The sequence below is a fragment of the Phaethon aethereus genome (genome assembly GCF_964289735.1).
Source record: "Phaethon aethereus genome assembly, chromosome: 1".
Lineage (NCBI taxonomy): Eukaryota > Metazoa > Chordata > Aves > Phaethontiformes > Phaethontidae > Phaethon > Phaethon aethereus.
The window spans coordinates 147,355,873-147,611,315 of record NC_138575.1 but is presented as its reverse complement, the minus strand read 5'-3'; the positions used below and the strand labels follow the sequence as shown (position 1 = coordinate 147,611,315).

General features: G+C 42.7%; 1 protein-coding gene across 1 annotated transcript; it reads right to left on the bottom strand.

Annotated features, from left to right (window-relative positions):
• Positions 1-130,444: 130,444 nt before the first annotated feature.
• On the bottom strand, positions 130,445-248,608 carry ATP10A (ATPase phospholipid transporting 10A (putative); the record flags this gene model as incomplete). Its single annotated transcript, XM_082014283.1, has 19 exons — positions 130,445-131,150; positions 131,847-132,034; positions 132,370-132,474; positions 132,559-132,639; positions 134,972-135,172; positions 139,534-139,659; positions 143,461-143,537; positions 145,292-145,613; positions 146,994-147,178; positions 149,361-149,487; positions 149,659-149,762; positions 155,297-155,858; positions 157,271-157,465; positions 158,947-159,164; positions 170,309-170,561; positions 172,391-172,417; positions 203,853-204,057; positions 247,837-248,141; positions 248,438-248,608. 19 exons carry the CDS (start codon positions 248,606-248,608, stop codon positions 130,445-130,447), a joined length of 4,158 nt encoding a protein of 1,385 aa, XP_081870409.1.
• Positions 248,609-255,443: the final 6,835 nt, after the last annotated feature.

Below are 255,443 nucleotides of genomic sequence, written 5' to 3'. Positions count from 1 at the left end.
ACTTCCATGGCTGAAAAGGAACCAGTTAGTCTCTTACCTACTGCTATGATCTACTCTAAACTTATGTTAACTAATAAAATATTTCCAAACGTAACCCTCAACACTCAGTTCACCCCATTCTCTCTCCCACCCAAGCTCCTAGGTACACTGGACAAAGGCTGTAAAGAAGAGAGGCCTCTGATGGAGAGTCAGACCACAAACAGCATTATTCACTTTTTGTTAATATAAAGTCTTGATTAAAATTGAAGTGTTATTACTGTATTTAGTAAATAAACAGTTATCTATGTTTCTCTAAACAGCCAGTAGCTATGAAGACAGATCTCCGTGCAGTATCTGAGTAGTTTATTCCTGTGGCTCTAACCCAGATGAAACCCCACATTTGCAGGTTGCCATGCAGCAGAAGCCTCATACAGAAGCAAGGTGCACAAAGGCTAGCGAGCTATTGAGGGCACACCTGCAGCTCACTGCAACACACAGAGTCATAATTATCTGGTGCAAATACTAAGAGAGCACAGACAGCTTTAAACATTTCAGTAAAGAAAGCTTTTGTGCTTCAGTCCAACCTATTACAAGAGTCTTTCAGTAAGGTCTTCGGTTTGATGAGAAATCAAGCAGTCTCAATACTAATTTGTATCTGCTGACTCGTCAAAGATATGAAATCACTGATCAGTAAGCAAGGCCCATGATTTTCTTAAGTTTGTCAGAAAAGCTGCTGATTTTTGCCATTCTGCTACAAACTCTGGAATGGAACAAAATTTGTATTAATTTTGGAATGAAGCTTATTAGTTTTACCGGGTACATCCTGGAGGTAGGAAAAGTGCCATTTAATTATTTTAACATCAGTAATATTTAAGTCTTCTCATCTAAACACAAGCGCAGTTGACACAAGGAAAGTAGAAAACTAGCAGGCTACCAAAAAGCTCTAACACAAAATAGAGGTTCTCTAGTACCTATGTTTTACAGGTGTAAATTGTCAAAGTTTAACTGAGTCAATGCCAGGAATACAGTACAGTGAATAAAAGCCAGTTGGAAAGGTTTCTCATCTGTCAACATTAAATGACAAACAGGGTACAGATTTTCAAATTAATGTTTGCTGCCCATCAGCTGCACAGAAAAGCAAACAGCAAAACCCAAGATGCTGATGCAAAACTAAGAAGCCTTAAAACACTGCTTATGGAATTCTGATTGTTTAAGAACTGATAATGTCCACTTTCAACCACATCTTAGCTTTAAAGAAACGAATGTCTATTCTAAGGCAGTGCTTTCTTCTAAAGTTAAATCTAAATTCTTGCTGCTTTTTGAACTGATGCGACATGGCTCTGTAAAAATGCTTTTAGAAATCAAAACCCATTCTAGCTCTTTGCCCAAGTAACTTATTAGTATGCTCGTCGAAGAGGACACTGGTGTAATCTAACGCCTCTTTGGTTGGGAAGCCTGCATTCTGTTTGACTGCTGGAAGTACCAGCTCAAATTCTGCAGTGTGCCAAAACAATCACTGCCTACCTAGACTTGTGTCCTCTATCACCCAGACCATGGGCAAAAGCTAATGGAAGCATGTTAGAACAGGCTGACAGCAACCTTAGTACAACAGGGTTTTCCTGAGGCTGTTTCATACAGGACAAGAGAAGTCATGAACACGATTGTCAACAGTGAAGGAACACATAAAGCATTGGTGCTGGATTCAAAAACCATGAGATTTTGGAATGTTAAAGAATATGTGCTGAGGTGGCAGCTCCACAATCACAGCCAAGACAAGTTTGTGCCCAGGCCTGACACAGATCCAACTGTTCGTCAGATTTACCACACCACCGAACATAGTATCTACAGCAGCTCTGTGAAGAGAAGCAGTATCTGAACTGGCATGAACCTCACCGAGCTGAAGTTAACTCATTTAAGTTTTGCAGTGAAATTTCTATCTACAAATTGAATTTATTGTTGATCAGAGTTTTGAATCAGGTAATTGCAGTATTTCTAATCCATTACTAGATACCTTAAAACTAGATTTACTGTACTGGGGTCTAAAAAATCTCATGCTACTTTTCCTTTTCAACAATCCAGATGCAAGAAATTTTAATGAATCATCTTTCCTTCTATCTCCTCCTCATCCTACCTTCCCCACCTATCCTCGCTGCCACTCCTGTGAGACACAGTATCACTGGTAAGGATTCCCTAGCACAGATAAAGAATTCTTTTTTTCTAAAACCTTACTCATTCATATATCAGCAGAGCACGGTCTGCTGGCAAAGAGACCAGCATGTTGAAACATGGGGTGGGTGGTGAAGGAGACTGCCATCAAAAATCCCTTATTCTGAATCTAGTTTGAACAAAGGACATTTTGACTGGTGGATCCAAACAAGGCAGAAAAAACCCCTGGTAAGAGAGTCAAAGGACACTACTTGGTCAGGAAAGGGAAACCACACTGATGCATGGACTCACATCTTTGAAAAGGGCATAATGAAGAATAGAAAACTGACCCAAACCAACTGCTTCTCTGTCACAGGAATTCTTTTACCAAAAAACCCTTTGGATGTAACTTACCTTCTAGAAGGTAGGAACAGCAGCCCCAGAGCAGACATTTATTCTTATTACTCAATGAGATTTCTCTGATCTTGACTGTGATGATTAGCATGGCTTACAGTTTAGGCTTTCACAGACACACTGGGCAGATGAAAGCATGACGCAAAGTTTGTGCCTGTGGACTATGTCCAAGAAACCCGAGATGGCTGCTAGGCTCTTTGGGACTGGGCAGGCTCCAGTACAGACAAATCTATAGCTGCCTAGTGCCTATTTACAAGATGTAGATTCAATCAGGACTACAACAACCCCTATTATAATTAGCAAGACAATACAAAAGATTCACACCTTCAGACCACATATCTGAAGAACCTTGTGTGGCATGGAGTAGCCCTCATTGAGAGGGAACAGGGTAAATAATGTTTATGCAGTAGTTTGAGACAACACCCATTTCTCCAAGGTGGCAAAGGTGCAGATTTTCTGAAAAGAATGTTTCTATCAACTCAAAGCAGGACAAAATAAATAATAAATCAGTGAAAGAGCAAGAAGTCAGAAATCAAGTTCAGATGCATCAAAAGAAGCTAAAAGCCACTTTGCTCTATAGCCTGATGAGATCTTCTCTTCGCGTATTTCATCTGATCTTTGAAGTCTGGAATCACAAACGTAAGCCAAGAAGAGGCCTGCAGCTTAAACATACAGAACCTAATGCCACACCATGAAGAGCTTAAGTACCTATTTGTCAGCGATCAAAAATAAAGCCAAAAAACTTCCAGCTACAAATCACTTAATTAGAAGTTGTCACTTAAATGGATTTCCTATATCTATTACTTTCCCTGTGTTATTCGATGTTCACTTTCTGTGACAGCACAGCAATCTAGCAGCTGACACCCAGGATCTGATGTCTAGCAAGATCCCTGAGAGGAAGAACACTTTTATTTAAACTACAACTTCTTGTTGACCTTCTTGAAGGATGGGTGCTCTGGGAGGTGGCATTTGTAAGAACTTAAGTTTCCTTTACAAAATAATTTTAACTATCCACCCGAGTAATCTTTGATCCAAATTAAGATTCTCTTTTTGACAGATGATCTAATGAAAACATGAATGATTCACCTGTACAAAGTACCATGATCTTCCTTACCTTCCAGTGCCAGAATTTGAGTTGCTTAATTAAAAATAACCATCTCTCAAGAAGATACCACTAAAGACTGCTTTTGTGTGTTTTATGAAGAATCCCTCTGAATCCCCCAAGAATGAATTTGATACATTTCTAGAATGACTGAGTACCATGATTAAACAGACAGTCATCATCTATATAGTAAAAGTTGCCCTCAAAACTACCCTAGATAGTTTATTACTTCGAAAAAGGAACTGACAATCAACAGGAAAGCTGGCCTTTTATACCTGAGATTGCTTAAAATGTCCTGGAGGAAATTGTGGAATATTCACCAAATCCCTGAGTTCTAACTTAACAGTCACTTGCAGAAAAAAAAGTCATAGAGTAACAGGCATGTTTGAGACTTAATTTCTTGATAAGGTTGGACACATCAATTGCTTTGGTTGGCTGCATGCTGCTTCCAATACAGAAAAAAATGAAAAGATGCAGGATTCCAGAAGTTTTCTTCATGCAACTAAGAGCAGGTCAAATTATCAATGATCCTAAAGTAACATAAACCAGCCACTAATAAAACATGATTATATAAATCCTAATGGAGCTGCAAAAAAAACAGCAATAGTGAGGCATCTAATCTTTTTTTTCCACTGCCTGGTAAACCAAAGCATTCAACTGATAACAAATACAAAATCACATAGTTAGAGGACCAGAAGAATTGGGTTCTGTGCTGGAAAATGCCAACCTAAAGTGACTAGGGCAGTCACAACTGATGAGCACACACACACATGCTCCCAGTATTACAGCTAGGAGGACAGATAAGACTCATGAAGGGCTCCTGGAAGGGTGTCTGTTCACCTGCCCAAAGTACTTCAGACACATTCGAAACTTGAGATCAGTTCTCCAATTATTCAATGCTCTTCAACAGTGTTCCAGAAGTAGCAGAAAAGAGCCATAAAGACAGCATGAAGATAGGAGAAAGTGCCTTGTGATTAGATAATGGAAAGAGTTCAAAGTTAATCAAGCTAATCAGTATGGACACTGGAAGAAACCAAGTCCTCTCATAGCACAGGAAGAATACATAAAAAAGATCTTCCAATTAAAAGAAAGCATATAAACCCCCACATGACTAGAAACTGAAGGTTGACAAATTCTAATTAGAGTAGGAACACAAGCATGCATGATAGCAAGTACAATTAACACTTGAATAAATTATATGGGGCGGGGGTCTGAATTTGCTACTATCTTCAAATTAAAGCTGTTGTTATTCTGGAATTTATACTTCAGTAAAAACATAAGTTACTGAATTTAATAAAGGTAGAATTTGGTGCATCTCAATACAGAGATCAACTATAGATTCTTATAAAAGCTTTATCCTAAAATATCTGTATACTTACTTTGCCTTGATGCCAATACTCCACAAATCACACAGAAGGTCTAGTGTTTGCTCCCATTCCCTCTCCCTGCTGGAAAACTAATGATCTATGCATTAGTCTAGTTTTCTACACCTGACCCTGCAACTCTGGACAGTAGGTTTTCCCCTTAACATTTCTTTTTGGTTTGGTATTCCAGTAAGATTATCGATGTATTTTATTCACTTTTGTAAAAGAGGAACAGACCTGAAGTTATCTTTAGTTTCTGCATTTTTCACTTAGATCACAGTTGATTTTTCTTCCTCTACATTGTCTCAGTTATGCCTGCTACTTCAGGCTGCCTCCAAAATGATATACAGTTATGAATGGAAAGCCCCTCCTACATCAGGAGATAAAAATCAAATCATCTATTTAAATTTATTTTAGTAGCTCTCCTTTTACTGGCTAGGTATCAAGTTAAGTTTTTTTTTCACAAATAGGTAAGTTTTACAGCTTCACTTGAGCTTTAATACTTAAAATTTTATTCCATCTGTCCTTTTGCTTATGTTTTGTTGTTTTGCTTTCTTTTGCCACCTATCTTTCATGCAGCCTTCCACGTGAAGTACCTTCCTGTTCACCAAGTCCTTCAGTGTCACCAGCATATTTATTTATATATAGTTTATATTAAGATCAAGCAATCATGCAACTCTGTAGCATAACATTCAGCTTTTCTGATGTTCCATTAGCATTCATTACTCACAAGTTGTGAGGGATTAGAGGGGAATTCTCCATCAATCTATGAAGCGCATACCATTACAAAGACCCTATGCATACATACAGTGGCAAGCAGTTAAACATTCGGAAAAGAGCAGCCAGCAGAAATAATGGTAATAAAGAAATAATGGCTTAGGTTTGAAGAAGAGCCATCATACACACAACTGGTATTGCAACTGGAGAGCAAGAAGCAGGTGGGTGGTCCCAGTGGTGCTGTGGGTGCAAAAATGAATATATACTACCTGCCAGATGCCTGCTAGAGTAAAGGACCAATCTATACAATTCTCTCAGGAACATCTGGATTGTGATAATCTAACATGATAGCTTTTTAAGAGATTTACAGTTTGTAATTAGCACACACCATATTTAAAGTTTCAACTTAGAATTAATGATTTTAGCTCCTGTCTATAGCTTCCTATGAAATAGAACTTAAAGAAAAAAATACCCCCAACAACCCTTCTGCAAGGTTGATATTTCAAAACTTTAAGTATGCTCTTATGTTAAGTATCTTCAAAAGAAAAATCTAGACATAAACACACAGCATATAAACTGTATCAGCAGTTACTGAGTTCTTCACCACATTTTAAGTGGTTAAAAGAAAAAGTACATACATAGCTTAGAAGCAGCTGTTGAAGTAACCACATAAAATTTTATATGTGTGTTAACAGACCTATTTAATATGGTAGAAAATGAACTTAAACAATAACTGTTTTTCTGAATGCAGCAACATGAGAAGTTTCAAAAATTCTCTGTGTACCAAGTTGCAGAACTACGGAACTTAAGACACTAGAGTGGTGCAGTTATTCCATACTCCACAGGACTGCACCAGAATAAAGATCGAAAATAGAAACTGAAATAACTGCAAGTTAAGGTTCCAACCTTGCTGCAATACATGTGCATATTTTTAAGCTGGCTGGAGATTTAAGAGCCTAGACAAAAAGATACCACATGCCATAGGCTCATGCTAACATTGCTAATGAAGGTTACATTTATGTATTTCCTAACATTCCAATTTGCAAATTTGACTTACACTGATGTTTGCTGATAGCTTCTAGTTTTCTAGTATTTTTGAACTCACTTTTCAAGTCATACCTAAAAACTGTACAAGCCTCATTACACTCAGCAGCAAGGAAAAAAAAACAAAACACTTTCAGAAACACCACCGATTCTTATACAATCCATGGACAAATAGATGGATGGTAGCAGCGTGATGCTCAGTTTGTAGAATAAATTAAAAAGGAATTCATCAATGTTGTATCATGAGTACTTATTTTCTCCAAGTAAAATCAAATAACTCAGTTTTCTAGAGAGCTATGCCTAAGTAGCACATAGTTGAAAAAATATAGGAAAGGAGTATAATTATTACAATTATACACACAATATAAGCGAAAATATAAACATACCATATCTTTCCAGAGCTGCAGAAACTTGTTCTTTCAAATTCTGAAATGGACTTCTACAGTTCTTGTACCTATAACGCAAAACATTACATTTCAGTTTTTACATTATGCTCCATACCAATCTGAAGCTCAACACAACTTCAAAACAATACATTCAAGAATGGCCATTCAATTAGTGACAAGTTTGCAACTAGAGAAAACATATACTTAGAATCATAGAATATCTCAAGGATCAAGTCTAACTCTCTGCTCCTTGTAGGGTTACTTAAAACTGAATCATGTGACTTCCCAAACTAAATCATACTTCTCATAAAACACACAACAGAAAATACTTAGTATGTTACGGAAACTATAAAAGCAGAAAGTACATATGCACAATATTCCCTATTCTTTCCTCTCTAGCAATGCAATGCAGTTTTACAATTCTGTTCATCCAGTTCATTACAAATACCCATTTCCTTCTTCTGGAAGATTCTGGCAATGTTTCTTTCCCTTCCCTGTTCCCTCCCTCCCCCTTTTTTTAAAAGGATTGGTATTTATAATAAGAAAAAAACACCCAACACCCAAAAGAAGTCACAGACAGAACCACATCTTTGTCCTGGCTGCACAAAACTGCTGGAGTTTGATAAGCTTTTCCATAAATTGCTCATTTTCAGGGAAGCCATAATTAACAAGGGACTCCTGACTAAAACATACTCCAAACATTTTCAACAAACACCTAAAAGCACAACCAATTTCAGGGGAAAAAGTGACAGAAACAGGCATAAAACTAAAGAAATCTAGCAATTACTTTCCAGAAAGTTACTCATTTGGCACAGAATATCGCATTTTCAGTACCGGGAAGATTTTATACTTAATTTATTGGTTCTAAAACTCTGTTAAGAACAAACAAATCCAATGCAGCTGATTTGGGGTGGTCTCCAATATAGATCCAAGTTTCCACAAAGGAAACCCTGATCTGGTTACCTTAAGAGTTCATTCAGGTTTGTCTTAAAGATATCAAACAACAGAGAATCCATCCAGTACCAAAGGCTCAATTCTGTATCAGGGATGTAAGGAGGAGTGATCCTGGACTGACACAGTCATGCCAGTAAAGCTCTACAGCACTAACATTTGTGCATGATTTTTTATATTTAAATTAAAAAGTTAAATAGGGCACCCTACCTGTTTCATGAAACAAGATTGCTATTTCAATGAACAATTATGATAATTATGTGGATTTATGTACAATTAGGATTACTAAGTTAATGTTATACTTCTGTGGCAATAAAACTTTACTACCATTCAGAAGAAAAAAGAAGAATACATTTGTCTGGACAGTAACTGATGATTTTCCTGTTCAGAGGTGGCACTTCCACTCCATACCAACAGCAGAAATCCAGAATATGTATCTCATACTCTACTGAAGAATAATTCTTAATTCACAGTGACACCATTAGGCAAACTCAGTTATAAAGTATTCTGACAAATGTGACCAATATTTTCACATTTTGTATCATCGAACTTCCAGTTTAAACTCCAACGTATGTATTTGTTCATACACACACAGAGAGCAATGACATCTATGTAAAATTCACTCACTCTCATCTAAGGTACAAAAGCACCAACTTTCAGTGTGCACTGAGTATGAGCAGAGCACAAAAGTACAGCATGAAAAAGTATCACAAATACATCTATCAGGGATCTTATGTTTATTGCCCAGCAACAGGGGAAAAAAACATAACTGAAGCTATGCAGCTTAAGACAGTTGAATTTACAAAAAAACCAAGACCACAGTAGAGGAGATTGAGACAGAGGATTTGCTTATTAATATGTAGCTAGCAGCAGAAAAGCAAGTAACTCCAAGAGCATAAAACTGAAGCACCTGGACTTCCAGTTCACATTCCCTCAATCTCCCCCCACCAGCTATCACCAAGGCAGAGCAGGAGTTCAGCAGTCTACTAAAAAAATTTGTGCAAAGGCTGCATGAACAACAAAACCAAAATGAAACACAGAATCTGTAATGCTTGCCTAAAAGGAATGAAAATAATTTCATGAAGTCAGACGTGCTTCACCACTCACCTTTAGTATACTTGCTAATTAGCATTAAGCTACATCTGCCTAAAAAAAGATGCAAATGGCAAATGTGACTAAAAGCATGGCAAACACTACTGCTTCCACTCAACATAAAGAAATCTTGATCTGTCACATGACCAGAGCCAAAAGAACCGCTTTTTTACAACTACGTCCTACATTTTCAATACGAGAGAGAGAGAGACTTCAAGGCACATGGAATGATATTAACAAAGATGGTAAGCTACTGAATTAACCAAACTGCAGCATATGGAACTGCAAAATTTTAAGAAATTAATTATAAATTATGAAAAATACTTTGTAACTCTCATCTCTTCATGATGTCTTTCATCAGACTAGTCACCTCTATCAGGTGCTTAAATGATGTTTTCCACTTTTTTTCCCCCCCCAATAACTGTGACAAGACAGGAGACAATAGAAAATTCTGAGTGTGCTACCCTAAAGACAATGGTAGGTATTTTATCTAGCATTACAGATTCTCTCACACAATTTCAAATAAGTCCAAATAAGAATAATTTTCTTCCATGACTGGCATTCATAATATAATGTTAGCCAAATAAAAAACCCCAAGTGTTCGCAAATATCCTTCTTTCAATAAGATATTCAGGTCATAGGAACCATACAAATGGAGTATTTATGCTCAACCTTTGCAACCAAGAAATACCAGTATTTCACAGAACCGACACACACTCTTAAACAGCTCCCATGTCCTTGAACTCTCATTGGACTTACAGGTTGTGTCGACTTTAAGTATGTATTTCTATGGTCCACAATAGGCAAATTTTGCTACAACAGTCGAAACACACACCTAGATGCTGCTACTGCAGCCAGTATATGCTAGTATATCTTGGGCTTTCTAAAAATAAAATAGGATATATACACATATTAAACCACAGTTTTCATCACCAAGACTTTGGACACAAGATTTCACTATGAAATAAAAAGTAATCATTATCTGAATATGGCTACACAAATAAGAAAGATGAAAACATCACATTGGAAATAGAAATTCTGAAGTAGTGATAGACCTCTTCAGTATTATCTAGCTTTGTAGAAGTTTCTCATACCTTTTAAGAAAGTGAAAAACATGGTACTGTAGATTTGAAATATTTTAAGAATTAAAGTAATTAGCTAAAGCACGACTAACCATAAATGCAAAAGAAAAACTCATCTACAACTATGGTAGCATTTCATGAAGTATTTTGACCTGCAGCCCATTTTAGAAGTTCAGCTTCTTTAAGAGCCACTCCACCAACCTCTAATACCCCAAGCCTGCTGAACTGCAGCTGCTCCAACCTGGGTCCCACAGAGCATACCACAGCAGGAGTACACAAGTAGTGCCAGAGCCTGGCTGCCTGGACAAGTCTGGCATCTCTCAGCACTGCACAAGCTTGGCAACGTGTTACAGATAGCTCTCGTGCCTCCCCTGCACACAGCTCGTAAAGCTAAGGGAAAGGGGGTGATCATTTGTCATTCTAATTTCCTTGTTTTACCCATTTCTTTGGTGTACCTCAAGGAAGTGTCAACAAGTCCAAAAAGGGGCCTACCAAAGGGAATAAGAGTGTGGTCTCCTCTGTGAAGGAGAGACGAAGAACTAGCTTCATCTCTATTACTTAAGCTTGGTCAAGACAACAGAAGTCCTGCCACAGTCCTCATACGGCACCAGAATGAAAAGCAAACCATGTGGACTAATTGCTGCCAGACAGTCATGCAACAACCACCAAACCCAAATACCAGTTCTGTGATTTTCTGCTTGTGATCCTACTGGTTGATGCAAGGCCCACCACAAGACCAAATTTCCATTGGGTTTCAAACTGAGATACTGTACCTTACAGTTTTTGGACACTTAAATTTTGTGTTTAGTTACTTGGCCACAACTTTGAAATTACATCATTCAAGGACTGAACATGAAAAAAAGCAGCACCTTCCATATCAGGCAGCCAACTGGTACATTGTCTCAAGTTTGTACTAAAACATCACTGCTATAATTCACCTGTAGTACAGTCCCACTGTTGACATACTACATAAGCACGATTCTCAAAGGTAAAGTATGTAAACACAGAGCATGTTTTTAAAGTTATTTGGATGGATGCAAACTGTAATGCTTTCTGATGAAAAGCCTCAGATACATACTGTGAATAACCTTTTCAAGCCACCAGATAACAAAAGGAAAAAAAAAAAAAAAGAGTCCAAACCTCTGCTTCGCTAACTAGAAGTTTCTCTTAAAACACATATAACTCTGTTCTAAGGAAATGCAAGCTGCTTCAAACAAAGCAGGTCACCCCTCTTACCTAAGACAGTGAAGTGAGGGTCCAGAGGGAAGCCACCCATTTAGATCCACTCAGCTGAACAACTGCAGCTTCTCCTAATTCTTCATCACCCTGTAAAACATGGGTAAAGAACCATGCAGGATGGTAACAGAAAGAGTATTCGTAAAGACTGACTTCTGCCCCCTTCCTCCATTCAGCAGTTTGCATAATACAGGGAAGCAGGCTCAACCTATTAAAAAAAGGAAGCATTAACTACTTCTTACAAGAGATTCATTCATAAGAGTATTTGTGAGACAGAACACTATGGTAATATTTCATTTATAATGTAATTTTGCAACCACTAAGTTATTTTGTCATCAGTAAGTTCTGTCACTACGAGCCACAAGAAGGTGGAACTATTCAAAAATAGCAATTTAAAGTCCTGTTTGGTCATGTGTTACATTGCAAAGCACAAATCCTGGATCTCAACACTATTTGATTTTATCTTTTTTATACTTCTCCTATGAGGTTACTTTCCCAAAGAAAAGTCTCACCAGCTGGTATAGCTACTGATGCATTGCTTTGTTACAAAATACTACCTTTACACTCTATTTGCTAACTTTCTGATAACCAACCAGATACATTACACACATTACTACTCATATGAACTTGCTTTTTTCCAAACTTTCATTCATGGGCAATACAGCCTTACGAGGCTGTCAGGCACTGTAAATACAGGAAGTTAATGCAGTAAATGTTAAGGTCAAAGTATTTAAGGTGACAAAAGTCACTTCAAGCATGCAAATTGCTTATTGCTGTTGTCTCTAGGAACCAACTATTTAAGAAAGCTTACAGCACTCTCCCAGGAGGTGGAGATTATTTTTATAAAAAGGTAAATATCATATTCAAAATTATTTGTTAAAGACCCTGATAGCAAACATATTACTCATCTCCTTCCATGTACAAATCAGATTTTGATTAATGACAAAAAAACTTTCAACACTGCTTCTCTATAAAACTCATAAGTACCTTAAATATACTGGATACTTCAGAAAAAGCGTAAAACATACCTCCTTTGTTTAAAAATCAGTATCAATTAATTAACTAAAGTGAAGACCTGGCCCACAGTACCAGAAATGAAGACTGACACTAGAAATGAGATATATGTCTACATACTTTAGGAATTCTCTCCTCTTGTCCCTCAGTTGCATGTTCTATTTTTAAGAATTAGTGGCTTTCAAGTGTATGAATACACTGGTGTAGGGAGAAAGAAAGACACTTCCTGCATTTAAAAAAACATGAATTCTCTCTGGACATTCACCAAGTAAACTGAAACCAAAAGTAGCAGAGGCAAAAAAAAAAAGTGTTTCCCGCATAGCAAAACTAAGATGATGCATATTTACAAAAATGTAAACACTAAGTTCATTCCATGATAAGTGTCATATCATGTACTACACTAATTACTGTTTATACAAAATGTTATATGCTTAAACATGTTGACAATTAAACATGTTTGACTATTAAAACTTGACTCAAAGATATTTTCTCCCAATTATGTATTTGCTTAAGTAGAACCTGTGAATTCATAGAAAACTAGTGAAGAACACATCAAAAAAGCACATTCATAATGAAACAAGCATGATTTTACGCTGAGGTACATATGTCATTTCATATTTCCAAAGACAACTTTCTCCTACAAAAAGTGAAGTGTAAATAAAAAGAACCTGGTTTAATTTCAGGTCAATTAGAACAGGAACAAACTCAAGGTGCTCCAACAGGGACTCTGACAAACTGAGAACATCCTTAGATGTATTTAACAAATACAGTTTTAAACTCCAGTAACAAAAGAATCTTCATTTGCATATGTTTTTAAGCAGTGGCAGTAATTAAAAAGACTAAAATTTTTGTTTGTTCTTAAAAAAAGTTGTTTGCTATTAAACAAACCCATACAATATTAGAATTCTGAAGAGAACTTGGACTGAGAGATCTAGTCTTTGAAACTGACTGCTGTGAAAAAGTTAAAACCAAAACACGTCTGCTTTTTCAACACCACCTTTCCTTCAGTCACTTTTTTTTTTTATAACACAGTCACACAACCATGCCCCTAAAAAACTCCAAACAAATCAAGCCATTTATTTTGCCATCTAGCTTGGTGCTTTTATTTCTAGCTTCTTGGGAATTTATACTTAGTATCCTCAGGATACTCCAGTGAGGAGAAATAGCAAACAACTCTGGTAAATAGAAAAAGAACTTGTTAAGTCCAGTATGAAAGATTCTACATTAAATAGCAAACACTTAGAGTGGAATGGAAGGTATTCATAAAAGAGAGACGAAGTATCTGTAATACTGCATGGAAATAATTTCAATTAAAGCTGTTTTTCAGCCCTGTAAACCTAAGTAGTGGTCTAGCTTTTCTTCCAAGGTTTGTCTGTATTGACTTGACAGAACATTACTGTTACAATGACAAGTCATAAGCACTGCAAACGGCATCAGTTTTAAAAGACAAATATATGTGAGGAAAACTACCAAATATCCATCCATACCAATTTGGTAATGCACATATTTTCAATTCAACACACTTTCAAAGTTTAAAAAAATACCTTTAACTGTTCCCAGGATGAAACACACACAGTATTTCGTGCCACCACCCAAACCAAGCAGTCTGTGCAAACTATAAAGCCCATTTTCAATCAGTTTTCACTCATATCAAGAGATACCTCTCACCATTTCCATTATTCTTTCACCCAGTCATAGATGTCTAACAATGCAGTTAAACTTAGAGTGTAGCTTCTCCCTTAGCAGGGAATCTCTCTCTAACTGGTTGCTATCTGCATGAATTAAGAACTTATCTTTTGGACCCCTCCCTTTCAAACCAGTAAAAAAAAAAAGCACACCCCCCCCCCCCCGACAATACAATCACATAGGTCTTAATTCCTTAGGAAATCAAAGCTAAAAATCAGGTATAATTTCCCACTGCAGAACTTTTTGGTAGATATGCAAGAGGCATGGTAAAATTAATTTGACAAGCTGATTCTCACAGAGCCTCAGGTTTGCACAGACCCCTACTGAGGTAGGGAAGTTTCCATACAGACACAGAGGCACCATCCCTGAAATGATGTGCAAGACACAAGCTTTGTTTCAGAATTATAACATTGCTTACGCAGAAGGAAACATAAACAAGTATTTCCATCAACTGGAGGAAGAAAAAAAAAAAGCGTAACTATAAGTCTATAGATTACAAGTTCTTGCCACTTAAAGGAGAGTTGTGGAACATGTTTTGTTTCCTAAGCAGTAGTAACTTCTGAATGACCATGCCACATCATCTTAGACATCTGACTTACAAATCGACTGTGAACCATAACAACCCACAGAGTTCCTTTAAAAGAAATACTGCAGGTACTCTTAAAGACTGAAACCCGACAAGTCCCACAGTCAGGAGTGACGGATCACATTTATCAGCAAAGCAGCCTGTTCACAGGTTAGCAGATCCAACTCTTCAGACTGGACGGAAGGTAAGACGAGCAAGTGCACATACCTACGTTGTTAAGCAGGCCCTGCACATTAGTTATGCACCCCCAGCCCCTCAACGGCCACAGATGGCCACGCCGAATGCATCGAGGCACTCCGTGCCCACAGTTGCGCCGCTCGGCCGAGACGGGAAACTGAGGCAGGGGCAGGCTGGGTTCACCCAAGGTCGCCCGGCAAGCCCGGTCTCCCCAGGGGGCGGGCTGAAGCCCCGAGCCACCCGCCCGCCCGGCCCTCCCGCTTCTGGGGAGGGACGGGGCGGCTCCGCACTCATGTGCCTCATGGGGAGGAGGAAGAGGACCACCGAGGCCAGGCAACCCTGCCGCCGGCGCCTCCCGCCCGCCTTCCCCACCCGATGTGGAGCATGTTCCCGGCGGAGGGAAGCGGGCAGGGCCGCCTGCCGGCCCACTCCCCTTCAGGGCCGGCGTGAGACGGGCGCCATCCCCCCTCCCGGCCCTCCCCCGGGCCGGGCGCTGCGCAGCGCCTACCGACCTGGGCGCCGCGGCCTGCTGCTCCCTGTCACTCCCGCCGCCGCCCGGGCTCATGCAGGGGCCGCGCCGCACTCGGGGCCGGACCGCAGGCGAGGAGCAGGAGGAGGAGGCACCGCCGCCGCTGCTGGAGCCGTCGGGGCCCCGGGGCGGAGGAGACGGGGCCGCGGCCTGGCGGGGCGGGGAAGGAAGGGAGAGGCGAGCGGCCTGGCGAGGCCGGCGGCGCGGCGCGCAGCGGCGGGAGGGCGGGCCGGGCCCGCAGGTGCGCCTCCTCTTGCAGACTCGCTCGTTCTCAGCCCGAGCCCCGCGCCACCATCTTGGGAGCAACGCGGATATCGGCGCGGCGCAGGCTCGGAGGAGTCGCGGCGGGCGGGGGGGAGGGGGGGGGACAGGAAGGAGGACCCACTGTGTCCCGGCGTGCAACGCGGGCGGGGGCGGGCGGGCGAGGCGGCTGCGCCACGCTACCCACCGCGTGAAGCCATAGAGATCCCGGGCCCGTTCCTTCCTCCCTTTTTCACTCTCGGCGCCCGGCGGAAGGGAGCGGAGATAGCGCCTGCGTGCCTGCATGTATGAGGCAGGAGCCGCCATGTTAGAAGAGGGCAAAGGCGACAGAGGTGGAGGCGGGGACTTCCTCTTTATGAGCGGCGGTCAGCTCGGCGCGCGGGTTGGTGACGTACAGGGCGGGGCGGAGCTCGGAGTCGCGCATGCGCTTGCACAGGGTTCGGGGGCTATCCTGGGGCGGGGCGGGGTGGGGCAGGCCGGAGCGCGGCCGTTGGCGGGGCCGCCGCGGGGGCCACGCCCACGCCCACATACCTAAGCGGGCGCGTACACACGCGTTGACGGGCATGCACGTGTATATATACACACGCGTACAGGCATACGTACGGGGCACAGACACATCAACACATGTATGGAAACGTATGCATGGGTGTACATGTCCGCACGCAGGCACATATGCATATGCATGTATGCCGGTGCACGTATACGCATATGCACCTATATGTGCATGCACATTGGTACACAACACGTGCACAGGCACAAACGTATGTACACGCACACGCATACGTTACCTTCGCACGCGTGCCCCCACCCACCCACACGCCCAGCTGCAGGTGGGCGAGCACGCAGCTGTCGAGGCACACGCATGGCCCAGGGGCAGCGGCTCGGCAAGTGGCCGACACTGCTGCGGTGAGGAGAGCAGCCGCCACTGCCTCCTCGCCCTTCGGCCAGGTCCTCTCCAAAGCCTGCCACCGCCAAACCCTGCCGCAGTGCCAGGCCCCTCGGGCTGGCACCACAGCAGCCCGCCCGGGGGTCTTCAGGTTCAGTCTGGGCGTCTGGGCAGGTGCCACGGCTGGTGAGCGGGAGCAAGCACAGGAAGGGGAAGGACTGGTGGCCATTGGAGGGGAGCCTGCGCTGGAGCCACATGCTGCTGCTGCCGCCAGCCGAGGCACGCGAGGACAGGCAGCGCCTGGCCTGCCTACTGCAGGCGCGGGAGGAGAGGACGGGGAGAGCAAGGGCTGGGCGGCCGCCTTGCATGAGGCACGGGGAGAGCAAGGCCTGGGCGGCTGCCTCGCGTGAGGCACAGGGAGAGCAAGGCCTGGGCGGCCGCCTCGTGTGAGGTGCGGGGAGGGCCTCATCGTTGCAGCCCGCCATGGCAGACAGGTGAGTAGAGGGCAGCCACCATGTAAAGTTAGGTCACCAAAACCCTGATGTCACTCAAACCATTGATGTTTTCACTCTTGAATTTCTGATTTTAATCTGTAGCATGTGGACCTAAATAAATATATTTAAAAAACGACCCTGGGGTGCACAGAGGGCAGAACTGGATGGCGAAGCTGGGAGGGTTGGGGAGCAGCGGGGCCTGAGTGTGCGTCCCTAAGGGGCAAGAAACCCTCTGGTCCTGCACAGCCCTGCCTGCTGCCTCGCTCACTCATCCGCCACTACAAATAATTTTTCCATTGCCTCTTAGGTAATTTCTTTCCCTCCCCTACCTACACCTAGCCCCATGCATCTCAAGTATGCTTTTTGAGGGATTTTAAAAACAAAAGTAAAATTTGCATTTTGGCAGGTCAATGTTGAAAGCAGGTTGGTCAAATAATTTCAAAATTGGGCAAAGCATGCAAAATTTGACTTTTTGGGGTGTTGACTTTTTTTAAGCATGAAATATGTGGAGCTGCAAGCATAGAAGGGGGGGAGGAGTAAGTAGAAAGAAAAAAAGAAAACAGATCTGAATTGTTTTTACATTATCCCTTAATAAAGGGAATTAAATAGAGGTGATTCTACCCTGGCAGAGAGTATACTTTTTAAAAAAAAAAGTATAACCTAGAAGCATGAGAAGTTCCTGAATGTTAGAATGAGCTGTTAAAACCATAAACGTAAATACTCAAAAGCTTGATACTGAAGCCAAGTATTTGTTCTGGGCCAGGAAATGTGTGTTTAAGATCTTTAAGAAGACATGGATACATTACAGTTTTTAGCACAATTTGGAAGACCTAATGTGTTTGTGACAGACTAATAGCTGGTAAGACCAGTGGGCTTCAACTACATCATTGCAAATCAGTGCAGAGTGTCCTGGTACTCGAAAAGAATATGGTGAGGAGATGTATAATTGAAATATTAAGACTGAATTAAGTACTCTTGTACTTCAGTGTGGTCTGAAAGCAGGGTACATTGCTGTGCTCAGATGGACATCAGTATTCATCTAAAAATAATCACTGAAATGAACACAGACTTTTGCATCTGGAGGCTCTCTCCCACACAGGAGCAAAACCTGCCAACTTTGATGAATTAGAACTTCAGATTCAAGACAAAGTTTATTGTGCCATGAGCTTTCCTGTTACCTCAGAAATAATATTATTGAGAAAACTTGGATCTGGAAGATGCACTCGCTGCTTTTCCCTTGCTCGGTGGCACAGTCCACATGTCCAGTCCTTATCTCCTGTTGACTATAAGGATGCTATGGGGAAGCATGTCACAGGCTAAAGTCCAAGCAAGCAACATCTGCTCTCCCCTTGACTACAGAGCCAGTCTTGTCCTCAGAGAGGTGCCCAGGCTGGTCAGGCATAATTTGCATTTGGTAAATCCATGCTGGCAGTTCCCAGTCAACTTCTTGCCCTTACTGAATCTGGAAATAACCTCCCAGAGTTTCAGGCAAAGCTGGTCAGCCATAAGTTCCACAGATCCTCCTTGCCTCTGGCCCTTGGGGACCTCCCATGAACACCATGATCATTCAGAGATGACAGAAGGTGGCCTCACAATGACACTGGCCAGCTCTCAGTGTGCTTGGTTGCTCCCCATCTGATCCCATGAGCCAGTTTGCTCCCCATCTGATCCAGTTTATCTAAGTAGTCCATAACTTCATCTTCCTCTCCTGTGAGCAGCACTTTTCTCCCCCAAGCTTTGCTACTACCCACAGCGATCTGGGAGCCCCAAGACCACACCTTGCGAGTAACAATGGCACTGACATGGTCTTTTCTGTGTCCTGTGCCACTGGGTGCTCTGCCCCATTGAGCAGCAACACCAAAAGTCCTTCTTTTGCAGCTGATGTACCTACAGATGCTCTTATTGTCTTTCACATCCCTCACCAGTTTCAACTCTGACCTAGCTTTGGCCTTCACAATTTTATCCCTGCATGCTTAGGTGATGCTCCTAAAGCCCCTCCTGGAATATATCCCAGTCAATCATTGCATGGAAGCTGTCTCCATAACTTTTATCAGGACATTTGGTCATCTTCCTGCATCCTTATAGCAGAAAGAACCAGGACTGCTCAAAATAGCCAAGACAGGGACACTGTGGATTTATATGATGTTGTTTTTTACCTCTCTTTATCCCCAAATAGTAGCTGATGCTTGGTTTGGAGTTGGGTTTTCTGGCCCTTGCAGAGCACCAAGTACATTTTTTTCCATGGAACTATTGATTGCAATCCTGCGATCTTGTCCCTGGTTCGTAACGGGCAGCTCATGGCCCATCACTGCTCTGGAGAAGTGTTTAGACATGTCACAGAATCACAGAATCACAGAATCATTAAGGTTGGAAAAGACCCCTAACATCATCCAGTCCAACCATTAACCGAACACCACCATGCCCAGTAAATCATGTCCGAAAGTGCCGTGTCTACACGTTTTTTGAACACTTGCAATGATGGTGATGGTGACTCCACCACCTCACTGGGCAGCCTGTTCCAATGTTTGACCACTCTTTCAGTAAAGAATTTTTTCATAATACCCAGTCTAAACCTTCCCTGACACAAACTGAATCCATTTCCTGTCGTTCTATCACTAGTTACTTGGGAGAAGAAACCAACACTTGGGAGAAGAAACCAACACTTGGGAGAAGAGACCAACAAAGTCACAGGTTTTCCTCTGAAGAAAGTGATGTAATGGTGAGGAAGAGGCAGATGATAGCAGATGGAGGAAATGTGCAGGATGGATCCAGCTGATGTGGATGCTGGGGTTTATGTATTGCACTGGCTGGATGCAGAGGTATGGGAAGGAGACTTCTCTGAATAGGGTGCAGGTATGAAAAGAATCAGCCTTCCTTCTGTTTTGAGGAGGTGTGGGACAAATCACATTGGCTGTGGACATGCAAAGAATGATATGTTAAGGAATATACCAAGAGCAAATTGCTCTATAGCATTGTTGCATGAATGACTGAGCTTCGTGATGGATTTCACTTTGATTCTGCTAGGGATAAATAGCTATTTTTGGGGAAGTACTAAATAACTTTTAGGTTTTATGTCAGGTGCTTGCAACTTTTTTTTGCTCTGAAGTAGCTTGACTAGCCATAGATTAACTATGGCCATTGGTGTGCCCATGTTTTTTCTGTTACAAAGGGGATAATTGTACTTTCCTGCCTCATTTAAGTATGTCACATATTCTGAAATGCTTGGACAGTAAGGTACAGAAATGCTTTTGCTGCCTTGACTGCTTTCAGATACTTTACTGTGGCCAGCTGCTGGAAAGCAACTGGATCTGCCCAGCTGAGCAGACTCTGAATTTGGAGAAATCTGATTGGAATTCCCAGTGGAAAAGCCACCACTCCCTCTCTGCTTCCTCACTAATCCCTGCTGCAGCTCTAGGGCCTGGGTGTGGACTGCAGCTGAGGAGAACAAGTGGTTAGACTATATTTTGCAGTGATCCCCTCCACAGAGCAGGCTCCAGTGAGATGCTTCAGTTGCATTTGCTTGGTAAAACAAGCAGTGCTTGGTAAAACAGTAAAAATCATCAGTTACAGGTAATAACCTAGTTGCTTAGTAGAAGCCCTGCAGAAAATCTAATCTTAGTATCTGAGCATTTGGAAATAAGTGGGTGTTTTTAACTGCTGAAGGGGAACAAATATAACTTGCCTCATACACAAGTTGTATGGAATAGGCAGCGGTTTCCAGCAGAAGGAAAAGGACATTAAAAACAGAACCCCAAACCTTGTTCACCATTTACTTGTGATGCTGGACAAAGGCCGTTGGGAGCCAAGAGCACTGCATATTAATTTCGGTAGATGTTGATGTCTCACTTCAGAGCTTTGTAGAAAATCGTTTTCTCTGGAGATGTCTTTGTAAACACACACAGAAGGCTGCATGTGTCCTGTTGTCATTTCATATGAAAACCCCAATACAAATGACCTGATAATACTTTATTTTTTTGTTGATTTCAAATAATTATGTGAGTGAAAATTAGATTGTAAAGCTCGGTAAGTGTAACCCCTTAGATGATAGGCATCCTTTTGTGAGCAATCTACCTTAGTTAATCGTCTTTAGACAGAAGGAGTACGCTGAAGTGTTATGAGCCCTTGTGAGCCACGCCAAACTTCATCTTGCTGATAGCTGAATCCTTTATGCCTCCCTTTGCAGATAAAAAGATAAAGAAGGGGAGAAGATCATCAGCAATATAATGAAATACTGAAGTTCTGAGTTAGAGCCTAGTCTGGGCAACTGAGAGGTAAAAAATCCCTGTAGTGACTGGGATGATGATGGACTGTGGTGGTCTGTCCTCCCATCTGTTCCTCCCTTTTTCTCTGGTAGAAGTTTGGAGGTAGGGATAACACTCTTGACTCAGATCTCATTTTCAATACAGACAGGGGGACTTGAGCTCTTAAGGCTGTCTATAGGGGACTGCAAGTCATTTGGCTTAATACAGCGTAATCCTTATCTTAAGCAGGCGGTGAAGCTAAGACAGTGTGGTGGAGGCTGCATGGCCAGGCACTGGCAGGCAAGTGAGATGCTTTGAGCTCAAGCCCTGTGTGTAGGAGAAGACAGGTCACAACTGAAGTGGGCATTGCTTCTAAACTTTTCTCCTCTCATTGCTGTCATGATGGTGAGGAGTTAACTAATTTAAAGTGGTTAGTAATATGCCCCCAAAATCTTAAAACCTGTTCACTACTTTCTGGCCACTCCACCCTTTGCCACTTACGGTAAATGTGACCCTCCTTGCACTGAGAGCTGTGGTAAAACTCTTAGTGGAGTCAGATATGAGTGAAGCAAGTAGAAGCAGGGAAACAGTCACTTTACTTTTTAAAGTAATGGCTCAGATATGATTCCCTCCACCTCCCATATGTTTTTATACAGGTGTGTTTTTTAATGTCAGAAACCAACTTAGCTTTGGTGTGTAGGAATAGCAAGGAGAATGTTTAAACTCTACCAAATTACTGTTCTTTTTATTCACAAGACAGAGACATTAGTTTGAAAATTATAGAAGCTAAATGAAAGCAATATTCAGAAAAGTTTATTTCATTCCTTCACTAAACCTGACATTCACTTTTGTCAGGTATACCTCCAATTAACTTAAATTCCCACTGGAGAAGGAGAAGGTGATGGGTGATCAGTGAACATACTAGTAAGAGTGGTTTTCAATATTTCATTCTAGGATCTGAGCTACTTACCTCCAGTTCTTCATTTTAACCCGAAGGATTGAACTTTTCTGTGAGCATTTCTGAAGGGCTGTGCATACTTTTCAGTCCTGAAAAGCATACTTGTTCTCCCCTTTCCCAACATGAAGAGGCTAACTGGTCTCTTGATTAAGCTGTGATGTGGAGGTTCATGTTATCTTGAAGCGGTTCCCACTTCTGGCCCACAGACTGATCTTGATCGAGTGAGGCTGTTTCAGTTCCTCCCTGCGAGCTGAGGGAGATTTCCTGCTGCATTTTGCTGAAATAAGCTCGCCTGGGTAGAGCCTTGTTTCCCTGAATGCTTTGCCCAGCACACTGGCCTCTGAAAAGAAATAAGGTGAAAGGAGAAGCAGCTCATGCATGCCCCTTTGTCTCCAAGTCTAGTGTACCATCTTTCTGCCAGTCTTACACTTGCCTCCTCCAGTCTTCTTGAAGGAGGAGAATATAGACATTTCTGTTCTTCCTCTTGGGTTGAGGGGTTTATGCTTTGCTGCAAGTCTCCATGATATTTCCTTTGGTCACCTTTGCAGATGAACTGGAAATGCTCTTTTTTTTGGCCATTCTGCATTCTGTCTGGTTCTGTGCCGTGAGGATGCCAGCACTGCAGGGATTTTCAACGCATTTTTTTTCTGCCTTTTTGCTCGCTGCTGTGCTGTATCACGCACTTTTCTACATTCACAGCCTGGCCCGCATTCCTGACGTGGTGTCTGGTTTCAGAAAGAAGTCTCCAGCAGTTGCTGTAGTTGTGAAAGATGCTTAGGAGCAATGCTTTTGTTTACTCAGAGATTTCATGGGGACATCTTGTTATGTTCTGCAGCATGCAGCGCCGCTGAAACTGCCTTACATCACATAGCTATGCAAGTTTGGGTTAACTGTTGTTTTGGTTGTAAAAGAGAAGCCTGACTGACAGCTGTTTTTCTGACCACATGCCTACGTTATTTTTCCAAGATATATATAGAAGTCTGACTTGCTGAGAGGAGCAAAATGACTTTGTGCAATTAATGTGACATGCTTAATAATGCTTGGAAGGGCGCAGGCATCTGCATTTATCAACCTGACATGGCTAAAAAAAACCATCTGACAAGCAATCCCAGCATAAACACAGCACATGTTTTTCTAAAACAAGGGACCAAACAATGCCTAATTGGTAATATGGCTTTTGAGATGAGACACTCTATTTTTCCAAGAGCGACTTATGTCATGCCAGAAGCTCACTTTACCCTTGGGTTATACTACAGGGTGACAAACTCAATTTACAATTTTTTTTTCTTTGGCATTTTAATGTCATAATTACTTTCCTATTTAAACAGCTTGTTCCTTGAATACAAAGTATGGTTTGGTTATTAGCACTGCAGCAGCACCTTGGTGAAATCAAGTCCAACCAGCTAGCTGTATTTTTTCCAGTCAATAAATGATTTTTAAAAGGTCATCATGACATAATTGAAAAGTTGAAGGCTCAAGTAATTAGCATACAATATGCAGCTGTCCACACCCAGTATTTTTCTACAGCTGCATTAGTAATACTGTTGTCTGGGGAGATTTTAATTTGAAAAGGACGGCACTCCCAAGGGGTCTTTGCTGGAAGATGAAACCTTATTTAGCTTGAGAAGAAAAAGCATCAGCCACAGCTCCAACCTCTCTTGGCTCAGGTGCTAGGAGATGTTAGAAGCCTGGCTCCCCTCCTTTCCTCAGCAGCAATACTAGTTTTACTGTAGCTCTTGCTGCTGCAGAGACAGCTATACCAGGTTCAACCTCCTGCAGCTAGTGGGACCTACGATGCAGTATGTCCTTACCCGAAAGGTAGAATATACAAGTCACAACATTTTTTCATCAGTATATAAACACCAGATGCTTGGCTGGCTGCCCCTTGCAGGAAAATGCAGAAGTAAGAGGGAATGGCGGAGAAGAAGGAGAATTTAAGCTATCTCACATGCCTCGTCCTAGTGAATTGCCTGGTATTAGGTGGAAATTTAATTCCTGTGTTTTCTGTCTTGCTCCCTGCCTTACTTCCAAGGAGTGTCAGAGGAGGGGACAGAGGGACAAGGATGAGGGAGGCATTGACCATTGAAGAGTGTAGCTGGGGAGAAGGGAATGAAAATGTTAATTTATATCAAAATGGGGATGAATTGTGTTTGAACCCAGCAGTTAAAAGTACTACAGTTTGTTTGTCCCCTGAGACAACCACTGTCCCCAGTGCTGAGCTCACCACAGAAGCATAGAATTGGGAGATGCCATACGGATACCTGCTGGAGGATGTAGTTTTATGCTTGGGGTCCTGCTAAAGCATGTTGCAGGCTGCATCTGACCCATATGCCTGCATTGCCTTTCTATGGAAACTACTATATAATCATCTCAGCCCCACATGACATTGACATGTGACCATGTCGCACCTCTTGACCCCAGAGCTGATTGATACTCTGGATTGGTAATACCCATACAGCAGAAGAGGTCATCCAAGCCGTTATGTACCCAGCAAATGCATTCAATAAGTGTTTTGTCTGGAAAAGCACTGAACATCTATCCCATACATGTCAATCCACCACTGCCCAAACACAGATCTATGGTAAGGGGTCCTCTTTGCGTTTGTGATTTTGCTTTCACAGTTTTGCTTTCTTAATTTTACATTTTGGAATATTAGAAAATAATGCTTTCTGTCTGGCAAGCTGAAGAAATACAGATATTTCCACTGAGAAAGTGAAATCCTACATGACAGAGGAAAATCTAGTTGAAATATGTGGGAGTTTTGCCTGAATAAGTACTGAAAGGTTTGGCCCTTGGGATGGAAATAGACCTTGGAGTTTTACCAAGGTACTTCAGAGCTCCTTGTTCCCATTGCTTTCCTCTTTCAAATATGATGACTGGAGCTGTCTGGACGCAGAACTCATTTGAACTAAAAATAAGTATCTTTTAAAACAGGATCTTCATTCTCTGGTCTCTCAGAAAGTCTGCTCAGGTATGAAACAGAGTGTATTGCTTTTGGTGGTGATTTTCTAGGCTGGTGTTTAATCTGTGTGAACTGTGAAATACTGATTTTACTTTACTTATATGGAAAAGGCCAAGCTTGCAAGGAAATTATTGTGTTGCTAGGGATTGGACAAGCTCCTTTGAACTAGTTTCTTTAATAATCTACAGTGATCATTTATTGCAGGCACTTAAAAATAAAAGCCAGCTACTTCGCACTGTTTAGTGACATTGAAGAAGAAATGTAGTGCTCTTCATGCACATGAGAATCAGATTCAAACAGATACAATAAACGTTAATTGTGATTTCTTGTCAGGTTTCCCTGTGTAAGCCTACAAGTTCCCTGACAGCCTTGCAATTATGGGAAAAAATATTAAAAAAAAAATCACAGAGCAGATGTGATTCTGTGCTCAGGGATTATTCTGTAACCCTGAAAGTTTGAACTGACACTGCTTTTGCAAAAGAAAGCAGCGGGTGAGCACCTATATGCTTTTTCACAAGTGACATCTGATTTGAGAAGTACCTCACATGGCATCCTCACCGTTCTAGAGAGGATATTGAAAATTAATACCATTGCATGCTTCTAAATTGATCAAAATTGATGTCATTATGGACATAAAGTCATTGTAAAGCTGGATGGGTGTAAGACCCTTATATGATGTAGGTTCTGTAACAGCAGACATCACGGTGTAGTCTGCTGGTTTTTGGTTTCTTGTTCTTACTGTATGAGCAAGACTAGATACTTGTTTGTTTTTTAGGGCTTCTTATCTGTAATGACCGTAAAGGAGTTGAAAAGGTACAGTAAATTTTAAATTGGTCTGCTGTTGGAGCCAAAGTCACAAGAATTGCATCTTTGACACTCGATCACCGGTGCAACCTTCCATGTTGGAATGGGAACTGTTCCTTCAAGGCACAAATTGCCCTCTCCAGCTTGGAGTCAACAGCTGGAAATTGCTGAAGGGGTCTGTCCCTCAGAGGGGAAATGTGATAAGATGCATTGTGTAGGATGGAGTTTTATCTTTCATTAAAGTATACAAGCTGGTGTTTCTAAGACTGGCATGTTATGCTCCAGAAGGGACATACTTCTGTTTTCATCTTATAACTTTGGTTAATTCTATGCTTACAGGCACCGTTATACTCTCCACTGTTCAATTAAACAAATTGTTTCTAAATCTGTACTAGGCTACTCCCAGCAAGTAGCCCCCCTGCTTTTTTTTTTTCCTTCTCTGTAAAAACACTCCTACTGAACCTGAAAGCAAGATTTACACAAAGAAATCTTTTCCCTGAGAGTGAATATTGTGGTTTGATTTCTCTGCCAAGATTCCAGGCTTCTCAAAAACTTAAGTATGAGCAGTAGGATCCTCAGCTAAGAGTTATGTAGCATAGTAAGTGCTTGTAATCATTTATGAACTGGAATCAAGCTGTAGAGTGATTTCTAACACTATAATGCTTGTAATGCTGGAAATAGTACTTTCATAGGGTGTGTCACAAGTGCACCATACACTTAATTATTAATTTAGACATAACTAGCTGAAACACTAGATTTCATGCCTAAATCTTTTTTTTTTTCCTTCAGATTAAAGTGATGTCAAACCTGTAAAATCATGACTGAAAGTAGTTAAAAATAATACCAAAATTAGTGTCAAAACACTCATGACTAGGTATGAGCTCTGAAGTTTAACACCAAGTGAATTTCTGATCCTTGGTCTTATTGTGGCAATATGAAAATACTTGGGTAAGGAATACATAAAGATCAACAGCACTATACTTCATGTTGAACTCTCCTTAGAAGAACAAAACACCACTAATGCTGTCCCACCACAGACACAGAGGCCATGCAACCTTTATCTTGCTTCCACAGACACATGTGTTTATGGTGAGGGAGAACTGGAGAGGCCAAAACACTCACTGATGATCCCTTTGTGCTCATATTTCAGTTTCCATTCTCTTAAATTTAAAAAAATCTATTCTTAGTGCAAGAGAAGCCCACTCTCCATGCTATTTAAGCCATAGTCTATATGCAAATGCTGTGAATGATAGGGTATTCGAACTGCAAAGTCTTATATTACATTTACATTAAACAACATCCTGGGTCAAGTCTTCCCTGACCTACCCGACCAAATAATTCTCTTGTGTATGGAGATCATGATTTGTCTCACTTTCAAGTCTCTGTTGCTAGCAGTGGTTGGGCTAGAACATATTTTGTTTTCCTTACCTTTTCTGTTTATATTTATCAGTGTGTGTGTGCATGTGCACACTGATGCACGAAAATACAAGTCAAATGATGATAAAGGCTAACATTTGAAAATGTTGTTTTGCAGTATTAAAACCTATCTGTATTGGGATATCATACACCTATGACAAAGGCAATTGTTATTACCCTGGTAAGGAATTGGTAGAGAAAACAATGTGGCTTATTTTTAATAAAAAAAAAAGTTGTATGGTTTGAATGACTCCACATATTGTTAACATAAAATGAGGATAAATGGAATAAATTGCTAATTGCTTATAGAGGCTTTGTGAATCTAAATGAGCATCCATAAGGAATGGCCTTACTCATAAGACTGTTATATTATGTAGATTATACATCAATGGTTATCACTGTGTAGTCTGCTGTTCTACAACTTTTTGTACCGGATGAGGAAGACTTAATGTTTGAAAAGATGTGTGATGTTGTTAGCTTTGTGGCTGTGAAAATGTTTTCAGTCAAGGCAGCATAGATACAAGGGCTGCAGGGAAAGCATCAAGGAGGGATGTCTTTGCTCCACGGGTGCTGGCAGAAGCTGATTATTGAAACAGAGTTTCTCCCTAGAAGTTTGTGCCAGGTTCTGGTAGATGAAAAGAGTGATGATTGCTGTAAGGTGGTCTGTGAAAAACTAAATTTTATCTGTATCTACAGCAAATAGAAAGGTAGCATATGCACTGCTATCACAGTACTAATTTCTTACCCACTTGGGAAATTAATGTGAGAGACTTTGGACAGCCCCTGTTGTTCACAGGGAGGGTCATACGGGGCAGGTTTTGCAGGTTAAGACTTTTGTACCGCTCTTTGCAAGAAGAGATATTGTAAAGTGGGGAAACCTTGCTGGAGTCCCAAATTCTTTTTCAACTCTCTTGTGATTTGAGTTCTGAAACCTGATTTTTTATGTATGAATTCATAAATGCAATTAAAAAGATCTTGTATCTTCAGTAGAGTTCCTTATGATGGTCCTATAAAGTTGTATTTTCTCCCTACTCAATGGGAGACCTCTCAGGTGTCCTTCTCAGCTGGAATTTAAGCTTCTGTGTATATTGTAGGAATATGGTTAAAACCAATAGGATGATGATTAATTTTATTAGGTTTTTTGTATAATGTATCTGTGTACCACCTCCAGATACACTTATATTTAACACAGATACAAACTGAGCAGCAAAGTTAACTAGCACAACATGTAAGCAAGTACCAACTGAAGGACTAAAATACCCCTCAAGCTCTCTGGTCTTCTCAATAACACTCTGGAAATGGTCTGGTTAAACAGCTAATGATCCTCAAAGCATCCTCTGAAGTTGATTAAACTTGGTCTTTGCCAGGGCAAGGGACTTTGAATGGTGTGTCTTCTGAGACATGAGGCATCTATATGGGTAACCATGAGGATGCCTCTGAACTGTGGTACTGCACCCTGACGGCACGTTAGAGAGCCAGTGTGCATCACTCCTCCCTCACTACTTATGCTGGTTTCCACTGGAAGAAAACCTGTAAGAAACTCAAGAAAGGATATGTGGTGGCCTCCCATTAGTCCCCTCATCTGGACATTGAGGGACTGAGACTTTGGGACGCACTACAGAAGGCATTGCATTTGTCCCGTAGTTCATGTGTAGCATCAGGGTTCTCTGGTTGATGAATTGCTAAGCTGAAAACACAGAGAGGTGTTTTTTTCAGATGTAGAGGACTACAGTCATAAGCAATTTGACAAATCAAAGCAACGTACTGGATTTGGACTGGAGAACTGAACTTGGAAGCCAGTGGAGTTTATGCAAGGTGGGAGTAGTGTGGCCCTAGGGGACAAACCTGGATGTGCAGCTATACCTTCCACCCCCTTATATTTCTCAGCTGCCTGAGATCTGAGTTAAGCATAGAGTAGAAGCACTTGGGGAATTGTAGCAAAGTCCACGCTTCCAAGAGAGACTTCTACCCCCTTAGCCGACTGGACAGGCAGTAATAGCCCTGGCTACTGCTGCTAGCAATCACATCCCGAAACAATGTGGGACTCAAGCAGGAGATTTTACACTTGGGGGTCACATTCTTGAGGGAATGTGAAATGCCCCCTCATGTTTTCTGCACTGGAGGGGATGGATCAGTCATCCTTGCTGCAGGGAGCTACGCACGGGGCAGGGATGGGATTGCATTCAGCACCAACCTAATAACTTTCTTATTGGTGTCAAGCAGAACAGAAGCAGGCCAGAGCTAACCATTTATTGCAGCTTAAATAAGTAAATGGTGCAAGTAACACCTCGTACATGAAACTTGCAGGAAGTCAGAGGGCATCGGGGTGGATGTCTGAGCCATGGAGAAAAGGAGTTTCCTTCCCAGATCTCCTGTTTTTTGTTCTCAAAGATTTAAAACAGGTTTTGCCTGGATAAACCAAGTGGCTTTTCCCAACTCCATCATTTAAGACTATGGTGCCCAAACTGAACAGCCTCTAATGTTAGTCTTTAAATCTTTTAATGTAGTGATTAAACATGACAGGGATTACATCCCTGTCCAATAGCAGCTCACCTGGGTGCGTTGTTGGTGAGATGCAAAGCACAAAGCCAAATGCTCTTAAGCACCCAAGCATACTGCTTTTTCAAAACGTAGCAAGCTCCGTCATGTCTTGTGATTAGGAAGCATTTCTTTTTTGTCTAAGATAGAGTGGAACAAAAAGCTCCTAAAAAGAAAGTCTTCCAAAGCAAAAAAAAAAAAATTAGATTGTGGACAAAGGTTTTTAAATTTATATATGGTATGGTTTAGATACAGTAATGAGGTACCTAGTCTAATGGAAAAAGATCTTACAAATTCATAATTTCCTCCAGTATCCAGGTGAGAGACTAAATTATGCATACAAGGCAAATCACATAGATTTTGACATAAAAACCATTAACTAATAAAAACATTCTTCTGGTTGCCAAGTTGCCTAAAAATCTCCCAGGAAATGTCAGAAAGAAGGTGCCTGTGTGAGCTGTGGAGTCTTTAATTATATCAGCACACAGCATATGTATTCTTGGGTTTTTTTTCCTCAGTATGCTTTTTTCCTCCTCCTCATTTTATGTGGGTCTTAAGGTTAACATACAGTTCATGCATGATTTAATCCCTGTTCTGGAGACAATGTCCTTTGTTTCTTCATTGGCCTTTCCTATGATCCTAATTACTATAGCAACGGAGTTCTTCACGTGGCTTTGTTTTCATAACATCTCAAAGAAATGAATACATAGCATTACTGCACTTTACAGATTAACAATAGAAAGTTTGAGGTAGCAAATGAAGTAAGTTTATTCACTCATTGAGGGACAAGGCCATTTCAAGAAAATTAAATTGTCCATCCACAGGTTTTGATTTTACCTGGAAACCCCTCCAGCAAGTGTGACCGTGTCACTCCCGAAGTGTGATGCTTTTTTTTTCCCCTCCAGGAAAATAGAACAAAAATATTTTCCTTCCTCCTGCTTGAATTTAAGAGGAACACATCTGGGTTTTTTGTACTGGCTCCAAATATTTCATTTGAAATCTTTTAAAAAGAAGTCAACTCGGTCAGTGGAGCAGCATCCTTGGTGGGTTGTGTCTCCTAATCCATATTCTCTGTACAGGGGTTACATGGTACTATGTGCTGTGGCAAACAGAGTCAAGACTGGAAGCCCGGGTTTCTAAAAGCAAAGAAAACACGTGGATTCATCATGGTTTTGATACGTGTAGACATGCCAACAACCAGGAGCAAAATGCACGTTTCCCTGCAGGACTGGTGCCAGGTACACAATGAAGAAGGTGGCAGAGAGCAGCTGCCAGCTGCCCTGTGCAAAAGGCTGAGGCTTTCAGGAGACCTGGGATGCTTTGTCAGAAACTTTCATAGGCATTTCTGGACAGAAAAATTAAAAAAGGAGAGTCTCAACACCTCTCAGCTTGTAAGCACAGAAGCTTTTGCTTTAATCTTTCTACTTGCTGCTTTGCACCTCTTGCTCTCTCCCGATGCGACGTGCTCGCCTTTCTCTGCATCCCTGGTTCTCCCCAGGCTTCTGTGCTTCTTGTACCATGTTTTATTTATACAGCGCTCTTCCTGCTGCCTTACTGAACACCAGTCCCTGCTTTGTTCTTTCATGCTGTCACTAGTCAGCCAGTCCCAGTTTTCCGTTTCTCCTCCCCCGGCATGCTTTCTTCCTCATGGTCTTGCCAGCCTCCAAACCTGTGTGTCCCCCATGATGCCCTCTTGATCTTCTTTGCCTTTTCCCACTCCAGCTCGTGGGCCTCATCCACTCCCTGCCTCCCCCAAACCCTGCAAGCGATGTTGATCCCCATCCACTCCACATCTAAATCAGGTGTCTTCTGACACGGTGCTGGGACAGGGTCGGTGGTGCTCTTCTGTTTTGGCTGATGCTCAGCCTGGGGCTGGAGGGGTTGTGGATGTCGGTAAGGCTGCTCATGGATGAGCAAGATGTGTAAAACAGGATCCTCCAGCAGGCCTGGGGAGGATGTGGGGGGCAGAGGGGTAGCGGGGAGGGAGCAAGGGTGCCAGGCAGCGGGCCGAGGCAGGAGACAGACCCCTTACTCCAGGGTGGCCTTTTAGACAGCCCTGTTACTGCCGGCTGCTCTCTGGGGTTTGCTTTTTCCCGTCCCCTCCAAAGGAGCAAGAGTTAACACAGGAGGTGGCAGCTGGACATGGCCAAAGCCCTTGGCATGCCTGCGTGACCCGGTCGCCGGCACCTGCCTCCTTCACTCTCCCCGACCTCCACGCACAGGGCTGTCTCCTCTCTCGGGCAGAAAAGGCAGCGTGAGGTGGGTGCCGTTCCGACCCTGCTCTCTTTTTTTGATGCACGGTGGCATGATCCAGCTAGGATTTCATGGGGAGGAGGAAAGAGTGCTCTGGCTCTTCACAAAATCCCTTTGCATGAGCTGCTACTAAAGGGAAGCTGTCCTCCGACAGGAGAGAATTTTCTACACAAGAGATTATTTGAAGCAGTGTGTGCAAGCAAGAGTAGTCTTCCAGCTTAGCTGCTGCCTAACCCTAATTTTGAGGTTGTCTGAGGAGGGCTGAAGAATCGGGGAACCGGTGCAGAAACTGAGGACAAAGGATGCTGAATCCAAAAAGGCTGCGCCCTAACAAGGAAAGATGCCATCTACACAGCAAAGAAACTGTAGTCTGTACTTACTGCTGGACTTATCTGCGCCTTAGTTTTGAAAACTCTTCATCTGTATGGGTAGTACAGCTGAGTTAAGTTTAAGGAAATAAAGACCTTGCCCAAAGGTATTCTCCATCCCAGCAAATGAACTGCAAATATAAAACATATGGGGCAATTTGATTTTTAACAATGGTTAAAAAAGACCAAAAAACTTTTACTGTGTATTTACAGGGTTTCAAGTTCAGCAAAAATCACTGGCATCATTTAGCTGTATCCGGAGAGCTGATGCAATCCATATCAGTAGGGAATTGCCTAACACATCTGGGCAGGGTTCCTGCTGGTGGCGCCTGCTGGACGTCTTTGCAGTGTAATACGTGGGTGTTTTGGGGCCCCTGCTCTAGATTCCTCTCTTTGAGCCTGTCATTTCTGTTTCCCTTGTTTGCTGATGGTCACCAGCTGGGTCCTGACTGTGGGGCTGGACTGTCCCACCAAATGAGCAGGCACACTTGAGCCCATGCTGCCTCAGACCCCCAGAAAGTACAGGTAGAAATGGTAGAGACCTTTCTGATAGCTTCGGTTGGTGTATTTTGCAATTATTTGTATTTCTTTTGGGCTAAGAGGCTCATGAAAGAGGATTTAAGTCCCCTTGCACTGAGTTTACAGGCAAAATAATAATGAGCATTGAAAATAGAAGTGCCTGTGTCATACCCTCCACGGAGAGAAGCAGGAGGTGAAGACAGCAGGTGCCTTGAACACTGCTGCAAGGATGGTCATTGCGGTAAGAAAAGGTCCCAGGAAGCCTATAAGCTTATAAAAACTCTTTTCATCTAAAATAAATCACTGCAGCTTCCCTTTCACAGCTGGCCAGAGATTTACTCAGTTTACACTCCGTTTAGGATCCTCCCAAAGCACTTACAGTCTCTTCTGAACTCCTCCGCACGAAAAATCCCCAGCTCCTGCTAAGTGTCCGTATGGTCCAAAAATAATTTATCTCTTTAGGCTTTCAGATGTGACGGGTGCTGAGGGGAAAGCCCCGCTGTTTCCTCCTCAGCTTTCTCTTTGCAGCTCTCCCCCTCGCTGGGGAGGATTAGGCTCGACCGCGGCCGCCTTTGCCGTCTCGCTCCCTGCAGCGGGGTGCCAAGCGTCGTACCCCGGCGCAGCGGCTTCTCCCCCTTCCCTCCATTTCCCCTGGCCGCCGCCGCCGCCCCCGCCGAGCCCCGCGGCCACAGCTTCTGCCGGCGGCAGGGAGGCGATAAGCCTTTGAACTTTTGCCGGGGGCTGGCTTGCTGCAGTGGGTCTGAAGGGCGCAGCGAGGTGAAGGAGTGGGCGAGGGGCCAAGGGGCCAGCCGAAAGCTCCCCGGGCGAATGATGCCTGGCGCACCTTGTTTCCCTCCAAGGTTTGAGCCGGCAGGGCAGTAGCTCCTGCCAGGTCTGGCCCAGCGGCTGGGCTGGCTGCAGTCGCGCTGGGAAGTTTGAGCCTTTTTTAAAATTTAATTTTAATTTTAATTTTAATTTTAATTTTAATTTTAATTTTTATTTTTATTTTTATTTTTATTTAATTTTAATTTTAATTTGTATTTGTATTTGTATTATGTATTTGTATTATGTATTTGTATTATGCATTTGTGTTTGTATTTGTGTTTGTATTTGTGTTTGTATTTTTATTTTTATTTTTATTTTTATTTTTATTTTTATTTTTATTTTTATTTTTATTTTTATTTTTATTTATGTAACCATTTTAAACAGTTTTGTAGGAACAGAGCTGTAAGATTTTAAAAAATTTTTAAAGGCTGTGGGCTTTCTTTTTCAGAGATTAATTTTTTGTTGCCAAAATATGTACATAGCCCTGAGATCCCAAAAGCCTGTTTTAGGATCTGTGAACGGACTGCACATGATTCTCTTACAAACTATCACTTTAAGCACTTCTCTGTCTTCTGTTGGATCTTAATGAACCTTACCAAGACTGAGGCGTGAGCCAATTCAGTTTTACTAATATTATGTGTTGGTAAAAAAATACAAAACCACCTTTTTTGGGTGGGGGGGGAGAGGAAGGAAATAATTTTGGAGTGGGGGGAAGGAAAGAATTATTAAATTATGTAAAAATATGTAAGGCTGTATATCCATGCATGCATGTGTGCACACGTGCTAGATTTGATTCAGAAGTGGAAGTGATGGCAGCTAACAGTGACAAAATGCAAGTGCATTGCTGACTCCTGTCAGGCTTTTTCGTGAGTCTGAAGCACTGTCGCAGGACTCTTGTTTTTGTTTTTAAAGAATGCAATGAAGTTATGATCCCATTGAAATTGCTGTGAGTTTTAATGGATATGAGCTATTAAGACCGTGAATAAAAACTGAAATTCCTGGCTTTTCTCTTGCTTATTTGAAATATGGTGTTTTACTATTACTGTTGTCATTCTTGCTGCCAGTCTGAGGTGCTGATGCTGAATTTCAATACTTTTGAAGACTATCCTAGAAAAACAAAATAAAAAGAATCCTGCATTAGCACAGACGACTCACATTCCACTCTAATTGGTACATTATAATTTCCCTTCTTCTGATTTTCCTTCTGGTTTTCAAAAGTACTTTTTAGTTTCTCCAAAGTACTTCACAAATTAACATTCTGTCTTAACTGGTCTATTCTTCTACTTCAGAGCAGTCAAGTCAAGTTGGCTTGGCAAAGCAAATTAATTTCCTTCAAATGAGATGGGTTTCACTGAAGTCTTAATTCCCAAGTTCCACAGTCCCCTAACTGGTGACCTGCATTTATTTACACAGATGTAAAGCTGCCCAGCTGGAGGAGTTGTTACTTGTACAGGCATGTGTAGGGAAGAAAGTTTTTTTTCCCGCTGTGCTACCTGTATATCCAAGGCCAACTCTCCCAGTCTTTGGGTGGGGTGCCTGCGGGGCAAGCCTAAGGATGAGCAGTGATGGAAGGGATCTTACCTCTGCTTTTTCTTTCAGGATTCACACACACACTCATACTGTCCCATGAGAGCTTTTGTCTTCCCTGGATTAAGTTTTCAGCTTAAGCTGCCCGTCTCAGCTGAACTTGAAATAACCCGGGAAAGCACATCATCTGGTCACAGGGAGCAGGGGTGCAGAACCAAGTTGATGAGACCACCTGTGCAATTCCATCTGATGCCATTGCAGAGGCTGAAGATATCAGACTCACCTTGTTTCATTTTTTTGTTTGTTTTAAATTTACACTGTATTTAAATTTACCGCTGGCATGGGCAGAGAAGCTTGAGCTGGAGATGATCACATAGACAGGCTTGTTCTTTCTATTTCGTTGACTTCCGTCATCTGTTCAAAAAGTTTTATATGCTCCGAGCTGCTTAAAGACTTTTGACTTTACACTTTTTTTTCACTGAAATCCTTGTACCTATCTCTGGTTGTCTCGAGAATTCTTATGCAGACACAGAACCGGATTGTGAAAGGTCTGTGAATAAGTATTTCAGCTGGTTAATATTCTCTGCCTGGTGCTGGACAGCAAAATATCTCTGTATGTATTTAAGTGCCAACCATTCTAAACACTGGTTCAAAGCTTATATTGCTTATTGCAAAACCTCTTCAACTTTCTTATAATTTTCTGTGTACCGGAGCAGCCCCTCTATATAAAAAATAAAAACCAAAGAGCAGGTCAGGTTGACGATGTTCTCAGCGGTACTTGTTTCTGTCAGTACGTGTTGAGGGACAGAAGGAGAGATGTGTGTGAAATCCTTCCCAGACCGTGCTTGGCTGTTTTTCCCTGCTGGTCTGCCTGGCTCCCCCTTTGGCTGTGCTCAAAGGGTGAACCCTTAGGCAGAAACACGAAAAATCTCAGAGTGCACGGCCCTCAAAACAGTAGCTTGTCCTTTATAGAAGAAAGAGCTTGTAGCAGGTAATGATTTGTGTCTAAGACATGTGCCTTAAACATGTGTCTAAGGGAAAGGAAAACTACTTAACAATGAATATTTTTTACTTAACAATGAATATTTTTATATGCAATGAAATTTCAAGTTACTAAGCAAGAAGAAACACAAATAATGCATGGATAGAGGCATCAAGTTAATCTTTTCACCTGGGCTTTTGGAAAATGCTAACCAAGAAAAAATTAGTTGTGTAAAAACCTATGTCATGCTTAACCTCAAGCAGAGTGACTGCTTAATTAACCAGGCTAGCTGGGGATGAGGCCACGCTAGAAGATCAGGTGAGAGCAGCAGAGTTAAAATAGCACAAAAAGAGGAATCGTGGAGCCGAAGCAATGCTGCGAGGGGGAAAATGACTGGCTGGAACTGCCATCCATACACACAAAGGAATAGCTCCTGTACTTTAAATCCAAGTCATAGCGGGCTTCTGAACCTGTGTGACTTGGAAAGCAACAGTACATCTCTAAAAACATACCGAAACAGGGAAGAAGATGGAACATTTCTGAAATACTGAAAACTTGTGTGTGTTTTAGAACATCTCTTTCAGGCTACAAACCTCTGTTCCTAGGTTAGGCGTTTGGCCCGTCTTGAGTCCCTCAACAGTCAGCGGAGAGAGAGGGACTCCTGCTCGGCATCGCCCAAGGTGGTAAAGCATCCCTGCTTGTTCGTGCAATCCCTGAGAGCAACATGCTGAATCCAATTTTCCTTACCCAAAATTTTAACACAAAGAATGCTGAAAGAAGTAGGATATGGTGCATATGCCAGAGTTGGTCCTATTTTTCCATTTCATATCTTCCAAAAAAGCAAAAAAAGATTGAGTTTTAGACAAACCACTAAGAAAAAATGAAATTAATGTATCTGTTCTTCAAGTGTGTTTCAATTATAGCAACAACACAGGAAAACTGTCAATAAAGCAATAAATTGAGTATGACTTACTATGTATGATCGTACAGGGGTGAAAGTGAGACCAGTTAGGGAAATACAGGATATCTTCGTTCCTCTCTAGGAGCAAAGGCACCATCTCCAGTTTTCATTTGGACCACTGCCATCTCCTGCTGTGCTCATTGCTTCCCAGGTTACTCATGGCTCTTCTACTTTGCACAGGTGGTGGAATTTTCTCTCAATGGCTTGTGTCAGTTTAATAATCTTTCCTGAAAAGCACTGTGCTCAGACCTTCTCTCTGTTTTCCCCAGCTAATTTCCAAGTGGGAGCATCATTCTCTGAAAGTTTGGCTTAGGAACTGAGCTGAACTGTGGGACTGGTTTTCATTTTTGCACTCTTGCAAACTCTGTCTCTTTTTGCCTCCCCGTGATCACATTTAGCTTCTCCCAGCTTTTTCCCATTTGCTGCTGCAGTAGAGCAGGATCTGCTACTCCATAACCAGACACTCCTGCATCTGGTCCAGCATCCTCTCCAGGACAGTGGGAAGCACCAGGTCCAGCAGTGAAAGGTCTGAGAAATGCTGGAGCAAGGCAGTTAAAAAGAATCTTCTCTGAGGGGAAAAAGTTTGCTTTTGCCCACCCTCAAAGACTGCTTTATGTCCTGCAGCCTATGCTGGAAGATAAGCTCCATTAAAATCAAATCACAACTTTATTTTTAGCACTTAATGTATTCTTTTTTTCCATGCACATTTCCATCCCCTTTTAATTCACAAAACTCCTGGCCTCGGTTTCCTCCGGTGGGAAGGAACTGCACCAGGCAGTCATATGCTGTGGGAAAGGATTGCTTTTCACCCTTTGCCTTTCATTTTCAGCAGATGCCCTCCTGCTCATGTACGATGGGAAATGATGAACAGGATTCACTTTCTTTGGTGCCATTCATTATTTTGAACACCTTTATCTTTTCCCTTCTCTGAAGTGAACAGGTTTGATTTTACTATTCATCTAGAAGCTTTTCATGCCTCTAATTATTTTCATTGTAATTTCTGAACTCATTTCATTTCTGTTTTGTCCTTCTCAAGGTATCCAGAACTGATCACGATGCACTAAGTTGGGATAATAAAAAGTATTTTCAGCATTGCTTCTCTGTTCCATTCTTTTTCCTTCCTAACTGTTCCTTTTTTAATCACTGCAAGACATCTCCTATAAAATGCCTACAGTGACACCTAAGTGTTTTTCTGACTCTTGACAGTTAAATTTAGAAGCTGAAAGATGTAGCTTATATTCTTCCTCTCAGAAAGCACCATCTTCTGTTTGACAACGCTGCATTCATCTGTGACAGCATCTTGCTTTGCTGGTATCTCATCCAAGCTCCTCTGTTGGTTTACTTAAAAGGTTTTGCTTTCCACCATTTTCACTCTCCTGTTTCTTTATTAATTTTCAAACTTTCCCAGCAAAAAATCTTTTGTCACTTGACTGCACAGGACTGGTTTGTATCTGCATTTTATTCCTCTCCATTCCTGGAGAGCCTGAGTTAATCTGTACTTGTTACAAGCTAACTTACCTTGTACTTGGAGTCGCCATCTCTGGAAGTGTTCAAAAAACGTGTGGATGTGGCGCTTCAGGACATGGTTTAGGGCACATGGTGGCACTGGATTAATGGTTGGACTTGATGATCTTGAAGGTCCTTTCCAACTTTAGTGATTTTGTGATTCCGTGATTCTGTGATACTTTTTAGTATTTTCCATTTTTAAAATACTTTAAATCCAGGTTAGATCAAGGCATTACCATGATTTACTATTGGGTCTGAAAATCTTTGGCTTCGACTAGTCTTCACTTATGGCAAAACCACTTCATCAACTAGGACAAATCACTAAGGTTCACTCGGAAGCACAGACGCCGATCAGCTCATCAATCATACAGGCTGCAGAAGGCCACGGTGCAGCAAATAATAATAATAATTGATTGATAATTTGTGGGCTTTTCTTTTTCATTAGACATACTGACCTACAAACAAGGAGAACGGCGTAGCAGCCACCACAGGGGCAAACTGGCTGATCAGAAAAGAAGATTCCAAACTTTTTTTTTTAAAATAAAAATGCTTACCCAGGAATTGCTTAAGAAATTCTCATGGCCGAAAAATAGTAACAGATTTAAAAATGTAATTATGTATTTTTTAAAAGAGTTGGAAAAACCCAGTGTCTTCTCTCTGAATTGCCGGTTTTTGACTTGGGGATTCTGTTTCCAGGGCAACAGTTGATAACATAACAGTCACGGAAGGAGGTACACGAGAGAATCCCCTCTTCTGTTCTAGGCGAGAGTTATGCCCCTCCGTTATTGCTAAGGAAGGGGGGAGCATTTTGCACTGAAAAGCGTTTGCCACGCATCTCTGCGTGAAGTACGGGGAGCTCTGCAGTACGTTTGTTCCCTGGTGTTTGCCAAGAGATGGAGCTGCAGAGTCGGACACCGGCCGATCCTGTCCCCCCCACCCCCATCCACCCGGGACAATAAACCCCTCGGCAGCAAAAGCCTCTTGCACCGGTGCGAGCCGCTCTTCCCCCGCTTCGCCAGCGCTGCCCGATCTATTCCAATCGATTTCATTCATCCGTGGTTCAAATAAGCCAAGAAACCAGCTGTATTAACCTTGGTGGATCCCGGCCTCTGCTCAGACAGCGCTATAGAAAACGCTCGGCAGCCTCACAGTAGAGCGGTGACGGGATGAAAACGGCTGCCCTTGGACTTGCCTCACACCGCCCCTTCCCTACACCCCCCCCCGTAAAAATGCTCCTTGCGCTGCACGGCCCGTACTCAGCAGGTAATTCGCAGGGGCTACCTTACAATTTAGGCGTTGCTCAAGAGCCTCAGTTTCTCGGCACCTACAGCGTGAGGCAGGAGACAGCAACGAGATTCCCAGACTGCCAGAGACCCGAGTTTGTCAGCCTGTGAAGTGTCTCTCCCCGTATGGATTTACGGGCTTAGCTCTGGAAGCCGTAAACCTGTGTTAGTACAGAGCAAAGCCAAGTATTTTCAGAGCAGATCTCGGGTTCAACTCCAGGTTAATGCAGTGATCCGGCGTCTCCGAGCCAGCTCTCAGCCACACCACGCTCCCGTCCTTCCCGTCCCAGCACCCCGGCGGGTGGAACGGGTCCAGGTTTGTCGGCACCTGCCTACAACAACCCGGGATTGCCTGGAGCTACTTTGGGATTACGTACAAGCACCGTATTAGCCCGCTGAGCTAATCGGGCTCCCAATCCTATCCCAAGACTTGGGGGATTCTTAGAATAGACCGTAGTTCTGTCAAACCAACTCACTCCAGCCTCTGGGTCTTCCCACAACGTCTGCCACATCGTCTCTCGTGCAAAAAAAAAGGAGCCAGGAAAGGGCAAGAGTGGACTTACCCAAATACTCTCTTGCACTCGCAAGCAGTCGTGGCATTTCTCTATTTTAAAATCTGTGTTCTGCTTTATTTGCTTAATTCAGAATCCTCGTGCTTACTGTTTTTTGGGGTGAAAATTGATGGGGGATTGTGGGGTAAATTCTCCCTCAGTCACACTCTCGGATGAGGGAGGAAGAAGGAGAAAGGGGGGTGAATCTTGCTTTGGCTTTGGCTTGCAGTATGAACTTCAGCTCTGTGCAAACCAGTTTTGAACCTTTCTTCCAATAAAGATTTCACTCTTTGTGTTAAGTGGTATGTCAGTAAGAGAGAGACTCAAAACTAACTAAATCAGAAGAAAGAACACTTGTCTCTTTGCTAAACAGGATTGACAAAAGCCCTTTTTCATCCCTGTTTTTTCATGGGAAAAGGCTGACCTGGGTTATATGTGTAACTCCAGGAGAAATACCTTGGCTGGGAATACTGACCAGAGTGAGGGGTTCAAATACCCACCCCAAGGAGGGTAAGGATCAAGCAGTGTGTGTCTACTTGGTATTTCCTTTTGGGTGTTGGGGGCAACTCTTAATTTTCTAATTTCTGAAATTACTGTTCATCTTCCATAACTTTGGGCTATGATTTGCCCTGGCTGACACATAGCCTGAAAATTTAGCATGGCAACCCCAAGCTGTCTTTGGAGTTTTAGACTACACAGAGCTTGATGAAATATTTTTCTATCTGACTTGCAGTAAAAAGCCTGTTGTTCGGTCAGTCTGTCATTTGGTGGTTGGGTAGGGAAGGAAATAAAAAAATAATACTGGAGAGAAATGGACTATTATCCATGCTTGTAAGTGGCAGGTGGCTGGTCAAAATACATGTGCCTTTTGGCCATGTGCAGATCCAAAGTAACATAACACACATCACCCCTTGCTGTGGTGTCAAAAGAAAGAAGAGAAGAATTTGAGATGTTTAAGAGAAAAAAAACCAGTCTATCTCCTGAAAATCTGACTTCAGATAATAACTTCTTGAAATACTTGCGGGTTTTGGGGTTTTTTTGAGGTAAATAAATTATGGTTTTAAAAACCAAAATAGACTTAAGGTCTTCTGATACGTGGACCTATAGGAATGGTCAACTGGAACAGTGACTCCCAGTTGTCATAGCCACGTGCCCAAGCCCAAAAAGTCACTGTGGAGCCTGCACTGGACTGGAACTGTGGGTGAGGCCATGCTGGAGCAGTTTTCATTCTGAAGGGACTGCACTCTATGGATAAGTCCAAGCCGGAGCAGGGGCAAGGGGAAGAGTTCATTGCAATGTTAAACCCTATGGTCCAGTCCAAAGGGCCCAGGGGTGGAGACTGTAATGGAAATACCTTTAAATTTTTTTAACCCGTGATTTGAGTTGCATGTTATAGGAACTACTTTAGCAGGAACCACCTGAACCAATGGAGGACAAGCCTTACAAGAAGCAGTGCATGTGCAGCAGTGACCTGACCTGAGCTGGCTTTGGTACTCAGTAACTCCATGTAACACACCACCTCTCCTATCCTGAGTAACCACCATAAGAGATGGAACCCAAAGTCGTGGACTAAATGAACTCAGTGGACATTTCATGGACATTTGCGGACATTTGTGGACATTTCACGGACATTTTACAGGGATGGTCTATGGACTAAGGGGATGATAATCAAAGGATGGAAAGGGGGGTGGTGGTCAATGAGGTTGTATTGGATAGTGTGGTACCTGAGCGTAACGTAAATGGTATGGAATAAGGGGTGGATACTGTCCTGGTTTCAGCTGGGCTAGAGTTAATTTTCTGCATAGAAGCTAGTATGAGGCTGTGTTTTGGATTTGGGATGAGAAAATGTTGACAATGTGCTGATGCTTTGAGTTGTTGCTAAGTAGTCAGGGACAGTCCAGCTTCTCGTGCTGGCCTGCTAGCAAGAAGGCTGAGGGTGCATGGGGAGCTGGGAGGGGACACTGGCAGGACAGCTGACCCAGGCTGGCCAAAGAGATATTCCATACCATATGACATCATGCTCAGTATATAAAGCTGGGATGAAGAAAAAGGAAGGGGTGGAGGGACGTTCGGAGCGATTGCATCTGACTTCCCAAGAAACCGTTATGCGAGATGCAGCCCTGCTTCCCTGGAGATGGCTGAACACCCGCCTGCCCATGGGGAGTGCTGAATGAATTCCTTGTTTTGCTCTGCTTGTGTGTGTGGCTTTTGCTTTACTTATTAAACTGTCTTTATCTCAACCCATGAATTTCCTCACTTTTACTCTTCCAATTCTCTCCCCCGTCCCACCATGGGGAGTGAGCAAGCAGCTGCGTGGGGCTTAGTTGATGGCTGAGGCTAAACCACAACAGAGACTCAACGTAGAACTCACCAAGTTCAACAGAAAGCTCTTAGAGTGTTCACTTAGCATTGGAGATATGCCAGTATATTTACGTACATATATCAGCAGATGAAAATACAGCTTGTTTGGTATTTTTCTCTCTGGAAGACCTGGGGAAATTTGGTCCTATCTCCTGTACATATTTGTCTGAGTTTTCAGGGAGCAGGTCCATGCACTGGAGAGGAGACAAACCACATACACATGAGCTGAGCTATATTTTAATTAAGAAATTGAGAGCAATATTTTTGCACTGCACAGGTAGTTGATATTCTACATGATGTAATTACATGCACATACTTTGTTTATTAAAGATAAAGTGGCTCTATTAAAGTGCTGTAATTAAGTAACGACCTTTTGTTGCAGCAGCTCTATTTTCTACATGGTAAAACTGCTTTCTCGCAGTGCAAAACTTGTCCCAGCACTCAGTTGCCTCCTGAGGCCATGTTAGAAATGGCAAATGCTCTGCTCCACCTTAACCAGGATCTGGATGGGTCTGGTGGTCAAAACATGCTGACTTTCAACAGAAGAGGTAGGCTCTGGTGGTTACTTCTGTAGTTAATTACTGAGACCAGATAAAACTTTTAATCACTATTTAAATAACAGCTTTTCTCACTCTCTAGCTGAAGTGCTAAGTTAAGCTGATGTTAAATACTTAAAGAGTGTATCAGGTCAAGCAGACATCTTATGGATGGTCCAGTTTTGCTCACCTGGTAAGCCATGGGGTAATGTGACTCAGACTTTAGGAATTTTAGAAGTCTTGGGATGCTGGGACTATTTAAGTTCCTGCTCCTTCTTGTGCTTCCCTGTTTGTGGAACAATGATTCAGTGTCAGTTATAATGGGATTATAATGGGGTGAGTATACATCACATTACTTGAAAAATAATTTCCCTCTGTATTGTTGACTGATGACATGCATAAGATCAAAGAGTGGGAAAAGAAAAACATGGCACATTTGGGCTTTTAAGATGCAAGTACTAATGGAGGAGCTTAGAGTGACTGGACAATGGATGGCAATGGTCCATGTGCTTCCCTTCAGGTGGTCAGGCATTTTCCAGTGAAGCATGTTTCTGATAAAAAAATGGTTATTTGAACCCAGAGTATTTTAACGGAAACATCTCAGGGTTGGTTATCATTCAGCATCCACAGGTAAAGGTCTCCCAGCCATAGCAAAGTTTGGAGGCAGGTCCCCTGTGAGGCTCTCTGGCTTTGGCCAAGGGGGAAAAAAACCCCAGCACTAGCTAGTTTGACAGCTATTCAGCGCTGACTAGTAGAGGTGAAATGACTGATGCTAAGAGAGTATTTTTTGTATTCTGATAGGACACAACAGCTGCTGGTGTCCCAGTTTATGACAACTTTCCCATGGAGGAGGGATATGGGAAATACCTGAACACTTGGGATTTATAATAGTTGGGCAGGTGGACTAAGATCACTCCTACCTCACGGCTGTCAGAACATTTATTTTAAAAGCTATTCTGTTTTTCTTTAAAAACACTTCTTTACTTCTTTGTCATTCCAGGTGCATGGTTACAGCAGGGATTGTAGTCTATATCTCAAACAATCAGTTATCACTGGCTCATATCTAAGACATCAGAAAATCCTACTGAGTAAAAAAAAATGACTAAGACCTGTGTAGGCATGAAGACCCCATTCCCACCTCGGCTTTTTGGAGATTCCTTCAGGACAACATGAATATCATTCTCTAGGGAAATGAGTGTAACAGCAGTTTGCCTTTTGCATGGCCTGGGATGAATGTAACAGTTCCTGGAAAATTCAGCTTTGGCTCCGTTATTCCCACGCGCTGGGGTGAGCAGCTTGAAAGACTCACAGGAATCGCTTTTGCTCTCAGGCCTTTTTCTCTGACATTTGTTAACCTCACTGCTGTTAGGTTTCAGACTTATCATAGTGTATGGGCTCCAGTTCAGGGATCTGTTCGTTTACCAGCGTGGGGTGGGTTGGGTTATACATGTCCCACTGTTGCTAATGCCAGGTGCTGAAAAGGGACGTAAAGCCTCCCAGTTTCTGGAGCTGTCATTTGTGGTAATCTTTACAAGCAGCACACTCACTTGGAAAGTAATTAAAAAAAAATCTGATACCTTTCTTCTGTGCTCATGGCTCAAGCTGTTCCCTCCGAGCCTCCTGCACTATGTTGATATGGCAACAGGCTGCCAGATTTTACATCAAGAGCAACGCCACAGCTCTTCATTCTAACAATTTATAGTTGTTGATTCAAGATATCTGGAGAACTTTCTTCGCTGCTTCCCTTACCTCTCTGGACCTTCAAGGTCAACCTGTTTTCCTTCCTGCAAAGCTGTCAGGTTATTTCTGCTCCTATTGCATTCCCCTCTGGAGCACTCCCTCCAGTGCAATGTACACCTCTATGGAAAGGAGTAGGCAATGCCTGGCTATTTTGGATGGATATTTTAGCCATGCCAAATATCTGCAATTCCTGGACAATTAAGCCTTTGGAAAGCCTAGCTCTGGTGGAAATCTGCCTGGTTTCCCACCAGCTCACAAGCTCAGGCTTCTGGTCAGTGGTCCTGAGGCAGCCCTGCCTTTCTGACAGCTTTTGAGTTTTATACTCTAATGTGAGACAACGGGTCCGAGGCTCTCTGCCACAGGTCGGGCAAGCGGGCACTGCAGGAGGTGCCACTTAGCTGGGCATCTGAGCTATGTCCGTGTTCGGAAGTCTAGGTTTGAGCACTACCCTGTGGTTTCCCACATTGCTCGGGTGGGTGTCATGGTTTAACCCCGGCCAGCAACTAAGCCTCACACAGCCTCTTGCTTACTCTCCTGCAGTGGGATGAGGGAGAGAATCAGAAGATTAAAAGTGAGGAAACTTGTGGGTTGAGATAAAGACAGTTTAATAGGTAAAGCAAAAGCCGTGCACCCAAGCAGAGTAAACCAGGGAATTCATTCAGCACTCCCCATGGGCAGGCGGGTGTTCAGCCATCCTCAGGGAAGCAGGACTCCATCATCCCTAACAGTTACTTGGGAAGACAAATGATGTAACTCTGCATGTCCCCCCTTGCTCCTCCTTCCCCCAGCCTTGTACGCTGAGCATGACGTCATATGGTATGGAATACCCCTTTGGCCAGCCTGGGTCAGCTGTCCTGGCTGTGTGCCCTCTCAGCTCCCCGTGCAGCCCCAGCCTTCTTGCTGGTGGGGTGGTGCGAGAAGCAGAAGAGCCTTCAACTCTGTGTAAGCACTGCTCAGCAGTAACGAAAACATCCCTGTGTTATCAACACTGTTTTCAGCAGAAATCCAAAACACAGCTCCATATTAACTACTGTGAAGAAAATTAACTCTATGCCAGCCAAAACCAGCACATGGGGTTACCCAGTTGCTATCATGGTTTTGGCCAGTACTTACACCAAGGACCCTTCTTGCCAGGCAGTCTGGATATGGCCAGATATCCCTGTTTTTGGGAGGAGAGGGGTTTGCCATGCAAGGGAGAGCTGGGCTCTGCCATTTGGCCTCAATGTCAGAGCACAGCCCCTGGCCTGTCCTATTTTACTAGTGCAGACAAACTAGTGGGCGACCACCAAGTGACGTGGGGCAGGATGCCCCCGTGGCAGGCCGGGCTGTGCAAAGCCTGTTTGGATGATTCAGGGCTGGCTGCCTGTAGTGCAGGCTTGAGACAGCCCCGTGGCACTGCTGGGCATCATCTGCTGCCCCTTGGCTCTGTGCTGTTGTTGCTGCTATTACTGTTATCGCTATTGCGGTGATGATGATGATGTGTGACTTTTGGAGCTTCCAACCTCCAAAACAGCCCAGAGGCTCTGCTCTAACATACCGCAGCAATGCTTTAATGGTAGGAAATTGAGGATGCAAGCTTCATGCCCAGGGCTGTAGCATCAATGCCTGCAGGAGCACATCAAGTTCAAGAATGGGCTGGGGTCACACTGGAAGGTGGCAGTGGGTGGACAGATGCAAAGCTGGTGCAACCACTTCCAACCTGCCCAGCTTCTGGAGCCTACTGTCACCTGAAGCCAGGAGTGAACAAACATTTATCCAGTGTGGAAGATCATTAGAGGCCAAGGCTGAACTGGAGAACTGAGTTATCTGAGAGCAGAGGTACCCTCAGGGTTTAATCTAGCAGTCATGAAGCACCAGCCCTGCAACTTCTTATGTCATTAGGGCCTTCCGGGCTGCCGCTCAGAGGTGCAGCACAGTGCCATCATCCCCAGGATTTCTCCCAAGTGTGCTGGAGACTTCCTTGAAGACTGACAACTGCCCTGACCTGCCTTTCAGTGGCATCTCGGGAGTCACGGGACTCTGAATATCAGTAAACAGGGATAGCAACAAGCAGGTACTTCTCAGTTTCCTCCCTGAGACTGATGGGTGTTGTGTATCTGAGTATTGTCTCTTCTTGTGGGATGTCCAAAGTGGCACGGCTGCACCCCAGCAGCATTTGTGAGAGCTCACACTGGGTCCTTCCTGCTTGAATGCAACCATGTTGTTATTCCAATTAGCTCAAGTCAATGTGCAAGAAATATGTTAAAATTCAATTTTCCTAAAAGAACATAAATGTTTTCATATAATTTGATAATTTAAAGAAATTATTTCTTTAAGGGATGAAGAAACAGAGTTTGTGAATATAACAATGAAATCAAATGGTTCAATGAAACCAAAGCTTCAGGGATACATTTTTTCAGGATGACTAGTTTTACAGTCCTAGAATAATTTATCCTTTTAATTAAAACCAAGCAATTTTCATAACATGTTACATACACCTTGAGTAAGAACTATTCTAGGAGCTTGCAAAATCAAATCTGAAATAGTTATCTTTAAGCTTAAGCAAATGATCCATAGCTACAGGAAGTTAAGAGGGAGCAAACCTTTCCACTAACACCTTTGTGAATCTGAAGTGCAATATTCTTGTTCATCTTCTTTTAACTGATGGCAAAGACAGTTCTCGTGTTGTACATGCAAGCACTAACCAGTTGGTACCATGCTGAATGACAAGATCTTAAAGTGGAGAAAGGAATTCAGGCCTAAAAAGGCTGCATTACTTCCTGAGATATTGTTGTCACTGTGATATTATTATTATTATTTAGAATAACAAAGCATGAGTAGAACAGTTGCTCTTTCCTTGCTGTTGCAATCCCCTATATATTCTCTGGTTTATACCTGTGCTAACACATCATCTTAGCATGGAAGGAGCTACCAATTTGTACATTTATTAGTCACGCTCCTCAGCCTCATGGTTTTATTGGTGCTAAAACCATGAACTATTTCATGGTTAGCCTCATTCCCACATTTGAAGAACTGGAGCTCGTGGGAGCATGACTCCAGAACCAATTATGAATGATAACATTGCTGAATTTCCTAGTATTATTTGTTGCTTTAATTATATGCTTTTTCTTCAGGGTTGTCTAAATAAGGTTAAAAATCTATTTTTAAAAGCATGTTGAATATGTTAGCTAAGAAGTTTTAGTATTTTGACCAGGCAGGGATAGCTGAACCTTGCGTCATTTGTTGCTTGACATGGAGCCTGGTGTTAAAAATGCATCTTCAAGGAAAGACCAAGCTCTAAGTATTGCAATGACAATATATTTTTAAAAGACCTTAAAAGATTTTTTTAGGTTTTTAAAGAGACAATATTTTAATTTTTGTTATTCATAAAGGAAATATGTCTCGAAAGACACAGTGAAACCCTCCATCCAGTCATTAAAAGAGACATACTAGTTGCACTAGTTGCAAAAGTGATAAGAAGTCATGGAGCTTGCAGTGAGTTATATAGCCAAACAGGAATAAACATATCAAGCTGACTCCTGTTACTGGACTCCAGGGTGAAAAAGGGAAAGAGAGGTGACATATTTTCATTATATGCTACTCAAAGTTGACCTTTATTCCCATCACAGAAGTTAAGATATATAGGACTCTCTTTCCAGTCTTGGATCGATAGACGATGTTACACAAGTGTGCCATCTTACACTCACTTTGAACTTTATGGCATTTGCTAGAGGAAAACTTACCCTAATTTGTTCCGAGCTGTTCCATTTTTTAAAATGTTGTATTCAGTATTTATTTTATGGCATTGCACTGAGCAAATATAATTCAATCTCTTCTCATTGTTTTGCTGATGAGAGATTGTTACTGAAATGCAAGCCATCTTTCTACTGTCAGTGAATGGTTAACAGTTTTAAAAAGGACTTATCCTGGAAATAGCTATATGCAAAGACACAGGAATTGCTTTACTTAAGATGAAGTTGCCTCATCCACCAGAAGCACAATATAATTAATAGACTGATTTTTTTCATCTCTATCATATTGATAGTGAACTCGAAATGTAATCTTCCCACATTTTGATTTTTTCTATTTTGTTGTTGTAGTTGTCTCTCACTACTAATAAAAGGCAAGCTCCTATCATGTATAATTCCATTTATTGTGAGTTTATATTTCATTACTGCAGTGTGAAAACACTTTTATAAGATATTCTTATTTTTTAAGAATATCTGCCACTTGTTTCTCATTCTTGTCCCAACTGCATTAAGGATATGTGTTAATCATACCTGTGATTTTGGAGATACCTGCAGAGTTGGAAAGCCATGAGAACATCCAGACATACCATATATGGCTGTACTTGGACACCTGAGTGGGAGTGGAGGAAGAGAAAGGATAACACCCCTGTGTTGTTTCATTACGTACAGACAGCCACAATTTACACTTATACATATGCTTTTGCCTTTAGCTTGGTAGTCTTTTTCTCCATGCAGCTCCATGTCACTCTGCATCACATATTATGAAAGCTGTTGAAAAGCATATAGGCTGTTACAGCAGGAATGTTTCCCCACCTAACTACCATCTGCTCATGAGCGCTGGAAGTTGAATCCACCAGTTGAAGTGCTTGGAGGCAGCAGAAACAAGATACACAGACATGGTCAGAGAGGGCTGCTTGATGCTTCTGCTTTCTGGTCCTTTGGTTAAACCATGCTGTGCCCTGGCCTAAGGAAAACAGGAGCCTGCCTACTCTTGGTTGTTTTTTAAAAAGATGTTTGGTCTTCTGAGAAGATGCTGGAATCAAAGCAAATGCCTGAGTATCTGTTATTTCATTTTAAGAAAGAATCTACCCTGCCTGTTTACTGGGGAGAGTTTGAAGACATGAAGTGTGTGTTTGATAGTGGCAGAGAGATCAATGAGACTTTCCTGCACCTGTCAAATTCAAACAGAATGACCCTTAATGAGGTCTTTCCCTTCCCTTCCCTTCCCTTCCCTTCCCTTCCCTTCCCTTCCCTTCCCTTCCCTTCCCTTCCCTTCCCTTCCCTTCCCTTCCCTTCCCTTCCCTTCCCTTCCCTTCCCTTCCCTTCCCTTCCCTTCCCTTGTAAGAAGGTTATCAGGTCTTAGATGCCAACACCAACGCAGCTCCTTGTGCCTGCTATTTCTTCTGAAGTTAGATCAAGAAGAAAATGGAGAGTGTTTGCCACTCCTTTAGTATGTTCTGTGCTCGTTGGCTCCGTAGTTTAAAGGGAAAAAAAGCAGCTTGCAGGTCAACAACAGAAGAACTTCACTTTGAAGAAGAGAGGAAAGCTGGCCCAGCCAGGCCATTCCCTTCTGAAAGGAGGCTGCAGAGGAGAGGAGAGGGAGGAAAGGAACTTCTTAGTGCAAGAGCCAGGCCTGATTGTGTGCCTTGCTATTACCTACCTCGTTTCCCTCATCCAGTCCTCTCAGACAGGGTTAACGTTTCTAACAGCAGTTGTTGGTGGGAGCAAGCCACCGTCAGACTGCAGCTCGTTGTCTAACCTCTCCTTGTGGGAAGGACAAGGTCCCTGTGTTTCAGCAGGCCGTAGCGCTGAGCGTAGCGCACCGAGAGGCAGGGCCGGGGTGCTCGTGGCTGTGAAGGCTGCAGAAGCACTGTGCTCGTGCTGCGCCTGTGCTAGCTGGGCGTGCCGGGAAACTTTTCTTTCCGTACTTTCAAGGCTTGTTTGCATTATTCATGATGGCAATCTGGGAGAATGCAACCCCTTGGGATCAATGAAGGTGTCACGGGCAGGACTCACGTCAAGCTACTATTAGGGACAATACTCAAGGGACAAAGTCTTCTAAGTATGGTGAACTATGGATTAGAAAACTTGGTGTGAGTACAGATAGTGCTCATGAATTTAAAAAAAGGCTTTGAGCTTTCACTTCAACCAGGCAGTCTCCTGAGTGCTTATCAGCAGTAGAGTAGCTCTGAAATTTAGGGTAGAGAGCGAGCCTGTTACAATCCCAGCGTATATACTTCTATTCCTGGTTTCTGGGCTTCAAACATGCCGAAGCAGAACATAAAATAGAACATGACCAAGCTGTATTGAAAGTTAGACGTCATTGGGATTCTGCAGACAGCACAGCTGCCTCACGTAAATCCTTAGAGGTCACTCCTTTCACAACATAGCCTGGAGAGGCTGGCCTGGGGTTTCTCTTCCAGAGCTGCCAGTTACGACAGAGGAGTGGAGAAACATTTAGTCTCTATTTCACACCAAGTTTCAGAAGTGCAGCATTTTACTCTTCCACTTCACTTTCCTGATGATGTTGCTTTGGATCTTTTTCTTGTCTGTGATCAGAGGAGGCTGTTTACTGCTTCTGTTTCTCTCTGGTCCTTTGGTGAAGTTACTCCTGCTCTAAGGAGGAGTAAAGCCTGCCGTTTCTTACTCTCTGGTCACCAGCTTACAGTGCTCAGTCTTTATACAGCTGCTGGCATCAAAGGAAACACCAGACTATCTCTTGTTTCAGTGTAAGAAAGAGAGCTGACCCTGGCAGGAAAAGCTTGAAAACGTGAAGAAGGTGTATGTGGTAATGGCACAAAGAGCACAAAGACTCCCCAGGCTGTTTTTTAACCTCATTTTTTTGGTTCTAACTTCAAGATTTTGACTGCTTGGCAGTAGTGCTATCGCCAGCATGCTAAATTTGAATGCACACCCAAATGCGTACATCCATCCACAGTTCTCGGGGGCTCAGTTACTCAGCCTCCTTCTTGGTGGGGGGCTGCTCAGCGATTGTTTTTCTTGCTTTAAACGGCAGCTTTTGCCTAGCAGGCGCATGGTGATTGCTTCGCAGCAAGAGAAGTTAGTCCCGCCTGTGCAAAACCATGTATTTACAGGTGCTTTCTTAACTGTTCTCTTCAGTTTGTGTTTTCCTTTTAAGTCCCCACCAGATTTTCCCCTGTATCAGTGCGTGAGCGGGAAAGGGCTTCCCGACACCCCCTGTGGCAGCTCCAGCTCTGTGGTCTACAACAAGCAGGACTGTGGCTCTGGCTGTCCCAGCTTTCCCTCTCAGTGCTGTGAGCTGAGTGTTTACTCTTCTGAGTAAACTGGTGATTCATGTGAATGTGCTCAGCTATGTGGGAAGAGTCACAGAGGAGTAATCTGAAAATTAAGTTTTATTCCAAAGAATCTTTTGCAAAGTTTTACTTTGATTTCTTGGGAAAGCTTTGATTTCCTGCTCCAAATCACAAACAGAAAGCCAGATGTTTTATTTTATTTTTTCCCCAGCTAAAAATTATGGTTTCAAGTGTAATTTCAGGTGGAAAGCCCCCTGCCAAGTTAAGACAATAAAAAAGCTGCTTTTAGACTGGCCTCTATTTTAGTATTTTTTTCCTTCACAGGCTCTCTCTTCCCTACTGTCTCCAAGGTCTTCCTTTCCGCTCCATCTCTCTGCCTCCCCCAAGGTCCCTCACTTGATTCCCATCTTCTTCTTCCCAGCTTTGAACATTTCACCACACTTACCTTGTGGTGTTTGCCTTGTTGCAGACCTTTCTTAGTAGCTTCTCTGAGGATGTTTCTCAGCTTTCTTGACACATCTCTGGGGCTTTCTTTAGCCTGGGTTTTGATAAACAGACCGAGAAGGTAGGTTGTCTTATGTGATCGTATCTTCAGGTCACAAGACTTGGGGGCTACAGTGGGCAGAGTCATTCAGAGCTGCCTTCCCCAGAAAACTCTGATCTATATTCGTGCTTTGCCTATGTCCTCTGCAAGACCAGAGCCTACATCTCATGAGCAACACCCTACGCAATGAACCCAAACAGCATGGGAAGGAGGTGACCAGCAGCACGGGGGTAGAGCATCATTCGGGATACATTACCTATATACATATCTGGACAAATCAATATACGTGCTGGGAAAGGCTGTGTTCCTCTGGGGTTGGCAGTGGCACGCTGCCCGAACCCTCTGCTGGGGACACCACAGGGGATTGTCTGCGTCCTCCTCCTCGGTGTCAGGGAGCATCTTCCGCTCGCTTCAGCCCGAGGCCTGGAGGATGCCATCCATCATGCGTGCTCCGGTGTGGGAGGGAGCCGCAGGGTGGTAGTCGCCCACATGGCACACGCGCACGATCTGCCACCGCTTCTGCTTGTGCTCCCATGATTTATGGTCTGGCGAACGGCTCCAGCTTCACGCCTTGAGTTTTGCAAGGCATTATTTGATTTTGCAGAGGGAAGTATATAAATTACTTGCTGAGTTATGCACTTGGTAAGGCCTTCTCTTCTCTTTGAACAGTGTGTTTATTTTGGACAACGTTTCCTTGGGCAGCAGGCACAAGCAGAAGAAGGAAGGAAACATGATTCCTGGAAATATTTTAGTGGGGTGATTTTAGCAGGGGTCTCAGGGAGGGGAGGCGGAGGCGTGAGTGCTCCAGATTGGAAATCTCTGCTGGGGTTGTGGCGGGGGGGAGCCTTGGGGCGGGAGGACAGGGAGTGAGAGGACCTCCAGAGAGGAAGGGCTGGGAGATGGGGGCTCTGCGGGAGCAAGACAGCTTGAGCTGAGGGCCAATTCAGGCTTAGCTGCTGGTGCCACGTGTGCCCCTGTTCAGGTGCACTGCATCTTCCTCTTTCCCTGGCTGAAGATGAGCGCTGCTTGCACCACTGTACTTCTATGCCAAGGAGCAGCCCAGTTCGGTTGAGCAGCCCAGTTTTCCCACAATAGAATGAGCTTAGACTCAAACCATAAGTGATTTTCTGTTTCAAAGGCAAGTATTTATTAGTGTGAGCTGATACACTTAAAATTACAATAGCTTTTGTGTTAACAACAACATGGGAAAACTGGGTGAGAAGAGCGAAATGATACGCACAAGGCAGAGGTCTGGTGCCTGGTGCTGGAAAGGCAGAGCTCTTGCAAAACCACCTAACCACCGCCGTACAGTCAGAGAGTCGCTGAGCATAAAGAAGGTCCTACACGGAGTCTGGATCCTGCATTTACGCATTTTAACTTAGCCATGGTATTTTGGAGAGGTGTATCGCTGACGCCTCAAAAAACCTCAAGAAAGCGCACAGTTTGTCACATTGCAGGCCCAGCGCTTCACTCGAAGTGGCACATTGTATTTTTCCTAATGTAAAGCTCTTTTTTTGGGGGGGGGTGGGATTTTAAAGAGGGTGTAATATTGTGCCATTTTTGGTGGGACACCAGACACGCGCTGCACTCGGGCTGAAGAGGCACCCCTGCCCTCGCTGCCAGTTACTGCCGGCAATTCGGCTGGGGCATTTCACTTTCAAATAAGCCCTGTTGTAAATATAATATAATAAAAGGGGAGGCAGTGGGGAGATCAGAGAAACACCGGGTGGGAGAGAGATGAGAGACCGAAATGTTCAGAGAAACACACGGGCGGCAGCTCCGACCGCTCAGCCGCTGCGTGCCACCACCCCTTGCCCCCCGCCCCCCGCAACCTTTAGCACTTGAAAAGCAATAAAAAATTCGCTGCGACCCTACTGACTTTTATCAGTTGCTCATTGATGCAGTCAGACAGGTAATTCTTGTACAGGCTGAACTGTGCCTATCCAGAACGAACGGTGTGCCGCTAACGAGCCCTGCGGGCGGTGGGAGAGCCCTCTCTGTCCCCGCTGGCAGGGGAGCGGAGGGGAAGGAGGGATGCAGGGGTGCAGGGGGGAAGGGGTGCAGGGGTGCTGGGCACCCCCGGAGCCCAGTCCTCCTCCCGGGGACTTTCCCAGCAGATGTCACTGTTCACCCATCAAATAAAACCACTCCGCGGCAGTAACGAGCCCTTGGAAAAAGCCACCGCAGGCTATTACTTAAAAATGAAATACGCCGCCTCAGAAGAAAATTTCCATTTGGGAATAAGAGTGAGAGCTGTTTATTTTTATAATGGTGGCAGGGGACGGAAATTTGATGTAAACCGGGAGGAGAGCGTTACTGCGGGAGCCGTGCCTGCAGCAGCCCCCCAGCCCCGCACCACTTTCGGGTGGGCAACGGGGGTGGACGCGCACCTCCGAGGGTGGAGGAGGCAAGCTTTAGGCTGGTCTCACTAATGTTCCCGCACTGCAGAGTTTAGTAGGATTTAATCATGACTAATAATTTACTGATTTAATCATGACATAATTTTGTGGGATTAAATCATGACTAGCCCTACCCACGTTTTATTTATTCAATATATAGATCTGTACGATGCTTATACAGATACGAAATTCATATTAGGTGTTGGAGAAGCTGAACATTTTTTCCCCTCAGTACATAAATTAGCTGTGAGCAGTTTGAAACTCGGCAATTTCTACTAGAAGCAAGTTACATCCTTGTTTTAGAGATTTTCAGGGATACTCTTCAGTCTGGAGGAAGGCTATAGGAGGGCTTTGCTTCCCATGCGGTATGGCAGAGCTTCTGCTCTTCGTGAGAGCTGTGCCTGGCACGCAACAGAAGTATCACTGCAGAGATATGCAGATGCTCTGATAAAGAAGCTCAGAGACCAGAGTGACAGGCGAGCAGAAACGCTGCACTGCACACAGGAGATGATGGGTAGCCGGGGGTCTTGCTGGCCGGACAACGGGGATGTAAATGGGATAATGTGCGCGTTCAACGTGGGACGTCAGAAATGTCCGCAATTGTACGGTTACATCCTTGGTGATTTTGCATTTTAGACCAGGCGAGAGAGCATGCATGAAGAGAAAAGGAATCGTCTTGCTGCTGGGATGTCATTAGCCCGTGACGTGCTGACGCTGGTGGGGGCATGGGCGCAGAGCGAGAAAGGGCGAAGCTGCGCGCTCCCCTGCTTATCTCAGCCCCCCCGGCCTGCAGAGCACTCCTGACGTTACAAAATGCCCTGAAAAAGGGCTTCTCCACCCAAAAAGGTCTTAATTTTTTTTTTCCATTCCAAAATCCTGGCTTTTCCTTCCAGCTTAACCTCACTCGTCTGCGCACCCCACTGACACACTCGTGCTTTCCTAACCACAGCGGGCGCCGGCCGAGGAGAAATTTAGACTTTTTCCCCTGTTGTCCCATGGGGAATTCATTGCCGAATCCCCCATCTCGATCTGATCGAGTTTGCAGACTGAATTATTCACAGACGTTTAGCTTTGTGCCAGCGTTGCCTTGTGGGGTGAGGAGAATTTCTGCCCTCCGGCAGGCGTTTCCAGGAAGGCAGCGGCATCCCCCCTCTGCCGGATAAACAACCCGGGGTCGCTGGGTCTCCGCTTGCCAGGCTGGGTCCCCGTCGCTGGCTCTCCTGGCAGCCCCACACAGGACCTGGGCTTTTCATGCTCGTCCTTGTGAAGGGAGGTGAGCAGAAGCGGGGTGCTGCGCTGGATGAGGTCTCACTGGCACCCTGTACATTACTTTTATCAGGCATTTTTTTATTCCTCTGAGGAGCTCAGGATGGGAAAGTTTGAGCCGTGGCTGATGTCCAAAAGCAAGTGCTTGCATTCAGGCTGAAGGCCATTGCTAAGATACTCCCCAACGCTGCCCCGAGGAACCTCACCGGTGATTTCCTCTCAGCCCTCACGGAGCCACTTCAGTCTCCCCTTCAAATCGTGCCTCATCTACTTGGCATGTCCTGACAGTTAAACTCGATTTCTGACATTGTGAAACAGCAACGAGAGAAGACTCTGTGTGGCAGAGAAGGTGTGCAAAACACAAGCCCACCATGGGCCAAACCCATTGCTATTTTTCCTGTTGTTCATGAAGCCTCAATATAAAAACAATTGGTTTAAGCAAAAGGGTTGTCAGGCAGACCCCACGCTCTCCTGTGGGGCTGGGTTCCCGCCATAGGTGCTGGCCTTCCCTCTAACTCATACAGTGTTTCCATTAACTCCAGTGGGAGCCAGAAGAGTTTGATAGAGAAAATATCCGAGGCAGATCTTTTTGGGGCTGGGGAGGAGATGCCCGCGAGGTACTGCTGAAGGTGAAGGAGCCAAAGCTCCTGGGGCCGGCTCCCGGTGAGGCGGCGGCAGGAGGATCAGGGCGATGCTCTGGGTGGGCTCGGGGCCCGGGGTGACTCCCCTCCCGCACGTGCCTCTCCGGACAGCAGGACCACTGCCACTGCCAGCTGTGTGTGGGAGCGAAGAGCCCGAGCCATGGTACCCGTCAGCGTCCCGGGTGAGCCACTTCAAAGGTCTTCCTCTCAGAAAGTGGTTGGGTGTTTTCATAAGGCTCTGGAGTGACAAGGCACTCCCGCGTCGCCTGAGTCTTTCCCTGCCTGAAACCCGATTGCCACACGTGCGGCGTTCCGCTCAGCCCGGGGCCGTTATAAATTGCCCCTCATCAAGTGCAAAGCGCATGTCTGGCACAGCCTGAGGAGACGTACTGGAGAAGTATTCTGTTCCGCGGGTTTTGCTGTCACTAGAACACACCGCGGCAAATAGATCAGCCCCCGGAGAGCACCTTGTTTGTGAGAGAAATTTGTCAGCGTCGAGGGTGTAAATTAGGCGTGAGTAAGAGGAGAGGGGAAGCTGAGCACCCGCGCATCGCGCTGGTGCGGTGTGTGCTCCGCCGGCAGCACTGGGGAAAGTTTGGCTCCCCAGAGCGGCCAGGCTGTGACTCGCCATGGGGCACTGTGGCCCCAGCGTCACCCAAAAGAGAGCAATGCAAATAGGGGCGCTGGCGATGTCATCAGATGGGGTCTACATGGCATTGGACTAATGGCGTAGCATGGGCTTCAGCCGCGGAGTTGAGCGGTCTGTGGTTAGATGTGGCCGTGCAGACACCCGGCTGTGAACCAGGTCTCCAAACCCTCTCTACTCAGTGGACATCACAGGCTTCATTCAGGCCCCTCAGGACAGGTATCTGAGATGCCTTCACTGGCAGATGTGACACCAGTGGGACATGCAGGTCCTTCTGGAGTGGCAGCTGAAGGCATGTCAAGTGGCCCTGGCTGGCAGCGGCACTGACCCCACCCCTAACTCACATTTAGGCACCTGGACGGAGGAATCTCACCCACAGCGTAATCAAGATGCAACGAGGCCACTGCTGCCTCTTAAAGAAAACCTTTCTGGACACCTACCGATAAAAGCGAGCGGCGGTGGGTTGAGCCGCTCTGAAGTGCTGGAGGCTCTGTTAGTGAGTTGGGCTGGAAGCAGCCTGCCAGCGCACGCCCGGGCTCCTGCGCAACCTCCTGCCTTTCCCTCAGAACGACTCAAGGGAAAGGTTTTGTAACTAGGAAATTGGTGTAAAAAAAATGTATCTGTCTAAGCTGTTACTGATGGAAAGCTTGTGCTTTGCTAAATCATACTATTTCATGAAAAATGCCTCCTTCTCACTGCAAAATGCAGCTTTTTGTCATCAAAAGGTGGGTTCTAGAAAATGACCACAGAGTCAGGGTGCAAAGAGTTCTTCAGGTGGGGTGCTGGGCTGCCTTGTGGGATGGATCATCTTAGCTTGTGCTCAAATACAGAAGGTTTTTTTTCTGCAGAAGCAGAAACAGCTGGATCGGTGCTGTCATGAAGCACAGCAATACTCACAGCCAAGCTTTCAGAGAAAATCTCGTGTTTTGTGTGGAAGTCGGACATTTCTATGGAAATACCCATAAACCCTTTTCATTTCTTTGCATTTTGGTTGAGAAAAGAGTTTGTTTTCTGGCCAGCCTTAGGGAGGGCCATCCTGGGGAAGGCAGGGGCTCCGGCTCAGGGGTGTTCAGCAAAGGGCAGAGGGCAAGAGCAATGGTGTATTTCAGATGGCAGCGGCCATCGGCGACCGACCTGGAGCTACAGCGGGGCTTGTGAACACCGGGCAGAGAGGGAAGCCCAGAGGTTGGCCTGCCTGGGGAGGGAAGTCAGCATCATTTAATGAGTGGCTCTTAGCAGAGATAAAATGAATGGATGGGGGAAAAATGGCCTTTCAGAGGCTTGGAAAAGTGGATGACAGGGTTTATGAAGCAGCTTTCTGCGAGAATATGCACAATGTTTTTTAAAAGCTATAGGTGTGAAAGAGGCTGAGAAAATCAAGGCAAAGCTACCAAATGAAAAAAAAAAAAAGGCTGAACTCTCTTGCCATTCCTCTGTGGGATCATTAACAGGATTTCTTTCCTTTTCTTTACCACCTGTCTTGATGAAATATCTGTGAAATACAGCTGAGACTACTACCACCTCAGCCCAGTGGAAATCGCCCAGTGTGTTCAGATGTTGGTAAGAAAAAAAGACGTACAGGCAGACAGACCATCTGATCAGGTTAGGCTTGGTTCCTTCAGCTCACAGGCTAATAGCAAACCTGCAAAGTTCACGTGAATTGATGGCCCTCACTGCACCTTTCACTGGAGTGTGTCCCGCCTTGTGGATGCCGAGAAGTCAAAGCAGGTCACAGTCTCTTGTGGTGATAGTTTAAAACTCTTTTTTACAAAGGGTGTAGAGAGGCAGAGAAAGGTCATGTGTTGTTCAGGAGCAGAGTGAGGGAATTAATATCCTTTGCTGTCCTCCTGTGACTGCTGCATCACAGTATGAGAAATATATTGGTGTGTGATGTTCAGTTTTACAAACATGTGAGCCCAAAATAATCAGAAATGGAAGCTTACCTAAAATACTTAAAAGTGCACAGTGTTGCTACTAAAAACGTGCTTTTTAACATTTTCGTAGTAGTGACACAAAAGTCTTGCCCAGCATTTAACACCTGCAGATAGTAACAGCTGCATAGTCTCAGTAATTATGCAAACAACATTCTAATGAAGCAAACTCAATTTAACTTTCCCGTCTCCTTTCCCCCAGCTGGAAACTCGGCGCTAATAAAAAAGCCTATCTGTGTTTATTTTAAAAAGGAGAAATGTTGGCAACACCATTTCAACCAAATGAAGAAACTAGAACTGAAGATACAGCTCCACTGACTTACTGGCCTTATACCCTTCCTTGGTGTTATTAAAGGACTGTGTGGTAAAAATCCGGGCTGACTTACAAAAAATGTGGGATTTATTAGTTCTTTCCATCCAGGAGAATCCACACTCACACAGTTCTTCACCACTTCATGTGACAAATTCGATTTAGAACCACAAAAAAGCTGGTTAATTCAGTGAAAAGCAAAAGTGGGGATTTGACCCCTTCAAAACTGCGATAACATGGAATTTGACTGGAACCCACCTTCCTCCATGGATAAGGGCAAACCTTACTTTTCACTGTAGGCTCTGGAATGTAATATACGTATCAGGATACACGTCTCAGATAAGAAGTTTCCTGGCAGAAAACCTAGGCTTAGTCTAATGCTTATGGGACAATTGAACCAAAAAGCTAAGCTGTTCTAGGTAAGCCTTCTTCCAGAAAATGCTTTCTGATGTTCCTGCTAGTGAGGGGCATCTTCCTTAACATAGCAAGTATCAGACTTGAAAACAAAGTGTAAAATAGAAAGGCCTAATATTTGAAATTAGTTTCTAAACTTCTTAAATAGCCCATATAGCAAAGATGTTCATGACATGACTTCTCTAGCTTGGATACACTCCAGCAGAACTCAGTGAACTTTAAGAAACTGGAAATTCAGTTGTGCATGGTCCAAACCAGAGAAGGCTGCCCTGCATCTCTTCAAGGAGGAAAAATGACCGTCTTGCTTGGTTTTGATGGCGCGCTGACTGTAACCAGAGCTGCCGTGGCCACGCATGCCGACTGAGCGGTGGCAGGAGGACTTTGTCCTGTGTCCTCCTCTCCCCAGAGTCCCGTGCCCCGCGGGGAGCCGTGTCAGAGAGGGGCTGCGGAGCAGTGTCGCTCTGGCGTTGAACAGCCGTAACGGGAAGGAAAGGGAGGTTTGAGATGGTCACCTTTGGACTTGACCCTCTGCTGTTACATCCCAACTTGCAACACGTGTGAAAACCACAACTGCTCATTCTGGGGGTCATGCACGGGGAGACAAATCTGCATTTACTGATAGGAGGGGAAATTCTAGATTAGATAATTCTCGCCCTGCGCATCCAAAAATAATATGGGCACTACTTGCCGATAGTGGCAAATTGCAGCTTCTTGTGATTTCTGTTTACAGCCTGAGCTTGGTGCTTTCCGGCCAGCATGATCCCAGCTGTGTTTTCACTTGCTGGGTTTTCTTTTGTTCACGTAAGTGTAAGATTTCTCCTTTGCTTAGGACAGACTCTAAGCCCTCTGAACGGCTCCATCTGATCCCACTCCTCCAAACTACCTCATGCTTTGTCCTCCAGATTCGTTTACAATTGAGCAAAGTGGATGTTGGTACATGTGGTGGGCCAGATTCTGTCATTTTTCTCAGTTGGAGGTAGTCATAATTCCAGTTTTGGTGACAGGGTGTTGCCTTATAAGTGCAATATGGACTTCGAGTATTTATTAATTCCCACTTAGAGCTCTTACCAGTAAAAAAAAAACAACACTCATAGGTCCTTGCTTCAAACACCCTCTAAATCTATGTGATGATATTTCCATTTACTTCTTATTTACTAGTCAAAAATGCCACCTTCTGTGACTTATGTCTTGCAGTGTTCACCAGCAGCCTTTAAATATATCATAGCAAAGATTTATCAGCATTTTCAATAATTCTCTATTCGAAGCAAGGTTTTGTGTGAAAAATGAGGAATTACACTAATCTCTGTCACATCAGGAAACAGCCTCTCAGTAATAAATTTTGCACCCAGACATATTTACCACTTCTTCAGTTTGTAAATGATTATCACACTTCTTAATGGGGCAGTGTTAATAATAATAATAATAATAAAAAAGAAAGATAGTCATAAATAGCTTGCCAGAATATGCCTAAATAGGAACGAATGCTTTTTTCCAGTATCCAGGACTTTGTCAGCTATTACCAGGCAGTGAATGAACATTTATTCAGCTTCGAGAGGGATACAAAAGAGAAACGATTAAGAAGACTTTTAATGATTACCTTCCAGTGTGCGAATGTCATAGAAATGTAGCGTGCCCTCGGTGCAGTGCCCTCAATTCGAGCTGCTGTTTTCTCCTGTCCATCCACATGTAATTTCTTTGCTCGTTGCAGAGCCCAGTATTAGCCAAGTTCAAAGGAGAGGAGCTATAATTTAAGACTCTCATGCTTTCATTTGTTAGTCATCAAGCTGAAATTAGGCACAAGAGAAAAATCGCTCAGAGGAACGTCTCCGGCTTAGCACACCTTAAAGTTAGGTACTGGAGTGAGACAGACTTCGTGGGCAGCGCTGACTGTTTCTGCCATCGATGGAGAGTGGTAGGCAAACCCAAAGGGGAAATCAGTTAACGTAAGGTCCGAATGGCTTTCAGAAGTGCTGCTCCGGTGGCGACAGCAGGACCCGGGCACGCTGTGTTTCGAGCACGACTGTGCTAAGCGAGGTGAAACCATGCCTCGCTCGCCGTGGTTTTCAGACCCATTGCCTGTTCAGCCCTTTTCCCTGGTTGTTGGAAGCCCACCTGGCTTCAGCTGGGCTTTGTTATTTAGAAAATAGCACCAGCCTTTGCTAAGTTTGTACTAAGACTGAAGTCCTCAGTGCTTACTCCATCTGAGAGGAGGTTTCCCCCCCGCCTCCCTTTCCAGGGAAGGGTGCTGGGTTTTGTCTCATCTGTGGCTTTCCAGGGCAAAACCTCATCTGAGCAGACCGAGCAGAGGCAGTGCTCCCACGGCCTTGTCTGGCAAGCTGGCCACGGCCAAAGCACAGCGTCTGATTGCCCTTACAGCTCATCCAGCTCTGCAGGTACTCATGCTTCCAGAGCACAAAAATGAGTTGGTGACAGTCTGCAGAGTTTAAGCCTTTCTGTATCGTTTCTCCAATTGGACACCCTTTCCAAACGGAAAGTATCATCAGATTGTAATTGTTGTTGCATAAAAAAATGACAGGAAAACAATCCACCCATATTTTTGAGTGTACTACGTGAGCCAAGAAGAACCATTATCCTGCAGACAAATAAAAGATCTTCAGTTTCCATGTGCCTATGACGAGGGTGTATAAATCTCAGCTATGGAGCTTGCTCTTCTTTATTGCCTAAGTTACAAGGGAATTAATTGCTGCTGGAAGAGTAGCCACCCATGAAGTTGGATTAGTTGTAGGCGTATGGTTGTCTGTAGTAGGCTTGTTTATAGAACAGGGAGGGTTTGTTTTTTTGTTTTTGTTTGGTTTTGTTTTGTGGGGGTTTTTGTTTGATTTTTTTCCTTTTCTTTTGTAATATAGCTAATTGGATTCTTTCAACTCTTACTTACTGGGTACGGCTGGTATGAAGTTAGCTTTCTTCATACCAGCCTGTATGGTGCTGGGCTTTGCATTTGTGGCTAAAACAGCCAAACACCAGTTTTTTGGCTGCTGCTGAGCAGTGACTGCACAGCATCAAGGTTGTATCTCCAGCCCTCTCACCCAAAAAAGACCAGTAGGCTGGGAGTGAGCAAGTGGCTGGGACAGGCTACTGACCAAAGGGTCATATATATTCCATGTCATATGACATTGTACTCAGCAGTAAAAGCTGAGGGAAAGCAGGAGAATGAGGAGACATGATGGTTATGACGTTTGCCTTCCCAAGCAATTGCTACACGTACTGAGGCCCTGTTTCCCAGGCTCTGGCTGGATACCTGCCTGCTAATGGGAAGTAGCGAATAAATTCCTCTTCTTGTTTTGCCTCTGCACACAGCTTTTGCTTTTCTTACTAAACTGCCTTTATCTCAACCCATGAGCTTTTCCATCTTATTTTCTCCCCCTGTTCTGCTGAGGAGGGGGAGTGAGAGAGCATTGGGGTGGGCATCTGGCAGCCAGCCAAGGTGAACCCACCACATTTTATCAGCACAGCATTCTGCCAACATAGAATCACAGAATCATTTAGGCTGGAAAAGACTTCTAAGATCATCCAGTCCAACCATCAACCCACCACCACCATGCCCACTAAACCATGCCCCGAAGTGCCACATCTATAGGTTTTTTTAACATCTTCAAAAGCTTCCAGCCTTTGTGTGACTTTCTGGTTGGGTGTTTGAGATTTTAACCACTGTATTGCCAGCGATGAATTGAAAGCTTAAGTCTTACTGTAAACCATGCTGGGCCTCAGTAGGGACCATGATAAGTGAGAGTAGGATGGGCCTTAAAAGGGATAGGGAAGAGAAAGCAAAAATGAAGGCAAATGTCGCTTGTGATTAAAAACAACAGGGAACCAATTCAGAAGAACTTTTTCTCCTTTAAACCAACGTTAGTTACTCTACATCTCCATCTGTGCCAGACCCCCAGCTGAAGCTGCACAGCTTGAGGGCTGTTGGCTTGCCCAGCTGCCCATACCAACATTTGGACAGCTGGTAGGTGCCCCTGTGTCAGCACCATCCTCGAACAAAATACCGACTCCTTACACAGGAACCAGAAAGCAGAGGAGAGCCTCCAGGAGAGGACTGGGGGAACAGAGCCTCAAGCTGGGGTTTTTAATGACACGGTTTACGAATAGCCTGAGAAACAAGATCATTAAACCTATTCCTGTAGGGATTTGCTGTTACATTTTTTTCCTTTCTTAGTTTTCACAGAACCTCAATGATTCACCTGAAAATTTTCCTCCTCCAGCAGCACTCATGTTTGACATCAGAAGGCTCGTCTTTTCCTTGTCCCTTTCCAGGAGAAGGCCAGAGGTATCTGGAATTGTGTGGGTGAACCTGTGCCAGTCAGGTTTTCCTGTTGGGCATGTCAGATGTTAGGACAGGGAGCACTCGATAACGCTTGAGGTGCTAGTAGGCGCCTTTCTTTTATGTTACTCGCACAGACAGCAAGCCATCCTTACCTATTGGTCAGATTAATAAGGCTGTTTAGGCATCTAAAGATACTGCCAGGTGCCTTTTGGGTTTTATCAAAATTCCTGAACAGGATGAGGTCATCGGTGCCCTGCATCCAGACACCCAGACCACCGCTGCAAGGGGCTGGGCTGCAGGAGCTGGTCCTGCAGCGGGGTCTTGCTCCGGGGGAGCCCACTCTACTCGGCCGAGAGCAGCGCCCGGGTGGGAAGTGAGGCTGTCCGGCACTGCAGGGACAGCACACGTCTGGGCGCTTGGCTCAGCCGAGGGCAGCGCTGGCTGGTGGCCCTGCCCTCACGGCGGGGACCTGCGCTTCACTAGCTCCTTATCTGAGCGCCGTAAGGTTGGGGGTCCCGCCTGCCTCAAGCACGCACTGTGAACCTCGTCTGGCTCTGCAGCCCAGGGCGAGGGATTCGGGGTAAGGCAAGGGTCTTCTGCTCCCTTTATTTTAATGAATTTTATGCATTTTAAGCAATGACTGTAAAAAATTACATATAGTTCTGGAGCAGGGATATATGTGTGTAGTTCTGGAGCGGGCTTATGACTTTCATGCCCAAGATAAGTGTCTCGCCGCTAGGACATGAAGTCAAACCCTCTCCTGTCCTCTCTCTTCCCGACAAATCTTTGCTAGGCAAAGCAGAGGAGAGGAGAGGAGACCCTGCCTGGCACCACTGCCCCAGAGGGACCCTCCCAGGGGGATTAGGAGGTGAGAGGTAGGCTGGTTTTCCAATGGAGGGAAAAAAACCTGGGACCCCATCCCTTAGGGGGCTACTAATATAATTACAATAAACTGGCAATATTTGTACACGTTTTAAAGCTGAGTTTTGCATTCACTCAGCTAGAAAAATTGCTTCGAGTGTAAAAATTATGGACATAAAAAGAAAAAAAAACTGCCACAAGTTCTCAGACTTATGAAGCTAAAGTATAATTTTATTTTTAACAAAATTCAACCAGTGAGAAAAAGTCATATGAAAATATAAAGCTACAGTAGTTATAGGTCTGGTTAGCTATTCATATACTCTCACCTTCATTAGCTGGCCTTGGATGGTACATTCTAGTTGCTCTCTCAGAAGTACCGCCCTTGGGGAAGTATTTTTTTCTCCATAAAAACACCCATTTTCAGTGGTTTTTATACTTTTATTCTGTCGTTCTACTGACAGAAGTTTGTGCTGTCAGCACTTTATTTTCTTTTGTGTGTTTTTCTTTCTCATTGTATGCTGAATATCCATGCATTTTAATTTCATATAATTGAACGTAAATATATTGTCCTGGTAACTGTTCCCATACTTCAGTGCTTCATTAATTTAGCATACATGAGGTTCTGTGATTTTCAGGCTTTTAAAACCAGAAAAAATAATCTATATTTTGCTCCTGGGGCTTATTAAACACATAGTTCTGTGATTTCTACAGAAAATATCCTATGTATCAGATGATACGTGAAGTATCACATATGTAGAAGATGTGATTTACAGTAACGCAGTTAATCCCATGGTCATATTGATATACTGTCAGACTGCGTGGTAAACCTGGCTTCTGCATCCTCTAAAGCCTAATTGCTCAGGTGCCTATCTTGCTTGCTTAAGGTGAGAAACAAAGAACTTCTATGCTGCCTGTAATTTCTATTTTGACTGAGATTTCATAATTTCCTTTGGACTCTGCAGTTTTACCCATCATGATATCTGATGAATCTGACTCTGCTAAACTGCAAAGTTTATAATCCTGTAAAACACTGTAGCCTCAGCAAAAGCTCAGTAGTGAAGGCTGAGAGAACTGGATGTTTCAGAACAAAATGGAATTTTACTGTGTACGCTAAAAATAATGTTAAGTGCATTGCCTGGGACAAGGACTCCCGGAGAAGCTGAAGCAGCAAAGCAGAAATCTTCATCTGGTGATCAGAGACGTGAAAATGTTTACAGGGAAAATTCTGGCAAGAGTAGTTGCTGGTCGTGATTTTTCTGGCCTCAGAGCTCCCTGATGCTTTTCTGAAGTTTCATGGTCTTTCACCAAGCTTCCCACAGGCGGAGCATCCCACAGAATGGCCTTAAGCCTTCATGTGTAATTCCTCACCTTGTGTGGACCTGCTCTCTGTTTCTCAGCATCCCCTTCTCATCACATACTTCCATTTTGTCCCCTCATATTTCCCCAGCTTTCAACTCAGGATCATTTTGCCAGCAGGACAAAGCCAACGTGTGTCAACCCAATGTGAAGTGGATCCCAGATTACCAGTATGGAAACGGCAGTAATCATAAAGGCATTTAGGGTAGGAGTCATGGTAGCAGGTTAGACCCAGTGCCCTGTGCATGCATTTGCCAGTGGCCAGCAGCTGATGCCAAGGGCAGATATAGAGGATATATGTGGTATTACTTGGCACGCTTTGCCAGCTTCATTCTGCCTGTGGTTGAGGGATTTTCCTAGGGAAGTAGTTGCAGATGGACCATCACGTTTAACAGCCTTTGGTGGTGTTTCATGAACTGTTCTAATCCCCTTTTGAAATTATTGCTATTTCTGCACTTCACATCGTACTGTGTCACAGAGTTCAGCGACACAATTATGTGCTGGGTGGAAGAGTTCTTCCTATTCTTTGTTTTAAACCTGTTGCCAGACCATGACACTCTTCCCAGTTTAATAGCAAGTAGGGAACAGGCTTCCCCTGCTTGCTTTAGCAACAGCGCTGTTGATTGTGGAGCCCTGTGCTATGTACCCCGTCAATCCTATCGCTTCCAAAGGGAACGCCTAGTCTACTTAGTCACTTCTTCATATGGAAGTCATACCGTCCTGCTGTCCCCCCGGTGCTGCTTCCAATTGCATTATATTGCTTTTTAGATGGCATGACCAGAGTGATACTCAATACGCAATGAATATATGCTCTGGGGATTTATACAATGGCATAATAGTATTTTCTGTTTTTTTCTCTTTTCTTTTACTAATAATTCTCAAAACACTCCTTTAACCAGTGCTGAGCACTGAGTTACTTCCAGAGAAGTAACACATGGTTTCTTTCCTGGCTGATTATACCTTCTTTAGACTCTGTTAGATACAGTTTGAGGTTATGTTTTTTCCCCATGTGCATTACTTTGCAGTTACTGACACTGAAATTTGCCTGCTATTATCTCCACATCGTGTAATCCCTCTGCCGCTCTGCATCATCAGCTTGACTTCAGCTTTTCATCACAGTTGGGTCCGGCTGCTCTGAATCACTCTACACCCCCTGTGAACTTTGTTGTTTCAATTACACCCCTTCCCCTTCCCAGGTCATACAAAAATACTCTATTTCATACAGGTCTCTCAAATCCTCGCTGGATCCTGCTGGGAAAGTCACTTCACTGTGAACTTGGACCATATCTGTGTCCTTTGTGCTGTACCTTCTTGCTAGTTACTAGTTCGGAAGAGTGCATTCCCACAAATATCCTGACAACTCGGATGCTTAACAGTCTTTGGCAAAGAGTTTATTCAAAGCCTTTTGAAAATCCAGACATGTACACCTCCAAGATACTATCCCTTTGCTTGCATACTAATGTCTCATTTCTTTGGTTTGAACTGAATATTTCTCATCCTACGCAAGCTCTAGAAGGATTCCCTCATGCCTGTGTAGGGCTTGAGGGCCATTACTCATGTATAAATGCCAGAGAAGATCATTGGCAAAGAGTAACTACAGCTGTATGTCTATTTACTGAGCAAGTTTAAGTTAACCCACATCAGTTGGCTTTGAATTTAGTGAATTACATCAATGCAGTTTATTTGGCCAAGGCAAGAGAGAGACATTCCACTTCCCCTTCACCGTCTGAGAATGTGCTTTTACCAGAGAGGTAGCTTCTTGATGCAGAGAGAATGGCAAAGGAGATTTCCAAGCCCTCCTGTATCATAATACCACTGAACAATTCACTTAGTGACAAAGGCTGCACCCGAAGAAGTGATAACTGGACCTTGAACGCCCTATCTGTCAAAACAAAGAAATAAGCCCCTCTAGCCTATGCCAAAGATGCCATTATGAGCAGACAAGGCATAGTCCTTTCACTTAATAAAAGGGTAGATTGCAGGCTTTGGCAAACCTTGTAACAAAAGGCAATTTATATAAAGATTTCAGTTTCATCTTTGTCATGCATACATGAAGTCATTTAGAGTCCATATTAGACTATATTTTCATGTTGATGTGTCAGAATGATGTTTGCTTTGGAAATATCTGTGTGCCACACCTTTAAAACTCAAATGTCCCTCGCTCTGCCAAGAGCCAGACAGGAAGGTAATTGAAGATGACTGCTATTACAAAGACTTCTCACTTGTTCATTGCTTCACTGTTTTTCCTATTACACAAAAATATCGTTCACTAAGAAGTAAATTCCATAATTTTATTTAAGGACGAGATGCACAAATCTTAGATGAATGTGTGTTGAGGTAAATCCTAAATAAAAACAATTATTAGGATGCATATTCATATGAAGCAGTAGAGTTTGCCCTTCTTTAAAAACAGAAGCCCTGTGTTGATTTGAAACATGGCCACTTAGGATAGGGCTGGTTTTGGATCATATCTCCAGTTTTGTCTTTTATTGGACACTTCGCTGAACTGAACTGTTGGGTAGACAGGGCAGAGCAATCTTCAACTCTATGGCTGTTTTGCTTAGTCATAGAAGGCAGGTGATGGCCAGAGCTGAAAAAAAGTCCGCAGCCGGTACTGTTAGCCCCTGCATGAAAGCTGTGAGGTGGCGAGGAGAGAGGCAGAGGCACCACCACAGCCTGCTCCAGTGAGGAGGTGACATCCCCTTGTTACTCTGTACCCCATTCTCCATTGCAACTGTGGACCAGATGCCCAGGCTATCAGTTTGCCTTCCTGGTGTCCCCGCAAAAGGCACTCTTAACTGAGACTGTGTCTTAGGAAGCTGCAGATGGTAAACCAACCATTCCCAGTTGTGGTCTCTGAAGTAACGTGTTCAAACTTACATGATATTCATATAATAAAGCAAGTTATGAATACAGGAAGAAGACTGAACGTTAACACTCATCATAATAACATGCATAATATTGTGCATAAGATTTATCAGTGTTTCCTCAGGACATCATAAGAGACAAGCAGCCTGAAGCCAGGAATATGCCCTTTAACTTTGTTCAAAAGTTTGTAGAACTACCTATGTAGCAGAAAAGGATAGGAAAAAGTGACTTTTTAATCTCCTTAGTGGACATGGAGCACCAAGTAGTGTCTACTGCCCAGGCACAGGCAACAAGGAGGGAGGTTTCATAGGTCAGAAGCAAGCAAGCTTTGAACATCCCGGCTGGGGCTGGTGTGGAGGCATGGTCCGAGTGCTCCACCATGCTGCTCTGTTCGCTACCTGCCAGGGAGAGGGCAGGTGGGAAGATTAAAGAAAAGATGCAAGAGGCGGCAGGAACCGACTCAAAAGAAAAAAGAACTCCATTATTTGGGAGATATTATTGTTTAACCTAGAACAAAAAAGGGTAGATGCTAGCTGCTATGGAAGAGGATCTTTATTGTTAAATAGGCCCTTGTTGAGGCAATTTATTTTATCTTTTTATAACACTGTTCCCTGGTTTCATATCAATGTTTTAAAGGAAAAAAATTATCCTGAAATCCTGACTTATGTTAAACCTGATTAGGAGTAACTTGGCAGGCAGCAGGGCACTCCTCTGGAGGTCTGGCCCAGGTAAACCCAGGGACTGGGAGCCCTGGCTAAGTGTCCAGGTCCCTGTGGCATTGCTCCAAAACATGGGTTGCTCCTACTGCCATTGAAGTAACCCATGGCTCTGGGTTAAAAGTTGGAATCACAGTGGGAAGGAAAAGAAATATGTTTTACAAGGGAAAATGAGGAAGTTCTTTGATAAGAAGGAAGATGCTTTAGCCCTGAAGGTCTGCAGGGAGTTAGTAATGTACCAGTAGACTCTCATGGACTTCAAAAACTGTCTCAAGATTGTGGTCTGGTCAAAAGCCCTTTGCAGAACTCTCCTCACTCTTTCCCCAGGATATTTAGAAACAGAATCCCCTGTGACAGACCTCTGAGTCTCATGAACCAGAAAATGAAGCCTTCCATGTCTGCAGTAAGCATATCAGAAATAATGTAAACTACCAGCAAAGCCTCTCCTTCTCTCAAGAATTTTAGAAATAGTTTACATGGAGAAACTCAACCTTTATATTACTTCATTATTACATGTATTTTGGGCTGCAGGAATTGCCTATATGAAGTCACCAATTACCAACTGAGTCTTATAAATATTATTCTGGGACACATTCAGCTCACAGTGGAATTTTGTACTTGTTGCCAGCTGCAAAATGCACTGCTCCTATTGATACAGTCAACCTCCACCTGTACTTGCTCCTATGGTTCTAACTGCTCTTCATGTTTAAAGATGATTTTTATCACTGGGATATGTTTATGTTTCAAAGCATTTGAAGAGATTGGCTTCATGGAGATTAGTATTTTTATTAGAATTGTGCTTATTTTGCTAATCTCTATTATGCAACTGTTCATTCTTGATTATTAATAATCATTTCCTTTTGATAGAAAAACTTCCACAGCAACCAATTATAGCGCTTTGTGCAAACACAGGATTATGAATTCCAGTGGGGAATAAACAACAAGAGCAGTGGAATTTTAAAAACAAAGAGCTTGTTTTCATGCATATGCCTCAGTGCTAAAAAAGGGGGAAAATTATATGCTGGAGAAGCAGAAGTTGCTTCCAATTAGAATGTTTTTCAACAATTTCCATAAAGTGCCTAAATTAAGAACTTAGCACTTGCTGGAGCAGTACATCTCATCTGGTGTTCTCCCTCCAGCAGCAGCCAGTGTCAGAAACATGTAATCACAACTCCTACCCAGATCCAGTTTCCCCAAAAAGACTCGTTGGATGTTAGGTCTGGTCCAATCTGCCTAATTAGGCAGTACTCCACTCATTTCCTTGCAGAGAGTTTTTTATCGAGCAGATGTAGCTGAAAGAGGATGCCCTGACTTTGTGATTTGCTTCCTGGCTCTAATACTGCCTGTCTTCAGCAGCGCGGCCGGATCAAATGGTGGCTCGGTTCTGCCAGTACGTGCAGACGCGATTAATGCTATACACTTGACTAGTGTTTTTGTGTCTAATGATAAATGGAGCACAAGGAATTTGCAGAACCTGGTACACGGCTGTTGTTTGCTCTACAAAGGGTGGTCTATCTTTGAGAGGACAACTTTGCAGTTTCTTTTAAACAGCTGATAAAACTTAGGCTTAAACTGGAATTCCACATATATTAGACATGTCAACGTCTTCAGATTAGAGTAAGACATACTTTAAAAATATTTTTAACTGCTTATTTAATTTTTGTTTTGTCAGTCAAGAAATTTGCTCTGTCTTGCATTTAGCTTTTCTAACTCCAGTAGTAAGATTTTTTTTCCTGAACAAATACAACCTTGTACCTATAATAATGGTTGGTTCAAATAAAGTTTACTTTATGTCTGCGAAAACAATTCCAAGGGTAAATAACAACTCTGCTAGCATATGCTTTAAATAAGCTTCATTTTGTTGATGCCATATGTAATTATTTGGAAAAGACCTTTTATTCCCTAAGATTCGTCTCGTTCTGTGACATGGCGTTACCTCACAGTAGAAAAAAGAGAGTATCACTGTCTCATGGGCCTATTTGAAAGACACAGACAGCAAAATCGGAGAGCCTCCCTCTTCCAAAGGTCAGCTGAGCTCCTGACATCTGGAGAGTGAGCAGACGTTCCTCTCCCGAAGATGAATTTTCCTCAGTTTCCAAAAACGATTTAGGGTGGTGAGGTGAGGATGGCAGAGCACGTAGATTATTTTCTGCTTTGGTCTGGGTCTGTGCATTTCTTGTGTGGTCTAAAGCAATTGACTTAAAAAAAAAAAAAAGGCCGAAATCCCCATTCTGGCAGGATTTGTGTGTTACGGGCTCCACGGGCTGCAAGTGCAAGGTCCTGGAGGGATGAGCCACGAACCACTCAGCCAGCCCCGCGAGGGCTGCCCTGTGGGCAAAGGCGGCCAAGAGGTGTGTGGGGGGCTGGCCAGGATGTGCCTGGGACCTGGCTGGTGCTGCTGGAGTGCCAGCCCTGCGGCGGGGTACGGCGCAGCTCAGCGCAGCCCCGGGTGAGCCCGGCGAGAGGAGCCTGAAGCGGTGCCTGGGTGCTGCCGTGCCCCAAGGCACGGGTGCCAGACCGACAGCAGCGCCGGCAGCGCGCTCAGCCGGGGAGTGCGCTTTTAAACGCCGTGCCGTTGCGCAGTTGTGAACCGAAGAAAAGTCTCATGGGTCCCATTTATCCCAAGTGTGAGGTGGCTGAAGTCAGCGTGCTTGACCTCTTGGTTTGATGCCCCACAAATAGCAGTGTCACAGCTGCCTCTTAGCTGCCTGGACTTTATTAACCTTGTCAGTTTTGCTCAGCTATCCAAAGATTCAGGGAGGTTAAAAAACAGAACCACCACTCTCTCGATAAAATAAATGTGCTTTAACTTACCAGCCTCGTCCCTCCGGGGGCAGACTTGGAGTTTCACAACCACCCCTGTCTCGTCAAGGGACTCTGGTAGCAATAATGGAAATACAGGGGTGCTTCGCCCCGAAAACCCCCTCAAAGGATTCCTTCACAATTGCTGCATTTTATCGTATTTGACAGGCTCTGATTTTCTCTGCTAGGCTGGCTCTGCCTGTCCCACAAAAGAGCACCTGGTCCTGCTCTAGCTGAAGTCAAGGGCATTTTTTGCACTCATTGCGATGGGAGCAGATGCAGACTCGCGGAGAGTTTTGTTTGGGGACCGCGCGGTTCAGCGGGGCTTGCCGTGGGTGCCGCGGTGCTTTCGCCTCGATGGAGTTGCTTTAGTGACGCGAATGGTCTCTTCCATTTCTTCCAGAGCAGCAGTGTCAGTAAGGTCAACTTTCATCGTTCTGAGACGTCAGGGGAGAAAACGCTGACTTAGGAGCAGGACTGGTCCCCAGGCACAGACGCTTTAGCATGATTTGCAAGCCCAGCACACATCTGCAGGTTGTGCCTTAGCAACAAGCAGACAGTGTGGCAGAAGTATAAAGCCAGGGTTATTTTATTTTTTCTTTTGTTTTTCTTTCTCCCCACACCCTTCCCCCCTTTTTCCTATGAGTCTTTTAAAATAGGCTGCTACTTTTAAGCAGGAACTGGTTTGGATTCCTTCACTGGAAAGCATTGCACTGTTAATGTCTGTAGCTACTGAGCTGGCCAATGCTTTTTTTCTACCTCTGCTTGCTGTTCTGCAGTGGCCCTAGCAGCCCTGTGTCAGGCTCTTCATGACATTCTTTTGCTTTTTAACTTTTGCAGATTTTAACTTTTGACTTTCATTCAGTCATTAGAAAAACTCTTGACTGCCCTAGAGCTCTGCCTCCTCTTGCTATTTCTGGAAGTTTCTGGCAGCTTGGTTGTGGTGATGACTTGAAAAGCGTGCTCATAGGACTAAAAATCACCACATTTTCTTCTTCACACAAAGCTTCTGTGGGAGCAGGGAAATATCTTATGTGCCAGACATGAATCAGACTCTTAGGAAACCCATAACTGCAGGGAAAGAGGATTTTATGAATGTATTTTGACCATCCCGTCTTCAGCTACACACACCAAGTCTAGTGGATACTTGTGATGAGTAAATTAGTCACTGTCGGCCATAATGACACTAAATCTGTGTTTTTACTCAGGGATGTGGGGTGGGTGCATCTTCTACTGCAAAATGTTTTTTATTTAGTAGCTGTTTGTGTTGTTTTTCAACACTTTTTTTTAACAATAATTATTCTGCACTGTGGGCAGTGTTCATCCGAACTTGAAGTTTCAGCAGCTGGAAAGAGATCACTTACTGGAGCTGGTCAGGAAAGCTGAAACTACGAACAAAGAGCTTGAGATTTTCCCACTGCTGTAGCCTTTCCCCCCCCCCCCCCGGATTCTGCATTATTATTTAGTTCCTGCCCTTCCAACTCTCGCTGGGGATAACCCTACTGATCTCACCAGCAGACATATTTTTAGATGTATTGTTTCTAGCTAGAAGGTTGCATCGGAGAGGGCTGTTAGCACATGTTACTTTGAATTTGTGCTTTTTGTGATTCAGGATACAGTTAACTGCAGCCTTCAGTGCCTTTGAACCTTGCTGCTCTTCTGTTGCTCTTTTATGAGCTCCCTTGACAGGTCAAAGTTATCTCTGTCAACAAAATAGTCTTGGGTTTGGCCACTTTTGATCTGTAACACATCTGATACTGTTAATAACACTGCTAAATAAACAAAATGGTTACCCTGGCTTTGACTCCCTAAGAAACAGAAGGAAAGACTGTGTAACATGGAATATGCATTTAATAATTAGCATTTATTATACAGCATCGCAGAGCCATTCATCCTCAGAAAACACACTGACACTGCTCAGCTGTCTCTTGGTTTACCTGTGCGCCTTCTTACTTGACTGATGATGTTACAGTACAAAAAGAGCCTGGAGAATGTGATGCCAGCTTGTTCCTGGACCTCATTCTTCAAATCAAAACTAATTTTGAGATATGTTTGTATGGGGGGGGGGGGGGAAAAGGTGGCAAAGGTTGAGAAACCTTTTCTAGAGGGCTTGCTTGTTTAATGCTCTTCCGCAACACAGTGGGACGGACCGCTGATAGCTATCTGCACACCATGTTCTCCCCTTTTCTGCTGGCATTGCTGACTGTAGAAGGGTTTCCTTAATTTCCCACACAAATGCCACCAGGTGGCTGTATCTGTCAGCTGTAGGTTAGGAGGTGTTTTGGGTAGAGGAGAGCTATCGGCCGCCAAGGCTGCCATTTCGAAAGGAATGATGTCTGCACACCAGGCTCCCCCCGGTAATGTAATTGTGGCTGCAAAGTTAATGGGAACTAGAAGTAATTTTTTTTAAACCACCAAGAATAATGATAGGACAAAAATTGTGACAAAACCCAAAGAGAAGGACAGAAAAATCGGTACCCCTGATTCAGAAACTTAGGATGCTCTGGGATTTGGCCCTTCATTGTAATTAACTTTTATCTGACCTCTGTCCTGGGGCTATTTACTGCTGGTATTTTCAACAGTAAATAGAGCATTTGTGTGGGCTAGGGGCCACTTCAAAATCATGAGGGACAGCCCTCAATTTGAACAACAAATTACAAAGTAATTACAAGTAATTTACAAATTACAAGTAATTACAAAGTAACCAGTGGGCTGACAGCTATGCAGATACATGTGGCCAAACAACTCCCCCTCTTCCTCTTCAGGGCACAGTGCCCCCTGAGCCAGGTGACCCCGTCATCGAGGTTTCAGGTGTGTAATGTCATGAAAACACACGTGTGCCGTTGGACACCCCTCTCCTCCGCCTTTTCCACGGTGTGCAAGGTTTAAAGGCGAGGCAATGGAGGATGTCTTGGCAGGTGTAGTGACATCTTCTGCCCCGAGCTCTGGGAGCATCCCAGTCCTGTGCCTCCTGGAAAAAGGTGCTGCTGGGGCAGAGCAGGGGGAAATTGGATCTGTCTTGAACATGTCTTGACGCATGCCCTACACATCTGGCCCGAGTACTGGCCCCCGGCAGCCTTGAAAGGGAGGGAGGAAGCTTTCTGGGACACCTCTGCTGCCTCTGCCTCGTCAGAACTGACCTGCTCCGTGGCCAGGACACTCTTGGGGCCGCTGGGAAAAGCAGCATCATTTTCCGTGCAACTTCATCTCCTTCTCATCGCCCCTGTCTGCTGCAGAGAGAAATTCCCTTGGCTGCTTTCTACATGGTGCTATATATAGCCCAAACGCTTATTGCCTGTGCCTATATGGATATCTATTGTGTAGCAAAAATAAACAGCGGAAGATAATTAATCCTGGAGCCCCAGTTCCCTCACAAAAAAATCAATAAAGAGTATTCCTTGCTATGTTTCCAGGTAAGAGAGGACAATCTTCATTATGACTGACAGTCCCTTTCCCTGGAGCAGAAAGGTTTTCCTTTACATCTAGCGGAGAACATACAGCGTTTTGCACCTGCCCGATGCTGTTGCTATGGCAACTGAACTTGGCACCTGTACTGGAGGCAGCGAAGCCCCGGGAGCACGTACAGAGTAAACACAGCAGCGAGGGTAATTTAAGTTTTTAAACGATTTTGGAAGGAACCTCAATTGAGCGAATGATGCTGGTTGGGAATCTTCTCGCTGGCGGGTTGTGTTTGGGCTGCTTACCCGTGCTTCTGGCTGCCTGGGTCTGCGGGAGCTGGGCGTGCCTTTGGGACCCCACCAGCCCAGGCTGCCCTGACGCCTGGTGCTGCGGCGGGGCTGCCCCCGTTTGCAGCCTGTCCCCTCTCGCGGTCAGACACGCGGGTATGGTTAGCCAGCTGTAGGCTTTTTAAAGTGCTCACCATTTCCCTGAATTCCTTCGCTGGTGCCTATATCTTCCCGAGGCACTCTTGTAGGCTGTCCGAATCCACCCCAAAGTGCCCAGGGGCCATGTGACCATCAGGGCAGTAAGATTCCCAAATGTCTCAAGAAAATGGACATTTTGGCTGAGGACCTCCATGCCAGACTTCGCTCCAGAACAACTTTTCATTGTTCAAAGTCAATTAGCAAACCAGGGAGTGTGTGTGCTGTAATGAGCGTCCAGGGCTCCTGCTTGGCTCAGCTACTACTTTGTTGCGAGAGCACGGCACACCAGGGTGTGACAGGTTGACCTTAGTCAGTGACCGGTGCCCCATCTTGCCAGGCATTGCATACATCAAGAAGGAGAGACTTGCCTTGGAGAGAAACCTCTGTTTCTGGGTGTGTTTCTGGCAGCAAGAGAGGGCTATGATGTGGTGAGAGGTGCAGCCAACAACTGCAGAGCGCTGTGCGCTCACTGGAAGAACGGAACTTCAGTCAAACAGAGTGTTATTCCCATTAAAGGATAATTTTCTGTGGAAAATAAACTGCCAAAGCTGAGAGGAATGTTATAGGTGAGACATTTCATTAGGAGAGGATGACTGACTGAAATGAAATACTAATCAACCAAGCTCTGAAGCAGCATGCTGCAATCTTTAGCTTTTAGGACCTTGAAGAACTGGTTTTCTTACCATTTCTACTTCAGGAAATAAAAAATAGGTGATGGAAGTAGTCTTCTGCTTTAAACTACTTACCCCTAACTCTGTTAGCCTGTAATTATCTTGGGTGGGAGTCATCCCACTTAATGTCAGTGTCTACATCTCATTTAGCATGTTCATTTCATCCATTTTTTCCAGGTTCCCTTTGTAGTTAGTGGAGAGACACAGTTGTTCTCTCGTCTCGAGGCAGACATCTAACCTCCATCTGACAAATCTGACACGTGCCTGTTCCCCTCCCTGTTTCCCAGGCGGAGCTAGTGCCAAGAGTGGGGATGGGGATGGTCTGAACTGGGCATTTCTAAGCTTAGATGCGACAGGTCTCACCCTCCAGGTCAGCAGAGAAGCAGCGTGACAGACAGACAGGCAAGGCTGAAACCCAGCCATGATCACCGTGTTTCCCTGAAGGGAGGTCAGGCTTGAATGCTTGTGGTAACATACCATGAGATAAAAAAAGGGAATAAGGGGGGCAGAGGGTGCTGAGCTCTGACTACCTGAGCGAGCTATCCAAGCTCCCCTATGACACAAGAGAAAATGTTCCTTTGGTTCATTTTCTGCCGTGTTGGTCCTGCCTAGTAACACAGTCCTTCATTGCACCCTGTCTCTTTCTGTGGTTCTCTAAAAAAAAAATTCTTCTAGTGTTTGATTGAGACTGTCACAAAGCAAATAATAAACTGGTCTGACTGTGTAATTATAACAAAATGAATCCCTCAAATGGCAGGAAGAAGGTAATATGCACAATGACTGAAGGAAGAGTCTTCCCTACTCACCTTTAGCTTTGTATTTCAATCAAGTAGGTCACAGAGAAAATTTGAATTAGCTCCCACAAAATGCCACAGGAGCAGGGCTGAACCAGGGGTTAGTCTTAATAAAGGATCAGTCAAGAGTCTGGCTCCTAAGGAACCGCAGTGGGACTGGCACTTGTGAACCTTTGGTGCCCTGACATCAGTACACACAGCAGGTGAGGACAGACAGGTGGACTTTATCACCTCTGCATGTTGAAGGAGGCAGACAGGCCAGTGAGGTATGTGCAAGTGCATTGAGAGAGGGACAGGGATTTTTTAAAAATATTTGACCCCCTGCCCCTCCCCCTGAGCTAAGTGTGGCTTGCGCTCCACCTTCCATCCATCTACCGGTTTCCCTTCAAAATGAACATATTGTACTCTGCAGAGGCGGACAATTTGCTGAATTTCATTTCACTCCTTCAATCTTCTTAATGAATAACAATGAGTTTGAAGGTTTCACTGGATTCCAGCACTGAGCTGCAATTTGCATTACCAGGTTTTCAGGCCTCGCTTGATCTTGGTTCTGCCTGGATCGCTTGCCTCTTGCCTGTCCTTGCATGGCTAACTTCTGTGCCGCCAAACTAAACCAGCCCCTCCATTTTCCCTTAAAAGGCAGGAACAAATAGTCCAATAGGATATTCTTCAAAAAGATTTATCACGCCGAAAGTTACTGCGCAGACAGATTTCACTCTTCTGGTAGTTAATATGACTCATTTCTGAATTGGATAATTGCTATATGGTGGTGAATTCATCACTTCAAAACAAAAAGAGATGTGGGTGTGTTTATGTGTGTGTGCAGGGCATTAATGTGTACCAGCCATCAAAAAAGAATATATCTTCAATCTACTACTGACTTAGACTCTCTTCCAGTTGAAGTGGAGACCCTCTGTTATACAAATAGTTGAGGAGGCACTTAAAGTCCAGTCAAATATTGGTGGGCTTTTGGAGCTTGTCCACCATTTGTCCTGGGCAGGTGAGCTCTGTTGTCACTGACCAGGAAAGGGTAAAGGTCCCTGCAGAAAGGACCCGAATACACGTGGCTAGATGCGTGACTAGAATGAAGACACAGTATTTGCAATGGAAAATCCCACACTCTGGCAAGTTCAGTTGTGGTCATCCAGGCTGAATCTGCAGTGAAGACATATGATCAGGGTAAAGGGGGAAATGGATTCTAAAATAATCCTTCTGCCCTCATAAGTGATTCTTAGGATTTATGGTTATCCTGTCATTTAAATATACTTAGATAATTTGATAAATAAAAATACAGGTATTCATAAACGTTTTTCATGTATACATTCCAGCAAATAGATGCTTAGAACGAAATTCTTGAGCAAGTCAGGACCAGGCTGCTTCAGACCTTTCTGATGGCATGGACTGGCTACAAGACCAACTTAGCAACTCATAAGGTGGAAACAGAAGGGAAGACTTCCATCCTGGACATTTTCCATGGGGTGCAGGAAATGGGAATGTCTGAAGATTATGGGGGTGCTAGCCCACCTTCACTGAAGACCCAAGCTTCTCCTAAGAGTTAATCTCAATCCTACAAATGAATCCCACTGAACTTGAGTCCTTCAGAGATAATATCCAATTTCTTGAGTCTTTCTCATATCCCAGAGAGACTGTAGAATTGGAAATTTTCAAAACTAATCTGGACAAGACCTTGAACAATGTTTTGAAGTTAACCTTGTTTGGAGCAGCAGTTTGGACTAGATGACCTCTAGAAGTCCCCTTCAAGCTAAATTTCCCAGTTAATCCATCTTCCTCCACCGGGGATTCTCCCCAGACAGTTTCCATCTTTCCTGAAACAGAGTGTACATACTCAGACATTGAACTGCAGCTGAGCTTTGAACAAAAGTTATTTGGATGCTTTATAATCCTGTTCATACATCTCAGTATTATCTTCACATAACAGTTCTGCCTCACATTCAGCCTATGATGGATGCATCACAACCCCTATACCCTTTCCTGCACAACTCCTACTGAGTTTTTCCCCACCCAGTAGGTCTCTAGCTGATTATTTTTGTATACCTGAACTAACTTGCATTTATCTCAGTGAGTTTTGTGCTATTTTTTCAGCCTACATCTCCTGTTTGTTGAGATAATTTTGAATTCTAACCCTGTCTTTTGATGTACTTTCACATCAAAGTCCCCTCAAATCTTGGTATTTACAGATTAAATAACCAGGAGGTTATTAAACACTTCCTGATCTCTCTCTCTGTTGCACCTACTTCTTACAAATAAGCCACAGAGGAAACATGAAAGACCAAAGGAAGAGATTCTTTTGCTATTGGATACTACATCTGAGCTACATTTTCACTGAGAAAAACAAAATCCTCTGTTATGGCCGCCCCCAAACAAAGGCAGTGTCATGTTCCAGATCATGAGGGAGTTGAAATACTACCAGGGTGAAGGGTTATATCCTGAACCAAGTCAGCTAACACACTTGAGACACACATTCCCCTGCTGAAGGGCATGGTATGGAATGAGCAGCATGGCCGCGGAGGGATAAGCCTGGCACTTGCAGCACGGTGCCGAGAAGTGTGCATTAACATCTGCTGTCGAGCTGATGCCTTCCTTCAGAGAGACACGCTGCATAGCTCCTCACGTTGCAGGATGTCTCAGCCATCTCCGTGTCTCAGGCCCATGGCATATTGGTGTAATGTTTTTATTCCACCCGTGCAGAAGAGCATCTGCACAGCAATTTCGTATCAACCAATGTGTGATTTACAGTCATAGGGGCCGTCTGTGCTAAGTCCTATTTTGACTGCTCTTCTGATGCTTCTAAAAGCAGCCTTGCTCTCCCTTTACTTCAAATATTATAGAGCCTCCAAGAGTATGCAGTACATTTATTAAGAGAACAGAATTTGTTCCACACTGCTAGCACACTCTGGGAATGTAGCTCTGAAGATAAATGCTTTTACCATGTGCAGATGTCAAGCCCCAGATGGCTACCATGAGCCAGATGTGCAAATGTCACCAGTCTGTTAAACTGCGGGTGGGGGGAAGCTTACATGATTATCTCCAATTAGCTGGAAATGTGAGAAATATTTCTTTATAAAGAACTTTCAGACTTTTAATCACATCTCTTTGTTGGCTCCAGCTCTTCCCATCTGAATGGCTGGGCACAATGAGGAACAAAGTCCTGAAAGCAGATCTGTAACTTTAGCTTTGCAAGGACACAAGGGCTGGACCACCCCTGCACAAAGCACTCCTTTGACGAATAAAAATAAATCTGCCATAGACTTGCAATGCATCAGTGCTGTCCATGCTGTCAACTCATCACCATGTGGGGTAACAGGTCAGGAAGTAGCAGTTTACTTCCAGGATGATAACTGCTGGCCCTGAGCTGATTCCCTCAGTGCTGGTTGGGGGTTTTTGCACCAAACTCCTAGTTTTAAGAAATTTCTTTGTTGTCGCAGGCCCATGTTAGCTCATGAAGGTATCTTTGCACAGGTGCAGCATAAAAATGAGTATGTTTTGCTGAATATGGGATGGACTATTAAGGAAAGCAAAATGGGTATTTTTGCCCCTTGGTGTTGCTTCTCCATCAGCCAGATAAGCTACCTGTGGATAAGGGAAACCTAGCTGTACAAATAATGTTTTGTAATTAAACAATTAAATTAAATCAAAAATTTTGCTTACAGTGCTTTGATCCCACTGGCAGGGTGCCGATACTCTTGCCATTGCTTCCTTCTTCCAGAGCTGGACTGGAGGAAAGGCTAGGGAAGCAGTTTCTCCCAACACACCCTATCTGCAGGGGTCTGAAAGGGCAGCTCTCATCAGAGGAGGTCCTGGTGTAGAGTCAGAGCCAACTTTTCCTCTGGACCAATGGACCTACTGATTGCCCCCGTGTCCTGTCTTCCCTTTGATCCTCTGCCAGGCTGTAACTCTTCCAGCTACGGTCTTCCACTAAGCTCATTCCACTAGAGAATAACAGATCATTCCTGTTCTCACAGACTCTGTTATATTAGTAGCAATAGGGCAAATTTCAAATATGTATGTTATAGAAAGACTTTTAACTCCTACTTCTGCATTAGCTCAGTTCACCATAGAAATCCAGTTTGTGTATCCAAGTACAGACTTAGATGTTCAAACAGCAGACCCCTCAAAGCCTTTGTGTGGAAACTGTGATGCATAAACCCACACTAGTAATGTCAGGTGTATTTTTTACTCAGAAATCACATGTTTTCTCTCAGAGATAAGAGCCCTCCGAATAACTGATAGGGTAGATTTAAGACTCCGTGTTTAAATGAGGAGATGATATGGACAAGTACAAATTCTGCTTTTCATGGCTGAGCCAGCTGCAAGGCTTTTGCTGGATGGATCTCAGGGTAAAGCCTCCAGAGGGTATCTCTGCACTGCTGAACTGGTGTGTACCAAAGCCTGTGTCCATAGCTGCACCCCTAGTGAGAACCTTTTGAGGGAGATTCAGCTCATCTAACGTGTTCATAATTGTAGGTGTCTTCATCTGAACTAATCACTCTGGGCTCCCTTTGTAATCAATGGAGTGAAATAGGCAATTTTCAGCTGTGACTCATCTGACATATCTTAACATCTGCTTTAGGGTGAAGTGAATCATGCTCTGGAGCTGTTCTTTTTCTTTTCTTTTCTTCTTTTTTTTTCTCTTGAGGCAACTAGGAATACTAAATTGGGCAGAGATATCTATACAGCTCCCTCCCCTTTTGCCCTAGAATACATCCAGACCACAAGAGCTCCTCTTAACCTCTGAATACCTAAGCTTTGCTTCAGCTTTTTCATACACCCAGTTTGCGGTCTGGTCACTGCTTTGCCGTGACTTACAATATGTTCACTGGTGAAGTCCTTCAGGAGTGATCCCCCAACACTCTATTCCTACATCTCCCCATCATTCTGCAGACATTTCCTTCCTGTACTGCCAGGGAGCTGAGCAGGACGTTGTAATATCTCCTGTGCCTTGTGAATGTCTGCAGCCTGCGAGAATCCCTTGTATTTGCCCAGGGCTGCTTTCTACTCCTACTTTGCTTCCACCTCTATGTTTTCATTGTGTCCAGCTGACACCTAGTTAGGTGGCAGTTAAGCACAGTCCCATCCTCAAGTTGAACAGGAAGAATACAGCAAACACAGTAGTTTTGGGAGGAGCCATACTTCAAAGTCACGTTCTGCGGGAGACCGATCCCAAGCGAGCCCTGCAGGACGCAGGAGGAGCATTCTTGTGGAGAGCTCATTTATCGGCACCTGCAAGAGGCCTGTGTGTGTCATTAGTGTTCCCAGCACAAGCTGAGAATCCCATTTTCTTGAACCTCACTAGAATTTCAAGTATATCTGCAATGCTGATTACTCATAGATATATTACTTTCATAATGCCATTGCAAAATTCCCCTAGCAGGGCTTCAACTGGTGGCTTGCATCACTACATCATTTATCCAGGTACTGGCGGCTAACTGGGTTCCAGATAGCAGTAATCATTTGTTTTTGCATTGATATGTCATTAAGGTGATAGCTGCCTGGGGGAAGCTCATGATTCAGGTCCATCGGAATTTCCTCCCTCCTGCAGAAATTCTGGAGCCAGCCTACGACCCCACTGTGGTGTGTGAGTTTGCTTGCTCCTGAAGAGCTGCTTTGCAGGTGGGGTGAAGAGGCAATCACAGCATGCATCATGCTATGCAAATATGTGATACCCTTTGCTCTTGGAGATCCCTGAGGACCTCTGCAAGTCCTAAAGTGTTTCTTTCTCCATCAACCTCTCTGCATGAGGGCTTCAGCTACAGCTGGGAAGCTGGGTTGTTTCACTCTGCTATGGGATGCCTATCTGAGTGCTGCAGAGGGCTGTTGAACCATCACTCTAATGTGATGCAAGAATTTCCATCTTTCAGAGCTGCAGTGAGCAGAAGGCAGTATCCATTGCTACTGTGCCAACTGCTGAGCAAAGAGATCATCCCTCACACCTAGAAAGCCTCTGCTTTTATATCCACTGCGCAAAGGTGCCTGTGGTAGCTTCCTGGACTGCACATCCATCCCACAAACTGGTATGTGGAAGGTCTGGCCTGAGTGATAGATTGACTCAGCCTGGATGGAAAAGGGAGAGTCTCACAGGCTGAGCCAGAGAAATGCTGTGCTGACAGACGCTCTCTCTTCCCCACATGGCAAAATTAGAAGATGCAGGAAAGCATGGGGTGGGATGTCCCCTCCAAGAGGTGTCCAGGGGACTTAGGATCACAAGGTTCATTTACCTGATTGGGATTTTTCACTCTAATGAAAAAATGTAGGAGCTTATGTAGGAGCTTTCGACATCTGACATTCTTTTCTAATCCTCTAGTCACTTCCCATATTTCTTACTACTTGTTTTCTTGCTTTTTTTTCTTAAAAGATGGAAGCAGTTATGGTCTAAAACACTTTTGGAGAAAAGGGAAGAAATAAAAGCAGGGGGACAGATTGCAATCTATTGCTAGTTTCAGAAAAAAACAGCAGTTCTATTACTGAAAAGGAATCTGTAGTGCAATATTAAAAGATAAATTTCTTTGAGAAAGAAATTGCTCTGAGAGGGATGAACATTCTATTGCATATGTGAGATTGGTGTTCATCCAGGAGAAAAAAGGACCTTTTATAAGGTCATATGAAACATTTTCAGCAGTAGAAAATGTTACCCATTTACATTCCACATCTTTTTTTTCTTTTAAATATTTTCTAGTGCAAAGAATGGTTTCAGGCTAAGAGAACTCATCCACTAGGATCACTTTTCTCTTTGGTTTGCACACTATGTATAGGCAAAGGTGTAGTTCTGCTATCTGCCAAATCTGAGCAGTATTTAACGACAAAAGCAGCCCAGCTGAAACAAACAGTCTCCTTTGTGGAGGAAGAGATAATTCAGTGAAAAAATGGCAGAGCTCTAACAAAAGGCTCAGTCCTGAAAGATGCTTAGCAGCCTGGCACTGATCCACCATGGCCCCCAGTTTGAAAACTGTGGACCTAACAGAGCCTGTACTGTCAAGCACGCACTTAGGTGCAATGAAAGAGCAAAACACCCCAGATCCTGCAGGGTACAGCCCCAAACAAGAAGAAAAAATAACCTGAGCACGGCTTCTGGGGATGACAGAGGTTTATGAAATGCTAAGACAGCTGGTGAGGTAAAAAAGTTGACCTCAAGAAGTACCCAATTTATGTGCAATTGGTGTGTGAGCCAGACAGTTTTTTAATAGATAATGACTGGTGAGGTAGCTCTATTCCAACCAGCTGGTATCCTGTTCTTCATCTTTAGATATAGGCTGGAAGCAATTAAAGTTAATCCTATTACACATGCTACATGGAAGATTCGTGAGCCAAAAAGATTGCTTGGCATTTGCTGTAAATTCTTTCCCTTTTTTTGGGGGGGCACAGTAAGAATATTATTTTTCTTCTTTTAAACAGTAACACCCCAAATCTTCCAGATTCTGGAATTTTTCTTTCTGACTTCAGTGTATTAGACACTATGTCTTGAATTCCCTGCCAGATTTGAAAACGATGACAACAGCAATGATATTTGAAATCCAATAGTTTATTTTTTCAAGGATACTTCTCACTGTCTATTTCTGGAACTTCTGAATTCTCTGATTTTTTAAAATTAATTCATATCTCAGTAAAACCAGAATGATAACAGTAAACAATTATAAGACTACCCCATAACCACAGAAGTCTATATGAATTTTTCAATTTAATTGGCCATTTAAGTAAGATGCTTTCAGTGTCCATTGACTACATTTTGCTTTACAAACATTAGAAAATGACCATTTTGGCTCAGACCTTTGTGGACAGCAGTTATTCCCCAAGCGTGGCTAACTGTGGAAGTCTTGCAAGGAGGACCAGGACATACTGGACATTTCATCTATCTCCTGCCACTCGTAGCTGAGGGACTTCCCACAGGGATGCTTCCCAGCGTGGTTTCTTGGCCACCAGCCCTCTGAGGGGGACATGGATCACGACCGCCCTAAGCCTAGGAATCCTCCAAAAAGCTCCAGAAGTTTTCTGGAGTACTCTTCCATCTAATTTATCTTTGAAGGGTAGCATCCTTTCCAAAATGAAAGCCAAGAGTCATTGCATGATGTGGATCAGAACAGATGCACATTTTCTTGCTTTCTCTGTGGCAGTCATGCTGAACAAAAATGGACAGGATTAAGTTGGGGCTTTGTTTCTTGCTACACATCTGTCTGCCACCCAATGAGTCATGAGCTGGTCAAAAGCTGAGGGGATGTGGTGGCTGGAGTTGCTTTTGAGACACCCTTTTCCCATGCTCAGGATCGACGAAAGCAGCTAATGATTGTCTCTGCCCTGAGCCATGAGCTTGCGCATGGGTGTCCTGGGCCCCTTTTCCCCCAAGAGCCAGGGCAGTAGCTCCTGGCCAGGTCCATGCCTGGTGCGGCACGTGCAGGAGGACACATAGGCTGCCAAAGCATTGTTTTCCTCCTGAACGTTGTCAGGGTCTTCGGGAGAAGGCAAGGGGCACATGGAAATATCCCATCATCTGTGAGCTGCCAGCTGGACCACTGTGAATAGAGGCTGATATTGCCCCAAGAGCACAGAAAGAAAGAGGCCATCCTTCCTTCTGTGGAAAACAGCAGAAAGATAATTCTCTTCTTTCCTAATAAGGAGATTTTAAAGAGAATTTTAGTTTAGCCAATTTTTGTCACACATCGTTATTTAATTGTTTTTGTCTCTTAATTAAGTTCATCTGCCAGGATTTACCCAGAGAACTGTATCTAAAAGCTCCTTTGCTGACTGCAAACACTTGTCTTTGAGAACATTTGTTCCTAAATTTTTGGTTTTGCTCTGTTTGGATTTGTCGATCAGAGTTGTCAAAGGTTTAGGACAGGACTTCTGGTTCATTTAAGGAAGGCTTTGAAATATGTAATTGGCAAAATTTAAGTTTGGATAATGATAGTAGAAGTTCCCACACACCCCTCCCCCTCCAAAAACCAAAAAGCACTACAGCGACAGATCAGAGGTGGATATAGATTTGCTGAGCTTCATAATAGCTACCTTAGTGAACCTGAACCCAAATTCCATAACTTGAGATGATTCATTGTCTCACAACAAAGTCATCCAAAACTTGGCTTTGTGTGGTTGCAAGGGAAAATTCCACAGCTTTGACACCTCTCTGATTTTGTTGTGCTTACACAGTTAATTTTTAAAAGGCAAAACAGATGCTACTTTGAGAAAATCTATGTAAAGAAATTAAAGGAAAAAAAGAATGACTGCTGACTGAACTAGAACAAAAGGAACAGTATTCAGAAATATATTTTTTTTACTTTTTATACACTGCGAGTATGTAGCATTGCTTTCATCAGAGGAAATATAGAAACAAGAATGGTCCCTTACACCAGTAAATCTTTTTTTTTCTTTTAGAAAAGTTTTGAGAAACCATGATGGTTACTTTAATTTCAAGTGACTGCTCTTTCTTAGATTTTAGAAAAGATAGTCTTCTATGTAAAAAAAAAAACCCCAAACTTGGCCCCAAATTATACTTAGTGTTTAAAGATATATTGTTGTAAGATATAGTACATGTACTCCTGCCCTTGTATTTCAGTATTCATACTGATCACCTCTCATTTTCTTTTTCCCGGGTCATATTTGCCTGGCTTCAGGACAACTGCTGTCATTATTTATAAAATGCCTGCATCTTCCTTATATTTACCTCTACAAATTATAGGTATAGGAAACCCAGCATGATGGACAGCAAGGCAGTTGGTAAAATGGAATCTCTCAGTCCATGTCGATCAGGAGCAGCCTGCTCCCGGAACACTGGGTACAAATTTCCATTAAATGCTTCCAATAAATACGTAAATGGTTCCAGACATCTGGAGTAGAAAAAGATCTCTAATCCTGAACAGCTGGGAGGCAGTGCCACAGCAATCCCAAATAAATTTTCCCCAAATCACAAAAGGTGCATCTCTCACCGCAGTCAGGTCTTGAAGGACCTAACTGGGTAAGTGAAGCTCTCCAAGGTTTGCCACATCCGTGGAGCAAGAGGCAGCAGCACAGCCAGAGAGACAGATCGCTGCATGCATTTTCCAGCCACATTGTGCTGGATTAGCCCCTTCACCTTCCTGTGCACCTGCTTAGCTTTATAAATCCTGTGGGAATTGTGGACATAAGGGCTGTCTGTGTATTTGTACAGTGCTTGGTGAAATGAGTGGTCCTTTCTGATGTTAAATGTAGTGGGCAACAGGGTTGGGAGAGAATAAAGAGAAGAAGATGCCAGTAGGTGATGGTTAAGGAGGAGTTCAGTTCCCATCTGGACATTCCCAGCTAACCCGTATAAAGTTAAATGGCTTTTTTAATGTGTACATAAATTCCTAGGCGATCAGTCAAGCAAGCAGTCTCATAGTTAAAGACAAAGGGCCAAGTGTTAAAGACAAAGGGCCTGCAGTAAACAGGCATGTTGGCAGCAGGAAAAAATAAGAAAAGAAAAAGGGAGATATATCCATTTACAAGGACTGAATTTGCCCTACAGAATGAAAGGTGTTGCTAGTCTGTGGCAAATGATGCTGTCCTTGTACCTTAAGCAACCACAGTCCCAATAAGTCTCTGAAGAGAACTCCAGAAAATGAAAAAAAACAAGTGTCAGACATGCTGTTTTAAAGAGATTATTTTTCCAATTGATCTTTTCTGTAGAGGGAAACTGATTCCATCCCATCTCAATCTTAGAGTTTGTTACAAGATTTGCCATTTTTCTAGTCTTCAGTAAACAGAATAATAGTTTGCTTTTTGCTTCACCTTGGAACAAAACACTGAAAACTAGAATTATTGCCACCAAACAGATGGGGATGTTTCTCATGAAGATGAAAAAGTGAAGACGTAATAAATGAAGAATATTTGAGAAGAGAAGGTTAAAGCAGGGTCTGCTGCACTGTTTGGCATTACTATTTTAGCAATGTAGGTGGTTTTATAGACGATTATTTTTTTGTGTTTCAGCTGCTACAAAGCCTCCGAAGGGAAGGATGGATGGTGTTCATTGCTCACTGCGAAGAACCTACCTGACGTGGGTGCGGTCTGGTCACAAACCTGGCCATACTCCAGCATTTCAGGTCTCCCGCAGCTCTGCCTTGGCCAAAGTGGTGCAGTGCGGCCAGCTTTTCTCTGTGGCTTCAGCACTCCCCTTTCTTGGGGGTCTGTCCCTGCTGGGACCAGCCGGTACATCCCAGGAACTGGGAGGCAGCCAGCTCAGGGGTCTGGTCTCTGGCTTGGCTTTCCCCCTTCTCTCTGTATGCTAAGAGATGCTGGTGGATAATGTCACCAGTGACCTTGTGTTTGTGGTCAAGGGCTGTAACTGGTGCAACTATGTGAAAATCAGGATGAAGGGTAGAGAGTTGGGGTCCCAGGACAGCTCGTGTAGTATAGCTGCACTGGGGTACTCTGGATATACCTTGGGGCGCATGCTTAGCTGTTCCCACCGAGCTTCCTCGCTTGGCGTATCTTCTCTTATGTAAATGAATAATCTGACTCTCTGTGGTGTCACAGTCTCTGATACATAAATTAGTCATTTTTTGTTCAGTGTCTTTTTGGCTGAGCAAAGAGTCTCAACAGAGAAAACTGAATTATTGTTTTGTGTGTGTGGTTTTTTTTTTAAAGCTGAAAGCATATTTTTTTTCTTCAATTTCTAGTCAGCTTAAAGTTTTCTTACAAAATTAATATATGGACAATGTTGTCCCCTGAGACCAAACATGAAGAATTTGAGACCCAGCAGAGAGTTTATCATAAAGTCAGCAGCCTGTGAAAGCCAGTGTTCCTAATAGAAATTGATAGATTTTAACTCCAGAAAGGACATTATGAATGCATAATATGACCTCTTGTATAACATAATCCATAGTTTTACTTAAAAATTCTCACCCACCTTAACTAAACCAAATAATTTCGAAAAGATAGCTGGTCCCATTTCAACAACTCAAGATTTAAAGGCATACTCTGGTATTTCTTTTTTTTTTTTCAATGAGTAATTACTTTCACTGTTGCGGTATTTTGCCCACTTCTATTGTGAGTTTGTTATAACTGTAATACACATCTGTCTGCTCTGGAAACGGTCTTCTCACATCCAAGCTCTCCTCTCAACCGCTTGGTTCACACCCATAAACAAATAATTTCCCCCTCTTGTCCTGCAGACTACCTAGGATGATCTCCCTCATGTTCGATGGAAGAGCTAGATTTTACAGACCTTGCATTATTCTTGTTGCTGTGTGGTGGGCTTTTAAAAATTGTTTCTCTGATGTGTCAGCATCTTGTTCACTTGCAAAGAAAGTGTTCTTTCCTCTTTTGCTTCAAATGGTTGAAAAATATGTAGAGCATGTTTTGTGGCCCCACCCATGCTGGAGAATACTGATGTTGGCTAGTGGATCCGCTTCATTTCACCAAGGCCTTTTCTATTTTTTCCTGCACAGGGGTAAGTCCTTCAATCAGTGAAAATTTGGGGCGAGTAAATAATAAAGCAAAGACATGCAGGGCCATATGCAAGGGATGGCCTTTCCTTTATGGTCACTGGAGCTATCTGTAACCCATACGAGTTATTTGGGTTTGCATGGTGTATTTTTATTTCAGACATCTTCATGTCCTGATCTCAGAAGCAGGTAAAAATTGTCATTGGATTTGGAGGGAAGATTTAATGGCTTGTTTCACTGTATTTTATGGCTTGTACATCAAATTTAGGTGGAAGAACTTGAAGGGACTCTGTCTTATCTGCTTCTGTAATCAAACTGAAAACAACAGAAGACACAGACTGGTTTCTTTATGGATGTACATTCCTTTTGGCAAATGACAGAGTTGTACAGCTACTTGCCATGAATGGATGGGCCCAAATGAAAACACCATTCTCCAGCTAGGAAAAATCATATCAGGTAGCTGATCTGCAATTTGCTATATAAAACTGATTTGAACAAAACAACAGATTTAAAAAGCTTCAGATTTTGTGGACATTTGGATCAAATTTGGAATTTGCAGTCAAGGCCTCTCGCTGATGACAAAGAAGGTTGCAGAAGTGTTTTATCCTTAGCACAGGCTTACATGTTACAGTCATAAGAATAAATGTTGTGTTTCAGAGGATGCCTATTGCTGCGAGTTGATTTCTGTGTCAGCTGTAACTACCCCTTCCTTAAGAGAAAGTAGCAGCAGCATTTGTGTCCATCCATTGAAATGTATCCTGAAAAGAAAGAAATCAGCAAGGTGCAAGCAAGCACTTGTCATTCGGTGTTTACTCCACCCCACATTTCCAGGTGGCTACACTAGAAAAGCAAATTAGGCAAGACAGTCCAGTGCCAATGAGCTGGGAATGAAGAGGAGCAGAAAGCACAGTCCTGTCAGCACTTGGTGGAAACCAGCAGAAACTTCAAGCAGTCCAGAGTTTTCCTCTTAGTGGTTTAGCAAGAGGAATTCTTTACATTATTGCTTTAGCTTTCCTACTCTCTCAGCCTTCCTCCATCTCCTTGCTAGGCTTTGAAACTAGTTGCTAGTATGTGGGGAAAGGGTAGCCCCCAGTCACCAGCAGCATTAATCTGCTTTGTCTCTGAGCATGCTTCACCTTTCTGAAGGCACAGGCTTCCTCCAGCTTTTCTTTTTAGGCTTTAGTGATACTTTTTCTTGTATGTATCATTTTATACTGTTAATGAGTGACAGCCCAGTGTCATTTAGCTCTATAGCAGCCTTACAGAATGTCATGGTTTTGTACTAGATTGTCACATTGTTATTGGTGATGAGTCGACTATTAATACGCTAGAAATCTCAGTGACTTCATTTGGACCACTGGCAGAGCAGCCCCACTGACAGCTCAGCCCAATCCTTGCTCCTGGTAAGGCAGTTTTTGGAATCAATGCACACCCTTTGATCTCCAGCATCTCATCTTTGATAAAACAACAATGTCACCAAAGCTAGCAGGATGAGGGTTTGAGGTTTTTTTTGGAGTGTTAAGCAGGCCATTGTTTCACATTTCCTACTTGGTTCCTTTAAACATTCCATTTGATCTAACTCCACTGCTAGCAGTCTAGAAATAAAGCAATTCCTTGGGGCATGAACACTATTCAGACAAAATAATACCACTATTTGTCTGCTTTCCCTCCCTGGTATCCACCATCTTTGCCAGCTCATTTTTTCTCAAAGAGGAAATAACTGATTTCTGGAATTTAGATCTTCCTGACTTCTTGGAAACAGGGAGTATCAAGTGTTCTGAGTAATATTTCCCTTTGAAACCTTCTTAAAATAGTCTTTAAAATATCTGCCACTTTTGAAAGTTTTAGGTTCCCTGGGGGTATAATTCTGCTGACATTGATGGCATCTGCCAGAACTCTGGTTCTGTGAGCTGCATTGCCCTTTGCTTGATAAAGAAAGCTGCATGAAGTAGGTCCAAACCCAGCAATGAATGTCTTTTGCTGTGCTTTTCTCTGGCTGTGCCCAGCATTCCGGCAGATCCGATACTGGTCTAGCAGGGGTTGAACTACTCTGGTTAGCGTGGTCATCACTCACAGAGGAGGCAGAGGACAGTCCTCAAAAATATTGGGTATGGAAAAAGACAAGTATTTGATAATTTTCCTATGGAACCAGTCCTCCCAAGAAAACAACTATAAATTGAAAAGCAAAGCTCTCTCACGTTACCAGACGAGAGGTAAAAGACTCATAATTCTTACTGAACAAATCACATGTGAGTGAGTCATTCATAATTGCTTTATAAAAATAGTGAATAAACGCTGTCTTATTCTGTACTTGATTAAGCACGTGTATAACTTCATCAAAAGAACCTGTCTTGTGAGCATAAAGTTGCAGGAATAAGGCTCAGTAAGAACAGCACCTTGTGGAAAAAAAGAATCCCACAGCCAAATATGTCTTTGGGAGATGCAGTTCTCTTGTAAAGCATATCTGCTGCAGGAAGATTTGCTTCTGTGCTGAGAAAGAGCTTGTGCTTGTGATTTTAGTCTATCTTTGTGTAAATGAAACTGGCTTCCAAGTAAGCATGGTCGAAACAGGGATTTCATTTATCTAAAAATGAATTTCTTCATACATTTATTGTTTATCTACCTGGATAACTAGGTAGACTAGATGGAAAAGATGGGTCAATTGTGTTTTCTCTTTGACTAGTTAAGTCTTTGCTCATTTTGTTGCTGCAGTGAATGTATCTGCTAAACTCTGAATACAAAATAAAACTAAGCCAAACACTTGGATACAATGCATTAGAAGTGAAAAACCTGTTGAAGTTTCACAATCTCATTTTTTTAAGGTAAGTGATATCAGTGTTCTGCCAGGGTAGTTCACCTTCTCTAAAACCAAATTCAGTCTAAGGAATAATTGTCTTCTACTCATACACATGTAAAAGTCAACATGAGTGTACGATTTTGGCTTGAAAAAGAGTTTCTTTGACAGGTATTGCCTGACAGCGCCAAGCTGTCTTCAGTCCACCCATCTATGGCTCTCCTACTGACAGGTGAGCAGATTCAGCACTCTCATGATCAATATTTCAAGAGGTTGCATGTGAGAAGAAAGCCTCAGAAAGCTCTTGCAAAGTGGAGGCACGGTGTGTTAGCATGGGGGGGTACAAGTCCTTCAATACAGTCCTGATGGGGGCTACGTCTCAGCCCTGCCTTGTAAAGGCTGAATAGTCCCGTATCACCTATGTCTCACTCGCTTGACAGGTTCCCCCCTCAGGACCCTTTAGGTGGAGGTCTGCCTGATACATTTATGCACTCCAGCCCTGTTGGCTGTTGGGATCCCTGCCAGGATCCAAACCTGGATGTTGTGAACTTATGTGCCCACATGCAGGTGCCTCTTGCAAGGGTGGCAGCTCAGCTCCTCTTATTGGCAATAGAGATCCCCTCAAGGCAGTCTGATGACTGTCCAGAGCACTTTAAAAAGATGTCTGCATCTGGTCAGTGCAACTGCTCTTCAGACCTGTATGAAAGTGCCTGAATTTAAGTGTCTAACTCTGTGAGGTATGTCCCAGCTGTGGTGGGTCCATAAAGGGCATGCTGCTGCCACCGCTCCTCCTGCTCCCAGTGCAGGGACACCAGGGCTGTCCCTTCCCACAAGAGCTGGTGCAGCTCTGTGTCCCCCCAGAGGGCAGGAGGTATTCAAGTGTTCTATGCTCCCATGCTACTGTTGGCTTCCACCTCAAAATGCCTCCGAGTACTTTTCCAACATACAAATTTGGACATCAAGAGGATACTAAAATATTTCTTACAAATAGGCACACAGAAAGGTGCGGACACCTTGTTGTTGCTCTTAGGATGAGAAGAAAATGATAAGTGAACGCAATATTCAGAGTTCTAGGGGTTCTTACATTTAAGGGTATTAAAGGTATTTTTCAGTTAATCCTTTGCTCGAGGGCTTCAGGCCCAGGGCTAGCTCACCTCCCTCTTGGGGGTATCCAAACTGAATGAAACTCCTGGGCCAAATCTGGTAAAACAAACTACTTTTCCAGGCCTGGTAAGGGTATTTAGGACCATGTCAGTACTGGTACCAGGCAGAAATTCACATTCCTCTCCTGCCACCAGCACTTCTGTGTGTCCCTCAGCCGCTACCCCATGTCCTAAGAAAACACAGGCAATCCCCCTCTGCTCTGGGTGTCAAAGAAAGCTCCAGCTGCTCTGGCAGCTCCCCTCGGGGTGTCAGACTTGTGGAGAACACTTGGAGGAGCAATTAATCCTATTTGCTGCAAAGGGAAGTGTTGTGCCTCCCGGCCATGCTCCTGGAGCTCATGCACCTGACTGACTGGGCTAGCGTCCTTCTCCTGGTTTGCTTCTGCTGGCAGGACCAAGCTGTCATCTGGGCCATCTCCTGGCGCTGGGCACCGTGGCAGCTCTGATTAATGCTGTTGTCACCTCCTGCATTGATTCTTTCAGCTTTTTGCGTCCCCGTCTCCTGCTTGGCCTACTTCAGGAGATGACTACTCAGCAAGAAAGCCGCCATCTCCCTCACATGAACAACGTGACCTACCCAGCCACACTCCAGAGAGTGGGTGCGTTTTGTACCTGATCCGCTGTGGGGTGAAGTCCCGTGCAGCGTTTCGCCACGTCTTTCACCCTCGGGCTGGGCAGGGCCGTTTTCACCGCTCTGCCAGGCACCCGCTCCGTGTGGCTTGTGGCTCATGGTTCACCCTCCGCAGTCACCACGGGTGGACCTCCAGAAATGCTGCTCACTACTTTCTAAAACCAGCTGTTTCCTTATACCGTAGACCGAACAGGAAAGCCCCCGTGCCCTCTCAGCACAAGCACAACAGGGATCCACGTTCCTGGCGCAGCGCCTTGCAGCTCGGAGAGGTTGCACAGGAGGGGCTGAAGGGTGTGAGCGGGCTGCGAGGAGGGGGGTCACCACGCGTCCGCCCCCTCCAGCTCCCAAAGAGGCTAAGGTCCAGCTCTGCCTCTGGTCATGTGTGCTACTAAATGGGGATGCAGCTGCTAATTATTAGGAAACGGTGATACACGTTTGCGTGTCGTTAAGTGTCTTTTTTTATAAACGGCGCAAGGTGGGCTCCTGGCATTGCCTGCTGCGGTAGGAAGACAATGAGCGTGGACGGGCAGCTGACGACCTTGGCTAGAGCTGAGCTGAGCCTGCCCGGGGAGAAGATATTTCCACACATGATCTCCTCTCCATCCTGGGGCCTGCAGCTCAGGCTGGTGGCAGGACTACGCCAGCCCGGGACGCGTCCGGACACACGCTGCCAGCGCAGAGGAACACGTCACACCAGTGTCCGAAGCTGTGCTGGGTAACACGGCCAAGTGCGCGAAGAAGGGAACAAACCCAGGTGTCAACAACAGGTACAGTTTGTGTACACGTTGCATCCCTACAAGTTTTACCAGTGTACGTGTACTCCCTTGTAAAATTATCCAAAATTATCCTCTTTGTTGGTCCAGGAACAAAAGCAAGGGATGTTCTTACAGTAGCCCAAACATGCCCGTTTGATTAAAGGTATAACATTTGAGTTTTAGTATAAACTGGTGTTAGGTTTTAGTACAAGCTGTGGCCTTAAAGTAAAAGAGCAATTTTTCACCACTGGATGGCAGAATCTTCCTCTGGTCTAGCAATATAACAGCAGAACAATTTGCTAAAATTAAAGTGAAATTGGAACTGTCATTATCAATCTGGTGTCTGATCAAAGTGGAAGGATCTACTGGAAATGTAATTGAAGAGGCAAAAATTATATTTTTTAGAAACTCCTTTCTGACTGTAACATCTGACCTTTTAATATCTGTCCTGTTCACATGAATTACAAGGTGCTTGTGCTTCTGCAGATTTGTCAGTGTCCCCCAACATTGCCCACATTGTCAGTGCGATGCTTATGTCTACACTGAGTGTTTTTTCTCTTGAATCCCATATTGTGTCATGACTAAATATCTGAATTACAGAAATCATGACACACTTGGGAGATGTGTTTAGAAAGATGCTGTAGCTGGCAATATTATAACCTCTTAAAAATACAACCATACTCGTAGTTGCAGATGCTAAAGCTCAAGTAATAGAGTTCTTGGGCCAGCAATGGCAATACTTTCAAAGTAAAATATGTATTGTGTTTCTGTTTAAATCATTGTTGGAACTTTCCAGGAGTTACATTTAAATAGAGAAAAATAAATGTTCATATCCACCGTATCTTCTTTTACTTATGATATACACCGGGCAGCTTCATTGGACTGTGCCTGAGCAAAAAAAGAATAAGGAAACAAGCTAAGACTTCACCACTGCCAAGCAGGAAGACAAACTGTCCGTATCCTCAGAGGGTTTGGTATTAGTTGCTATCAAGAAGAGACTATTAGTTTCTGTTAGCAGAAACCATGAAGTAATTCTGATTAGTCTTAAGAATCCAAAACACCAATTCTTTCCTGAGACCTACTTCAATGGGGCTGTATATCCATATGAAGTCTTGCTGAATGTTTTCACGGAGGTTTGAATAACAAACAAAATGAAGCAAATCTCGTAGCATTTGGCAATCATTAGTTTAAAAGCACATTTTTTTAAAATGTTTAAATGAAAAACTTTCCCCGAATAGTTAGCTTTTATATGGAAAACAAGAAGTCTGCAGATAGATCAGAAAGGACACAAACCAAAGTGTGACATAAACGAAGTTGTTCAGCACATGAAACGTCCACTTCTTCATGTCTTTGAGTTCTGCAGCATCCTGTGGCAAAGAGTTCAATTACTTCATTATACACTTTGTACAGAGTATGTCTTTAGAAATCTTTGTTCATGTTATTTTTACCCCCTTTGCAGGTCATTTATGAATGTTTAAGCTACACCTTTTTGTTGAAGTGATTTTGGCTTAAAAAAAACCAAAATAGCATTTAGACTGATAGGAACTGAAATATACTTTGAGTCACTATCTCAGCCACAGACTATATAGGTGTTATATATATAGGCTATTCAAAAAAAAAGTAAAAGAGAAAGCAAACAGGGCGGTATGAGTGCAAACAAAACAAAAGCCATGTCGACATCTCCGGGGGGATGGGTTGAGTTGCAATGAACCAGGTGCCATTGCTGGAGCAGCCTCCTGGTGTATTCTCCAAAGAGCATCTTAACCCTGAAAACTGCAGAGCTGCGTTTCCTCTGTGCAGTGCTTGTCAAGGCATGCTGTTGGGTAAGAGGGCCTTGAGAACATCTGGATTATAATTAAACAGGATTTTACAGTAACTAGACCTAGGTGGCTTGAACAACAAATTTACTGCTGATAAAACCAGATGAGTTTACCCAGATAATTCTCTGAGTTTTCTTCTGCCCTGAATAAAATGCAGCTTTGTAATTTATATTGGGGGAGCACTGGGAAAGCTTCTTTTTCACCTGAGGGCTAATTGCAGGTCCGATAAAGGACTGCATCCACACCATGACATTACCTGGCAGCGTTACCATTCGCCTGCATGCCGGGCTTGGCGGAGAAACATAGGATCTTAGCTGCTGATTAAGAAACGCAAAACCAGATTCAGGGCAAATAAACCACCAGTCATGTTTTAAAATATCCTCCTAAAGGCATAGTGAAAGTACACAAAGAGTTTGCAGCATGGCCTGTAGTTTATTGCCTTCTCATTCAGCAGGGGCATGTCAGGGTAAATTCCCAAGTCACCTGGACTCAACGCTTGCATGCCACCAATATTCATGATCTGCTACCCGGTAAGACATTGATGTTGCACCTGTATTAAGCATACGTGGGACTGCTCTTTCGTCTCAGGCCAGCAGGGGTGACCCTCACCGTATTTTTCAGCCTCTCTTCCCTTCGGGAGCAGGTCGGGGGTAGGCAGGTGGAAGCTGGTTTCCCTGACCATGACCTGACAGGCACCTAAGGGTCTCCGCTGAGCTCCCTGTGAGGCCCTGCAAAGGGCAGGCTGTGCCTCTTCTGTTCCATGTTTTCTCACAGAAACTACTGTCTGCTCAGTCCATGGCCTTTTATTTTTCTTTCTTTGGGTGCTTATCTCCCCCAGGGATGGTACAGATCATCATCTACACAGGTGGGAATTGCTTGATGTCTCTCCTCTTATGATGCACACCCACAGTAGTATTAATGCTTGTCGTGGTTTAACCCCAGCTGGCAACTAAGCACCACAGAGCCACTTGCTCACTCCCCCTCCCGGCCCCGATGGGATCGGGAAGAGAATTGAAAAAAAAGGTAAAACTTGTAGGTTGAGATAAAGACAGTTTAACAGGACATCAAGGGAAGAGAAAATGATATGAATACGAATATGAATACGAATACTAACAAACAATTAATTAAAAAATTAATGATAGTAATATTGATAATAATGATAAAAGAATATATAAAAGAAGTGACGCACAATACAACTGCTCACCACTCACTGACCAATGCCCAGCCAGTTCCCAAGCCGCAGCACCCCCAGCCAGCTCCCCCCGCTTTTTATCACAAAATCATAGAATCATAGAATGGTTTGGGTTGGAAGGGACCTTTAAAGGTCATCTAGTCCAACCCCCCTGCAATAAGCAGGAACATCTTCAAATTGATCAGGTTGCTCAGAGCCCTGTCCAGCCTGACCTTGAATGTTGCCAGGCATGGGGCATCTACCACCTCTCTGGGCAACCTGTGCCACTGTTTCACCACCCTCATTGCGAAAAATTTCTTCCTTATATCCAGTCTAAACTCACCCTCTTTTAGTTTAAAACCATTACCCCTTGTCCTACTACAACAGGCCCTGCTAAAAAGTTTGTCCCCATCTTTCTTATAAGTCCCCTTTAAGTACTGGAAAGGCAGCGATAATGTCTCCCCGGAGCCTTCTCTTCTCCAGGCTGAACAACCCCAATTCTCCCAGCCTGTCCTCACAGGAGAGGTGTTCCAGCCCTCTGATCATTTTGGTGCCCTCCTCCGGAGATGTTCCAACAGGTCCATGTCTTTCCTGTGCTGAGGGATCCAGAGCTGGACACAGGACTCCAGGAGGGGTCTCACCAGTGTGGAGTAGAGGGGCAGAATCCCCTCCCTCGACCTGCTGGCCACGCTGTTTTGGATGCAGCCCAGGAGGTGGCTGGCCTTCTGGGCTGCGAGCACACATTGCTGGCTCATGTCCAGCGTTTCATCCACCAGTACCCCCAAGTCATTCTTGGCAGGGCTGCTATTGATCCCTTCATCCCCCAGTCTGTACCAATACTGGGGGTTGCCCTGACCCAGGTGCAGGACCCTGCACTTGGTCTTGAACCTCATGAGGTTCACATGGGCCCACTTCTCAAGCTTGTCCAGGTCCATCTGCATAGCATCCCATCCCTCAGAGGCATGTCAACTGCACCACTCAGCTTGGTGTCATCTGCAAACTTGCTGAGGGTGCACTCAATCCCACTATGTCATTGATGACATATTAAAGAGTACTGGTCCCAATACTGACCTCTGAGGGACACCACTTGTCACCAATCTCCATCTGGACATTGAGCCATTGACCACTACCCTCTGGATGCAACCATCCAACCAATTTCTCATCCACTGAATAGTCCACTAGTCAAATTCATTTCTCCCCAATTTCTCCCCCCCAAGAGACGGATTTGTGGGGGACTGTGTCAAAGGCCTTACAGAGCCTTGTTGGTCAGGCAGGACTTGCCCTTGGTGTAGCCATGCTGGCTGTCTTGAATCACCTCCCTGGCCTCCATGTGCCTTAGCATAGCTTCTAGGAGGGTCTGTTCGATGATCCTCCCAGGCACAGAGGTGAGGTTGACAGGTCAGTAGTTCCCAGGGTCCTCCTTTGTAAAAATGGGTGCAATGTTTCCCTTTTTCCAGTCTCCAGGGTCTTCACTCTGACTTGCCAGGACTTTTCCAGTATCATGGAGAGTGGCTTGGCAACTGCATCAGCCAATTCCCTCAGGACTCTGGGATGCCTCTGGTCAGGTCCCATAGACTTGTGCTTGTTCAGGTTCCTCAGGTGGTCTCGAACCTGATCTTCTCTGACAGTGGGAGGCACTTTGCTCCTCCAGTCACCATCTTGCAGTGCATCCACTTGAGAGGTGTGGGAAGAGAGACTGCCAGTGAAGGCTGAGGCAAAGAAGTTGTTCAGTACTTCAGCCTTCTCCTCAACTCTTGTTAGCAGCCTGCCAGTCTTGCTCATTGAGGGGCATGCACTTTCTTTGACCTTCCTTTTCTGTCTCACATACCTGTAGAAGCCCTTCTTATTATTCTTTGCATCCCTTGCCAAGTTCAGCTCCAGCTGTGCCTTGGCCTTCCTGACCCCATCCCTACACAACCGGGCAGTGTCCCTGTACTCTTCCCAGGATACCTGTCCCTGCTTCCACTGCCTGTGCATTTCCTTCTTGCCCTTTAGTTTGACCAGCAGCTAAATGCTGGCCTCAGCCATGCTGGCCTCTTGCCTTCCTTTCCTGATTTCTTGCACCTGGGGATTGAGAGTTCTTGCACTCTATGGAAAGCCTCCTTAAAGATCTGCCAGCTGTTCTGCTCCCTTGTCCCCAGAGGGCAGTTTCCCAGGGGGTCCTACTGACTAACTCCTTGAAGAGCTGGAAGTTTGCTTTCCTAAAATTCAGGGTCCTGACTTTACTCTTCGCTTGCCCCATCTCTCTTGCGACTGTGAACTCCACCAGTGTATGACCAGTGCACCCCAGGCTGCCTCCAACCTTGACATCACCAATTAGCTCACTTAGCTGATGTATTGAGCATGATGTCATATGGTACGGAATATCCCTTTGGCCAGTTTGGGTCAGCTGTCCTGGCTGTACCCCTTCCTAGCTTCTAGCTGGCAGGGCATGAGAAGCTGAAAAGTCCTTGACTAGTGTAAGCACTATTTAACAACAACTAAAACATCAGCGTATTATCAACATTATTCTCATACTAAATCCAAAACACAGCACTACACCAGCTACTAGGAAAAAAATGAAAGGGCAATGCTGATGTCTTTCACTTGCCAAATCTCTGTTGCCTTGCAGTTAGATGTCATTTTTGATGAGCACCCCACAATGTTTTTCCTCCTTTAATGCATGGGGCACTGCTAACGGGGGGCTCCCAATGCACCTGCTAACAGAATATGTGACTTCAGGTGGCTTATTCTGAGGGCAGGTCTTATGTTGACACCACAGAGCCCTCCGATGCCATGTCCTCATCCACAGCATCGTGGATTTGCTTTGGAAGGAGCTGATGGGCTAATTTGGCATGTCAAAGCTAATGTTGTGAAGTTCTTGGGTATATCAACATTTCAAAGCACAGTCATAAATGTCAGCAACTTCAGTGGTGGAATGAGTTACAGCAAAATTATGGCTTAACCTGTCATGAAGAGTAGCCTCCAAAAAATTAGTAATCCTGCCTGTGTTTTGCAATGTATGTCTTTGGCGGAGAAGTTGGGAATTGACATTGGGAAGTCACTGCTGAGTGTTTAAGATAAAAAATGGTATACAACCTGGTGCTTATAAACTAATCCTAAATTTTTGCTTGTGCTTTGAACATTATCATATTTTTCCTATTTGCTGTCTTTCCTTCTGCAAGGTTATCCCTACTGTATGAATGTCCCTGTGACATGCTGCTGTCTTTCAGTGTTACTGTCACAGACATGGAGCTTTGTCTTACTTTGTCTCTCTTCCTGTCTGTAAAACAACCCATCTAACCTTGGAAGAACACACAAAAAATCCTTAGTCCTCCCTTTATCAGCATCATCCAATCTATTAACGACTGCCTAATTGAAAAGTCTTCACTTATGGCCTAACCCTGCTCAGTAAGGTCAGGATTAAATGTAAGGGTTTCCTTAACCAAACTCCTCAGGGCTAATTCCTTTCCTCTGTCAAAAGGACTTGTGAGAGGGGATTCAAGCTTGATGTCTCAGATGTGGGGAAAAAGTCCCAGTGCTTATCTCCAACAGCTTTTTCCTCCAACAGTTCAAGTCTTTCTCAAGTCACTTCTGAAGGCTTAAGGGGCCCCTTTGTTCTTGTGCTGCCTCCCTTCCTGGGTGCAAACTGTCACCTGAGGACACTAAGTTGTCTGGTTTGTTAAGGTGGAAATCTGCTTCTGCTTCAGAAAATGGGGTACGATTTGTGGGAGAATTTGGGAATAAATGGGAGATGCCATCTTTGTGACTCAGTCTTTCAGGCAAAATGCAAAGTAGGGTAAAGATTGTATAGAATCAACAGGGAATAGCTATCTGCTTTGCATAGCTGTTATCCAGAGGCAGGGCTAGAGCAAACATATTCAGTGACAAGTCTCCTTTTTTGCCTCATTGCTGGGTGTAAAAATTACTGCTCTAAATTCAAGCATGCAAGATTTGCCACACAGCGAGAAGTCTGCTGGTGGGATTTGGTGAGAATAAATGAGGACACATGTACATGGACCAAAGTGGGTTTGCACTGAAAGGAGCACTTGCAGTTCTTGGGGAGTAAAACTACAGGGAGGTCTGCAAATCCAGCTTTTTATTTTTTTGTTGTAAGGAAATAGAAAACCCACATGTCAGGGAAGTGAAACTCCCCAAGTCTCCCCAGAAATGGTGGCTCACACTCCTCCAGAGGTTGTTATTCCCTTGATGGTCTTTGGAGGGTAATGAGGTGATCTGTGGAGGACTCCTTCAGCTATTAGTCTTCCTGGGACTGAGTGATACTGCAGAGAATTAAAGCTCCCAGAAGACAACGGCCATTCCCACAGCCTCAATACATTTTATCTCCATAAGTGGAAGAAAGGCTCTAACAGAATTATTCACCCTCCCTCTGGCCCCCATAACTTCCTTCATCACTGCTCTATAAATTAAAGCTTGCAAGGATTTTTCTACTGAGCAGCCTCTCAGGGCAAGTGCAAAACTCATTAAATGAAAACAAATGTTCAACCCTTCCCCGTTATTTCCTTCCCCAGTTGGCCTGTTAAAAAAAATCATAAAACTGAAATAGAAAAAGGTAGGAGTTTCCTGTTTTGCTAACTAAAGAGAAGGGCCAAGCTGAGCCCTGGTGCAAGGAGTGGGACCATCCGTCCTTCAACTGGAACTGACTGAGAAGGGAGAAGCAGTCTTGAAAGTCGGTGCAGAAATGCTGAGCCGCAGGGATAACTGGTGGACAATGGGGAAGGGGGCATGTGTCTTCTCTTTGGAGCACAGTCCCAGGCCACCTCTGGGTGCAGGCCTGTGTGTGGGCAGTGTGTCCACCAGCAGTTTGAGGAAAGGCTCGAGTTGGCTATTTACTGACAATAGATGCACTTATGTTGGCTCCAGCTGTGATGCGATGAAGAGAAACGCCATGGAGATATGTCGGCTTCATGGAAACATGGAGTGAGTTTGCCTCCATGGAGACTTAGCTGGATGTGTGAGCAGTGAAAATGCATAAGGACTTTGGAGGGGGTAAAATGGCCGTGTGATGCCAAACAGAGTTCGCCACTTGAGAAAACACAATGACATTGAACAAAATACAGTGGAAAATGGAGGTTCATAGAAACTTTAGGGGGACTGTACTGGGGTCCATGGGTGCCTGAAACAGCAATATTTCTGAGCAGTAACTTGCCAGCAGTGTGCTGAAGGGGTTTGGTAGGAACACCAGAGTCTACATGGTAGTATTCTTTTGCCCTGGTGTGAACTAATGTCTTCATAACTCTCTGTCAGTGAATTGTATTAGCTGCAGTTCAGAGTAATCAGTCTCTCTTGGGAAGTTACCATTTGACTTTCGCACTTGCCCTTACTAAGTAATACTATAAATCTTTGAATCGTCTGGCTTCCTTTGATCTAGCTTCAAGTCTGTTGAATACTTGGTGACTGGAGTGGAGGAAGGAAGGAGAAAAGCACCTCTTTGCTGTGCTAAAGGAATTCAGAGTGCTGAAAAAGAGAGATGGGTATGCCTCATCTTCCTAATGAAATCAGTTCAGTTTGCATCGTTACAATTTGTGTTATCGCACTTCAGAGCTGGGGAGGAATGATTATTTTCTTGAGTGTATGTTGTCCGGGAAAGTGAAAAAATATATTTAGTTATATCTTAAAATGATGCTTTAGGATAAGATCCATCAATAGTAGAACTGATAGGTTGTTTGTAAATGGCACTTTTATGCACTATAAAACAAAATATTTGAACAAGACAGATTTGGAGGGGATATACTGTTTGCAGGTGGAGAACCCAGAGCAGAACATGGGGAACCAGGTGCTAGAGAAGAGTATGCTACACTTGCAGCACAAAACCCCTGAGTCATAAGCCTAACTTGATGACAATCCAGAAAAAGCTTTGGACTTCCTAAGGGTGGGATTTCTCTCATTAAGTTCAGATCTTGCAGAGTCATCTAGGTAGCCTCTAGTCCCTTTAGAGGCTAACGAACAGACTCAGCTCATTGCACATCTACCAAAATATGAAGCTCACCTTGCTTTTCATTTCTAGTCATCGGAGTGCTGCTGTTTGTGTTGCCCCTTCAGCAGGCCAAGGGGCACTGTCCCGTCCCCGCCACATTCATTGCCTACCTTGCTGTGATGTGAAGTGGGAGGACAGACCCAAATCCTGTATCAGGCTTAGCACGGGCTATAAGCAGCATTTATAACGGGTATCATCTGGTGGGCAGCTCTCTTGTGGTGGATCAGACATTACTAAGGGGTATTAGGTGCCGGACAGCAAGATGTGCTGTGGTAGGTGCTTAAGTGAGAGGCAGCTTGGTCTGTTGAAGCTACATTGGCCTTATTATACCACACCAATGTCACAGAAACCACTCTGCTCTGAAATCTGTTTGGAAAAATGAGAGTCATAGCTGTGCCAAATAAAGCACAAAAAAAAAAAAAAAGGAGGGGATTGTACTCAATATTTGCAAGGCTATCAGCCACATGCCTCAGCAATTGTATCTATTGACATGATTACTATTGATAATGTACACTTCAGTTCCAAGCTTCCTTAATTTGAGCATTCATGGCAATCAGGTACCAGCTGAAAGGCTTCAGAATTTTTTTCTCCCTGAATATTGCTAGGCAAAATTTTGTCAATGATGAGAAAACTTTGAAAAATGCCTTACTCTGGTAATTTAATTTTGGCATCCTTTTTTTGTTAATATTTCATACTCTGCAAAGTCTGCAACAAGAGCAGAAATTGGAGAAAAACGCATCCTTGAGTGCACGTTCAGTGCTCAAATTCATCTGCAGCACCAGATTTGAATGAGACAGCAAAGTAGGACAATCACCTTTTACTCCTGAATGCTCTTGAGGTCAAAAGGGAGAAAATGCACCATTCAGCTATAGAGATTTCCAGTTTCTGAGGCAATCACTTATTTTTTGCTGTTATCAGCTACTTGTACTACTGTATGTTATAAAAAATTACTCCCCCACCCTTTATATCCTTCTTCATGCTTGTTTATGCAATTCTGCTAAGGCAGTTATGAAACAACCAGAGGAAGTCTGAAACTGAGCTTCCTATAATATTACATATAGCCGACATGTGTGAGTGTGTGTTTATGTGTGAATACATGTATTTCTCTGGAGGTTGGTATAGACAGGCATCCTTGGACGCATTTATATATGCCCTAAGTAGAGTAGTGTATCTTATTCTAAAAAAAGGTAACCTTGTGGGTTTATACACATATATATCTCCACACACAGAGAAAAATAGAAATATACTTATGTGAAAGGAAAAAACCCTCAATGTTTATTCCTGGATTTGAGATTAAATCACGTATCGAGGGCTCTGCTTCACCCATGCAGTGCAGTGGTGGGATCTTCCCCTCAGGCACCTTTACATAGACTCAAGCCTTCTGCAACTTAGAAATGCTCAGAGGAAGGCTGCGTGCCCAGTCTATCCCCATTGTCATAGACATGTCCATGAAAGTGTACAGCCTTCTGGCTACCTGTACCTAAAATATATGTTGTACATAGTTCTGTAAGCACCCCAGAAGGAAGAAGGGGTGTATGCCTTGTGACTAGCTTTCCAGTCCTTATGGGAAACGTTATTTCCAGATTAAAATATACTAGGGTTTAGTGGCCTCGAATTTGTTTTGGGAAGAGGAAGGCTTTTAATCTTCAGAAAGGAGGGCTGACCAGAAAACATCTGGGGGAAAAAATTGACATTTTTATTACGTCCCAGGACAACACTAACCCCTTCCCATTTTTTGCGAGCGGTAAGGAAAGCACATTGCGTGAAACACACTTTAACTCTCTTTATGCTTTGATGTGCATGAGATCCAGCACACCGAATGAATGGTTTGGTGAAAACAAAAGACACGAAGGCCAGGTGCCAGACTACTGAGGGCAATGAAAGCACTTTTCTCACCTGTAGTAAAGTCAGAGGTGCAAGTCACAAAGCGTACCGCCTGCTTTCCTCCAACATGTGGGACTCCCCTCTGGGCTGCTCAGCTGGATGCAGCACGGGATGTTTGGGGAGGGAAAGTGTTGCAATGGTGGTTACGAAAAGTGAAGGAAAGGCGAAGAGCAGGTGTTGCCATGCACTTTCCACCTCCCTGCTTCGGCTAGTTCACTCTGCCGTTAGGAAGCAGTCCCTGCTTCCCACATTTGCACCAGAGCACTCCCCCAGCGCAAAACAAACCAGGGTACGCAACCTCAGCTCACCAGCCAGTGCCAATGTATGAAGATAAAATGCCGGGATGAGAAATACTAATTCCCTCTAATGGTCAAAAGCAGAGGCACAAACATCAGTTTCATTTGATGCATTTTCTTTAGTAGTGAAGCAGGTCATCTTGGATCTGCTCCAGACAGCTTATTCTTGGCTTGTAATGGAGTGTATAAATAGCACTCCTCGCTTGTAAGGCCAAGTCCAAGTAGGTGACTTTCCCCTGGGGAAGCTCGTCAACCCCTCTTCAGTTCTACCATGATCCTATAATTAGGCTGAGTGCATTATATAGTAATAACCCTCTTCACTACTTTGAAAATCTATATTAGATCCAGCAAACAGGGGCTTGCATGACAGTATGGACGGATGGATGGACAGCCTGGGTCTGGTGACAGCAGCAACATCAACAGCAGTGGCAGAGTATCATCTCTTGGCAAAGCCCGCAGCAGGCAGAAAACAAGAATGAGTTCAAGGAAACTTAAAACATGTCCCTGGAGGTCATTGGCACAGCTCAAGTCCTTATGTCTGTAGCCACGGGCCATGTAACTGAGCTGTGGGAGCCATCACCCCCTAAGGAAGCTGCTGCTCACCTACTCACCCGGGGCAGCTGCTCCCTTCCTCCTGCGCTGGGGCTGCCTCTGCCTACAAATGTTCCTTGTGTGTGGATGACCACAGAGGCTGTATTGACAGCTATGTAATTTGCTAATGAACTCTGCATGGGTAAAGCAGGAGAGCTCCTCCCGTGGTGATGTAGCAGTGCCGGTAGGAAAGTCCTCGTGCTGGAGTTTATTTTTGTTTGGTGTAAAAAATCCCTAAGCTGGTGTTGGATGGAGGGATGTACAGCAGCAGCACAGCTATACTGCTGCTCTGGTTTAACTGTGCTGGCCACGGGAAAAGTACATCACATCTCCCGTGCAATCATGAGTTGCACTGGCAAAGCTTTCACGTGCCAGGCACTGGGGGAAAGCTGTGAAGGCCGCTAATTGCAGAGCCCTCACATGGTCACCGTGTGCTTGCATTGCCTGGGCTGGGGCCAAGCAAAGCCGTGAGGGAAGAGCTGCTGCCACCACTCACGGCTGCATGAGCTCCGCAGCCTGCTACCTGTCGCCACGGCAAGATGGCTGCAGCCATCGCATTCAGATGTTGATTAGAGACTCTCATGCACATACTGTTGGAAGTGTAGCTGATAAGCTGATTACATTTTGAAACTAGCCCTGTGAAGAAAGAGGGGGCACTTCAGTTCTCTTTTCAGCATTTGTTGCCCTCCTCTTGTTGACAGGCAAAAAAAAAAGAAAAAGAAAAAAAAAAAGGTGGACACAATAAGCAAAATGAATGAACCTAAAAAATCCATCCTTTGCTCTCAGAACAGTTCCGCAGCATGAATGCAAAAAAAACACTAAAATGCCCAAGGCTGCAGGCCAAGGTCCTTGCTCTGAGGGTGTTGCAGCTAAGTGCACGCTCTGCAAGAGGGAGGAACTGCTCCTGCCACTTGTGCGGTGACAGCGAGCGTGGTGCCACAGAATATTTCCCACAGCAGTAATATTCTTGCTGTTGTGTTTTACAAGTCAGTGAAACAATTCCCAAGAGCGTAAGTTGCGGGGTCAAAACCCACATTGTGGTTTCTTGCCAGAGAGCTGTGTTCTTGCTGGTATTAACTCCAGCCAAGCAGGACCAGGGTAAAGTATGGCAGCTATTACACTGGAGTACATGTGGCTACCTCAGAAAAACCCAGGCATTTTTGACTGTCTTTTTTCCAAGCCTGCCGCAGGTGTGTGATATATACAAGTTCAGATGCCCCAGTATAGACCTGCTGACCTCTACAACTCCTGAGCATGGCCAAATTGCTCTGGGCTGTTGACCGTCATGTTATCAGTTTCTCAAATGAAGGGAAAAATCTTTAGAAAATACAAAGTTTTCCTCAAAGCCTCACTTCATCCTTCTACAAAGACCGGTGGAGATTTCCTCTGTAATGAAGGGAGAAACGTCTACCACTTTCCAACATCTATACTGCCTGAAAACAGCCAAAGACAACTGTGTTGGAAATAGTTGCATGGAGCAATTTGCACATCCAAGAGCAGGTGGGAGCCAAAACGCTGCTGTGCTTGTCTCCTGGGAGTGCAGCATTTTCCATGAGAGCCCTTCAAGGACTCTTGGTAGACCTCTGAGGCAGAGTCTGAAAACATCTCACAGCCAGCCCAAGGGATATCCTCCAGCCTCAGGGCAAAGCCTGTGACGATCTTGTTTCCCTAATGAGGAAACCCCCTCCAGAAAAACCTCTGATAGAATCATAGAATAGAAAAGAATCATAGAATGATTGGGTTGGACATGGGCAGGGACACCTTCCACTAGACCAGGTTGCTCAAAGCCCCATCCAGCCTGGCCTTGAACACTCCCAGGAATGAGGAATGGGGCATCCACAACTTCTCTGGTCAATCTGTTCCATTGTCTCACCACCCTCACAGTGAAGAATTTCTTCCTTATATCTAATCTAAATTTGCCCTCTTTCAGTTTAAAATCATTACACCTTGTCCTATCACTACATGCCCTTGTAAAAAGTCCCTCTCCAGCTTTCTTGTAGGCCCCCTTCAAGTACTGGAAGGTTGCTTATAAGGTCTCCCCAGAGCCGCCTTTTCTTCAAGCTGAACAACCCCAACTCTCACATCCTGTCCTCACAGGAGACGTGCTCCAGCCCTCTGATCATCTTCGTGGCCCTCCTCTGGACCCATTCCAACAGGTCCATGTCCTTCTTAAGTTGGGGGGTCCAGAGCTGAATGCAGTACTCCAGGTGGGGTCTCACCAGAGTGGGATAGAGGGGCAGAATCACCTCCCTTGCTGGCCGTGCTTCTTTTGATGCAGCGCAGGATACGGTTGGTTTTCTGGGCTGTGACCACACATCGCCATCTCATGTCCAGCTTTTCATCCACCAGTACCCCTAAGTCCTCCTTGGCAGGGCTGCTTTCAGTCCATTCTCTGCCCAGCCTGTATTTGTGCTTGGGATTGCCCTGACCCACGTGCAGGACCTTGCACTTGGCTTTATTGAACTTCATGAGGTTTTCATGGGCCCACATCTCAAGCCTGTCAACGTCCCTCTGGATGGCATCCCTTCCCTCCAGCATGTTGACCGCACCACTCAGCTTGGTGTCGTCAGCAAACTTTCTGAGGGTGTACTCGATCTTACTGTCCATGTCACTGACAAAGGTGTTAAACAGTGCTGGTCCCAATACTGACCCCTGAGGAATGCCACCTGTCACTGGTGTCCACTTGGACGTTGAGGCACTGACCACAACTCTTTGGCAGCCTCCCAGCCAATTCCTTATCCACCAAGTGGTCCGTCCATCAAATCTGTGTCTCTCCAATTTAGAGACAAGGATGTCATGTGGGACAGTGTCAAATGCTTTGCACAAGTACGGGTAGATGACATCAGTCATTCTTCCCATATCCATCAACGTTGTAACCCTGTCGTAGAAGACCACCAAATTTGTCAGGCACAATTTGCCCTTAGTGAAGCCATGTTGGCTGTCACCAGTCACCTCCTTATTTTCCATATGCCCTAGCATAGTTTCCAGGAGGATCTCCTCCATGATCTTTGCAGACACAGAGGTGAGACTGACTGGCCTGTAGTTCCCTGGGTCTTCCTTTTTTCCCTTTTTAAAAATGATCTCACTGTATGGAGCAATACTCATCATATAGACCTTGCTCCACAAAGGATGAAGAACTCTGTATGGGACTGGGGTGAGTGCACTTGTAATAAGAAACCCTAGTCCTATTAAGCGAGTACCTTAGGTCTGCTTTTGGTTGCTCAGCTAGGAGGTCCAGCCAGCAGAGTACTGGAGGTTGGACATTTGCAGCCCTTCAGGAAATTCTCAGGGCTGAGAACCTATGTCCTGACCACCCACGCTCGCCCCTCAACAGCGGGCTGCTTTCTCATGTCTCCTCTCGTCCGTCTTACAGAATATGGCACAACAAATGTTGCAGTGAATTAAAATCTATCTAACAGAGGTTGCTCTACAAACAGGGCAGTCTGGGGAGGTCTGGCTGGTCCCCAGAGCATCACATGATATTTAGGTCCAATTTTAATTAGGTTTTAATCTGCAAGAATAAGTGTCTCTAGTTAAACCATGTAAAAAGCCTCTGAATTACGTGTACAAACTGAATAGGTACCAAAAAGGATTCCTGCTGGGCTTTTACACAAAAGCTTTCTGCTGCTCATTGCTAAAGGCAATCATCTCTCTGGCTTTGCAGGACTTGTAACCTCAAAGCTCAAAAAAACCCCCAAATCCCTTAGTCATATTTTTGTCCCTGAAAGAGGAAATCTGAAAATCTGAAATTACTGAAATCCAGTATCCTGCTTTTTACCTTTTACAAGCAGAAGTCCGTGATTTCAGACCACAGCTGGTAGCCCCTGTACTTCTCAGGGCTCAGCCCCTTTCTTCTCCTTTCTTTTGTGTGTGTGTTTCCTCCAGTTTACCAGCTCCATCAAATAAATAGACGGCTGTTATGATTATGCCCCATGCTGAGTTAAATGTTACTAACAGTGTTAAAGGATTGCTATAGAGCAATATGCCCCCTGGGTGAAAATACAGTAGTTAAATGCAGAAAATGTGGGTTTCTCCATGCAGTCAAAATACAATTTAAAGCAAGCGGGTTTCAAAAGTGCTTTAGTTGGGCAAACGTAATGCATACTTTTGTTATCAAAATATATCTAGATCAATATTGCTCTTTGAAATCACACGGGGTCTCTGCTGGAAGAGGGTTGTAATGAAAATTACTCTGTCTAAGATTTCACATTGGGCTTTGTTTGCTCTCTAACTGAGAGAGAGGTTAGAGAAATGCTGATGCTGAGGGTACTGGGCTACCTCTGAAAGGCCTTCAGCTTTTCTTTGGTGTTTGCTGGCCCAGGGATATAAGGCAATGGAAATCGGGCACAGCATTTTCTTCAGGTCCTGCTAAGTCTCGAGACACAGGATTATAAACTCAGGATGTTATTGAGCCCTAAAAGCAGGTTGTTTTTGAAAATAACATTTATTAATTATGATTTTTTTCTCTCCTTGGGATACTTGCACTTGGATTTGTGGTACCACAGCACCTACTTTTCAAAAAGAAAAAAGTGGAAGGAAGTGTTTAGCAGTGTTCTAAAACTGTAAACTTTTAAGATTTTTTAGTTTTTTTGGGGGAAGGGTTCTTCTGACAGATGTGCATTGTTTGCAAAAACCTAGTAGGAACATGTGGATACTGAAAAAGAAACCACGCCATTTCCGACTGTTAGTGTCCCATCTGCACCCCTAACACTGCAGACCCTCTGCAGTTTCTTATCTCATCCCAACCTTGATGTGGCTTTCTGTATTATTGCCCCTGCAGGGATGAAAGCAAGCCCCACTGATGAATAACTATTTGTACCACAAAAGTGCAGCTTCTGGACCAACCTCCCCATCTGTACATTGGGCCCAGGGCCAGGTGCTGGGAGCTGGGACAATTCCCTGAAAGACCTGGATTTATTGGTTTTCTATGCCCCTGCTCCCGCTGAGCCTAGCAAATGCTATTCAGAGCAGTTTGCTTTAATTTTAGCAGAGAGAATTGCTTTAAAAGCTTGTACTCTCTACGGTATTATGAAACATATGCCATAAAAGGCATGTTATTGAATCTGTTTTCTTGTTGGTGTACAATTTAACGCAAAAGGGAAAAAAATGGAAAAAGGGAAATGCAGAGGTTTTCTACTGTCTGCTCCTTAGCAGCTTTTTGAGGATGGTTGAGATGCGAAAGCAAGGGACACAGTGTTGCTACTGCGGTAGAGATGGCAAAAGGGGATGCACTTGGGACAAGCAAGGATGGAACGCGAAGGTGAGGAGCTGATGAGCTCTGCCCAGCTCCACACCGGGAAGGGGAATTTGTGCTGCCAGTTAACACAAGCAGCAAAGGGGTCAACCTTTTTGGCGTTTCACTCCAGCCGTTTTGGTGTATGGCAATAAAATTAAAAGAAACTGCTGTCTTGTACCACTGATAGCAGCAGTTCAGGCAGAGCTGGGTCTCCTCACACCCGAGTGATGGGCTCAGTCCAAACCCTCAACCAGAAAGTTCCGCAACTTGGAAAAAATTTTCTTTTTTTTAGCCCAAACTTTTCAGGGCAGGATTGTTTCTATTCCTAATCTACCTGCAGAGTAAATGACTCAATAAGCCCTTTCTGTACCGCTTTGAGAAAAGGAATCCAGGGTAGTTTCTGCCATCAAAAGAGAGTAGTTTTGGGAGTGAGGTGCTGGCCTACAGAAAGCACGACTTCCTTTCTTGGTTCAGCAGCAGGCTTTCTGCGGGGCATACGGCTTCTGGCTTCATCCTGCACTTCTCCCAGGGGCTAAAGAGAGACCACTGCATCTGCACAGCGTTCTGAGGAGCACCCTCAGCCCGGCGTTCAGGCATAGCTGCTGAAACATCGCAGCATTCCAGTATTGCAAACGTGTTTTGCAGTTTAAAAACCCCTTGCTGTCAGGAAGGGCAGCTCCATTTTCCTACCTTTTGCCAGCAAAAAGACAGCGATTCCCAGAACAGCTTCCATGGGACCCCAAACGATCCTGGTGCAGAGGCAGCCCTGCCTGGCAGCAGCAGGGTCCCTGGTCTGGCTGGAGGGTGGTGGGTGCGGGCTGTGGCACAGCCAGCCAGGTAGATGCTGCAGGGCAGCCAAATCCCTTGGAAAGCATCAGAAATACCATAAGAAACAGACAGTGTTAATCTTCCTCATTCTCCTCCCCATGCTTTCCACCAGATTTTTTCTGGAGGCAGAGTGTAAAATTTCTCACATTCCATATTGATACCAAGGACGTATCTGATTGCTGTCTCTAGATGCACTTAATTCCTCCAGTAATCTTTGTAGCTGGACAAAGACGAATGAAGTCTGGACACAAAAAGAAAATACATTAAATAAAGGATGATGGAATTGGGGTTGTTCAGCCTAGAGAAGAGAGGGCTCCGGGGAGACCTTATTGCAGCCTGCCAGTACTTAAGGGAATGTAAGAAATAAGAAAAGATAAGAAAGAAAGATGGGGACAGACTTTTTATCAGGGCCTGTTGTGATAGGACAAGGGATAATGGTTTTAAACTGAGAGAGGGTAGATCCAGACTAGATATAAGGAAGAAATTTTTGACAGTGAACATGGTGAAACACTGGCCCAGGTTGCCCCAAGAGGTGGTAGATGCCCCATCCCTGGAAACATTCAAGGTCAGGTGGGACGGGGCTCTGAGCAACCTGGTCTAGTTGAAGATGTCCCTGCTCATTGCAGGGGGGTTGGACTTAGATGCCATTTAAAGGTCCCTTCCAATCCAAACCATTCTATGATTTTATGATTCTGCCATTCAGGAAAGAAAATACATTGAAGCCCTGTTGCTGAAGGTCTTTTTCGAAGGTGAGATTGGGAGGGTGCAGGGGTGAAGGGAGGTGAAGAGGGAAATGGCTGTATTCTGTTTCTGGACAAGTATATGGAAAAATTTCCTGTGCCATCATTGGTCTCCTCAGCAGCCGGCTCTCTGCTAAGGCGCGACCCAAGCCTCCAGGGCAGGTCTAACCTGGCTGAAGTCCAGGGGACCACCAGGTCCGCCGCCATCATCTTTACCTTCATCCAAACCAACCAGTTCTCCACCTTGCAAGAGCACAGAAAAATGAGATCGCAAACTTCTGCTGACAGCCAGGCCTTTGTGACAAGTTTGTAGTAGTATAAGCAGGCACGAGTCCAGGCCTTCGGACATTGCTGGTCACTGCAGGACTTTACTGGAGTGCAGAGCGGATGCTCTCCCAGTTCACCTAATGTGGGCCATGCTTTTGCACTGGGACAACCTGGTGCATCCCCTGCCCTTTCAGGCTCCCCAAAGTCCTGATGCATCCTCAGGCTGCTACTTGCATGGAAAAAATAATACACGTGATACTCAGCTGGTGTAGTTGTTTTTTTGAGGCATTTTAGTCTCAGGAGAAGAGGAGAAAAGAGGCTTCTCAGCCTGTATGTGGGCGTCCTGGTGCGCATTGCCTGTCCTCATCCCACAGCTGCCCAGGGCAGGTGAAACCCTGCCCTTTCCCCAGGAAGGAGATTTTTCTTGGTGAGGTTTCTCCAGGGCTGTGCAGCCCCAAGACATGCTGCCTCTGTTCTTACAGCCCATGGTGGCTTTGCAGGGGGCAAAGACAAGGGGCTTTCCCTCCCTCCCACAGCCATGTCCGGCTCCCTGCGGGAGGAGAGCACTTCTCAGCCCATCCTGGTATCCCACCTTCCCGACAAGGGGAATTCCTGACTGTATTGTGTCACCAGCATACTGCAAAAAAAAAAAAAAAAAAAAAAAAAAGCAAAGCAGCAGTGCTTCCCACAGATTTCCCCAGCTGCATGACGTAGTTGTGATCAAAATACCCAAGGCAGCGTTTTCAGAGCTTCCAGCAAGCCTGTGAGCTAATTAAAGGATTTTTCTTGGCACAAAGGGCACTCCTCTGGCGGTGGCTGAAAAAAATACGACAAACCCAGACATCAGGAGCAGCAGCGCTTCAGCTTAAGCCTCCTAAATCCTTTGTCACTCGGATGATTCACCTGCCACAAACCCTTCTTGTCAAAATTACTGATAGCAAAATACCTCTTTCACCTACTGGGCATCAGGCGACGCTGGCCTTCAGCATGCTGCCAGGGCATCCCCAAATAGTGACAGTGCCCAGGAGGATGTGAGGTGCATAAGAGTAATGGCAGATCTGGTGAGGGAAAATGCAAAAACATCCCAAGTTTTGGTAAAGACTTTCCCGGAGATGCAGAGTGCTGCCAAGGGGGACAGGAATTTCGCTGTTGAGCAAGGCTTGGACTACAGCTTCCTACGTGAGAGGAGAGAATAAAACAGGGCCCTAATTCTTTGAGAGCATGAGGAAGGACCCACTCCTCAGACAGAGGTTTTCCTTCAATAACTGAGTCTGAGAACAGACCCAAAACAAAATAAAAAAAGGAAAAAAGTGGCCAGGCTTAAAAGCAATATTCAGGATGGGCTGCCTTGCTGTCATGCACAGCCATATTCTGGGTTCTTTATCGACATCTTGGGTGTTTTATGGCTGGTAACTCTAGAATTGCCTCAGCTAGAAGATAATAATAATAATAATAATAATAATAACAACAACAACAACAATAATAATACTAGCTAGCACCTTCCTAAATCAATACAGGTGACAGCAACCAAATTCCAAATTCTGGGAAAGAAAAAAGAACTCGATTTTGCCTTAACTGCTTTTTCACATTCTTTAGGGAAGCAAATGCTTTAAAAGCTTGATGGTCTTTTACTAAGTAGATGAATAAATAAAAAAGAAACTTGGCTTGTTCCTAGACAAACAGACTGTGTTCCTGAATTAACCAACACACTCGAGGAGAAGCAAATTCAAGTGCTGGTAGTTTAATAATGAAAGTCAGATGACTTTTTATGATTTGTGGAATAAAATTGTGGAGTGTCCCCAAGTGAAGGCAGCCTGCAGAGTAACAGGAAAATGAAGGGCTGAGTTTTTCCCTGGCTTTAGCCTTAGCTGTGTCGTTTGAGAAATATCCCTTCTCAGGTTGGTGGGAAGAGATGGATGGTTGTGAAAACAGGGGTGTAAAAAGAGGTGGGGTGAGTGTCTCCACAGATACAGAGGATGGATGCTGAGCCTAAAAACTTCAATTTTAGGGTAGTCTCAGCCTGTGTGTCTAGTTCAGCCTTTCTTTTTTTTTCATTTGTGCCAAATCTCAAAATGACAGTGAGCAGCAGGTCCAGGATCTGCTTTGATACCAAGCTTGTCACCTTCTAGGAGCAAGCACATGTGGAAGAAACAAGAAGGGACCGGCAACAGGTGCTTCCCGGGGGGAACTTCTGGCTGCAGAGGTGGCTGTGGCTTTTTGGTGGTGGGGTGGGAAGTGGTATGAGAGCCAGGAGAGCTGCTCATGCCCACTGGGTTTTCATTTCACAGATTGAATGGGAGTCGCCAGTTGATTCTGCTCCTGGGCCAGTGGCCGAAACAAGCAGGGAGCCTCTGTCCTGGCAGTCTGATAGATCATCAGTTCAGTCCGTAATTCCTACACAGCCCTCGAGGCAATTTGCTCCAGCCTGCGGACACAAGATACAGCCACGCTTGGTGCCAAAATGAGATGTCAAGTTGCTCTGCCCTTCTGAGCGAGATGAGAAATACGCCTCAGACACGGTCGCATTCATCTCGGAGGCCTGCCTGCAAATCCCTCGGGTTTTCCTGTGAGGGAATAAACCTGATGGCTGTGCATTGAGCAGGCTCTCAGACACAGCTCCTCTGCACATATGCTGGGCTTTTATCCGTGCACCAGGAATTTGCCCGGGGAAGCTGGCGGCTGCCTCCACACAGGTGACCTCCCACCCCTGCCAGCAGCCTGGCGAGCCCATGGCAGCCTCTTGTGCACAAGCACATCCTGTCCCTCGCCGGGTCCTGCGGCATCCCATGGCATCCCACAGCATCCTGCAGCGTCCTGCTGCATCCCACCATGTCCCTCTGCATCCCACTGCCCTGTCACCCGAGGAGAGCTCATTTACTCTTTTCAGCTGAGCTGGTCCAAGGAAAATATAGGGCCTTCCTGACCAGCCTTCCCTGGCTCGAATAGAGACGGCATCTACATGTGAGCCGTGCAGTTTATTCAGTTTATGCCCTTTGACCGAATACAGGTCATTGAGGTAATTTAGGCCAGGGAGGTGGCTTGCTCCCCAGCTTGCTCCCATTTTGGCTGCAAAGGACCGGAGAGAGGGATTGCTGAATGCCAACATTTATGGAGCCACACGTGTTATCAGGGAGGGGAAAAGACAGAAAACACCTTGCTAAAACTAAGCAGCACCGTGGCAGACGGAGCAAGGTGCCACTCCCACCACCCAACCAGCAACGTCTGCAGCCCGGCGGGGCTTTGGGGATGGGCCCGGCAGGACCCCACGGCAGCCCTGCGCCGATGGACACCCCCTCCTCTGGCTGCCCCCCACGCCGTGGCAAGCAGGTCACGGAGTTGCCAGTTTCCTTACTCTGCTCCTGCAAAACCGCTTCATCAGCCAGGCTGTTTCCCTGCCAGGCTCGCCGCGCTGCGTTAGACTGGGTTATTAGTTAATTATTAGTTAATTAACCTGGTCCCAGCCTGTGGTTTTTTTGCTGTGCCCTCTTATGGCGACTGCTTGGTCCTTGTGGTCTTGCTCACCTGCTCCTGGAGCTCCCAGGGTGAACACCTCTGAAGTACAGAACAAAACTAATTCCTCCCACTATTATTCTTTCTGTGCCAGATTATGCTTGGTTTCTTTACTGGCTCTAAAGCCCGGCTGCTTACCCTGCACTGCCTAGGGAAAGCTCTGGAAAAGACCAGCCCTGCATGGGAAACTCTTAATCACAGGAGGGAGGGAGCGGACACGTTTGCCTTGTTTAATGGTTTGTTTTGGAGGTTTGTCACAGCCTGACACACTTGAGCACCCGCCTTGTCCCGGCACCACCCGTCCCCCGTTGCACTCGTGTACCCCGTGGGGACCCTCGGTGCCTTCGGACAGCTTTCCCAGAAACCCACTCCCTTGAAAACCAGGGCAGGGAAAGCAGTAATTAGGTATAGGGTTAGTTAGCAGTGTGCATCCTTCTTTGGGGAGGCATGAAAAACAATTTTCAATATGGTAGGGGTGTTTTTCCAGATTAACAGCAGTTTAAAAATATCCTGACCTTTTAGAATGTCTTCATAAACCTGTCTCAAATGGGTTTCTTAAGGGTAAGCCTCACATAAATCTGAAGCAAATATAATTGAAAATATTCCAGATTTTCATTCACACTTTCTTTTTCAGTTTTACAAGGAGCAAAATGTGGTTCTCTCGCTTGGACACTGTTGAAGCTGAGCTTTCATCTCAAGGCACCAGCCAGTCAAGAGAGGTGATCATCCCGCTGTATTCAGCGTTGGTGCAGCCTCACCTTGAGTCTTGTGTGCGGTTCTGGGCCCCACAGTTTAAGAATGATGTGAAAGTCCTTGAGTGCATTCAGAGGAAGACAACAAAGCTGGTGAAAGGGCTGGAAGGAATGTCCTATGAGGAGTGGCTAAGGACTTGGGGCTTGGCTAGTTTGGAGAAAAGGAGGCTGAGGGGCAACCTCATTGCTCTCCACAGCTTCCTGAGGAAGGGGAGTGGAGAGGGAGGTGCCGATCTCTTCTCCCTGCTATCCAGTGATAGGACACATGGGAATGGCTCAAAGATGCATCGGGAGAGGTTTACACTTGACATTAGGAAGCATTTCTTTACCAGGAGGGTGGTCAAATCCTGCAACAGGCTTCCTTGAGAGGTGGTCAATGCCCCAAGCCTGTCAGTGTTTAAGAGGCATTTGGACAATGCCCTAATACCATGCTTTAACTTCTGGTCAGCCCTGAAGTGGTCAGGCAGTTGGACTGAATGATCATTGTAGGTCCCTTCCAACTGAAATATTCTCTCCTCTCCTCTCCTCTCCTCTCCTCTCCTCTCCTCTCCTCTCCTCTCCTCTCCTCTCCTCTCCTCTCCTCTCCTCTCCTCTCCTCTCCTCTCCTCTCCTCTCCTCTCCTCTCCTCTCCTCTCCTCTCCTCTCCTCTCCTCTCCTCTCCTCTCCTCTCCTCTCCTCTCCTCTCCTCTCCTCTCCTCTCCTCTCTTCTCCTCCCCTCCCCTCCCCTCCCCTCCCCTCCCCTCCCCTATCCTAAATAAATGATACAGATTGTGCTTTTAATTAAGTTTTTTTTTCCCCTCTGTGTAGAAGCACTTTCTATTTGTAGCCAGCCTTGATAACAAGTGGCTGAAAACGAAGGCCGGCGCCAGTGAGTGGAGGGGATTTCAAGCATTGGCTGCGTTCCTGGCGCTGCTCATGCCATAGCAATTGCTCCATGGCCCCAGGCACCCTGTGGCTGCTGCAGTACAAAGTACCTGAATGTGTATATTAAGACGTACAAATGTTGGTGCATGGCCAAGCGGTTAAGAATAGGAAAGCAGCTCCAATGCTGACATCCATCAACCGAATGCTGCCAGTGGGATGGAGGATGGTGAAAGGCATTTAAAGTAATTTTCTTTTTTTTTTCCCCTTATTTTCTTCTTTTCTATTCCATTTCCTGCACCTCCTCAGCTGTTTCTCTGGAGTCAGTCATGGGGCAATAGACAGGTAAAGGCATGCAGAGTTAAAACACAACGGGCTTCTTCAAGCTGCGGCAATAGAGGGATATGAGGGCTTTGGTGGACTTCAAGTAGTTGATTAAAAAAAAAAATCCACACTGTGGTAATAGAGCCACTTATATTTGTCCTTGATTTTTTTTCCTGCTCCCAACAAACAACAGAAAATGTAAATTGCTTCTCTCCTCAGACAACACTAAATTACCTCTAAGAAGAGTTCAAGAGCCTATTATTTAAACCTGAAGAAGTCTGCATGATTCCTTCTGCTTGCTTTGAAAAATAAAAGCTTTCTGCCCTTCAAAAACCAGTCGGTGGGCTCCGATGGCTCCTGAGAGCAGAGTAGAGCTGCCGCTGGTCTTGCCCAGATGGAGGCAGTGACCTCTGTGCTGCGCTGAAGGTGCCGACTGCAGACCTGTCCTCGCTGTGTGGCAGAGGATGGTGAGCTGAATAGCTGTCCCCAGCATAGAGCTGCCGGGCAGGAGAAACTCTGCAGTCCGAGAGCAGCGGTGGAAGAGGAAAGGGGACTGGCTGAATTTTAATTTTTTTTTAAGCAGTGGTCCCAGGGGATGGAAAGTACTGGTGGTGCACCTATGCCTGTAAAATTATTTATATGGTAAAGCACCTCCTGGTGCACACAGACCTTTTGGAGGTCTGGTGTCCCAGAGCTGTGCCTTGTCAGCCACCCTCCTGCTCACAAAAATATGCTATTTTGTATTTTATTTTTATAATGGACCTCTGGGACAAAGAATGAACCCTGGCTGCAGTACATGAGAGAAAACTGTGTCAGTACTATGCAGAGAAGTAAAATTGGCTGGAGCAAGGTCCCAGCGAATGGTTATATCAGACTGAGTGGGGACCAGGGAGCTGGGGGGCAGAGGAGGGTCCATGGGTACTTGTCTGGAAATGCGTACGGAAATGCTTTTCCTCCGCTGGCACTGCCGCCCTTGGAGGGGGATGTGCAGGGGCTGGAGGTGCCCCGTGCAATGGAGAAGGTGCAGATTTGCCAGAGGCTGGAAGAGGGCTGCGACCTTTTCCGTGGGGCAGAGGTGTCCACTGAAACCTCTCAGTATTCGACGTGTCCCCAAAACCTCATGGCAGGAAACACTGCTTGACTTCGGGTGAGCAGGACCCATCCAGCAACGTGGTCGCTGGTGGGCTACAACAGCAGCCAAATGAGTGCAATGAAACCACACAGGCTTTAGAAAAGCCGGCGTCTGTCTTTCTCTCCTTAGCACCGAATAACCCAAGAGCCCAGCTTCCTTGTGCCGTGGGCCTTCGACTGCCGCTTAAAGCAACACGCAGTGGGAAGAAAATACCGCTGCCTGGATTTGATGGTTGCACACCCCACCCGTACAATCAGATATAAATGAATTAATCCACTTTTAAGCTTCAAAATTCAGACAACTTCAGATGAATTGCAGCTCTCGGTATCTTTGTTGATCATGATCATTTCCATAGGCATCCGGGGGCGAGGAGCCTGCAACGCCTCCCGTGGTGTCATCGTTTGCCCTCGGTTTCCAGATGACGCCAACCCAAACTTTCAATTTCCATCACCTTATGTGGAGCTGAAGATTGAATCTTTTTCAGCTGTAACAGTTTTATTGAGTTCTTGGGGGTTTAGCAAAACAAACCAGCTACAAAGTTAATTGTGTCTGCAAAATGACAGGGATCTTACAAACTGCAAGCACCCAGCCCACTCGGGATAAAATTGGTTCATGCAGCTCTAACAGTACATGCTGAAACAGTTTGTCGTAAATACGGGTTTTCAGTAAATATAACCCCCACATTTTCATCAGCAATTTGATTAAAAAAAAAAAAAGCACTTTGCATTTTCATGTTTTTGTGGTGAAAAGCTCAATATCCCCCTTCTTGCTCCCAAAGTTTGGAGCATTCGCATGTAAAGAATAGGACAAGAGCAGCATCAGCTGCCGCTGAGCCCCTTCAGCGGGCAGCCGTGCAGGATGTGACGGACGTATCCACCGAGATGCTACTAAAACCAGAGGCCTCTGCTGTTTTCATTAACAAAAGGGCCCCGGAGGCCACACTCATCTTTTGTTTCTGGGCGTGTAAATAGCGAGCAATATCTCTGTCATGGTTTGGGTTTCTGAAGGTGCAAAAGGCTCTTTGTGGCCTCCATGTTTTGGGGAGAAAAGCAGGGAAGGGTGGAAAAGCGGGAACCGCATCCACGCAAGCCCGACCGCAGGGACGGTTCGGCGACTTCATGCACGTAAAATGGGCCATCTGGGAACAAACTGGAGACTTTAAGACCTACAGCTTTTGGAAAATGCGATGACCAAGCACAAGCAATATACCACTGGGAATTTCAGGCCAGGAACCACCAACCTCAGCTACAGCAGCGCGGTGTCGGGTTTTAGCACCCAAAAGGCTGCGGGGCTGCGGTCAGAGGCCCCTTGCTCCAGTCTGACTCAACGCTGCGTCTGGAAACCCGCGGCCTGCCCTGGCTTGGGGCATCTGCCCAGGTAATAAACAGGAGTTCAAGTCCCAGGACATCTCCCTGCAGGTGCTCCACCTGGTCTGAGCGGCTTTTCTTTGCCTGGTGCCAGCTCTTCGCTGACACCTTTTTCCAGTCTCTCAAAAGACTCTTTCAAACGCTCTGTCTTCACTAAGAGACTATTTCCACGCATGCGCTATACGTGCTGCAGCAACACCAATGACCACGCTAAGGGTTGAAGTCTTTAATCCACTTTTAACAAGGTTCTTGTTTAGTCACACCGCTCACGTTGCGGGCAGGCGTTACGCAAGACAAGCTGATGAAACGGGACTTCGAGAGCCGACCTAGCTAAAGTCTTTCCAGCAGCAGAGCTGGCTGCAGGACCTGGCTGTCTTTGCCCGCCCTGGCTAGGATGTGCTAAACCTCCTCTCGGAAGGATTTATGTAGTGCTGCATTTCATGTAGCAAGGGAGGCATTACTGCACAGAGCAAACAGCCATCCTTCAAACCACGTGGAAGCTGCTGCTCAAAACAGAGATAATTCCTCATAATCCTCAAGGATAATTCCTTAAAAGCGATTCCTTTCTTTTAACTGCTCTTTTTCCGTGTAAATAAAACACAATTCTCGTGGCACAGTTACCATTTTCAATAGTGGCTTCTATTTCTGGATCTTGGGATTTGGAGGTGGCCACCCCCCCGGAAACCTTGAAGAAATAAAGGACCAGAGATCCCTCTGAATGTGTGATGCACTACAGGGTTTCACAGCCCAGTACAGCTGGAAAACACTCGTCTCAGTCTGGGTGTCCAGAACTAGAGACGTTTGTAAGTCTTTCCCTATTATGAACTTCTTAAGTCAGCGTGAAAGTACTTTGCTGTTGTTTGTTTTTAACTGAAGATACATGGGCTGTGACCATGCAGCATCTCCTTATCATGAAGGAGCCTCAGTGAGCGGCGCACGCAGTGACGCTGGAGCTATTGCTAAAAGCAAAGCTGCCCGTCACGCCCAGCGCGGCGGTCCCAGGCGTGGGTGCTTCAAGGGGCTGCTCCTGGTGGCAGCAGAGGACTTCCCATAGCATCCTTGACAATAGGAAGTACAGTCATCCCAGAGGCTTTCCGATAGCCAGGATTACTATTGGAAAGCATGGGAGAAAAACTAGAGGCAGTGGCACAGGAGTTCCTGATGGAGCAGGAAGGACTTCTGCACCACATTATCTGCTGCTTCTCTTCCAGGTCATTAATCACCTAAAGTTGCCCTGGACACTGCAAACAAATGCGTTATCTCAGTCTAGTGAGCAGTGGAGGGCTGCTTGTGCCCTGTGTGCGTGGGAGGGCACCGGGGTCCCCCTTGTTCTGCCCCCTGCTCTGGTTTTCGACAGAGAGAAGATCCCTGGGACTGGTGCTGGGACCTGCCCTGGTCACAGGTACTGGCTAGGGAGCACTCCTGACCAGGGCACAGCCAGCATGTTCCTGTTTGCAAAACAAACACGAACTCCATGTCATTAAGTACAGCTGCGTTGCTTGACATCAGCTGTTGTCCATGCTCAGCTGCAGAGAACGAGCCAAATTCACTTGTGGTGTAGCTCTAGTGATCTTTAAGGTTGGTAGGAATAAGCCCACCAGTGGGTGGAGAGGGAGATGTGCAGAACCACTTTGCAAAACTGATGCAGTTCGAAACTTCTGAAGGTCCCCTTCTCTCTCTACCTACCCTGGGACTTCCAAATAGCATCTAGCAGTGCTTTTCTTTCCCGGCTTCCTTACAACTGCATAACCTGGTGGCTTCTGCAGCATCTTTGACATGTATCTGCTACCACCCCATCACAGCGCATGGCCTCTTGTATCAGCATCATTTTTCTGAACTGCCACATGCACTTGGTTACAAAAGCACACTGCTGAATTTAATGCTGGATGGAATAATGCCTGAGGCACTGAGCAGTTTGAGGCAAGTGGTTTGGGTCTGGAGCTCAAGTCTTACGAGGAGCGGCTGAGGGAACTGGGGTTGTTCAGTCTGGAGAAGAGGAGGCTGAGAGGGAGACCTTATCACTCTCTACAACTACCTGAAAGGGGGTTGTCGCGACGAGGGTGTTGGTCTCTTCTCCCAAGTAACTAGTGATAGGACAAGAGGAAATGGCCTCAAGTTGCGCCAGGAGAGGTTTAGACTGGATATTAGGAAAAATTTCTTGACTGAGAGAGTGGTCAAGCATTGGAACAGGCTGCCCAGGGCGGTGGTGGAGTCACCATCACTGGAGGTGTTCAAAAAACATGTAGACGTGGCATTTCAGGACATGGTTTAGTGGGCATGGTGGTGTTGGGTTGGTGGTTGGACTTGATGATCTTAGAGGTCTTTTCCAACCTTAATGATTCTATGATTCTATAAGAACTAGCTGCTGCAAAAACTTGAAGCTATTTTTTTTAGTTCAGATTTTATGATTAGGGCAGGAATTGTCACTCCCAGATGATTCAACCACATACAGTTCTGATGAAGTTTATTTTAAGCTTAACATCTCCATCTACTGCAACCAGTATCCATGCAAAAACATTTGAGGTAGCACCTGTAATGGATAGACCTCCTCAAATCCTCCATAGCTGCTGTACAGGGATCGGGTGATCAGCCTACAGGATTTGGGATGTAAAAGCCTGGAGTGGAGCCAAACGTCAGCATGACACTAGAGAACTGGGCCAGGACATAATGAAGCGGCACTCGTTAATTAAGTGGGTAGAACCTGCAGGAGAAGTACTAGGAGCAAGGACAGACTGTGGCCCTAAGCAGAATCGGGTATGAATAAACGACAAGTCAAAATTCATTGCAGGGTAGATGGGAAAGTCACATCTTGGAGGCAAGAGCAGTCTCTGGTTTGAAAGGGTCTGAAGAAATTTTACTAGCTAAAGGATGAGCTCTCCCCATCAACGAAGCACTTAATACAGGGTGCCACTGGATGTGGCCACAGTGAGAAGGCAGCACTATTATCAGCTTTCCAGTTTATGAAAAGCATAAGAGATCATTTAACGGCCATCAGGGGGTAGGGCTGTGGTTCCACAGCCGATGCAGGAGGATGGCAAACGGGTGCATGACTGTCCGGGTGCACAGGGCAGTGATGTATAGCTGGAAAATCTTGGAAAAAATAGCAGAGTGTTGTTTTGATCCTGTTTTGAAATTTGCACGCTCCGTTCCAGTGCACGGGCATATGTGGGAGATATAATTTCTGAGATTAGACTGCTAACCTGATAGAAGGTTCTGGTTGTTTCTCCAAGACCTTTACAAATCCAAGAGAAATTTATAAAATGGATAAATCACTGGAAACTAGTTCACATAAATAAGAGTAAGAAATACAGAACGCTGCGATGCTTAATTCACAACTCTCTTCTTCTCGGTCACTAATTTCAGCCAGACGGCTCCAGCCGGCAACGTGGAGCAGCTGTAGAAGTCCTTGCGGAGTTCAGCGCAAATATTTGGAAGAGTGTACAGGGGCTCTCCTTGGCAATAGACTGAAACTGGTTTTAATTGCCTCGTGGAATCTTTTAGTAAACAGTTGCATGCTTTTTGAGGATTGGTCTCAGGAATTTAAAGCTTTGTTTTGTCTGATATGACAACTGCTCAACTGCACCGACAGGAATAACTTTAGAAGTTTATTTCTATTTTATTAAAATCAATGTATACAGCTTCAAAAAGCCGTTAGTATTTGTTTAGTTAAAATGTTTCACGTATTAATAGCAGCTTCAAAATGTTGACAAGCCCTAAAGCCCAGCAAGTAACATGCTTTGATGTGTTTGTCTTCTGGCAGCTGAAGAGAGAACTTCTGATTTGAAATGAAAAGAATTAGTTTGCTTAGTATTTTCTTTCCAAATGTGAAACCTGTTTGTTTTTTTCTCTCCAAACTGTGGTTTAAGTTACATTTTATTTGTATTATTTTGCAATTTATCTCCCATAAGAAAATGGAGACATCTCACTTGTTGACATCTTTCTGACCTGGTTCTCTGCCTCTAGGTATCTCGCAGTTTTGGCACATGGAGGCCTCAGTGCGGCACATCTTCCTACCTGTAAGCACGCAAGCAGTCCTGCTTAGGTCACTGCACCGTTAAGGTCAGCAGGCTTATTTGGTTTATTTAAGATTAAACTCACACACGTTTGCAGGACTGCCGCCATAGTAAGATATTTTACCTTTTAGTATGAAGGGAGCATTTACACTTCATGCATTTCAAAAACTATCTCTAAGGATTTTTTTTTGTGACAAAATACAGCAGTTTTTGAGGCCTGATTCCCAGCTGGGGTAAGTCAGCTTGCAGACATTGAAGGAGCCATGATAGTTGTAGCAGCTGAGGATCTAGATCTACAGTCATGTTGAGTTTCCCTAAACATGTGACACAAACGTACTACTCACACTCACAGTGGCAGCTGAACACAACTGTCTGGCAGTGCATGAGCATCTCTCAGTCCCAAAGGAACCTGTTTATACCTTACCTGCACAAGCAGTCTTTGAAACACTGAAAGCACAACAACTAAACCAAATCTTGTATCACAAAGGCATGGTTAGCGAGGGATTTACGTTCTTTTTGATGAGAAGATCATCAAATCCATCTCTGAGCAAAAGCCTGGTGATGTTCCAGCCCTTTCTGCTGCCAGCACCGGGCATGTCCCATGAAGGCCTGCAGGACACCAAACATGCTGTGGAAAGATGCGGATGAGTCAAGAAGCTCAAGAGATCCTCGCCCTCCTGCTGGGGCTGCTGCAGAAACTGAGAGGGCACACACGCATAACATCCACAGGAAGCTCCTGCTACAACCCCACGACACTCTTAGACCAAATTTAACATCTTGAACTGTGCCTACCTGGTATCTGATCCTGTGCCCTTCTGTGAGATCCTGTTTTACAAGCAGAGGAACGTTTCTAACCAGATGGCAACATTTACACATTTCAAAGTGTCATGTGATTTCCCCTCTGGCGTTACAAGATACTGCGCCTACACACAGGTGAGTTATTTACAATGGCAATCACTGAACAGTTTGTGTTAAATCCAGCCAGCTAATCTTGCAAAAAATTACCTGCAAAGTCATCCCAACAGAGTCAGTATCAAGACCAAGGAGGCCGGTAGATCAAGTAGAGATGTCTAAACTCAGAGCTGTCTCACCCAGCGAGAGACACTTGCGAAGGAGGTTTCTGCACCTCAGCAGGGACCTGCAGGCTCCCTTTCCACAGAGCGGAGAGAGACAAGGGCTCTGAGGGCACGGGGCTCTGCCCTGCTGTGGAGGTGTGTGTCCGGACGCGCACCTCAGCGGCTCCCGGCTCGCGCTGGCACCGACGGGGCAGATGCCCACCTACCTTCATGGAAGCAGCGTGCCGACCCTTACTGCCACATTTCTATCATAATTAATATAAAGCAGAGAAGGGTCAAGACTTTTTCAGCCAGTAACCAATGAGTCAGTAGGTGTCTTTTCCTCTGCTAAAATCTACATACATAAACCCATGTTCCTCTTATAACTGGACTAAAAGGAGGAAGTTGTGCTTCAGGTACCTTTTTTTTTTTTTTTTTTTAAATTAATTGCATGCTTAAAGCTGTTCACAGGAGACTGAAAGAGTGAGTCCCTTAGCTCTTTGCCCTGTCCTAGTCAATTCTAATCCCAAAATGTAGTTTAGCTACATGTGGATGTGTCATGTTTTATCAGGGTAACGTTATTTACAGGCTGACAGCTCTTATTTAGATTGCTTTCATCTCTTCCTTTCATTGGCATTTTACAGTTTCGTGTTACCAATTCTGTCTTTGGAGAAGAGGTCAGTGTATAACCCTTTGAAACAAAAGATCCTGAGTAGATTAGGAAGTGACACAGTGTGGCTTTACGGGTTGAGGCAATCCATGCCTGGCACAGACCATGAACAAGTTCTGGCCTTACACAACTGGTGGCAAACAAGGCAAAGGCCATCCGAAAGCCTGCGACGAGGAAATGAAATGCAGCAGCTAGTTCAGATGTGGTCATGATGGCTAGATAGGTAAGAACCACACAGCCCGCCGAGGTTAACCCCCGCTGGGATCCATCAGGTCAGCACAGGCTCATGTACCTCTGCACAGCACTGCACCCTCGCAGCTGGTCAGGCCCCTTCCTGCAAAAACCAAGGACTGGATTTAGCCTGGCTGAAGCAACAGTGAAGGTACCTAACAAAACTCCACCCAGCCTGTCCTCCACCCACCCACTAGCAAGCAGGATCGACTTCTTCATCAAAACCAGCCTACTCGTGGTAGTGCTCCAGCACAGAAGATCACAGACCCTCCAGGTCAAACTCAGCAAAACCAGCTCCAGCACAGAAGATCACAGACCCTTCAGGTCAAACTCTACAGAGGACACAATGCACCAGCTCTCTGCCCCCAAATCGCTCCTCACAAACAAGCAGCAGCTTTTCTTCAGAAGTTGAACAGTCTGATACAAGGCCATGACCGGCCGAATGCTAGCTACTCCGAGTGAAGGGCTGAGTTACTATTAATGCCAGACTGGGAAGTCACTTTGCAATATGGATGGTCATTTATTTATTGCTTTATCATGACACATAAAATGCTATGCCTGCAATATCAAAATATGGTGTCACTTATAAAATACCAGTACTATTAATGCGGTGGTAAGATACTGTTAACATTTACAGAGAGGTGTATAATAATTCGATAGTATTGCCTAATGGTTTGCTCCAGTGACAAAACACCCTGGCAAGCAGATGATGGGTGGAATACAGTGCCTATTTATTATCATGGTTTTTCCTCCTTGATTACTGGATGGCCTATCAATAATTGTTGCTGAATCTAATCCTTTTTAACATGGTAGACAGTCCTTTGCTTTTACAGTATGTGTCAGAATAAAAGAGAAGCATCTGAAAAATAAAGAGACGGCATTTCCTTACAAAATGAGATGAAAAAATAAAACAATATAAATGGAACTTTCAAGTGTTTCTTTTTATATTTAAAGCTCTTATTTCAATATACTGTATTTAAACATTCTTAAATAATAATTCTGTACCTTTGATTTTCTGTTTCATCTTTGGAAACAAATAGAGTAATCTAACTATAAATGTGTGCAAATAGAAAATATATAAATATATTTAAGGCCCATGTCATAAAAAGGTGGTCTCAGAATTGTCACTTTTACAATAATCAGCTGGGGTCCCTTTCATTTTATCCTGCATGTTATTTGAGCTCTGTTCTTTTAAGCCTTTGAAGTCCACATGCAAAGAAGAGCCAAGCACACACATATTGTCTTGTCTTTCATTTTGTAAACTGCTTGATGACACCTGTAAAACAGTCCCAATGCGACTGAACAGCGGAGTCGATGTGATCCACTTCAACAAACTGAAGTCTGCTTGGTTGACTGCTGAGCTCCATGGGAATGTTGCTCCCACAGGCGACGACTCCATCTCTGAAGTGCCGTGTCTAACTTCATGAAATCCCATGGACCTTTCCAGACTACTGGCTGATGAGGGGAGTTTGTTTTCCCCATACAACAGAGCACCCTGGGGAGAGGCAGCCACAGTCCGATCTGTTGTACGCTCTGCCTTTGTGTGCTCTTGGAAAAGTGACTCGCTTGTTTGAGGAGATGTTGGCAAAGGTGTGCTTTGGTTAAAAGCCTTATAACAATCACTAGCATTTGAGCCAAGGCTTGGTGAGAAGTTGTCTGCTAAGGGTTGTGTCTGACATATTGTCTCCTTTACATTCAACTTGGTCAGAAGCTGGGTGCGAATCTCTGGGGATAGTTTACTCAACTGGCGTCCAAGCTGAAGCTGGGTTGGGAATAATGTTCCCTGAAGGGTTCTGTATAGAAATCTGCAAGAGGAGAATATGCGCATGAAAAGAACTGAAAGAAGGAAGCACCCAAGATACTATTAAGAGGAAATATCCAAGACAAAAGTACAACACAGAAAAAGAAGAGTTTTATGTGCCTTTCTTATGTTTGTCACGAGAAAGCTTGCAGATGAAAATCTCTAAATGCTGTGCTAATATTTTGATTAATAACAAGCAGTGTAATAAATCTGCGCCTTTAGCCAGTGATCCACCTTGTGATTACACACTGTCTTTCATCTTTCCTGGTGAGGAATCAAAGGCAATGGGGATCAGTCGGCAGAGCAGGCCTCCTACATGCATAAGTAGGCAAGTAAGTCCACAACACACTATCAGAATTTCTGGACTGTGCAAGTTATGGGAGGATGGGTTGAATCTGGAAGCATCGTGGAAAACCTCACAGGGCAGCAAATCTCTGGATGGCCAGGAGGTTTGACCAACTGTCTACAGTTATCCCATTCCTGTGGTCTATGGCCAGGAGCTGTGGTCTGTTCCTGTGGTCAGGAGCACAGAAGAGGTTAGAAAACCTGACTTCATAAAATCAGCAGCTGATAAAAATTGACTTGGCTGGTAAGGCAAAAAGAAAGAGAGGGAGTGGAAAAAGCAGTATTTCTTGCCCTCCCAAGCACATGCATAAAGTGCTTTGATATGTGAGAAAAGATATGAGAGAAGATAGAATACCTGGGCAGCAACGCAACGACTGGTGATATAATGCAGGTTAAATAGAACATAGGGTCTCCCATCAGCCTTTCCATAGTCCAGTAGGGATTGGATGGAGGATGGCATACTGGGCAGGAAGCATTGTAAACCAGGGCCACAAAGAAAAATAAAAGGATACTGAAGATGCAGGATGACCAGTGGAGAAAAGTCTAGAACAAAAAAACCAACAAAAGAATAATGACTCTTTATATTCTGAGAAATTTGCTGTGATTCTGAATTAATACTTCTTAATTTCTGGAGCCAACTCTATGCACAGCACAGAGTTTAGAGCCTTGTATTCTCAAAAACTCTTATTAGAGATACAACACTGCAAAGCTGTTTGCAGATCACAGTTTAAAACCTTTTTCATCTTTGCTTTAAATGCTTGCTAAAAATAGGATGTGCTGAGGGAATGAAACAACCATCATCTGTTTTTGAAGAATGTCACTACGAAAAGAATTACATATATGCCAGCACGTTTCTATGAAGGCTGTGGGTACCTTACCCAAGTTTTGGTTTCAATAGCCAAATGTAGTATGATGGTGAAAAGAGCTACTGTGGTGATGGGAGTTCCCCAGGTGAAGATATCCACCTCTGAATCATAGTAAGTCTGTAAAGAAGGAGACAGAATTTAGCCCAAGCTGTGTTGCCAGGTCTCCTCAAAATGCTTGAATGGCTCAAACAAAACACTTACGAAATAGGGGATGAAGAAGCAAACCAGGCTTTGATACATAGCATCAATCATGTTCATCCAAAACATGTGTGGTTGGTACTCCTGTGGCACAAAAGAAGTTAAGAAAATCAGACCCTAAGGAAAATGCTGTTTGCTGGGACAGGTATTTTGAGGGTGATATTCCAATGAGCACTTTAAAGCTTCACAACTTTGCCAATCAGTTAGATACCCTTGGAGACGAAGTATGAGGAGTCTACTGGCAAGTCGCTCTTCTGCCTTCCCCCCCACCCCCTGGCAAAGGGTGTAATTTTAATCTGACACTCAGGCCAGCAAACATTTATGAAGGTGCCCAACTTTAATGCACTACAGTTAGACCACTGATTTCAGGAGGAGCTCTCTGAGGTGTAAGCACGGGACTAAATGCATTTTACATCACGTACATAACAAGTACAGAGTATTTATCCACAAGAGACAAAACAGAAAATGCACACATAGTTAGAAAAGAATATCCACAACAATGATCTTTATCAAGCAATGCAGCAATGTACGCTATGTTATAAATATGTAAACAAATATATATACACACACACACATATTTCTGTATGTCTGGGCATAAAATTGCTCACTAAGAAAAGATATTAAACAAACATTTTGTTTTAAGGAAATACACAGTTGCAGGGATATGGATTGTCACGTAGAAGACCTGGATATAAAGAAAAATAGTTTGTAAATGACTATTTATTTATTTAATTTTGGGATATAGGTTACTTCTGCAACCACTGGGCTCATCAGGGCCCTTTAACTCTATGGAGAATATAATTGCAGACTAAAAATCAGAATTGAGAGATGCTTAGAAACAATTCTAGTGTTCTTTGGCCTATTGAAATAACATGTGGTTAAGCACAGGAACAGGCTGCTCAAAAAGACCACGAAATTTCCATTCTTGGAGACCTTCAAAACTGGACTAGATAAAGATTGAAGAAACCTTACCAAGCTTTGAAACTATTTTGAGCAGGGTGCTGGATCAGATGGCCTCCAGAGGTCCCTTTCAACCTAAATTATTCTACAGTTCTACAGGCTTTGAATAGATGATACCTTCTTGAAAGAGATCCTACCTAAAGCAGGATTTTTGGCAAGTTTTAAAAATGCCTTTTTAGGTAACTATTCAGAGAAAATGCTCACTAGACTTCAAACTTAGAATTGTCCCTGGGCCTGCCTATGAGAAGTAATTGTACTGTGAACCTGGGAGACTTCTCAGGTTGCCAGCTGAAGACACGAAGACACAACTTCTCAACAAGCTTGAGCCATTACACGATTTCTATCACCTTAAAAATGTGCAACAAAGGAAGGTATTAAAGTTATAATCTTTGAAGTGCAAAGCACTGGAACAGAAGAAATCTAGAAAATGAAAAACAACAGCTTGGTGACAAAGAGAGAATTTGGACCAAAGCATTAAATATAAGTTACACTAAGATTCTCCTTTTATCTTTCCAGGACAGTGTCTGGCAATGTCACTAGATGTGTAGGGTACCAAATGGAGGTGTACAGTTAGAGGCAAAAGACACTCACTGTCTCCTCTCAGAGGGCATGATGTCAGATACTTTTAAGAAAGGCTTTTGCCTTGGAAGCAATGTCTCAATATGGAAATTTTTGCCAAGCAGATTTTCCCACAGTACACTGTAGCTGTAATTACCAGAAATGGTTTGGCTCAAATCCCTCCTGCAATTCCTTCTGTTTTCATTGTACAATTCAAGCAGATGGGGACAAGGTGTTTTAACCAGACATTTCAGCTGAATTTGTCATCTGCTGATGACCACCTCCCTCAGAGTCTAAGTCTATTGACTTCTGTGCTTACTCCTAAAGTCATTTTTCCCTTCTGACTGTAAAGGGCTAGGGCGTGAAGTTTTGAGTAAGTACTGTGAGGTTATTCTGTGAAAGTCCACAGAAGATATAATCTGCTTTACTTTTGTGGTTATTTGTGAACCTGGACCATGAGGGAGGTGTTCAGCTTAGGTTGATTTAAAGCATTCAGCCTTCTTTCCTGTTACATTTTTCAAAATATAGCTGGGTTTTTTTGTTTGTTTCTTTTAAATGTACTTTTGGCATTTAGATCAGATGAGGGTGGTGAGACACTGGAACAGGTGTGCCAGGTGTTCCAGGGTGCCCCATCCCTGGAAGTGTTCAAGGCCAGGTTGGATGGGGCTTTGAGCAACCTGGTCTAGTGGAAGATGTCCCTGCCCATGGCAGGAGGGTTGAAACTAGATGATCTTTAAGGTCACTTCCAACCCAAACCATTCTATGAAATATCACAAAACAATAATAGTGTCTTTTCAGACTGTTTTTATCAGTCATCCACTCTCTGGGAGCAGGGTTGGTTTTCAGTTGAAACTAAAGACATCTAGGAAAAAAATGACAAACAGCAAGAAGTTTTTACCTCCATATTCTGGCCACTTTTATAAAGCTGAGGTACAGCAATTAACACTTCAGCTGGCACGTCCTTATCCAGCACACCAGTAATCAGTTGTGGAAGAGAAGAGAAGAGTAAATTAAAGAAGATGAGATACCACTGATCAACCATTGATGAGCCAGAGAACCCGCAGTAGAACTGGTACCAGAAGAGAAGGGCCACAAACATCTGAAACAGAATGAACAATGCTGTAAATATGACAAGATAAGCAGGATCATCATCCCATTGTGTTCTGAAACCATTCTGATTCCAGTTCTGCAAGGCCTTGTCTATGAATGCTAAACACATGAGCAATCCTTCTAAGGATACCTAGTCTTTAACTTGCTGTTCCTGGTGCCTGGACCACTTCGCTAAGCTACAAACATTTGGCACACCTGCAAGTCTTTGTGCTGCTGGAACCTCAGATCTCAGATATCAGGGATGACTTCACACAAAATTAACTTTCAGTTCAAGTGAAACTCTGAGAGGTAATTTAACTAACCGTATAAAGCTCTCCCAATCATCGCTGAGCTCTAGATATATGAGTACTGACCTCATAGCACTTACATTACTGTTGTAAGAATAAGCATTTCCATAATAATATCCTCTGCTGGCTTGAGATGTTTTGGAAGGCTCAGCTGGTCTACAACAGCTAAACGCAGAGCTTTTTTCCAAGACCAGCATGAGACTAGCAAGGGAACAGAAGAAATCTAGATCCCTAGCAGGGGAGGTGGAACTGTAAGATCTAGTAAAGCCATGTTAACTATTCTATCTCTGTGCTTTGAAATTCAGCAAGATAGCAGTGCTGTAGAGTCCTCAGTCTCCCTTACTCTTCAGCTGTATAAAGAAATCAGCTGCATACACAACTGCAGTAGGATTGTTCATGTAGTTGGGTTAGAATCATCCAAAAAGGGACAAACCATGCAACTTGTTTCTTCTACAATCTCTGCAGCATGGAGAATCCAGAGTTTTTTAGGACTCGGGAGAGGTGCTGATCTCACCTGTGAGGGGGGATCTGAGGCCTAGAAAAAGATAGGTAGTTTCCTACAGAAGGAAATAAATTCCCAGGGTTGGTCCTCTTAAAACTGCTATTTTTATTATTATTTCTAAAGTGATTAACACTAAATGGAAGGCAACCAGAAAAACCTTGGTAACTGTCCTGCAAGGGTTTTCCCCATTTTAAACATGAAGAAAGGAAATGACATGACCTCTCCTTTCACTTCCTTTTCTTTTTGTATTCTGTTCTCAAAAGCTTTCAGCCTGCTGGAATATATTAACCCTTCATTTTTAGATATACAGAGGAAAATATAGATCTGTTCTATCTGTGCGCCAAAATGTGGTTGAAATTTAAATGTAGGAGATGAAAAAAAGCTGTGGTCTGCTTAGTCAGTGAAAACTGCTATAAGGAGAGTAAGCCTATCTTTTGAAGGGGAATTGCCATAGAATGAGAGGCAATTCCTGCTGTACGTAAATGTATATATTTCTGTATATATAGATATATTGTACACATATGTTCAGGCAATGTTTGCATACTACGTTGAAGTGGCTTGTATATCAGCAGTAACATACCCTTCACTGTTTGTGAGCCCATACTATAAACTAACTTATTAAAAGTTAAATGGTAGTGTTTTTTTAAAGATCACCTCTAGAAATGTTTCTGTAAATACATTTCATGAAAAATATCTTCCTCTGGCCAAAACAAGACTGAGTTACCACAGCTTACCTTCTTCAGTACAGTTGGTTGGGAGATGGCAATTTCATTTCAAAATTGAACAGATTTTGGAATTTATTTCCTTTCCATACCCAAAAAATTAAACAAAACTTCCTGAGTCTTTTCTCAAAACGGAATTGCAATAAATATGTGGATTTAGATACTTTTCTCTCACTCACTTGAAATAAACAAAATCCAGGACCAAAGAAATTTTCCTCTCTAGAGCCTTGCTAAAATTAACCTGTCTTGGAAAGAGTTTGTCTCTGACAAAAATGGGTAGTTTGATGAAAATACAGTCAGCTGAAAATTTTCCTACCACCTCTAGTATAGGTCTCAGCAGTGCTGTCAAAGTAAGCTGTACAAATAAATGACATTTCAGTAACCAAGCTCAAATCAGATTTTTTTCCCCCAGAAATTTCATTTTGGACTAAACAAGTGTTTAGTTTAATTTCAAATACAATGTACCCTCTTGCTTCAGTGCATGACCTCCCTGAAAAAGTCAAAACAAACTGACATAAAAATTGAATTAGATTTTAAATAGAAAAGGTTTCCTTTTTGTCCCCTGGATGAGACTGTTGTATGAACGTGGCTCCTGACAGAGTTTATCAGTGAATGAAGTATATGTCAAAAAATGTCCAGTGCAGTCTTGCAGAGATAATACATAAAGGGGAAGAAGCAGTGCATGCTTGTGCAGGTAGAATTTTGTTTACATGAAATCCCTTTTCATCAAGCTCAGATATTTCCAGTCATGTTATGTTTTAGTTTCTATTTTACTTGTATTTTTATTATCTCCACAAACCAAACATCTTCTTGGATAAGTCGTCTGAATTTCCAAATGGCTTTTGCAGCAATCTGGAGTTTACACTTTGAGTTAGATAGGTTCTAGTGGAGAATGGAAAATTTCATAATATGAGCAAATGGGGAAAAAAACACTTGAGGAAACAGAAAACTTGCAGAACGTTTGCAGCGTAGCTATCCTGACTGTCTGCGGAGAATCACCCAAAATAGTGTCCTTGCAAAAGGATCAGGCGCTCACATCTTTCATTTTCGAATATTCTTTCCTTAAAGGCAGGCAATGTGTCAGATGTATTCATGTCTATATGCTGGATACCCCACCACAGTTTTAGAGTCAGTAGCAACAAGTATTGCTCAGAAAGCTCTCAAGGCTGCCAAAGCAGAGCCAACACAAAGAGATATTCTTCAGTTATATTCTAGCCTTGAGGCAGCAGCTTCTGAAAATGTCTTACTAAAAATGGCATGAGAGAGAATACTTGTAATCAAGGGGAGTTGTACCAAAGGAAATGGAAGATTTTAGAAGAGCTGAACAAAAATGTAGATGTATAAACAACATCTCTGGCTGCAGATTGCTGGAACGTCTTATGTGTATTCTTTTTTAATTTTAATTTAATGTAAGCTAGCTCTGCATACACTTCTTGGAAGTTCAGATTTCACACTGTCAAGCCAAAGGGTATTCTGGAAACATAGAGCACTGGGGGTGGGAGTACAGACATTTCGCATCACTCAGGATCAAGCCTTAAAACTCAGGCATTTGAACACCAGCACATATTTCACTGTTGTGCTTCAACAGGTGGCTCTCCACTCAGTGTAGCATTATTTAAATCTGCTTGCTATTTCAGACTCAGGCAGCAGTTCAGACCATCCAGGTCCCTTCTTTCTTTTGTGTCTGGAAGGGTGCTTGCATGCAGTTTCTGATCAGACCACAGAACGTATTTTAACACGCTTGTGTTAACACAAAGACACTTTATTAATTCTTTAGCTCCCTGAGGTATTCCTATGGTGTTCAAAATTCTGAGCAAGTTATGGTCTTCTCCTGATAAAATACCCACCTTCAGCTTGAGATCAGTCAGGCCAAGGAATTTGCACTAAAAAGTTGTCACTGATTTAAAAAACTGAGGATTAGATTAAATTTGGAAAGCAACTTTTACAAAATTGAGAGTTACTTTTTTTCTGGTATTGAGGATAAACCCCATTCTCCCCTTCACAATTCACCCTGGAGCAAACAGAGATCTAAGAACTCTGGCTCTCTTTTTCCTGCTTCTTCATATTGCTTGCTCCCAAGATGATTGATTTGTAGGTGTTGCAAGTGAGCAGATTTGTGTGCCTGCCAGTGACTCCCACACAGCTAATGGAATTCTTGGTTGTCTTGTTAGGCAGTTTTCAATCAGTCATCTTTGCACTCCAAGATCAATGCAAAAGGCCTTTGTTAGGGCCAACGAGTCAAGCTGCTGCTGGCTCAGTGCCCAGTACCGGAATAACTCCCGTTTCATACGCTAGGGGGGGAACGCAGACGCATAGTCTGTTCTTTACCATGGTTTGCTTCCTTTCTAATGAACTCTTTTCAATAGTTGGGAGTAAGACAAATCAAGAAAAAAACCTTCCCAATCTTTGCATCTGAGACACAAAGAGGACTCAAATTATCTCAGGTCACTAGGGAATATGTACAGTGATTCATAAGCAACAAGAAGATAGGGTCAGGAAGAGAAAACACACTCAATTGCTACTTTGGACCAATGCTGGATGGCTTTGGCATTAAAGACTCCTGTGTCTAGCCAGCTAAATTCTGCAAAACTGTTTTATAAAGAAACTTCTTAAGCAGTGCTTGTTATTTCTGTTACCTAATTTGCACATTCAGCAGCACACTGTAGCTGTTACGGAGTGTGTCCTGTATTTCTGCAAATGGCAGCCAGCTGTCTTTCAACTCTGCAAATTTCTTTGCAACTTATTTATAAACCATTAGAAGGCTGACCTAATGCTCACTTAGCACAAAATAAACCCTGGAAACACGTGGTGCCATAAAGCTGCCAAGTCAAACACTTACTGCATTTTTGTAGAAGAAATACAGCACCATGTTGGCAAGTCGGGAATAACACCAGTGGCCATGAACAAGCAAGAGCTTCTCCAAATGCCGGAACCTTGGGATTGCGAAGTCGCTTGCCATCACCGCCTTTAATGAAAGAAGAGTTGGAGTCATTATTCTAAAGCATCATTTCCAATACCAACAGTGAACCTAGTCATCTTCTTAACTCATACAGTCAATGGAATGATGAAGAATTAAATCCATTACATTGCATCTGAAATGCAGCTATTGCTGCATTGATTTGGAATACCTGCGAGCAAACCCGGCGGCTTGGCAGGACATGCAAGGCGACCCGGTCCTTGCCCAAAGGAGATTACAGTCTTTGTTCCAGATGGTGACAACCAGCAGCAAAAAGCGAGAAGTGGGAGAATGGCTGGCAATTGCAGTTGCATGAGCACGAAGGCTGAGGGCCCACGTGTGAACATCTTGGTGGCTGTAACATCTTTCTCTGTAAAAACTGCAGGGTACTTACAGGGCAAAATGAATTTCCAGAGAATAAAATAAGGAAAGCAGAATTAAGTGATTGCATCGTAATTACTGGTCTTTAAAAGACAAAACAATAAAAATACTAGTTTTAATTAACATTTGCAGTCCTGGCTTATAAAGTTTACTTGGCTGTCCTGAGATATCAGTAGTTTGAGGGATTTTTAAAATTGCATGTTTTCTAAAACTGTCTGTGAAAAAATATCACACGAGATGAGACTCCTCTGGGACTGTGCAGACTGCCAAATCACATTGACAAAATGAATCACCCAGTTTCTCTCTACTTCTGACTAAAGTATAGGGTACTGTACATCTAGATGACACCTTCTTGTAAATGATGGTGTTACCACGGTGGTTTCATGATCTTCCATATCCCTAGGATCACATTAAGATTTCATTTAATATTATTTTACATTTAATTTTCTATTTTGGTATCACCTTTCTTCTCACAGTTCAGCAAAAACTTGAGGAAAGGTGAAAACCTCCAAAGGAGCAATGTCTTCCTCACGCTCTATAAGGTATATTTTGTCTGTATTCTTAAATGACAGACATCTTTCCTTTTAATTTTTCCTAATTCCCTTTCTTGATAAATCATCAAAAGAGCTTAGTCTTCCCTAGTAAGTGCTTGTAGAGGCTATTAAAATAAAGTCGAAAACAGTATGCAAGAGAAGGTGTAACAATGCATTGCAATTTAAGCAGTAGATGTATATAAGCACTGGGACATTTTTTAATATGTTGACACATCCCAGGATTCCTCAGGTACTGAGATACACCTGTTATAACCTCCCTGCACATAACAGTCTGATTTGTGTTGCAGACATACCGCTGTCTTGCAGTTTGAGGAGAAGAGAGCTGTGCTATGTCTGCTTCCTTGTCCTCCACCTCATCTCAGCCTATTCCAATGTTAAAACAAAACCGCTAGCTTCTTTTCATTTGTGCTTCTAACACAGTACTTCACAACACATTGTTAGAAGTGTCAGGTTTTTTTTCTTTTTTATTCCATTTTGATTACAGTGAGGAACATAGTGAGGAAGACAGTGTTATCCAATTACATTTGCATGTTTATTTTGTCTCAAAATATCCCCTTGATTTTCATATTTTTATTTTTTCTTCCAGCTTTTTCACAGGAAAAAGTGATTCATACTCCACACGCTTCCATAGAATGTGGAAAGAAAATAAATCAGAGAGTATTGCTGGTTTAGACATCTAAATGCTCAACGCCTTCTGAGTACCTGCATGTGTAAGATTCTGACAGTTGTTTACAGTAAAGAGGCCTGCATAGTTCCTTAGGAACTTGCAGCAAAGGAAGGGATTTATAAACATTTTCCACTCCGTTGAGCTTTCATTTAGAAAAAAACAGGTAGTTTAATGGTTAATGAGCAAATAGCTTTCAGATTTGAATATACTGCAAAAGCCAGGGGCATCTGAGGACTGGTTATTGTAACTGTATGAGCTCAACTGAAAGTGGCATAATGGGGAGAGGAGTAAAAATAAATGCTATGAGCACTGTATGTCTGCATTAGGAAAAAAGTGATTTGAATAAATACATAGATGATAGGAGCTGATAAGTTCATAAGAGATTATAAGACACAAGGAGTTTGGGGCAGACTTATTTGAATTTATAAGCTTGGAGGGGACCCCACAAAAAGAGTCTCCTCTGGGCTCTCTGGAGCCTGGACTGCGTGCAGTGACATTGCAGAAGTTATGCAAATCTCTCAGAGCCTGGTGAAGGCTGTGGAGTAACAAATACACTTGGTATCAGCTTAAGCCAAGACTTCCTTTTTTCCTGCCCTCTCTGGCCATGAAAGTCAGACTTGCAGGGTCTATGGCTGGGGTGCCATATGCACAGTGAATGTCTGAATATTTTTGTGGTAGCTTCTTTCCACTCTAATTTACTGCTGCTAACATGTTTGGAGAAGCATTTTTAATGGATTGCAGGCCTGAAATCTGTTGTTTGAAGAGCACTGACGGACATCTATTTGCCCTGGAGATCACTTCGACTGAACCCACTGGATGATTACAAGAAGGAGAACAAGTGTAATAGCTCTGCTGGGTCAGGCTGAAGCCCATCTTTCCTAGTATCCATCCTCCAACAATGGGCAACAGAGGATTCCTTCAGAAGAGTGTATGAATAAATAAGAAAAACATCTACTGACTTTTCTCCAGAGTACTGTCCTAGCTTCTGGTGATCTACAATGTCAGAAAATGAACAAAGCTGACATCCAAGTTCATAGCTCAGTTAAATTTTTGTTTCATAAATTTGTGTGTTGACCCAATTAAGTTACAGAAATCCCATGGAATAAAGTTCTATAGCCAACTTGCACACTGTATGAAGGAGGCCTTTCTTCCCTTTCAAGCACAACATCCAGCCAGTGTTGCAAAAAATGAAATGTGGGTCAGAGAAACACCCACTGGTAACTAAGTTAAGGAGCATGCTCATCTGCTCAGGTCCTCAGGATGGAAACACTTCCCATCTTCTCTGAAGAGCTCTTTGTGATACACTCAGCTACTTTATTTTCTCATGCAGTCAGTCTGCACCCAGCCCAAATACAAGGTCAGTTGTGGAAATGAGGTATTTTCCTCATTCTCTGTGTCATACTGCTACATCTGGTGCTAACAAGGCAACTGAACGGCACTAGCAATAGAGGAGGCAGAGGTAAGAGGTAAAACAGTAGGTAAGACATCCTATACATACACATCCTCTCTTCTCGGGATGGGAGAAGTGCCTCTTATACAGTGGCAAATACAGTGATCACAGGCTGAACACATCCAAAAGACTACAGGGCAAGTCCCCTTACCTTGCTGCTCCCTGTGGCAGAAAATGTGGAGAAAACCAAGACTGGGAATAGCGTGTAGGGAGCAGCTTCTGCAAAGGGCTGCTATTTTCTCTTTCTTCACTGTTCTGCTGTGTGAATAGGCTGAGTGAAATGTGTGGGTGGTTGGGCTAAGGGTCACCCCCACACTGTGCAAATAAGCTGCACAGCTGGATAGGCTTGCGCAGCCACTCCACAGGAGAAGTATACCCAACCATACAGGAGAGAGCAGAGTAAAAGCCAGAATAAGGTGTTCCTGTATTTCCTAAATAATGCATAGCTGAGCTTTTTTCCTCCTTTAAACCAGTATTTAAAAAATTATTTCTTTAAACATATTGCTTAGAGGGATCCGATAAGTTGAATTTTCTGAGAAGGTAGCATGTTCAAACTCAGCACAGATCTGAGAACAAACACAAGCTCAAACTGAAGCTGAAATCATCCTTATGACATGCAACTGGCACTCCCGAGCACAACTTGCCTCTTCTCCTTTATTTGTGCTGGCTATCCAAAGGCAGCTTGGTCAAGCTGACATATGGGAAGTGCCTATTTCACCCTTTCATGGGAGTGCTTTTCAGTGAACAAGCAATATTACCTGCATGCCTTCTTGACCAGAAATCCCCACGCCAACATCTGCTACTTGGATCATGCTGACATCATTAGCACCATCACCTAAAGATGACAAGAAACAGTTTTGTTGTCACTAGTAGACCAGCAACAGTTAGCAGAGCAGCAAAGCAAAGGAAAACCAGCTGTTACTGAGTGTTGGATAAGTATGGTAAGAGAGATGTGGGGTAGGAAAGGATACATCTTTGGAATATAAGGTTCAAAACTTGGCAAAGCTGCCAAGACATTCTGATCTTTGTAGACTTTTCTTATCACGGAAAAGTAAAAACAAAACAAATCCCTCTCTTATTATTAAGACCTAAAATACAAGTATCTGGCCTGGACTGTACAAATACTACAACACGGGAAGGCTGAGAATGAGCTTCTCAATACTTCTGCTTCCTGATAACTGTCTGTCTGAAATCAGGTATGACTAAGAATGAAATGTGCAAGAAGGCCTAATGCCAGTGAGAATGTCTACACAGTAAAAAATACAATAAAGTTAAAAAGTACATGAATTCTTGACTTGGGTTGACCGGTCTCAGATCTTTAATATGCCCATCACAGATAGGTTTAACTGCAATGGTTGCACAGTCTTGCTCTGCTTCCAGTCATGATGCCACAAGTGCTAGGTGCCATAGAAAGGATGCCAGAGTATCCTCACCAAGAGTGCTGACCTGACAAAGCTGATGTCTTTGTGACTGTGCAACACAACCCCAACTTAGCTCGTGTTGGTTAAAAGGGAGGATGTGCACAGCTAGGCTAGGAGCAGAGCTAGCCAGAGCAGGGGCTTGAGTTCAAATCACAGGCTCAAGATGCTCAGAAACAATGAAAACGTAAGCTGCGCAGTCTCCACCAGTATTTTTAAGCATTCTGGATAATCCAAGTTAACCTGCCAAACATTTCTGACAACATATACAAATGATTATGTCCATAGCCAGTCAGCCAAAGATCTACATTCAGTACGAGGGAGGTATATTTGAGCTAGATATAGTGAGCACGATGATTGTTACAATTAGCACACATTTGGTGATGTGGATGTCACAGGAGTCTGGCAATTATATATGTACTTGGGGTTTCTCATGGGTAGGTCTAACCCACATGTGTTCCTGCTGTGAATAAATAAGACAGGCAGATGAAAGCTAATGTGTTTGTGACGATATATGCTGCAATCATATCTTCTAATGCAATACGAGCCTAAACTTGCCATGGGGAAAGAAGAGCTCGTTGACTTTTCTTATGCAAAAATCATGGAAACATTTAAGACACTGCCAGATTTAAGACAGGGTGATTGACAAAATCTCCTCTTTGCCAACTGAGCAATTAGCTGGGAAGGAGTGTAAGTGCTGGCCCAATGCCAGTTATAAATCCATTCTCTATACTGACAAGGCAAAGTCATATCCTATGCTGTATGTCCGACTTGTGATGAAAAACGCAGATCATTGAGTTTAAACATGATTGGATGAAACAACACGGAGCGCAATTTTGTCCTGTGTGACACGGTGATTGCAAAATGGCGTTCTGCACAGCATCAGCTAACCCAATTCTTCACAGCTTGTGTTTGGACATGCCAAAACCTCATAGCATATCTGGGTCCCAATTACCTAACTTCTGTAGGAAAAAATCCCAAATACTACTCCAGAGTTCTATCTCGGTGTTGAATACATATGTTAGAGTTGTCCAAACCATTTTCAGACAAAACTGGAAAGCTATTTGAGTTGTGAGGCAGCTGGAAGGGTCCTACTGCAAGGAATCAAAATACCAAAATTCTCAAGGCACAGTATACATCAAGGCAGGCTAGTTTAAACTGAGATATTTACCTATTGCCAAGGTCATTGCTTTGAGTTTGTCTCTGACTAGTTTCACTACCATGCTCTTTTGGAGTGGGGTAGAGCGACAACACAGTACTGAATGGCATCGCTTGGCTAGTGCAAGAAATTTATCTTCTAGTATAGGTTCCAGGGCATAAGCTAGAGTCCTTCCGTCAATCACTAGGCCCAAGCTGGAAAGCATAGAGGAAGAGGGTGGATAGAAAGGGGTGAACCCAACAGTCATGTTTCCAGTAGCTTCGTCTATTGTGTTGTTTGAAAATTTAGACTCTACGCATTGCAGACACTGTTCCAGCAAGACAGCACATGTCTCCTGAAAAAAAATTCAAAATAAATACGCTTGAGAGAAAAGAACATGTATTCAAACGTTTGTGTTTGCTAGTATATTTAGGCATAAGGAATATGGGGAATGTGCTATATTTGCTGCACTATTAAAGTTTTAATTTCTAATAATCTTCTTTTCTATTCACTCTAAACACACTTAATTCTTGCAGAATCTATGACAGCAATGAGGACTCAAAAGGCTTAAAATCTAATTCCTCTTTAACATGCAGTATTGTATGCTAAATGAATTTCTTTTAGCTCCTTCTCAGAATAACAGTGCTGGGAAATGATAGAATCAGCATCAGTACCAAGTTAAGTATGGTGATGAACACCATATATACACCTACAACTCAGATCAAATAGTTATGCATTGTTAAAGACTAATTAGAGGTTGTTTAAGCTGAATTCTCTCTCCTAGCCATACTCAACTAAAAGATGTTATTCACAATACATAAACATTTAAAATGAAATGCTATTGGTCTTACAGCAAAGTACGACAAAATAGAAAGATCATGGAAAATCAATTTACCAGTTCAGTTGATACACTCAAGAACGGAAAATGCTGTTATCTTTTCTTCCTTTTGAAAAGAAATTGGAGCTGGATACTGCTGGCCTACCTCTCCTCTGCTGATCTGAAGTCCAATTTTATCAACCCATTAAAGGACTATAGCACTATCAGTCTGGTTCCTTGTATGTTAAGACCATATCAGTAAACTCTTTGTGACTGTCTGCTTGCAACAAGTTGAGCACAGGAAAGATCAGTAATTCAGAAGAATTAGAAAAGGTCTGTTAGGAAGCAAGGCATTACTGTAGATGTGGTTTTCTGACTCTCAGTGTTAGCATCGAAATTTAAGTGTTGCTTCTATCTCCAGAGAAAAAGCCACCTGAGAAAACATGAATGACTGAGTTATCTAAATACTACATTTCAGTGGTGTAAAATAAAGCACAAATTCTCAATAGGTAGTTGTTTTCTTCCTCATAGAATCATAGAATCTTTGGGCTGGAAGGGTTGCTTCTGGAGACTCATTAATGCCAATAAGCAAAACTAGGGGTGTTTTGAGAATGCATACCAAAGGAAGGCATTTATGCTGCTATGATATATTTTCATTCATGGTGGAGCCCACTACACACAGTTACATATCTTCAGTAAGTTTATGATACATGACAGTATGACTTAGAAGCATGAAACTGAAAATACATTCACTGAAAAGTATTCAAAGACATGTCCTACCTGAAAATTACAGATGAAGCAGGAAAAGAAGAAAAAAAAGAGGGAAAGGAAAAAAAAAGCCATCAAACTTTTAATTGTACAAGTTGAAAATAAAGCAAAGCTAGTTCACAAGTCAACTTGTGTATTGGATCTGCTTACTGGTGATTCAGCATTCAAAGTGATGATTTCTTCATCGTGATCTAGTAGCTTGCAGGCATATGCAATATTAACAGCTGTTTCTTGCTTGTCTCCAGTAAGAACCCAAATCTGCAACCCAGCTTTGCGCAAGTTTGCAATGGTTTCAGGAACACCATCCTGTAAACGGTCTTCAATGCCAGTTGCACCTAAGCACATAGAAAAAGCAAAATATTCTACATTAAATGAACACTTTGGGTTCACCAGAAATCGTGAGCTTGGATTTTTCAAAAAAAACCCAGCAGTGACTTCTATTGGGAAATAACTAAGCTACCAATGGTTGCAAGATTTGGGCAGCTTTTTTGGGGTATCGAGAAAGAGGAGCAGAAAGTAGCTGGGGTAAACATCTGCATCAGGAGTCAACAACAAATCCAGAATTTAAAACTTCAAAAGCAATCTGATGCCACTTCTAGTCTCACAGGTTCACAAGGCTGGTTCACCTTTGCTTATTGTCTCTCTGCTCTGTATCTTCACCATTTCTTCTGAATGTTGCTAGAGAAGCTATTGTTCCTTCTAGATCTTTTCAGTTCTTAAGGATCTTAACTGCCTTTCCTCAACTAGAAGCGGCTGGGTGACTAGAGATTTCTCCATTTTGAAAGGGAATGACAGCAGGACTGCAGCTTGGCAACAGCACATTAGGCTGCAGACATAAACCTTTTCCTGCCTTGTTGCTGCTCTTTGCTCTTGCAGAAAGACACTGGCTACCAAATGAGATATAGCAGAGAATAAATCATAAATGATGTGAAAGTAAAATGTGGCTTTTTCACGCTTTCAATGCATCTTTCTACTTGTTTATAAAAGACTGAGTATCTTTCCTATGCTTTTATAAATAGATTGACAGAGACAAGATTTTTAACTACTGTAGCAAAAGCTGCTCAGGACCAAGCTCAGTGTCACCACTGATACATCAGTGCTCCACTGAGTTTCAGAGAGGCTTCAATGTGAGGAAATGTAAGCCCTCACTACTGGAGAATGGGGAGGTGACAGACATGCAAGTTACCTGGAAAAACAGAAAAGCAAAGTAAACTTTTCTCAGCTATTTATTATTCCTATGGTTGTTCCTTGGAAAGAAAAAAAATAGCAAGAGAAGTCCACCTGAAGTCTGAGCACCAGTCATGTAGGTGGAAACACATTCTTAGGGCAATGTCAGGAAAGCTATTATTATCCAAACAGTGTACAAAGGAAAAGAGATTCCTTTTCCAGACTCACTTTTTTATTCCCACAGCCTAATCATGACTGATCACTGCAAGACACAAACCACAGTATGAGGTTCTTGGGGAATGACTGAATGGGTAGTTTACCTCTGGCTAGAGCTCAATTATTTGTATGGCAGTTCAATTGCACTTTTTTTTTTCCCTTCCCAGAGTGCAGGCAGAGCCAACAGGCACAACCATGGTGGGATCCTCCTGATTAATGTAGTCTGAATTAGTCACCTCATGTTCCCCTTTAAGTCAGAGGAGAGAAACAGACACTTCAAGGGTGTGATTCATCTAACCCTAAAGTGGGTATCCAAGACAGACCAAATGAACTGCACTTTCTTTTTTTGTCTCCATTGGTTATATGGGGAGCTTTAGAGATCTGTAGTAGATACATCAGAAGCTGGGTGAGGGGATCTCATCTCCCAGAGACAGACATGTTGGCAATTAATAAAGGTTGTTATTGCCAACAGTGTTATGGCTGTCCCACTTTCTTTGCCAGAGAAAGCAATTGGATGCATGGAGTAGTAGTGAATATATATCCATTTTAGATCCTCAGTGCTTTCAACATCTCAACTCATCAGATGAAAAGTATGACTTAGTGCTTGGATTACGTTTTACATACACTGATTTTAACTGCATCATTATGAAGTACTGCAATCCCCTGCCACAGAATACACAGGCCCTGAGTGCATCTGCTGAACCAGATGTATATGAGAGTTGATGCCTCTCACAAATGCAGTTTATGAGCTTTGCTTGATGAGTGTCTCTGGAGTCATGGAAGTCTCTGACATGTTGAAGTGGCACTACGCTAATGAAATTCTGTAGACAGTTTGGGCCAAGTCCTTCTCCTGTTTAGAGCAGCAGTTCCCATTTATGATATTGTGTCAAATTCATCTCTGGTATTACTCCACTCATTTCACTAGTGATAAAATGATGGCAGAAGCAAGGAAAACAGGGCATGTCTGTTATGTTAATTATAGCCCATTCCTTTGTGGTGCTGCCCATGACAAAGTCCAAAAGAAGCCAATTTTGGTACTGTCAGAAACCATTTAAGGGAAATAACGAATTTCATAGCCAAGCTTTCAGAATTTTTAACACGTTTTAATTTCACGTCCAGCTCTCCTTTCATTACCTAGCAGATGCAGATTTTTCTCTATCCGCAGTGCTGACTGAAACAGAAGTTCTTCACGATTTTCAATAGAGGATTCTGCTTCTAAATGACTTTTTAACCAACAGGCATACTCTTCCTTGCTGAGAACCTATTAAAAAGAGTATGTGAGGGCACAGTCAGTGTGATGCAGAGGCATTCATACTTTACTGAATAAAATGAAAAAGAAGTTATGAATCAAGAGCAATAAATTAATAAATGCCTGCAGAAACCTTTGTCAAGACTCTCCTTAAAAGCAAGCCAAGATTCTTAATTTACTTACTCTTTTTGCAATACAGAGGGTCCGCAGCCCATCTACAGCATACAGATTAAGGTAATTCTGGGTTTTGCTTTGGATTTTTTTTTGATGTTTGCCCCGAGGGTCATCTAGACAAGAATAAAAAAAGAAATTAGTGATTGAAAAATAACAGCAGCTAAATGGCCTCAGAGAATAAAAACTAGCCTATAGTACTCATTGTACCGACACTTTATAACTGATACTTTAAGGAGCTGTTGATGTCCCTGGGAAACTCAAGTAAAACATTCCATTTAGAAAAAAAAACCCCTCTTGTCTTTTTGTTCTCTCTTCTGTCTTCTCTCTTCAAAAGTCATTGTGAATGTATGTTAGAAAGACCTTGTTTTTCTTACTCCTTAATTATTTGCTTGGCCTGAATACTTTAAGAAATCATGATAATCTTCACAGAAAACAATAATGTCAGAAAGAGAAGTATGATTTCAAATACACTACTAGCAAATGCTTTTCTACATCTCATCATGTGCGGAAAAATGACACTTACTTAAAAAGAGCACTTAGTTTTCCACCGAGGTTAATATGTCAAAAGAACCAGAAACAGTGTTCTGTTTTGTACATCTAAGTGTATGAAGGTACTTCTGTTACTGCCTTACTGATACTACCTATCAGCCTGAGTTAATGCAAGAAGTTCTGGTCATGACTGATTTCATTTAGAAGAGAATTTACACTTGTGCAGATCTCACAGCTAGCTTCTACCTTGAATGCAGCAGCACAACTTCCACTTAGCTCAACTCTTCACTTAAAGCCATGTGTAAGAACTCAAAATCTGGACTGAGCATCTGTTTCTTTTCTCTCTTTAGCTGGGATTGTTTCAATGTGCTCACATTGTGATCAAAAAGAGTAATGAATATGATAACACATTTTGTTCCATCTCATTACCTGAAATGATGTCTTCAAAAGTTAAAAGCAAGTGATATGCATCTTTTTTATCATCTAGGATCAAGACAGATTCATGTACAATGTACTGTAGTAGCAATCTTAAATAACATGAATTGCAGGGTTAGTACTAAAGTAAATGTACAAGCTGGTAAGTTTTTGGATTGAAACCATTGAGTGAGAATGACCGGTACCTTATGGCAGTTTTTCCTATTCCCTGATGTCATATAATTTTGTCATACTAAAGTAATGTCTGCATGTCTTTCTAAAGTCTGCATGTCTTTTGGGGGTGTAGAATCATTTCAGGATTATAATTTTGTCATTGGAGCTGTTCCGTAATGCAGTATTTGTGTTACTGGTGCTTGCACAGTGACCAGTCACAGTCGGGTAAATGCCACTCATCACCAGAAGTCCGAGCACCTGAAGTGACCTACTACATATGATCTCAGTTCACAATTGGATGTGCTCACCTCTCTCAACTGACCATACTGAGAACCTATGGGCACTATACCCTTATATTAAGCACTTAATACAGGTATCTAAATTAGATGATACATCTTACTGTTTATACTTTTCGGTGCCCACTTTCCCAGTGTGCCTACATACCCAATTTGAACTTGCTTTGTGTGACCATGTATATACACACACCTATCTGTCTGTCCATAAACTTACACAGCATTCAGCACCTTCATGTTTATATAGCAGCACGGTGTCTAACCAGGCTTTCAGAGGCTCCAGCACAAACATGTACAAGTTTTGATATTGCAGGAAGGAGCTGGGAGCTTGGAATCCCATTCTGGTTTTTGTTCCTGTTATCTCAATCACTTATCAGCACATTTTACTCACATTATAGCTATTTTCTCACCTTTAAAGACTGTCCTATCCTCTCTAGGTGGGAAGAAAAAAGCTGGGAGTGTACAGCTGCTCCTAAGGGACTCAATAAAGACTGTGGTATTTCAAGCATTCCTTCATTTTAGTTCTATCATCTCTGATTAAGGTCATGAATATTGGTAGGGATATTCTGGTGGGCCTGTCCATCTGCCTACTAATGCTACCTATGCTACCACTATAGATTTTCTCAAAGTGTCAGTACAGATGTATTATTCCAGAAGAACATCCCTACAAATATTATTTGCAACTGGAAAGCCCCTTCTTACACTATAGCTTGTGGCTCTGACACACATGCCACGAGGTTCCTTCAGAAGCTGTTAAATCAGCTCATAACTAGATTCAGCTGCAACATGAACTGCAAATGTGCATATGCTAAACTGGCAATCTAACACAGCTTCTTTTAGCTTATTTCCTATTTGTGCATGATAATCTTTTTGACATATGTGACGTGGCTATGTAATATAAGACATTTTTTTCCAGGAGAAGTACTGCAGCAAACCTTCTTGTAAGGCTTCTTGTACTAGTGAGTCAGCTTTTTTAACTTTAGAAGAGTAAAGTAGGCAAGCACTCTTCCTAATTTATTGTGATACATTACTATTCTAGAGATAAATGCCATATTTCTTGCATGTCCCACACAAAACTGTCTTATGGGAGTGGCTATTTCAGTCACTCACTGATTTCAAAAGGTGCAAAGTTGAATAGGTGCTAAACACACCAAAAGTTGTTCCTGTAACTTTAAGTGGTGTTAACTCTTTCAGGTGTCTGAGTACCATGGGCACTAATGCTGTGATCACAATGTCAAATGCTTATAATAACTTCAGTGTAATCCTCTACAAGTAGAGATGTGCACATTAGTTTCCATGCAAATTCGCAATTCCAGCGTGGAATACTGCATCTCCCTCCTCCACCAGCATATCAGTGAGAGCTAAATCCCTTCTAGCCTCTGCACGTGCCTCATCAGTCTTGCCTTGAGATTCATCTTGTGCTCAGAAGTTAAAAGCGGGGAAGGAATCTCTTGCAGACAAAAATCTCTTGGAGTTGTGGAGATTCTTTTTATCTGGGATGCAGTGTCTGTACTGAGCAGTGTGACCACATGCACTATGGAAGTGAAAACCAGCAAGTAAGTCTTCTCCAGAAGAATGAGAGCGCGCTAGTGGCATTCTGCTTGCTTCATTTCCTTCCATAATCGCAAGCTGCAGAAAGCCAGCCCAGTCTTTGTTTCCTCAATGACTTATGTTCACAGTTCCTGTGCAAGTTGGCTATTGACTCAAACACTAACCTTCTTATTTATGAACATGGTGACTCTTGTGATAAAGTAAAAACAATACACTCTTGGGAATCATTTCAAGGCTTTTGGAAATATCTGTATGCTATCAGAAAATGTCAGGTTTCACAGTCTCAACTAGATATACAGGCAGAACAAATGGAGTCAATTTAAAAACTTTTTAAGTTTTGAAGCTTATGGTGATTTCTGATTTTCTGTAAGACACAACTGAAGCTACAACATAATACATTTGCTTCTGGCTGTTCCTCATGTCATATTTTAAAATGCTCTTCCTTTCAAACAAACAGGACCTTTGTGTCTGATAGGATCCAGTCATGCAACGTGATGTTAGAGCTGGGAGATTAGGGACACAGTGTTGCTTTGGTCTTTCAGTCTAAGGGCGCAAGTACCACAAAGTCTCAAGATGCACGCCTGACTGGTGTACAATTTTCACGTCCCTGAGGCACTAAGATAGCAAAGAGTGAGCACTGGGATTAGCTGTCATGTTGATTCACTTATTGGTCAATTCGTTGAAATGATAAATGCTTGAATTCTTGTAGCATCACATCTCCTCTCACACTTACGTTCCACCATTACCAGAAAACAGGATGAAATCATCAACTTATCCTGCAATATAGGTAATACGCACAGCATAAATCACCTGAGGCTCCCTCTACCTGGAGAACACCTCCCTGTAACAGGAACAAGATGGCGTTCTCTCAGGAATTGACCACATATCCACTGACATTAGGATACTGCAGGCAGGGACTGCGAATTCAGTTCCAGGAGTGAAGCTGCTCAAGAGAAATGTCAAACATTTTTCAGACAGATCCGCTGAAATGTACAGAATTACTGAAGCCAGCAGTGGCTTAGAGGGCTAGAGAACAAGGGAAACTGCTTATGAGGTTCTAGTGGCTGCACTTTATATTGCTTGCAAAAGCAAAATATACTAAAGCTCACAGTTCAATTTGGGGTAAAAAAATTAAGAAAAAAAAAAGGCACAATTCTAAAGCCACATTCAATTTGCTTGCCTGTAAGGATGGTAGAATGGCTATATTTGCCCAGCTACAGAATCTGCTCACTGCCAGTGCTGATCTTCAGGAATTTCACTCCCCCTTCTCTGATATACACCACCTTTGGTAATGTTGTTATTTGTTTTCTAACTGGCTTTGTTGATTTTACCCAGGTGGGTCCTAGGTCTGCCTGAAATTCGCCTGAAAATTCCTGGATCCATTGAGTCTACTGTGAACAGACACAGCAATTGCAAACACGGTCTGTTATATGGTGACAAAATATTTGAGACTTGGCATAAAATAATCTTTTCTTTTCTTTTTAACGCTCAGTTCCCATTCTGAGAACTCATTTCCAAACATTATTTTCTAGGTATGTTATTAGAAATTCTCAGCACTACAAATTCTCTGTTAGTACTCTGGAGGGAAACAAGTTTCCACAGATGCTCTATGTACCTTCTGTGATATCAGATCTTTACTAGAAAATTATTCATGAATACTTTGTTGTTAGTTAAGGACAAGTTGTTCTTAATTTTTTTGGCTCAGCTTTGATTTATATGGCTGTAAACAGAAAACTAATGCCAACATTTTTCTGTATTTCATTAAACTAAAATTACACAGTATAAGCCTTTCACAATTGTTTACTCCAACTAATGTCAAAGTAACCACAAAGTCAATGCATAGTGAAACATGGGAAGTACCTCTAGCACTTTCAGGCTCTGTCCATTCATACTGGGGTAACCTTTAAACACTGGATTAAATTCAGTGTTGAAAATACAGTAAATTAGATGCAAACTGATTCACACAGACTGAAACCCATGTGTCTCCTCTAACTTCTGAAAGCTTATAGGGTTCTTCTTGAATCCAACTGATTACAATTAGCAGCTATTTAAAGTTGTCCCTGTTTCATGTGACACCTGGGTGCTAGAGAAGTTCTCTATGCTTTAGGGAAGTACTCCATGTTCACAGCTACATGCCTATTCCCTGCTAGTCAACTACATATTTGAAGCCAAGATTTCTCATCTGAACAGCGTCTCTCCTTTTGCCACAACCTTTCTGTTTTGATGGCTGATTGATTCACAGTGCCCTTTAGCATCAAACGAGCATAAATGTGTTGATTTATGCAAACATATTGCAGCAAAAGGACATAAAGATTCACAAATGAAACAGAGAGGAGAGCTGCAACAGGAAGTGCTTGGGTTTCATATAAAATACTCAAATAGCCAAGCACTGCCAGGCAGGTTTTCCTGAAAAAATGTGAATTGCTTTGGCAGAGTTTCACGTAATTCCTTCAAAATAAAGTTTGCTAGTAGATCTTGTACAGAAATTAATTTAACTCATACTTGTAAGGTAAGGAACCAGTAATTTGTTACAGAAAATTTGCTATAATAACAAAGTATTATACAGGAAGAGAGATGGCTCCCATTCTACAATTCCCTACATTCATGACAAAAGCAGGCAGGTCTGCTTGCTAGAGAAGGCAATAAGGTACAATGAGTTCTTCAGCAGTTAAGCAGAACTGCCTCCCTCCCACCCCTACTCCCACAAAGGTAAGTAAGAGGTGTACCTGAAGAGCAGGGTAGAAGAAGATCCATAATAACTGAATCTGCTCCTTTAGTGTAAACATATATTTCATCTGTGAGAGGATGTCTGACCACTACTGACATCCTCTTCCTGACGGAATCAAAGCCCAATGTATGTAATACTTCGAAGCTTAATGTTCCCAGGTGAGGTAGCTCCACTGATACCTGGTCAGACAGCCTTCCAACCAGAGAACAGTTATATGCCCTTGCTGCATAGACGAGAGCAGCTTCATCTGGACTCTCTGCTTCGTAACGGAGTTCTCCTTCCTCAGGTCCACTCCCCACAGCTGTCTGGCCTTGCTGGGAGCTGTAGCCATTGTTATTCATCTGCGCAGAGTATGCCAGCTTCTCTTCCAGTTTTAATAAAGTGCTATCCGTAGATGTAGATGAAAGCACACTTAAACCAAATCTGTGCATTGATTTGCTTGTAGCTAGACTAGATGAACTGCTGCTGTTAGATCCAGAGGTCAAGCGACTTGGAGTGAACCTTCGTATGAAGTCTTCTATGGTTTTTACTGGAGATTTTAGTTCAAATCGATCTCTAACCTTGAGAAGTAAAAAACAAACCAATGAACAAAAAACAAAGAAAAGCTGTACAAGAATTCCTACATTGGTATTCAGCCTAAGCAGCTCCAACTAAAGAGGAGAATAACTCTGAGAACAAAAAGTAATGACATTTGTATTTTGAGAAAGGAAAGTAAATGGACAAAACTGACTCAACAGCAAAAGTCTTACCAGAACTTCAGAATTGTGCCTCTGTGTAAAAGCACGTATGTTTGTATTAAAAACATTTTTAGTTCTTTCACCTCCTCAGATATGACTAATAGATAGACTATCAATGTTGCACCACCACCAGCATTGCATACTAAAACATATCGTTGGTAGGAAACACTGGCATTCTTTGTGCATATTCAGTGAAGGTAGTAAAAAAAAAGTTATTGAAAGAGTTTTCTATTAAGAAGCATGGTATCAGAAAAGTTTTATTAGAATATACTCATGTTGACAACGTTCTCAATAGGAACATGTTGAAAAAAACAATTTCCGTTGTCTTCTCTTTCCGCACCAAAGCATTTAGCTTCAGTGTTACCACTCATCTCTGTTTACTTAAATCTTTTTTACAGATACAATGTTATTAATAGTAATAGCATATTGATAGTCATATACATTAAATTATTGTGTAACAGTGTAGCATTCCTGAAACAGCAGAATTGAGCATTCTCCCAATGTTTCCCGGGCACAAAAACATGTCATTTTGCAGACTAGTTCAGTTTTTATTCCAATCTGGAACAGAAACAGCTCTCAACGTTTTCTCCAGAGTGGAAATTCCAGTTGCTGGCTAGCTTTAATACTACATTCTATTATATTTTTGTCTTATAGATCGTCTTGGGAGTGCAATTTTGAAATTCTCATTCATCAATGGAACTGGCTTAAGCCAATTTAAGCAGTAATGATCATTATTTCTCACAATGACCTTAAGATGCATCTTTTGCATAATTTGAAAGTTTTTAGTGATTTTTTCAAGTATATTCTCTTTTTAAACTTTTTAAAAAAGTCTCAGCCTTTTCTTAATTTGATCCATATGTACAAAATATTCACAGACAGCTTATATTCTCTTCTGGGAAGTCTTGCACATTTACAAATGGGTTTCCACACATACTTACACACATACTTACATTTATTAAATGAATAAGTTACAGTACAAGAAAATGGGTAAGTTTCAGTAGTATCTTGAAATTGTACATGAAAGCATATCTTACCTTGAAGGTAAGCTGACATACTCCATTTAACTAATGCTTAACTAAACCTGCTCATTCACATAGCGGTTCTAAGAGTTGTCTCACAACTAGTTCTAGCTGTTTCTCGCTAGAACAGGAAGTTTTCATTTCCTCAATTTACAAGATAAATTAGCATCAAAGCAAAAGAAGCTTAAACTCTTTTTCGCTGCTGCTTTAACCCACCTTCTGTCGGGGCTGATTTGGTGCAGTAACCACAACTGTATTACATATAGTCAAAGCAATGAAGAAGTCAAAAATGTCACATAGTTCTGGACTCAGATGGGATAATGGTTGTTCGTGGCTCCTCATGACCTCCAGATGCTTTGCACATTCATTCACCTTTTCTAACAAGCTCGGGTCAGGTGTGATGTCCTTCTCCTAGCAATAAACAGCAGTGATGAATAGCTGTGATTCTACAAATTTCCAAAGCAGCAACAAGCAATCAAAGAATCGAAAGCAGTGTCAATGTCAAGAGTTTTATGGTGGCGTTACACCACAGAGTGGAGGTGGACTGTAAGATGCCCTCTCTAGACAATAAACAGTTAACAATGAGCCTTCCAATAGAAATGGTAATGTCAGCAACTGTGTTGTCAACTTTTTCACTACAGATAATATAGCCGCAATATTCACCTACTTTGGGGGTAGTAGATAGGAGAAGAGCTACATACTAATATTTCTCCCTCCTGCCTAATTCAATACATTTATTATGTATTACTAAAGGGTGGTATACTACACAGACCAAAAGAGTGGAAAAATTAGACAGTAATGACATTCAAAGTTCTGTCTTACATCAGCACAATAAAATGAAACCATCTTGGATTGTTTGTTAGAGAACAACAACCATCCACACATTTGAGAGCAATTCATGTGTTTTTTTTACACTGAAACACAGAGCATTTTCCACTCTATTTCACCGGCACTTTCCACTTATTTCATCTATTTCTTAATAGAGCAAACCTTGGTATTTCTTAAGATAGCAGAATGCAGTGATATACAAGATTAAAAGATAAACCAACCTAAGGCTTGCACTTCAGTAGAATTTTATCTGCTGATACTCAGCAGCTGATGAATCTGAACCCCGTGTGTAAAAAGTGCAACTTTGAATTGTGCCAAAAAAGCTTAGTCTTGAGTGAAATCAAGAAGTTCCACCAGTGCAAACAGCATCTTTCTGTGTCAATATTTTTAATCAGTTTTGAGGGTGAATTTTTGTCCACAGTGCAACAATGCAAAATCCCTAGAGAGACAAGACTTGGCTTCTCTGCTGTCTTACTACCATTCATCTCATGTAAAATTTCCATGAAGTTACAACAGCGTAAAATCAATTAACCAAAGTTGTAAGAACATAAATTCATCAACATCTTGAAATGTAAAGGTTTTTCCTTCTTTAGAAAAACAGCACATGCAATCCACTGATAACCTTCAATCACACTAAAAATTATGCTATAGTGTATGTCATCAGTGTCCAAGTATTGGAATACAGTGTCCAGCCCAGCACTTGTTAGTTTTAAAATCCTCTGACAAAAGAGAAAAGAAGAGGCTTTCAGAGAGCAATTAGAATCCTTGACCTCAAACCTTATGCTACTCTCAGCTTCTGTAGATAAAAGGAAGGCATACATTTCCTTTTCAAAATCAAGATTGTCTTTACCTTTAGCTTGTTCCCACAGAGAAGATATTTAGATAAGATCTATGCCAACACTTGATTATTTTGTACAAACAACTGTGACTACAGGAGAAAAAAATGCCAAGATGAAGTCTATAAGAGGTACACAATGTGCTACAGAGTTCTTTACCTTTCCCTTTTCAGGGCATTGCTCTACTAAAAGATACAGGACACTGTGCATTTAGTTCTCATGACTTACCATTGGGCTACTGAATGCGGTGTGCTTCGAGAGTATGCTTGCTCTTTTTGCTTCAGCTCTGCTACCTGTGCGCCGGTGGGTTTTGGTGCTCTGGCTTCTGTGGATTACTTTGATGCTCTGATGGCTGCAGATACTATCACGCTGGGATAGATTTCCTCCTTTTGGGGCTGCCTCGTCTTCCTCAGACTCAGGTTCTTGGTACATCGCTAAGCGTTTGGCTATCAGCAAAAATACAGAGGGCGAAATGTTGCATATGTTAAATGTGGCTGAGAAAGAGGGAGTTGGACACAGTGACTTTGTTCAAGTGATCCGGTTTTAATATTATACTGTGCTTTCACGGTAAGAATGAATGAAGAAGAATCCACTATCAGGGGATAAAAAAGTCTAGTCTTAATTGAATGGTAGTATCTAACTGAGAACGGAGATAACGTAATTAGAAATGTAATGCAATACACTGCCTCCCTCATCACCGCACTCTCTCTGAAAGGCAGCTAGACTCTGTGATAACTCACTGCATTCCTGAAGACTATTCCACAGCTCAGCCTGAATCAAGCAAATAATATGGTCTTCATTTGCAGTCTGAGAAGGAAAGAAGCAATCCAGAAAACTTTCTTGACCTTTCCAACAGAATATGGAAATGTCACAGGAAGTATTTTCCAGCAAAAATGTCACACCTACCCAGTACCAACTAAGTGGCATCTGAATTGTCCTCAGAACAACACACCTACAGAGCACTGCTACCCTTATTTCATATAGAGAGATGAGGTACAGACAGTGTACTAGCCTCGCTGAAGGTCAGGGCCATCTGCTGCAGAGTAGGGACATGTACCTAGATTCTTGACTCCCAGCCTAGTGCTAAAACCACCATGAAGTCCGTTCCTTCCTCTCTGAACAGCATGATAGGCAGGACAATGCAGCATGCAGTATCAAAATCAGGGTACCCTCACCTGCTGCAACACTTGTTTCTACCACAATTGGCTGCAGTGGGCAATACCTAGTGTACACAGAACCAAAGAGTTTTTCCAAAGGATACATTTTAGGCAAATGCTGCCTCAGTCAAGAATCCAACTACAATAATTAACGTTAGAAACCAGTCCTGGCAGCAATATGCAGAAGTTAAGAAGGAAACAGAAAGAAGAGGCGTGAAACAGCCATGGAATCCAGCCACTCTAATGACAGGCTCTGTTTAGCTCTGACTGATGTATAGCATATTTTCCCATTCCTAAAGACCATGGACATTTAATAATCTGAGTTATTAATTAGGCAGGCACATGCCACTTTAACAGGTATCTATTTATTCCTTCATTAGGTATTCATTGAAAGGCTTTTCATCATACTCTCAAAATAATCCACACTACCCAGATATACAGTACAAGTTACATACTTGTGGCTCAGCTTTATTTTGGTTCTCTGGTGTAACAAATTAGGTTTTCATAATGCCAAATGATAAATCACTAGTATGTAAGTTAATTATTCAGGTATTTAACAATAACAAAAACAAACCATGAACATTTTTCTTCCAAAATACTTTGTGAGAAAAATCATGCATTACATATAGTGAGTTTGGCATGGGATCACTTTTAATGTAGCAAGCTTTACAATCAAAGAAAAACCCATCCTTGCCATCCGCTGCAATTTTCAAACATGTTTTAGCTGTCAGAAAGCAGTCAGAGGAGTTGAAATCAGACCACACACAGCACATGGTGATAGCTCTATCAGTACAGTATTGTACATCAGGGTTTTTTTCAACTCCATTTGGAACATGTATAGGCTCTGTCTGAAAGCTGGGAGCTGGGTGAGCTTCCGGTCCTGGCTACGAACGCACACCCGGGCGTTGCTCTAACTGCATGCCCAGGGTTGCAGCATCCCGTGCTGCACTTTGGCTCCTGCTGGAAGAAAATTTAGGCCATGAAGGTAGAAAGGGCCATAGTGCATTTGGAGACACGGAGAAGAGATTGCAGGGCACACTGCACATCAATTCTGCCCCATAGCTCCACAGCCCTGCAGCCCAGGCCCTGAGGCTAATGCAGACTAACTGGGTGACTGAGGAGTTTCCTTCATTAGCGTTATTTGGTGATTCATGCTCCTCCGTGTTATGTGGTGGGAAAGAGGTTGAGCAACCGCACGTTCAGCACTCATCGAGCCACACAGTTGCAAACACAAGCTGTACACAGCACCGTTGCCTTCTCCTTTCAGCTCCAGCCTTGTCCTTTGAATCATGTGACAGAACACAGCTCAAAGAATTAGGGAGATCATGGGTCTCCTTGGCCCTTCTGTTGCATGGTAATGAGTTGCAAGGAAATAAAGTTCACTTCACCTGCACAAGCTGGTTCCTGCAACTTGTTGCATGTGCTTTGGGACAGAACAGTTCTAACCTGTCCCATCATTCTTGCTCACTAAATCCCACTTTCTTCTGCTCTGTAAGCTCCTGTGCATTTTCCCAGTAGAAGGGCAGATACCTATACTGTGAATTTAATTCAGTTGGTCATCATCATCATAGAATCATCATCAGAGAATATTTTGGGTTGGAAGGGACCCTGCTAGGAAAAGTTGTGCTGCCTGTGGGATGAGTATCATAGGATCACAGAATGGTTTGGATTGGAAGGGACTTTTAAAGGTCATCTAGTCCAGCTCCCCTGCAATGAGCAGGGACAGCTTCAACTAGATCAGGTTGCTCAGAGTCCCATCCAACCTGACCTTGAATGTTGCCAGCGATGGGGCATCTACCACCTCTCTGGGCAACCTGGGCCAGTGTTTCACCACCCTTGTTGTCAAAAATTTCTTCTTTATGTTTAGCCTAAACCTACCCTCTGTCATTTTAAAACCGTTACCCATTGTCCTATTACAACAGGCCCTGATAAGATGTCTGTCCCTATCTTATAAGCCCCCTTATAGCACTGGAAGGCTGCAATAAGGTCTCCCCGCAGCCTTCTCTTCTCCAGGCTGAGCAACCCCAACTCTCTCAGCCTGTCCTCACAGGAGAGGCGTACCATCCCTCTGATCATTTTGGTGGCCCTTCTCTGGACACGCTCCACAGGTCCATGTCTTTCCTGTGCTGATGGCTCCAGAGCTGGACGCAGGACTCCAGGAGGGGTCTCACCAGGGTGGAGTAGAGGAGCAGAATCCCCTCTCTTGACCTGCTGGCCACGCTGCTTTGGATGCAGCCCAGGATGTGGTTGGCCTTCTGGGCTGCAAGTACACATTGCCGGCTCATGTTGAGCTTTTCATCCACCAGTACCCCCAAGTCCTTCTTGGCAGGGCTGCTCTCAATCCCTTCATTGCCAGCCTGTACTGATACCGGGGGTTGCCCTCAGCCAGCTGCAGGACCCTGCGCTTGGCCTTGTTGAACCTCATGAGGTTCACATTTGTCTGTATCAGAAGGAGTCTGGACTGAGGGCCCAAAGTGATCTGCAGTGTGTCATAAGCACTGATCCAGGCCCTCAGCAAAGATATGAGCCAGGCTGGTCACTGTTCCCCCCCTCCAGCATGCCAGTTTCCTTCCAAAGGAAAATGAGGCATGCGAGGAAGGAAGCAGCCATGTGGACATCGTAGTGTGTCACTTCAAGAGGATGCTTCAAGTACCAGAATGGAGTGGCACACTGAAGGACTTCTGTCCTTCCCTGCACTGGGGAGGTATGATGGAGTACACACTCTGGGATGAGGCCTGTGGAGGGCAATGCCCAGCCTGACAGTGCAAGTCTGCCTTAATTATCTTCTCTGCAGGCTCCTAGTTACATGCTGCAAACCCGAGGCTGAAAAACCATTGCCCAAGATGTCACATCAGTAAGGTTTTCTGCACTTCACCAATATTTAGGAATTATATCAGTCATAAGAAGTACATTTTTATGCCTCATCTTCACTAAAGCTCCTAGCTGCAAACACACTCTCAAAGAGAGTTGGCGCAACATGTGGACACTCAGCCTCTCTCAGGAAAAGCATAAGAAAAGCTTGTATTTGCCATAGGGATAATTTTCCTCACTGTGGATGCTGGGTATTTGAATGGTAGACTGACAGAATGCTGCACTTCTCGTAACAGGTAATATTCCTTGACAGGGAAAGGACTGGCTACAAGCATTCTTTTCAGCTTTGCAAAAGGTTCTACCCAGCTGGTCCAACTCCCTTCCTAGCAGAGTTTTTTAAAAAAGGACACATGGTTTCTTTAATAATCATACCTAATTTAAGCTTCTGCTCAGAAAATACATCTTTAAATACATGACTGCAAAGACCTGAACTGATTATCATTTTATTCCATGTAAAAAACTCTACGGTTAAGCAGAGAATGCATTTCATGCACAATACATGGTTATGCTTGCACACCTTATCTCTGTATTCTTCATTGCTCCTTTTTACACTACATCTAAAAAAATTTTGTTTTTTCAACATAGCAAAAGCTGTTCCTAATGCAGAACTCAGGTTATTTATTGGTGTTATACCAAAAGCACAGTCGTTTCTAGTCTACGTAGTATTTGGTATCTTTCACTCTCAATACAGGCTTTCATTGTAACAACTCATTTAATTGTTCCTGCTGCTGAGAAAGAAGAGAAAAAGGGAAAGTAGATACAAGACTGGAATCTCATTTAACCAAGTCAAATGTAATTCTTTTGATACAAATGGTGTTATTTCAGTTTTATACCATCGTAAGCTTCATAATAAAAAACAGGCCTTAGCATCTTTCAACTTTTTCTCAAGTGCAGTCTTACATATTATGAAGCAAGAATTAAGAAGTTTCAAGAAACAATTAAAGCCAGTTCAACTGTTATGTTATGGCTAAGGTTCATAATGCTTCAGCTGTGCAAAGCGTGATTCTTCAGGAACACGTTGTTCTCTCCACCCACTCAGTCCTCTCCAATTCAGAACCTTTTCCTGTAAACATTATAACCTGAAAGACATTGTTGCAGGATGCTTTTCAGTTTCAGCACTGAAAATTCATGGCCCTGATCTTTTGTCTGATAAGAGATTTTTTTATTAAGGGGGAAGACACAAACAACTTAGAGAAACACAGCAGTGCAATTCATGAAAGTCAAATTTCACTATCCTCCTATTCATTTTATATTTATGGCACAAAGAAGAAACAATAATTAACACTTCTTCCATGAACTCCTTTCCATCTTTCAGAAGACAACAGTCAGCTATAAATAAAACTCCTGTAGTAGCTGCTAAGTATTTGAAGAGTCATTCTTTTATTTTTTTATTTTAAAAACCCCTTTATTTAATTATTTTTTGGTTTTGCTTGTTTTTGTTTTACCTTCTACTCTATCTATGTTCTGTGATGACGCATCCACTTCACAGGCTGATGGAGACACTGTTGCCACTCAACCAGAAGTTCCACTAACTAGAGAAGTGGGATCAGGAAACTAGTCTAAAGGACTTCCCTTCAAGCAGAATAAAAATGCAGACCCCCTAAACCAGAATAATTCAGCTGTCAGTGTGTGGACCCTGACTTCACCATGGGATAATTCCATTTCGCCCCAAGCCACTGAATAAGGCTATTACTGAACTACCATGAAGTAAATCTAGATGTGCAGTACTCACACAACCACACCACCGTATTTCCTTATTATTCTATGAGTGCAAGCTTACTTCATTTGGAAGTGCACTCTAGTGTCTACATAGAGTCAGTCGAGCAGCTAGCATGCTATAAATTTGTACTAGTGTGCTAACGTAATCTAACTTAATTTATTTTGCAAGAACTTGCCCGCAAGGACACGTCTTGAGATTAGAGAACACCAAGATTTTCCTTCCTCTCCCCTTTTGGCATCCCCAGGAGCTTACAATGAATAACCTTAAGTCCCTCATTAAGAACTCTTTACCCCACTTAGAAACAGAGATTATTGCTACTTTTCTGGAGTTTTCCAGAGCAATTGTGAGTGTAGGCATATGCTTAGAAAAAAGTATTACCTGTCTCTAAATATGTTATTCTGTCTTCTGTAGGATTTAAAATGGGGCATTCCCAATGTACTGAGTACTACATCTGCTGGCAGTGGTTCTCTCCTCAGTTACCAATGAAAATTTTTCAAAAAGCAATAACAAATGTAAAGAGAAACTACAAAAAAGCTACACAGAGTGCCTGAAGTTCTGCTAAAAGTTTTGATATTTCTGGGAACGGCCTAAATTGACTATCCTGATTTCTGAAGACTGTCAGATTGTAAAGGCAGCAGATGAGAAGTCCCTTTGCAAGCAACAGCTGGAGGTATGGAAAAGGTTTTATTAACTTTTATGCCTTTTTTTTTTTTAGTAAAGCCAATTCTCCAATGTGTCTGGAATGTGAAGTCTATGTTCTCTTGAATACATACAAAAAGAGTTAGAAAGTTCCACTACAAAACTGCCCCCCAGACTAAGAAAGAGATTTTTTTAATATAATGCACTTTCCTATGAAAAGTAGTTGCTGGCTCATCTTCAGCAATAAAAAAATAGAGAGCAGAAAGAAACTCCTCCTTTCTCAGATTTAGTGATTAAGAAACTTTGCTAGGCAAGAGAAAATCACTGAGGTTTTCATCATCTACCTTCACCCCCATAAACATCTCTTACTCTTATGTTGCCTAGAGTTTTTTTCACAGTCATTGGAAGGAAGGGGGAGGAATGCAAAGAATGAAAAGTTCAGATTTTTCAGATTTGTGTGGTTGCTTTCATGGAGATTCAACTCCTGTTTTGTCAATAGTTCCACACAATGGGTGGCTAAAACTAGAAAAAAACAGAGATCACACCCCATAGGCAAGAGTGCGATTAATTCAGCATTTGGAAAACAGCTAGGACAAATGTCAGGCCAAGAGCATCTGTTTGTAGCTAAATCATATAACGACTTTCAGAAGCACAGTCAGCTTTTGGGCACCTACTGTCTCTGGGATTAGCACACAGATTTGGAGCATGGCCAGTTCCAAGAATTGTTAGAAGCTGGCTACTAGCCTGAAGAGAAGAGCTATGGTATGGCAACATCATTTTACATATAGGGCAACAATTCCTTTTTTTTTTTTCTTGGTGTTAACATTCTTTTGGGCTAGGAGGAAGTACTGACTGGAAGAATAATTCTGGGATTTAACCAGAGTATAGTGACAATGGGTATTCCATAAAAGCCCACGACATTTATGAATGGGACAATCATTCTTCCACTTGGAGTGGTCCCTGACATACCCTGCTCCTGAATTAACAATCTGCGAATAAAGAAGACCTTTGAAGGAGACAACAGAACAGATTTAAGAATGCAGGTCCCACAGACATAAGGTGGGAATTCTCTTCACCTGTATTTAGAATTCTAAACCACAGAGAAATAGGCACATATTACACAACAAAGGTAGATGTCCAAAAACAGGTCTGATGAATTACATCCCACAAATGCTTAATTTTCTCCAGTAACTGTAAAGTCACTAGATTACTATCTTCCTATTATCTACTAACTTCTAAAGTTCGATTCCTATCAACACAGTCTCCACAGGGCCCAAATGGTCAGTGTCAATTCCCATAGTTTGATCCCGATCAGTGCATAATCCACCACCAACATGTTATAGGTGACCTCAACAATGATGAAGCTTGCATCATGGAACTGTTGCTGAGTATACTCACACTCTCCCTCAGCCTTCACAAGCGTTCCTGGATTCCTCTTTGGTGCTAAGCTTTCACATAGCAGTACCCATGAATAATACTTTGTACTACCTCCAGTTGGCCAAGAGATTCTGTCCCATACTGGTGCAATTTATTGGCTCTATTATTCATGTTTTTGTCACCTCTTGTCGCAACTAAAACAATGCAATCCTCCTGGGCATAGCGCCATCAGCCTCATAAGAAACTTAGAGCTAATAGAGGATTCTGGAGCAAATTCATGAAAATTGCCCCTTATTCCCTATACTACCTTAAAAACAGTATTAAGTCTTGTTCAGGGTTTCAGTTTTTATTTTAGAAGCATTTAATTGCTTCAACTCTGCATAAGGTCCACATAAGCTTCTGCAATGAAATCCATGATTAAGATGTCCACGTCTGATGCAAAACAGAACTCTCTCTCATGATCATAAAGCTCACCTTTCACATGGGGAACTTACATGGCTTTGTGGAACAAATTTCCAAAGAAAGTAAGGACACTCCCACCACTCAAGAAAAAGACATGCCATTTCAAATATGCCAAATCTAACACAGCGTAGTGTATGCCTTTTCAGTAGCCCCCACACCTAAACAAATTGTGCACTGCATGCATAGGGAGAGAAAGAAGGGGAAAGACCAAGCTACACATCAGGAAAGTGACATACGTTGCTTAATGCACTAGTGGAAGGAACTCTGATGCAATGATGACAAATGTAGTATAACCACCCCTGTAGAACAGAAAAGAACAGGATAACTGCAAAAAAAATTTAGGGAGAAAAGCTCATAATAAAAAAAAATTTGTAAAAGCTATGCACAATCTGTTGATCGAGTAATTAACAGATATGCAGCAGCCCTTGATTATGCAGAAAAAATACTTCAACAGAAAATTAACGTTCCAAAGTGGGAAATTCAGACCTCAATCTAGCACTGTAGGCATGACTTTCCCCCTCTGTGTGCATGCATGGCTGAACCCCAGAATATAGGGACTCTAGATGACTTTAGAGGAAAACTTGCCAGAACTTCTTAGTACGGGGAAAAAGTGTGTTACATCTTAGCCTTGATTGTGGATATGGCTGAATAGAGCTGTTCTGATTGGAATTTCTCCCCCAGAATTCACGCCTGAGGCAAACACCTGGCATGGAAAACTTGAACCAAATAGTTAAAGTTTTGTAAAACTATCCATAGCTGAAAACAGGATCTTATCATGAGAAGGGTCAAGCAACTGGAATAACAGGCACAGCTACCCAGCCACAAATGACAGCAGAATGACAAACTTAGGCCAAAGAGCTCAGAACAACGGTGTTTCTATCCTGAGCTATCTGCTTTTACAGTAGAAAATGACCTGCTATCTTCAGCTTTTCAATCTTGACCTGTGTACAACAATGTTAAAATAATTACTTCATCTAAAGCGCTACTCAATTTTATTCCAAGTAACAAACCAGTATGCCTCAAAAATTACCTAGATAAGTGAACAAAGACACAGATCATTTTTGAAAGAGATAAGAAAAAGCAGATGCATTTTACTTGGTTTTCTTGCATATATGGCAGCCTCAGATCACTTGTCAAGTGAAAGATTTTAGAATTTTCTAATTCATGAAATCTTCAGCAAAACCTGAAGTGCAGAGAAGGATGGCAACAGTTATAACATATGTCCCAAAACCTCTGAGAGGAAATCGGATATTCTGGTATAGACATAGAAAAGCGGCTGACAAATCATTTGCAAGTAAGCACACAGTAATTAAATGTTCTTGATGCACTCCCTAAAACCAGAAAGAGCTGCGATAGACATTTTACTATATCTAAACAAGAAGGTTTCAGCATCAGAAAAGATAAGAGACGGTTAGAAAAACAGACTAGAGAATAGAGCTAACAAAAGACTTGAATGAAGAATAGTTTCTATTGTATTATTAATCCTGATTATAGGTAACAGAATCGATAGAAATTATCACCATTTACATACAAAATGACAGAAAGACCTATTTTCTGTAGAGGAGAAAAAAAAAGAATAAAATACTGTGTATAAAATATTGTGTATAAGTTAGGTGTCAATTTAAAAATTGTATTTGTCAGAAATTTTATACTGACTGGAGTTACAAGAAAGCCCAAGCATAGCGATATGTAAAAAGAATGACCAAAAAAAGGATCAGTTTACTGATAAAAGTATTTATTTGATACTTCTGTTTGTAGTGAAATTCACTCTGCTTTCATTAACTTTTATATGGTAATCTGAAATCATAAGAGGAAAGCATGCACAAACTTAGATTTCTGTTAAATACACTACATTTAGAGAAAAAAAATCTGAAATTTTGTACTCAAATTCAGGAGCCTGAGTTCAGCCTACATATTAGCTGATTATACCACGCTCATAAAAATACCCTTTCTGCCCTGTTTTAGTTGGCAGTACCACCACCATTCCTGCAGAGAATAGAGTACACTCTGAAATCAGTATAATCAAGCAAACGATGAATGGCAAGGAAGAAGAAAAAAAGAATGAATAATCAGAGTCTCACAAGCAGAATTAGGAGTCCAGAAACATATTCTTAATTCTAATTCCTCTCTCTTTCTTACCTATAGTACAGAGGTAGGAAGTCACAGCTTCTCCCTGTTTAAGTTCTTCTTTCTGTAACACTGGGGTAGTAACACTACCCAAACACCTAGTTTCTTGAAAAAGCGTGCCTTAAATGGAAGGTCTCAGTACTACTTTAAAGTAGGAGAAAAAAGAACAAACCTTGCATAATCCAAAGTTTCAAAATATCCTTTTCCAATTTGGAATCTTATGAACTCTCTAAAGCATGTTTTAGATTTTCCTGTGTATTTTGATTATTTCTCTTATTCTGTATCTTATTTCTAAGCCGAACTGCTGTAACGGTCTTCAAGGAAACTCTCTAATCAGTGATCTTTATATGTTACGTAGCTTAAGAAACTTATTTTTTGCAAATAGGAATACAATACTGTAGCTATCAATATTTTCCTGCATACAGAGTATGATCTGAAGAGTTAAGATATGTTATGCCAAGAATGATAACAACAAAATGTTTGAGGAAAATAACACAAATTACAAACAAATGACAAAACAGGAAATCACTTCATAATTTTAAAAAGGTGATGAGATGACACAGGGATGATAACCCTCACATTCCCTTGTGACAAGGAGTGACTTTTTAGTGTTTCAAGAACCTGATACCTGGGGACATTCTCTCAACTGCGGTGTTGATACGGCAGTGACGATAGATACCTTAATGCAGACACCTGTCACACAGGAGCACTGAAAAGAATCTAACTAAGGTTAACACCAAATATGCTCTTAGATCAGATTATGTTTCTTGTTAATATTAAAACCAGCAGCTTTGTTTAGATTTCTTTCTCATCACAAAAGGATAATCTCATTCCATGTATTCAATGAGACACTAATCTGGCTGTCCGTGTAAAACTGGTATTTTAGACAGTATACTTCAAACACACCAAACAATTGCGCTACCAGTGGTACTATTCAAATTGCTTAAATTAGCCATGTGCTCAAGTGCTTTACTGGATCAGGAGTGAAAGGCAGATGCTTTAACTCTTTTGACAACACAGTGCAGATGTTACAGAACCCTTTGATAAGACTGTCGTTGCCAGCTGAACACAGACATCAAATTATACTGATCTGAAAATAGCTATTATGGAGTTCGCTGAGTGGATACATGCAATTTCTTTAGTTTTCCTTTTTGATTTAAGATTACAGTAACTCATCTATCTACTTCAGATTGCCCAAAGTACAACTGTTAGATAGAAAACAAGATCGTGAGCTCACCGTTATCATCATGGGAATACTCTATTCCAGAAACAGTGCATCTTCGGAAAACCATCTTGTTTTCAGTAAGTGTCCCAGTCTTGTCTGAAAAGATAAACTGCACCTGACCCAAGTCTTCTGTGATATTTAAAGCTCGGCACTGCAGCTGAGAGTCTGTTTCTTCATCATATAAATCTTTATCTTGATGAATAAAGTATACTTGACAGATTTTAACTATTTCAATAGATACATACAGAGAAATTGGAATCATAACCTAGAATACACAAAAAGAAAGAGAATTAGGAGAAACCAGAAGCAAGGATACACTGAATTAGTAAAACCTAGTTAACTTGTTACTACACCAGAATGTAAAGTGGCTATGTACTTTAAACATGTACTGTAAAGTTATTAGCACATTTGAAAATAATTTATTTACTGTGTCAGATGAAGAAAACCTATGGTGAATTGCAGAGCTGAAATGCATTATTATGTCTAGAAGGGTGATTATCAAAACTTGGACGGAAGCAAATCTTTTTTTTTGGCTATTAAGGTGAGCTTGAAACTAGCTGGGAAAGAAAAAGAAAAAAACCCCAAAACTCAAACAGACAGTACAGTCAGGATCCTGTAAATGGGAAAGAATGGGATAAATTTATTCTCCATAAATAATAAACTGTTTACAAATTCACTTTGCAGGAATAGGAGAAACAAAATGAGAAGTGTAAACCTCTCCACAGGAACAATCTTTTTGGCTTTGGCTTTTGCACTGCAGATTATTTGAATGAAGAACACATTTTATAATTGCTGAAGAAAGAGATGTGAGAAGTTGTTTCTCCAGAAAAGATTTTCAACTGTTTCTTGAGAATTGTCAAAACTCCATGAAATACCTAATTTATACCTGAGTTCTCCCCTGCAGATGTTTTTCAGGACAGAAATTCCTGACTGCATAAATTATTTAGCTTACTGAATTAGGCATGAGGGATAAATTATCCACATATATAAGTGTGTCATTTAAACAGAAACTACAATTAAACGTTGGTGTTTAAAGAATTCTGTGGTGAATTTTTTTACCCCATATCAGAACCCAATACCTCAGAATAAAAAGTAATTTAACTCATCCTTTTGCATTCCTTTTTATAAAGTAGTTGCTACCTCCAGTAACAAAACCTCCTCTAGTGTCCCACTGGGCATACTTTCTAATGTCCCACACAGAATCACAGAATCATTAAGGTTGGAAAAGACCTTTAAGATCATCAAGTCCAACCATCAACCCAACACCACCAAGCCCACTAAACCATATCCTGAAGTGCCACATCTACGTGTTTTTTGAACGCTTACAGGGATGGTGACAAGTGACATGAGTCTCTGTTACTTCTCTTAACTTACCATCACCTTCACCATTCAATCTCTCCATGACCAAAAAACTTTTATCAGCGTTTGTTATCTAGCTGAGATATGGAGTTGTTAAGAGCCATATCTTTGGAAAGCAGTTTAAAAAGTATACAACTTATGTTCATACCAGGACATTGTACCTGAAGTGGCACCCACAGTCTTTGAGGTGTTGTTCCACAGTGAGTAGATGTGAAGCATAAAGCTTGTTTTCTCCCAGCAGGGCCCATTGCACCCTATCTCTTCCTACTTGTTTAAAATAAAATACTTGAGTCTTTTGCGAAAGGTTCTGAGATTATTTTCTTCTCCAGTGCCAAGGGAGCTCTGACAGCCTCCTGTGTGCATCAGTTTGTTTACTTTTCAGAGAAGTTATCTTTTTACCACTGCATAGACCACTTCTTTCATTTAATTTGGCTTTCTGGTTATATATTATCACATTCCCTATAGTTAAAATTTAATTTTAAAGTGACTAAATGTACTTCTTTTTAAAAAGTTCTTGATTAGCTTCTTACACGTCTAAGTGGTAGAAGGGGTACTACACATACTGCACATTTATAGCTTTATTACAGCAAACTATGAACAGAGGTGACAGCATGTACAACTTGGTTACCTGGAAAACTATGATCACTGTCAGAAATAAATATACTGAAGCTAAAACAGGAGACAAATATTTGCCATCAGGCCCTGGAACATCAAAAATTGGCTTCCTCTTCTCACCATATTGCCATACCCATAGGCCATGACCTGCAGAAGAGTTGAAAGAGAGAAAAATGCAAATTACCTCCAAGGAAAAATGCTTATGGTACGAATCTGTTCTTCGATTTGAGTTACAAGGAAAAGTGATATTTTTTCCTAAATAGTCTGCATGGCTTTTGAAAAAGGCCCCAAAACCATGTCTTTTTCTGCCTTGGGATTTGGAGTTTAAGAAAGGGGTTTGTCTGGCCTTAAGGACAGCATGCAAGAATCATTACACATAACATTATCCAAATAAAGTGAGCTGGTTAGTCTAAATTAGTCGTTTATGCTCTTTCTGTAATCAGCAGAGAAAACCAGGCTTCTTAAAAAAGTGATTAATTTCAGTGATATTTGATGTGTTAAAATGAAAGAACTCCATTGACTGCACTAGGTGTATCACTAGCCAGCTATCACTAAAGTAGTTTCAGCTGCATAAAGTCAGAAAAGACTTTAATATTACTGTGTGAATCTCACCCACCATGTCTACAGAACTAATGAAATAACAGAGTCAAGAGTGCAGAAGCTGAGGAACTAAGAACAGAAGAAATTCCAAGCCTTGCTCAAACCCTTTTTTTAACTGATTGTGCCAATAACTAAATAAAGATAAAGGTTATTATTGTTATTTTGGGAAAATGACATTCCTGTTAAAGAGACAGAAAGTTGCCTTTTTAAGTAGAGCACTAGGATTTGTTCTTCTAAAAGACCTAAAATGGTATGCCTGATGTTTTTAAGGTTAAAAAAAAGGAAGAATTCCCTCACAATAAGAAGTACTCAAACTGCCTTCCCTAGATGTCAGAAATCAGAAAAAAAGGACAAAAGCCTACTTTAAAAGTAAACTTTTGTAAGCTACATCTGACAAGGTCCTTTACAACTTCATACATAAAACCTGTGCCGAACTCTTGAAAAATAAAAATATTTAAGTGAGCAAATTATTTTGTCTCTATATTACCAATATGAGCATATCATACTGATGTCTTTATCTATGTCTGTATTTTTATTCTCGAGAGCAAAAATTGGAAGCCCCACACTGAGAATGACCTACATCAAAACTTGTTTTATAAATATCCTGACTCAGATTTTCAAAAGAATGGGTTAAGTGTCGTACCTCCACTACTTATACTTGCTCAACAGAAGGTACAAAAATTGCTGGCTCGTACAGAGCTCAGCACCAGGCACCTCTGGTTTCCAAGGGCTCAAACAAATGTCTTTCCAGCTGGTTTTGGTTGCTACCACCTCCAGCAGTTTGCTCTGGCCCTCTGCTGGTGGCTTCTGTCCTTGTAGCAGAAGTGACAGAAGGGAAGGCGTGTGTGCCACCCACTGTGTGCCACCTCCTCCTGCTCGCATTCATGCATCTCAGGAGTTGCAGCTGCACTGAAGCCACTGCAGCTGCACAGCCCGCTGCCGCTGCTCGGGGGGCATCACCGCGGATGCGGTGGCAGAGGGGACAGCTGCAGGCAGCGACTCCCTGCAATTAAGCCTACCATGGCACTTCAGTCCTGAGGACTGGGCTCCCCAGCACCGAGGCACTACAAAAGAGTGTAATGAACTCAGTGGAAACAAATATGCTGGCTGATTCACAGCTGGAAAAACTCATCTTTAAGCAGCACTTAACAATACCTGGAAAAAGGCACACAGAGACGTATTAACACGGCATAAGATTGTTCTTAAACTACATCATGGTTGTTAGGAAACATTCTGGTGTTTATGCCGTGTGACTCACACACAAACATTACAGAACGCACAAACATGAAGGATATAGAATTCATGTGCCATATACAAAGAATCATTTTGGATGCCAAATGTAAAACTCAATTCTTTCTCATAAGGGAATAGAAAAATGGCCTGAAGAGTATTATCCTGAACCTCAGCATTTCCTTAAACACTTCATGAAGTCTAGAGAGTCTTCTACCTGGATTTATGCAGACTTAGACTTTTATTTATTTCTTCTATGTTAAAGCTGCAGCCTTAGGGACAGTGTGGCAATGTTGTACATTGTGCACTTGATTTAATCAACAGTACTGGGGAATAGCACTGTGCTAATTATGTTTATTCTCTGCTCATAAATTACTTTGTTGACTGATTAATGCCATGTTACACTCTACCACCTATAATTTTGAGGGGACTACATATAAAGTGGCTTCTTTTGGACTTAACATTTTTTGGATGCTATCAAGGGTAGTAGAACCTAAGCCTTCAGATCTCTGGTACTAATAGCATATATTTGATTGATGCTGAGAAGCTATTTAGATGAGCTTATCAGGACATCTTGATTTCAAAGAAGAAAACAGAACAAAAAATTAGACAGTATGGAGAAAGCTTTATGGATTTTATGTTTTGGCAGATACTATGTTTTTGATAAAGCTAAGTGCATGTATCCCAAGAGAGTCTGATACTTAAGTTTCTACTTTTAAAGAGCACTTACCGATGGCAGAAAATAGACACATGACTAGAAGTATGAGGACACACCAAAGGACATCGGCATTCATCTGTCTTTCAAGCTTACTGCGTTTGTAACGGGGTCCATTATTATTTAACAAAGCTTTGGTCTCATGCCCTGCAGAAGCAATTACATCAAATGATGTCATATGGATTTTTGTTATTATTTTAAGGAAGGTATAAAAATGTGGTATACCTTGTCAGACAGAAAAACAGCTTTTACCTGCATAGATTACTATTCCTGCAACCTCTTCTGTATTTCTAATGGTACATCCACGTAACAAAAGATTTTCTTTGAACAGTCCATCCTTTTTTCCACTTCTATGTACACTGCAGAAAATTTAAAAACAGGACAAAGCACAGCATGTGAAAACATTAAGCTTGTCAAATCATACTACTCTAATATAACAAGCCCAGGAAACATCTTCAAATTTTAAGAAGTTTTGCCAACCTGATGGTGAAATACTTCCTTAGATTTTCCTCCTGGAAAGATTCTCTGGCAGACTTTGAAAACTGAGAATACCTACCCAGGAATCCCAGACATGCAGCAGCCCGGCTGGAGCAGTACCAGTTGCTATTGGATATACAAAGGTACGGGGCAAATGCTCACTAGAGACACGCAGGCCAAATCTACAGCATGTGTGCAGCTTATCTTGGGCTTTGCAAATGCATTGGGCTTTCTGTCCATGTGCAAACTGACTGCGCAGTCTCAGGTAATCCAGTCCACCTAAGAGCAGCTGTGTACTGCATATGATTAACCCACTATTCACACGGTGTTAGCAAAGAACTCCTAGAAAGAAAGAAGATGCGCTAGGGATTATACATGTCAGTTCAGTGAAAAAGAAAGGAAAAAAAAATCCATGTGTTCATGAGCGAGAACAAGAGAAATTCCTTTCAGAAGTGTCTCACTGACTCTCTAAGAAAGATGAAATGGCATGTGCCATGATGACTCTTGCTGACTAGCACTGAAACACATGAGAAAAATGGGACAAAGTAACGTTTCCACTACAACTTATTGTCTCTTGTGTATGGACTGACTCAAATTTCAGCTGACAGAGAAATACAGAAAATAGCCTTGTGAAAATTAACAGTCACCAGGGAAATGCTAAACAATAATAACAACAATTAAAAAACAGCATTAGAATGTTTTATTAGGTAAAAAAGACAAACCAAATAATAATTTCAAACCTTTTCTAAATGAATAAAATTTAATTTAATCAACTACAGTATCCCGATGCCTCAGAGAATATTAAAGCACAGTCTGAAATGTTTAAATATTCTGCTTTCCCTTACAGAGCATCAAAACCATCATTCTTCTAAAGGCTAAAAAAGGCACTGCAATAAAAAAACACTAGTAAAAGATGGGAGTTCAAGAGAAATCCTGGAAAAGCTCATATGCTATACCAAAATTAACATTGTGCTGTTGCAACGTCTAATTTTATGGCTACCTGGATTGGAGCAGTTCAAATCCTGTGCCCCCGAAATCTGCAAACTGGCTTAAAACTGTTCCTTTTATAAAAAGTGGGAGTTCTTTTTGTTTGCTTCCTATTTTCTAAGCCTTCACATCTGGGTTAAATCTTCATGATCTGATTGTTAGAATCTTTTGTTTTTCTAAATGAGGACCAAAATTCTAACTGTAGCACATGCTTCTAGGATCTCAGGCCTGAAGAACTATATCAAATATCCTGAGGTCTGCAAGACAAAAAGGTTCACATGGGTGAATCCTTTGTACTCTTCCCCAGCCTAGTAGGACTACATGCAGATTATGCTGTTACTGCTCGTTATGCTATGCAGCCTCTAGTCAGTGCTCTTAGTGAGTAGAATATACCCATAAATAATGTATACATATACTTTCATACATCTCTATATATACACAGACACATGTACACAGTCCTATACACAGTTCAGTATAATATATTATACCCACTCCCTGCTCAAAAATATAAATTAAAAGCAAGGGTGTTTCAACAGGTATGCTTAGCTTTTCACTGTAGGAATGGAGAAAAAGTGGTGCATTTGACAGCCGAGGTAGCTGCAGCAGTGGTAATATCTGACTTAGAGACCAGACACAAATGGAGAAGGAAAGAAGTAGATAACATTAAGTTTGCAATTCTGATACAAAAATGAAGGGTGGGTTTTGGGTTTTTTTTTCATCAGAAGAGAACTTCCCCTGCTCAGCCCAGCTATCCTCCCTGCTGGCCTCAGATACAAGAACAGATGCTTCACTTCTGTCCTCAGCAAACTTCCTTAACCCTCTGTCTCACCTTCGGCCAAAGGAGCTTCAAAAACTGGGGGCTGCCCAACAGCCCTCTTGCAGTATGCCAACAGGTGTAAGCACTGATTGCCAGCTGCAGAATTACACAAATTTGGCTGGGCTTAAACTATGGGAAATAATTTCTTAATGATTCCATACTGTAGAAATTACACTACTATCAGGATTCTGCCATTCCTCTGCTTTTTAAGGCTGAATTCTACATTAGTCTTTCTCATAAATCATGAGGATGTTAGTCTGAATTTCCAATAAAGTCTCCAAATGATAGTTATGAGTCCTGTTAATAAATGGGATTTTTAAAAGATAAATCTACTTAAGAAGTAATTGCTCTGGCTTATGATTTTATAGCTTTCAGCAATGCTTTACACTTTACAGTAACAGTGGACTGTGACAGGTATATTGTACATGGCAATCTTTATAAACAATTACTCGTGTATGTGTTCTACACAATTATGTATTTGTGTTTACTATCTTAGCTCATACAACGTCTGAACCTGCTCCATAGCAATCGTGCAACATCTGAAGTTAACCTGTAGGTGCCAAGACCCCAATCCAATGCCCTGACCCACACACTGAGCCTTCCCACCACAACTCGTCTTATGCTTACAAGCATTTGGCACTGCTCTTTTCCATATCCAAATGAAGTCAATCACAGAATCACAGAATCACTAAGGTTGGAAAGAACCTTCAAGATCAAGTCCAACCATTAACCCAATGCCACCCTGTCCCTTAAACCATGTCCTGAAGTGCCACATCCACACGTTTTTTGAATGCTTCCAGAGATGGTGACTCCACCACCTCCCTAGGCAGCCTGTGCCAATGCCTGACCACCCTCTCGGTGAAGAAATTTTTCCTAATATCCAATCTAACCCTCCCCTGGTGTGACTTGAGGCCATTTCCTCTCGTCCTATCGCTAGTTACTTGGGAGAAGAGACCAACACCCACCTCACCACAACCCCCTTTCAGGTAGTTGTAGAGAGTGATAAGGTCTCCCCTCAGCCTCCTCTTCTCCAGACTGAACAACCCCAGTTCCCTCAGCCACTCCCCATAAGACTTGTCCTCCAGACCCCTCACCAGCTTTATTGCCCTTCTCTGGACACACTCCAGCACCTCAGCATCCTTCTTGTAGTGAGAGGCCCAAAACTGAACACAGGATTTAAGGTGTGGCCTCACCAGTGCGGAGTACAGGGGCACGATCACTTCCCTACTCCTGCTGGCCACGCTATTTCTGATACAGGCCAGGACACTGTTGGCCTTCATGGGCCACTTGGGCACACTGCCGGCTGTCAACCAGCAGCCCCAGGTCCCTTTCCAACGGGCAGCTCTCCAGCCACTCCTCCCCAAGCCTGTAGCGTTGCATGGGGTTGTTGTGACCGAAGTGCAGGACCTGGCACTTGGCCTTATTAAACCTCATACAGTTAACCTCGGCCTATTGATCCAGCCTGTCCAGATCCCTCTGCAGAGCCCTCCTATCCTCAAGCAGATCAACACTCCCACCCAGCTTGGTGTCATCTGCAAACTTACTGAGGGAGCACTCGATCCCCTCATCCAGGTCATCAATAAAGATATTGAACAAGACCGGCCCCAGAACCGAGCCCGGCGGAACACCGCTTGTGACCGGCCACCAGCTGGATTTAACGCCATTCACCACAACTCTCTGGGCTCGGCCATCCAGCCAGTTCCTCACCCAGTGAAGAGTAAACCTGTCTAAGCCACGAGCCGCCAGTTTCTCCAGGAGAATGCTGTGGGAGACACTGTCAAAGGCTTTACTAAAGTCCAGGTAGACAACATCCACAGCCTTTCCCTCATCCACTAGGCGGTCACCTGGTCATAGAAGGAAATCAGGTTGGTCAAGCAGGACCTGCCTTTCATGAACCCATGCTGGCTGGGTCTGATCCCTTGGTTGTCCTTCATATGCCCCGTGAGCACTCTCAAGATGAACCACTCCATGATCTTCCCCAGTATGGAGGTCAGGCTCCCCTGTTGCTCACTAGACCTTTAGAAAACATGGATGAAATAAAAATCTGGGAGAAAGAAGTTGGCAGGGGCTGGAGGAAACTCATTGTCTGCACTCACTCCCAGTGACTCACTAACGGAACATACATATAAGGTAATTGGGCACTGATGATAAAAGGAGTTAAAAATTACAGACATAAATGTCTGGATTAAAAAGTAATGAAAACTAGAGTTAGATACAACTGCTCACTTTGGTAACTAACCTGCCAAGGCTATAACTTTTGTCCTGGTGGAGAGATGGCTTAGATCTCATTTCTAGCCTGGCAGAGTTATAAACCTGAAGCTTGTTACCAAGGCTGAACAGTCTGTTTTTCCCCTTTCCAGATTCAGGCCAGCATAACTTTGGAGGCAAAGAAGGAAACTTTTCTCTGTCAGTATTTAAAACAGTGGCTGGCTGAAGCTGCTCAGACGCCTGGAACGCAAAGGCTAGCCTGTGAGGAAACGCGCTGGCGAGTGCAGGTGCAATGCTCTTTTTCTCTGCAATTTCTCACACGGATGACACCACAAATATGCAGTATCTAAACATCTAAAATACACATGCACCACGAATTAGGAGAAATGGGCAGACCAGATGCAGTTAGCTACTACTTTGCTACAGCACTCTGAAAGTGTCTGTGTAGAAATGAGCCTCCTGGTTTAATACAGCAACGCAAAAATAAGTCTGGCGGCAGCTCACTTCAGCCTTCTATTATATGTTTCCTTGTTACGTGTTTACCAGCATTAAATAACAAGGTGACATATCAAAACTGTATTCAAAAGGGAGTATTTTCTTTCACTTTCTGGTTCCTCAAATGTCTTCCAAAGAAAATGATAGACCTGGCATTACTTTCCAAGGCTTGACACTCCCAAAGAAAATATTCAGCAATCATCTTAAACATAGTCTCACTGCACATCATCAGTCAGAATCTTCCTGACTCTCAACTCTGACGAAATGTAGGGTGTTTTTTCCAGGAGAGGTGGTGTCACTATAGCGCATTAAAGAAACGTCACTGTATAGAGTTATAATTTTTTTTTCTTAAAAAAAATTCTAACATGATTTTGTATTAATTTGGTTTTGTTATTTTATGACAAGCTTTGAAATAGAAATGCACATATGTATTCATATTTTTATTATTATAATTCCTTGCTATACTTACTTTGGTATGATCAGATGACATTTTCTATTCTTGTTTAATAACAAAATTTTTGCTTTCAGAGAAAAGCTGAAAAGCCATAATGCTACTTTTCCTTTTCCCTTGCCCATATACACACAAAAAGCTAGAAACAAGATTTTCAAGCCAGCTTTGTTATTTTTGGAACCTGGCACAAGATTTTTGAATGCTTGCCATGCATACTGTACGTAATCTGGCTAGATCCATAGAGGCAGGGGGCATGTTAGGTTTTATTCTATTCTTCTTACACAGAAGACTTCTTATAGGGGAAATAAAAATAAGGAAACATGCTTGGGATATCTGAGGATGCAGAAACTGCAAAACAATATTAAAGCAAGCACTTGAGTAGAACCAATAGTCTGCCTGTCTGTCTGCACACCCAGGGTGTGTTCAATGCATATTGTGCCAATGTAACTGAAGAAGTCATATGTAGTAATGTGTACACTACACTTTTGCAGATATAGGATAGGGCTAGGCCTGTCTCAGTGCATTTTGCAATATTTTTGTGATTTGTTATTATCATGTCTCCTTTTACTCTGGCCTGCCTGTGCTACATTGGTTACTTATAGCGATCACATTTCTGAGTAACTGGGGGGAACAAAATTTTTATGTCTACAACACACAAACACACAAATATTTCTATTCGCCAAAAGATATGTCAGGACAGACATTAGAACAAAAGGAGCTCTTCATATTTCAAACAGAAAAAAATAGCCTTAATCAAAACTGGAAACCTACTAAGTGGTCAAAACTTCAAGTAAACTTTGACAGTAATGTCTCAGCATAGCTTTTACATATGGATCTCTTGAAAGTCCACTATTTTGTAGCATCCCCATTTAAATATCTCAGTAATATTTCTTTTCAGTTGAGCTATTATTAGCTGGGAGCTATCTGAACCTTTCTTTCAAGCACTGACCACTGGTAAGTTCACTGGTAAGTGAACAAGAGTTAAGATTTGAGTTTGACACGGCAATGACGTTTCAATTCAGATGTGCTAATTACTATTCATCTTGCTAATGTATGATTTGAATAGGCCCATGACTTCATGATACTAATGAAGGAAATCTAAAAAGATGGTAAAGAAAGGTTTTTCCTTTGATAAATTAGGAGACCAAGAGTTTATTTGTTGAGGGGTTGGTCCCTGCTCTTTACTTCAAATGCCCCATAGTTCTTTAATTGTAAATCTCTTGCAGCAGAACTGACAAAACCTGGAAACTACCTGATGCTTTCTGCCAGATTCAAAACTGATGTCTTAGGTTTTTGCTGGGTCAAAATACATTCGCATCATTCGTGAAACATTAAAATGTAAAGAAGATTAAACAGAATTAATATTGAAAAACAGTCTTCCAAAATGTACTACCATGTTTTCGGCTACATAATTAAAATGGTTCTGTAACTTACATGCTACAGACATTTCCTACATTGAGTACATAAGTAAATATATAACTAAAGACAAATGTATGCATGTCTTCTACAGTATTCAACCTCTGCTCAATATTTTGGGGACTAAGATTCACACACATGAAGGGTGCTAGAAAAGCTGCCAAACTTTTCATTTCCATATCTGGAAATGTGTTTTCTGCAGCAGATCAAGCTCTCTATTAATGTAGACAGTTACACACCCTCATGCAGTAACGACTAATACTAAAGTTTTATCTTTAAATGAACTGTAGGACTTTGTGCTTCTAAACAGAGGAACACATTTTCCCACACTACAACTTGATGCAGTTTCAAAAAAGCTATCCTGATTTACACCGTTTACAGTACATCCTACACAGTCTGTAATATCTAAGAGAACAGTAACTGAAGTGGTAACTGAAGTGGTAAATAGCATCACTAAAAGAAAATCCCCAAGTTCCAGCAATTTACCTTGTGCCATTTACGCAATTCAAGACTGCTTATCATTTCTAATCAATATGGGTTGATACAATTGTATTCTAAAAGAATACATTGTATTCTAAAAAGAATTAGTGTCTGTTTAACTCTCTTCATTAAAATTTAGACAAAAACTAAATATCCTTGGCTCTCACTCTCCATGTGGCTACAGAGTGTAGAAAAATATGCAGGAGTGCATCTCCTAAGTCACCACTGTTGGCATGCCTACGCACTACTGTCCTGGCTATGTTAGAAGCAAAGTGCTTTGCACATACTAAAACATTTGCTTCTGAGCAGGACTGACTGGCCAGAGATGAGCACCCTGTTAATGCAGTTCTGTTTTTTTAGAATTAAGTCAAGTGGCCATAGGTGATTCTGGTGGTAATGTACAAGTACAGCCATCGCGTGAGCCAATTGTTTTATTTTGTCTGAAGGAGAGGACAGGAATACTGCCATAGCTAGAGAACTATCAGTTTTGCCTTCTGATTTTCCTCAATGATACTTACATTAAAAGAAACATCAAACAGACTCATCTTCATAAAAGCAGTGTACAACAGATTGTGTTTGTTTGTTGGCTCTCTTGGACCAGTTTTCTATTTCCTCCCATTTCCAGATGGACTTTTTTGATCCATGGAGGGAAGGAAAGGGAGAAGAGTGTCTGTAACTGCACTGCTTCATGCATTCATTTATGGAGTGTAAACTGATCAAAGCTAATAACTAAATCTATACTAAGGAATGCAAACATGAGGCTCCCATCTCACCCTAAAGTGAGAATCCTCTAAAAGAGCCTTAAATATGCATCCCTATTTAGATGTGATGATGATACAACTTACAGAACACAGCCTGAAACAAACCAGCATTTATTTTATTCTATATTAGAGAAAGGGAGTGTATGCTGAAGGATATTATATGAAATACTCACATGTAACCTCGAAACCTACTTAAGTCATTGTTTGGCTTCTCACATTCAATGACACTGGTGAACTTCAAGGGGTCAAATTCCGAGTCCTGGAATAATAAAAGTGTTAATTACTTAGGGCAAAGACTTGCAAATTATAGCCAAAACCACCTTCTTTTCTAGTTTTCATAATATATTAAAGTCTGTTTTTTTCAAAGGCAATCAGATGAATGACACTGACCACTGGCAGTGAAAATCAAAGGGACCTGGGCACCAAAATTCCTTAGATGACTTCCAAAATCTCCCTTACAAGGATGACTTTTTTGTTCTGCAGGTGGAAGAATGTGAGTTCCTAAAAGCATTAGATAAAAGATACCAAGCCCAGAAGTCAAATGAATTTGGAAAAATTCATGGAAAAATGAAATTTATCTGGGAAGGCTCAAAATATTCAATAGTATCACTATACTTCACGTTCAGTGAAGCTACTGAAAATCTAGGACAACATAAGTAAATATACTGCCAATTATGAAAAAGCTAACGTAAGCTTTTGAAATACTAGCAAGATTTCTTAATTGCTTTATGGCAACACAGATAAATTAATATACTACAGGAAATCACACACATAGCAGAATAACTTTTTCCTAATTAACAGTTAAAAACGTTCTTGATTCTCTAGCTCATTAGTCTGAAGCTGGTATTTTTGCTGACTGTATATGTTTACCTGTAGTTAGCACCTTGTTGTGTCTGAGGAAAAACATCCTATCACAGCATAATTACTTGATTTTGTTAAATAAAAATCAAAGTTCTCCCTTCTTTCACAGGCCAAACAAACTATGCAGTGAAATCAGAGATACCCGGTCCTGGTGTTGCTGAAAAGACTGTCTCCATCAATGAGGATTACCTTTAGAAAACTGCTTTGCACACCACTTGAATGAAAGAACCAATTGTGAATTATCATATTATTAAGCTTTCAACACTGATAACGCTGCAAATGTTATGTTTTATAATGGTCCTGCTCAGCAGCTGTAGAGTCCAACCACTGTTTTCTAGAACACACTATGGGAACAGCTGACTGAGAATCAGTAACCAAGGGACAGCCAGCTTCTCTGAAACACACAGGTGTCTCTGTTTTTTGATATTGACTCTACATTGAAGAGGTGAAAGAAACTAGATTTTAAATATGACATAAAAGAAACTAAAGGATATGTCAGCATCACCATCAACGCCCTCCTTCATTTTGCTACCAGTCGAATATTCTGTCAGACAGACTGACAGTATATAGGAGACGATTCAAACCACCCACACCTGACACTTTCGGAAACCTTTCCTGTATTTTCAAGAAACAAGAGATCATAAAGAGAATCGTGAAGATCGGCTGTCACTTAGAGACAGCCACAGCCCACTGGAGGAAATAATCACTTTTATATGCAGAACTCAGCTTGTAAACAAGGGTGAAAAAAAAAGAGTAAAAACAAAGGATGGCTCTGAGCAAAGAAGGAGATTTCTATGCTAAGAATCAGACTCTCTAAATTACGTCAAATTTGGCAGTCAGGTACCTGAGCTTTAGCTAGACATCCAGATGACCTTCTCAGCAACAAATACTGTTGGTATTTAATCTCATTAGATATTTTTCCTCGTCATCCTTAAATTTCTCTAGGTGACTGAAATTTGATGCTGGGAATGCTCGGAAGTACCTAGTTCTACAGAGGCACCTAAGACACCATTAGGCTGTAGAATGGGGCAGATATTGTAAAGCCACATGTTCACCCCCTTTAACCGTCGTTCCTCAGCTGCTCACTTCACACAGGCCCAGACACCAGCAGTCACAAAGAAGGAATCACTGACTAGAACAGACATCACGAAGCTTTCAGGCCTTGACATCTGAAATGTGTTACTACAGCCTGTGTCCTTACCTCCAGCAGTCAAAGGTTCCTGTTACAGAGACACTGTACCAGCAGCCAGTGCTACCTGGCAGCTGGCTTTACTTGAGCTTGTTGGAGAAGGTGAAGTTCTCCCAAGTCACACCAAAGCTTGTTGTTCTGGGGAAGCCTGTGTTGTCTATGTAAGACCTGCTCTGCTACCCCAGAACATGATCTTTTCCTTCCTTGCCCCAGTATGCTCCTTGGCAGGAAAAAAAAAAATAGTACACGAAAAAAAATCTACAAACATTGCTCAAGGTGTTTCAATAATATTCTGTCTGTCTGCCTAAGCACTGTGTTAAAGAAAAGTCATCACTGTAGCTTAAACTGCATTTGTAAATCTGAAGGAAAAGAACAGACTGGAAAGGGAAACATTTTTTGTCTTTTTATTATCACATACTATATATAATATAGTTAATTTTGCACAAATTTTCATTCAGTGGTTTTAAAAAACCAGAAATCTTAACATCTTTGATGAATGCCCCGAGGGAATCCTAGAGACACCTAATAACAAAACCCAATATAATGAAATGCAGGATATCTATGGCTGCTGAACTTGGCAGAGAGAAAATGGTTTCAGTGCTGTACAGACACAATAACTTCCAGAGCAATTGGATGTTTGCAGATTGAATTCCCTTTCTGCTAAGAAAGCCTGCCAGAAAAGCCAACAACTTTACAAATAAGAAGAAAAAAATCTACTTAAAATCTAAAGTCTTCATAAAAAAGAAAGATCTTGTAAAGATCAGAGAAGAACCTGCCTGACTTCCCCATCACTACCATGCAACACAATCTTTCTCCCTCCTCTGTTTGTTGGATTCTTTTAATTTATGACTCAGTTGTGGAACTAAAAGTCCTTTATCGTTAAATCTAACCGTCTGTGTATTTGTGCTCTGTTACAATTAACTTGAAATATGTGATTATGGTCTTTAACCAGATAATATCTGTGAGGAGAGAAAATCCAATTAGAATAGTAGTTTACGTAAGGAAACAAAGCTGATGAATTCTGATTTATGGCAAAAGCTCTTTGGTCTATTAATAAAGCAAATAGTTCCATCTCTTCCCCATGAAATGGAAAGGCAGGTATACACGGATGACACTGTTTTGATGTGAAAATGTCTTTTGGTAAATGAATGAACAAATATGTTAAACACTGCGTGTGTGTGACTGCTTTCAGTGATTATAAAGAAGCACAAAGTTAACATAAGATTTCACAATGAGCAAAGTTTTGTTCCTTTTTATGCTGATACCTACAGTTCAGCAGCCAATGAAACATAAACTGTGATGTTCTCATGTGTTAAGAGATAACAGAAGGAGAGCTAGACAGAAGTTAAAGCAGAAAGTGTTGCTTTTACAGTGCACAGGTCATGATTTGTGCAGTTCTCTGGGTAAAAAGTCCATGAAAAATTAAATTCTCCACCTATAACTTTAATTTTTCTCTCACAATGAATTTCTGCATCACTGTCACAACACAGAAAACAAAATTAAAATATGGTCAAAAATAGAACTTCCCCAGATTTTTGTGCAGCAGTTATCTGATGTGCCTGATTTTCAGTGTCTTACTTCCCGCTTATAGAACTGCTGGGCATTAAAGCTGTCCCAGCCTCAACAGGGCTGGGGGAAAAAAAAAAAAGAAAAGCTCCATGCCTAGACTGATTACAATCTGAATTGAGGCTTTCCAGTGCCTAACTTCCCTACAAACTTGACTTATTTTGTGTTTTCTTGGCCTCCCAGTGCACATCAACAAGACCAGGTCACTCACAAATAGCAGCTGGAGGCATTTTTTCTTTTCTGAAGGTATGTAACGGTGTCATATTTATTACACGGTGCCTCTGCATGTCGCCCAGACTTGTGCCCTGTGCACTGCTGATTTGAACAACTCACTTTCTGGTTGATACAAGCCTGACAGAGACTCACTGAATGCAAGTAAGTTCCCTAGAGTATTTCACAAAACTGTTGGATGGCAAAGGCCAGAGCTAAATTCTCTTCAGGTCAGTCAGATTTTTCTGTTAAACAACCTGTTCTCCCTTTGCTACAAAGTAAATTTTAATTGCCATCACTAATTAGAGTCCTCTAAAACCTAGATAAGGCAAAATAACTGCGCTTATGCTTAAGGCAAAGTTCTTACCACTAGGTAGTGCTTAATTTGGAGCACAGACTGGTCATTGTTAAGACATTACAGAAAAACTGTGCTCGAAAGGATACATGAAAATCACTTGGAGAAACAAGAAATCTAAAAGAAGGGCCAGAAATTATTATACTAGTTCAGTGAGTGCTGACTTTGAAAAAAGCCAATATGAGCACTACGTATGTCAAAGTCTAAGCAAAATCAAGCACATCCAATTACTTTAAGACAAAAAACTAGAAAAAGTCACCAGAAGTCAAAAGTTTTGACTCCTGCATTAACACTCTAAGGTTGCATACTATCATATTCCCACTTTTCCTCTCTCTCTTCAGGCCAATTGATCTCAAATTCTCTTTGAAAGAGCCACACTATGAGAGATGGTTGATATTTAGGAGTCTAGAAACACAGATTTGGCTTCCACAAAGCTGAAAAAGAAACTGAATATTTGTTTCATTTTGTTTTGAGCAAATGGGACCAGTGTAAACTCCTCTGCCCATGCTAGTGTGCCCAGCAGTGTGCCCAGGTGGTCAAGAAGGCCGACAGCATCCTGGCCAGCAGGAGTAGGGAAGTGATTGTGCCCCTGTACTCGGCACTGGTGAGGCCACACCTCGAATCCTGTGTTCAGTTTTTGGCCCCTCCCTACAAGAAGGACATTGAGGTGCTGGACCATGTCCAGAGAAGGGCAACAAAGCTGGTGAAGGGTCTAGACCCTTGTAGACCTTCTAGCCCTCAAGTCCTATGAGGAGCAGCTGAGGGAACTGGGGTTGTTCAGTCTGGAGAAGAGGCGGCTGAGGGGAGACCTTATCGCTCTCTACAACTACCTGAAAGGAGGTGGTAGCGATTCTCCCAAGTAACAAGTGATAAGATGAGAGGAAATGGCCTCAAGTTATGCCAGGGGAGGTTTAGATTGGATATTAGGAAAAATTTCTTCACCGAGAGGGTGGTCAAGCATTGGCACAGGCTGCCCAGGGAGGCAGTTGAGTCACCGCTCCTGGACGTATTTAAAAGACGTGCAGATGTGGTGCTTAGGGACATGGTTTAGTGGTGGACTTGGCAGTGCTAGGTTAACAGTTGGACTTGATGATCTTAAAGGTCTTTTCCAACCCAAACGATTCTATAATTCTATGATTCCATTCACACTATCTTAGCACTTGCAAGCTCTAAATAATGAATACCTTAATTCCTTTCCAAGTGTTAGGTATTGCCCCCGCTTTTTTGACACAGTAAGCATGGATATAAGCATCACCCATACGGGGTCCGATGTGCTTCTCTGTCCATCTTTCAGACGAATGCTCTTCCTTGTGTTGGGTTTGAATTTCTCATCACCATCATGGTATCACAGCAGTGACACTGTACAACAGGGCTCCCAAGCTGTACGGCCTGCACACTGGCAATAGGATGCAAGTTGCTTCAAAGAGTAAAACCACAAAATATGTGTGGTTGCCTTTGCTCTGTAGAATGTAGGGAATGGCTGGATGGTTGGTAAATGCTGTGTAAAAAACCAAATGACCACAGGCCTGCACACAGAGGATGAGAAGGTAAAACTGGCGGCATGCCTTTTCCAATGCTGCATGGCCTAGGTAAACACCAGGAACCTGTTGCTGTGACCACCATGGCACGATGCAATTCTTTTTCTGTGACTAAGTCCTAACAAGGTCTTGAAAGATGTGAAACAGAGGTTTCAATCATTTCTTCTCATACAGTTTGAGTGTTTCAGAAACACAGAAATAAATACATACATCCTTTTGTCAACCACGAATGCATAGAAACATTCAGGGATATCCCCATATTGTGGTTGCTCATACCCTGCATTCAGAAACCTTCAGTGACTAAATGTTACCACTCCACTCTATTGGTAAGAATTTTTTCTCACCAATAAAATTTTAAAAACAGGTCTTGAAAGTGTCTGATGAAATGATGAAATGATGCACAGGATACATCAGAGGAGTGAAGACCACTTCTTGCTTCACTCTTCTGCCATATTATGTCATATCAAAATGAAAAAAAGAAAAAATAGAGAGAAAAAAAAGAAGGGAATTAATTCAATAATAAGAATCTGACTTTCCTCAAATACCTGACTTCACATTCTGATTTTGCCAAAACAGCGTTTATTCACTGCTTTCCTTTAAAAAAGTGCTGACTTTTTAGGAACTTGTATAAGTATTTCTGAAAGGTTGAAATTTGTCAAAAGGACACATAGTGATACTTACATTAGGTAGTTAATGTACTCAGGGACTCCACTGAATATATTTAAGTTCTTCAGGAGTTGCCTTGCTAGGAAAATGTTTAGCACCCTACCCATAAATCCTACTTCTTCCAATTTCTTAAAACTTAGGGAAATTCACTCTTACTCTGAGAAAGGCTTATTTTCCTTATGGAAGCAAACTTAGTCAGATTGCAAAAATCTGCTAAACATTTATTCCTTCAAAGCTGGATTTCAAATTAAAGTTAAATTGCAGACGTAGAGGGGTTTGTGACTAGGCTTTAACAACGGTCTACCTATTAAACCTGTTAAAGAATTCAATTTAAAACAATAACTTAGGTCTGCAGTTGTCTCTGGGGGAAGCACAAACGTACACAGGAGAAGAAAACATAACGGAAAGGTGTTTTCTTTAAAATAACCCCGTGTCCTTTATCTCTCAGGTGACTATTGATGTATCACCCTCTGAAAAACTTGTATCCTAAAAAGGCAAAATGTTGAGAAGAAGAAAATGTTGCAATGCCTCTTTTAGAAAGTGGGAAACCAACAGATAGATGGCTGAAGGAACTATATAGAGATCTGTCATAAAACAAGACTGAATTTAGTGCTCTCCAACACGTCTTTGGAGCTTCAGCTGTAATATTATTCTGAATCTCTACAGTGAAATGACAACCTTTCTGACTCTGCTGGCGACCTCAAGAAACCGTCATAGCTCAAGAAGCAAAACATGCTGCTCTGCCAAATGAGTTAGTTTGACAATTACACAGTGTTCAAACAACATATTCCCCTTCATTAAATGCATGTTGTATGGGTGATTTAATGGCCTACTAGTGACGTTAATAATGCATAGTTATTAAAATGTTTTCCCTTATTCATCTGCCCTACTTTACTGTTACAGAAACCACAGGTTAATGTTCAGTCCTTCCTTCCAATAGGACAGCGTGAGTTCCTCAGGATGCCCTTGAGTGACAGGGACAGTTATGCGCTTATGACGCTGTGTTTACTGGCTATGCTGGGGATCTTATCCAGACTTCTCCATGCAGTACAATCGCTAGATGAGGGCTCTGGGATTTGTTTTGGCATGTATGTCTGGAGGAAACAAAAAGGAAGAAATGGAGTCATGGGGACAATTCAAAGGAAATATTTAATTGACAAAAACCTGCCTCAGCCAGAAAAAGAGCTTTCCAGTTTAAGAACTTTTAAGTGCAATAAGAACGCATCCCCCTAATGCCTTGGTCCCCCCTATTATTGCTTTATAAAGCAGTACTCCGCATTTACCGTATAAAATTAATCTGACCTTTTATTAATGTGCAACTGGAATTATATATTGATTTTACGCATTCAAAGCATGCAGACTTTTTATATACTAAAAGGGTGAAATGTTTTAATGTCTAAACTGCATTAGTCTCTCTGGCAGAATTTATCTGTGCCCCTAATTCATAAGAAAAGGAAGAAACAGTTTGATCTATGCTATTTAGAACTAAACAGATCCAGCTGTACATCAGAATTTAATAGCTTTGTTTTCCACACTGACAACTACTACTATAATTGGAGTTTTTTCAGTACTATTTGTTTAAATGGAACAGAGATGTTCAGTATTCAGAAAGACTGGAACAGCTGAGAAAGCCAAATACATGTTAGCAGACCGATCCTCCTCTGGATGACCTAAGTAAAAGTTTTCCCCTTTGTAGAAAATAATATGAGGGAACAGTGCAATATACAGCCTGCAGAAAAAGAAATGCATTGTTTGCAAGGCCTAGGAAGACCTCAATAATTTTATGACAGCTAGCTGAAGAAACTGCTGTTAGTCAATCATGGGACAAAAGTACCAAAAAAATATCAACAATGCTGAAAATACACACGTGCAAGTTCTAACATCCCCTGAGATGATGGCCATCATTAGCAACACACTGAAAATTACAGTTGTGTGAATGGATCAGCTCACCAACTATAGTAGCGCTGGTGAGCGGTAAGGGAACAGAGTATGTCAAGGCTGAAATATGGACCCAGTCCTGGACAATTAAGAAAATGGTATATGCCTGTCCCAAAAGCCAGCCACTGAAACAAATGAACAGGTTCATAGTCTGTGAGAATCAACCTCTGCATTAGCTCAGCACTTCAACTAAACCACAGACCAAGCTTCTCAAGAGCTCACAAAACTCTGCAAAGGGCCTTTTCACTTCATGCTCACAGACTGGGTAAGATGCAACCCTCCCCGCTCTCCAGTGTTTTCCCCTTTCTGGAGAGATTTCTTGCAGTCTTTCTACTGCATTTCGTAACTCCTGGAAGAAAATTTCACTTGATTAGTGGCAGAAGCACTGCACAGTCCTTTTAATTTAGCAGCACATCTCAGGTCAGTTTCTGAATATACCTTGGCCTACTCTTGTTCTAGTCCAGGCTGCTGGCCAGTCTGACTTCACGTGGGTTTAAGTTCTGCCAGAAGAAACAGGAATGGGAGGGACTAAGACCCTTCAACAAGAAGAGGGAAATGCCAAGCACCTCTCTTACCTAATTTCATAAATAAAAAGCAGAACACCAGAGTCCTGACAGGAGAGAGAGTGGCTGGGACTGAAGGCCTTTCCTTATGAATGGTAAAACCTAACAGCAGCGGCTGTAGTGTCAGGACACAGTTAAACACACCAAGCTTGATAAGCTCATCTCAACCTGAAGACAGGGCATCTGGATAAAAGCAGCTTCACTTTGCAAGGCATTATGTTTAAGAAACATTTCTAGGATGCAAGGGAAACCTGTATCATACAGCAACCGCCCAAGGAATTGAGAGACTGCCAGCTGCAGGAAAGCACAGAGGGAAAGAAGCAGTCCTAATGAAAAGACGCCTTTTACTCCAAATACAGCATTCATATCAGCACTAACACAGGTTTGTCAGCCTTCCCACAAGCGTCTCCAGCACGAGAAGGCTATATAACCAAGTAGAAACTTGCCAAGCTGGACACTGGCACATCATCTTTGCTTGGAATTATATCTTGTACCAGTACTCACCATCACATGCCTGCCCTACTAAATGCTCCAAAGGCAAACAAGGCACTCAGAGTGCACCGTCTCTCCTTAATCCCAGCTGTTTCTGTACATCCCTCATAGCCCTGCAGAGATGGTGGAGGGGTGGCTGTGAAGATTAACACTCACCTTGAGAGCAGCAGGGCTCTGGTTGGCGTGCACGGTACATGGGGGAAGTTGGGATGGCTGCAGAACACTTTGGGTAAAAGCTTTGCTCTCTGGTCTCTCTATTTTTATCTACTACCTATTTTACTGAACAAGTTCCTTTTCAATCAACATGCTAAAGCCTCCAGTAGTAAAGTGAAAAACACCTTTTCAAAAACTCAAGGTATTCAAAAGTGATTTTTTTCAAACACCAACTGACTGCATAGATCTTATGAAAAGAAACTCATGAGGGCCTTGCCAGTTCCAAAACTGGACAGCAGATCTGGGAAATGAGCTGAGGGGGATGAACATGTATTGCTGGGGTAGGGACTGAGGTTTGCTTCCCTATTCAACACGCTAGCCAGCCTCATGCTTTAGGCATGCACAATGGTTGCAAAGTTCCTGCATGGTGTTGCCTTCAGTAATCTGTATGCCTTGCTCAGTAAAGTGTGGAGTTAAAACATACATGAATATGACCTGTTGGACAGCACAGCAGAACTGCAGAGTCTGTAACTCTTGTGCAGGCTTCCCTCACCAGCTAGCTTCTCCTCTGGGCAGATGTTATCTAGCTGTACTTCTGCAAGGCCTTTAATAGATTTCTTCACAACATTCTTGCCACTAAATAGGAGAGATACAGATTTGATGGATGGACTGTTAGACAGATAAGGAATTGGCTGGATGGCTGTGTCCAAGGAGTTACAGTCAATGGCTCAATGTCCAAGTAATGAGTGGTGTCCCTCAGGGGTCCATATTGGGACCAGTGCTGTTTAATATCTTCACCAATGACACAGACAGTGGGATCTAGCGCACCCTCAGCAAGTTTGCAGACAACACCAAGCTGAGTGGTGCAGCTGATACGCTTGAGGGATGGGATGCTATCCAGAGGGACCTTGACAGGCTTGAGGAGCGGACCTATGTGAACCTCATGAGGTTCAACAAGGCCAAGTGCAAGGTCCTGCACATGGATTGAGGCAATCCCCAATATCAGTACAGACTGTGGGACGGATTGCAAGCAGCCCTGCAGAGAAGGACTTGGGGATATTGGTGGATGAAAAAATGAATATGGGCCAGCAATGTGCCCTTGTAGCCCAGAAAGCCAATCATATCCTGGGCTACATAATAAGAAGCATGACCAGTGGGTCAGGGGAGGTGATTCTGCCCCTCTACTCTGCTCTGGTGAGACCCCACGTGGAGTACTGTGTCCAGCTCTGAGGTTCCTGCTACAAGGGGACCTCTAACATGGACCTGTTGGAGTAGGTCCAGAGGAGGGCCACAAAAATGATCCAAGGGCTGGAACACCTCTCCTGTGAAGAAAGGTTGAGAGAAGTGGGGTTCAGCCTGGAGAAGAGAAGGCTCTGGGGAGACCTTATTGCATCCTTTCAATATATAAAGCGGGCTCGTAAGATGGAGGGAGAATTTTTACCAAGGTCTGCAGTGACCGGACAAGGGGCAACACTTTTAAAGCAAAAGAGGATAGATTTAGACTGGATGTAAAGATTCATTTTTTACTATGAGGGTGGTAAGACACAGGAACAGGTTGGCCACAGAAGTAGTCACTGAGGTGTTCAAAGTGAGGATGGATGGGGCTTTGAGCAAGCTGATGTAAAGATGTCCCTGCCCAAGGCAGGAGTGTTGGACTAGGTGATCTTTAAAGGTTCCTTCCAATCCAAACAACTCTGTGATTCTTATGCAAATACTCATTATTATGAGCATTCAATAAATGTGAGATGTGAACATGCAACCAATGAGAGCAAATGTCAGGAATAAGACCTGATAAGAACATCACTGAATAAAATAGTTTCTGTAATTTTTCTTCCATGTCATTATCAGTTATCTATTCTGCAACTTTAATCAAAGAATGCTGCAACAGTTTCTTCTGGAGCAGCAGAAGATACTTCATTTGCTTTTTATTGCTCAAGAGCTGACAGGACCCACCTCCGTGTAGTTAATAGCAGGACAAAGCCATTTTTATCTCATCCTGTTACACTGCAGCAGCCTGTAAGTCAGATCCCTGTGATCTTAGCAATACAGGCCACATTGCTATACAGGTATATGAGTATATTTAGCCATCTGGGACATGTTTTTGAATCTGGTATTTAATTAAGTCAAGCTAAAAATATAAGCAAACAAGCTTGGAAAAATTAAGTAGAGGCTGGTAAATGCTCATGACAACTTATACACACTTTCTAACCATGTTGAATGTTAAACATCAAATTCTCTTCCTCTTAGAAGCCAAAAGGCTAAGTGTTCCCTGCTTTGATGTAAAACAGTTCATTACTGTGTCATTAAGAAAGCTGAATTAGTGTATTAGCACTGCTGTCTAAAAATCTCCATGCACTATTGATGTTTTTAATTCAAAACCAAATGGAAGTATAAGCACTATAGTTCTGTGTGAACAGTATCTTCTCCAGTCACGTACCTACAGGAGAATCATAGCTTTCTCTCTCACAAGCACATACACATATGTAAAGTGTCTGACCACCACAGAGTCATAGCAGAGCTTGAAAGTAGGAAACTGATTATAACCAATTAATGGAAATTTTCATGAGTTTATTGAAATAATAGTTTTGAGATATATGGTCAGCCACTTCCCATGCAAGTAACATTTTAATGCAAATTTCTACTGGCCTCTGTGGCCTTAACAGTACTAAAATGTATAAAAGACTTGGAGGGTAGCAGGTGGAGAAAAGAGAAGTGGGATGAGGCTTCACACCCTGGATGCTGAGATAAATACAGGAGTTCCTCATTCTGTTGCTCTGCCTCTTCTGGCAGAAAAGCAGACCCCTTCTTCACCTCAGTGCTTCCAAATGAAAATGAGACCATAACATCATTGCTGGGGTTATCTGTGGCTTAATACTGTGAACCCTTCTGCTCTGGAAAAGAAGGCCCTTCTACCTTTTCCTGACCACTGATACTGGCAACTGGGGTTGTGGTACCAGAGACAAGTGTGGCATGATGTGTTTCCAGCTCAAAAATCCTGGCCCTAAAATCAGGAGTTCTCAGTATTATATTACAAAATCTCATTTCTGAGAACAGATATTACAGATATTTGCTGTTCCCAGCTGACAGGCCACAGTATCGCTAAGGAATAAACAGTTCCAGAAATAAACTTTTGCTCAGTAAAACTGAATTAGGCTAGGAGATCAGAAAAGTCATGGAAAAAAAAAAAATTGGAAAATCTCTTCTTAACTTGCTGTAAAAGTAAATGTTTACTTCTCTATAACAGGAAAGCAGTACAGCATTTTATTTTCTCTACAGACCTGAAATGCTCTCCTGTTTTCTAATGTTTTTTCAGAGAAACAGCAGAACGGAGAGATGCTGGACTATCGATACAGAGAACAAAATGTCCCACCTTTCTAGAGGTCAGACGCAGCACCAGCACTGTCATAACACATTTCCTTACACAGTTTTACCACTGTTCCACCAGTGCTGGAAGGATTACCCCAGGGATGGGAGGACCTTCACAGACAAGACATTCAAACTTAGATTAATCAATTTACCCCCTTTAAACACAAAAATAAACAGCCAATGCCAATGGTAAAAGTCAAGTACTCAGCACTCTCAAGAACGGGACTCCTCCCCCTCTCTCCCGCCCCCCAATGCTTAGATTAAGATATCAAAAATTTTCTCTTACAGTTATTTAAATTCTTTGTCCCTCTGATGAAGCTCTCTCGACAGTCAAACTTGCGGCCTGGACACCTGTGCAATGGAAACTGGAAAGAGACGATAACCTTGCTCAAAGCTGACCAAGAAGGAACTGAACCATCATTCTTGAGTTTTTTATTTCCCTATACCTCCTGGTGTGAGACTGCTGACCAAAAGCCGTGGCGAAATGGCTGAGTGAAAAACTGTTCTCAGCCTCTCAGCCTTCCTTTAGTACTTCTAGCTCACACTTCAGTACTTTTAGCGGAGTTTGCCTCAGCACTGACCCGGGTCCTGCTCTGCACCAAGGCTGTTCTCCATGCAATTACTACATGTTTCTCTATTAGAGACACAGTATTTGCTTCCTCTTTAAATACACATGTCCACAGCTTCCAAAAAGTCATCTCTGAACATGGAACTATTCAAAAAAAGATACAATATAGGTGTATAGCAATACATAGCAATTCAACTCTCATCAAAGAGATCTACTGAACTTTCAAGGTATGACCTCAGACAAAGGTCTTCTCTGGGTGTGACATGCTCGCATTTTGCACTGACAAACACAAGTCTTCTTACAAGACTTGTTTCACTAAAATCTTCAGCTAAACTGTAAAACTAAAAAAATATTTTCTAATTTAATATTCCGGTAGTGCATAGGGAAAAACATTGTTTTCTTTCACTTGTTTGGTTATTTTTTTTAACCCTCTTTTCCCTCGGGGAAATCTAATTTTGGCAACGTGTGTGGGATGGAGCACTAATCTGCTGTTTTAACATGTGCATATCTGGAATTTTCAAGGCACTTTTCCTAGCCTTGTGAACATTCTCAAAATACTACAAAAAAGAAAGGCACAAGGGATAATGACCAAAAGATGCTCGAGAGACACTCACTGTTCTTGTGGCCCGATTCCACCCTTTTAAAGTACTTACAGCCTAAACAACACTGAGTATGCTGACTAGTTCACACCTACCTGGTTACAATAATGTACTATTCCCACTAATTTCAGGTGGATGAGGGTATTAGTGAGACAAGGAGCGACAGGGAGAGTATAGCTATGCCCATTCTTGTGTTGATTTAGAAGACTCAGACTTTTCGGGATAAGAATCTCCTAGCAGGAGGTGAGTTGAAAACTAGTCCACCTGGGAGTTGTGCTGGTTTAACTTCAGCTGCTCTCTCAAACTGGGCTAGTTTGACCAATGCAGATGGCTGCACAAGAAATCTTAGCTCAGTTTAGGCTAAACCAAAATTCAAAAATTGCCTTCTTTCCTCTTTTTTCTTTTTTTTTTGAGGGAGAAAAACTGCATGCACAAGGAACATCCACACTGAGATACAAAGGTCACGTTGTGAGTTGTTTTCATGCAATTAGCATGAGTTGCCCTTCCCAAGGTACCTCATACATAGAGCAGCCTGCAGCCACCAAGTCAGGCTTACAGCGCAGACCTTCTAGAAAGCAATCTCATTTTCTCTTCTGGACCAGCTTCTGCCTAGGACTCACACGGAAAGAAAGAGATGGTACAAATGGCTTAAGGCTTGAAACAGGGAGCTGTGGGACTGTTGCTCTAAGTACAGCTGTACCCAGTATGCTTCCAGCACTGTGCAAGAACAGGTAGGGCTGGAATGAAAGCTGGATCTGTCAATTCAGCCCAGCTTCCAGGCTGGCACTGATGAGCAAACGTGCCTGCAGTAAGCATAGGCTCTGAGTTTATACATATTCCAGAAGGGTTCATATACTGACTTGTGAGGAAATCAGACTGATGAGTTATTTTGGTGCTAGTCTGCATGCAAATGAACCCTCCCAAACAGACAGACACCAAATTCAGATGTGCTTTTTAGACAAAGTAAATAAGCAGACACAAAGTCATTTGCAAGACTTATCTAAACCTGTTTAATCATGCTAGTACAAGCTTGTTTTGAACAAAGATCTACACTCAGGAGAAAATGAGAGGGAAAAAAACCCCATCCCCTACCCCCACCAGTTCTCAGAAGGATACATGCACCTTCTCATAGAGGATGGCAGCTGCTAGATTTAGCTTAGCTTTCAGCTGAACTGAAGCTTTCCACATAAACATCCAGGACATGGCCAGTGGTTAATAAACTGTAAGCTGCTCCAGAATCCACAGTGAGTCTTTGTGGATTTCATTAAAAGGCATACTGAGTAAAAACAGTGGAGTATTTTGTTTGTTTCGTACTACAAGGCAGCAAGAAAATGTAAATGTTTTTCATGAGTCTAGATTCATACTATCAAAATATCCTAAATCAAGTTTATGAAACCTGAAAGGGAGTTTTGAGCTTTCACAGCCCAAGCTGTATCTGCTTATCCGCTCTCTGAAGAGCAGCTGACACAACGTCTCAGATGGATGGAAAACATTCCATAAGCAACTGAGGAGGGTGTGGTGGCACAGCAGCCTGCAGAGTAGCACAGAAAACACATTGATTCCTCCTGCCTACTGCGTCTCCTGTTAGATCCAGTGCACCAGAAATGGCTGCTGTGACTCGGCAGCAGCAAGGGTGGGTTAAAAATTAGAAGGAAACTGGTGGAATACCAAGAAACACTCATTTTTTCCCAAGAGATGCTTACTGGTCATTGCTAACACCCTCAGATCACTCACAGTGGGATTTAGCACAGTGCTTTCTCCCAGCTGCACTCGCCAGTGTGTCATGCTGCACACATGGATTTCAGTGTGAAGACAGTCCAGTACCCTTTTGTCTTTAAAGACAAAGCATGCAGAAGTACATTTCTGACTATTTTAAACATTTCTAGCACATCCTGTCACTGTAGTAGCTGGATAACAAGACCACAGTATTTAAAGTCTTGGAGGAAAAAATGTCAAGGCCTTTGAAAAATCTCCTGTTTCCTTTTTTTGTTTTTAACCTACTCATTGAGTGATTTTCTTTTTTCTTGACTATTTTGAGTGTACAACAACGTATACATTCAAACTGGTATCTTCTGACATACAAACCACAGAGGTACGTATCAGTGACTCTTCTCACAGCCTGTGTATCGACAGTGTAGAATTGAGTACAGAAAGTACAGGTTTGTGTCAGACAGATCATATTCGTTAACAAACATGCAAAGCAAACAAGCAGTATGTTCCCAGTCTACTATGAACTACTCAGACAAATCAAAGCAGCACTAAAATAAGCAATATTTCTGGTCACTTGCACTATAAAGGAAAACAGTTTCTTGGAATTCACAAGAGGAGAGGTCAAATCCAAGCCCACAAATGCTGATCTTGGATCTTCTGAGCATATGGTTAGAGTAAAATAATGCCTGCAACGCACTGGAGACAAGGATACCGAACAGCTCTTATAATTGCTTATTGCTGCTTCAAGAGTCAGGCTAAAAAGAGATCAGAATGGTACTTTTCTGAATAGAGGTTTGGAAGGGTGGATACTGTAGGACCTTTTACTCTCTGAGACTGTGCACCTTATATGCTGTTAATGCTGAAGAGAGAAACACAAAGATCCTTCAGAGCATGCTGGCAGACATAAAGGGCAGAACCTGGCCTTTCCAGAGGACAGCTGTACCCAACGCAACAGCGCTGGGCTTGCTGGCCTCTGGAGAGGGCATTTGGAGAGAGCGCTGCGGTTGCAAGAGGACTGCCCAGCACACACCCCGCTGCAGCGACTCCAAATTGGCAGCCAGGCTCTCTATGGCAGGCAGCTCGGTGGAGACCTGTGGGACTGTAAATTGCATGGGCGGGCACAGGGCAGGGACAGAATAAGGAAAGCATAGAAGTGGCTTAAACCAACTGTTCCTACCCCCACATCCGCTCCTTTCCCATGCCCAGCAGAGTGACAGGTATAGAAATAGCTATCCTTCATCGGCCTGCTTCACAGGCACATGCTTGGAAGTTACCAGTTTGTGTAAGAGACACAGAAAGACCAAGCTTTGTAACACAGATTCTTTTAAATTCTTGAGATATTGCTACAGAGACATTATTCAAAGACAGCTATGGGCAGCTGATATTTTAAGAAGCAGCTTCCAAAAAATCTGTGTTTCTTGTCCTGTGATAAGAAACATGACCAGGCACGTCATTCTGTAAGGGGGGGAAGAGTTTAGTAGTGTGGGAAAGAGAGAGTCAGGACTACATAATCTATTTGTTTGTTTTCCTGCATGAACAACACGGCTACAGAATGACACAGAACCAAACAGCTGTAAACAAAACTGAGAGTTGTTCTGCTGAGTACAATGCTACTATAAAAATGTAAAAGCATGCTTGTCTAATGCATGAACAGGTTGGGATGAAGGTCTTGTAAGAGATTTGAGAACGAACTTCTGTGAGGTTTGGTAGAAGGATGGTCAGCATTTGGTGCAAGAAAATTTTTGCCTTCCAAAGTATTTTATGAGATCTAATAATAAGCCCTCTCCAGTTGTGAAAATTTAGACATATCCAGATAGGAACTGAACTTCACTCCAAAAAATGGGCATCACCTTGCTATTCCAGGCTACTTGGGTGTGGGCCTATGTCGTTTAACCCCAGCTGGCAACTAAGAACTATGAAGCCACTCGCTCACTCCCTGCTGTGGGATGGGGGGGGAGAACTGGAAGGGTAAAAGTGAGAAAACTCATGGGTTGAGATAAAGACAGTTTAATAGGCAAAGCAAAGCCGCGCACGCAAGCAGAGCAGAACAAGGAATTCATTCAACACTTCCCATCAGCAGGCAGGTGTTCAGCCATCTCCAGGAAAGCAGGGCTCCATCATGCGTAACAGAAGACAAATGCTGTAACTCCGAACATACCCCTCCACTTCCTTCTTCTTCCCCCAGCTCTATATACTGAGCATGATGCCATATGGTATGGAATATCCCTTTGGCCAGCCTGGGTCAGCTCTCCTGGCTGTGTCCCCTCCCAGCTTCCCGTGCACCCCAGCCTTCTCGCTGGCAGGCCAGCATGAGAAGCTGGACTGTCCTTGACTGTTTAGCAACAACTCAAAGCATCAGCACATTATCAACATTTTCTCATTTCAAATCCAAAACACAGCCTCACACTAGCTTCTATGAAGAAAATTATCTCTAGCCCAGCTGAAACCAGGACAGCGTACTTACTATCCATCCAACATTTCCCAAGCAGCTCCCTCTATCCCACTGCTGAGTGTCTCTCAGCACGGCAACACCTTCAAGAACCAGTAAGAGCCTATCCTTACTTGTACGGGATGAGGACTCTAATGCTGCTGCATGAATTAGCAGTGTGCTCAGACAGGTTTTGGCCAGGAATTTAATGAGGATGACAAGTATTCTGCTGGATCACTTACAGGATGCTGTTACAGAGAGGCTCTGTGATGCTGCAGCTGCTGAGGACTTGGTATTGCAGGTGTGCGCTTTGCCTACAACTTAGTTGACGGAGGAACCTGGGCTTGGATTTTTCCTGCTTTCTCAGCTATTTTAAGAGAGGGGAGGTAGTCACATGTGGTTTTCTCACAAGGTCTCTTTCAGTACTTGACTCCTTGGGGCCCAGTCCTGTTTTCATTGAAATGAATGAGCCTTCTGTCATTGACCCCAGTTTAACCTCTGACAATTTATTACGACTTCACTGCTATTGTAGCTAGGCATCTTGTGATCTAAAATTTATTTAAAAAAATATTTATCCACATATTTTGGAGCACACTTCTAAGATAGAAAAGTTCCATAATGATCTTACAATACAGAGAACTAGGATACAGAAGGAGGATGGGCTTGAATGCAAAGTGCATTACATGTCTACAAAGCTGACTGTAAGTCTCTATATGACAACGGATTTCGCCAGTAAAGCAGGGTATGCTGAGCAAGCCATACCACATACACCCTGATGTGCTGAGCTGCTTGGCACATAAACCTAACTTTGCTTCCCTAGGTAGGCACTGTTTCCTCAGCCTTCTTCCCTAACAGGGCCCAATTCAGCCTCTGATAACCTGTTTGAGGAGGAAATGGCATTGCCACTCACTTCCACGAAACAGTCCAAAGGTTACAGGTCTTGCCAAACTGTAATAACCCAGACTTGGAGTCTTTACTGCCTGCTATGGATCAGCAATTTAAACCTCAGAGAGTATGCCAAACACAAGATTGCAGGGATACTCCCTCCCAGTTTTCCTGGTGTATTAATCCATGCATGTATTCGCTGGTTGAAGACAGAGGAGTGACTCCACAACTGGATGGCTCAGGCACACGTCTAGGCATCATGGCTCCCAGGAGCAGGGAAGTCTGTAGGGTCGGCAGGTCCCTTGTCAGCCCACCAGCTTCTAGCAACCACACTCATAATTCTGAATTGCGACTCTGCCACCAGGAAGCTGAGGCTCTTGAAAGCTGTCTTGTGATGATCTGTACTTGGACAGTTCCTTTCACTGTGTTTACCAACACCTCCTTCTGTGTGTCAGATGGTCTTGGGTCTTGGGTCACAGAAATCCAACCATCTGCTGTGGATGTGTGCCTTCCCGGGTCTTCCTTTGAGATAGAGCTGTTGATGTGCCCTTAGCTTATAACTGTATGCACAAACATGAAAGCGTCCCTGTATTCAGTAGCCTATATGCAATCCATAGTTTTTGTGCTGCATAACATGCCTGAAGTCACGTAAGAAGTGTACGCTGGCAGAGAACTGGGATACATCATCTGAGTACCTCCCTGGAGCCCTACCCACTGAGAGAAATTTCCTCTCAGTGGGAACAGGATAGGATGTTTGAGAAGCAATTCAATTAGCTTCTTTGAAACAATCAGTTTTTGAAACATTTGGCCTGTAGCTGATTAAGCTTCTTGCCGTGGCAGTAGCTGCTGTGTCACGTATAAATTCTATGTGGAAATCACTGATGGTTAAACAAGTCTTCATCTCATGTTTTTACAAGCTATTTGGAGAAAGGCTCTATCTACCATATAGAATTATTTGGAAGGCACATTGATTTTTATCCTATTGGCTGGATTGCAGCTTCATTAATGCTGATCTACCTCAGTACAACTAGAGGCTTCTGTAGTCACCTTTGATGACACTGGTAAGGGCAGCAGCTCCCACTGTTTGCAAAACCTCTCAAATGATTAAAGCTACTAGGAAAAAAGAGGTAGTTGAGTTATAGAAAATATTTTTTTTTTTCCTGCCAAAATACAGGAAAATGGGGTTAGCTGGCAAGACGGATGTGAGAGGGCATACAATTAAGTACTATTTCAATAAGATTATTAAACCAAGTAAAACTTCAGGTAATTTCCTCTAATTCTCCTGGATAGTTACTGATCTGGATTTTGTTTTGTTTCAAAATAGTGCTGTTGGGGAGAGATAAGCACAGTGAGAGAGCAGTAAAACAGTTTTTCAGCACAGACACCTCCAGAATGCATGCATGCTGTCCCTTTAAATTCTACACGCTTTAGTACTCCAAGTGCTGGAGAGATATTCTGCAACATGGAGTTTCAGGCAAAATTCCTAATTGAAACTAATTTGGTTTGCAGGCAGGAAAAGTAGTTGTTTATATTTAAATATCTTCTCACTGAGCAGTTAAAATGTGTTTTCAAAAATCAAGCTACAATAGAAGCCATTAAAAAACCCCAACATTTTCCAGCCACACACAATTGCCCCAAATAATTCCTATTCAAATTCAGGGAAAAATTATGGTAAAACTTCTGATACTATGATGAGGTCAGCTGTTGGCAAGTGCTAGTATTTTAATGACAACCATAACAGTAATTCATTAGCTCTACTAGAACAAGCAGATTTAGCTGGTGTGGAGTGGATTAGTGAACAGTTCACTTACCTGAAACAAATTCTTATCTTAAATGAGAGTTAGGAATGGTGACTTACCAGCTCTAAGAACCTCCTCACCACCTGTCTTTGTTTTAAGTTAGTTTCGCCATCCAGGTTAGCTGTTTCTATATGGCACAGCCCATCGGGATCACTCGAGGAGAGCAGCAATATGTCAGCAGGTATAATTTCATTGCAGCGAAGCTGCACAAAGTCTCCAACTTTCACTTCTTTCCAGTATCTGCTTATATATTTCTTCTCATTTCTGGGAAAAAAAAAAGGACATTTACAGGACATATATATAAAAAAATGCACAGACTGTGGTGCTTCCGATAAGATCTGGTTTGATTTGTAACAGGAGTACAGTGCCTTTGGAAGCTCCTCAGGTACTTCTGAAGTTATACTGGGAAAAGGCAATGCAGAGTGCCAGGCCACTTCCCACTGACTCAGAACCACGTCTGAGTTCCCAAGACACTCTTTTAAGGCCCAGAGTGAACAGAGAACATGTTGATGTTAGATCTGGCTTAAGACCTTTCTTAGACCTGGCTTAGACTGGCTAAGCAGGGTAAGCAGGAGCTTCACACACTCTCCTTTCTCTCCCTCCATGCTCTGAGCCATCTGTCTGATCCCATGAAGGGGAGGGGGCCGCTGTCTGTTCCGGGTGAAAAGGAATAGCTTCCCCTTGTTCCCTCTTTTCCAACAGGGACAAACTTTGTACAGTGCTGCAGGTGATACTAGGATGAAGGAGCCAAAAACCCTTAACTGACAGGAATTTTCACTATTCATCACTAAACCTAGAATTACAAGGACATGTCATGCAGAAAAATGCGGTCCCAACTGCTCTGCTGGGAAAGGACACTGTAATTTCTTTTAAATATTTCTGCAGCATTTGCATTCTGGCCATAGCGCCGTCTTTTACATACCTAATTTCTGCTTAGTTACACTGAACCTTTTATTTTGGAGTGCAAGTTCTTAGTCAGTTCAAAGACTTACCCACTTGAAACACTGATGTGGATGTTGTTCATTTGGATACAGACACTAAACCTCTCTACTTTTAAAAGTCTTACTAGTTTGCTACTTTTTATTTTTTAACTTTTTTTTGAGAGCAAGAGGAAAAAGGAACAGGTGATTGCTTCATTAATTCTAGCTAAAATTCAAGGTTTTAGTTTCATGACATACACAGACTCATGTGCTCTCTCAGCATTTGTGTAAATTGCTTTCTTCTGTTGTGTTTTTGAGAGAGATTCATTTCAAAACAGCCACAACATTAACTTGGTAAAATACCTCCTGAAAATGGGAAGCTGCTGTTCTGACACTTTTCCAAGCTGTCAGAAGTCCTTTTGGCGTGTGAGCACTGAGATGGCTGTCAGCGCTAGCACTGTCACCGTCACCAGAGACAGCCTCCTCTGATAGCACTTTAACTGGCAGAATGGGATTCTGATGGGGGGTGGGGAGTGGTGGCGGCTAATTTTATGTTCTGGTTATTTTAAAATACATCACTTTCAGTAGTAACAGGAATAGATTTGTAACCAAGTGGAAACACCCAAGTCCTGCCAGTGTTTTTACTTTGGAGTTACTGATAGTCATGCCATGCCTAATTCACCCTTGTCATGCCTTCACTGGTGTTACAGGGATTAGTAACTTAATTGGCTTTTATTCATGTATTTAGCCTAAATCCTGAACAATAATGAGTCAGATAGCACAACAAGGATGTATCCGATTGGGTTTCACCTCCCAGAATTTCTTCCTAGCATCCAGTTTATAAAGAGAGGAATGAAAATTATGGCTGTGATTTCTATTTTCATAAAGCCTGAAAAGGATTAATAAGAGCCAAGTGTAAAACATGATACTCTAACAAGAGCAGGTAATGTACATACTAGGTGCGGAAATTACCCATTCCCTTCACACTCAGGCCGAAACCAACATTTAACTTTTCCTGCTAATGAGTATGAATTGCTTTGAAACCCTGTGTGCCATAACATAGTACAAATCACTGCACCGGAGATCTGAAGGGTTTATTAACCATACAATTTGTAACTCCAAATCCCTTCACACGTGGCCGTTGCTCTTCATCCTTTTTAATTTAGCTGTGAAAATGAGTGATGTTCAAATGCATGTGGAATGAGTAGCAGTATAGAAGTATGATCAGGCTAAAAATAGCGAGGAGTCCCATACTATGGTATAAGCACTACAATTTTTTATTTAACTTCTATTGTTTAAAAAGCATTGCTATTTTAGCATTTCCTCATCTCTCACATGCTTAGCAACTGACATAACTATATACACTGTGGCAGGAAGGGTGGGTATCAAGCAACACAAGGCCAAATGGCTCTGCTGGAATAAATGGAGTTGTTCAGCCTGGAGAAGAGAAAGCTGTGGAAAGACCTCATTGCGGCCTTTTGATATATAAAGGGGGCTTATAAGAAAGACAGAGAGAGACTTTTTACCAGGGCCTGTAGTGACAGGACAAGGGGTAATGATTTTAAACAGAAAGAGGGGCGGTTTAGATGAGACATAAGGAAGAAAGCTTTTATGATGAGGGTGGTGGGACACTGGAACAGGTTGCTCAGAGAAGTTGTGGATGCCCCATCATTGGAAAGTGTTCAAGGTCAGGCTGGACACAGCTCTGAGCAACTTGATGTAGTGAAGGCTGTCCCCACCCATGGCGGGGGGATTGGACACGGTGATCTTTAAAGGTTCCTTCCAACTCAAAGCATTCTGTCTTCCAAAAAAAGAAAAGTCTTCCAAATCAATATGCTGTCATGAACTACTGCCATTCTGCAAAAGGAATACATAGATACTGTTGTTACTCTCTAGTTAAATCATCATGATGAACTATTAATTTCAGAAAGCTATGCCCATAGATTCAGTGAATCTACGAATGCGAGACCTCCTGCACACATACCAGGGCCCGGGGGCAGACCCCCCTTCATCAGACACACGGGAGTAGTTTGGCTCAGTATTCCACTTGATCAGCTGTCTGCTAACAAGGGCCAGTAGTGTATGGAAAATTACTGTCTACACAGAAAATTACTTCCTAATTTTCTTCAGTCAGGGTTCTCTGTGTCCTCTAGCACAGCTCTGAACTCAGACTTGTCTCATTGCAGCCAGTGAGTGGTCACTGCAAGTATTCTCTGCAGAGTATGGCACGATACTGTCTTCACGTGGGGCGGTTCAGATACTAGGTGCACTATAAATACATCAGTCCTTTAGGAGCATTCCTTTAACATGCTCAGCCTACTCTTCTGAACACACAGGTTAGCTCACATGGAGACAACTGTCATACCTCTAGCCAGTACAAACACACCAGGTGACCCCATTGATGTAAATACAATTTGCCATTGACTTCTGCAGAAACAAGACTTTGTCATCTGAGTTTTAGATCACCGACTAAATGTTTATTCCTGCTGTTATTTTGTGCCAGTAAATTGCAGAATTACATGATATAGAGAGTTAGGATTGCCAACTTCTTGTAAGAGAAAGGTTGTGTTTAAAATTTAAGCTCTCCTTTGTATTTGTAAGGTGTGGCCACACAAGAACGCTTGATTTAAATTTTATTTGAAGTTCAAGGATTTGAGTAGTTTTGCCTCACTGTGTCCTCACAAACATTATTTTTCCAGTCCCTCTTCAGAAGGGGCCCCTTCCACAGCTCCAGTGATGTACATTACATTGGCCTGCTGTGACAGAAAACCTGAATTAAACACAGTATATCCATGGGTGGGCATATATGCATCATTACATGTTTGGTGGTGTTTTCAAATAGCTCAGTACACTTTTCAACTTCAGAGCAAACATAACATTTAAGCAGATGCTTCAGCTGAGCTCTTCACAGTAATGGCCAGGCTTAGAGGATACCAACAGTTGGACATACAGGACTGGAATGAATACCAGATTCCAGGGACCACCTCCTCCCACCAGCAGGCATTTAGGTAATGGAGACCACACCCTATGCACTCTTACAGAACATAACAAAATGCAGCAATGTGGCTACTTGTTACTCACATGGTGGATGAAATGCTGGACATGAGGCGGCAATGTGCGCTCACAGCCCAGACAGCCAACTGTACCCTGGGCTGCATCCAAAGCAGCGTGGCCAGCAGGTCCAGGGAGGTGATTCTGCCCCTCTACTCCGCTCTGGTGAGACCCCACATGGAGTCCTGCGTCCAACTCTGGAGCCCTCAGCACAGGAGAGACATGGACCTGTTGGAGCAGGTCCAGAGGAGGGCCACCAAATTGATCAGAGGGATGGAACACCTCTCCTGTGAGGACAGGCTGAGAGAGTTGGGTTGTTCAGCCTGGAGAAGAGAAGGCCCTGGGGAGACCTTCTTGCAGCATTCCAGTACTTAAATTAGGGGGCTTATAAGAAAGATGGGGACAAACGTTTTAGCAGGGCCTGTTGCGATAGGACAAATGGTAATGTTTTTAAACTAAAAGAGGGTAGATTTAGATTAGATATAAAGAAGAAATTTTTCACAATGAGGGTGGTGAAACACTGGCCCAGGTTGCTCAGAGAGGTGGTAGATGCCCCATCCCTGGAAACATTCAGGGTCAGGATGGACGGGGCTCTGAGCAACCTGATCTAGTTGAAGCTTTCCCTGCTCATTGCAGGGGGTTGGACTGGATGACCTTTAAAAGTCCCTTCCAATCCAAACCATTCTGTGATCCTATGATACTCATCCCACAGGCAGCACAACTTTTCCTAGCAGGGTCCTGTCTGTCCATTTACCTTGTAGGTGCTTCTGAGAGGCCTTCCTGTCTCTTGGTCCTTAATGTCCTAAAATCATCTGCAAATTTTGCTGTCTTTCCTTTCATGATAACCCAGCTGAGAAATTAATGTTGTGGATGCAGATGCCTTGGTGTATTTCTGTGAGACCTTGCAATTTATTCTTGCTTTGTCCAGAGTCCATCACTACAGTGTGGTCAATGACAGCCCTCTGCAGTCTCAGCACAGGGCTTCAGGCACTGCTTGCAAGGGACTCTTCAAAAAAAGCTTTCACCAAGTTTATGTAAACATCATCTAGCCTCCTGGAGCCCTTTGCTGAAGGGCTTATAGAATTCTAGCAATAACACAGGACTGGGAGGCAGCATCTCAGTTAGTGAGTATAGCCCCTTCCCACAGTTGCAGGAAACTCTGACATGGATATTTAGCCCAGAAGCTAACACCCCAAAACTCTAGTTCTACCCACCCACAGAGATCACAAGCCTGAAGATACATTCCAACCAAAACTATTTTATGATTCTATGATTTTTAGGACCCATAATACACTTAAGGTTGATGCTGCAAGAAACCAAAGCTGCAAACCATGATGAACCACAGGAAGAGGTCAGAGATACTAATTCTTATCTTTCAAATCTGGAGAGTTAGAGAAAAGTCTTCCAAATCAATATGCTGTCATGAACTACTGCCATTCTGCAAAAGGAATACATAGATATTGTTGTTACTCTCTAGTTAAATCATCATGATGAACTATTAATTTCAGAAAGCTATGCCCAGCTACTGTAATGTGTTGTGTTGGGCTCACATGTTGAAAATGACCATCCAACCTAATCTTTATCAACACATCTGCATGCAAAGAATATATCTGTCAGCTGTGGTTTAAACCCATAGTCATGTAAATCTTCATGCTCCTCTCTGCCACAATCAGAAGCAGAACTTGCCAGTGCTTTTACTTTTCGGACCGTATCTTTACAAGTGGACATTGACTGAAATCTAAAGATGGATGGCTAAAAAGTCAGCCAGTGCAGCTGCATTGACATCAACACTGTTGTTAGCCAACAGCAAATGGGGCCCACGCAAGAGTCAAACTCCTCTAGAGGTTAATGTTCTTTTACAACAGTGAAGTGCGATTATCCCAGCATATCCACTTTCAAACATACAAGGGAAAGTCTGCAACATCCTTTCAAGTGTATGAACATAGAGAAAATTACTTTAATTGATATTAAAAATTTGTATTAGTCTACGTACTGTATATATTTGGCCTATACTCTGTTTTGAAGCAGAATAGCTTGCAGGTTTGTGCCAAATTTGAGACGGGCTTTGGTTAACACCAAAACCGAAACAAAATGAAAAATATTTTTTTTCTTTAAATGTCAGTTTTACATTTAGAAACTCTGAAATTACACAGAAACTCTGAAATTACATTTTCTTTTCCTATTAACCATGCTTTTCCCCCTTCTGGTCTCCTTTGCAGCATGAGCTGATAAAGATCATGCCCACAATTTTGCTTTTCTGGCCATGTAGACATCAGTTTATATCTACAAAAGGCTGACGATTTCAAAATTGATTAGACATTATAAAAATAATTGTTTCCTTCTTCTGAATAGCTTTTTAACTATTATAATAAGGAATGATTCAAATTTACTTAAAAGGAGATAACAAAACTACATAAACATAAAATTCAAGAGGAATCTTCCCTCTTCTCTCTCTTTTTCCTTTTTTAAAGCCTGGGGAAAATATCACAAGCAATACCTGGTAAGGGAATGTGAAGGCCATGCAGCTGTAATCTGTTCCACTTGTGGAAGGCCTGGATATTAGAAATTTTACCTGTTAAATCGAGAAGATGGGACTACTAGGTAATCATTTCTTACTTCCTATGCTTCTCCACTGACAAAAATTACAGTTAATGAGTGGGAATGGCTGACACAGATTTGCTCCACCAATTCCAGTGAGTGGTTTGGGCACCTGTGCTTCTATGTAACACTGCCCTAACTTAGTCCCCATATAAGCTCCTATATTAATCTCCCCAGAACTTGTAAAATCCATTTAGCAAAAGGCAGAGGATGTTCTTTTGTACCTTTTGAGGTGCTCAGCCTGTTCAGTCTGGCTTACACAGCATATGACTTCCTACACAGGTTGTGGCTGCAACCCAGAGGTTTTTAAGCCTCTCAAAACATCCAGATGAAATGCTGTTTTCCAGTCCAAGCCCATCCGCTGACCTGCTTTTGAAGTAACAATTGTCTTCACTTCAAAAGAAATCAGACTCCTTTGCCTTCTCTGCCAGCTGAGATTGGTCATTGAACCAGTAGGCTTTAAAAGAAACACAACAAGAAATTAAGTCTGTGGAAGGAGTAAAGCCCTCCACAAAAGACAGGTCCAACAGTTGTTGTGTGTGTACAAGGCATACTTTGAAGGTGTTCTTGATGTCAGCCAGGTCCTTCCTTTCCAACTCAGGAGGCAGAAATAGAGTGGGATAATACAAAAGTACATATCAGGTATGTCTCTGCTTCCAGTGACTTAAAACACATTCAGTTCAGTTGGCCACAAGTGCTGTGATAAGTCTTCTAGTTAGGACCAAGCTAGCTAAAAAACCTTGAGGCTAATTGGCAGAGCCCAAGCAAAGCAGCAACTCCTGAAGGAGAACCTCAAACTGTAATGCAAACACAGGAGTGTCACATGAGGCCACACTATCTTTAGGGAGGCTTCAGCATCTAGCTGTTTCTCAACTGGTCCTTCATGCTCATACAGTTTTCACAAATTGTCCGTTCTTTCCCTCGCCTGGGCTGGAGCCCTTGCCTTCAATCCTCCACCCCTCCTCCCAACACTCCTACAGATGTGGAGGGGGTTCACACTAACCGAGCCCATAGCACTCTATTAACATTTTGCTGGCAAGCAGAGATTTTGCATAACTCATCACAGACTACAAAAGCAGAGGTAGTGACAGCACTGAAATATGCGCACAAAACTACTGTGTTATAACCAGTACCAATTATGATTTGAAAACTACAGGTGTAGCAGATCTCAGAGGTTAAAAACAAGAGCTTTCTATGAGACCAAGTCATATATTACACAAAGTCTGAACACATTAAGTATCTATGGAAACGTGTTGAGAACCATTTGGGTACAATTACAATGTTGTGGCAGAATGAAGGAAAAACATGTAGCGTAAGTTAATGCCAAAGCAGGTTACATAACGCCCAGAATATGTCTCCATTCCACCACAAATGATAACATCTGTTTCTGTGAAAATAAATCATGAAGAGGCTCTGAATCTGATTATTAATCAGACAAAACAGATTTAACAGAGTGTGTTCTTGAGAAACGTTGGAGAGAAGAAAATCTCTCCATGACCAAAGTTTCTGAATAGACCAGTTAATCTTCACATTATTTTCAGGGCACGTAAAAGTTTTCTTGTTTTCATGGACTGCAAATATTCTTTTTTTCTTTTTTGGAGAATTAACAAGTGCAAATGTATGTTACAGTTGCTAGAAGCAAATGTGTGTATATAGCAATGATGAGGCATAAAGGTGCCTTTTATTACATTCACACTTTCTCAAAAGTGCTAATTTTTCTGTTACAAGTCAAAGTTGCTATTAAAAAAAAGTACTCAGGAAACCTCAGTGATTCAGGTTTATAATGTGGAAGTAATAATTTAACTTCTCTTGGCAGTGTTATCTCCATTATATCTCATGTTGAAAGAAACCTCACTATTGTTCACTATAATGAAACATTTGCTACCCGGAATAAATGATTTTTCAGCCAAGAAACTTGTTGTTGCGATAACAACATGAAACATAAAAGTAGAACATGTAATGAAACTTCACACAAACTGAAGAAAGAAAAAATTGTCTTCCAGAACTTGATTTTAAAATGCTAAGGCTGTTTCAGAGATACATCTAGTATTAATTTTAAAGTTGTATGATTCTCGACACTCCTGTGTTTACTGCCAAAAATGCTAATAAACTATCACTCTTCCAGTAAACACATATATATTGGGAGAGAAGACCAAGGGGTTGCTTATACTTAGCAGGATGGATCGGTAATGGTTAGTAGAAGGCTTCCTAAATGGGTATCACACAAGGAGGTGGAAGAAGTGGAAGAATGGCCTGGATGTAATTTGCATCCAGTCCTACAGACATTAAAACCCACAAGCCAGTCACCTCCATACTAAAGCCACAAAGCTTCTGATAATTTGAGATACAAGAACTTCTCTTCTGAACAATACAACAAGTGCTTCAGATGTCCTCTTCTGAGCATCACCAAACACAACCCTTGTACTTCACAACACTGCTTACCTGTACCTAGAGCAAAAAAACCACAGGTACAAAGGAGACAGCTACCTCAGCAGAGGGCCCACAGCCAGGTAAGGCTCTCATCCTGAATTTCAGAGCCATCACAGATATTAAGATTGAACACTTGCATTACACCATGAAAAGATTCAGCTAAACTTGGTGCTCTGCAAACATGGAAGGAGAGACAATCCCCTGCCTGAAGGGAACGCACTCAAATAATAGATACCTAATGACACAAATCTCCTCTATCTGTTCCTGCTCCCTAAACAATTAAAGAAAAAGCAGGAACTCTTTGAAGGGAAACCTTAGGTGGCAAATTTTGGTAAGACATGAGCTCTGCGTAGAAGCCTTTCAGGGTCCATATCCTCTAAATGAATAATTAAGGACACTTAGGAAACCTGAGTGCCTAAAATTCAGGTGCAAGCTACACGCATAAATCCAGTGGACTAAATCTTCCATTTGGTGCTCTCCCACTACATTTAAGCCAGTGCAATCAGGTGACCATTCCAAGGGAGCTCTTCATATCTCAATGGTACATCTTAAAAGTAAATTTAGCATGGCTCTGCAGAGTTAATGAGGAAAATCCCATTCTTTAACAGAGTCAGACACTTCAATGGAAATTTCTTCCTTCTCATTCCTCTGATTCTACACACCTGCCTCATTTGATCTCAGGACTACCTGACCCAGGCCATAAAAATGCATTAGTATATTCACTACGTAGACACAAAAAGCCATTTGTAAAGAACGACTAAAGAAAGGTGCTTCCTAAGTGCAACAGTTTTTATTTGAAAAACCATTCCAGTTCTTTCAGCTAAACATGTAAAAGTTGAAAGAATTTTTATCAGGAGCGGTATTTACTGCTAATTATGTGCACAGCCCTGATGAAGTTGTTCACTGATACTCAAGTTTGGAAGACTATTTTTCTCCATGTAACTGTGCCATACAAACACATCTCCTTTAAAGCTCTAAAGCTCACATGTTATCTAATCACTGCACAAAAGCACTCTAGAAGTTAACATAGTTCATCTATTTTATATTAACAAGACAATTAGTGAAAAGAATGTTAATAACTCACCACTTTCACATTTAAAAGGCAAAATCAACATCTCAGACTGAAGTATAAGTGTTCAATCTTCTCCAGTTCCTTTCCGCCCATTTCTGTTCTTGTCCGGTAACATCCATCCAGGACACACATCTCATCTGGATGTTCTCATCTGTTCTCATCTGGACAATCTAACGTTCAGGTTGAGGACAGGAAAAATATTTACCTATCTGAATACCAGCTGAGATCTCAGTGGGTCTCAGGGTGTAATGCTTGCGTTTAGAACAACCCAGATGATGCCTTGCATGTTGTTGCCTCTAAATTTCTTCTGGCTGCAATTCCAGAAATAGCTTTAGCCTATACACCACGCTTTGCTACTTTCAGTGCCACACAAAACTAAACTGCTTAAGGAACTGGTAATGATTTAAAAAAAAAGTAGGAAAAAAACCCTTTTGGCTGTAATATTATTGGGAGAATCTTGCAGAAGAAAACAAAGTTGGATGCTACTATATATTTGCAGTACATGTTAACAGTCTTTCTACTCGGAAACTAAGGTGCGAAACTGTGTAGTATGTGGGTTACTGATTTGCAAGGATATTGGAAGCATGTTTTGTTGTACTCGTTTGTCAATTCTTATCAGTTTTATTTAATTCTGGAGTTACTAAAGAATTACTTTGCTCTCTGTCTGAGGACATGCATTCAATGGAGACTGCATAAACAGGGAAATGTCAAACTCAAGCACACTCGGGCACACCACTGTTGACACTGAGAGGTACAATGTGAGATTTAAGGTGCTATCCTGGATAAAACTGTGGTCTATCTACACATCTATTCAGTTAGATGCCTGCACCAAACACCCCAGGCAGGTACAGCAAAGTGAGCAATTTTACCTGGCAGTTGTGGATGCCTACTGGCTAGCAGGCAAAGCAAACTGACACGCCTGTGTGCTTTTGTGATGGTGATGGAAGAAAGGTTTGGCAGAATTTGTACGCAAACATTGACCTTATCTTGAATGCCAACTTGCAAATAAAAGAGGCCCCAGAATATTCAAAAGTCATCCAAAATGTGTATCTCCATAGCATATGGCAAACTTTAGTTGATCAGATGCTGTACACTGCTCGCTGCTTTTCAAGCCCTGTCACTGGTATGACTGCCTGCCCTACACACCAATACAAATTCCCAGAGGGGTGAAATAACGCTTGTCTTGTGAGCAACTGCTCATGCCCCACCACACTTATGTCTTCCTAACCGGCTATGTCTCAGCAGAAAGGAGGTCAGCAATTTCGGAGTAACTGGTTCTCAGAAGTTTCTTGATAATCTGCAGGAACAAAAGGGTCAGCTAAGGACCTGAACTATGAATATGAAGATCTTTTATTTAACACCTTTTTTTAGTATTTATGTTATTTCTTAAACACAAGAGCTGTGAAACTTCTCAGAAGAGACAACTCTATAGTGGTGACTAACTGAAGCAAACATGGAAGAGCTGGAGGTTGCTGCAGTGCTCTCAGTAGTGCTTGTGCTGGTAGCCAGAGTGAGAGAACTGCCTGACATTTTTAATGTAGATTTACAAAGTCACTTTGTGAGAAGCAGTATCAGTATAAATCCCTGGGGAGCCCCTGATCTGAAGCATAAACATTTATCTCCAGCATCAGTACATCCCCAAGAGTGAAGGAGTAGTAAAAGGTATTACAACTCAGAAGAATCCTAATTCTTCCATGTAGCTGGCAAGGAGAATAGGCTTTAACTTGTACTTCGGGCTGATCTGAAAAGCACAGTTGAAGTTTTAAACATAGTGACTTATCTTAGGCTATATGCAGCCAATTTCTCTATATTTAGTTGCTCTTACAGGTTATGTAGCCTGTCTTTTACATTTCCGGATCACTGCTTGCCCCAACAAGACAAGAATACTAATGTGAGGAAAAGCAAACAGCCTCAGGCTATACCTTAGTACTAAGAGATGTTTAAATTACCATATTGTTCTCAAAATGAAATAAAAATCTTAAGATCTTTCAAATTCTCGTATAAAATAATAACAAGGTGTTTCCCAAGAGTGTTTTCTTAATGAAGATCAATAAGGCCACATCTAAACTGGGACCTGGGAGCACTTCCCAATATTTGTTACTGTGTACACACACTGGGTTGGATCCTGCATTAGACTGAAAGCAGTGTGTGCATAATGCTCCATTTGCTATGCTCTAGGTCCTGTTGCAGTTTGAATTCAGCCTTATATAAGGCTGTTTTACAGAAATTCACAAAAGATGAAAATGTTCCTCACTTCCATCAGAGAAGAACTAGAAGCAGTGATATGAATCTTCTGAAGGTTTGAGTCAAAACAAGTATGTCTGCAGATGCAATTTTTATATTCAAAATTCTTGGTGAAAGTCAATAATAGAGATCCATATTGAAGCAGTGAGAACCATAAAATGCAAAATTCTACTATTTAAAGGAAATGTAAGATGTCTTTAGTAACGTTTGAGTAGTTCGGATTCAACAACTTGACTACTGTTGGTACCTACACATAAAAAATTCAGGATAAAAATTCATTTAATGTTTTTAATGTCAATTTGACGATACTGAGAGCCCCTGTTTTCACATTAGCTGTTGCTTCCCCTGAATTAAAGATGTCAGTTTTCATCTCATTAATATTCCAAACTTACAGGAGCCAGTCAATGAGTATAGTGGAATATAAAATATGAAGCTAGAATAATACTTTTGTTTCCACAGAGATAAATGCACTCCTTTCCTGTCCCACTGATTTACAGTCAAAATTACTATGAATTATAGTCAATGGAATTATGAGATACAGTCAGCTAACGCAGACAGTACATCTCAACCTGTTAACACAGTTATACAAAGACTTTGTAATTAAAGAACTCTGCAGAGAAGCAAGTTATCTTTGCCACTTGTCCACAACTACTGTACTATCATCAATAAAAAGAGCAATTCATAAAGAATGACACATCATCAATATAAATTTTCATAGCCTGTTTCCACCAGTTTACTAGACAATACATTTTCACAACCATGTATAACTTTCCATAATAATTTCCATAATAATTATCCACTTTTTGAAAATCATTGCAGCAGTTATAACCTGAGTATTTTCATGAGCTTGTTGTCAGATGTGTACATATTTGTAGATATTTAAACAAAAACATGCACACTTACAAATGTAAATGCTCCTTCACTATTGCCCTATTATAAAGAAATAGTGTAATTTGTGAACACTGTTTCATGGAAATTCTTTTTAAATTCATTTTGAAGAACTTAAAATCTAAGCAGGCCAACTAATAGGAGTGGATATTGTGCTTTGACTCTTTTTACATGAAACAGTTATCTCATCAAGCTCAATCTTTCTTTGTAATGACTAAATATATTTGCAAATATTCTCACAATTTGAAAAAAAAATGGTCATGCATGATTTTCACTTACTGTTCACTGAACAATTTTGGGCTACAAATCTTGGCCTAAATTCAGCAAGGTACCTAAATATACATCTAAACTCAGGTGGAAAAGCACTCTTTTCTGGCCAAACTCTAGAAAGAAAACTTCTCTGTGTTTCGCATTCATACCTTCCTTGGGGTAAAAATGATAAAACATTGACATTCAATATCTTAAGAAAAAAATAAATTTCAAGGTCTTTACTGCAGCTGAAAGAACAAAGTGACTGGCTGCAAACAACTCCGCTTTTGAAACGCACAGAAACTGAGCTTAGAGCAAGCAATACAAAAAGACTATTTATTGAAAGGGTTCGAATCATGGAGAGGGAACAAACAGCCTAAAAGAGCTTGTGAGAACTGAAACACCTCAGCAGGTGGCAGGCTACCCTGGTCGTGGGCAGAAAAAGCAGCACTCAGCAGCCTGGCATATTCTGAGACCAAAACCCTTGTGTCACAACCTCTAGGCAGAAGTTAGCTTAGAAAGTCAGGAACATCGGTTTTAAAACTGAACTTCAATCTGATCTCTCAATGTGCTACTCCAAATTAAACCAATACAGTCCTGCAGATAGAAGTTGCAGACCTAACAAAAGATTTTTTTTCCCTAAACCCTTCTCTCACAAGTCTGTAAGAAATTCCAAAAGAAATTAAAATATTTGAATCGCAGCTTTTTAGAGAGCACACAGGTCTTCAAATTAGCTGAATTTTAACACATTCAAAGTCCAATTTCTTAAACTTCCTTTGCAGACTTTTCTCTCCTCTTGTACATCACCACTGTCATCTCTATTACTCAAACCCATAACTGAGGGTTATTTTTCACTCGTCTCCCCATCATAAAAAAGATCACATCTTAAATGTGTGCCTTTCTTTCTCTCCCTAATGCCAAACTCTTATGAAGAAACTCATTTCCAGTCTTGCCTCCATCCTTTTTCCACACTGGTTTTGCTACAATCACTTTCCTTCTCTATCCCCAGCAATTAATGACTTTGAAACCAATGGCTTCTCTCTGCTACGTCCAGTTGAAAGCTAAATCCTCTCCAAAGCACCTTCCTCCTCCTTATCTAGCTTTTGCTACACCTCTGTAGATGGTGATCTTTTTTGTTGGCACCTAACGATTGATTATGTATCTTTTTTATGACTCTTCTTACGGATAAAACACTTTTCTAGACATTCAATGGATTGCATTTAGTTCCATGCTTAACTAAGGAGAATTCTTTGTAAGGAAGACATACCAGTAAAACTCCCAAAACTGAAAGTCATGGTTGCTGTGATGTGGGTCTTCAAAGGAAAATAATTTTTTATCTGCAGGTACTAATTTAGACCAAGCTGCTTTGTAAACACATGGTACAAATTCTGAAAATGCTTTCCAGACTATCCTCAAAACAATCCATTTTTTCTGTAAACATATAAGAGAGTTACTGGTGTCACCAGGACAGAAATTCAGTCTCGACACCTCCCAACATACAGCAGGTCACTCTGTCAGCATGCTGCCAGCTTGTGTGCTGCCTACAGCTTGGTTTGGCTATGGAGGCAAAAGCCATACGCCACTAGCACTTTCAGAAACCCCTGACCTATGCTGCTAGTTGAGCTGTGGTATTAGAGCAAGAGAGTGGTGTGAGAAAGATGCATAAAATCTCACTAAATATTGTAAGGTTTTTTTTTTAACATAATCCAAACAAATATATTTCCTTGACATTTTTAGATTTATGTTCATTTATTCTGCATAAAAATAAGCACAATATTTTATAGAGGACAGGAAGGCATCTTCAGTCATTTTTTGTTTAAGATGAGGAAAAAAATTGCTATTGGCCCAAAACCTTGTTGAGAACTCTATGTACAGAGCATTATTTTCCTTCATCTTTTCAAACAACAGGACAAAGCAGAAACAGCGACATGATCTTAATCTGAGAGGCAATGCTGTAGGCAGCCCCAAATTCTTCCTGTGACTACAGAGCATGCCTTCAAAAAATCCATCTTGATAAATTGTAAAAATAAATGGAAACCACTGTGTTCTGCAAGGGTAAAAGTGTCCGTCACATACCTATTCATTTCTAACACACACTTTACTATGACACATTAATGATGTGAATATTTAGTCTCTGGAGAGTGTCAAATGAACCATGAGAAAGGGTGGCATTCTCTAGCAAACAGGTTTCTACAGGCCATGCTACTGCCCATATGGTACTCCACTGCAGCTGGCAACCACTGGAGAAGATCAGGCCACTCTTTGTAACACATGGTTCATCTGCCTTAGACTAAAGGCAGCACCAAATGAGACTCCTGCAAGAAACTCCATTTGGCACTTTGTGGAGCTACATTTGGGAATGGTACCCATGGAATCAAACCAGCTCAGTTACAATGCAAATAATTTTCAATTCAGCCTAAAAGGGGGCTTCTAACCCTAAGGATCTGCCAGCCTAGAAATTAATTTTTGGTAAGGAATATGAAAAATTTCTCACCTTTCTTACCATCTTTTTATCAGTATGCAGATCCCTTCCAGGTTGGGTTTACATCCTTTTAGGAGAACTCTGATTTTACACGTATGTCTCAGACACTGATGAAGAGACAGACAGCAGAAGAGTCTGCTGGATGGGGACAGAGTGGTGAGAAGAGGTACTTGAGATACATAAATAGAGAAAAGGAGGAAGAGAAGAAGAGAAAAGTGTAGAGGTACACATGGAGGAAAGCCTGTAAAGAAAACTAAAAGCAGAGAAAGGGAACTAATGGCCATTTGAAAACATAGAGCAAGGGCTGTTAAAGAACACTTCCTTTAACTTACGCAAGAGAGCAGAAGTTCTGTTTCTGAAAAAATTCAGTCAAAAGTTTGAAATGGGGAGAAACTAGGGCTGGCTAGTAATAAAAGGTTGTTGCTTCTGTGATTCTACTTTTGCTGGGGACTCCTAAGCTTTATTGCTAAGACTGCAAAACAGGGCAGTACTGTGCAGCTTTGTCTTCTGGATCTGCCACATTAGCTTTGAGACCCTACCAGTTTGTGGGCCACAATGGTCTTTGGAGATGCAGACTGTGAAATAAATTCACATGCTGAATATATGTTGAGGGCTGCACTCTTGGAGTTACTTTCAGCAAAGCAGACAGGAGACATTAAAAAGCATCTCAATGGACTATTCACATTCTGTTTCACACATGGGGCATACTAGTTTTCAGAGAGAGGCTACAGCAAAATGTTGTATTTTATTGCCAGTGTTGCAAAGATCCACCTCAGAGCAGTGAGACTTGCTCAGTTTCTCCTGAAAAACATAGGGAGGGAAAACAAATTTCCTTATTTGTGGCTTTCAGACAGCTTTAGTTCACTTGGTAAATAATCTTGAGTTCTGTACATTTAATGACACATAAAACTAAATGAACCAGTAATATTTTTTATGTATGATAAGTACAATACATCCTATTACACTTTGTTATCAGTCACACATTGCTTCCATATCAGTTCATTTTGCCCAGAGAGTTGTGGTGAATGGCGTTAAATCCGGCTGGTGGCCGGTCACAAGCGGTGTTCCCCAGGGCTCGGTTCTGGGGCCGGTCTTGTTCAATATCTTTATCGATGACCTGGATGAGGGGATCGAGTGCTCCCTCAGTAAGTTTGCAGATGACACCAAGCTGGGTGGGAGTGTTGATCTGCTGGAGGGTAGGAGGGCTCTGCAGAGGGATCTGGACAGGCTGGATCGATGGGCAGAGGCCAACTGTATGAGGTTTAATAAGGCCAAGTGCAGGGTCCTGCACTTTGGCCACAACAACCCCATGCAATGCTACAGGCTTGGGGAGGAGTGGCTGGAGAGCAGCCCGGTGGAAAGGGACCTGGGGCTGCTGGTTGACAGCCGGCTGAATATGAGCCAGCAGTGTGCCCAGGTGGCCAAGAAGGCCAACAGCGTCCTGGCCTGTATCAGGAATAGTGTGGCCAGCAGGAGTAGGGAAGTGATTGTGCCCCTGTACTCAGCACTGGTGAGGCCGCACCTTGAATCCTGTGTTCAGTTTTGGGCCCCTCACTACAAGAAGGATGTTGAGGTGCTGGAGCGTGTCCAGAGAAGGGCAACGAAGCTGGTGAGGGGTCTGGAGCACAAGTCTTATGAGGAGCGGCTGAGGGAACTGGGGTTGTTCAGTCTGGAGAAGAGGCGGCTGAGGGGAGACCTTATCGCTCTCTACAACTACCTGAAAGGGGGTTGTGGCGATGAGGGTGTTGGTCTCTTCTCCCAAGTAACTAGTGATAGGACAAGAGGAAATGGCCTCAAGTCGCGCCAGGGCAGGTTTAGATTGGATATTAGGAAAAATTTCTTCACCGAGAGGGTGGTCAAGCATTGGAACTGGCTGCCCAGGGAGGTGGTGGAGTCACCATCTCTGGAAGCATTCAAAAAACGTGTGGATGTGGTGCTTCAGGACATGGTTTAGGGGACATGGTGGCATTGGGTTAATGGTTGGACTAGATGATCTTGAAGGTCCTTTCCAACCTTAGTGATTCTGTGATTTGGGAAACATTACAGAAACTGTATAGATCCATTTTTCCTGCTTTGATTTAGAATTCATGTGAACATATTTTTTTGGTAATCAATCTGGAAACTGAGGATGGTGAGACTGAAAAGTCTTCCTGAAGTATAAAGGTAAAATGATATAATCCATAGATTGGGTTTTTATTAGTAGTACAGTTTATCAATAGACTCTTTCGATTTCTTATTAGAGTGAATTTTATGCAAAGAAATCCAGCAATTGAAACTAAAGAGCAGACTGTACCATTCTAGCTGGTCAACTGAGATACAGTATTCTTTTCATCTCCTTCAACCCTTAATAGAGAGGCAAATGAAACATGGCAGCAGATGGGAAAGCAGGAATGCGGCAAGATCCCAATTTTCACGGAAAGTATTTTATCTTTTCACATGCATACAGCGATAGTTATCTTCGAGTCAGAAAGTCTCAAATGATTTCATCGTGCAGTGGACTGCCTATTCTGCACTCAATTTAATGACCTTAAACCTCAAGACTGAGCTCAGCAGAGCTCTGTCTGCTGACAGCTATCACTAAAGTTATCCATTATTTAGCTGGGCTCAGGTGCTTGGGGCTCAGGCTGGACTCAGTATTTCCCAAGCAAAACATTACAAGACATTTCAAGCTACCCAGATTGGACTTCAAAAACTGATTATGTCAAGTGATTATTTATTTGAGCTAGCATGCACAGTACAGCTTCAAAATGAAAGGTTTAAATATGGGTGTGAGAGCCAGGGAATCCTAGGTTTACCACAGACTGTGAATCTGTCTAGCAAGGCACTGAAACTGAGAGTGCCTGAGCCAAATTCCAGCATCTAGCAGCTACAAATTTACACAAATGGTGAGTGTCAAACTACTGATAGACTGCTGGTTAGAACTGACCGGTCAGCCTAAACCAAGGCAGGTTGTGTTTGGCATGAGGTCAACACCACCTGAAATCCAGAGAAAACAAAGAAAGATGACTCCTTATTTTCTAAAAGGAAAAAAAAGTATGAAATAGTAGAAAGCCATCACAGTTGACAGATCATAAAACACTGAAATAATGTATTTTAAAATAATGCAATGTCACTTTTAAGGAATTTGCAGAAGTAGGTAATTGGTTTGCATACTCTCCCCAAGTCTCAGATCTCCCTGTCTCAGAAAAGCTGGGACATTTTAACGATGTTGCTGTCATTTTGCTTTCAATGGAAACTTGTCTTAAGGCCTAAGGATGGACAGAATGTCTGTGTTTCAATAGAAGATGCAATACCATCTCTAAGTATCACTAAATCTATTATTTGTGGTCTAACATAATCTATGTATACAGATCAGAAAATACAAAAAAGGTGTTTTTCTAAGGTTAAACAATTACTTTAAGCAATTCTAAGAAATTAGCCACAGTTAAAGTCCAATAATAATGTCTATAATCTATGGAGGTGAATTCTCCGATTCCTTTATGGTAAAAATTATATAAAGACATGTACTCCATTCTTCAAGCAGAATCATGTGCTTTTGTATTTTTCTAAAATAGCTTAGTGGAAAAATGAGAAAAGATATAACTGCTTGGGGACCATGACTATTTTAACTGCTAATGTGCCTCATTCGACTCTATGCCTAATGTAGATCACTTACCAAGGTCACCATATATGTCTTTGTATGGAGGAATAATTCTCTGTAAATTAAACTACTGATTGTATTATACTGCTTATTATTTGATAGTATTTAGCCGATTTTTAACAAAAAAAAATTCTGTTGCAGTCTGTGAGAAATGCTGGAAAGATGTGGACTGTTCTGGTGGTTTCTTAATTGAACTGACATAATGATGAGAGACATGAGTCTGGATTTTGTCACCAGTGTAAGAGGGGATTCTACAGATATCGTCAAAATCCTCTTCTTTTTTTTTAACTTTAAAAAAGAATTGAGTCCTATGAGTTTCAAAACTTGCAATCATATTTTTAGAGTGATGGTATAATATGTGAAGAAATACATTAAGCATCAGAATGAATAACAATGATGAAAGAATCGGGGATTTCTCAAAGACTTATGTGTCAAAATTCTCACTGATGACAATTGCAGCTTTTTGGCTGGTCTCTCTGGCACTAAACAGCTGCAGAAAAACACCTACAAGGACTTAATTCTAAATGTGATTGCACTTCCAAAAGCCTAAAAGTACAAGAAGAAAAGACAGTACATAAAAGTCTGACTGTAAGTGCTGTCATCAATATAGTATTTCATGAAAGCTTTCTGGAAATGTTACTTTTAATAGTATCAAGTGTAAAGAGCAGGGTAATATAGCTTATAAATTACTGGAAGGGTTGTTGACATAGGTTAATAATAAATGACAGCATATGGAATAGTGAGAGAGCATCACTGAGGAGTGGTTGATTAACTCCAGTTTTAGTAACCTTCAAAGCTAATGATCTGTTGGCAGTGGTATGCACCATGGTAAACCAGACGCATCAAAGAACAGAGAGTACAGGAGCTACTGAGGTAAGTTATCTCCTATCTGCTTTATCACACAGGCACAGCCATGTTAAATTAAACTGATGGTTTTATTACTACTAGACTGTAATCAGTTGGTTTTTAAGACAGCTCCTCATTTCAGACAGAGGACTAATTCAGTGCTTGCGGAAAGACACAAAATACTCAGGTTAAGTGTAAGACTTCTTATCACTGTAAGCATCACTGAAGAAACCCTCTCCTGAACACCCTCTGGAAATTATCCATATGAAGAAATGAAGTGAGCTACTAAACACATAAGCATGGGCTTGTAGGACGTGGGTGGAAGAGGGCTGTGATATCCTCTGGTCAAGTCACAGGCCTAGATGACATAGAGATTAGGATGTGAGAACGCACTGAAGCACACGAGTCCTGCTCCTGCTAGATGAAGGTGTGCATGGCAATGCTATCTTGAAACACAACAACTGAAGGTTGGCACAATTTGTAGCTAAACACAGAGATGATCCCATCACCTAGCAGGGATTTCTACTGCTCTTACCGCTCTGCAGTTTGAAATATTGCCAAGGACCTCGACAGTGGAATGAAAGGGATGAGAATCTGGGCAGAGTTCAGAGAACACAAACATGGAAAGGTCTTTATGAGGAAATATAAAAATAACTAAGTATGTCATACAGTGCATTCAAATCATCTGCAGAGCTGTGATAACCTTACAAATACTGGGAGCTGTTACGTGAGAGGGAAAGCATATTTAGTGTAGTACAAAGGGGCACAGATAGAGCAAAAGAATGTAAGTCCATCAGGTGTTTTACATCTGGGCAGCAAATACACTAACATAGTCTACTACTAGACTGGGACTACTGTTGTGCCCAAGCAGCACAGCATCCACACATGTTGATGGAAACTTGTATTTTATTCGCATTTGGGGAAGGGAAAGGCTGGATAGCCCCGTGGCTCATCCTGAGCACTAGCAGAGGCAGTGGTACTTCATGTTTTCCCTACACTGCTCTAGGTAGATACTGCAATGGCTTCTCCTGTTCCGAGTACTGCTGGGCCAAGTTGAATGGTTACCCTCTGCACCTCACCACAGACTGCTCACCACTGCCGTCCTGTAATATGACTGATCACTCCAGCTGCTGGCACAACTGCTGCTGCAGCTGCTTCTTAGATCAAGTCAGTTAAAAAAAAAAGAATCCCACTATTAGGAGTGCGGAAGCTCATCTGGATCATTTTGAGTGAACTGAGCCAGGAAGTGACCCTAAAAGCAGTTAAACTGAGCAGCTGAGGGAGTGGAAGAGGGTCCTGGGGGTAACCACATCTGCAGGGCCCAGCTGCAGCTAGAACAGGATGTGTAACCACACTGCTGTCCCCTGCTCTGTGTCAGAGAGGACGTTTCTGCTGGAGAAACATCTGCTGCAGTTCTTTCTCCAAGCCTTGCTAGGACTGCAAACTATCTGACACTTCAATCGCTACCAGCAAATACGCTGTATTTCTTATTGTTACTAGTCTGCACAGGATTAAAAAAAAAAAAAATAAAAAAAACCCAATCAACCTCAAGTAAGAAACTCTACCGTGATTCTGATCCCCTGCCTCATCCAGTATTTTGCCTTAACCAAGTATGAAATGAGGAAAATAACAACCACCTCCCCTGACCCCTTCATACTCCCTAAGACTTATCTTTCTGGGGCTTTACTTGGCACATAGCTTAAAAATGAGGTATTAAGCAGAACTGCTGAGTGAAGATGTCTGTCATGGACAAGCATCCTGTGAAACTGCTGGTACAAACCCAAACCTGACTGGCGTGCCTCCCACTACAGCTCCTGTCTCTGAGAGCCATGACCTTTCAGCAATCCAGCTTTGTCCCTAATGTGCTGCAATACCTTCAGAACAGTTTGTTAGGAGGATAAATGAGTTTAATGAGTAGTTCCATTCTGGGACACTGCCCCTGACAGTATATTCTGGGTTGTGTGGTTCATTTCTTAAACTATAAAATTCCCTAGGAAAAAGAAGAACAATTCTTGGCTGCAGGGTGGATACCGAAAGGTGGTTTTCCTAAATAATAAATTAGGTCAGTCTTTAAATAAGTCATCTCCTTCTCCCTGGATAAATATTTACTCCTTCCAAACTAATATTAGGTTTATGTGTCTCCCAACAAATTTGTTCTGTTCTGGTTTTCATTAGGAGTTTTGGAGTCAGCCACGACAGTAATCTACTAGATAGCTTCAGGGGATTAAAAAAAAAAAAGAAACACTAAAAGAACAAAAAAAAAAACCCTTGGGCTTCTAGTTTTCAATAGAACCAGCCTCTGTCAACTCAGCAGCTAGGCACAGCACACATTTGAAGGTAAGTTATTTCCCCAACAAAAATAACCACTGGAACAAACTAAAAACGAGAGTCTCCAAATGGAACTTAACCACTGGAAGGCAGGAGTTTGCATTTTCAAAACCAACAGATAATTTATTAGAAATTGAATATTATAGAGTCCTTATCCTTCCAAAGCCCAGGGCTCCAAAAGGAAGTTTGATGTTTTTCTGGTTTAAAACAATTTTTGTTTCAAGCTGTTCTTCCGTAATGATTTTAGAATTTAAAAGTGTTTTATCCAGAATGAAGAACAGCTTCAAGGTTTTCAGTGAAAAAATTGTGGGGGAAAAAAGATCATTTTGTGTCCATCAAAAAGCTTTTGATTTCATATTGAGCTTTTAAAATGATCTAATGATGAATCAAAGAAAAATTCCCTTTCGCCTACCTCTGCCTGGTTTTCTTGGTGTACAAAACAAAGTCCAGAGAGTGGCTCAATTGCTGCCATGAGAGCAAACATTAGAGGATGAGAATGGCTATTTAACCACGACAGAAATTCTTGGACAAGACCAAGTAGGTATAAAACTGTCTGAAAAACCAACGCTGGAAAGAATGGGATTTCTAAGGACTGGAGAAAGGTACAGTAGGGCACGCCTCTCATAGCAGTAGTCTGGACAAGCAGCACAGGCACTTCAAGGCAGGGTGTGATGCACACATGAAGCAGGCTAATTCCACAGGTAGCAGGGACAGGGCATCATGAGGCAGCTCCACCTCAGCCGCGCAGTAACGTAGTTTCTGAAAATGGAGACCCTGAGGCTACAGTGAAGCCTACGCAGCCCTGTGCTTCTACTGGCAGGCCAGTTTCTGTCCCCACTGAGCTCAGTAAGGCATTGACACCTATGTCTTTCCAGTGCCTAAGCAGGTGTCCTTATTTTCACCAGCAACTTGAAAATGTGCCATCATGGCCAGCTAAAAGAGCACAGAGGAGCTTCTCATCAGACATTGCTGTAATTCACAGCTCTCCCCTCTAAAGAAGAAAGGCTAACACCATCCAGAGGAATGGAAATTTGACCTTTTACCCTTGAATTTTAGGACAAACAAGATAATTTTCTAATCTTTATATATTCTTTCTTAATGTTGGCAACTGTAAGAGCAAATAGGCCTGGTATCAGTAAGCCTTACACGCAACAAAAGCCAAGCAACAGCAACGTAATTCAGGTTAAGTTCTCAGCGGCTTTTATGATGAGTTTTGAATGTAGGTTCTCTTGTTCTGGACCAAGTACAAAGCTGTACTTGTTTATCCTTTCTGCCATAGAGTGTGTGCTTAGCTGAAGCAGAACAATCAGCTTGAAGAAACATTTCTAAAAAAAAATAAATGGGTTTCATTTTTTATTATTCAAAAAAGGGGAGAAAAACAAACATGAAATTTCAGTATACGCCCGAGAGGTTTTTTCCAAGAACACTGTATTTGTTATTAGATCAGTAAGTATGCTTTGGTGGCCACATCAAAGCTCTTTAATTTATCTGTGATCAATCTGGGGTAAGCTTGTAAGAAAATACCTTTTTTTTCCCATCAGCTAAAAAGACTAAGCAGGAAAAAAAAAATCCTAGGCATCAAACTAATGAAATTATACATGTTTTTGGTCTCTAGCAGCTTCTTAAAAGTGATTTTGGAGAACAAAGCAGCCTGCTTTAAAATTACTTCCAATTAGAAATATTTGCCCTTTTTTTACCTTTCAGGAAAGTCCCAGTGCTTTATCCCAAACTCACTGAAGTCACTGAGGTTTTTTGCAGTGATTTCCGTGTGCTTTGGAACAGGTCTCTGTTGCGTTCAGATTTCTGCCAAGGCAAAAGGCTCTGAACTAACCCCTATACTCCTATGCTAGGATGGGTGTGAATGGGTTTCATTCTCACTGTGCTCAGAATACCTTGCACGATGTTTGACACTGCAAATTTCCCCCTATATTAAGAGCTGATTTCCATGAAAACTAAAGGCAAAACACAGTGCTTAGCGAGTAGTGAAAAACAGAACACTGTGCTAAACTAATAAAGCAATATGTAATCTATGGTCTGAAAATATGACAAACAGATTTACTCTGTCTACATTACTTCTGATTCTTACACTTTTACCAACTTTGCTTCATAAACTGAATAGATAAGGTACAACTATGTAGGAGGAAAAACTAAGCCAATCTTGAGACGAGGATAATACTGTGTTTCTATACCATGGGTCAATTTAATTAATTAAGAAAGAGAAGGATGAGAAGTGACCTGATCAACTTGTTAACAGCTGCTCAGGGCACGGCTTTCTGAGAGAGGTGATCAGGCAAGGAAAGAACAATATTCACTAGCTAAGAACTAAATATAAATAAAATTCAGATGGAAAATGATGTGCAAGTTTTTCATTGTAGCACTGGGACAATTTCAAAAGGGATGTGGTGGATTTGCACTCAGATGAAATCTTTAAGACAAGATTTTGTGCATCGAACAGCAACTTGATGCAGAAATCTTTTAAAGAAGTTGCATCCTGTGCCATGAAGAAAACATATTTATCAGACAACAATTATCTTGGTATCACTAACTGTAATCTATTTTCCACGGTGCAATGCCTTTACAATTTTTAGGCTTTGATCAAAACTTAAGTTTTTTACCTGGAGTGATGATCAGTGCTAGCTGGGTTATATTACGTCCAGGCATGGAGGTCCTGAAACTACATGTGAATGACCTTATTTCTTAATGCCAGATCAGAAATAGGAAGCTGCTAATTTGTAGGAGAATGTCTTTCAAAATTCAGCTTCCTCACACCTTTTTTCCCCTCTTAATCAGAAATGCAGTAGCAAAATTAGGCATTTGTAGATTGTGATTCTTAGAATTACTGGGATGCCTCTGCAATTTGAAAGGTTAGAACAGCTTTCTTTCAAAACACCTGCCATGTTATTACTGGAAATAGTGCTTTTCTACAGCAATTCACACCCTAATCACTTCCCATCTGAGGAATGTCTGACTATGACTGTTACTACTGAAAAGCTGTAATGAGATCGAAGCACAGTGTGAAAACAAAACTTTAACAGATATTTGGAACACTTCCATCCTCTGTCTGTTTGGCATCTTTTTTTCCCCCCAAGAGAAAACAATTAAGTACTCTTTGGAGGAGAGAGGCTTTACTCATCATCTGTACCTGATGAGTAAAGCTCTCTCTATTTGACGCATGCTGCACAGCCCTCCTTAAAGAAAACATGCACCTCAGCCCTTCCTACAAGTCTGCTCAGGTTGTATTTAGAGAATAAACTTACAGCTTCTTACCCTGAAGAAACACCAAAAACCTCTTTTGTACATCATCACACAGTGTGGAAATAAACAATGAGGTGACAACAGTTAAGTGTGATAACAAAATGACTGAGTACAGTTTTGGTTTTTTTTTCAGTAGAGTGCACTAAATTAGATTTTGTCCACATATAATATTTGCCATGTTCCAAAACTGTACAAAAAGGTGCTGGGGCAACAACTCAGCTGGGATGGATCAAAATAGCTGAAGTGGATAGTTCAAATAAGCAGACTGTCTCATAGTCTTTGCAGTTTGAAGCAGGCTTCAGTCCCAAGTTCCGTAAGTGATAGCAGAGGTTTTTGAGGTTTGTCTTATTTTTTACATGCAAGCATTTTTACAGTGAAGTACAGATCCAGCATTTTAAGCCTACTGACAATAAGGTTGTTTTTACCTTTCACAAAACCTATGCGTAATGCCTCCCGCATCTCCTGGGATTTGTAGATGCAGGTGGAAAACTACTGCTGGGTGCATTTCAGGAGAAAATGTCCAAGAGCGCACAGGCAGATTGTCACAGCTGGGGAAGGGAACAGACCCCAACGCTGCTGAGTCCCAGCATTCACTCCGATACATGAATTGATATAGTCCAAAGCTCTTCTATAGGCCTGGGAGGAAAGATGTCCTAAATTTTTAAATTTTAAATCTTGTACATGTGGCTCATTTTTCTGGGTCAGTGAATAACATGCATATTCCATTCTGAAAAATAAAACTGCTCCTTCTTTTCCCATCCTATTTATAAACTTGCCTTCCTTTCCCGCCCCCCACTCCCCCCCAAAGAACAAAACAGGAGAAAACCGAAGGCTTGGAAAGAGGCAAAAAAATGTGCCACTACAACCAAAAGAATCTAGAGAAAGTCACAGTGGATGTAAATTTTCCATTTCTGTATTTCTTCACAAAACAATGTACCTCTATCAACTCTCTAGCAATCTCCTTCCCTTCTACATAAAGTAAAACATTTATATTGCTCAGAATGGCCTAATGTTTACAAAATTATTATAGCGGTACAGAATACAGCATAGGCAATGGGCAAACTCTTAGAAGTACGTGACATTTTCACACATTTCCCCATTTTATGGAGGATACTATTCTGCAGAGATGTCAATGCTATTGAAAATGGATCAGCTTTTTCAGTATTTATATATCCGATAAGGGAATGCTTCCTGTAGCATCATCAAAGTCTTCGCCAGAAAGACTTTAGCACTGACTACTTCTAGATTTCATCTTCTTAATTACAGATGACCATAAATAGCATTTTGGTACCCCAGTTTATACAAGAAAACCTGAGTACTATTCATGAAATGTAAGAAGGTCTCTGAAGGCATTTTTTAAAGGGATACCATAATGGGTTAACCTAACATCTTTCTTTTGGCAGTAGATCTGAGTGGACTCAGATATGCCCACAGCTTTTGAAGGCCTATGTTTCTTGGGTCAGAGTGGTGGCAGAGATACATGGGCAGAAAGGCTCCATCCGCTGGCAACACTGTGCTGGCACAGGGCTGGGGACAGCCTGGGTCTGGACTTCTGGTTTGCTGCTGGGTTTGCTAGCTTCACTCACACTTGACAGGAAAAGCAAAGTCTCTCCGGTAAGAAATGAAGCATTACAATTGTTAGAAAAAGAGCAGATGATACACTAACAAAATTACAGGAGTTTTGACAAAATTTGGCCTATAACACAGTATGGGATTTGGTACTGATGAGCAGCTTACTGATACACACAGCATGATGAGAAGAGCTGCTTCTGAGAGAGCACATCCCCGGCTTGTATAAAGCAACAGAATAGCACTAATTAACCCTAAAACTCAATAACATTTAGGCTAAAATTCATAGCAAAGTTATCATCAACAAAATATCAATTTTGATATTTACAACAAAGTCAAACAAGCAGCTGACGAGTCTGTTAGTATGATTCAATTTGCCTACCATCAGTACAAAAGTAAAACTTCCCTGTTAAGACCACCTTTACGGACATCCATATCCACCCTCCTGGTGAGACAATATTTTCATCTCACCTTATTTCATCTGTGCAGATGTGAAGATCTCATCAGCTCTACCTGCCTAGACGTCTCCACAGCAGATGGCAAGGGAGGTGAGGGCCCTTCTGACAGGTGATTCTTCCCAGCAGATGGATGGGACAAACAGCTCTCTGGAGATGCCCATCTTTCTGCCCAGGCTAGTGAGAAGGTCTTAAGAGTTTCATGGGACTGAATGCCTAATATTCAAATAGCTGAAGCCAGGCAAGACAAATCTCATGTTGCTCTAGATGGTTTCAGAGAATACCCAGCAACTTCAGCAGTTTAAAGGAAGTTTGGCTGGTGGATACAATTAATGCCTTACTCTCATCCCTTTTGGGAATCCCAGCTTTCCCTCTGATCAGATATTCATGTGGAAGTCCTTTATTCTACTGCACAGAATCACAAAATGTTTTAGGCTGGGAGGGATTTTCAAAGATCAACTAGTGAAACACACCTGCCATGGGCAGGGACATCTTTCATTAGATCAGGTTGCTCAAAGTCCCGTCCAACCTGACCTTGAAGACTTCCAGTGATGAAGCATTCACAGCTTCTCTGGGTAACCTGTTCCCACCACCCTTATTGTAAAAAAATTCTTCTTAATGTGCAATCTAAATCTGTCCTCTTTCAGTTTAAAACCATTGCACAGTCCAGTCCTAGGGAAGGTCAGTGAACACAGAATTTGGCTTAACATTTCCAATGTTTCCCTTGCTTATCAGCACTTCCTCCAAACAAGTTTTCCAAAACCACACACCCTGATTTTAGTCTGATGACATAAGTGATCCTAAGGTCTAGGTGTTTGCAGAACATCACCTACAGTAAAAACCTGTGAGACCGTTGCACAAGAGAAGTTTCTCACCTTCTGAAATATTTTCAGAATAAACCTGCTAAAGACAGTTTCAGTACCACTGTTTTTTGCTTTGAAGTCTTTTTTTTATTTGACCTTTGGAACAAATATTTCACAGGATTATTTGTAGCTAAGGAACACGATGGAGAACTTGGAATATTCTCTCTTTCTGTCCATAATTTGTTACTGTACATACATTTTTATTCTGTGTTGTTCCTTTCCTTCTAAATTCTTCCACCTGTACCAGTTGGCAACTGTTACTGTGCAGTAACATTTTTTCAGTAAAGAGGCATTTCTGAAAATGGTTATTTCTGCACATGGCACCTCCAAACGTTTTGCTTTGTCTTAACTAAACGCCCACCTTTTTCTAGGGTGATTGACAATGGTCCTTTAAAATCTTTTTTATTTCAGAGTTTCCCTGAGAATTGTGGGACAAGTAGCGTAATCATAATCCATTTACCACAGTGATGTTGGGATTCATCAGGTCCTTATGGATGGTAGATACAGATTTCTTTATAACTGGGACTGTAGTTGTTCCATAACCTATTTTTCACTCCATTTAAAGAGATCTTAAAATCAGATCACTAATAACCCAAAAATCCAAGGGAAAAAAAAAATCAAGCTTTTCCACATAAGATAGCTGCTTGGAAAATCCCTGAAATGAGAAAATCAAGACACTGAACTCCCATTCAATTTTAAGGGGAAGTCACAACAAAGACATCTTTTAAAAGTCCCAGTTGAAACCTCAAAAACCCTGTGAGATAAATCACGCTGTTCCCATTTTGTAGACTATGACTTTAATACACAGAAAGGGTTATGCAACTTGTTCAAGATCCTGTTGAAGTCCCTAGTGGAGACCTGCTGACTCACCATAAGTGTTTGAGATTCAATGCCATCCTCTTCCCCAAAACGCTTGAAGGCCTTTCAGCAATTCAACAAGACACTTGACCAAACAAGAAACGAAAAAAGGGGGGAGGAGGGAACATGACTCTCGCTTAGACAGGATATTTAACAGTGCTCTGGATGAACAGGAAGGATGCAGTAAGCATATCTTCATTCACTGATGCCCTTGAAGCCCTGACTTTGGGAGGATATAGCTTGCCTTGGGACTGCTGACCTTCTCTTACAGGTGATGTTCCCATCTTGCTGCAGGGAGAATTCATGTGCTTGTGAAGCAAAATCAGTCTGTCATGATCTATAAAACTGTCCATCAAAAAAAGAAATCAAGGGCTGAATGTAAGTCAAAACACAGTCTCCTCCCAAAGCTCATTTCAAGGCCCAGTTATAAACACTAACAGTTAATTTTTCTGGCATTAGAGGTCAGAACCACATTTGTCTTTTGCACTATTTTAAAATTTATCTTAACATTGGTCTTATCTTAAGTGGCCTTGTAATAATAAAATTTTGCCTATTTTTCTCCAACTGTCTCTCCAATAGCTGACCTCTACAGTACTAACTGAAAAGCCATCAGTTTGACAATCTTGCAGACACAATGTTTTGTCCACAGCAGCTGGTAAGAAGCACTCTTTTTCTGAAAACATGCATGCAGAAAATAAACTCAAGAATGCTGATGCAAAAAATAACTTGTTTTGGCAAGTTCAAGTATTTTGTGTGTGTATATCTGCAAGGTGTTGTTAGCAAAGCTAATTTCTACTTCATCCTAAATATTGTAGAACAATAACCAAAACAAAACATAAAACCCCCAAATACCAGTGCTTGCCAAGTGGGAAAAAAACCTGAAACTCACTGGTAGAAGAAAAATATTTACTTCCCAGCATCTAAAATTATTACGGGCATTAGAGAGCATTTAGGAAAAAGCCTTTTAAAAAACCACTGAAGTGTTATTTTAATAACTTGAAACAGGAGACAGAGCCAGTGCTACTGATCCAGGAAGTCTGTCTCTGTTCTTCCCTCTCCTAGCAGGCTGAACTAAGGACCGCCTGTACTACCCCTGCAGCCTGATCTCTTTGTCAACCATCAGCCCTCTATGTGCCAGGAGAGTTCAAAGCACAACTTCTGAAGTAAAGCACCTCCCCTGGAAATGCAAAATCAGGACCAAAAGTTTGAGCTCGCCAAAGCATAATCCCAGGTCATGGTGAAAAGACTGGATTTCCACTTCCTTGGCTATTGTGCGCTGCCTGCTTTCAGTACCATGAAAACACGGTGGTTATTTTGGCCATCAGTTTCTGGTCTCTTCAGAGGCCTGCAGAAAAAGACCTACCTCTGCTTTTGTAATGGCCACCCATTCAGTGGCTGTTTACTATCTCTTATTCAGAGGTTTCTTAATATACAGCACAGCTAAGCCTAACAACTTGCAGAACCATTTGTGTACATCTGCTTCACTTGAGTGTCTTAAGTCTATGTTCAGCTTGTTTAATTTGCTTTTCAACCCTGAATCATGAGTCTTCTGATAATTAGGTCTGGGCTGATGTCCTAAATCACACCTATTACATACATGTCTCAAAAAAACCCCCATGTTTTGACAGGGTTCTATTTTTTACAATTTACTTCCTCATCCAAAGTTACTCAGGAGACACTGCTGCGTTAACTGCCAGTAATGAGAATCATGGTTTACTATCCCTTTGGTCACAGTCAAGCTGAAATACCCCCCCAAAATTAAGTGTTGTCATGCAGTTTGCATCTGGATTTACTGAACATTCTTACTGGCTTTTTTCAGTCTGAGGACAATAAATTAGAGCAGGGTGCAGGGTTCCAAACTCCCACCAGCTGTGCCCCATCCACAAACAGAAAACTGTTAGTCATGTGAACTTGGCTGTGTTTGGGCCAACAAGCTCTGCTAAGAGGCAGCACAACAGTAATGGCCCATATTGCTTCCAGAGCAGCAAGCACCTCTGCATGGTGCTCAGAAGGTGTTTAGGTATGTCAGCTGGGACAGCCCTGCTTCGTGCTGGATGTGTGACATACAGACACCCTTTTCACAGCTGAGAGTTTTAAGGACTGGCATTCATGTAACCAACTGGGTAGGAAGTCACACTTAGAAAGAAAAAATCTTTTTCTGGGCTTTGCCTCTTATTTGAGTTATACTTGGGCAAAAAGATGAACAGACTCACCTTTCTAAATACAGTGCTAATAGTTTCTCACTGTGTACTGCATACTACCTTAGAGCTCCCACTAAATATGTACAGGTGTGCAGCACAGTAATAAAAGTTACAGGCTGGGGACCCTTCCTTTGCAGATTATATTTTCATATTGTGTATGACCTCTGTGGAACTAACTGCTGTGGAATCTAACTGGACTAATGAGTTACAAAAGCAGGTCAGAAAAGTGTTACACATGTATGAGGAGCCATCCCACAGAAGCACTGGACATCTAGATGTATATTCGATAACTGGAAAAGTAAGAACTCTGCTCCTGAATCATCAGCAATCAAGTTTGCATGTAGTTTGACTACTACTCAACTAACTGGGGAAATGCACCATTGGCCTTAAACACCTCTGTCAATGTGGTTGTGTTTCTAAACTTTCTTCCAGTGGTAGAGAGTAAAGAACACGTATTTTTCTTGCTTAAAACATTTTGGTAAGTTATAGCACCATCAACTCAGGCATGCTTTCTGGAAATGTGGATAGTGGTTAAAAAATAAAACAAAAAAACCAAACCCAAAAACCTTTCTAGAAGTTGCTGAAGGGAATGTTATTATGACTAAGAGGCTGGATTCACTGCACAAAACAGCTATTTCTAGTGCTAAAGCATAAAGGTTAAACAACTGAGGACAAGATTGGCAGATGTAAAATGGAAAGTTTCCAATTTAGGAGCAGCAGAGGAAGAACATGAATTAATATGCAAGGACCAAATTAGCATTATAAAAATCATCTAAGCCAAACCAAATGCCACTGAAAATAAACTCAGGAACTCTCCTCTTCTGCTCTCTGCATTCCAAGGAGGATTGAATTTAGAATAACCATGGGGAATTTTAGAGAAATCATAACTAAAACACTGAACAAAGGCTTTAAAAGGTAGAGACACTGTATGTGCTTAAAAGACACCGCTTCTGTCTTTATCATGCTAGATTCTTCTTCAGTACTTCTGTCTGAAAAAGGATGTTTTGGACTTAGGTTTTCTCATGAGTTTTATCTTCAGTGAGATTGGTGATGATCAGATTGATTCTTTAACAGTTTTGAAACTGGAGTACTAACTGATAATTTCTACTTGTCTTATTAACTGGCAGAAAAAAAACCACAAAAAAAGCAAAAAATAAAAAACATATCAACAACCAAACACTTGGCAAATACACGAAATCCACTGGTTGTTGACTTTTTATCCTAGACTACATTTCAGTGCTACCTTTGTTAGCTCTAACGCATAGCAATACACTGTGGGGCTGGGGATCTTATGCTCCAATACTCTTTGGTAGATAGGTCTTACAGGTTTTTACACACAGCTTTCTGGCATGAGCTGGTAGATGTCCCACTCCAGGAAGAAAAGCTATTTCACTGCTAATAAGTCATTATATAAGATGGCAGGACTTAAATGAAGTCCACATTCCTCAAATTGAGGGGGTATCATAGATTGTTCAGTCCATGACAAGGGCTGTTACGGACTTTAAACTGGACTCCTGGAAAATCGGTGCAGCAGATTAAACATCTGCACCACTAGACTGATGGTTGGCTCAGCTGTGGTACAGCATTTCTGTTGCACTTGCATTTTGGAAAGCTCCCACAGGATCTGACAGAAATAGGAGCCCCCACACACAACCATGATCTTGTCACAAAAAGCAGACAGACACAGGGAACTGCACTGAAAATAAATGAGAGACATATGTAAGAAAAACCCGATAGGAGACAGTACATTTAAACCTGAACAATTAGGAAGAGCAGAGTGTCAAATGCTGCAATCAGATGAACAGAACTTAGGACTTTCAAGACAGCAAACAGTGGTATGACATCTTACGGTGCTGCACCTCTTATGTGGCTACATGGTACATCTGCATGTGCCTATGCTCCCATATGGACAGGCACTAAAATTTCAGCATAGAAATTGGCAACCAAGGGTAAATCACTGGTGCTCAAAATTAGCAGAATAATTCCACTGTTGATTCGTCTGATTCAATCCCTGATCACCTAGCAATATCCCATGCAGGTTTTAACATCTGATCCTACTGGACATAAAACATAAGCCCAATAGCCATCTGTGATATTTGTCAGACACCTAACAGTGAAGCCCCACTTTCACTTGTAACAGCCATGATTATGTCAAACACGCAATTGCCCTCTGCATTTTAAGACACACAGCTTGCAAAGTGGTTTTAGTTGACCTAATTAGGTACATCCAGACAAACAGAAGAAAGCAGAATTAGGAACATCCTACCTTATGTTTCAATGCTCCTCCCCAAAAGCTGCATCTGAGGTTAAAGAACAAATAACATCCCAAAAATACCAAGATTCCTCACATTATGTGGGCAGTCTGAAAAACCCCACAGAAATGCAAATGTAATCAGTTATTCAAAGAGGAAAATTATTTAATGATAACAACTAACCTCTTACATTGTTTCTCAGCACTGAGATAAATGATAAAATACATTTCACTAGTATGAACAAGATGTTGATGGCTAATGCTGAAGGCAGAATGTGGTAGGAGATGTAACAGTGGATACTGGGTCAGTCCCTTCATCTGACAGGGGAACATACTTGCATCTGTGATTCTCAAAGTGTAGTTCTTAAATAAACCATTAAACATACTGAGGGGGACAGGCTACTCTTCTACAGTCCAAAAATCATATGGAGCATTAACAGGAATTAAAATCTATCCCCTCGGAGTTTACTGACAAGATCTGTCTTACCTGAACTTAGCTGTGTAAGTCAGTCATCTAGTTTAGCTTCACCTGTATCATCACTGGAGAGAGGTTTCAAACTAACCTAAGGTAAGTGTCTCAAATAAACTGGAAGGATTTCCCTCTCCCCTTCCAAACCGTTCAATGCTCTCCACTGACTGTGGCACAAGTGTAGATGACTTGGTCAGACTGGACACATACCTTTTAGCTAAAAGCAATGTGAAAAAAATCTCACATCATGTCCCAGAAAGAACCTGGCAAACTTCTTCAGGAAATATCCTTGTCAGGTCAGAGAGAACCTAATTAGCACTTGAGAGGGTTTCCTGCCAGCCAGCTACTATCAGTGGTTCACTGCTGTTTACAGGGAAGACAACTGATGGCATATGCAGAAGAGTTAAGACGCACATCAGCCTGTCTATCAGGAGACAGGCACTGCTATCCTGAGCATCTCTGATAAAATATGAACATATGACAGTGAAGGAAGGAAGAATAAAATGCTCTCAAGTGTGCAGATAAAAACAATATATGTCTTTATTCTGGTAAACTGTGTAAGATCAAGCTTTTGCTTCACTGCTTTGCAGGTGTACACCAAAGAGGGAAGTATAGCAAGGGGAAGCTGACAATTAGAACATGGGAATTCTAAAAAGGGAGAAAAAAATATAGAAAGCATCTGAACCCCCAAATATAAGTGTGGGCCCACACAAAAATAATGCACTACAACTGCAAGATCAGACTTAGGTGGATTAGATGTGATTTCTTATAATCTACTTTTGCCCAAAACAGATTACATCTTTCTAATGCACTTACTGAACTTCCTGCATCTTTAAGGGTTTCGCTGCTAAATCTGCCTGCTAAAATTTGTCCATTGGCATCTCTTCTGAGGCATCGTACTCCATGCCTGGATTTTGAGAGATCTTGAACATGCTCACAGTTGTATTCAGGTGACTGCTATTCAGCACTCCTGTGTTGGCCTCAATATTTTGGGAGATTTCACAAAAAATTGCCCAACAACTTGATAATGAACAAATAAAATCAGCTAACATAGCCAAAACAGGCATATTCAGGTTGTCACTGGAAGGCAGGAAGGTGAACAGACAAGGGGCAAGCATACAGGTATATGGCTGTGCAACCTAGAAAAAGCCTAGTGAGCATAAGATAACACACAAAGGTAAAGAACTACAGTTACAAATGCTGCCACTTCATAATGGACTTTCTCTCCAAAAGTCAAAACTAAAACCTCCATCAAAATTACAGAAATACCAAATACTCTGCAATAGTGTTCACACCCTCAGTGTTAATATAATAGCACAGATACAGAAGAACTGGAGTGCAGTTGCCAGTCAAACATTTAAACTCTTCCTTGAAGTAGGTCAGTATTTCCAGGCAACCAGTGCATAAAAACAAAACAAGTGACCTCCATGCCTATTATAACAAACCTCCAGCAGAGTCTAGGTTTATGAAATGACTGGGCATGATACAAATGTTGGTCGCTGCACTGGAGAGACTGGCCTATTTGTCACTCTAGAGAAATTGTGATCAGACAAGAATAAAACTGTAATAAAATAGCAGAGGAGATGGCTGATGTTTCACCCCTAAAATGCATGCCTTGCCAGTTCAAGACTGTCCTTTGACCAACATGGCTTTAAGGGCGTAGGCTGATCATGGCAGAGAATTTCACCTGTAACAGCCCTGAAACAGAATAAAACATTGCTCCTGTTGGAACAAAGAACTAGGTGGCAGTTTGCCAGCTCGTACGGTTTAGATATCCTCTGCAGTCCACAGAACAGAACACCCTATTTAGCCGGGTGGCTAGCAGCTTTCTATGGACAGGTTGTGTAGCTATATTCTAGAAGTAGTAAAAGACAGAAAGTTGTTCCTCTCAGCTCACATCTTGCAGGCACTGTAAGCTCTTCATTTGAACCCCCCCATTCCCACTTCCTGGACACACAGCAGAGAGTAAACCAGCTCATTCAGAAACATGCAGGTCATCTTCCTCAAATTAAATCTAAGGCTTGCTTTGTCAAATCTTTCAGAATCAAACATATATATGTACATTTCCTCAGTTGCGCTCAATATTAGGGCCACTCAAGCTCCTGGGACAGGATGTCACTGTCATGCCCCCTGCAGCTCCTCTCCCCTCCACACCACCACAAGCACCTACCTAGGAAAGGCTATAAGCTAGCATCTTTGACACATTTCCGTTGTGGCTGCATTTTGGGCATGGGTCAACTTTTGTGCTTGACATACATGAGAGGAAGCTGCTGCCCGTATCTACACCTATTTATCAGTAGGAGGTCAGTGTCCTGGCTTTTAGCATCGAGTCAGCTCCTCACTTTACAATTATGCCATTCACTGAAATGCAGTCTCCCTGGCCCAGTGTGTGGAGACTCCCACTGTCTTGCTTCCACATCCTGGTGAGACAAGGTCGGGTAGAGTGTATTGCTGCAGGGTAGCAGCAGGGTTCGGATCACGTTTCTGCTGCAGATCTCTTCTGGGTAACAAACATGACTGGCCACTAACATAGTTGCATTAGTGCCAACTACCAAGTGAAAACACTGAGGCTGAAGGTAAGCTGTAGAAACTGGTTCATCTCCCCAACTGTGTGAAGTGAAACACATTTTTCTGCTTTTCATGTACTTAATTGTTCTCAGTATATGTGGTTGCTAAAACCAAGCCTGCACAGCGTAAATCCTGCAAATGGGCATAACCCTGATGCTGTGGATTTGGCTTGCCAGCTGCATTGCTCTTACTGTGTACATACACAAAAGCTCCACACACCTCAAAGGTCTAGTGTTGCAGGTGGAGAGAAGAGACACCTCTTAGACTGCTCCTGGGCAGAGAAACTACCCTGCAAATGGGGAACATGCTGGATTACATAGTGAGGGGACATCTGTCACTCAGACTTCTCCTGTTTCTGTGTCAAGGTAGGCAGCCTGTCCATCTATATGGGTTGTGCCAGCGTGGATGAAGCATCTGAGGAAGTCCTGCCCAGTGGCAGGGAGCCTCCTTCATTCCCCATTTTCATCTTCCTTATCAGACAACATTGAACAGAAGGAGGAGGGAAAACCACAAAAAGCCCTTTAAGTCTTTTTCATTCCCTGGAGTCCTCCAACACTTCCATAGTAAAATTAAGGCCTCCCAGACAGAGCTTGAGAGAAGTTAAACAAGTACTTCTGGAGGACTGGCCTGCTAGCGGGAGGAATGCCCTGGCTAAGTTATGCCATGCCAGCTAATGAGCAGTTCCGTAAAACATTGATGTATAGCATGGTTGTCAGGGTTTTCAACTCCAGTTTTCAATTTTGCTGACCAGATGACATGTGGAAGGTGGAATCTGGAATCACAGTATCAGGAAGAGTTGAACAATACATGCTATTCTTTCCTTTTGTACAGTTTCTTTGGAAATGTACTTTGACAGAATCAAGTAGGTCTGTTATTCATCTTTCGGCCACCTCTAGCAATAATCATGGGCTCAAGAGCAAGTAGATCTGCACACAAGATGGCCACCTATACTTCTGGGCTGTGGTCTGCTTAGCACAAGCTAGTGTCTCTCCAGAGTGCAGCATGTATCTGCAAAAAATAATTTGGGGACATCACTAGGTCTTTCAGTGGAGATTAACAGCATCATCTTTGGCAGTTAGCCAGAGGCGTGAAACAGCCTACAACTGGTCTCATGACATCCTATACTAATGAAAGAGCTTAGTAATAAGGGGCGAGCATTTTTCTTTTCCAGTAGTGAAGCTCAGGCACTTAGAAAATTTGCCCTACACGGAATAGCAAATAAACTGCATACATATAGTTGGACAGATGGATGGGTTCTCCTGTGCATTGCAGCTGGCTACATCTCAGAAGATTAGCACAGACATCCCTTGCTACTAGGATAAACTCTACTGCAGAATGAAATTGCTCCCTAGCAGCCTAACAGAAGAGCTTCTACTATATCTCCCAGTGAGTTCTACTCACTGCCAGTCTCGCCCAAACTGAAGCGAAGGACAAACACACAATAAGATGAACAGAGCCACATCTCTCTGAAACTCAAGGAGGGAACACTGACTTCATCAACAGATTCAGATTGATACTTTCTGCTTTCAGTCTTCTGTGCATCAAGCTCCCTCACAGAGGAAACTGAGTAATCCCAGGTAGTTTCCTTTTGAATCACATATAGTGACATTTGTGTTCTGGAAGGAATGACACAAGCTTATTTCTTCTGGTGAGAAATGTCTTACCCTGCCAGCACGTTTTGGGACAAGATGGTACTCTTGTCTGTCGGGGTAGCAGTGGGAGATAATCACAACCCAACTCCCCAGAGACTGTGTTGCCAGCAAAATAAGGCACCTCAGAGGTGAAGTGGTTGCAGGGCAAGTCATCGAGTGGCTTTTTTAGAGGCCATGAGTGGGATCTGCTGTGCCCTTGAGAAGATTTGGTAACACTGCTGTATCTCTTTTCTCCAAGGCTGGAATTGCTTTCACTGGTGGGTTGACAGAAGAGAGGAAGAAGGGAGTGTATTTTGGAAATTGTATGAAACACACTGCCCACCTCAAACTCTCTTATCTCCTCCTCTTGAGTTTTGCAGAAAGAAATTAACATTTAATGTAAAAGAGCCTGCTTTGATAGCTGCCTGAGTGCCCCACACCTCAGGGGAGACGAATATCTGGTCGTAAATTCCAATTTGTCATGGATTTTCTAAGTCACAGTTTGACAGAAGAAGCAGTTACCACTCTCTGATCAGTATGCAGAGACCATTATACTCTTTAGCAATACTCTTCAATGGACACAGCAAGAGTTAGAGAGTAGATTTAAAAAGCAAAGCCCTTTGGTTTTGAACATAAGGCTCCTAGAAAAATGTCAGCAGAGATTATTTCACCAACACAGCACTGAGTCAGTAACAAACTGTAATTCCCTGCTGGATGAGTGCCATTATTTGTTGTGATTGTAGTTATCACTATTCATCTTCTATTTACATACCATGTAAATGTATACCATACTTCGTAACAGCACACCGAAAACAAAGCCCCAGCTCAGAAGAGTTTTAACACTTCTGCTCCACTGACAAATTTCGTTCTATCAAATATTTAACAGCAGCAGCAATGTGTGCATCCTGGAATTATCTGGAGTAAACATTTACATGTGCGATCCACAACTCCAGCCAGAGCTGGTAAGCACTGGAGCTCAATGCAGTGAGCTCTGCAAAGAAAAAATCACCCTCCCATCCTCCAAGTCCAAGATAATAACACAGAAAAGTAACTAGCCAAACAAGATTTCACTGTTAAGATTGTGAATTTGTAATCTCCAGTCTTCAACCTCCATCCCTGGGTGATGGAAATGAGGAAGAGGAACAAAGATAGGAGACTAAGATGATCACAGCTTTGCAAAGGTTATGCACACAAAACAATTTTCTGCAGGCTGGGCTCTACTGCTTTTGTAACTTCTCTCCATTTAAACCAACTAAGAAGAGTTTTGGCTGTGATCCAGCATTCCTAACTTAAGCACCTGCATGGAATCTAAATTCTAGGTGACCTGTGAAACTGTCCTCCTAAAGTAAGTGCCTAATTTCCTCCTTATTGCCAAATGGAGGAGGTGCCCTTAAAGGCCTCTAGAGAGAGGCCCTATTAACTTCTCTTGGCTAAGAAAAACCTTCCCTCTTTGCCTGTCACAACCCTGACTGCTCTTACAGGTGGACCTGCAAACTCTATCCCAGAGCAACACAAGTTTGTAATTCTCCAGCATGTTTCATTCCTTGACGTATGCTGCCAATTCAAATGCCACAGCTTCTTTCAATTGATTCTAAGAATCAGGGATTTTCCCCTTCCTGACTCTAGAAAGCAGTATCTTTTGAGGGACTCTGCAAAACATCCAGAATTTCTAAACAAAAGCTGTCTTCCTTCTGCGAAAACAAGCTGCATCCCTCTTCAGCTTTTTACTTTAGGTTGCATCATCCTTTGCTGTTCTATCGTCCTGTAAGTGTTGCCAACTATGAGCCCTGAGTCATTGATTCAGCAGTGGCTGTAAGAGAATGGGTCATCTGAGTCCACACCACTGGGCAGGCAGGAGGAAGAAGGCCTTGTCTGCACACCAGCTGTCAAGCACTCAGCGTAGCAGGAGAACAGTATTTGCCCCCACATCAGATTACTAGCATGATCTGCCTGCGTAGGCTGCTCCAGAGGACCTCACAGTGGACACTGCCTGCACGTTGTTGAACCTCCTCGTTGATGAGCTGGCCTCAGTAGCAGTAGAGTCTGCCTACCCCTGCTTTCTCTCTGTCCTGTAGATCTTGCATCATTAATTGCTGCTTGTATCTAACAGGGGATGGGTACTTCAGCAGCCAGAAAAGCAGCACACAGAGGATATATGACAGAACACACAAGATCCGCCTTGAATCTTTACTTGGTCACTAAACAGTATATAAGGTGCGATACAGGGCTTTTCTCTGCTACTGTGAAGCAAAAGTTCCTGTCTGAAGCTGCTGACTTGTAATTCGCTGCCATTTGCTGTAGTCTGTGTTTGAACGCTCTAGCCTGTGTGTGAGGTGTCTCTCTTGCAGCTGTGTGGGAGGCTGGCAGGAAAGGGAGCCCACCACAGCACAGACGACCACCCTAGAACTGAGATACATCCCATCTCACAGAAGGCTTCTTTGAGAGCTACGAAGTACTCACCAGCAAGGGAAGAGTCGCTGCTCTCTGGCAGGACTAGACTGGCACATGACTACAGATGTGTTCATTAACCTGCCCTACCTACGGGGAAGCATTTCTATCGAGGACAGCATTTGCATCAAACTCGGCCTCCACGACACCACAAGGAAGTGGCAGATCAAGGCAGGGAGGAGGAAGAGTCTGGCTTGGTCAAGAGGTGGTAAAACTGATAAAGTGATCAGCATAAAACGGATGTGGGGAGAAAAGCTGTCATTTATTACTTCCTTAGGTAACATTTATACTACAACATTTTTCCAGAAACACAGTCTAAGGACACAACATAAAAGTCACATCCAATCACTTGTGTTTCTCCTGGTATGACACCTTTCTGAGAAAACAGCTTTTCTGAACTCTCGACCAGCAACTTCCATGATCTTGATACAAAGCACTCAATCCTGGTTCCCTGTCATTCGACTTAGTGAGAATCTTATTTTTATCTCCAAAAATAGCAAGTTTCTAGTCCTATCTCACTCACTGGGGAAAAAGTGACTTGGTGAAGTTTAAAAAAAGGCTAAAAAAGAAGAAAAAGTAAGCAAATTAAAAACATATCAGCAAATTATTTTAACTTCCTGCTTTGTTTTTACTTTTTTAACTGTGGAAAGGGAGCTTTTCCTAGGGACTGCTGGAAGGTGGAAATAGGTGAGCTGCTACCAGGGCCTAGGCTTCTGCAGAGGGCTGTAAGGAGCGATTGTTCAGCTCTGCTCCCAGCCAGAACACTGTGCCTGAGCAGGTGACAGAGTTCCTAAGCTTCTGCGTTCACTGCCCCACAGGGATTAGGCTGACATGCACCTTTGATGCAAATGCACAGGCAAACTACTCCCAAGTTATGCTGTGCAAGTGTCACTCAACAGTAATCCAAACTCTCTAGTAAAAGGAACAATTCTGACTTTTATTCTGGCACTGATAAGGAGTATGAAGGGCAGTGTGCTTTGCTGGGACTCACAAAAGAGCACAAGTGATCTTAACACCAAAGGTACACCTTTTCTCATAGTCACATCTACTTTTTTTGGCAACAATGGAAAATTGCAGTGGGGAGAAACATTCCAGAATTAATATCCCAGTACTGGTATTTGTTAGTATTTTGAATAGTTTCTGCAACGGGTACTTCTTCTTCCTTTTCAACCTAGGAGACATGAGAGCTTATTTCTAAACTGATTTTGTTTGGTAAAGTCTAGATTAACCATCCTTACCAGCAGTATTTTACTTAACTACAAGAATAGTCCCTTACTACCCCTCCTGCCACCCATCTCCCTCAATGGCAGAAGTGTTCAGAGTTAAGGACAAGTACAAGTAAATAAGGCACTAAGTGCAGCCTTAGGTTAGCTATGTCTACATGTGTGATTTGGCTAGGTTATTTTTGGTTTAGTTTACAGAAATAAGGCCATTTTACTTGTGTTCCCATGCATGCATATCTACTGGTGGGGGAATACCCCTGGGTGAGATTTCTTGTGCGATATGAGTTTGTGAAATAACAAGTTGAGTCTGCTGATGTTGAAAACGCAGCCTATTCTGAGTTCTTTTTAGCATTTTTTTTTCACATGCCTTTCTTACAATAGGAGAGTCGTTCGCTGCCTCGGTGCTTACGTCAGCTTAGAGGACCCCTCCCAGACAGCCTGTGGAATCAGAGAGTAAGCTTCTTGGCACGTGTTTCGTTTCTGTTAGACTTAGAAGCATCGGAAAGAGAACTAAAATCTTCTCTCTCGTAAAAGTATGTTCTCTCAGTTGCCACGAAACCTTAGCCTTAGCTACTACAAGATAACTATCTGGCACTGAGAGAAAAGCAAAACAAAAATTCTGTAAAGCTGGACTGTAAGCACATAAATGTTACTGCAAAAGTCCTTCCAGTCTTATTTACAGATACCAAGGCTGTAGTATAGCCCAGATCATTTGAAAAAAAAAAAATACCTGAAGGAGATAAATGACCTAATGCTTCATCCATGAGCTTTGGGAAACAGTGAAGTCACAGGGAATGATGACACTTGAGACGATAAAAAAAAAAAGCATTCGCTTAAAAGTAAATGGAAAAAGTTCAATGGAAAGATTGCCTCATTCATCCGAAAAGCAAACATAGCTCAGGCTTGCTAATTCGCATGTCATGAAACCTCACAGTCCTAACTCAAATGCAGAAGCCTCCAGCCTCTACCCTTCCTTCACTCAGAAAAGACTTAATAGCAGATTATCTGAGTGAGGTCTCATATTGCTAAAAACAAATTAATGCCTGAAATTATACACTGGAGTAACTGACCGCTCACACTGGGAAGTGTTCGCATCAAGGCTTGCAAACTGCTTGTGATGCTTACATTCACTTTGCCATGCACTGTCCTTCCTTTAAAACATAAAACACTAACAAGCCTGGAGCATGTGTGTAGCCCTATTAAAAAAAAAGCTGCTTACTCATAAATCAGTGATTTACTGCAAGATCCCACTGATCAGAGCCATTTGCTTTCACTTGAAGGTACAGGACTGTAGGAACTCCCACAGTTCCTACTCTTTTCTCAGTGAAGAGATGGGAGACACCAGCTCCAGGGGCAACTGGGAGTTTCTTCGCGCTTGGAGTGGAAACAAAAGTCGTCCACAACGGACCTGCGCACTGCCCCGCTTCCACACCTCTGCTTACCCAAGTTCCCACGCCCGGCAGTGCTCCCCATCCCGGCGCCCACCCACCCCACGTCGCCTCACCTGCTGTACACCAGGCACTCCATGTGGTTGATCTCCTTGTCGGAGCGGTAGCGGCTGTAATCCTCCCACAGGTCCTTGATGGCAGTGACTGCCAAGATGAAGAGCACGGGGGCCAAGGCCAGCTCCGGCTGGAAGGCGTTGACGGCCGGCACGAAGTTGAGGAGCGCGATGAACACGAAGTAGACGTTGGCCAGGCGGTGGAACTGCTCAAAGAGGTTCTTGGGCAGGAAGGAGAGCGCTGTGTACTTGGTGGTCTTGAGGCGGTTGCTGGCCAGGACTGTCCTCTTGGACTTCTCCGCCTCGGCCTCGGGTGACAGCAAGTTGGAGCGCACCAACCGTGTCTTACTCTCCTTCTTCTTCCTCCGCCTCCGCTTCCTCTGCCTCTCCTTCCCCTCCGGCAGCACCTGGGGCGCTCCCTCTCCTCCTGCCGTGCCCTGGGACATCGCTGCCGCCCTCCTAGCCGCCCTCGCCGGGGCAGCGCCGCCAGCTCCCACCGCTGGGCAGGGCCCTAAGTTATCATCCTCCGCCGCCCGCCACGACTCTTCTTTCCTTTTCCCCTCCGGGGGGGGAGGAGGGCTCTCTCAAACCCTCTCCTACCCGCTCTGCCGGGACCTCGCTCGCTTTCTCCTCCTCCTCCTCGGCCGGGGAGGGGACGTGGGCAGGCGGCGAGCCGAGCCCTCCTCCCGCGGGCCTCGCCCCGTCCCGCTGGCGGGCCGGGCCCCGGGCCGGCCCAGGGCGCGGGGGATGCGGCGGCCGCCGTCCCGTACGCCATGGCGCGGCCGCCGCCGGGGCGGTGGGGGGGCGGGGGAGCGGCGGGGGCCGCCGGCGGGAAACGGAGCGCGGCGCTGCCGCGCGTAGCCCGCCTCAACGGCCCCTGGGGTACCGGGCCCCCGCCCCGCGGCACGGAGCCGCCGGGGCACCTTATCGGCTGCTTTGGCGTCCCGTTGCGTGTGGGGAGGAGGAGGAGGTTTGGGTGTAGAAAGGAAAAATTTCCATGGAAGCGTTCGCAGCTCTGCAGCGGCCTTCGTGCAAGTACCCCGAGCAGCGGCCGGCGGGAGGTTTTATCGGCTGACTCATTCCAAAATGCTCCACTTTCTGACTAGAACCGTGTGCCACGGTTATTCCCGCCTCTGCGCTTAGCACGGGCGATACAGCGCGACGTCTCCCAACTCCTTGCTTCTGTCTGGTGCGCCAGTTCGGCCAGAGGAGGACGCGGCACTTGGGACAAACCCAAAGGTGGCAACCCACAGGGAGGCTTCTGATGGAAAACCGTCCAGGAGGCGGTGTGCTGTAACCCATGTTCAGTTTTATGTGGATTTTTCTATTCCCTTGTGGTAGGTCTTTCACAGAATCATTGAATCATAGGATCTTTGGGTTGGAAGGGATCTTTAGAGGTCATCTAGTCCAACCCCCCTGCAATAAGCAGGGACATCTTCAACTAGACCAGGCTGCTCAGAGCCCCGTCCAACCTGACGTTGAATGTTGCCAGGGATGGGGCACCTACCACCTTTCTGGGCAACCTGGGCCAGTGTTTCACCACCCTCATTGTCAAAAATTTCTTCTTCATATCTAGTCTAAATCTACCTTCTTTTAGCTTAAAACCATTACCACTTGTCCTATTGCAACAGGCCCTGCTAAAAAGTCTGACCCCACCTTTCTTGTAAGCCCCCTTTAAGTACTGGAAGGCAGCAAGAAGGTCTCCCCAGGGCCTTCTCTTCTCCAGGCTGAGCAACCCCAACTCTCTCAGCCTGTCCTCACAGGAGAGGTGTTCCATTCCTTTGACCATTTTGGTGGCCCTCCTCTGGACATGCTCCAACAGGTCCATGTATTTCCTGTGCTGAGAGCTCCAGAGCTGGATGCAGGACTCCAGGTGGGGTCTCACCAGAGTGGAGTAGAGGGGCAGAATCCCTTCCCTCGACCTGCTGGCCACGCTGCTTTGGATGCAGCCCAGGATGCGGTTGGCCTTCTGGGCTATGAGTGCACATTGATGGCTCATGTTGAGCTTTTCATCCACCAGTACCGCCAAGTCCTTGTCAGCAGGGCTGCTCTCGATCCCTTCATCCCGCAGCCTGTACCGATACTGGTGGTTGCCCCGACCTACGTGCAGGACCCTGCCCTTGGCCTTGCTGAACCTCATGAGATTCACACAGGCCTATTCCTGGAGCTTGTCCAGGTCCCTCTGGATGGCATCCCATCCCTCAGGCGTGTCAACTACACCACTCAGCTTTCCAGTCAGGGAAAGAAAATGCTACCTCTTGCACTGAGGTTTGCGCTCCACACTTTCTGGAGGGAGATGCAGTTGTGGGCAAAGATGGAAAGCCTGATAGATGGACTTAAAATGTCAGAGAGAGAATAATCCAGATTGAAGGGCATAGTCTCAAGTTATGAGCATGTAAATGTATGCAGATCTTTATAGTACAAATAACATGAGAATACTGAAGATTATTGCCCCTGGACATGACATGAGACTTTGCAGCTGTTTGATTAACTTTAGGTTGGGATTTAACAGCACACCTGTTGAGTATGGGATTCCTGAGGCAGCAGAAAAGACTGCCACAGGTCACTCCAGGCTATGTCTAAACCATAGGGCAGATACATTTTGCGGTGTGACCCTTGGTCCTGATCCTGTGATATCCCAAGGTGGGATCATACTGAGTACAATAGCAAGCCCCTAATACTTGTCAGCGGGTGTCTTGTTATAGTGGAAAACAGACATTAAGTATACACATCTTTCCTTGACATGAAGTCAGGACAGGACTGGGGCATCTCTTGAGTGCAAATTCAGCGCATGGCCTGATGGTGGTACTGTATGAAACCCTTCATCAATCCTGCTGTCAGCTTTTCCGACGATACTGCAAGCCTAGCTGGGTTTCCCAGCTCTTGGAATATGGAAACAACAAGGTTTTACTTTGTGCAAGGGGAAAAGGGAGAATCGGCCTGATTTTCTTTCCTAAACCTGTTACTTTGTTCATAAGGGAAAAAGTACTTAAACCATACAGAAAAAGGAGACAATGAAAAAACCTCCCAATTTTAATTTTTTGTGTCCATTTTTTGCCTTGGTTAACCAGTTCCTAACTTGCTTATGCTTGGGGTTAACTTCACAGCTAAGCTGGAATGAACAAAAATCCTTTTCCTGTTCTTCAGAAATGCCAAAATGGAATAAGGAGGTCACAGTATCACTCTGCGATGATCTCAGAAACTGAGCTTCACCCATCCGAGAGCCCCTTGCTGTCAGCTGCAGATACTCTATAAAGCAAGTTGCTGGACCTTTTGGCTACTTGCCCACAGACCTCTGCGACGCACCATTTTGTGGGGCTCTGGCTCACCCCGCAGCCTCCCAGAGCTCAAGCCCCATTCAGGCTTCATCTTTCCTCTAGATGTCCCTCTAGCTTGGATATGTAGTAACATTAAACTTTCAGTCACAGTGCTCAAATCAAGGTAAGAAAAGACAAATGCTGACATGTCCATTAAGCTACTTGTTTAGGGAAAACACCTGTGTATTGGCAAGTTTGGAGAACTTAACCTGGGATTAACTATTTTTAGACTTAGTGATACTGGCTGAATCCTCAACACCAGATATCCCAAAATTTTCAGTTGGAACTCCACAACTATGAGAAAGGGTCTATAAGTCAGTGGGCTATATTATAAAACCCATTTTACTTGCATTCTGTTTTGGAGCACTCAGGGTTTACATTAACAAGTTTTTTTTCCACAAGTAAAGGAGCAACAGGAAAGAAACTTACTTTAAAGATATTAAACAGAAGTTGAAAGTTCTTATGTAATCCCCAGCTCACATCGCTGAGTTTCACAAATAGACACAGCAGCAGAAAGATAACAAACAATTGGGTGGGAGCCTCTGAAGACTCCTGTGTTTGTTTGCTAAATCCTTAATTTCATAACAGTTTAAAGCCTTTGTATTTGAGCATGCCAGTCAAGGGTCACCCTTGCAAAGCTTCACTATAAAAAAAAGAGTAGAAAATATGCAACACCCCACCGGTCAAGAGCTGAAAAACTCTTGTTCTCATATGACTGAGTGGAACTCTCTTTGTTGCTAGTAAAATGCTTATTATTAGTATTAGTAGTATTATTATTGGCAAGCTAGATTTTCACTAGGCAGTAAAGATTTTTCTATTGACTATAACAGTGCCACAGTAACATGAGGAATCCAAAGTCCTGGATATTTGTATTAAAACCTGAGGACATGTAATCCATGATAAATAAAAACAAGAGTTAGTCTTATTTTGAAATACATATAAAATACAGTGTTTACCAGGCTTTGCTAGACAAAGACTTTGGCAATGTAGACACTCCCAAGAATTTAGTGTCTCCTTTCCTTTTCTAAGTAAAGCTGTGCGCATAAGGTTTGAGAAAGCATAGAAGTTTTTATCTGAACTCATTTTCAAGGTCTCCTTGCCCACATGGTCCAAGTATGTGAGGTTGCAAATAAGAGGAGGGCTACAAATTCAGCCTTCAACCTGTACAAAATACACATGCACAATTCTGGCCCTAGCTTTTGCTTTGCAAAATGGCAAGTACGTTGTTCATGCACTTACATCTCCTTTTTATGGGGTCTTCTGGAGGAAAGGAGGCAGAAGGAGTTTGGCTTTAAATCAGTCCAGATGGTACATAGTCCTTACAAGGTATCACCCTCGAGAAACATGAGATAACTGGAAAAGCCTGAGGAGCCAGGAGCCAAGGACTAGATTTACTAAACTAAAATGTGGGCCCTTTGCTGTTTTTCAGGGTCGTTGGAGCAAAGCACTAAAACGGGGTAGTGTCTGAGGATTACTCTGTGCTTCTATTGAGCAATCCCTGCCATCCATAGACTTCTCTTTCCTGTGCAGAGCTCATAATCCGTTGTCACATTGCTGCTTCTGACCATCCTCCATCTCACTGGCCAAACCTCTCTGCATTTTGCTGGGCATCTGCTCTCTGATTTCTGCTGCCATTAACCTGAATTCAGCCTCTGATGCCCTTGAATGGTCTCTTGAATTTCAAGTTGTCCCCAGAACCTTTCTTTCCCAATGCCTGACTCTTTTTCAACTGTACAGATTTTCTTCAGGTCAAGGACTAAATTTGAAAAAGAGAGAGGTTCTAAGCAGCAGTTTTGCTGATAATATGCCTGATGATCTTGTCTTTTGATAGCCTGGGCCATTAAAAGCTGAGTCTTCAGGTCTGACACTGCTTTTAAGGCTAGAAGGAACTACAGGATTGTCTGGCCCAAGATACTGTATTAACTTGGCCTTTTAGATGCCACACACCCTACAGCTTGAACTCATTATCGCATTCTTATTATGTGAGCAGGCTGGTTGCTTGGAGATGAGATATCCATTTTTTCCCTCGTCTCAGAGTCATCAACTCTGATTATATTTGAAGTATTTTGTATGGTTTGGGGTTATGTGGGTATGTGAGAATCATAACATTGACCAAAAAATGCCTGGTGATTGCATGCAACAGTTTGAAAATGGCATCCACCTGAACTGTAAGGATGAAGACCCTATAGGCAAGGAGAAAGGATCCCAAATGTATTACTGATATAAAAACTAATGATTTGACATGTCATTGTTTTTGAATACTTGGAGTTACCATTATTTCATATTAACAATTAACTTCTATCATCAGAAGGTGAAGCAAATGTAATTTTAATGCATTGTCTAATTTACTACGCCACTTTTGTAATAATTATATAATCCTGAAGTAAATATTTCTCATGTTGGATATTGCCAGAAACATCTATCCAATTACCCTTGGTTCTTATAAAGAATCACCTTTGTTCCAAAGGACCTATTTTAATATTAATATGCTTAATATTGTGGAACCACCCAGAGGCCTCAGTCAGAATCTAGGACTTTGAGAGTGATAAGAATAGCTGTAAAGATATGGTACCACACATCAGACAAAATCTGTTCTGGCCTTTGCAGATGAGACATATCCCATCTGGCTCTCCATAAAGGGGACAGGCATACATGTTTTGAACTAGCAGAAAGAAGGCAAGAGGCTTTCAGTGCAAACAGCCTGCTAAAAATGCCGGAATTGGATGAGGAGAGACAACAGCCAAAATGGCATAATTCCTCATTTCCTTCCTTTCTGCAGGAGATACATAGATACACACAGACACGTGCGTGCATGCAGAGAGGCATATATACGTATGTGCAATACACAGCCTCCAAATTCCATTCCTTAGTTTTTCAACAGCCAGAGAGGGGGGATTTGAGTCCCAAGATGAGCAGGAGCCATGTGTGAAAGACAAAGAGTGATGTTCAGTGTTGCAGCATTAAGGGAAGCAGATCTTCTGCAGGGCCTGAGCAGCCCCGTGAGACTTTTTCAGTGCAATGGTAAGACATGGTTGAGGAAACACTTCTGCCCTTCGGAAGTGACAGCAGTATTACGGGGACCTAGCAGGTCTCTCACATTCTGCATGCACTTCACTGAAATGTTTTTCCCATCTACCGTGCCTCAAAGGCAGCTGCATCTGGAATCCTGCAGCTATGTGTTGCAGGATCTCCTGCTCCACCACGCCATGAACCCAGCTGTTCAGCCTGATCTGTGATTCACAAACAGACTGCATCTGGCACGTGGGCTACTGGAGTGGGAAGCAGGCTACAGCACTGCGGAATACGTAACTTTGATTGATGTCTTGTGTGGAAAGAAGCCTGCCCAGAAAGCAGAGGGGTGCCACGTCCTTTCCTCCACCACCTGAATAGCCATGTCCGCTCTATGACCCTGTTTGCATGAATATCCCTGGCAAATGAGCCAGCTGGCCCCTGTGGAGCCGCAAGGACTTGGACATCTGTACCGCTCTATAATAAACTAGACAAGAAACTAGTCAAGGTGTAGCAAAGACTGGAAAGTAAAGAAATAAATTACTAAAGTAGCTGCAGTTAGCTTACAGGAATGATACTTGTGGAAAATACCACTCTGCAGATACTTAATGACCAGTACTATTTGAGTTGTAAGGACTAACCATATAGAGCCATTGATCAGCATTTAGAGCTTTCAAACCTGGAGCTTTGCTCTAATGATCTCAAATAACTGAAAAAGTGTCATCACCATTGGTGTAGGGAGCCTGCCTTCTAGGGCACCAAGAACATCCTAAAGTGGGTCAGTAGGTAAACAAGTCAGGTGAAGCCCATGCTTAAAAGCACTTACCACTTTCCACTGACTGTAGAAGAAGTCGTGACTAGTGCAGAGGAAGGTGTTTCCCTGGTGGTATACAAAGCTGGCTGAAGTAAGGTTCCCCCTTAATGTCTTGCTCAAGCCAGTCCAGAACACAGACCAACTAGCTCTCCACTGTGAAAAACAAGGTTAAACAGGGTGGGGCACACACAACAGGAGATGCATGCAGGAGAAACCCCAGTCATCTCATGATCCTGTGTCCACTCACCTGTGCCTGGCACACCTGCCAAAAAATATAATGCACAGTGGCGAGTTGCCCCCTTCTGCAGTGCGAAAGCAGAGACAGCTCCTCACCCATTTAATCTCCCTGTTTGCAGAAATACTTTTTCTTTTTTTATTAACAGCTTAATGTCAAAGGTGTTTACTGGGGAACACCTATAAGCATTGCTTCAGTCCATCAGCTAACATACCGATTCACAGGGACACTGCGG